We start from the raw sequence: 288,358 nt of genomic DNA on the forward strand, positions 1-288,358 counted from the left end.
AAAATTGCTTCTTTTATTGCAACAACACCAGCTCAAACAAGCAGTGCATCAATATTGCATGAGAGAAAAACTTTTCACTCTTATGAACACCTATATAAGGCACAACCTCACTCACCTCTAAATTCTAGCTACTAGACACGGTAACGGTGCCTTAGGGCATACTCACACTAGGCTCTGTGATCCGGGCCCGGGCACGGTTGCCTGCCGAAGCACGGTTCGTTTGGCTAGTGTGAGCGCTCCAACCGTGCCCGGGCCTGGATCAGTTAACCGTGCTCGGGCCCGCTTGAAGAGGTGGGCCAGGGCACGATTCATGTGGACTCGGGCACGGTTCGCTTCTAGTGTGAGCGCTATCCGTGCCCGGGCCCGCTTGGTGCCTCGTGTGATTGGTTCATTTCGCTGGAACTCAAACATGACGTCAGTGATGCGATGCTCACGTTAAACAGTCATAGCGGCAAAGCGATTAGCAGACAATCGTTGTGTTAAATTATCGATAAATCTGTGCTTGCACCGTGTTTCTGCACTCCCAAAACGACTCCAAAAATACAATAAAAAGAGAATCGTGAACTCCATAGTGTTGTGCGAGCGTGCTTTTTTTCCAAATAAAGCGGCGTTGTGATGACGTAAGCGTGCTCGGGCCGGGTTGCTAAAGCCAGTGTGAGTGCAGGCCAGAGGGGGAGTGAGGAGGGGGGATAACCGGGCCCCGGCACGGAACGAGCAAACCGTGCCTAGTGTGAGTACGCCCTTAGATGAACTCAAGTGGCATTCTGGGTAAGTGAATGCCCCGCCCCCTTCAGCAGCTAAACTACATAACTAAGACGTTAACACGGCGAAGCCTTTCCAAAAACACACTTGAATCTAAAGTACATTCAAATTAATATATGTACACTGTTAATACTTTAATGGCAACCATCTGTATTTCTGAATGTAAATTCCTAATCCCAGTTAGCATAAGTTACTTTGCTAACTACTTCTGCCAGGCAGGTAAATAACCCGAATTGGAAATAAACTAACATTGCCTCAGTTAAGCTAATCGGTTGGTTCATTAACATGGCAGTCTCATCTCACATTTTAACATAACGTTTACTTAAAAAGTGAAACATGCATGTTAATCATGTAGGTTAAATCTCCGTTGTGCTCTGCTGAAAAACGTTTGACTTGCTGATGTCACTGCGCATGCGTGGATCCTGCAAGTGACCTTTTACTTGTTGTTTTCAGTTTAGCTTCTCACAAAAAGAAAAAATTACAAAAATGTTGTAAATTTTACTTTGCTATTTAGACTAAAATTTACAAACGTATTTGAAGACAGACGATTACAAAGAAACACCAAGTATTGCATATAATTTTATGTGAAATTCTTAAGCAACTAGCCTGTACTAGATTATTCTTTTAGATAGTACTTAAATAAACTGAATTATATTTACAAAGTCAAAAAATCATTTTTTACAGTGTATACATATGTGATATACAGTCCATATACAGATTGTAGTGTCACTTTAATAAATCTGTAATATCTACTAAATGTTTTTCTTGAAATTATGGAATTCATTATATTTTGGAGCTGTTACTGTCCTTTTTCTGTTACTATCATTCTTTTAATTCTGCATTTTATTAAGATTATACAATAACACTAGAATGATGCAGTATCACTTTTGGGATTTTGTAAAAAGTATGTGCTGTGATTCAAATCATTGACCTATGACTTTCTGAACTAATGTTTCAAACATAGATGATCAATTTTTATGAAAGGTTTAGTTAGGTCAGGGTTAGGGGCAGGATCTACACCTCTGTGTCCACCCTGTGGCCATTTTATAGTTTGTCAATCAGCTATTACCTTCCTTATTAAGGTCAGCAAACTAAACTAATTAGGATATTACTTTCACTTAGGTGCAGTTACCATTTGTTTTATTTTTACCTTTAGCATAAACGAGTGTTTGAGCACTAAACAGATATGAGCATAGACATATTGGAGCCACTACTGAAATGGTCTGCAGCCAGAGACACAAAGTGACATTGTGACATCACAAGATGGAACCCTGTTCTATCTGCCTGTTACCATGACTACGTATGGAACCCCACTCTATCAACCTGACACCTTGACTACTGTAATACTGTATGGAACCTCACTCTATGACCTGTCGCTGTGGTTACTGTAATACTGTTTTGACATCAACAGGTCTGTTGTCAGGCAACGCATCTCCTCTGTCCAGGGCATTTTGATTTGTAAATCCACACCGATTAGCTGTGAGCCAGGGTATTATGTGTATATGCGTCCACCTGTGTGTGACTGTTAGGGAGAACGGAGAGAAGGTTACTCTACATGGATTCCTCTTTCTAAACACTGCTAGGTTTGAGCCATTCAAGGAATGAACTCATGGCCCAAGCATTACAGCACAAAAACAGAAGATATAAATTGTAAATCTAAGATTCATGTTCTTGTCTTGTCTATAAGAAATTAGTGGAGGATCCTTAAGAAGGGATGCAATCTGTACATCATCCTGGAGGATCCTGAAGTGTTTCAGTATAATATTAGCCATTATCTTTTTTTATTAGTGGGATGATCAGTCAGCACCAAATATATTATTGTTGTCTCAGTAGATTGTTTATAGGTCAGTGTGCAAAATACACGAGCAAAACAGCATCTATGACTTCCTTAGGAAAGCCACAGTATTGAAAATGTGCACACATTTCAATAATTTGTGGAGGAAGTCTTCATTGTCACTATGCGCTTTCGTCTGAGTATAGTTGCGAGTGAGGTTTTTGCAGGCATTCGAATGGGAATAATTGTATTGTAGATAAAAATTTGAGTCTGTAGGTTTATAATGGATGGTGGTATTTAAACGAGAATTAGTAAAATGTGCCATATTCCAGGATATGCTATATTCCATGTATATTCAAGGGCTGGTGTAACTTGGAGAAAGAAGAAATGAACAGGTGGAGCTCTTCTAAAGTGCATGTAGCAAAGCCAAAAACGTCATCAATGTATCTCAGAAATTGTAAGGGTACAAACAAACAAAAATGTTTCTCAACAAATCCAACAAAGAGATTGATATAAGATCCCAATTTTAGTACCCATACTGACTCTTCTTATTTGTGAGCAGGGGCATAGCAGCAAATTCTGAGCCCTATACACTCTCAATGTCAGTGGGCCCCTATAAATGCCAGTAAACGAGACGCATTAGCAAAATGGACCCTTCTCCCTACTCGTGGACCTGGGTAGTCAGGTCCAACACCACGCCCATGTTTGTGAGTAGTACTTGGAGTCAAAACTGGACCAGTTCAAATTCAACACAAGTTCAGCTAGTCTTAAGAGAATCTATAGGAGGGTTCTTCTCGGATCTTGCATCAAGAAAATGTGTTAAAGATTTCAAACCATCTTCAATAGGAATGACTGCGTGCAGACTTTTGATATCCAATGAAAAAAGCAATAAGTTGGCAGATAGCGTTGTTCCTTTCAAGGTTTCAGGAAGCCTTGTCCATTCAAGGATTTGTAGAAAATGTGATGTGTCTTTAACATATGTACGTAAGGGTTGAACAATAGGTTGAAATATGTCATCCAGAAACTGGGATATAATTTCTGTAGGGCAAGAACAAGCAGATACAATTACATGCCAAGGATTATTTTCTTAATGAATTTTTTGGAGAATATAGAAACAGCTACAGTGAGGATTATCTACAATAAGGGAGGTCTCCTGCTGAAATGGCATTCCTCTGCTATTCTACCTGTCCTATTTCTGAGGCTTTCCCACAGGAAAAATGGAAAGACAAATAAACTAAAGAGTATACTGAGTGTTAATATTAACAACAACAAACACTACTGACTACCCTGGGGTCTCTGGTCTTCACCCACAGTCCAAAAACATGGAGGTCAGATCAAGTGACTATCCTAAATAAAATGTTCTGGTGTGTCTGTGTATATACACACCAGGACTATGTGTGTGAATGTTTGTCTCAGAGATGTTCAATTAGTTGCAAAATATGAGTTCAAATACAAGTCACGAGTCTTCAGGCTAGAATCTAACTCAAGTCACGAGTCTTTAGGCTGGAGTCCAAGTCAAGTCTCAAGTCAATTCCAGGATATGTTTAGGGACAAGAGATGGAAAATAATATAAAATGACAAATAGTGACAAAAAGCATTCTTTCAGTTCTATAACAATCCTTGGCAAAAGGATTTCTAAGTTTCATTTGAAATACAAGAAGAAATGTAAGTACATAAGACTTCTTCATCTTGACTGTAGGGTCCACCATTCACCTAAAGTCTTTGCCATTTGATGCAGTCAATGACATCTTCTGGGATGACATAGACAACTTCCTTTGACCTGTCAAGTCACACCTCTTTAGCTGGCATAAAGCTGTTCTGGAAACTAGGGGTGACCTGCAATAGTCGCTGATTCGACTATAGTCGACTATACCCCCTAGTCGACTATGAATGTCATAGTCGAAAGTACCATTCTAACTGCATGGGGGTGCCCAAGGATGCTGCTAAGAATTAGTTGTTACATGAAATGTCTTTGTTTTCGTTATATATAGCCTTTTGTCAAATAAAATCATCCTAATTTCTGTTAATAAATATTTAAAAATGATGTGTACGGATTAAAAATAGGTTTCATCCTGACTACACATTAATAAATCACACCCTGCAGTTGCACAATCCAAATGAGCTGAACACGCTACAGGATAGTCAGCATCTGCCGAGTTTATAATGGCTAAAAAAACTTGCGGGAGTATTTTGAAAAAGATAAAGATGAATCAAGTAAAGTGCAAGTTATGTCATCAACGTCTTTCATTTCACACGACAACAACCAACACGGCATACCATTTAAAACGCGTAAGCGAAAAAAAAAAACAGTTAAGCCGTTTGTCGTTTCGGTCGTGTCGTCTCGTCTCGTCGCGGTGCGTCTCAGCAAGTAGGCCTATAAACATTTTTTGTTGTTGTTTGCTTTTTAAACCCCGTTACTTGAACCTTTCCTTATTTTATTAAAAATATTTTTGACATTTTGCACAGTGCCTGTCTGACAGTTCGATATGCGCAATGCGCACTGATGGTTAATGTTCTCTAATGTTTCATTAAAAAATAAGTATATAAATACTTAATAAATAAATAAATAAATAAATAAAAGCTGAATAAAGCCAACCTACCATGTTTATTCATTTATCTGAGTGTTTTAGGTTTTTACTTTGAAGTGGAAAAAAGTCCTGAATGAGAACGGGATCTCGTTTAAGGTGCTCTAGATTAAAAAAAAAAAAAAACACGATTTGACTATTTGTCGACTAAAAGAAAAATCTGACGAATCAGATTCGACTATGAAAATCCTTAGTTGAATACACCTCTACTGGAAAATGTGTCCATGTATCTCCCTATCACACGCCCATAACACTGGAGTTGTGCTTCATGCATTTTTCGGTGATTTGGTTGATGCCCGGGTGTTCCCTTATATCTTCATTCACAGGACTGAGCTTTGGTGGACACCAATGGTAATGGAGAAGGGTGGGGAGGTCCAGCTGGGCAATGGATGGTGCTGGTAACTGGTGGAGACCAACCAGAGCCAATCACACAACTGGTAAAATTGGTGTAGAGCAACCTGAGCCAATCCACAAAGGTTTCAGGAACACTATGGGAACAAAGGTTGTGCCAGGTAAGGTAGTGTTGTGCCCTGTCAAAGGCCTTCTCTAGGTCAAGAAATACCATGTACTATGTTCCCCCAAGGGCAGGTGGACAGCATGAATGGCATCAGTGATGTTGCACCCCTGAACAAACCCTAACCCCTGAACAAACAACATCCACTAAACAAACCCTAACCATACCCCCTGAACAAACCCAAAAACCTGAATAAACCCTAACCACTGAACAAACCCACACTGCTTCAGGGTGATTATGCTGCAGCTTGGTATTGATGACTCATTCAACAAAAAACTTATCCGGGTATGTGTTCAGATACATTATGAAGTTTGATGTGGTTCTTCTTGTGTCTTTAACTTGTTTCCCACATTCTTTACAAGTTGCCGTCTTTTGGTTATGTCCAAAGATTTTAAACTCCCGACAGCCAAAGGCTACCATGTATGATACTCCAGCCGAAGCCATGCCACCTTCTTTTGTTTACATTTGATGCTTCTCTCCGATTTTCCACTTGCAATAAACGGATGTTGTGATACATCCCAACAAAAGGGGCCAAATCAGTGGGAAAAGTAGGGAATAATGGCAACATAAAGACACAAAGAATGTTATTTTGGATGGGCGACTTAACTGCAACTTTGAGTGAAATCACATACTCCCCATCTAGGTTTATGTTCTACCCTGAGTGTTATCCTCTCCCTGCTCCCTATTCAGTCCCCCAGGGTGATGAAGTTTCTGTATGAGAGGACGCAGTGCATTTGGCTCAGGGCCGGCGCCAGAACATATACAGTGAGGGGGCGTCAGAAAATTTCGGGGGGGGAGGGGGGGGGGGGGCGAATGTAAGTTGTTGAGCGGGGGGGGGGGGGTGCGTGTAACGATTGTCGAGCGGCCGAGGGGGCACCATGTAGCGATTGTTGTAAAATAAATGGGTCTTATTTTTTACATTGAGGGGGCGGGACACCTCGCCTGAGGGGGCGATGCCCCCATTCACCCCCCCGCCCTGATTTGGCTGCAGCTTCTAACTGGTGTGAGATTGGATATAAAAGCTGTGTGTGTAAATTGGTAAGCAATCTTGGGTTTCTTGAAAGGTAGAAAAGTGCTATATAACTCCATTCAATCATAGATCTTATTTGTAGGCCTGGTTGATCTCGATTACACTGTCTGCTAGTGGGGACTCGCTGGGTGAACTCCGAGAACTAGCTGGCTAGCTGGGTGAACTCTGGACTAGTTGGGTGAACTCAGGGGACTAGCTGGGTGAACTCAGGGGACTAGCAGGGTGAATTCAGGGGACTAGCTATGTGAACTCTGGGGACTAGCTGTGTAAACTTTGGGGACTTGCTGGGTGAATTCTGGGGACTCACTAGGTGAACTCAGTCAGGGGACTACCTGTGGACTCAGGGCACTACTTCACATTCCAGCTGGGAGTCATTTGGAGAAAGAGAGAGAGAAAGAGGAACAAGCAGACAGAGAAAGGAGAGAGGATAAGGAGTGAGATAGTGGGGGAGGGAGAAAGGGAGTGTGTGGGGGGGGTGTTTGTACATGCCAGCCATTCCTTAGGTCTTATCTGCGTAGCCAGCTCTCTGATTACCCTTTCAGACAGAAAAAAGAGAAAATAGCCCAAATTCAGTTGCATTTCACAGAGTCAGCATGCTAGAGGCAAAACAGGAAAATATGCTGACTAGTCATAATTTAAGAAAACAAGTCACAAAACTAGCTACAACTAAACAAACATTCAGCTAAAGAAAATTAAATCTTCAGTAATCATTCTTGAGTTCATTTTTTTGGATAAATAAGCTTTCAGAAAATTAAGTTTCATGAAAAAAAAAAAAGTTAGTATAACAGGCAATGGTGAAACATTCCACAAAGTTCTATGAAACTTGTAGTGAGCTTGTGAATTCTGAGTTTAGCTTTATGAAACACTTCACATGAGCTTATGAATTCTGAGTTTAGCTCTATGAAACTCTTCACATGAGCTTGTGAATTCTGAGTTTAGCTCTATGAAACTCTTCACATGAGTTTGTGAGTTCTGTGTATAGCTCTATGAAGCTCTTTACATGAGTTTGTGAGTTCTGTGTACATTGTGTATGTATTTTTTAATTATTTATTCATTTCCCCAATCAATAGTGTATTTTGCCACCAAATTTATGTATACATGTTATGTATGCCTGCTCTTTCGCCTGTGTTGCATCCTCTCTCCTCCACACGGTAGGTGGAGGGGGGGTACTATAGTAGGAGAGGGGTGTTAGATGTTTTTTGAGGTGGGCAACACAAGACAACACAACACTCACAGTTTGACATTGCCTCCCTTATGAGAAATAAAAAACAAGCCACTGACTCTGAAAGCAGCTTTCTAAGAACGTCTGGAGACCACATGTGTGTGTCTTTGTGTGTGTGGGTGTGTGTGTGGGTGTGTGTGTGTGTGTGTGTGTGTGTGTGTGTGTGTGTGTGTGTGTGTGTGTCTAAAAGGGATACTCGCCAACATTTTCAGTTTGGGAGACATTCTGGCCCCAAGCTAAGCATTCAACATGGCAACATTGTTTTGATAGGAGAAATAGTTGGATGGTGCCACCTTGTGTTACAGAAAGAAAATGCATTGAAAGGTTGCAACAACTATTAGCCAGCATACTCAAAGCATAATTAATAAGTTTTGCACAATTTCATTGCTCTCTTGGATGGGCAACTCAGAAAATATGAATGTTTGCATAGTAACTTCTGGACAGCAGTGAGGTCAGAAAAGGGGGATGCTTTTAATTAAGGGGGATGCTTTCAAGGTGGACCTCTCCTATCTCTCACATTTGTTTCCCTGAGCAAAAAGATTCCCAATACCACAAGCATCTCCTACAGATCCCTGTTACAATACGTGTCTCCTGTAGATCCATATTACTAATCATGTCTCCTGTAGCTCCCCAATACCACACATCTCCTATGGAACCCCAATACCATGTCCTATAGAACCCAGATAGATACCACACATCTCCTATAGATCTCCAATACCATACGTCTCCTATAGATCTCCAATACCACACGTCTCCTCTAGATCCCCAGTACCATACATGTCTCCTGTATATCCTTCACCATGTGTGTCCTGTACATCCCCAATACTACACGTGTATCTTGTACACCCATTACCAAATGTGTATTGCAGATCCATTACCATACATGTATTCTGTAGAGCCATTACCACATGTGTCTCCTGTAAATCCCCATTACCACTTGTCAGAGAGAGAGCCACCCACTTGTTTCAGATGTGCCAAGATGGCAAAATGATTAAATATATAAGCTCTTTTTATTATCCTGTTCTATTTGTGCATCCCAAATGTTCACTTACCATATTCTGTTTTTATCATGAAATGTAAGTTGTGTTACGTTTATTATTTTGGCATTGTGAGACAAAATAAGAACATGAATGTTTTCTGATTCTAATCATTACAATTTTATTGATTTAAACAAGCACATTACTCAAATGATCATTTATTAACTGAAGTAAAGACAGTTTGTAAAAGAAATGCTAATATTTTCAGATATTACAGGTATTTCATTTACAAAACGTGAAGGCAACAAAATCAGCCACGTGAGAACATGATGATGACAAAATCAGCCATGTGAGAACATGATGGTGACAAAATCAGCCACGTGAGAATGTAAATCACATTTCAAATTTAACCATCAGAATTAACTGTGCACTGTCCAAATAGGAGGAGCGTTAAACACTTTTGTGTATTAATATATTCATGTTAGTGTTTTGTTCCAAATAAATAAATACATCTAAAAATATAGGAACATGAATAATAGGAAGTTTAAAGACATAATAGGACATGAATAATAGGAAGTTTAAAGATCTTATTAACTCTCCCTTCCACTGGGTGGCAGTAGTGTATACTCAACGTAATTAAATTCATAGCAGCATTACGAAGTCTCACAAGGTAGTCATCCTTAGGTGAACTATGTCAAGATTCTTTCGTTATGTGGAGCCAGATTTTTCTCAAAGTTGAATAAAAAATGATCAAGCAAGGAAAGTATTTAATCGTGACCACTACATTGTATGATGTACCTACACAGATTGTAAGTAATAATAATACTAATATGAACACTCTAGTGGAGGCTACCATAGTCCAACACATTCAAGAGTGAACCCTTTATTCTGAACTAACTTCAAAGACACTTCCTGGCTTTTGTTACATCTCAATGAGTGTCCGTCCTGTTTTGACAGGAGGTCATAAAATCCTGATACAGGTAGACCTTTCCAAAAGCAACAACATCCATCAAGACGATCTAAATGTTTTGAACCCAGTATTATTCTTTCCATGCAGTATGGAGACAAAGACTGCATTGTGCATTTTTTCATGCCTTATTTTCCATTGATGGTTTGAATTACAGAAAAGAGGAAGAAGAAAAGAACAAAAAGTTCCTTCGCCTTCACTGGACCATCTGGGTTTACGTAATGGTAAATGGCTCAGTGATAAACTGAATATAGTAACAAACAGGCAGGCTTGGCACAACACAAATAACTAATCTGCAGTACAGTACCACACTATAAACAGCTGGATTTACATTCTCTATTTTGTATTCTCTGTTATTTAGTACCTCTAAGCAGTCCAGAGCATGATGATAAACAGTATGATATACATTTATTAATTTTATAATAATAATTATATTATACACTTATTATCAGTAAAAGGAGACATACAATTATTATTTCCCCTGGGTGCCTAGTTAATATGATATGGGTTTGATATGGGTTTGATACAGATTTGATAAGGGTTTGATATGAGTTTGATACGAGTTCGAGTTAATGTCGAATAATTATGACATTAACAACAACAATCAATAATGATAATAATAAACAACAACAACAATAATTACAATAAAATTATTATGAACATTTATAACAACAACAATAATAAATAAAAATTAATTAATAACTTAATAGCAGCCCACAAAGTGCTGATGCAGCACTAGCCTGAAATCTTTCTGAAAATCAAAACTCTAGTAGAGTTTCAGTGGTTTAGGTGATTATGCCTTTGCTTGTGATTACGCAATGTGAAAAACCATCAACCAGATTCATGATCCAGATCCATAATACATGATCCATGATACAGGTTCATGACTCATCAAAGCCGAGCTCAGCTGGCTGCCACCGAAGGTTATGAAACCCTGCTGTCAGTGTCTGATGAAACCCTGCTGTATGTGTCTGTGCCTGATGAAACCCTGTTGTCGGTGTCTGATGAAAACCTGCTGTCTGTATATATGCCTGATGAAACCCTGATGTATGAGTCTGTGTCTGATTAAACCCTGGTGTCTGTGTCAGATAAAATCCTGTTGACTGTGTCTTATGAAACCCTGCTGTATGAGTCTATGTATTATGAAACACTGCTGTATGTGTATGTATGTATTATGAAACCCTGCTGTTTTGTCACTGGCCCTTCTGTTGATTTTGTTTGGTCAGAATTGCTTGGAAGAGATGACATAAAACCATGAAACTACAAATAAAGCACATGCACACTTACATTTACCTTCAGGATATTTAACAGATGGTCTTATCCAGAGCGATTTACAAAGTGCTTTGTTATCTGCTCACAGAATTCATCTTCTTGAACAAGAATGCTATTCATACAGGAACTAATGCCAATACCTAGAATTGCAAATAAACACTCACAATATCTCAAAAACTACAGGAATTTAAAATGATACTTAGAAGAAGTGTAAATTAACATAGGTACTATATCATGCAATGTAAATAAATTGGTACTATATCACACAATGTAAATATACATACTATATCATACAATGTAAATAAATATACGATTGGACAAAGTTGGGCTTTATGTTCTGGGAATAAACTTCACACAAACAGCAAGACTGCTGCTTGCCTGGTGGTCTAGCTGTACCATGTACAGAATCATACTGCCATAAACCATACTAACCATACTACCACAGACCATACTGCCATAAACCATACTAACCATACTACCACAGACCATACTGCCATAAACCATACTAATCAAACTACCATAAACCATACTACCATACACCGTACTAACTATACTGCCATAAATCATACTAACCATACTGCCATATAGGACATGTGTAACCTGAGCCCTGGCACAAAGTCTCACCTTACACTGGATTTCTATAATGCATTAACATGGTTGTTCAATAGTTTTAAAAGAGCAAAGTCAGTAGTTAAATATATCTGGAGTGGTAGTGGGATTATGACACTATTTCTCAATCTTGTGTTCATGTTTACTAGTGCATGACTGCACAAAAGTGATTTGGCTCCCTAAAACAGGTCATTTTCCACAATTCAGATAAACAACCTCAATTCAGATGAACAAATGCTGTTGAATTGTGTTGGAGTTTAGTCATTTGTTTCACATGACAAGGCTGTAGGACCTTTGAGAGTTTGAAGTGTGCAAAAACGTTTTTCGAAGATATGTGGTGGCTAGTGAGCTGTTATGTGAGTGAACTGTTAGGCTTGTTTGGGATGTACGGGGCAGTCTCACTGTCACTTTCACTGGAGGCAAAGAACATATATGTATACATCCTCCATTCAAAGAACATTATTGAATAAACTCATATGTACACTTCCTCCACTCAAAGAACATTATTGAATAAACTCATATATGTAAACATCCTTCACTCAAAGAACATTACTGAAAAAGCTCATATGTATACATCCTCCACTCAAAGAACATTATTGAGCACATATGTTTATATGTGTATACATCTTCCACTCAGTCAATAACTGTAAGTGTTTATACATGTTTAAAGAACTATATAAATCATCTCATCTTAAATGTAACATTATTAAATACTACATAGCTACACGCATCCACACTTCTGATGGGAATGCTAAACAACTTACACTTATAAATAAAAAACAGCCCTTTTAGTAAAGATTTGCTGTGTTATAGCTTGAGAAATATAACACTTTCCCCAAAACGATGACAAAATCAAACTCTTGAGCACAGGAGTAAATCTTGACTGGGTTTTGAACCTTTTTCTTCCAACTGAGACGCTTTTTCAGCGTACACTCAACACGCTCGACTTTGATTCGATAACAATGTCACCATTTGGTGATTGGCCAATGAACGAATTGTGCGCTGATAAATCGATATGTAAGGATGTTGCCACCCATTTGTTTCTCTGACGTCACAAACAACAACGTTGAGTTGGGGATTGGACCCCAGTCTAGCTCATTTTTTTATTAGCACCAAGAAGCAGTGAACCGGGAACCTGAGAAACCTTTATTACTTGTTCCTTTCAGTGTGACGGTGGCTGCTAGACGGAACAAAGAAATTGTTTATAATGGTTTGACCACGTTGTTACCTGGATGTAGTGATGCTTTCTGTCTCTCTGCGCGTGCAGCAGACATCTAAACGACGCACGCACGAGCTTGTTTTTACCTTAGGATAACCACAGTTTGAATCATGCCTTCAATGAATCCTTAGACGTGTATGGCCGGAGAAAGCTTTGGCTTTTTCCAGGGTTCTTTGCGACAGTGTGCGACTTCCCGCAATCACTGCTTCATTTTATTACGCGGCGTAAGGGCAGAAAACGAGAAAAAGCATCGCGGACGCTGGTTGCCTTACCTAGACTGTAGGCTTCTGCAGGATTGGACCCTGTCAGGAAGCACCGGGCGTAGTGTGGTTCCTCGCGCCGTTGTTTTAATTTTGTTGTGTTTTATTTCAAGTTTTTGACTGAGCGAGAGAAACATGTTGCGTTTGACTGCAATCGTGATGTTTGTCGGGTTGCTTTTCCTGGGCTTTTTGCACAGTATGGAGGTGATCCTTCCTGCGAGGGCTGTCGACGGTGAGTAGCAGTTATTTCTAAAGTTAACAGTGGCGTGTGTCATTTGGTTTTTGGAAGCTAATGCTCGGCACTTCACAAACATGTATGCCTAAATATTTGCTTTATTTTTAATATTTGGTTTATTTATATATAGGCTACTACGGTCTGTCGAATCAACCAGTTTAATATTCCCGTGAAATAAATTGTAGGTTTGTATGACTTGGCAAGCAGTCTGTACTGATATTGGACCCAATTAAGCATTGAGTATCTACTGTTCCTGTGAATGAATCTCATGATGCAAAATACATTCCTAGTTCGTGGTTGGAGATAGAACACCGCATCGGGCTGTAGACGGAAAGCAAACTGTCAGACATTACTTTTCAAACTACTTTTATCCGCATCAGCGAATGTGCTCAATCGAGCTGCAAAATGGACGGCTCACGAGTAGCTTTGGAAAACTCCTCTAGCATACTAAGCTGAATTTAGTATTTGTCAAGTCGTGGAATTTATTTCAAAATAATGCTGGTGCCTGATCATTCCCCTTCATTACTGGCAGTTTGACTTGAACGGGTGGAAGGGCTGTGAGACGGTGTCCAATAACAATAACTCATCAGTTCCCAGCGTCTTCGTTAATTATTTTGTTTCTCAAAACACAATCAAAAGTGTCATCATTGGACAACATCCATCTTAGGCTGCGTTGGCAAACAGGCCCTGGTAAAATATCTGTCAAGTTAACGTCGCGTCCAGTTAATTGCGTCTTGAGAGAGTGCGATAGCTGCGAGGCTTTGTGTGCTCTATCCGGACACACTGCCAAAGCTTTTGGTATTCTGACCGCTATTTTTCTTGTCGTTTCGCTGTTTTTAGGCTGCACCACGACGCTCGGCTTTTAACCGTTGGTGTTGCGCAGAAGAAATGTTTAAAGTGGTGGAACAGAACCAAAGTTAATTATGACATAAAAAAAAAGACTAGAAACCAAGTTATCTCGCAATATAGAGGTAACGCGCACGTTCGACGTCTGTATTTTAGATATTCATATTAATTCGTATCATTTAGCAGAGGCAGGAAGGTAATGATGTGTATGCTGAGAAAATGCAACAGGCACCAAGTAGACCGCGTGGCCTTTTCGGTCTAGTTGTAGATGCCCCGTGTAGATGCCCCGTGTAAATGCCCCGTTTCAGCCTCTGGAAACAATTACCCGCGTGCGTCCCCAGCAGTTCCGAGATCAAGGGATATGCAATGTGGCCGATGACGTTATTTCTTTTCAACTTGATTTTCTTTCCGACTTTCTTTCTTTCTTTCTTTTACTTTACGTAATCACAACCCATGTTGAATTCCCTTAAATACCCGGCGCAGTAAACCTGTTTAGCGTCTCATTATACTCGAGTTATCGGCAGTTGCCTATGTAAGTAAACACTTAGACATGTAGCAGAAAAAGTAACTTTGTACTAGTTTTGTCTGGCTTGGCATATTGCTAAGAACACTTACGACACACTTGTGTTATGTTTGCATATTATCTGTAGCTATATAATATGCATTTTAATACAAGCTTTTATGTACACATGTCATTGTGTAGTCACATGTATCACAGATGTTTCCAAATGTATTCTCCTCCCTAAAGTGATTTACAAAGCTTGTTACATTTATTTATATAGCACATTTTAAAAATAGCCACTGCTAAGGAGTTCAAGGAATTAAAAGAGAAACAGCGAACAAGATGGCAAATTCATCATTTTGTTAAGAGAAAATGTTTATAATGTTTAAAAAGGTTATGCTTTAAAAGTTACCTCACATTACATGGCCTTGCATGACTTGCCTTTGATCTTTATATAGAAAGATGTGGTGATATTGGAATTTTTTCATTATTTTATGACTGGTGGTTTGCTCATTTAACTGCTAATGTAACATTTTAGAGCTATAAGGTTCAACACTGCCTCACCTCACACTCGCAGTGAGGTACTTCTCAACAGTAACCCATAGCGATGCTTTTTACTCCATGTAAAGTAATCTACCCCTGACATTTTAGGAGGGCAGTGCAGTAATCAAGTAGAGACTATGTGTGGAGAGGATGAGCAGTCAAAGGAAAAGAGGAAGTCAGGAGGGGAAACAGGTTTGACAGAGCTGAGATAAGGGTAAAAGACAGAAAGGGAAGATTGTGGAAAGAAAAGAAAAGCAGGAGAGAGAGAGAGAGAACCCAGACACCCCCCTGCCCCTCACTTCTCCACTCAGCCTTCTGCAAAACATCTGGATTGAGAAAGGTCATTAATCTATGAAGCATGTATGGAGAAGTTGGAGGAGGGGTACACACTCTCTATCTCTCTCTCTCTCTCTCTCTCTCTCTCTCTCTCTCTCTTGAGTTTTCTTTACATGGCCTTTACCCTGACACTCACTTGTTCCTGGTGGTAGGAAAAGTGAAGATGGAGGGAATTGAAGTCTTTATAAGTCTGAAACGTGTCTTCATGACAGGGCTGTTTGCACATGTGCGCCTTCATGTGGGTTTCCACTCTCTGGTGGCCTCTGTTCATCCGTCCTGATCTGACTGCTTCCGTCCAGCAGAGCATGAAGTGTTTCACACCCTGATGGTGTGCATACAGGCGACCTTATGGAGTTCAGACATGGTGACCTCCCTGAGTCTAACATACACCTCCTAAATTCAGAGTCCATTAATTTATAGATCTTTTGTCTGTCATCTGCAGGCTGATGTGTGGATCTCTTAGACCAGGGGTGGGCAATTAATTTTTACAAGGGGCCACATGAGAAACCTGAATTGTCTCAGAGGGCCACACAAACAAAAATGACGTCATCGCGGTGGCTCCGCCCACCTCGCGCGAACTTCCGTGAACGGCGGAGGCGTTTATGCTTGCCGCGTCATGTTCTGTGCAGTGTTGTCTGAAACGATGTGTGTTGGTATAAAGAAACACCCCTCAAAAACAGGGGAAGGAACATTTACCTGACCAATTTTAATGTTGCTTTTTGTTTCAGATTTGAAAAGTGCTGGAATTTAGGCTAAATACTTGAAAATGCTTGAAATTGTAACTACTTCGTTTCACAACAAATATCTGTCTGACTGAACAGTTTTCTTGTATTACGTTAACAAATACGAGCCTCTTGTAATTCCAGGACGAAACATGAGAGAAAGCAAAGACGTTAAGTACGTTTTGAAAATAAACCACCATTAAATAATGTGATTAAAAGCGAATTATTTCAAGTATATGTATAAATATTTAACTTAATTAAGTTTAACGTGCTGGGAAATATTGAAATGGACCTTGAAAGTGATGTACAAGTGCTTTAATTCCACCTTGTAAAGATGTATAAACCCTGCAAACATGACTTTTGCGGTTCCCCTCTATGACCCCCCCCGGTCAACAAAGTACGTTCGCCACCCCCTCAAATAAGGAGCCATTTGGGAGCCGAAGGAGCGTCAAGTATAAATCACTTCTACGGCACTTTCAAGGTCCATTTCAATATTTCCCAGCTGACTCAGGTTCTCTCTAAGCTCGGTTTCTGGAACGGAAAACCCTGAGTTTTCGTTAACTCTGAGTTTACTTACCCGGTTTCTTCACTGAATTCGCTTTCTGGAATTACCCCCCTGTTCAGTCAGCTATTTGTTGTGAATCGAAATACAGTCACAATTTCAAGCATTTTCAAGTACTTTAGCCTAAATTCCAGCACATTTCAAACCTGGAACACAATGCAACATTAAAATTCATCACTTAAATGTTCCGCTGTTCGCGGAGGTTCGCGCGCTACGTTCATTCGCGAAAGTATAAATTCAGCCTTAATTTGTCACTGATCACCTACCTAACCCTACTGTTTCTCGCACAGCTCACACACGCGCACGTACGTCCATACGGAATTAACACAAACGTAGCGATTTCAAAATAAAAGCATCACAGTTGTATTGCACGCACGACATAGATATTTGTTTAATTTATGATTGGCCTCTCGCGGGCCGGTCAGGGACGCACAACGGGCCGGATATGGGCCGCGGGCCGTTGTTTGCCCAGGTCTGTCTTAGACTGGTGATGTCCAGGGACATGGCAGACATTAGTCATTCCATAAATGCAAATTGACTTACCTCTGACAGAAACCCGCACGAAGATTGAAGAGCCTGCTATAGATTTAAAAGAGCCTGCTATAGATTTAAAAGAGCCTGCTATAGATTTAAAAGAGCCTGCTATATGCATTGGCTGGACAATCTCCATGGGAGGAAATGGGATTTTGATGAGTTATAACCAGTGTTGTATAAAGTATTAGAGACCCATACTTGAGTACAAGTACTCTATAAAAAAAATTGACTTGAGTAGAAGTTGAAGTGTTCTTTAAAAACTTTACTTAAGTAGAAGTACAGAAGTATTCAGCATTTTTTGTACTTAAGTATTGCAAGTAGTTTTTCTACTAGTAGTTTTTTGCAAGTAGTAATTCTCAAATGTATTACTCAAGTACTGAAAGTAAAAAAAAAAGTATTGTTTTTAATTAATTAAAGAAAGCCGTCAAAGTTTGATTATCAATTGTTTTTATATATCGCTTACAAATCAAAGATGGCAAAGACCACAAATACAAGTGTTCTGTATGTACAAACAAGTAGCAACTTTAAAAACTGGGCTTAACACTTCGTACACAAAAACAGATAACCTATGTCCCGCTACCTCGTAGGTTTGATGCAGAAGTACAAGTTCGTCTTAATTTAGCTGAGAAAATGAGGTGTATTTTGGACGTAAAATCAATCCGTCGGATTCTAAGGGTGAGCCTACTGCCCTGCGTTTACCCTCAATAAATGTCCTTACCCTATAAGAACACTACACTATAAAAATGGGCACATGATTAGTCAGCATGAAGAGACACAGATTACTTTTGCTAAAAACACATTTTGGCATGACATCGCCTTAATGATTGCCAGCTAATGTTAATTGAATACTGCAGCACGTCATGAAATTAGGTTAGTTAGCTAAGATATCTAACCTAACTAGCGCTTACTGACAGCTCAAGCTGGTGTGTCTTCTGTGCGTTATATTTATAACTTACGTTGATGTGTTTCTTGAAGTTCTAATGTGAATTTTTGAAGGCCAATATTTCACACTCTTTAGGGAGGCAGAGATGCCTATATATACATTATGTACATTATGTATATATACATTAAAATGCCAACAAGCTTATTATGCAGCACTTATGCTGCTCTTCTGCTGTTACCAAACACTGTACCATCTCTTTTAATGAGATAAAAAGCGAATTATTTGGAATAATTCCGAGTATATCTGTATTTGTATAAATATGTAAATTAAGCTGAAGGTGCTGGAAAATACTGAAAATGGACCTTCAAAGTGCCGTACAAGTGCATGAATTCCACCTTGTAACTTCGCACGCACAAAATTCGAGAGGTGCACGACCTCGCGATGCGACCGCGCATGTGGCCAACGTGCATGGGCGGAGCCACTGCGATTGCGTCATTTTTGCCGCGCAGACCCTTGTGCCAATCACGACGTGTCAAGTGAACCTAGATTACGAAGCTCAAGTGTTCAGTGAAGGCAGCAGCAGAGTAAACGAGACGCGACTGGAGCTTGCGCAGTTTTCTCATGACAGCCTGATCGCTTCACCCGGTGACCGCGCCAGCTAACATGTTTATAACTGTAACGAGTAACTATACAGCACGTAAAAAATGTATTGGAGTAAAAGTATTAAACTGGTGGAAAATATGTAGTGAAGTAAAAGTGGAAGTAGGAGAAAAAAATAATACTCCAGTAAAGTACAGATACAGCATTTTAGTACTTAAGTACAGTAGTGAAGTAGTTCTACTTCGTTACTATACATCTCTGGTTATAACGGAGGCATGATATACGGCATAGCAAGACTGAATGGATGAGGAAGGAGAGTGAAGGTGCAGTGAGACACAGAGGTGTCTGTGAAAGTTGCCACCTCTTAAGGAGCTGTGAAGCGTAGACCCACTCTACTGTCTTGTCTGCATAGGAGAAATTGATTCTTAAAAGTGCTTCTGATTAGCAAGAGCAAACACAAAGCATTGTTTTGGCAAAACATTTTCAGAGTCTGGTTGTTCTTTGCCTTTGGATGGAATGGCATGGCTGCTCCTGGGTTTGCTTAGTGTTTTCACCAATCTGTGAGGGTGTGGATTGGTTTGGGTGCCCCTAATGGTAATCATTTCTGTTGTGAACTTGTATTCTTCATGGTTACAGTTTGTTTTATGATTTATACTTTGGTGTGGGGGAAGTGGTTTATGCACACCAACATCACAATAATGGGTTTGGTGGATACACCTTGGGTATCTTGAAAGGCGCTATATAAATTAAACATTCATTCATACACACTCATCACAAAAACCTGCTGAAAATCTCCACACAGGAATGCTGAAGAAACTAACTGAGCTCCTCCCCTAATACAACCAGGGTTAGGGTTAGGGTTGAGCTGAGCTTTTCCCCTAATACAACCAGGTCTGTGATCTATTTGTTGAGGTGAGGTAGAGCTGGACTTGCATTTATCTTGTTAGTCTAGTTAAATTGATCAGAACTGAAATTTGGAATGAATGCAGTTCAGCTCACAAGTGGTATGATTTTTAATAACCTTTTATCCATGTTGTTAAGAATCTTCATATGTATTAACATGTATAAGTTTCATGAAGTTAATATTTGCTATGTTTATTCAGTCATGAAATTGTTCATAGATAACCATGTTAGCGTTGGGTGGTTTCATACCGCACAACCCTAAAGCACACGCTTACAGAAGGGTTGCTGAGGTTTCTCAATCCTCAGTAGGGCAAATAGTTTGTAGATGGAAGAAAACAGCACTGTTGCTAATCTGGCTAAGAATGGAAATCCTACAGATCAGAGTATGTGAAGAACGTGACTCCTGAAACTGTGGCAGTGGTCCCTGTGCTGAGGATGAGGAGCAACAGATGTTTCTTGTGCTTGGTTAAATTGGTTTAAGTCTGCAAGAGAACATAACTGGGCAACAGTATTCTTGCTATACTGGACAGATTCAACGTGGTATTCAACATGAAGTTCCTATGGAACTCCCCTCGAAAAAGAAATAGTTTCCTAAGTGTGAAATGGTTCTATGAAAAGATAAAGCTGAAAGAGAAACATTTTGGTGAATGTAGAAATTGCTGTACAGTAGAGAAGCACTACACACCACCCTCTTGTGAAGCATCATAGACATTTCCCGGTGTGAATAAGGTTAGCTTTGCTGACTTATTTCCTTGGATGGCTGGCAGTCATTGAGATCCTACAGAATTCCTCTATGGAAAAGTATTGCAGTTGTTTAGGTCCTGCAGCAACCCAGTAACACAGCTAGTCTTATCCACGTTTCCATTCTACTCAGTTCCATTAGAATGCTGCACCAGACCGTGTTTTATAAAAATGCAGGAGTAAAATATCTAAAATATTTACCAAAGTATCTTCTAACTGCTCTGCAGAGATAATGAGCAGTTTGTTTTAGTAAAGGAGCCAACCCTATTTGCCAAATAAAAAGGTTCATATGATCTTCCCACGTGCCACATGTTCCTGCTCATGACTTTCAGCCCATGCTGACTTTCCCCCGCTTGTTGTGGGATGGTAATGGGGGAGCTCGGGGTGTGTATCGTGAGGAGCAGGTTACAGAGGGGTTACAGAAGGTTGAGGGAGGGGTTACTGTTTGAAGATGAACATGTGATATGATGTTATTTTACCGCAAGAACTGGAAGGTCTCGGCCGTGAGTATACCATCTGCTGTCAGCTCTTTTGAAACCACTGTGTCACAAATATCTGGACCCATACCTACTTATATTGCTATTGTCTACCAACCACCTAAACCAAATCCTGTCTTTTTAAATGAGTTTGCTGATTTTATTACCCATCTAATGTCTCTCTCACCTAATATTTTATTACAGGTGATTTTAATTTTCACTTGGATAATCCTTCCAGCAATCCTACTAAAGACTTTTTATCCTGCTTGGACAGTTTTGGAATGCATCAGTACATTGACTTTCCAACTCATTGTAAAGGTCACACCCTGGATCTGGTTTGCTGCTCTGGTATTACACCTTTTAAATTTTTTTAGCCCCCATTAAATCCAGACCAGTTACCTTCACACTCTCAGCCCCCTGGTTCACCTCGGAACTCAGAGAACTTAAGTCTAGGGCCCAACAGTTGGAGCGCCTCTATAGGAAAACTGGCCTCAATATACACAAAGATTTGTACAATAACCACATACTTCACTATAAAAACTCTATCAACACTACAAAGGCAGATTATTTCTCTGATCTCATTTCTAATAGCCAAGGTAACACAAAAACTCTGTTCTCCATTGTCAACAATACCACTCAACCCCCCTCTACCTTCTTCTCTCATCTTCTGTCTAACAAGTACTGTAATTCAATAATGTCCTTTTTCAATGACAAAATTGATCAAATACACAATCAATTACTTCTGAATTCAGATTCTCTCACAACTTTCAGTGTGCCCATTACTCCACCCCTCTCATCACTGTCACAGTTTACCCTTCCTTCAGCTGACGATATCTCTGTTCTAGTTCATAAATCTAAACCCTCCACCTGTAGATTAGATCCCCTACCTACATCTTTGGTCAAAGCCTGTCTCCCTTCTCTCATTCCACTTATAACATCTATTATTCACTCTTCTCTGAATACTGGAATTGTCCCCTCTAAATTCAAAATTGCAGAAATCACCCCGATCATCAAAAAAACTGGTTTAGATCCAACTGACTTCAATAACCTTCGCCCTATATCCAACCTTCCATTTATCTTGAAAATTCTTGAAAAAATTGTTGCTTCCCACCTGCACTCACATCTCTCTGATAATAAACTATATGAACAATTTCAATCTGGATTCAGACCCCTTCACAGGACAGAGACAGCACTAGTCAAAATCACGAATGATCTTTTACTTGCAGCTGACAATGTTTTTTTTTATCCATTCTTATTCTTTTGGACCCAAGTGCGGCTTTTTACACTAGCTCTCACACAATCCTCATCAATAGATTAATTGCAACTGGCATTTCTCACACACCCCTTCACTGGTTTGTCTCCTATCTTTCTAATCGTCTTCAATATGTCAAACTTGGTTCCTTTTCTTCCAGACTTTCCTCTATCACCTCTGGTGTACCTCAGGGTTCAGTACTAGGTCCCCTTTTATTTATCATCTATCTTCTTCCACTGGGTTATATTTTCAGGAAATTTAACAATCAGTTTCATTGCTACGCTGACGACACCCAACTTTACATCTCATCTAAACCATCCACTACTCTCCCCCCTCCCTCTCTCTCTGACTGCATCCTAGAAATAAAATCCTGGTTCTCCTCCAATTTCCTTCAACTTAATAGCAATAAAACTGAAGTTCTTTTAATTGGCAGCAAATCAGTACTCAACAAGACTGACAGCTTTTATATCAATATTGACAATGCTGCTATTGCTCCCTCTGTAAAGGTAAAAAGTTTGGGTGTTATCCTTGATGGCACGCTGTCATTTCAATCTCACATCAATAACATCACACGCACTGCATACTTTCACCTCAGGAACATTAACCATCTTCATCCCTCCCTCACCCCTCACACAGCTTCTATCCTCGTCAATAGTCTGGTTACTTCACATCTAGATTATTGTAACTCCCTCCTGTATGGTCTTCCCTCAAAATCTATCCGTAGACTTTAACTCGTACAAAATGCTGCTGCTCGTGTTATCACCAAAACTCCCTCAATACAACACATCACCCCGGTCCTACAGCAGCTCCACTGGCTTCCCATACATTTCCGCATCCAGTTTAAAATCTTGCTTCTCACTTTTAAATCTATCCATAATTTGGCTCCCCCTTATCTCTCAGATCTTCTCCACATTACCTCACACTCCCTACACTTAGCTCCTCCTCTTCCATTCATCTCACTGTCTTAGTACCATGGGGAGCAGGGCCTTCAGTCGCTCTGTTCCTCAACTCTGGAACACGCTCCCACCCGACATCCGTAACATTCATTCTCTCACGCATTTTAAAAGCAGACTTAAGACGCACTTTTTAAAATTAGCTTATATTACCTGATTTTTAACACTAGAGCTCCTAGAGAAGCGAAAAATTTCACAGGGCTTGGTAGGGTCCATGTAGCCCACTCCCCTGCTGTGAAGGGATTAACGCCCATTGTCTTGGTAATGCGGTGGAAGCGGCTCACCCCCAGCTCATACGCCTGCCAAAGCACAAGCTGGCTCACCCCCAAGCTCATATGACCAAAACACCAAACGTGATACTTCACGAAAAAGTTGAAGTTACAAGCAGACTGTATGTTACCGATACTACAACAAACGGCAGAAAATTTGTAGACTCGTGTTTCAAAAGTTACAATTCAATCGCACGTAGAGACGACAGTTTCTCTAATGAGTCCCGTCAAACAATAAAAATAAATAAAAATGTTTGAATCTTGCTCTTTGTATATATAATATTTGTTGTAATCAAACACTTTCTGTTTCCGCGTTTGAATTCGCGTTTGAAAAGCTAAGAAATTATATGGCGCAATTAGCTTGATGCTAATGTTATATAGGAAATCCCATATCATTGCTAGCGAAAATTAGCATGGTCGCGTTGCATCACTGCATCACTGATAAATGTTGTGATCTAAACAGCAGGCTGGAAAAGGAGAGGAAAAGACAGGAAAACAAATTCATGTGCTCTCTATCTATCTATCTATCTATCTATCTATCTATATATATATTTGTGTTAGAAGCATTTGATAGAAGCATTTGTGTTTCTGCTTGTTTGTGATCTAAACAGCAGGCTTGAATCTTGCTCTTTGTACATTTCTCATACTACCTCTATCTATCTATCTATATTTGTGTTAGAAGCATTTGATAGAAGCATTTGTGTTTCTGTTTGTTTGTGATCTAAACAGCAGGCTTGAATCTTGCTCTTTGTACATTTCTTATACTATCTATCTATCTATATTTGTGTTAGAAGCATTTGATAGAAGCATTTGTGTTTCTGTTTGTTTGTGATCTAAACAGCAGGCTTGAATCTTGCTCTTTGTACATTTCTTATACTATCTATCTATCTATATTTATGTTAGAAGCATTTGATAGAAGCATTTGTGTTTCTGCTTGTTTGTGATCTAAACAGCAGGCTTGAATCTTGCTCTTTGTACATTTCTTATACTACCTCTATCTATCTATCTATCTATCTATCTATCTATCTATCTATCTATCTATCTATCTATATTTGTGTTAGAAGCATTTGATAGAAGCATTTGTGTTTCTGCTTGTTTGTGATCTAAACAGCAGGCTTGAATTTTGCTCTTTGTACATTTCTTATACTATCTATCTATCTATATTTGTGTTAGAAGCATTTGATAGAAGCATTTGTGTTTCTGTTTGTTTGTGATCTAAACAGCAGGCTTGAATCTTGCTCCTTGTACATTTCTTATACTATCTATCTATCTATATTTGTGTTAGAAGCATTTGATAGAAGCATTTGTGTTTCTGTTTGTTTGTGATCTAAACAGCAGGCTTGAATCTTGCTCTTTGTACATTTCTTATACTATCTATCTATCTATATTTGTGTTAGAAGCATTTGATAGAAGCATTTGTGTTTCTGCTTGTTTGTGATCTAAACAGCAGGCTTGAATCTTGCTCTTTGTACATTTCTTATACTACCTCTATCTATCTATCTATCTATCTATCTATCTATCTATCTATCTATCTATCTATCTATCTATCTATCTATATTTGTGTTAGAAGCATTTGATAGAAGCATTTGTGTTTCTGCTTGTTTGTGATCTGTGATCTCTGTGATCAGAGACTTTCTGGGTGAGGCTGCTGCCTCAGTCTTGCTCTGTGAATTAACATAATAAAGGGTGATATTTGGCTTTGCTAATTGCTGGCAAGAAGGAGAAGAAGGAGGGGTGATGTCCTCAGAATCCTGAATTCTCAGGAGCTCTAGTGTTAAAGATTTTTTATTTTATTTATTTTTTAGTGTTATTGTATTGTTTTCTCTTGTGTGTACTATATTTTACTTGTATTGTGTGTACGGTGTCCTTGAGTGTCTAGAAAGGCGCCTTGAAATAAAATGAATTATTATTATTATTATTAAACTAGACGGGTTTGTTTTCTCAAGAGAGGTTCGTCTCTCTGATCTCATTCTCCTTCAATAGAGCTGCTTGCATTATGATTACTGAGGTGTACCTCTATTAGATACAATTCCTGATCAAAGAATCAAACTTTCCTCACATTCGTTTATAGCCAGGAAGACTTTTGGAGTAAACTTTGTGCGTTGGCCTTGCATGTCCAATAAACATTCTGGAAATTTCTGAGGAAGTTGTGGCTTCTCTGGTACTTGCACTATGTAAAGGACAACTTGTTTGTTTTTGTCCCTTGTTTTTCCTTAAAGAATGCCAGAATCTAAAATGCAAACATCCAGCACCTTACAGGCGTAATTCAAGGTGCACTGGACATCGGGACAAGAACAAAATCCAAAAACGTTAGAAAATTTGGTGGAGGGGTGGGCCCAGTGTGGACGAAGGGTGGGGCCAGTGTGGAAAAACATAGAAAATGTGTTTAATATAATCCTGGCTTAAAACACATTCTCCAAAGTTGCTTTTGTATTTGTTCATTCTTAGGCCATGGTAGACACAACAGGGAATGGTCATGTTGGTGTCTGAGAAGATGGAGAAAGTGAGAGAGAGTACATGTTTTTGTGTTGGTGAACAAAAGTAACATCACTGTGAATTGTAAGGGGAAAGCCCTCCCCCTTCCCACAAGTATTGCTTACTTTTGCAGTCTGATAAAATTTATACACAGCCTCTTGGATAGACTAAACTTGAGCATTTCCCAAGCATTTGGGAAGATGTGAACAGGGAGCGGGGCTGAGGAAAAGCTCTGCCTTTTTAAGAAAGGGTTTCACAAGCAGAAGGCATTTATGAGACACGTTTAAAGATCAGCCTGCATTTACTCACCCAGACAGATTAATTACAAGTACTGTAATTCACTACAATTCTACAGATCTGCAATTTCAGATTTGTTTGTATACAGTGATCAAATTTTCTCAAGTTTATTGTTTGTCACTGTTGTGTGTGAGATACTTTTAATATACTCTCGGTTCAAAAACTGTTAACCAATGGATTGGGTCTGGGGGGTGTCTAACATTGCATAACTTAATGATATTACATATAGGGGTGGGCATAGATTTTTTTTTTTATCTAGATTAAGCTCACTGAAGTCTTGAAATTAATCTAGATTAAAATGGCTCATTCAGAATATAAGTAATGACTAAAAGTCAGTTTTTGAGATAGGGTTTCCTAATACAGAGGGTGCATTAGATCAGGGGCTCATCTCCTGTTTCCAAAATGCATCAATGACTGCTTGAGAAATCTGTTCTACTTTGATACTTCAAGAAAAAAACATGCTCAATAAAATGTACTCGTGTTCAACGGTTTATTCAGTTAAACATGAAAATAGTACTGTATGCCTGCATACTTTAAGAGGGCATATTCAGTCAAACATGAATTTGTAAGCCTACATACTGTACATTAAAAAGGGTTGATAAAATGTTTATTCAGCTAAACATGAGATTTTAAATGTAAGCCAACATTTAGGGTGTACTCACACTAGGCACGGTTTGCTGGTTCCGTGCTGGGGCCCGGTTATCCTCCCTCCCCACTCCTCCTCTGGCCTGCACTCACACTGCCTTCATTAAGCGCGCCCGAGCACGATTATGTCATCACAATGTGACTTTATTTGGAATAAAAGCGCGCTCGCACAACACTATGGAGTTCACGATTCTCTTTTTATTGTATTTTTGGAGTAGTTTTGGGAGTGCAGAAACACGGTGCAAGCACAGATTTATCGATCATTTAACACGATTGTCTGCGAATCGCTTTGCCGCTATGACTGTTTAACGTGAGCGTCGCATCACTGACTTCATGTTTGAGTTCCAGTGAAATGAACCAATGAGACGAGGCACCAAGCGGGCCCGGGCACGGATAGCGCTCACACTAGAAGCGAACCGTGCCCGAGTCCACGCGAATCGTGCCCTGGCCCACCTCTTCAAGCAGGCCCGAGCACGGTTAACTGATCCGGGCACGGTTGGAGCGATCACACTAGCCAAACGAACCGTGCTTCGGCAGAGAACCGTGCCCGGGCCCGGATCACAGAGCCTAGTGTGAGTACGCCCTTAGTACATTTAACCTGTTTTCAGTGGCGGCGACTCTTCAGTGCTTGACCCAGCGTCAGCAACATTAGCAAACGGGTGCTTTGCGTTTAAATGGTACTTCAGACTGGTAAAACTCCTACAATAAACCAATTCCGCGTTGCATAAGGTGCAAACGACTTTAGTCTTGTCAATGTCTCCATTAGGAAGCTTCTTAAAAATGAATTTTCCATGAAGCAAACCTGGCGGCTTCGAGGCTGCATCCATGTAAGCACATGGGCGATTTGTTGTGGGTGGTAATTCACAGGTTTGAAAACTCGTTCTCGCCCCCTACTGTGCAATTTGGTTAGGAATGCAACCAAACTAAACTATCAAGGTGAATGTCATCAGTTTGCTTACCTATTTTGACCCAGTTCCCAACCCAACTTTAAGAATAGATTAACAGCGATATTTTTTATATCGCCCGATAAGAGTATCACATTATCGAACACCGATAACGGCCCACCACTAATTACTAGTGGTGGGACTTTACCGCGTTAATTTTGATTAATTAATTACAGGAAAATTAACGAACTAAAAAAATGTACGCATTTAACACATATGAGACACTTTTGCACCGTGGAATGTTTCTCAGTGCACGAGTTCCAGTCATACAGATTATATGGACGCACAATAAGATCATGATAGAGATGACTGAAGAGGCGTCGCTGGTGGATGGGAAATTTAAATATAAGAAACTTCCAGATGTAAGTACAAACACAAATAGTGTTATTTGCACTTCATGTAGGAAGGAGTTCGCTTATCACAGGAGCACTTCCATCCTTCGTTACCACCTCAACGCAAAACATGTTGGGGCTAACGCGCAGGTCAGTAATAATCATTTAGCTGCTAAATGTATTCCTAGTATGATAGGGTGACCAAACGTCCGTATTTCCCGGGACATGTCCATATTTCACATCCTGTCCCGGGCGTCCCGGGTTTTTTTTTAAGTGAGGAAATGTCCTGGTTTTTAAATTCCCTTCATTGGACCATTAAGACTGGATTAAACTTTCGCAAGTGACCGTAGCGCGCGACTCCGCACACCTCGCGCGAGCGCCGGAGGCGTTTAAACTTGACGCGTCACATTATTATGTTGGCTTGTTTGCAGTTGTCCGCTCTCTGTGGTTGAAGATAAAGGCTTACAGGCCATGACTGCCCAAAAATTTCTCTGCTTTTCCTGACCGGGAATCGAACCCGGGCCATGGCGGTGAGAGCGCCGAATCCTAGCCACTAGACCATCAGGAACAGCATCTATGCTATTTAGATGAATTTACACCATACTAATATGGTGGTACGTTGTCTACCATATTCAAATACTGAGGGTTTGAATAAAGAAGCTTAGCTTAAAGAAGATAATGCAATAATGCTCCTGAATTCTGAATGTAAATAATCTTCACCCTAGCGCAGGGTTAACCCCTTACGTTAGCGCAGGGTTAACCCATTATCCTACCACAGGCTTGTACTCTTGTACCAATTCAGTTATTAACCAGTGTTTTCTACCTCTACTGTTATTTGGAACTTTTGCATTTAAAGAAGCCGCAGGAATTACGGTTGTCTGTGTCGGGTTATGGACTTGTAGGGGATAACAAGTAGTACAGAGCCTTGAAAGAGTATTTAGCCCACTTAAAATTTTCAGGTTTGTTTGAATATTCGTTGACAAATTACTGAATCATACTAACCAGGAACTGCTTAGACAAGACATCCTTCAGAACTTGGTGTTGGAGCAGGAATGGGGAGGTGGAGACTGATGTGAAGATGACCTGTCTGTGATCTCAAGACCGCATACGACTGGCTTGTTCCAGAGGGTGATTTAATGAAATAATATTTTAAAACACATCTGGATTTTTTCCAGAAAACATCTACCATGTGGGATGAGGTTTACATTTAAGGTTACTTTTAAAATGCTGCTCTTTCCTCAGCATACTGCATCTCACCTTTTAAACACATCAGGGTGACCTGATGCTGTGGCTGTTTGGGGGACATTGACAGGCAGACAGCTGGTGGGATACAGAGGGAGACACTGCAGGATGGTCACGGTCCATCTGCTAATAATGAACTAAACCTTGGGGGACAAACTTCTCCTTTCAGGAGCAATGATCCTCAGCACAAAAGTGACATCAAACGGAATTATTCTATTATCGCCTAGCTGAAATTCACATATTCAGCCAAATGTTATATTATGGCCCAAATAAAGTTTAGATCTCCAGCCAAAATTTTATGTCATGAAAAACCATTATGATCTGCACCTGAACAGCCTGGATCTAATCTGTCAGGAAGCCTCCTACCTGAGGCTTAACATCTACATCAGGGGTACTCAACTGGCGGACCGCGGTCCGGATCCGGACCCGAATGCAGTCCTGTCCGGACCCAATCTCATTCCTGATTAACGTTCGACCCCCCCCCCCCCCCCCCCCCCCACCGCACCGGACCTCAGGTCACAGGCATCTGCCAAAATTGGACCGCGGACAAATTTAGTACCCCTGATCTACATTGAGGGACTGTGACGGCTCAGCCTGGAATTAGAAGGACAACTATAGGACTATGGACCTATATTAGAATTGTAAATTTGGACTTCTGCTAGCTGGGCTGCCCAATGGAGGATGGGTTCCTTTTTGAGTCTTGGTCTTATATTATTATTCTTTTAAATTTACATTTTGACTACATTTAACTAAATACAGTCCATGGAGAAGCAAGACAATCTGGCGTTCCTTATCTTTCACTCCCCTACACGATATCCTCCTCCCTAGGTCCAGAGGGTTAGGGTTAGAAGCAGATGCTTTTGAAAGGGACTAGAATAGGGCCTTTCACATTGTGCATATCAAAAAACAACTGGCAGGCAGGTAGGAGCACATTTTCATGCGGGTTTCTGTATTGTCTGATATGGTAGGACATTGTTGAAAACTGTAGCTGTAGATTAGAGCCTCACACCGTCAAATGTTTGTGTTTTCAGAGCAAATATTTTCATGATCGCAATAAAGATGGCTTTATCAAAATTAATCTTTATCTAAATTTCAATCTTTGAGTTAAGACAGCGAGATTGTTATATTGCACATTTTAGTAACGAAGCAAATAAACATACGTGTGTGTGTGTGTGTGTGTGTGTGTATATATAAATATATATAATATAATTAGTGGTGGGCCGTTAACGACGTTCGTTAATTTGATACTCTTATCAGGCGATATAAAAATTATCGCCGTTATTCTTAGTTGGGTTGGGAACTGGGTCAAAATGGGTAAGCAAACTATGATGACTTTCAACTTGATAGTTTAGCTCGGCTGTATTCATAACCAAATTGCACAGTAGAACGAGTGTTCAAACCTGTGAATTACAAATCGTTCGTGTGTTTACATGGATGCAGCCATGGATGGCCCTGGTCTAATGCACTCTCTGTATTAAGAAACCCTATCTCAAAAACTGACTTTTAGTCATTACTTGGGTAGCACGCATATGAGCCATTTTAATATAGATTAATCTAGATTAATTTCAAGATTTCAGTGAGATTAATCTAGATTTAAAAAATTTATCTATGCCCACCCCTAATATATATATATATATATATATATATATATATATATATATATATATATATATATAGGCTTGTCACGATACTAAGAATTACAATTTCGATACGATATTTTAAAAATTATTGAAATTCGATACCATTTTTGATACCAAAGTCCGATACTGTGCTCATTTCCGTTTTAAAACCTTTTTATTTTTTAATAAACAAATTAATATTGTATTTTGTTTCACAAATGTCAAATAAATAAAAGGTGTAGTCCTTACCACATTAACACAGAAAAATAAATTGCACGTTAATATAAATTAACATAAATAATAGTAGTGCACTCTGGAATTCACATTTAGAAGTCAAAAAAGGCTAGTGCAAAAAGTGTATTTTAATTATACTTTGAACAACTTTAACTTTAAGTCTTTAAGTAACTAAAACTTCAGTATTAGTGTAGAGTTCAGTATTCATTAGGGGTGACCTGCAATAGTCACTGATTCGACTATAGTCGACTATACCCCCTAGTCGACTATGAACGTCATAGCCGAATGTACCATTCTAGTACCATTCTAACTGCATGGGGGTGCCCAAGGATGCACCTAAGCATTAGTTATTACATGAAATGTCTTTGTTTTCGTTATATATAGCCTTTTGTCAAATAAAATCATCCTAATTTCTGTTAATAAATATTTTTAAATGATGTTTGCGCATTAACAATAGGCATCTTCCTTACTACACATTAAAAAATCACACCCTGCAGTTGCACAATCCAAACGAGCGGAGATGAACACGCTACAGTATCAGCATCTGCCGAGATTAAAATGGCTACTAAAAAACTTCAAAAGTATTTTGAAAAAGATAAAGATGAATCAAACAAAGTAAAGTGCAAGTTACGTCATCAATGTCTTTCATTTTGCATGGCAACAACCAACATGGCATACCATTTAAAACGGGTAAGGCAAAAAAAAACCCAAAAAAAAAAACAGTTCAGCCGTTTGTCGTTTCGGTTGTGTAGTCTCGTCACGGTGTGTCTCGGCAAGTAGTCCTATAAACATTTTTTCTTGTTGTTTGCTTTTAAACCCCGTTACTTGAACCTTTCCTTATATTTTTTTTGCTGTTGTGTGGCAATTTTTTTTATATTTTCAGGCAGGCATATTTTATTTAAAATATTTTTGACATTTTGCAGTGCCTGTCTGACAGTTCGATATGCGTACTGGCGGTTAATGTTCTCTAACGTTTCATTAAAAGTAAATAAATAAAAGCTGAATAAAGACAACCTACCATGTTTATTCATTTATCTGAGTGTTTTAGGTTTTTACTTTGAAGAGGAAAAAAGTCCTGAATGAGAACGAGATCCCGTGCTCTAAGGTGCTCTAAGTAAAAAATAAATAAATCCGATTCGACTATTAGTCGACTAAAGGGAAAAGCTGACAAATCAGATTCGACTATGAAAATCCTTAGTTGAATACACCCCTAGTATTCATAGATGATTGATCCGTTGTAGTACGATCACTCTTTTTTTCTCCCTGTATGCTGTCGCACTTACGGCTCTTAAACCAAGAATATAACAAACATTTGCTAGGATACCATAATCTGACACATAATCTTGTATGCTGTAGTAATACTAGAAATGGGAATAATCACCAACCTCTTGGAATTCTTTGTACAAATCTGCGTGCCGGTCCTTCAGGTGTTTGGCCCGATTCGTTGTGTTAAGCTAGGTTTATACTTTCGCGAGTGACTGTAGTGCGCGAGTCTGCGCGAACCGCTTGTCCGAAACGATATGTGGTAGTATAAAGAAACACCCCTCAAAAACAGGGGAAGGAACATTTATCTGACGAATTTTAATGTTGCTTTGTGTTTCAGGTTTGAAAAGTGCTGGAATTTAGGCTGAAGTACTTGAAAATGCTTGCAATTGTAACTTCATTTCACAACCAATATCTATCTGACTGAACAGTTCTCTTGTATTACGTTAACAAATACTCTTGTAATTCCAGGAAGAAACATGAGAGAACGTGAAGACGTTAAGATTTGGGCGTTTTGAAAATAAACAACCATTAAATAATGTGATTAAAAAGTGAATCATTTCGAGTATATGTATAAATATTTCACTTTATTTTGAAATTTCAGAAGTTTAACGTGCTGGGAAATATTGAAATGGACCTTTTAAAGTGGCGTACAAGTCCTTGAATTCCACCTTGTAAAGGTGTATGAACCCTGCAAACATGACTGTTGTGCTGCGGCGCACGCAGTTACAAAATTCGAGAGGTGCACAACCTCGTGAATCGACAGCGTGCGAGGCCACCGCAATTACGTCAGTTTCGCCGCGCGGACCCTCCGTCAAGTATGTAAACCAGGTTTTAGCGCCCTTCGTTGAAGTGTTCCGAAAGCACTGCTTGCAAACTGGCTTGTTTTTCCAAGTATTTCCACACAGCACTTCTACTGCTTTCCTTGTTTATTAAGACGAGCTGCGGACACACTGTGTTTGCTTTAGCTGCCATTTTAGCATTACAAACTGTTCTGTGCATTACGCCAGCTTGGGTGGGTCAAACGAAAGCGCATTTTATGTAAAAAGAATCGATACTTGTAGAAACGAGTATTGTACCGTTTCAGAATATTCAGTATTGATACGTATATACCACGATACGTATATACCACTTCCCGCACCTTCAAAACTTCACAAATAGTTGAAACATATGGCTCACTGTCCCGGGCCTTGCAGTGTCACTCTGTGTGTGCATATAATGGAAGCACTGTGGTAAGAAATGCTTTGGGATGAGATGCAAAGAAAGCTGAAATACTAACCAAATTTAAGGCTTGCAACTCTGGTTTAGCGTTAGGTTTACGGTTTGGGTTAATTTTCATTGTATGAATGCCTGTGGTTGCTGCAGTGACTTTGCAAGTGTGTGTGTGTGTGTGTGTGTGTGTGTGTGTTTTGTTTGTGTTTGATGAAATGCACACAGACTCCTCCATGCCAAATCCCTGTATAAAGACCTCCTTCATGGCTTTGCAGCAGAGGAAAGCCCTTAAATAACTAGTGGTCTGATTTGTTTTGAAGAAACCACAAATAAACACACCTTTTAGTGGTCACCATGGAGACGCATGCCTAGGGTAGGCTCCGGTTTTTGGCTGAAACGTATTTTGGACATGTTCTTCTAATATAATATCTTAATCTTCTAATGCCACTTTCTGCAGCCATGCTCATAAACGATAGTGAGCCCCTCAGCCTCATTTACCCTCCCCACCTTTTGTATGTACAGTTTTAGGAAGACATTTTAATCACATTTCAAAACACCACGTGAATGTTTCCTTCGATGTGCATATCATCATCAGTTATGTTGTGTATGCTACATATGACACTAATTTGACTTTTAATGAAGAATTTTTTACATTAAGGAATCTTTACATTTACATTTGAATTTTTTTATTCCTTCTTTTTTAGGTTTCATTGTCTTTGTACTGTTAGTGAGGGCAGCTCATAAAGCTTCATTATTATTTCTAATGGCATTTTTCCTTTGTGTGTTAGTGGTAAAAGTGGTTTAAAATTTGCATATATTCTTTGCAAATAAGTTTTTTTTCTTTCAAAGCACTGACTTTATGCAGGCTTTGATAAATAAAAATAAATAAATGGCTTAATAAAAAAAAAATAACCAGACTGAACAGAGAAACTCAAACTCCAACTGAACTGAATTTGTTGTATTCTCTTTGTAATTGCTGGAAAAGTGTTCAAAAACATGTTGAATAACCATAATAAAATTAGACAGTGTAAAAAAAATACGTTTTTTATTTTATTTTATTTCTTCCTTCTTGGTTTAGACGGTGGTGTTCGTTCACTTTGGTACAGCTGAAGCTACCAGTGCTGGCTGTTCAGCGTTGTGGGAGTAGCACTGGTGTTTGGACTCTGCATCCTCATTTGACTCGGAATAGAGAAGCAGTGAAAGAAGTTGCTTTTTTTGCCTCCTTTGCAGCCAAACCAGAACAAGACGTGCTTTGATGGCCTCTAAATGTGTTACATCACAGCATTAGTCTGGGAACACTGACCTGGATATTGAGGGGCAGATTAATCCAACACCAACTCTGAATGAGTAGAAATGTTGGAAAAAGACTTTTTATATAAGACTTAAAATACTGAGAAGGCCTGGCACATGGAAACTCAAGAAAAACGAGAGCCATTCCAGCAAGTTATTCATAGACACAGCCACCATCCTGCAGGGTCAGGAGGAGCTGACGAGCTGAAGAGTGGAGAATTTTCCATACATGTATGGGTTAGGGTTAGTATATGTCGTGCCTTACATCAATTATTATGTTTAGTCTTTATTAAATATAAATAGAGAATATTTAAAGGACCAAGATCTGACACAAATGTCCCTACACACTTGTGCAGATTGTGAAGTTTTGGAATTGTGAGTGCATTAGATATGGTGTCTATTGATGTGTCTGTAGGCGCTGGTCTAAAAGTTCTGTAGAGTTGCAGTATTTTGATTGTTCTGTGGTGTTTATACATGTATGTGACTTTGATCAGGGTGAAAAGGCCCAGATGCAGTCTTCCACACCCATTCGCAACCCTGTAATTTGGACCTGAATTAATGTAGCTGATTTCATTTTTTCCAACCCTTTATTGTACTCATGAATAATTCATGAGATCTGCTCTGATGTGGCTTCTTTACAATAAGTCGCCACCGTGGATCGCACAAAATCAACAGGTAATTTGGTTATTACTTGGAGCTAGCTAACCTATGTAATAGCCAGGGGTGGAAAGTAACTAATTACATTTACTCACATTACTGTAATTGAGCACTTTTTACGAGTAATTTGTAATTTTCTGAGTAGTTTTGAAATATGTAATTTTTACTTTTACTTCAGTACATTTTGACCCAAGTAGTTTTACTTCACTACATTTGAACGCCCTCACATTACTGAGTAAAAAAATATTGATGGTGAAAAATTAAATGCGGGCAGAAATTAAAACTTCTGAGTCCCAGAACTGAAAGCCAATTGCGTGGCCTTGCCTTGCGCGCGCCCTTTCCATTGTCTCATAATCAGGTCGTAATCTGGTGCACATTTTTCCAAAAGGATGAGATTGTTCTATCTTTAAATCTTCTATCTATTAGGTTCTGTGGGATCCTGTGGACATTTTATTGTGAAAAGTGGAGTCCTGTGGGCACTGTATTTTGAAAAGTTGGATCCTGTGAGCGTTTTAAATAGTGGAATCCTGTGCGCATTTTGTTTTATTTTGAGATGTGGGATCCTGTGGTCATTTTATATTTTATTTTTAGTTGTGGCAACCTGTGGGCATTTTATTATGAATAGTGGGATCCGGTGGACACTTACTTTTAAATTGTGGAATCCTATGAGCATTTTTTAATTTTTGATGTGGGATCCTGTGGCCATTTTATTGTGAGTAGTGGAATCCTGCTGCATTTTAGTTTGATTTGCGGCATCTTGTGGGCACTTAATTTTTTGTGCATTTCGTTTTTTGAATAATTTGTAATTTAAATTTCTTTATTCTTATCATAGTGTTGTCCGTTGGACAATAGGACTGAAAATTGTTTGCACTTTATGGTACAGGTTGTGACTGTCCTTGTGCTGTGAGGAAGTATGTTCCTGAGCCCAGCTGATCTTTTTGCAAGTGTGGATGTGCACTTAAATACACTTTAAAATCGATTAAAGCAACTTGTGCTGAATTTGGTTCATAATTCATCCATGCATTAAATAACTGAAAGTAACTAAGTAACTTTTACTCAAATTACATTTTAAATGAAGTAATTTTGTACTTTTACTCGAGTAAATTTTAAGATGGGTAATTTAACTTTTACTCTGAGTAGATTTTAGGCAAAGTAATGATACTTTTACTCAATTACAATTTTTCAGTACTCTTTCCACCTCTGGTAATAGCTAACGTTCCTTATGCTTGCTAGCTACTGTTACATCATGCTTTTAAGACTCGAAGCGTTTAGACATCCAGTCATGTATTTCATAGCCTGCATTTTATATCTCAAAACAAATTATAACAGATTGACTACAGGTCTTGTAATGATGATCATTTTCAGGGTTAGGGTTCTGTGCTGGAGAAGCTAACGTTAGCTAGGAGCAAATTGGAAGCAAGCTATAGAGTAGATATCTCAAAGTCCAAACTGGCTTGGTAGATGGGTTCTGAGTTATCTCTTGTTGACAAAGGATTAGCATTAGATGCATCTTGTATTGTAGAATTATATTACTGAAACTGGTGGCAATGGTAACTCAGCGGTTAAGGTATTTGCTTAGAAATCTGAAGTTCCAGTTTCAGCTCGAGTTGCTGTTGGGCCCCTGAGCAAGGCCCTTAACCCACAATTACTCAAGTTGCTGTCATAATTATAAGTCACTTTGGATAACAATTCTAACTTGCCATAAAGGTAAAATAAATTGAACCATGATTTTAAATAAGCATGGTCATCATACTTCTTGGCTAGCTGGTAGCTAATGTTATCCAGTATTAATTTGCTTTTGATCTTGTAAAGTAAATTAATTCAACTGAAATCAAGTAACTGTCACAGTTTCATTCTGTGCTATTTTAAAATATACAACATAAATTAATCAAGCAAACCAAGGAAAGTGCTGGGTCTGGCTGTACATGTTGTTTTCTGGGAGGCTTGGAATAATAGTATCATATACAGCTGCAAATAAGAGTGATTCAGCTATTTACCGAACTTCAGACATACACCAATAATATTAGATTGTTGTCATGATGGAAAAATGCATACAGAAGCAAATAAACTGGTCTAAACAGTGTTTTAGGAATTTATTCCTAATTAGCATTCCTCATGGAAATTTGGCTCTAAAGCCGAGGTACGAAAAAAGTGCTGGCTGCATTATAGCCCAAGAGGCATTTTTCCAAGAGTAGGTAACACTGAACGCTTCAGCTGACATTATTGACAAGTTAGACAGACAAACTATGAGACTTCCATGCATTCTGATGTCTTATGACCACACTTTATACTTAGTCCACATTGAAAGTTGAAGAATCTCTGGAGCGCTGTCACTGTCTTTCACCATGTTTTCACAGACCCAAAACAAACCCCTGCAGCAGGCTGTACCAGTGTCTGAGAGACAGCTGCTAACATTGTCTGATGTTGGACAATATTTAATGTGTTGTAATCAACCACAATTTTAATGATGGTTAAAATTTGATACAACAATGCTAGCCTTTGGGAAGTTTACCATAGTTTTAGGCTTGTCCCGATCCGATATTTGGATCGGATCGACTGCCGATATTTGCAAAAAATGCGTATCGGTATCGGATCGGCAGGCGCGAGAAAATGCCGATCCAGACTCCCGATCCTGTTTTTTTTTTAAAGTCCGACCCGTGCACCCATTTAGATAATCCATTCCAGTTTTTGCTGTGTTTTCGCCAGTGAGAGTAAAATCCGGTCCGCATTTTCCAGGACACCTTGAGCACACGAGCATAGCATCTCCCCAATTTAGTTCAGTGGCATCTCCTAACCATTCAGACGGCCATGTAAATTTGAAGTTATCGGTAAAAATGGCAGTTGTGTGGGATTATTTTACCTTAAAGGACGACAAAGACGAAGAGGTAGAGGCAACATATGCCACAGTAAAGTCAAGCGTGGTGGTAAAGCTGTAAGAACTTTTAATTCAACCAATCTAATCAAGCATTTAGCGAAATACCACCATAAACAACATGAAGAATTTCTAAAGAAAATCGAAGACAAAAAGAAAGGTCCTACACAAGTAACACTGGCAGAAACGTTTGCGAAGCGTGAAAAACTGCCACTTTTTATATATGTATATATAAATACAGTTTACAATATTATTTGCACTTATGGCTTTTTAGACCTTGGTTTACTGATGCCATTTCTGTTTATTTATTATTTTGTATATTTTGAGCTTATTAATTGCTAAATAAACTGGTCAGTTTCTCCTTACCAACCATTGTGTATTATTCAAACACACCTAATTCAGCTGGCTACTTGTTATCAAGAGTAAAACGCTTTTAATGTAATGTGCCATATTTGTCAATTGTGAATTTACACCCCTTTTTAACATGAGCTTAACGGTCGATATCGGTATCAGATCGGAAGTGCAAATAAATATCTGTATCGGATCGGAAGTTCAAAAAGCTGGATCGGTACATCCCTACATAGTTTACTGTGAAATTTGATCTATTTCAATCATTTCATATTAAACATTGGATGAGGTCAGGGTCGGGGTCGTGATTGGGGTTGTCCCAGCCCATCTAACTGCATAAAATAGCTTATCTACAAGTATTTTGCATTATAAAACAATAACATTCTCCCAATAGTATAGCTTTACATAGGAAGGCACCATAGCCATATAGTGTAGATTTTTAATCTGGATCTTTGGCATCCTAAGCAAATAACTACATTTGTTCATGATAGTTATTGCTGTTGCTTCTATCTTCTGGTTTTGCAGCCCCGAAGACTTGCAGCCCTAAGCAGTTTGTATGTAAGGACAAGGTGACGTGCATCTCTAAAGGGTGGCGGTGTGATGGGGAGAAAGACTGTCCTGATGGATCTGATGAGGCCTCTGATGTCTGTAAGTCCAGCATGTTTTTCTCTCCAAGTTCATCATCTGAAAAGTGATTTTAAAGTAACTAAATGTTCTCAGTGTTTTAGCCAATGTATTTTATATTCATTGTGCCTTCTCTTTCTGTGATGATTTTACCAGACCACTCTTTGAATGTGTTTTAAGGAGAACTCTTGTTTTTAAATGGATTGAGAACTGTTGAACTGATCAGGAGGGCCCAAAGGCATTTTTAGTTAGTGTTGTCTCTTCCCTAGTTTTTACTTACATTTCTGATTTTGCTTACCATAACAGTGTGACCTTCAGTTAAGTAAGGTGCTCTATATATGAAGAGCAGTCTTTTATCTGACCTAGATGTACCCTTGTTTCTTCTACTTCTTGTGTGTGTGTGTGTGAGACACTATATTACCAAAAGTATTAGCTCTCAGGAGCTCAGTGAATTCCAATGTGGAACTGTGATGGTATGCCACCTGTGCAACAAATCCAGATGTAAATGGTAGGCCACATAAACTGACGGAGCGGGGTCAGCGAATGCTGAAGCGCATAGTGCAAAGAGGTCGCCAACTTTCTGCAGAGTCAATCACTACAGACATCCAAATTTCATGTGGCCTTCAGATTAGCTCAAGAACAGTGAGCAGATAGCTTCATGGAATGGGTTTCCATGGTCAAGCAGCTGCATCCAAGCCATACATCACCAAGTGCAGTGCAAAGCGTCGGCTGCAGTGGTGTAAAGCACACTACTACTGGACTCTAGAGCAGTGGAGGCGCATTCTCTGGAGTGACAAATTGTGCTTCTCCATCTGGCAATCTGATGGACAAGTCTAGGTTTAGTGGTTTCTAGGAGAATGGTACTTGTCTGACTACATTGTGCCAAGTGTAGTTTGGTGGAGTGGGGATTATGGTGTGGGGTTGTTTTTCAGGAGCTGGGCTTGGCCCCTTAGTTCCTTTGAAAGGAACTCTGAATGCTTCAGCATACGGAGACATATTGAACATTTCCATGTTTTTAGAGCTTATCCCTTCCTCTTCCAATATGACTGTACACCAGCGCACAAAGCAAGGTCCATAAAGACATGGATGGCAGAGTATAATGTGAATGAACTTTACCCAATAGAACACCTCTGGGATGAATTAGAGCAGAGACAGAGAGCCAGGCCTTCTCATCCAACATCATTCTTCCAGAAGCGCGTTTCTGCGGTTACATACTGGTCAAAATTCAGCATTAGCTTAGAAGGTGATAGAAAAGTAGTACTTGTTGGAACTGAAGTGCACAGTTAATCTGTAATGTAACTGTTTTTGAGGAAAGAGAGAAGGATGGATTTTGTTTACAAATAATCCGATTTTTTTGGCGAGTAAAATGTTGCTATTTGCCTAAATAATATTGCAAATTTCTGAGGTTATAATTGATGTTTGTGTGTCATAGCTGTAGCTGCAGTAGAAGGAGGCTTGTTCACCCCTGGTTTGTTTATTCAATAAAAGCATTTATTAAGGCTACAATAGTTATCTATCGGCAATGCAATGGGTCTTTATACTGCATTTCTGCATGTTAACCATATATTTATAACCATATATTAGTTTCTGAGGGGTAGATTGATTCAGATGGAGCATTACTGAAGGCTTAGGTGTGAAATGCGCAGTCCGCCACTGATTTGACTTCACCAATAAAAATCTCCACCCCTGTTTTTCCACTTTTTTCCTTTACTGGTGACTGAAAGTGCTGCGTTGCTCAGGGAATGTGGCATGCTGGGAGTTTGGTTAGCATTATGGCTTTGAAAAACCAGAGCACATTCTGCAGTGCTTCCCAGAATGCACTGTGCTCAGCATACTGGGTCTTTTTCAGAGGCCTTCAGAGTCATGTATACATAGTCATGTATGTAAATAAAATTAAATCCTATTAAACCAGTCACATTCTGCTAAAACCATATTTCTCCAGTTCCCTTCTGCTGACATAGCATACTGCTATTCAAAGGCAGTTCAGGGCAAAAACTGATGTCTGATTGGGTTTAATTTCCTGCTTGAATCCTAGGTTCAGGGAAACCATGTGGTGCTTCACTGGGCTGAAATAGGACCCAATGGTTAGGGTTAAACCTAACCTTATGGGGAAGGGTTTGGGTTAGTGCACACATAATCTGGATCCTCTGTGAGAGACTGAGTCCTTGCTTCTCAGTGAGGATATGACATGAGGATATCAACCAGTCTAATTTTAGAACTACTCTGTGAACTGAAGCATGTTTGTGAAGTAGGCGTTTCATTTGATGGTGGACTGAGATATTCCACTGCAACCCCAGGTCCACAAAGCCTTCTGTCTTTGCCCTGGTATTTAGTTTTGACACAATGTGAAAATAACAAATCACTTGTGTTGAACCCGGTGTCTGTATCTGTGTGTCTGTCTGTCGCTGTCTGCGTCTGTCTCTTTCTGTGTGTGTGTGTGTGTGTGTTTGCGCGCATGAGAAAGCATGCCTGCACGGTGTGTGGGAGCCATGGGTGTGGGTCAGAGATGGGCACTTGAGTGAGCGACTCCAGTCAATGTCATACTTAAGTCGCCTACAAAAAGACTTCAGATTTGACTTGAAACTCATTCCCAATGTCTTTTGACTTGACTTGTACTCGTCCAAAATGACTCATGAACAATAATTCATGATGTTATCCAGATGCTGTGTGCCATTTACAGAAAAAATACTTTCTTTGTGTGTTTGACACTGTTCCTTATTTTTGTTTTGGTGAAGATTATATTTTAAAATAACGTTTAAATGTCATTGCAAGATTGAAATTTACTTTTTTATTATTCTCAATGGCAACGTTATTGGCAATAAGAAACACAGAAAATACACGATACATGGCTGATGATGGGAGATGGCCGACAATAGGAGATACCAAGTTAATAAATAAAACATTTATTTATTATTTTCCATCTCCTGTCCCCAAGTTTATCCTGATATTGACTTGAGACTTAGATTCTAGCCAAAAGTGACTTGAGCAGGACTTGTATTTTTGCAACTTTTCAACATCTCTGGTGTGGGCGTGTGTGTGAATGAGTGTGCTCTTGCTCTGTGTTTGGTTATGTCGGTGCAGATGCCCTTGAACAGCGAAAAACTGAAGCCTGAAAAGGGGGTTTATTTATTTACATAGTGGATTTCACTGTGGCGTTTGTGAAGGCGGCCATCATTACGGCTGAACTCTGCCTCTGTGCCCACTGCAGCTGCTTAAGCTGTGAGCTCCTCTCTGACACAATGGCATGTTTGTGCTGGAGTGCTGGGACTGAATGAGTAAAGCGATATGTTTGCCGGACCACAAACTTAGCACCATACATCCTTAAACTAACCTACTACCCTACACTAAGCTACAGCCCTACATCCCTACACTAACCTACAACCCTACTACCCTACACTAAGCTACAGCCCTATCACTGTCAGGAAAAAATGGTGCCAAACTGTACTTTTTAAGGTACAAACACTTGTCACTGGGGTGGTACCCTCAAGTAGATGTTTTGTACCCTTTAGATAGGGAACATTATTGTACCATATACTATTGCACCTTTTCAGAGACAATTTTGTACCTTAAGGCACCATCATGTACCCTAATGTAATGGTACCAAAAATGTACCCCACCAAAAAGTACAAATTTGAAACATTAGGGTTCCACAGTGACAGCCATTTTGTTCCTTCAGGTGGCAAAACGGTACTTTTATATTTCCTTTTAGGGTTTTAAGTAAAAGTAAGACAACAACAATGCAATTGATTTGCAGTTTAATGTTTCTGCTTTTAATGGAAAGATTGACATTCAAGCTTCTTTCAAGAATTAATACAAATGATACTGTATTGCTAAAATCAATAAAGTTATCTGATTAGAACAGTAAATAGTAGGGGTGTCACAATTTCAATATTCACTCAAAATCGATCGAAATTGTCACAATCTTGAGCCTCGAAGTCAAAAAGAGGATTGACGATCCCTCCCTCTAAGCTACGCAAGCACCCACACTCCGCAAAGTAAAGCCTGGTTTATACTTGAGGCGGTGCGAGGGTCCATGTGCCGAAAATCACGTAATTGCGGTGGTTCCGCCCATGCGTGAGGGCCTTGTGCGCTGGCAATTCGCAAGGTTGTGCACCTCTCGAATTTTGTAAACGCACCACGCTTCAGCGCAATGAACCAAGTCATGTTTGCTGGGCTCATACACCATTACAAGGTGGAATTAAAGCACTTGTACGTCACTTTCAAGGTCCATTTCAATAATTCCCAGCATGTTAAACCTAATTAAGTTAAATATTTATACATATACTCATAATGATTTGAAATAATTCACTTTTTCATCACATTATTTAATGGTTGTTTATTTTCAAAACGCCCAATCTTAACGTCTTCACGTTCTCATGTTTCGTCCTGGAATTACAAGAGGCTCGTATTTGTTAACGTAAAGAGAACTATTTAGTCAGATAGCTATTTGTTGTGAAACCAAGTAGTCACAATTTCAAGCATTTCAAGTACTTTCAAAAAATTTGATGTGGCAAGTATAAATGCGCTATGGTCATTCGCGTAAGTATAAGGTCGCATCTTACAACTAAAGTGTTGCCCTCCATGTATGAAGACACTAGGGGTGTGTTAAAAAAATCGATTTTTCAATTCAAATCTATCTTCATTTGAATGATTTGATATCGATTTATTAAACCTGAGATCGATCTTTAGAATTGGCAAATTTTCCCCGCATATGCGTACCCTTTTAACATCTCGCGTTTTATATCTTGTGACGTGCTTTAATTCCACCTTGTTTAGGAGTATGAACCCGGCAAACATGACTTTGTTCATTGCGCTGGAGCACGGCGCGCGAGAAGTTTCAAAATTCGAGACGTGCACGACCTCGCGAAGCGACCGGGCACTGGCGGAGCCACCGCGATTACGTCGTTTTCGGTGCGCGGACCCTCACGCCGGTCACGACGCGTCAACTATAAAACTGAAGTTTTCTCAACAGCTGGCAATATTGTTACTGCACAAAGGAGCTGTCTTACTCCTCAACATGTTGATCAACATGATCATGTTTTTGGACCTTAATGTTTACAAAATTCAGAACTAAGATGGCGGCGCGCGGTAGTGCAGCGGCTTTTCAAGTTCCCGGTAACTACAATGTTTTTAGTTGTTTATTTGGCGATTCTGAGCCAGACTTCACATGCCTTAAGCGTGTGAGTTATAAACAGTGTTGGGAACGTTACTTTAAAAAAGTAATTAGTTATTGTTACTCACTACTTCTTCAAAAAAGTAACTGAGTTAGTAACTGAATTACTCTATAATAAAAGTAACTCGTTACCAGGGAAAGTAATTATTTGTGTTACAGTTTAAAAAAGGTTATATGCCAATTAAGTTTTTTTAAGCAGTTTTCACAGTCAGTTAAAATGAGTAGATCAGAAAGTTGTTTAACTTTTGATATTTATTGCACATCCACAGATCAGTGCAGGATAAAATCCTTTAAAATCCCAAATCTTTGTAAAAAAAAAAAAAAAAAAAAACAAACAAAAAAAAAGTAAACAGTTACACTATATAAAGTGCATTTACATCTATTAAATTAAATTATCTCAACCTGAGACAACTGGTTTGTTCACAACAGAAGTAAACTTAACAATAAATCCTCTATTCTTAATTAAATAAATCAAATACCCAGTCTGGTAGACATTCAGGAACTTCAAGTATTTTCTTAAATAATGTATTTATATCGCCTTGAAAATGCTAAACTTTCTTCGGCTTGCACCTGACGCCCTTCCGGCCTCTTCTCCGTTTGTGTCGTGTCACTCGCGGGCTTCGGTGCGCGTGTAAAAACACTGGCTCTGATTGGCTACCGTAACGCTGCCTTAGCCAATCGCGTACTGACTTGTTAAGTTAAACAGGTGTTACACCGAGAACTGTGACCTATCGAGATCTGTTACTCCTCACTAGCCTGGGCAGCGGTCCACTCGCATTAGTATATCAATATATAGTAACGCACTGCTTTTAATGACCAGTAACCTAAACGGCGTTGTAACGACAGGAAAAGTAACTAATTATATTATCCCGTTACTGACAAAATGACGACGTTACCGTTATTCGCAACACTGGTTATAAACGAGCAGAACTTTTTAAGTTTAAGGACAATATATCAACAACAGCGGCAACAATTGACAATAATCTCCGAGCCACGCTGGGTAGACTTCAGCTCCTCTGGACAGCGGCTCGTTCCAGCCAAACAATGTGCAGGAGGAGGCGGTGTCAGCGGCTGCAGAAACGGGGGGTGCGCGGAGGAGTGCTAGCCAGGCTAAAGGCTAAAGCTAACCGACTCCCGATACCGTCTTTATTCCTGTCCAATGTCCGCTCTCTAGATAACAAACTAGACCTTCTGCGGCTGAGGATGAATGTTTCTGCGGAGATGAGGAACTGTGCAGTGATATGTCTTACAGAGACTTGGTTAAAGGACAACATTCCCGACTCTGCACTTCAGCTCACCGACTGGCAGCTCTTCCAAGCAGACCGGGACCAGCGCTCATCTAAAACACGGGGAGGAGGCGTATGTGTTTATGTGAACAATCGCTGGTGCACAAACTGTGTAGTGGTAAACAGTCAGTGCTCTGAGGCTGCAGAACAGCTGACTGTAAAGAATAAGAATAAGCATCCGGAGGCGTTCTACGTGGTTGCAGGTGATTTTAATCACGTACATCTTACTGACCATCTCCCACATTTTTCCAACATGTGAACATTCCAACACACGGAGACAATACACTAGACCGCGTCTACACCAACATCAAAGACGCATACAGAGACCCATACCCCTCCCCCACCTTGGGATCTCAGATCACATATCCATAATGATCCCACTTTCCACCCCCGACTGCGACGCTCCAGACCCACACAGAAGACCATCACAGTGTGGCCTAGCGATGCAGATGCTGTGCTGCAGGACTGTTTCAGCTGCATGGACTGGCAGGTCTTCAGGGACGCTGCTGAGAGTGAAGGGGAGCTAGACCTGGAGGAGTACACATCTGCTGTCTTCGGGTACATCATCAAATGTGTAGAGGATGTCACCACCACAAAGATTGTGACCTGCTACCCGAACCAAAAACCCTGTTGAACGCAGAGGTGCGTTTCTTGCTGAAAACCAGGGATGCTGCCTTCAGGTCCGGTGACTCACTGGAACTCAGGAGGGCTAGAAGAGAGCTGACAGGAGTCAAAAGAGCTAAAGCTTCCTATGCTCAGAAAATCCAGGAACATTTTTCATCCCAGGATCCACGGAGCATGTGGAAGGGCATTAAGTGCATCACAGACTACAAAATCAACGATGCACAATGCCCAAATGACCCCTCCCTGCCGGAAGCCCTCAATAAATTCTACGCCCGCTTTGAGGACCCAGACACCCCCCCTCCAGCACTAGACTCCCCCCCCCCCCCCTCACCTGGAGAAGAACCCTTCAGCATGACTCCAGCAGAAGTAAGGAGGACCCTCGGAAGGATCAACCCCCGGAAAACTGCTGGCCCGGACAACATCCCCGGACGGGTACTACGAGAATGTGCCGGAGTGCTTTCAGACGTTCTAGCAGACATCTTTAATGCTTCCCTCACCCAGGCAGCTGTAACCACCTGCATGAAGGCTGCCACCATTGTCCCGGTACCCAAAAGCTCCACAGTGACCGGTCTGAATGGTTATCGACCAGTAGCCCTCATACCGATAATCGCAAAATGCTTTGAAAGACTGGTCATGACACACATCAGAGCCACCATCAACGTCACTGTGGAACCACACCAGTATGCTTACAGGAAGAACCAGTCCACAGAGGATGCCATTTCTTCTGTGGTCCACAATGCACTCACCCACCTGGAGCAAAAGGATTCTTATGTACGTATGCTTTTTGTGGACTTCACATCAGCATTTAATACAGTGATTCCTCAAATACTGGTAAACAAACTTTACTCAATTGGACTAAACTCCTCCCTCTGCAACTGGGTCCTGGACTTCCTGACCAATAGGCCACAGTCAGTAAAGATCCACAACATCTCCTCCTCCACTATAACCCTCAGTACTGGCTCTCCTCAGGGCTGCGTGCTGAGCCCCCTCCTGTTCACACTGCTTACGTATGACTGCTCACCTACCCATCCAAGCTGTCATATTGTAAAGTTTGCGGACGACATAGCAGTGGTTGGACGCATCACAAACAGCGACGAGTCCAACTATAGACAGGAGGTGGAACATCTGGAGAGTTGGTGCAGTGACAACAACCTCTGCATCAATGTGAGTAAGACAAAGGAGATTATTGTGGACTTCAGAAAAGGCAGTCACACACACACACACCTGCATGTTGGAGGATCAGAGGTGGAGATTGTCTCCAGCTACAAATACTTGGGTGTTCACCTGAGCAACAACCTCAGCTGGAGCAACAACACCTCTAGTCTGGTGAAGAAAGCACATCAGCAACTGTACTTCCTCAGGCGGCTGAGACGATCTGGTCTTGGGAGCTCAGTCCTCACCACGTTTTACAGGTGTGCGGTGGAGAGCGTCCTGTGCTCCAGTATCAACGTGTGGCACGGAAACTGCTCTGCTGCTGACAGGAAAGCTCTACAGAGAGTGGTGAAGGCTGCACAGAGGACTGTTGGAGTCAGCCTCCCCACCACCATGGACATTTATATCTCCAGATGCAGGAAGAGGGCCACCTGCATCATGAGGGACCCCACACACCCAGCTCACTCACTTTTTGTCCCGCTCCCTTCAGGCAGAAGGCTGAGGAGCATAAAGTGTAGGACAACCAGAATGAGGAACAGTTTCATTCCGGAAGCTGTGAGACTCATAAACTCCACCTAACAAACTCACTGCTCCGACACTGTTCAAGTCACTTTACTGTTCATCACTTTACTCACTGTGGTCACTTTATTGAACTCTGGTCACTTTACAACATGTTGCTGCTATTGTGGACTTACTGTTTTGCGCTTAAATTATACCCTGTGTGTATATAGTGTGTGTGTGTGTGTATATATATATATATATATATATATATATATATATATATATTCTCGCTTCCATTACTGCTCTTTACTTTAAATTACTTTAAATTGTTTTACCATCAGCTTTAATTTAAAAAATTATGATTGTACACTTCAGCATATTTTGAATAGCTAATAACTTAAATGCATTCCTTATATAAAAATAAAGATTCCAAGACTTCAGACTAAATATTGAAAAATAATATAGATGGGACGCTGTATCTTTGCTCCAATGTGTGCAGCAGGGCGCGAAAGCCCTGGTTCTCAACGACTGAATATGGACGCAAATCCTTCGCTATGAAAGTTGAGGTAGTTAAGCACAAAGCGAATTTTAATGTGTTGGAATTTAGGCCAAATTACTTGAAAATGCTTGAAATTGTACCTACTTCGTCTCGAAACAAATATCTGTCTGACTGAACAGTTCTCTTGTATTACGTTAACAAATACGAGCCTCTTGTAATTCCAGGACGAAACATGAGAGAACGTGAAGACGTTAAGATTGGGCGTTTTGAAAGTAAACCATTAAATAATGTGATTAAAAAGCTAATTATTTCGAGTACATGTATAAATAATTAACTTAAATAAGTTTAACGTGCTGGGAAATATTGAAATGGACCTTGAAAGTGATGTACAAGTGCTTGAATTCCACCTTATAAAGGTGTATGAACCCTGCAAACATGACTTTGTTCATTGCGCTGAGGCGCGGCGCGCGTAAAGTTACAAAATTCGAGAGGTGCACAACCTCCCGAATCAACAGCGCGTGAGACCCTTGCGCACGGGCGGAGTCATCGCGATTACGTCATTTTCGCTGTGTGGACCCTTGTGCCGCTCGCGACGCGTCAAGTATAAACCAGGCTTTAGTAAGTTAGTGTTGGCTGGATTTGCCGCTCTTCTTGCGTCTTTATGTGCGCAGCTAACGTCTAGACAATCGATTGTTGTCATTTGTGAATCAATTCTGAATCGTCCACGTTGCGCATCGAGATGCATCTAACAATAGAAAATTTCCCGCATCCCTACTTCCTGTGCAGTATTGAATACAGTATAAGTTGTTGATACTGGTATATAAATCCATACATGGCACTGCTCCTCCCTATTTAAGTAGTTTACTACATGCTTACTCTCCAGTTCGTACTCTACGCTCCTTGGACACAAATCTACTTAAAATTCCGTTTTCTAAGATGCGTACTGTCTGGGATAGGGCTTTCAGTGTTGCTGGTCCCAAGCTGTGGAATGGCCGTCCACCTGAGCTCCGTGCCTGCGCGTCATTGTCCATGTTTAAAATTGGCCTTAAGACTCACTTATTTCAATTAGCATATACTTGAGCTTCTGTACCATGATTTTATTTTTGCTGATGTTTATTTCTTTTACTTAAATTTTTTTTTTGTATGATTTTATGTTCTTGCTTTATGTAGTGACCTTGGGTGGCTTGAAAGGCGCTTTTAAATAAAATGTTTATTATTATTATTATATGATTCAATGAGTTAGTAGTTCGCTCTGGCGCCAACCACTGGCGATCGATCACAATATAATACTTGTGTCCATTTTACACCCGCCCGGTAACAATTTACGTTCGCCACCCCCTCCAGGTTCAAATCTCACTCCAAATGACCTTGAAAAGTTGGCAACCCTTGTATAAACACTAATATCTTAATAAAGTTTAATAAAGTTTGAGTGTTCCTTGTATCATTACAGCATTTCACATTCAAACTACACTTTTTATTGTAACTGAAATTTCCCTACAAGAATCGATATTGAATCGAATCGAAAATCAAATTGAATCGGGACCATGTGAATCTGAATCTAATCGAACTGGGAAATCAGTGGTGATTAATAGAAGACACTAAAGAAATTGTCTTAAGAAAATTTGTAGGATAGTGTTATGGCTCTATTTGTTCTATTATTTTGTACATGACTGTTCCTGTATTTTTGTATTATTTATTTTATGTTGCACATTGCTGTTTTAATAGTGCACATTGCTGCTACCATAAAAGACACTAGATAGCAGGTACCCTCTGTGACCGCTCATTTTTGTTATTATTTGGTTGTTTTTGTTGTTTTCCACTGAGAACAAGATTGTTACATTTATCTTAATTAAATTATTTAAATTTGACCATTAGTGCCTAATGTGGTGTATTACAGATCACTTGTATCAAACCCACCTTTTGAAATAAGATATTGTAAATTGAATTAACCAAACCAATGACTGACCATAGACTAATCTAAAACTGGCATAGGCCTCTCTGCTGTAAATCGGAACCAAATCGAATTGTGACCCGAAAATCTGAATCGAGGATTTAGAGAATCGTGACACCCCTAGTAAATAGGCATTTATGTTATTGGAAACTCCTAAATCAGGGGTGTCAAACTCAGTTTCACCGCGGGCCACATCAGCATAATCATTACCCACGGAGGGCCATATGCAGTGGCGGAGCTAGACTTTTTTTCAAGGGGTGGCCAAAGGGTGACCAAGGCTTTATCAGAGGGGTCCATATACAAATGATGAATGAAAGGAAACACATATTTTCTCTTAAAATTACCATTTCCAGTGGGGTGGAACTAGGGGTGGCAAGGGCTCTGTTGGGGGTGGCAATTGCCACCCCTGCCCCCCCCCCCCCCCTTTGGCTCCGCCACTGGCCATATGTAACTTAAAAATGTACCTACTCCTTAATGTTAAATACCTCTGAATTTATTACTTATTCAAGTTGCAAATATTACAGATATATTTGCGTAAATGTAAAAAAAAAAAATGTTTGCTTGTTGCTGTTATTATAACATAAATCCTTTAAATTTGTTGGAGTAATGTGGGAGTAATCAATCAATGATCAAACTATCCAAGTGAATAAAGAAAAATTTCATACACACACATATATATATATATATATATATATATGAAGAGTTTGGTTCCAAAATGCTATAAATCCATTTTGATCAATTTGAGTAAAAATGTGTTTTCTTTAGCAAGAAAGTGGTAAGCTGAAAACCACTGTTTTCTGTTTCAAACTATCAAATACCATACTAAGGTTAAAAAAACACAAACAAATCAAATCAAGATTTTAATATTTAAAGATTTATTTTAAAAAAACAATTCGTTTTTTCGCAAAACGCAATAAATCCATGCCATGTTTTTTTCAAAATGTCTTGTACATCCTTTGGCATCAATAGAAATTTTTTTTTTACTGAAAATGTGCAAAATACAATAACAAATATCTGTAAATTGTACATCTTAATATAATAGTTTGACCATTGGGCCTAAAAACACAAATTACAAAACATTTCATTAACGAACAAGACATTGTCACGCTGCAGCCCCGAACCCCTCCCTTCGAGCGTGTGTTAATGTTGTCCGTGTCTTTATATGTACGTCCGTTGATGTGTGTGTGTGTGTGTGTGTGTGTGTGTGTTCACTTGTCTCGTTAAGACTAGGGATGCACCGAAATGAAAATTCCTAGCCGAAACCGAAAACCGAAAATGAGGAAACCAAGGCCGAAAACCGAAACACCGAAATACATTATGCCAATTATTAGCATACCTGTCAAGTGTCCCGTTTTGGCCGGGACAGTCCCGTATTTTACTGCTCTGTCCCGGCGTCATCCCGTATTTTTATTTGTCCCGTATTTCCGATATCTCACGCCGAAAATAAATATCCAGTTTATTTACATCAGATCCCCATATATGATTCAATACGTTACTAGTTCGCTAGCTCTGGCGCCATCCACCGGCGATATAACACTTAATCTGTGTCCCAAAGTGGGGGGCGCGCCCCCTAGGTGGGGCGCGGAGCTATTGCAGGGGGGGCGCGGAGCTTGGAAGTAAAACGGGATGCACCGATTCCGATATTAATATCTGAAACAATTCTAGATCGGGTATCGGTGACAATGTGACCGATCCATAAAAACAGATCTATTCAGTCTAATTCTATGCTTGTATTGCTTGCTTTTCGGAGTTAGTTCAACCTTAAATATCCACTCTGTCCCGGATAGAAGTGAACCTGGACAGTTAACAGTGAACAGTTAACAGTGAAACGCGAAGCACACAGAGGAGAGGTGAATCACTGACTCGTACTCGCGCTGGTGCTATTCCACTTAGTCCGTTTATTTGCTGGTTGACCAAATTAAACCTGGGCTCCAGCACTACTTGACTGTTCATACATGAACTGGTGAGTTGCCCAAAGCTCATTGAATGCGTTACTTACAGAAATGAAATAATGATAAAATAAAGAGCAGTGGTCTGAGTCAACAATATTCCATACGCGCACTCAACTCGCTCCCTTAAAGAGACAGTACACATATTTCTGGCCGTTACATGCTTTGTGCTCTGCGTGATGTCTGCGCTTGCAAACTAGCCGCATATGAATTGCTGTTTCTCTTATTTCATCTCCTTATTTATTTTAAATTATATTTAGAATTCTTGAACCATTTAAAAGGTTTCTTGCAGTTTATTTTTTTCATGTTTGACCAAAGTTGTGAACCTATTGTTTTTGTAAGTTTCAGGTTCTTTGGTATTATTTATTTTACATTCAATGTTATATTCATAATTGCACTGACTGAACAAATGCAAGTTGTGTTGTTTTTACATGTTTTTGTGTGTGTTTAAGTGTGCTATACTGGTACAGAGTTTTCAATAAACTTCTAATTCAGTATGTCTGTGTTTAAAAAAAAATGTTTTAAGTCGATTCAGCACAGTTTTACTCTATCGCCGATACTAAGCCTCAGATATCTGAATCGGTATCGGAAGTGAAAAACGTGAATCGGTACATCCCTAATCAATATGGGGGGGGGGGGGGGGGGGGGGGGGGGGGGGGGGGGGGCAAAAATATTCTCATCTACTAAAGGGGGGCACGGCAGAAAAAGTTTGGGAACCACTGGTCTAAGGCAACGAGTTCCATAATTTTTGGTGTAATGTCCTTTGCCTCGGCGCCATCACTGGAAAACTTTTTTGCTAGCTTTATCCAAATAAGCGCGTGCAGGTGGCGATTTTTGCTTGCGTCATCACAGCACATTGTTTCGGCCGTGTTGTTTCGGTGATGAAAGTATTTCGGCCAAAAACCGAAAATGCAAATTTAAGCCATTTCGGCCGAAAATTTTCGGTGGCCGAATTTTCGGTGCATCCCTAGTTAAGACTAATGTGTTTCACGCGGTGCTTGTTAGGCTACGTGTATATAGTGTGTGTGTTTGTATCGTTTGGTGCTTGTCTTTAACGTGACATTCGTTGTGTGTGTGGGAAACCGTGTCAGCACACCGTGAGCGTGTACTGTGTAGTGTATTCTACTGGTGTTATGATGCGCCGTGAGCGTTTACTGTTCAGTGTGATTGACAGCTGTTTCAAGACGCCGTGAGTGTGTCCATCGTCAAGCTCAATAAACGTAGCCTTTGAACGCACCTCGTCTTTGCATCCTCGACTCCCTCGGACCCGTTACAGACATAAAGAGTAAAATAGTATAACTATTAACATTAATAGTATAACTGCTATACGAACATGCTCCACTATACTATCAAAACCGTTCATTTTCGCTGATTTTGAGAGTGAAAAACGAGATATATTTTAACAAAGTAGGCTACAAGAAATGCCGGGCGGCTCAACAGGTCGCGTTCTATGATGTTTCCATATGTGGTGGTGCGCTGTGATTGGATGAGTGGAGATGTGGCGTTCTGCGGGAAATCAGGAGTGGCGTTTGTTGCATTTTGGAAAGAGAGAAAGTAGGGCAGTATTACACGGCGGATGTGGCGTTTCGATAAAAATTGAATATTGGCTTTTTAAGAGTGGTCACATACCATTCTGATTCCGGCTCTAACTCTTTTTTTTTTTTTTTTTTATGTCGTTTATCGCGTTTTGGAACCAAACTCTTCATATATATATATATATAACTGTTAAAAACTTGAAATATGAGGATTTCCGGTGGCATGAGATTTGAGATGACAGCGTAAAATCTGAGCTCCCGGTATCAGCTTAGCTTTTCCCACTCAATATTATAAAATATTTATTTGTTTTAAAATTCACTTGCAAGAATGAGTGCGGACAAACCCAAGAAAGTAAAGACGACTACGAAAGGGCGAGAAACTGAGGAAAAGCAGAGAGATGTCAAGAAACGCGGGAAAGACCATGGTGGAGACGAATGCTTGGACGCGATTCGAGAAGCAGTGAGTGGAGCTGTAGCTAAAGGAATGGAGGACCTAAGAACCGAGCTGAAAAGGGACCTCCAAGAATTTAGCAAGTGTTTTAGAGAAGATATGAAAAAGCAGATGGACAAATTCACTTTTGAAATGCGAACAAAACTTCAAGATGCGACCAGTCAGATTGATGAGGTTACTAAACGAGTTGGAGAGATGGAGCACAGTATGGCGGACGCGGAGCAGTGGGATATCGCTGTGAAGGATACGCTAACTCAGTTGTTGGCAAACCAGCGAACGCTGCAAGATAAAGTGACTGAGATGGAGGGGCACGCGAGACAAAACAACATCAGAATTTATGGAATACCAGAGGACGCAGAGGGCACATCTGCAACAGCATTCGTGGTGAATATGATCAAGACGCAACTCGGTGAGGACATTGACCCTAGCTGGAGTAGTGGCCTTGGGATAGAACGTGCTCACCGCGCGCTAGCTGCTAAACCATCCGCTGGTGCTCCACCACGCTCAATGGTGGTTCGCTTCCTCCAGTTTACAGTCAAAGAAAAAATCCTCTACGCAGCTTGGAAGAAAGGTCTTAGCCACAATAACCAACGAGTGTATGTTGACCATGACTATGCCGAAGCTGTGCAAAAGAAGAGGAAAGAATATGCTCCTATTAAGAAAGCACTGAAGGAACAGGGGATACGATTTCGGACTCCGATGACCAGAATGTGAGTTCATTTACAGCGCGGTCCGGTCACATACTACAACGCGACTCAAGCAGCAGAGGATCTGAAAAGACGTGGGCTCAATATGGGCAAGATCACACGCGAGAAAAACGCGGAGGTCTTCACGGAGGAAACACTTACCAAGCTGCTACCCTGGGAGGTGATCAGCAAGCCTCATAGCAGAGGGAAAGAATACACACAACAGGTGAGAGAGAGACTACAGGAATATCGCAGGAAAGATGCCTCAGAAGATGAGAACCACTCGCCCGAATAGTCGTCTTCCTTGACTATATTTGAATCGCTGATACTGCACATAGTCATCAGACTGCCACAAATCTTTTTTGTTTTTGCGTTAGCTGGCCGAGGGACCCCACTTAGTGGCAGTTCCCTCTCTCTTCCCAAAGGTGATGGGTCACCTTTCTTGTTGGAAGCCCTTTTAATTTGTTTGTATTATAGTTGTATTCCCCTTATTTCTTTTTCTTGTTTGAGGTCTTGGAATGTACAATCACAGGATACCAGTGATAATCAGAATGCATTATCAATATTATAATATACTGTCATGGAATGTAAATGGGCTTAACAATCCTATAAAACGTAGTAAGATGATAGCCAAGGTTAAAAGGGACAGGGTAAATATTTTGTTTTGGCAGGAAACCCATATGTCTGCAGTTGAACATGAAAAACTTAAAAAGCTGGGTTTTAGAAATACTTTCTTTTCATCATACAAAAATGGCAGGAAAAGAGGAGTAGCAATACTAATTTCAAATTTGACTCCATTTGAATTTGTTTCTGAAATAAGGGATAAAGAAGGTAGGTTTGTCCTGGTGAAATGCAAAATAGATCAGCAAGAAGTGACTTTATTTAATATATATGCCCCCCCAGGTAGTCAGGCATCTTTTTTTAAAAGGGTGTTCGATCTGATTGCAACAGAGACATATGGAACGCTTATTTGTGCCGGTGACTTAAATGCTCTACTTAATCCCTCTTTAGATACCACTAATAGAAACAGGAAAAGGAACCCCACAGAAAAATTGATTAATAAGGCTCTAAGAGAACTAGGACTGAGTGATGTATGGAGAGCAATAAATGGTCCACAACCTGGGTATACTTTCCATTCCGGGAGACATGCCACCCACTCAAGACTAGACTATGTGTTTGTGTATAAAAAGGACCTGCACAGAATAAAGGAATGTAAAATGGGCCAGAGAATTCTTTCTGACCATGCAGGAATTCATATAACAATGCATTTAGAAGGTAAAAGGCGCAAAACACTCTGGAGGTTGAACTCTGGTATGTTAAATGATGCCAGTTTTGTGTCAATGATGCAAATTGAGCTAGATTTATATCTTCAGGAAAATGATAATGGGACTGTAAATCCCAGCATGCTATGGGATGCGTTTAAGGCCGTATTAATGGGTAAGATAATAGCTTGGTCAGCCTTATCAAAAAAATAAAAAACAATGGATCTGTCAGACTTGGAAGAAAAATTAAAGAATCTCGAACAAATTCATATTACCAATAAAGGCCATGCAATTACTAAACAACTAGACTTATTAAGCAGGATATAGACAAAATACTTAGTGAGGAGGTGGAAAAAAAACTCAGATTTATGAAACAAAGATATTACGAGGCCGGTCCCAAAGCATCAAAGCTGTTAGCCTGGAGATTAAAAAAGCAACAGGCCGAAAACACAATTCATAAGATAAAAGACCCTGTCACAAATCAGATTGTTAAAAATTTAGATGACATACAAAAATCATTTGAGAAATACTACACATCTCTTTACTCTAAATAGGGACCAGGCAGATATGCAAACAATAACAGAGTTCCTAAATTCTCTGGACCTACCAAATATTGGTACACAAATCAGTGAAAAATTAACTCAACCAATAACAAGGGAGGAGATAAACAATGCCATCTCAAGTCTAAATAACAAGTCACCTGGTGTGGATGGATTCCCCCCAGAATGGTACAAAACCATGAGAGAATATTTAATACCCCTCCTTGATACATGCTTTAATTGTATATTAGAGGGTGGATTACCACCACCATCTTGGAGAGAGGCATTCATATCTGTCATCCCTAAGGAAGGGAAGGACAGGATGGATTGTAAAGGGTACAGACCGATCAGTGTATTAAATGCCGACTATAAGCTCTATGCAACAATCTTAACAAAGAGAATGGAAATTGCAATGCATGATCTAATAGATGAGGACCAAACTGGATTCATTAGAAATAGACAAACACAAGATAATATAAGGAGATCCCTTCACATTATTGAAAATATCAACAAAACACAGTCTAAGGCCATTATTTTAAGTCTAGACGCTGAAAAGGCTTTTGATTCGGTGGGATGGAATTTTCTTTATGCACTGATGAAAAGATTTGGCTTCGGGACTAGGTTTATCAGTTGCATTCAGGCACTTTATTCCTCCCCTACAGCTAGAATTAAGGTAAATGGCAGTCTCTCAGATTCTATTAGCTTGGAGCGAGGATGTAGACAGGGCTGTCCAGCCAGCCCCAGTCTCTTTAACCTATTTATTGAACCTTTGGCCCAGGCCATAAGGCAGGAGGTAAAATTGAAAGGTATTTCTATTGGGGGAGAGGAATACAAAGTAAGTCTTTATGCCGATGATGTACTTGTCACATTGTCTGAACCAGCTTCTGGCCTACCTATTCTACTGGATATGCTGGAAACATATGGAAAATATTCAGGTTATGTTCTTAATGTAAATAAAACTCAGGTCATGACATTTAATTTTGCTCCCACACAGGAACTTAAATCAAAATATACGTTTAACTGGTACTCCACCCAAATTAAATACTTAGGCGTATACTTGACTAAAGATTTGTCTCAATTATTCCAATGTAATTATAACAACGTTAGTAAAAAAATATATGAGGACCTTGATAGATGGAGTCTCCTTCCCCTTGACTTTGGCAATAAAATTAGAACAGTTAAGATGAACATCATGCCCAGATTACTTTATCTTTTTTTGTCACTTCCTATAGATATTCCTATGAAACAATTTAGAAAATGGAATAAGCACATTTCACTATTTGTATGGGATAATAAGAGGCCAAGGGTGAAATTCTCCACGCTCCAGCTGCCAAGGGGGCAGGGGGGCATGGCACTCCCATCCTTAAAGGATTATTATATATCGGCTCAGCTAAGGCCACTCATATGCCTATGCAACCCATCTTATAAAGCCAAGTGGAAAGATATAGAGACATCTCTAACAGATGTCCCATTACAAGCATTACTAGGTTGTAATGACAGGTATAAGGCGAGACCACAGACAGAGAGTAACTGGGTGAACTTATCATTGAAGATATGGTTTGAAATTGTTAAACGTTATCAGCTCCAGAGAGAGGTAAAACTACTCAGTTGGCCTGCTTATGATCCTGACTATAAGCCATCACTGTATGATTTCAGGTACAAACAATGGGCACACCATGGCATCACATCTCTATGCACAATAGTTAAAGACGGAAAACTCCATAGTTTTGAACATCTATGTAAGGTCAATGGGTTGAGGAGGCATGACTTTTACAGGTATTTACAATTGTCCGATTACTTCTGCAAAGAGGTTAGGGGTTCTGACTGGAAAGAATGGTCTAAGGTTGTTCAGTTATTTGTTGAAGCGTACAACTGCAGGAGCAGTAAAGGACTGATAAGCAAGCTGTACCAAGCTGTCACATCTCTTAAGAAGGACTCTACAGAATATGTGAAGCAACGTTGGGAAAAAGAACTGGACATTGTAATAACAAAGGACATGTGGATGAATGCTTGGAAAACACAGTCAACTACTACTAACTCATTGGGGTGGAGAGACTTTTGCTGGAAGAATTTGATTCGCTTCTTTATAACACTTTATAACAAAAAGGCAAACAGACAGACACTCAGCTGAAATGCTGGAGAGAATGTGGAGAAAACATGGCGGATCATGCCCATATATTTTGCCTGTGTCCTCACATCCAGACTTACTGGAGGGAGGTGACTGAAGTCATTGATAAGGTGCTGGGTTTTAGTGTGGATGTGACATTTCTTCACCTGTATTTGGGCAATTTTCCCGAGGACTTAGATAAAGATGATAAGTACCTCTTGAAAATTATGATGGCAGCAGGGAAGAAGGCAATTACTAAATATTGGCTTCAGAAAGATACACCTACTGTGGGCACATTTGTTGGTATTGTAAAACATTTACACCTCCTTGAGCAGATGACTTATTCTTTACGGCTCCAAAAAGAACTTGGAGAAAGAAAGTGGGGAAAATGGTCCGTTTGCATGAATGACAGAACCAACATCTACTGACTATCACATGTACTCACCTATTGACCTCATGTTCTTGTTTTGTTTTGTTTTTCTCCTTCCTTGTTTCCCTATCTTTAAAAAATATCATAAATAAAAAGTATCAAAAAAAAAACTTGAAATATCAAATAACTGAAAATAGCAATAGTGCTTCAAAAACGCTTCCTCTGAAAAAGACTGAAGCGCAGCGATTTATTCAACCACAACAAAGCTAGCTTTTACTGCCGTTTTGTTTGTGGTTGTGAACACATTCTGTTGAGATCGTAGTTTGCTTTTTAATTCTTTGACAATTCGTCATTTTTCTTGATGGCTAATTTTGGCATACTTGGCTCCGTGTTTGGTCGCAAAATACCGATGTATATTGTACTCTTTGACAACAGTCACCTCTTCATACCCGTTTTTCTCCTTAAAGCGCAAACATCGCTTTCCCATCTTTTTTGAAACACCCTTCTATCTGCATCGATGTTTCTCTTCCCTGACATTTTGGGATCAATATTTGTATTTCTCAATTACACTTATTGGGAAAATCGCATCGATATGCAAACACTGTGTCGAGATGCCGTCACTTCACGGATAACGTAATTGTGGGAAATGTAGTTTTTGCTCAATTTTACTTGGCCTTTTAAGCTCTCGCGACATTTGGCCCGCGGGCCTTGAGTTTGACACTTGTGACCTAAATGATGCAGCTTGGAATCATCCTCAGTGATGAACCCGGGGACCGATCAACCCCGGCTGTGTTGCCCAGGCGAGGGTATCTGATGATCCAAGGCCCAAAACACCCCAGGTTCATCACTGAGGATGTGTCTAAGCTGCACCATTAAGGTATTTAAAATAAATGGCACATGTGCAAAACATTGTTTTAAATTGTAGGAAAACAGACGTAGATCAGGCCAATTACAAAAATTTACAATTACTTTGCAAAAACAAAAAAAACATTGATTAATCATCATCAAAGACCCCAACCACCCCCAGCACGGACTGTTCAAACCTCTGCCCTCAGGTCAGAGGTACAGGAGCATGATGTGCAATACCTCCAGAGTAAAGAACTCTTCTTCCCCATCGCAATCAGAGTTCTGAATCAGACATGGGTACAGAAGTGTGATGGGTAATCCCAATGATAAAGAACTCTTTCCTCAGGAATAACCTGCACCTTACTGCTCCATATTTACACCCCACTGTCACTTTACTGTAGCACATGTCTACAATCGCACTATTGCACTTTACAACACTATCCATATCACTGTAATTTATACATTGTACATTTTTTTGTGTAATTTATTCTCTGGTGTATATTTAAGATCCTCTACTGTAGTAGCTCATGTTTATTATTATATTATTATTTTATTTAGTGTATATTTCCTGTGGCATTCTTAGCGAGGAGCAAAGTAAGATTTTCATTGTATCAAGGAAACCTGTTTCCTCTGTGACAATAAACACTTTGAACCTTAATAATTCATCATAATATTGTAATTTTAAAGTGCCATTATAGAATTTTCTTGCTTCTGGGCTCCCCAAAGGAGCTTTAAGACAATGTGCCACAATAATAATATAGAAGCATAATAATATATTTACACCAGTTTGCAGTAATGTAATGTATTGTAAAGCTCATGTATGGGGTCATATGGGGTCCGCATGGTGAAAATGACGTAATCGCGGTGGCTCGAGGGCCTTGCGCTGTCGATCCGCGAGGTCTGCACCCCTGGAATTTTGTAACTTCGCGCGCGCCGTGCCTCAGCGCAATGAACAAAATCTTGTTTGCCGGGTTCATACACCTTTATAAGGTGGAACTCAAATGATTCGAAATAATTCGCTTTTTATCACTTTACTTAATGGTTGTTTATTTTCAAAACGCCCAATCTTAACGTCTTCACGTTCTCTCATGTTTCGTCCTGCAATTACGTAATACAAGAGAACTGTTCGGTCAGACAGCTATTTGTTGTGAAACAAACAAATTCCAGCACAAATTCCATCACTTTTCAACCCTGAAAAACAAAGGGTTAATTAAAATTCGTCAGGTATTTTGAGGGGTATTTCTTTATACTACCACATATCGTTTCGAACAACACTGCAAAGAATGTGATCGGAGGTTCGTGCGAGGTGAGTGGAATCGCGCGCTAAGGTCAATATAATAAGCAACCATTAAATAATGTGATAAAAAGCAAATCATTTAGAGTCCTATTGGCCTCGAATATGTTTGCGAGCTAACACATCTCCACCTGTGTGTGTGGAGGCACTGTTATTGACGCATACACTCTCCGTGTACTGCACTCATTTCCTAACCGTTAGATGTCGCTCTCTGATCACAGATTAGTCTTCCCTTAAGGGGGGAGGGGGTGCGAGAGAGCATCACTGTGTGCCTTTCTGAAATCTAACGTAGTTGCGGTTTATTCTCATGTAAACAAATTTGCGCGGAAACCCAATGGCCAATCATCGACATCAGCAAAAATGATCGTGGTTAAAAAAATTATCGTACGATAAGTCGATAATGTAATTATCACAACAGGCCTAATCATACACTTAACTAAACATCAACAATGAAACTTACAATAACGTAAATCTATTTATAACAGCTCAAACACAGGAAAGTACAGATTTGCATGTTAACAGTGCAAACACTAAATACTAAAGGAGAGTTGAGGAACTTTTGCCCTTTCACAAGGAATATCTAATATTGACAAATAATCTGTCAACAGTGTGTGTATCCAGTGCTTGGTAATCAATCAGTCAATGTTGTCCTCACATTTCACCCAATATGAATAATAATAATAACAGAAGGAAACCGGAATTAATAGCTTCCCACACAATGCCCAATCTGTGTCAATGTTTACAATATACTTAATTTGAAAAAACAAAGGAATGTTCTCTGAGTGCACATGACCCACTGCAAACACGTCTTTATTGTTAATTACTACCTCTGTTATACACTGGAGTGTTCGTTCTTCAACACTGACATCACAATACTTCTCACTTGTACCGAGAGAATACTGTAGGGCTTAGGCTTGTCCCAATCCGATATTTGGATCGGAACAGCCGCCGATATTTGCAAAAAATGCGTATTGGTATCGGATCAGCAGGCACGAGAAAATGCCAATCCAGACTCCCGATCCAGTTTTTTTTTTTTTTTTTTTTTTTTGAAAGTCCAATCTGGGTTTTCCAGTGCACCCATTTATATAATTCATTCCAGTTTTTACTGTGTCTTCGCCAGTTTTGTATAAAGTATTAGAGACCCATACTTGAGTACAAGTACTCTATCAAAAAATTGACTTGAGAAGTTGAAGTGTTCAGCATTTTTGTACTTAAGCATTGCAAGTAGTTTATTCTAAAATGTATTACTCAAGTACTGAAAGTTAAAAGTACAAGTATTGTGTTTTTAATTAATTAAAGAAAGCCATCAAAGTTTGATTATCAGTTGTTTTTATATATCACTTACAAATCAAATATGTTAGACCATAAATACAAGTGTTCTGTATGTACAAACAAGTAGCAACTTAAAAAACTTGGCTTAACATTTTGTACAATAAAAACAGATGACCTGTATGACCCGCTACGTCGTAGGTTTGACGCAGAAGTACAAGTTTGCCTTAATTTAGCTGAGAAAATGAGGTGCAATCCGTCCGTCGGATTCTAAGGGTGAGCCTACTGCCCTGCGTTTACCCTCAATAAATGCCCTTACGCTATAAAAACACTACACTATAAAAATGGGCACATGATTAGTCAGCATGAAAAGAAACACGGCTTACTGTTGCTAAAAACACAACTCAGCGTGACATCGCCTTTATGATTGCAAGCTAATGTTAAGTGAATACTGCAGCATGTCATGAACATAATTCAGTTAGTTAGCCAAGATATCTAGCCTAACTAGTGCTTACTGACAGCTCAAGCTGGTGTATCTTCTGTATGTTATATTTAGAACTTACATTGATGTGTTCAAGTTCGAAGGTGAATATTTGAAGGCCAATATTTCACCCTCTTTAGGGAGGGAGAGATGGCACTTCATCCTATAGGAATTTACTTTCACTCCAGCAAATGCAAACACTGTTTCTAGGTAGGGCCAGGATGGTCTCCTTCCTCATCCTCAATGCCACGATCACTCGATGTTGAAGGTGTGGAAGGTGCCAATATATGTACATTTAAACGCCAACAAGCTTATTATGCAGCACTTATGCTGCTCTTCTGCTGTTACCAAACACGGTACCATCTCTTTTAATGAGATAAAAAGCGAATTATGTGGAATAATTTCGAGTATATGTGTATAAATATGTAAATTAAGCTGAAGGTGCTGGAAAATACTGAAAATAGACCTTCAAAGTGCCGTACAAGTACATGAATTGCACCTTGTAACTTCACACGCACAAAAATCGAGAGGTGCACGACCGCGATTGCGTAATTTTTGCCGCGCGGACACCCACTGCCACCCCCCCCCCCCCCCTCAACAGATTACACCCGCCGCCACCCCCCCCCCCTCCCCCCCAGCTCAACAGATTACACTCGCCCATGTACGATGTGGCTCTTTGCCGTAACACAGTAAGAAAAGTGGCTCTTGGTCTATGACGGGTTGGCCACCCCTGCTCTAAATGGTACTTATGGACATTAGGGGTGGGAATCGTTTACTATCTCACGATTCGATTCCGATTTTTGTTTGTTTGTTCTGGGTCGCTGTGCGTGTTTCCCTCTCGCCAATACATTTGACAAGTATCAAACGTCTTGCTCTTGTGAGCCGGCACTTGGGTCCACCTTGAGAACTTGGGTTCTCTATATTATTTCACGCGGTGTGTACGTTCCCGTGCTCACCGCGTTACACAAGCCTTGCACACGAGCTACATTGTGTCAAGTTTGGTCTTCCCTGGCATTCAGTAAAAACCAAAATGAACCCATATTTTTGCCTTAAATGAAGACGGGACAGGTTGAATATCTCTTTCCTCCATTTGGTTTGAAACTTTTCCGCACATGAGTGTGTCCCAGAATCTGCTGCGTAAAGTCTCGCGTAATTTTGTAATTACGTAACGCGAGTCTTCACCACAACTTAGAATCGATTTTGGGACATTTAAAATCGATTCTGAATCGTAGTAAATGAGAATCGATTTTTGATATATGAATCGATTTTTTGGCACACCTCTAATGGACATCAGTGGTCCTTGAAAACAAAATTCAGTGAATCAGATTTTGTTTTATGTCAGAGTGTGTAGCCATACAGTATCTACATATTCTACCTAGTGGTTTCAATTCCAGGTTCAGAGATTAAAAGTCCTCACTAGGATTTTGCTCAAGCTTGCTAGATTTTCTAATTAGCAATCCAGGTAAAATTAGTGGAATCAACACAATCCAGGAAGCCTGAGCTTGAGCAAAATCCTAGTGAGGACTTTTTCTGCGTACAGTTTCAGACATCCTCATGCTTTTCAGATTAGAAAAGAATACAACATCAGTTTACACATGGGGTGCTGGGATATATAAATGGTACTTGGTGCATTCTACAAGTTTCACAACTCTCTGTTCAAAATAAACCATTTCCCACTGTATCGAAATCATACCAAACCATGAGGTTAGTACCAAGGTGCAAACCGAACCATGAATACTGTGTACTGTTACACCCCTATTGCTTAGCAATACCTTCATTACTCGAAGTAACAATTAAATATGCTCAAATGCTAAAATGGTTTCTCATTTTAACCATTATCCCACAACCTAGAATATCAGTTTAGACAACAATGGATATGACTCAAAAAAGTAAAATTTTAGTTTTTTAGGACTAACAATAACATTTTTTAAGTTAACCTTTATAAAATTGTATTAAATTAAAGAAAACAAGCAACACACCTCTCCAAGCATGATGAACAAGGCCGGTAACGTCAGAAGAGCTGAAATTATTTGCTAAAGCAGAACAACAAAAAAATACTTTATGGATGAAACATAATGGCATAAAAACTGATTAAGATCCCATACTAGAAAGATCCTCATTGAGTGCATCCTCTCTTGCCTCCGTGTGTAGCTTTGCTAAGGGCGATTTTCCTGTAGTCAGCCTCGGAACACTTGACACAATATGTCCAAATCCAGATTGAAAGCGACAACTCACATTGATTGCTTCATGCAGGCAACCTATTTCCTGATGCAGCTAATCAACAAAAATAATTAAGTATACACACACACTCTCTCACACACACACACACACAATATACAGGGCAAAAGTTTGGACACCTTCTCATTCAATGGGTTTCGGTATTTTTTTTTTGGAACTCAAATTTTATTTGTTTTCAAACATTTACCATAATTACAGAATTATAGTAACAAATACAAAGCAATGATAATGGTTGATGGCAATGATGAAGGTTGAAAAACAAGGGGACAAGAAAACAGAAGAACCAGATAAAACATCATAGAGAAGAAAAAAAAACAAACAGAAAACACCTCATCTGTAAGGATAGCCCAGACATTCTTGTTCACAATGGCTTACAATTCTGAGGATATATAGCAGGGGTCGGCAACCTTTGAGACATGGAGTGCCAACTTTAACATGTCCAGTCAATGAGTGTGCCACTATGGCGGCGAGTTTAAATTGTTGACCAAGGGGGGGGTGTGTGTAAATGGACACAAATTAAGTATTATATCGCGATCGATCGCCAAGTATAAACGCCTCTGCCGTTCGCGCGAGGTGTGCGTGCGTAGTCGCATGCTACGGTCACTCGCGAAAGTATAATCCATTAATATAATAATTTATATTAAATTATATATTTTTTTGCTGATGCTTGTCCAGTGTGTCGCGTGCCAGTGACTATGCCTCGGCGTGCCAATGGTGGCATGCGTGCCATAGTTTGCCGACCCCTGATATATAGAGTGTAAAAGGGATAAACACTCTCAAAATCTGGAACAAAATACAATCAGTTTTTAAATTATCAAAGTTAGTCTAACCTTTAACAAATATAGGATTTATGAAAACTAGGGGTGGGCATAGATTAATTTTTTTAATCTAGATTAATCTCACTGAAATCTTGAAATTAATCTAGATTAATCTATATTAAAATGGCTCATATGCGTGCTACCCAAGTAATGACTAAAAGTCAGTTTTTGAGATAGGGTTTCTTAAGGCGAGACACGGCAGGCAAAAACATCGTTTTATCATGCACTGGTCAATTTTGACATTTTAGGCTATTTTGATTCCGTAACATGTCTTCTTTCAGAATATTGGAAAGTAAATGTCCAAAATAAACATTTAGGTGTTTATTTCTTTACAGTTTGTCTGTTTGCGCCTGTAGATTTTCCCTAAATTGACAAAAAGTTAGCGTTCTTACGGAGCATGAAACGCCGCTCCCGTTATCAGTACCCTGTCATCACGGGTATCGTTGGAAAGCTCTCTTTCTCCTGCACAAGGCTGTCAGATCCAAATATGGTCATTTCCTTTCTATCAGCAACTAATCGTGAAAGAAACAAGGGGGATTTAAATGCAAACTTGAAATCTCATTGGCTGGTGTCGATTTCTGACTACGTGATTTGTGCAAAAGCGTCACGTGGTCACAAGCGCTCACACTTCCTGGTTTTGCTTTAGCGCTATCTTTATACTGCAAAAATGCCGAAAGAAGTACATTGCAAAGCTTCTCAAAAAAGACGACAACAACTGTCGCTTGCAAGATATAAGAGAAAACCTGCTAAATTAGATACTAAAATGCCTACAGGAAGTGCATCGATGCGTAAACTGTCCATTGGAAATCAGGAGTCTTTAGATAGTGGGGCAGACCATTGCGCAACACAGCAGTGGCTAATAGTGCACGTCGCGCGTTTGAATGAATTGATAAATGGATTAATTTGTCCTAATTGTGGCAGTACAGGCCTTAAAATTAATATTGATCCGCAGAACCACGGGTTCTGCAGCAATTTAATTTTAGTTTGCAGTCTGTGCAAAAGAGATGAGTACCGCAAAACTATTTATACATCTCCCCGTTTTCAAGATGAAATTAGGAACGACGTTGCATTTGATGTAAACGTGCGAATGGTGCTCTTAGCACATGAATTAGGGTTAGGATACGCGGGACTAAAAAAAATCAGCAAGGTGTTGGGGATCCCTGGCCTTCATCTTAAACTTATCAGAGACATGACAAGAGAGTGACAGGTATGGAACAGGGTTGAGATGGATGAGACAAGTATCTGATCCACAGAACAACAACAACAATAATAATAATAATAATAATAATAATAATAATAATAATGCATATTCTTAATAATTTGTGATTTGTTGACATAAAAAATAAATAAAACCTGAGGAGATGCACAGGTAGTGGTATCCTATGTATTTTATTTTAGTGACAGAAATTGAGAGAGGGCTGGAGTCATTGCACAGGACCAGGGAGCAGGTCAGACAGGCTTATGCAGAAGTAGACCCAGATGTCGCACAGCTGCTGAGGGAGGATCCAGATGCAGTTATTAATATAAGTGTGTCTTTTGATGGCACTTGGCATGAAAGAGGCTTCAGTTCACATTATGAAATCGGTGTGTGCATTGACCTCTTTACAGGACTTGTGATAGACTATGAGGTCATATCCTCATATTGTCATGCATGTGCCCTGAAGGAAAATGCCAAGTGAGATAAAAAAAATAACAGAGCAGGAGTTTGATAGCTGGAGAGACCAACACCATGACTGTGCTAAGAACTTCACCGGATCGAGTAAGGCCATGGAGCAAGAATCAGCAAAGAGGATGTGGGCCAGGTCTGTGAATCGCCAACAGCTGCGGTACACTGAGATGTTATCAGATGGAGACAGTGCAGCATTTAGGGAGGTGGTCGCACTGAATCCATATTCTGGGCACAATGTTGTAAAATTGGAGTGTGTCAATCATGCCCACAAGCGAATGGGTACAGCACTAAGGAAATTGAGTGCTCAGGGGAAGTTAGGAGGGAAGGGTGTGGGGAAGCCGACTGCAAATAAATGTAAAACATTACAGAATTATTACAGGGGGGCAATTCTTAATAACCTGGGATCACTGGAACAGATGAAGGCAGCAATATGGGCAGGTCTCCTCCACTGCATGTCTACAGATGAAAACCCCTTACACACCAGGTGTAATCCCTCCTGGTGCTGGTACAGGAAAGCAGAGGAGAATGGAGAAACACCTGCTAGTCATAAACACCACGCAGGAAACTTTTTAGCACGAGAGGTGGGGAAGAAGCTCATCCCTGTGTATCACCGCATGTCAAGTGACAGCCTGCTACAAAGAATGCAACATGGAGGCACTCAAAATAACAACGAGTGTCTTAACTCTGTTATATGGGCACGGTGTCCAAAAACAGTCTTTGTTGGTAAATGCAGGGTTGAGGCAGCAGCAAGCATGGCCATCTCCACCTTTAATGAAGGTGCCTCTGCCATGCTGACTGTTATGGAGAGATTGTGGCTGCAGACTACAATTATAACAGTCAATGCAATGAAAAAGCTGATATGCTCAGAATTTCTAAAGCAGAGGCTGTTACATCTGCCAGTGCAATACGTAGGCGCAAGACTCTGAGCACAGCTAAGAAGCTGAAAAGACATCAGCAGGAAAGGGTGAGGGACCTACATATGGAGCAGGGATGGACTAGGTTAGGACTGGGTAACTATTGTGCAGGATAGATATTCAACCATCTAGGGTGGCTGTTCTACAGGTTGCAGTATGCGTGTTCATGTGTTTCCGTTTTATTTGATTCCATTTTATTAGTCATTACATTGTTCTATATATCTGTTAGTTGTCCTTTTATTGTTGGAGATGCTCTAGATTATTGTTGCTAATGATATGATAAGATATTGATGATGTGAATAACGGTTTCCAATAAAAATGTATGAAATTTCAAAATATATATCTTTGAAGGCCGTTTTCTCAAAATGAGTTTTTTCTTATACTCTGAGCCAGAAATCTCCAGTTCACTTGCACTTACATATATATGAAACTTTCCAGTTTTATTAATATCTATATTTAGAAGGTTTTTACAGAGGGAATTTTTCATATATCAATTATAGCCTGAATTATCTAACAATTTATGCCTAAAAACATGGCGAAAGTTGATTTTTTTTTTTACTTATGACAGTATTTTCTGATTTATAAAGCAATAAAAAGAGATTCCTTCAGAATTCCTTCTGTAAAAACCTTTGATTCTAATGTTAACAAAATGAAACAAGAATTTTGAACCTGACATTATGCATTGTTCAGATTTCTGTTCTTGAAATATATGCAAATTAGCAAATGCCTAATTTGCATATTTAAATGTAAAATTTCAGAAAACTTGTAATACAAAAAGTTATTCTCTTAATGTCAGTAATCAATGTGGTAAGTTTCATGGTGATTGCTATTAGATAAAATTTTTACCCTATTCACCTGTAGTGTCTTGCCTTAATACAGAGGGTGCATTAGACCAGGGGCTCATCTCCTGTTTCCAAAATGCATCAATGACTGCTTGAGAAAGCTGTTCTACTTTGATACTTGAAGAAAAAAAACATGCTCAATAAAATGTAGGCTACTCGTGTTCAACGGTTTATTCAGTTAAACATGAATTTGTAAGCCTACTGTACATTAAAAGGGGTTGATAACATGTTTATTCAGCTAAACATGATATTTGAAGTGTATTATTGTGATTATACCACAGTTCCATTTGGTTGGAATTAGCTTTTAAAATTAGCTAGGTTTATGTCGAGCACTAACCCAGCAGTCCCTACATTCTGTAAATGAATATTAATCCAATGACTGTGTGACTGGATAAAGTATGTCAAGTTCACTTATATGCAAAAAGACATGTGATGAAACAATATCAAAATCAGCTAAACTTTGAGGCAATACATTCAACAAATTGATCATGAAATTGTCATAAGTCTACTCCCACTTTGTGTATATCTTGAGAGATAAACACTGGTAATGTGTACACTTTAGGGTCTATTAAAGTCAATAATAAACACAAAGCTCTCACCAAGGACTTCCTAATCTGTTTGCATGTGCTTCTTGCAGGCTGATGGGGCTTCTTGGAAAACCCAAATTCCTGTTTTATACTTTTCACCTCTTCGTCATCTACCAGGGGAGTCCTCTCAAATTTGAACTTACTTTTTAGAGACATGTGCCATGTGTGCTATAGAAAACATAATACCCAAACAAATTGAAAATAAATCTCACAAACAAGAAGTTATTAATATTAATAATATATATTATACATATATTACAAATGTTTTAACTCACGTATCCGTTCCCTTCTTTGTCCTTCAGAAATGGGTATTTCAAAATGAGAGCTTTACAGACTTGAATATATTCATTTGTGGATGGATACCTGCAAAGCATCATTTAAAACAAGACAGACAAATTAGACAAATAAAATGTAGTAGATTTAAAAAGCAATAAGATCTTAGGCTACATAGTTTATAATAAAAAAAAACCTACATGCTGTGCTGTGCCATGCTTTCATACAGTGTTCTTATGATCTTGTGGTCATCTGAAGATATCAAGTTCTCTGGTTGTTTTTGGTCCAGTTTTGTCTGAACAATTTTAAGGAATTTGGCAAAAACAAAAATTGCAGGAAAAACTGTGGATGGACTGTTGTTACTGTAATGAATAAAAGAAATACGCAAGTCACAATATGCATTAGCACATGTCAAATTTCAATATCAAAATTTCTTCAATATTGTTAACTGGAGGTAACCACAGTGAAAACTGCTTTTACCAAACATTGGGCTTGCACTTAGCAGTTAGCTAGGTCACAAATAATGCTATTGGTTCTGGCTGGTTTAGCTTGTCTTTACAACATATGTATAGCTTACATATCTGTAAATATGTAAATGGAAAAATGCAAGGCGCAAAAATAAATCCAACATTGTATTTACTGCCTGTGCCATTTTTATGTTGCCACAATGACAACATAAGAAGCAAAAAATGACCAGACCAGGTGTTGGTTTCCAAAAGCTTCGTAAGGCTAAGAACATCAATAACTTGTACTTAAGATTGATTGTAATTAAAGAGTGTTTCCCAAACCCTTATTTACCTAAAGTACTGCATATGAATGGTTTGATTTAAACAAGTACATTTAGAACATGGGTTAAGTTCTCCGTCACTATGACGGATTTCCGTCATTTGATATTTTTGGGGGAAAAATCCGTCAAATCATAATAAACCACACACACGCGCATGCTATCTGTTTTGTGGCCGAAATATGATCCTCTCACTGGATCATCAGCACTGGATGGATGACGGCGGTGTCACTTGATTGACTTGCGGGTCATCCCGCCTTCAGATTTTCGGACATTACGTAGAAAAGTTACCTCCCTCCTGCCTGGCTGGATTATACTTTTGCGAGTGACTGTAGCACGTGACTCCGCAAACCTGCACGAACGGCGGAGGCTACTTGGCGCGTCTTTGCAGTGTTGTCCAAAATGATATGTGGTAGTATAAAGAAACACCCCTCAAAAATAGGGGAATGAACATTTACCTGATGAATTTTAATGTTGCATTGTGTTCCAGGTTTGAAATGTGCTGGAATTTAGGCTAAAGTACTTCAAAATGCTTGAAATTGTAACTACTTCATTTCACAACAAATATCTGTCTGACTGAACTGTTCTCCTGTATTACGTTGTAATTCCAGGAAGAAACATGAGGGAACGTGAAGACGTTAAGATTGGGCTTTTTGAAAATAAACCACCATTAAATAATGTGATAAAAAAGCGAATTATTTCAAATCATTTCGAGTATATGTATAAATATTTAACTTTATTAAGTTTAATGTGCTGGGAAATATTGAAATGGACCTTGAAAGTGCTTGAATTCCACCTTGTAAGCGAGCGTGCTGCGCCTCAGCGCAACGATCAAAGTCATGTTTGCAGGGCTCATACACCTTTAAAAGGTGGAATTCAAGCACTTTTACGTCACATTCAAGGTCCATTTTCATTTTTTGTACATCACTTTCAAGGTTACAGCATTTTTTCAGAATTAATAGAAATGTAGTTTTTTTCATTTCATCATAATGATTAATCTTTAAATTAATTAATAAATAATTCTGGTAATCATAAAATTTTCATTTGTTCATTCATTTTGAATATTATAATATTCCATATATTCCATTCCATTATAATATTCCATGTCCATACTGTAAAGTGACTGACTGACTACATTTCAATTTTTATTTGAATTTGTAGTGAAATATAGAAGTTATAGTTATTTATACTGAAGAATCTCTCCACTGATCACAGACTTTTCTTCATTTAGCTTTAATACAGTCGGAGAATACAGTTGGTTCTGTTTGAACCCGTGTTGTTCTGTTTGTATTTAAAAGCTCTATCCAGTGGTGTGATTTAAATAGCCATTTTTGGACATTTAATTTTTTTGTAACATACCTACTTAAAGCAGGTAATGTTATGGCTTATGTTTTTGCGATAGTGAATCTGATAAAAACAAAAGAGCTTCATACCTTTTTAAAACTCACCAGGATTCACTAAATTTGACTTGATCTTTAAATAATTTTCTGGAAGAGGACCCCCAGATAACTCCATTATATAAACATTTATGTACATTTATTGCTCAGGTGTTGCATTTTGTCGCTTCATAGATTCTCTCTTCTCTCCTTACACAGGCTGTTTAGATAAATATACCTTATAAATGTGTTTATTGTGTAGAATTAGGCAAAAGAGGCCTTGTCCCAACTACACCACATTGTCAGTAATTGCTGGCATTGTCTTTTGCCAGGAAAATTTTTCAGTCAAATGAAAATTTCTTGCTTTAACCCATGATTTAGAAACACATGCCTTGGTTCAGTTGAAGACTGCAAATGACACTCCGAAGACACAGGTTCAAGTGTTAATGTCAAAATCTCTTTCCACTGTCACACAAATCTGTGAAACTTGGCTTGCTTTTTGAATGAACACTCCGAGATATGAAATCATAGATTCTGTGAGACCACAATCCACAGCTTCAACATTTGTATTTTGCCTATTTCTTTTCATTCACATGTTTATTAAAACGTGTTTTTTCAGCCTGTGAGAAAAAGTATTGATAAATGAGTACATTCAAATATTATTCAACACTAAAACTAATATCTTCTTTTATTTATTTACCTAACTTTCAGTTTTCAATTTATTGAAATATGAACAATAAAACGTTTTAGCTAACTAACTAGTTAACAACTCGAATTTACTAGCTTATAGACAAAATAAACGTAGCACTTAACCTAGTTAGCTTAGCTAACCTAGCGACACCTACCCCTGTCGTACTGCGCAGTTCCCACCTAAAATGTTGTGAAGAAACAGGCAAAAACAAAAGTTTTTGGAGAACAGGCAGAGTTCGATGAATTCCAACAGGGGGGGCTCACTCAGGTTCATTATAAAATGGAGACAGAAGCGGACTGGTTCAGAGTTACACACTGAGTGGCTTTTCACTCTTGTGTACTCCCAGAGGTCTCTATTTTTTTACTTGCTTTTAATAAAAGGTTAAAGACAAGATTGGTGATGTTTTCATTTGCATCAACAAACATGCTGCACTAAGGTGGGAGAGTATCAAAGCGCATCACTAACTAGTTAGCTAACTAACAAAGCTTGCAAGTTAGTTAACCTAGTGCTAGCTAAATAACGCTAACCCAAATTTTTTTGGCTTATCCCGCAGAACCTCACAAATATGAAAAAAACATGTTAATTAACTAGTTAACTAGCTAGTATAATGATATTATAACTCAAGTTGCATATACAAACTCTGAAATTTTAGTTAACTAGCTTAGTGTTACATAGTTTAATTAGGTAGTTGGCTAGCTAGCAGCTCGAATTTACTATTTATAGCGTACACAGAGAAAACAAATATGGTTATATTAGCATCACAAATTTCACTTCCCCTTGAATTTGTTTGCCTCCTCTTCAGTAACATTAATTGCGAACTTTATTAGTTCATGCACTAGGTCCCCCAATCACTATCCAGAGAAGAAACTCTTATGCATTTTTTGACCATCAGAGGGGTTCCTGACAAATGAGTTCAAAATGAATAGGTTCATATGGAGCACTTGAAAAAAGTTTATATTTATAATAATTACTAATTTACTAATTCCCTTTTCACATCAAATGTATCAGCACTGCAGACATAAACCTTTTTTTACTTTTTGCCTGCTTGTCTGTTAAAATTTTAAATATTTTAAATAACTTCAAAGTAAAGGGTCCATAACAGAAAAAACTCACTGCTACTAATAAAAGTAAGTGTAAAACAAAAAAAAAATCATGCAGTCCTTGTATGAATCTTTAAGAATTTGTGATGTTATGAATCCAACTTGTATTTTAAGTGAGATAGCATAGTAATGTAGCATATAACATGTGGTGGTGGTTTTTGACACACAAAACACAAACATCACAAGGAAATATAAATAGCAATTTAGTATATGAGTATGGTATTAATGTTTTAATTACATTAATAAAAGGTACAAAAAGTACTCTACTTGAAAAATATATGTTTTGCACCTTTAGTGAGGTTTAAAGATGCAAAATTCAACCTTAAAGAACAATATTGTACTTGTGAGGGTACATTTAAATTTCATGTGCCTTGAGGAACAAAATTGGACCTCAACAGTACCTTTTTTCTGAGAGTGTACTACCCTATATCCCTACACTACCCTACAGCCATTCATCTCTACGCTACCCTACAGCCATACATACACTGTAAAAAATTTCAAGTCTCACCAATTAAAAAAAATCTTAGTGACCCGTTGCACCTAATTTTTTTAGTTGGTCTAATTTAAGCTCTGCAAATTGCAAATTTTAAGTTCTGCTGACAACTACAGAATTCAGTCTAATTAAAGAAAATAAGTTGTGCCAACAAAATGTTATATATTAACCAAATACACCTAGTGAGTCCAACAAAATGTTTTATGTTGTTCCAGCTACAATTGTTTAGTTCAGGTAATTATTCATTAGTATCCAAGTTGCCTGAACTATACATTTTATGCTTTATGAAGTAAATTCAAAATATACAGAATATAATTAAGTAATTGTGCATTTTATTTGCATGTCAAGAAGTAAACATAAAATATTACCAAACAGGCATATGAGAGCTGCTTTATAAATGTAATAAAAATTGAAACGTCGTCGAGTCAGGAGGACAAGAATGAGCCATGACACCAACGTTAGCTCAATGCTAATTTATTAGCAATACGCTAACGGCAAAAACACACTGGTTCTAAGGGAGGGGGGACACTAACACGCATACAACACACATCCAGGGAAACGGGAGAACTGACCGCGGAGCTGTATGTGGTTGGAAAAAGTATCTAAAAAAAGTACTTAATTAGAAATCGATTGGGCTTCAGCAAATGCTTAATTACTACGCAGATCTAGCTAGCTAGGTAGCTAACGTTAGTCCGCATGCTAACAGTTTGCCGACGTGAGGTAGTTAAATTCCAAACGGACAGTTAACGCGTGACGGTTAATTAACCGTTAATCGGTAGCTTGTCCTTGCCAACCACAACAGTATTAACACTAACATTACTAAACTCATAGCAAAGTTAAACACTGAAAAACAACTTGTTGGCTTAGCTCTAGTTTTGATAACTATACGTTTGGAAAATATGTTAAAATACGACCTAGTTCAAATTTCAAACTCAACAAACACCACCAAGTTAGTTGTGTTAGCTTAGTAAAGATCCACATTTACTTCACTCAGTGAATGTTTGAAGTCCTCTAGATAAATGGTGAAACGCTGGGTCTTCATTTTAGTTTTGGTGCAGAAGGCGCCAAGAAAATCTTCTCTCGAGCATGCGCATTAGTTTCACCACTACCACTATTGCTCGCCCAACACAGTTTTTTACTTTGGACTTGACATGTTGACTGAGAACCATAATGCTCATTCACTGAACACAAAATATTAAGTTGAATGGTAAAAATGCAGCAGCTGATGGCACAACTCGTTTTTTGTTTTTGGAGTAACTATTTTTATGTTTCATGCTTTGCCCACATAAATTTTTATATTCACAGAACATAAGCAAACAAAGATTTTTTACAGTGTAGGGGCAGTCATGGGCTGGTGGTTAGGGAACTGGTCTTGTGACCGGAGGGTCTTGTGTTCAATTACCAGACCTGAGGCCATGACTGAGGTGCCCTTGAGCAAGGCACCTAACCCCAAGCCGGGCTAGGACTGCCCACCGCTCTGGGCACGTGTGCACCACAGTCCCCTAGTAATCACGTGTGTGTGTGTGTGTGTGTGTGTGTGTGTTCTAACTGCAGAGATGGGTAAAACGCGGAGGACAAATTTAGATTGCAGTGAAAAATCACAATTGACAAAATATGGCCCATTTACATCCCTACACTAACCTACACCCCTACTACCCTACACTACCATACATCTTTATACTATCCTACAACCCTACACTACCCCATATCCCTACACTGCCCTACAGCCCTACTACCCTATATCCCTACACTACCCTACTACCCTATATCCCTACACTACCCTACAGCCATACAACCCTACACTAACCTACAGCCCTACTACCCTACATCTCTACACTACCCTACAGCCATACATCCCTACATCCCTACACTAACCTTTAGTTATTATTGTTAGTTGTTTGTTAACCTTGTAAATTACAGCCCCACTACCCTATATCCCTACACTAACCTACAGCCCTACTACCCTATATCCCTACACTACAGCTATACATCTCTACACTACCCTACAGCAATACATCTCTACACTACCCTACAGCCATACATCCCTACACTACCCCACAGCCATACATCCCTACACTACCCCACAGCCATACATCCCTACACTACCCTACAGTCATACATCCCTACACTACCCCACAGTCATACATCCCTACACTACCCCACAGCCATACATCCCTACACTACCCTACAGCCATACATCCCTACACTACCATACTACTCTACAACCCTACCACTCTACATTCTTGCACTACCCTACTGCCATACATCCCTACACTACCATACACCTCTACAACCCTACTACCCTGCATTCTTGCACTACCATACAGCCCTACACTACCCTGTAGTTATTCTAGATGTTGATGGATCTCTCCTATTCATCTAAAAAGAGAGCGAAAATAGGATTCAAAGTGTGTGGGAGTGGGAGTGTGTGTATTTGGGGTGGAAGTTGCATGGTGGCACCAGGCCTTATGCTGAGGATGCAAACACAGACCTCTTATTCTGTCATTGGGTAGGATGCGGGGGGCCTAAACTCCAAATGGGTGTTATGTAATATTGTTATATAATAACCTGAATCAGTATGAATGACAAGAGGGTAAACTCAAACCTTAAACCTAGGGCAATCCTAACCTTTAACCCTTAACCCTAACCCTGACCTTTAACCCTAATCCAAGAGGCTTAAGGAGCACTAAGTGTAGTCTTGGGATTCAGAAGCTACCAGATATTTCAGCAAAAATGAATCCCCTGAGCTCAGCCTGCAGACGTCACATTAATAGAGAATCACCAGACTGACTCTGGCTGCATGTGGGTTCCAGTAACTGTCATTTCCATAAATACATTAATATATATACATGCGTGGATGTCCAGTGGTGCCTGCACAAATACAGTTATGGTCATGTGAGTGAGTGTGTCTGTGTCTCCACGTGTGGATGCTCCTCTGTCCTGGGTGTTGTAATTGGCTGCTGCTTCTCCTCGGCATGTGATTGGATGTAAAAGCTGTGTATGTTAAATGTTAATTGAAAAGTTACCTTAGGCTCCTTGAAAGGTACTATATAAATACGCCTTCAAGTGTTCATGCGTGCGTGTATGCGTGTGACTTTTATAAACGTTTTTATACAAGTTGTTTCTGGCATGCCTCAAGGTAGCTACCTTCTGAAGCCTTGTACAGCCTAACGGCTTTTGTCTGCTTGCAAGTAGATGACTATCAATGTGTGTTTAGACTTGAAAGATGAAGCACCGATTGACTCCACGGTTGTTTGGGAAAATTACTTGGGTCAAGTTGGAGACTTCTGTTTATCTAGCCATCGGGGGAATTGCTCACAGCTCACGTGTGATGATAACAAAATGTGATTTCTTAGTTAGCCATGCTAGAAAATGTTATTTACAGAAACAGTCTTGTAAAATAACTGGTTCAGAACTGCCTTTGTTCAGATGAACTGATTCTGTTCAGGTGTCTGTAAAATCTTGCTCCTCTACCTCTCTTTTTCCAAAGAAAATGGATTTTTGGACTGGCTGCTTAGTGTGAATTTCAGACATGAAATGTGGGCTGTGTCACAGTCTCCACCTCCTCCTGGGATCGACATCGTCATGTGACTCTTATTCTGGCTTTCTGAGTCTCAAAACCTTGCATGCATATATGACCCCTGAACAAAATTAACAGTCCAGACTGGGTGATCTTCTCCTAACCCTTCAGGAATGTCGCGTGACCCCTGGTGACCTCATATTGCAAGAGACTTAAGAACTGGGCACATGTTGCTGCTAAGTGTTCACAGTACAACCCCCTGTCCCCAAGACACAAACCCACCACAGTAGTGTCAAAATGCATACAAGAGTTTGAGTTTTTTCCCTGATGGTTTAGCTAATGGATGTAAAGCCCTTTCGTCGAGCTCCATTCTGTACACATTTGGTGCCACCTCACTGCACACACGAGTAACAAACATGTTAAATTGGGCTACAAATTAGTAGTGGTGGCAGACAGACAGGGTCCCTGACTCATCTGAGCTCATTGTTTGTTTGCGGAATCTGGATGTGTAGGTCATGCTGACCGAGAACTGTTCTGACTGAGTAACGGTCTTGGTTTACCCACTGTGTTACCTTCATAAAAGTCATGATCTGCCTGTTATATGACTACTGGGTTCTGTAGCCTTACTTTTGAATATTCACAATGATTCAGTTGACTGGAATCAATGATTCAGCATAGGGTTGTGCCAAACTCATTGATTTATGTCATTTATGACCCACCATCAAGATGAATGGTAACCATCGTGATGCCATGCCTACTTTTTTGTTTTTCCACAAACATGCACTGACCTTCTTTAGGTCTCCTTCACCTAGAACTTTAGCAGGGATTGTACGGAAAATTATCAAATCAGGTATATAACTATAAGCTATGAACTAGGGTTGGGCGATGTCTCCTTAGTTGGCAATTTTCAGTGAAACATTGCGATGGACGATGATATCGTTGGGGGGAGTCGTCATGACCAAATTTAAAAGGGGCCTACTATATACAAACATAATGATTTATAAAAGAACAGGAGTATAAAATAAGCTATATGGTGATAATTCTACCCAGGTTTTAACGTGTCAGGAGAGAAAAAACCTTCCACTGCCTTTGAATGGCCAAGAGCAGGTTTCTGCTAATGGCAAAAATCACACGAAAATATCTCTGCATATGCGCTACCAGCACGCACTCAGAAAGAGTTTTCAGCACCGTGGGTAGTGTGGTCACCCCAGTCCACAGCTTATTAAAGCCAGAGAAGGTCAACATGTTTGCTTTTTTGGCCAGAAACATTGACATGTAAACGTGTTGGAATAGGCTACACAATGTCTGCCCTCTTAACATTTTAAGTTATTACAGTTTAGTGCGTTTTGGGAAGTCATGCTTTCTGTTTGTGTGTTTTATATTTTTCTTGCTCTTATTATATTTTCATTCATTATTCTTTCCTTCGTTTGTTGTTCTGCTGTGATATCATAGTGAAATCCATTTATTTTAAAGCTTTTTCAAAAAAAGGTAAATACCATAGCCATTCATAAGCTGTGGCTTCGTTTTGTTGTTCAACTTTTAATAAACGTGTTTATAAACACCTTTGTGTCAATTTTATTTTGTAGCCTTTGCACTGCAAAATTAATGCTTTCGCTGAAGTTGAACGTCATACTTCGGTTGACAATGAGCAAGTTTCCCGACGCACAACGAGCAGGCTTATTCTATTAGCGTGAATAACATGAAATGTTCAAAATTAATACAGACATGTAAAAAGACAAGCTATAACCTAGATATAATAATATCCTAATAATAATAACAATAGAATAATAATAAATAATATAATATACCAATTAGGCATATTTGTAGCAGTAGGGCATTTAAATTTTCATCCCTGTCTAATTCAGCATATAGTTAATTTGATGCTGAGTGGTTTCTGCTGCTCATCTCTGAACTCTTCGTTAAGGGTGTTCAGGATGGTGTATATAAGCTGCTGGGTCTGCTTGTATGCATTACATGCATTATATTCATTGCTTGCGATGGAAACTCACCACCCTAAGCTGGATTCTGTTAGAATGAGTGACTGAACTGAATGAGCTTTAGTGCTTCCCTTCATGACTGAACAAGACATGTTAAAAAAAAAAAAAAAAAAAAAAAAGAGGTCCCCTGTTTCTCTCGCATTATTAATGCATTATTAGTGCCTCTCCTCCATTATTAGTGCATTTTTCACTGAAGTCATGCCAGTGAAAACCAGAGCGGTGTGTGCTCTCGTGGCCTGGGCCAGTGCGCTCATGAGACTGTTTCTCCATTTTTTTCTCTCTCTCCTGTCTCTCTCTCTCCTCTGTCTCATTCCCTCCCTCCATTTTTCCATATGTCACCTCTTCAGCTGTCTCATCTCCCATTTTTTCCTTCCCACTTTCCGTCTTACTCTTTTTTGTGCAGTGTCAACCTTCCTTTCTTTGTTTATTTCCATGTGTTACTACAAAATGAGCCACCAGATTTGAGTTTGAACATGAGACAGAGTAATAGAGAGGAGGAGATGGTGCAGGCACAGAGGGATGGTGCAGGCACAGAGAGATGGTACAGGCACAGAGAGATGGTGCAGGCGGCCCCTTTGCAGTTTCACTTGTGTATTTTAGAATCTATACTGGAACTTATGGCTCTGCATTTGTCTAGTTTCCTCACTGTTCGGGTATATGACCCACTACTCAACTGATTATTGACATGGAGCTGGGGCAGGACTGTCCTGCTGGGGCTGTTCTGCTGGGGTGTGTGATGTGGGCATGGGTCACTACTTTGCTTCCAATGCTTATCCTCTTTGCTCTATTCTAGTTGATCCTTCGCTAGGGTCTGGTGTGTTTGGGACGTTGCCTCAGCCTTCTGCCTTAGTCACTCGACTGGGAAGAAAAAAAAAACACAGAAGGAAAACAGGATATGACCTCATCCCTTGTGCTTTTACTGCTGCACTCGCATGTTCCTGAGATGGAGCCTCGCGTTTGCTGGTTTGATCCAGATGGAGCGACTCCACTTTCTCAGTTTACAGGGGACACCATTCAATTTTTTTGAAATAGAAAGCACAGAAATGTTTATTACAGAAGTCTCAGATCTTTACATGCAGACAGGTGAAGATATCCGCTCATAAATATGTGATGCTATGGATGTCTGCCATATTAGTTGAACATCAATAGGCTGTAAAGATATTGTATAATATTATGTCTGAAACTTACCAAAAGACTCATTAACAACCTACGTGTTGCTCTTGTAAACGACAATGTCCCGTGTGTCCTGCAGGCCCGCACAGCCGTCCGTGGCGATGTCCCCCCAATGAACAGCAGTGCCTGGGCACAGAGATGTGCATCTCCGCCAGTAGGTTGTGTGATGGCACCCCCGACTGCCCCGATGACAACGATGAAGGCGCACACTGCCGAGGTACGTCGGCCTTTTGTGTCGTAGTTACATACTTGCACCAAGTCAAGTCAAGCTTTATTTATATAGCACATTTAAAACAACCGAGGTTGACCAAAGTGCTGTACAAATGAGAAGCGATATCAAAGCTAAGGTAAATTCAGCAGTATTACAACTTTCAAGTAGTTAAAATCAATGAACGAAAAAAGAATACAATAACAATAACAGTAGCATAAAATACATGAAATACAATAGCCCAAATAGGCAGTTAAAATGAAATAGAATCTATTAAAAATGTACTTAACTATGATTGTATGCCAATGAAAATAAATATGTTTTTAAAGAAGATTTAAAAGTCTCAAGGGAATCAGCAGATTGAATGTGCTCAGGTAAATTATTCCAGAGCCTAGGAGCTACTGCTGCAAAGGCTCTGTCACCTTTGGTTTTAAGTTTTGTTCTAGGAGGGACCAAAAGAAGCTGACTTGATGATCTCAAGAGTCTAGCAGGAGCATGAATATGAAGAAGCTCTATCAAATATTGAGAGGCTAGTCCATTAAGGGCTTTAAAAGTAAACATTTAACATTTTAAAATCTATTCTAAAAGCAACTGGAAGCCAATGAAGAGAGGCTAGAACCGGGGATATATGATCCCGTTTACGTTTACCAGTAAGGAGACGGGCTGCTGCATTTTGCACAAGCTGTAAACGGCGCACCAATGACTGGTCAAGGCCAGAATAGAGAGAGTTGCAATAGTCCAATCTTGTAGTAATAAAAGCATGAATTACAGTTTCAAACTCTCTATATGGCAGATATCCTTTAACTTTAGATAAAACCCTTAAATGATAAAAACTATTTTTCACAACTGAGCTAACCTGGCGATCAAATTTCAGCCTATCATCCAATATCACCCCAAGATTTTTAACGGAAGACTGTAGCTTTGCTGATAGGGGGCCTAACGAGCCAGCGGCTATATCTGCTGGGCCACATCCAAACATAATAATTTCAGTCTTTTTATCATTGAGGTTTAAAAAATTTGCAGACATCCAGGCTTTAACATCAGTCAAACAATCAAGTAATGTCTGTACAGGGTTAACAGATTGAGAATTCAAAGGCAAGTAAATCTGGACATCATCAGCATAAAAATGGAAAGAAAGATTATATTTCTTGAAAATTGACCCTAATGGTAACATATAGAGTTAAAAGAGAATCGGTCCAAGGATAGAACCCTGGGGGACCCCAAAAGTAAGGGGAGCGGTGGATGAAGTGAATTCCCCTAACTGCACAGAAAAACTACGATCAGTTAAATAGGATTTAAACCATAAAGGAGCAGATCCCGTAATACCCACCCACTGCTCTAGCCGTGATAAGAGGATCTCATGATCCACTGTATCAAAAGCAGCTGTCATATCGAGAAGCACTAACATAGTTGGGCTACCTGAGTCAATAGTTACCATTAGGTCATTACAAACTCTCAATAGTGCTGTCTCAGTGCTATGTAAAGGTTTAAAGCCAGATTAAAACTTCTCGTAAATATCATTAGCTGCTAGGAATGATTGAATCTGATTAAAAACCACTTTTTCTAAAATTTTAGATAAGAATGGTAATTTAGAAATGGGCCTAAAATTTGACAACACAGAGGGATCAAGGTTTTTCTTTTTAATAAGAGGCTGTACAACCGCATGTTTGAGAGCAGCTGGAACACATCCGGTACTAAGAGAAGAATTAATAAACAAAAGTATATCGGAGGACACTGTACTAAATACTTCTTTAAACAGACGAGAAGGAATGCTATCTGTAGAACAATTTGTAGGTTGTAAATGCTGAACTACATTGGTCAGTGAGGATAGAGATACCGGCTCAAATTGATTAAATAAATTATATGAAGAAGGGATGGTAAAATCAGAGATAATGCCTGCAGATAGAGAGGTAGGTGGCCTAAGAGCAGAACGCCAACAGGCTTTCACGAAGAGCGTCTTTAGAAACAGGCAACTTATCTTTCTTCCACTTCCTCTCAGCTCTTCGACATTATGTGATATGTATGTAATAACAGCCCTTATGTGACTCCTGTCTGGTCAAGCTTAGCATAATGTGGTGTGTCTGGATGTGGAGTTGGTATGGATTTTGTGTGTGTGTGTGTGTGTGTGTGTGTGTGTGTGTGTGTATGTGTGTGTGTACGCATCTGTCTGTTGATGTGGAGATTTGTCACAGTCTAATATAAATGTTTAGATGGGTGGTAAGCATTGTGTCCTGTGAAATCCTCCTATACATGTGCAGCTTGGAAAAAAAACCTCAAGTCTGATTTTGTGATAAATAAATTTTTCTTGCTGAAATGTGGCTGTTTCAATAACACTTAAAGTACATTCAGCCCTTAGAATGAGTGAGATGTGTGAACGCTAGCCCCGCGTGAACGCTCTTCCTCTATGTGGCTCTAACCCTCTATGTAAAATCTAAATTTTTCTGGTAAATATTAGAATACTCATTAGATTGTGCTGGTATTTCAGGTAGACTGTTGTCTCTTGTTCTTTATATGGGTTGTGGAGCAACATTGTGCTGTATGACTGTTTGGTAACTATCTCCAAATCTTTTAGAATCTTTTAATGTCACCATTGATGAGCTAGTCTCAGTGGTCATGTGACCTTAACCTCTCTGGGTTTATGGGAAAGTACTGCATGTTGTCTGCAAGCACAGCCACAGTCAGACAAGTAGGGCAGACGATAAAGCTCAGATAAACCCTTAGAGCAAGTCTGAACCTGAAGCAAATAATCTCTAGATAATAGTACAAGGTCAGGCGGCAGAAATGAACAGACCTTACAGAGTGGGGGAGGGTTTCATACAGCATAGTTAAATGAAATACAGTAATGAAATGAATATGGTAATTAAATGAATACAGTAATTAAATGAATACAGTATAGTGAATACAGTAATTAAATTAATACAGCATAGTTTAATGACAAATGACAACCCCACTTGTTAAAAAATGTAATTAGTGTAAGTGTAATTAACTAGCCCGGCAGACGTGCAGGACAGGATCAGGAAATCCATAAAAAAAAAAAAATAATAAAAAATGCAGATAAACAAATCTGTGCTACTTGGACACAACTGTAAAATTTTGATACTTGTATGCACAGTACAACTGTACAGCTAGACAAATGTTCTTTATTATTCACACATTCTTGTATTATTTTCTAAGAGTAGAAATTTGAGAGTGAACTATCAACAACTAAGTTTGTGATGGTAACCACATCTTGACCCATTAACTGGGGTTGTGATGAATACCACATCATGATTTTTAATGGCAAGTGTTTTCATGTCCAGACTGTCCTGAGTTGGGGATTACGGTTAACCCTAACCTATGCAGAACAATAGAAGGGACAGGACATCTTCATAAATCTTGTGTGTGTGTGTGTGTGTGTGTGTGTGTGTGTGTAGGGAATGGTGTATGTGCAGGTTTTGAAATTTCTGAGATCAGAATATTGGCAAATGAGAATGCAATTGAGACTAACCTTCCTATTTGACCATTCTGACACATGGCAACAACATGATGGAGAGATGGCCATGTTTATAAACCAGTAGTTAGTGATGGTAAACCAAAATCATACGGTTCAAGTGAAAAGAGTTTATATGTAAACATAATATAAACAATAATAATAATACCAAAGCTGAAGCTCTTCTTACTTTCTTTTGGTTGATGAATTTGTGTGAAATCTCATCTAGGCACACAAATGCCAAGAGAGTGTTCATAAATGAGCAGGACCTATAAATGTGAACTCGGAGTGGAGATTCCCTTTTTATTTCTTCCACAGAAGATATGAACTGTTGAAGCAGAGAACGTTTTTGTAGGCTAAAATTTTAAATGCACTTTACTTTTGATTATTTTCTTTGACAGCTCAGTGAGGATGGTAACACCCTCAAATAATTGATGAATTGATGAACGTTTTCCAAGCACTTGGAAATATTATACTTTGGAAATATTATACATCACACTCATGTTCTGATACTTTACTGTAACATTACAGTGTCGTTTTTCTCAGCAATGGCATCAAATAGTTCTATAATTCCTTTGCATAGTTAAGCAGATAATTGTAGTGTTGATAAACTGTTATGTTTTGATAACCCTGTGTTTTGTCTGAATTTGCAGAGCTGATTTCAAACTGTACCATTGCTGGTTGCCAGGACAACTGTGCTGTCACAAGGACAGGTCCCTTGTGTTACTGCAAGAGTGGCTATGAGATCAGCCAAGATGGGAAAACCTGTAAAGGTCCGTCTCTTCCAACACACACACTTTCACTCTGGAAAAGTATTCTGGAAGTCTAAAGTCTCCTTGGTGACTTTACCAAAGCCAAGAAGATACAGGGAGTATTTTATAAATAGGAAAAGAATGAAAATTGGTACACTGCTGTTTTCTGAGAATCTGCAAGAAGCTTTCAACAGTGTTTAGGGTTAGGGTATTCACCTTGTTTAGGGTTAGGATATTCATAGTGGCAAAAATACTGGATGAGACTGTCAGTTTTGTGCTATAAACAGTGCATCACTGGAACAAAATAAATTTCTCTCTTAAAAGGGTGTGAAGAATTGTTTTTAAAAAGTTTGGGTTGCCTATAAGTCCTTAATGCATAATACGAATACACAATTTAATCAGTGTATTATTTTCCTGTTCAGATTTTGATGAGTGCACAGTGTATGGGACCTGCAGTCAGACATGTACAAATACAGAGGGTTCATTCTCCTGCAGCTGTGTGGAGGGATACCTGGCTCAGCCAGACAACCGCTCCTGCAAGGCCAAGAATGGTAAGAGTACCATTACTCTTAATAAATCTTGATTAATCATGATGAATCATACAAGAGTAATATCTCCAAGCTAAGTCCAAGGCTTTTGTCTCAATACAAATGCTTTCTTGATGCACATCAGCACAGACAGATGACTACATAAAAAATTTGCAGACATTCAGAAATAGACTTTCTAAACTTTTAAAAAACATTCTTGATTAAAACGAGCAGCTTGATCATGTCACGTAGGGCTACGCCCCCCTCTCCTCGCTGTCACTCCAGTGTATCTGTTCCTCGTGGTTCTGTTGTTCCTTGCCCGTTAGCCCCACCCTGCTTGTCTGTCTGCCTGGTTTCTGTCTGTCTGCCACGCCCGTGTCGTAATCGTCCTCAGCTGTGTCTTGTAGGGTCGGTTATTCTATAACGCAGCATGTGCTGCGGAGCGAGGGGACAGACACAAACGCTGAGAAGAGCGAGATTTATTACAGGGGATTCCATAATCGAAGTCGTGGTAACGGGCAGGGGTCATAACAGGAGAGCCGTCCAGGTTTGACAGATACAGGGGCATGATCAAGACAGACACGAAACAAAACCAGTCAGGATAACACAGCACAGAGAATAACCCAACAGAGAGTATAAATACCGGGAACAGGGCACTTGAATTCACAAAAGCACGAGAGAACGAATAACCGAAAAAGGGCTAGGGAAACACAGGGACTGTGTAAGTACATGGAACTAACAAGACACAGGATATAGGATGGATAGGTACTTTATTAATCCCGAAGGAAATGAAGTGGAGGAACATTACGATACGGGCGTGGCAGACAGACAGAAACCAGGCAGACAGACAAGTAGGACGGGGCTAACGGGCAAGGAACAACAGAACCACGAGGAACAGATACACTGGAGTGACAGCGAGGAGAGGGGGCGTAGCCCTACGTGACAGATCGAATGCATAGCATTATTGTGAGAAAGATCCATTAATGTGTCCCAATTCAGAGCAGATTGGCCCTAATCCCTAAACCCTAACTCTAAGCCTCGACCTAACCAGGATTCTATGCTTTATCCTCAGTGCCTGTGGACCGCCTCCCCGTCCTGCTCATCGCCAACTCCCAGAGCATCCAGGCCACGTCTCTCAGCGGCTCCAGCAGCAGCCTCCTCTATACCAGCACCAAACACACCACAGCCATGGATTTCCTCTACGCCCAGGAAACGGTCTGCTGGATTCACGTGGGCGACACGCCTGCCGGCACTCAGCTCAAGTGCTCCAGAATCCCTGGCCTGAAGAGCTTTGCTGAGGAACGGGTCATCAACATCTCCCTGAGCCTGCACCGTAAGATCAGCCAGTTTGGCCCGGGGACTGCTGGGATGGATTGTGATAATAGGCTTTGGCTGTGGAACGTTTGGGCCGGTTTTGCTTCATTTGTGGATCTTCTGTGTGGATAGCCCATGGGATTTTAGATTCACAGTTAGGAAGACAACCTTCTGTGGATGAGGGATCTACTGCAATGGAATAAAACTAAACTGGGCAAGAAATAAATCAGGAAATAAAAGAAAACATTACATCTACAAATATGTAATAACTACAAATACCTCTACAAATCCATGACATCTACAAATATGTAATAACTACAAATACATCTACAAATGCATAATTACAAATACATTACATCTACAAATATGTAATAACAAATTCCCAATCTACTAATAGAAATCAAGTATGAAGATATTCCGTTTAAAACTATTGGAGCTGCACATGTAGCACGGCACACTCGCCTCACACCAGAGCCACAACCTGAGCTCTGCACTGTGGTCAACAGGTCGGCTCCTCCCTTCTTGGGTGTTTCAGTGCAGTAAGCCCAGGCCACCAGCAGGAGGCTCTTTACATGCACACATTTTACATTCACATACACCGCTTTACCTCTTCATTGGTCTCCTTGGATTTACCCACTATTAAACTAAAGTTTGGGGGTTAGGGTTTAGGGTTAAGGTATGTGTGCCACCCTGCATACTCCTGCTTCTTCCTTTCAGAAACATCATCCTCTACAATCCTCTACATCCATCAGATAAAATAGTTAACTCTATAAAAAAAAAGCCAATGGGGTTGGGGTTATGAGTGGGGTTTTGGATTGGGGTTACTGTGGGACCTTAGTTTTGTCCCCACATCCTCTATAGCTTCAAGCAGTAAACACTTATTATCGAAAAAATATGCTAATGTGCTAAGCATCTGATCATATCTCCATAGTGATCAAACATGCTTCAGTACATCAGGTGCTTTCAGGATCTTCATTTATCCATTGTCTAAGGGTTCGCTGGATAAGGAGAGTCTCAGAGCCCAAAACTGTTCTCTTTATCCTCACTGTTACGTAATAACTCCCCCATATAAAAGGCACTAACACTGTTGTACATAGCTTTATCATTGCATTTTATCATTTTAATCCAAAATAATTCGGCATTTATGACTGTTAATAATTGTTCATAATCAATTAACAGTTATGTACAGCAGTCCTGGAAGCGTCTTCGCTGCGTTAAGATCTTGTGAGTCGGGAGGTTTGAAAGGATATGTTCTGTCTTCCTACATGATGTTAGGCTTGTGATGTACTTGGTGACGGTCCCCACAGATAGCCCAGTAATTGTCTTTCTTCCATCTTATGTGTGTTTTCAGTTAATTGTCTTTGGTTGTTTATTGAAAGAAAGTGAAAAGGTTTGAAAAGGAAAGTTTGAAAAGGTTGGATATATTGAGTAAAGTGAAACAGTGTGTGGAATAGATGAGATTTCAGAGAGTGTTTGGGGCTCTTGAACAACAGTCAAGCCTGTGGTTGGAGAGAATAAGACTGTGGTGGATCTGAAGTCAGCACTGTAGTCAGAAAAGAGGGAAGAATGAAGAAAGATGAGTGAGCAAACTCACTGGTCTGTGCTGTGGTGTCCTGTGTGCTGTGGTTTGTGCTGTGTGGTGTGCTATGGTCTGTGCTGTATGCGGTCTGTATGTGTAGGGTGTACGTGGTCTGTGCTATATGCGGTCTGTGTGTGGTGGTCTGTGGTGTATGTGGTGTGCTGTAAGTGGTCTGTATGTGTATGGTGTATGTGGTTTGAGCTGTATGTGGTCTTTGCTGTGGTCTGTATAGTGTATGTGGTCTGTGCTGTATGCGATCTGTATGCTGTGTGTGGTATGCCATGCTGCTGGTATTTACATTCCAGCTGGATTTTTGTGAATGTACAAATGAACACGCGGGCAAACACAGACGCGCGCACACAGATAGCTGTTGGAAATGTACACATATAGACATTCTGTACACCCACATGTGTTTATTCACTCCACCCCTTTTCTCTGGTTTCTTCCTCTGTGCTGACATGTTGGTGGGTTGGTGAGTGGTCTCCAGCACTGACCCACATGAAGTGACCCATTGAGGTTGTGCTCGAAGGGTTTTAGTTTTTCATGGGTTTTAATAGGGTTACACTACAAAAATCCTGGGGGCAAAGTGTAAAATCTGATTCATGTGGTGATGTGATGTTACATTCTTACGGTGCTGCAGCATTTTTATAGCTGACATTTGTATGTGGTGGTAAGTTTGCAAGGTCGCTATGGTAGCCACATGTTGGGGTCATACAGGAAATGATGTAGCAGAGTGATTCAGGACTTCGGCATGTCTCCTAGACGACACTTCCAGATGTTCCGTCTCTTTCTCACATGTCCACTCCCCCACTCCGTCTCCTTCCCTCTCAGTGTCTCCTCTCTGTCCCTGTCTTTTTCTCTTTGAGTACTGTTACTCTTTCCCATTTAACATGTCAAATATTCAACCATTTCGTTTAGATTTTAATTTGACGTGTAATGGTAAATGGCTGTTTTAAATATTCAGTGTAATTTGAATAATGCTACCAAGACTTATTTCCATAGCTACAGTAGTACAGAGCTGGAATGTGCAAATGGTGTTTGTTGAAGCTGGAGTATTTAGTCTAGAATGAATCCAGTGTGGAATGTGGAGTTATGTAAACAGCCTGGATATTAATAACTCTGGTTTTAGTGTCCACACCCCTGTCTGAAATCAAGAGTATGTAGCTGAAATGCAGACAGATAACCAAGAAGACATTTATATGAAATATTGTGTACTAATGTTTGATACTTGTGAAAGTGATGTGTTTTGTGTTTTGGGGTTTTGTGTGTGAAAGGGGTTTTTCCTCCAAGTGTTTTTGTGGGAATACACACACATCCCAATGTGTAGAGATATGCAAAAATGAGTTGCAGGACATAATTACCATGGTTACAGGGCAAGAGAGGACAAGGTTACCAAAGTTACAGGAAAATAGTTGTAGGACATTGCTACCAGGGTTACCGGGGAAGAGGACACGGTTACCAGGCATTTGATGTAAAATGATGTTTATGATACTACCACCAGGAGGCTCTGATCCCCACTCCCAGTCCCAGTCCCAGTCCCAGTCCCAGTGCTGCTCTTTGCATTTGTTCTACGTGTGGTTTGCGTAGGACGTCTAGGTTTTGCTTGGGCATATTTATATCCTGTTTTGAAACAGGACTACGTTCCAGACATGTAAACACGAAGCACCCTGCAACCCCTACTGTCCAAACCCACATGCAGTGTCTGCATACTGATCCCCACATACTGAGGACATGCCACGTTCCTATACCAGACTTGGATGGGGTAACTGGAACCAGTATGAATGATCAATGGTCATTTTTATGTATTAGAACATGTTGACAGTATGTCTGTTCTTCATAGATCATTACCCTGCACTTCAGGTAGTACCAGATCTCACTTCTGGGAAGATGATTCTATGCTGATCATATGGAACTATCTCTGAAGCATCTGCATGGTCATGTGGACTAGATGGTCTCAGATTTAATCCAGTTTCTGTTTTGAGATGCAAGCCCAAACCTGGTTTTTGCAGGTTTGACCACTGATTTGACCGTTTTTATTACATCATTACTTTCATATAATTTATATAAAGATTTCTGGGCTAGTGCTCTTATGGGCTGGGCTAGTGGTCTCATTAGATTGTTTCTCCATTTTTTTTTCTCTCCTCACCCTCTCTTTCTTTCCTCACCCTCTCGCTCTCTCTCTCTCTCTCTCTTTCCTCACCTTCTCTGTCTGTTTGTCTGTTTCTGTCTGTCTGTCTCTCTTCTGTCTCTCTCTAGATTCAATTTTGGATGCTTCCTGTTTTTTCTCACTCAGTCATTTGTGGCGAGTTCTCTGCCCTCTGGTCTCTGCTTGCTGCTTTGTCCAGATGACGTTTGTCACGAGGCCTTGTGAAGTGCTGCTTGCTGTGAAGGAGCAGTGCTGGGGGGGGGGTCTGTCTGGGACAGCTGTAAAACTTCAACTGTGTGAACTCTCAGAAATCAAGCATTACAACATTAAGCACTGATCACCTTTTTTTTTAAGACCTGATAAATGTTTTGAACATTTTGACATGGTATATATGCTCATCCGGCATATATATCAGCAAACATCAAAGATCCATAATGAATGTTTGATTTTCATCTGACTAGATTGTTAAGGGAGTTTAGTGTTTTATTTAGTCTTTTAGAGAATTCAGGGAGGCGCCACACATAGCAGTACTGGGGTGTCATGTCGCACAGATCCACACAAGGCTTCTTTGGCTCTGTGGTAACCCTGGAATCTGTCTGCGGTTAAATACAAGTCTGTCTGTGTCTACTGCACAGTCTAGCCACTACATCTTCACAATACATAGTTTTCACGGCTCAGAGATGGGGAATCCAGTGAGCAACTTGAGTCGAAGTCGCACTTAAGTCGCCTAGAAAAAGACTTCTGACTTGACTTGAAACTCATCCCTAATGACTCTCAACTTGACTTGCACTCGTGAACAATAAGAGTCAGTTTGTTATTTGGGCACTGTGTTCAAGTTATAGAAAAAAACACTTTCTTTGTGTCTTTGTTGCCATTTGTTCTGACTTTTGCAGCCCCTTTTGCGATAGACGGTGAGAAGTGTCAAATGTAAACAAACGTGGGTGGCATGACTTCGGCTGGCCGAAGGACGGCAATGTGTAAGGAATGTGGGAAACAAAGACTCTAGAATGACCACATCATACTTAATAAGGCACCTTAATACACATCTGGATAGGTTTGTTTAGATTATGCTAGCCACTTAGCTGTCAATATAGCTAATATATAAAATAGTTATTGTCCATCTCCTGTCCCTAAGCTTACCCTGGTATTGACTTGAGACTTGACTTGGACTTGTACTCTCTACCAGGTACGGTGTACTGTGGATATAAACATGCTCATCCTGATGTGGCCATCCTGACATAGCCCTCTACATGGCTGTGCACACCATAACAATGCACAAGCTCAATCTTGGCTCACTGCCGTCCATTGTAATCTCTTCACTCCATGATGTTCAAATAAAGAAGCTCTGTGTTAATGCTCTCATTCTCTCAGCAGATGAACTTGGTGTGTGTCTGCAGATCGATATGTCCTGCTGTTGTGTGTCAGAAGTGTTGAACACCTGACCACTACACCTATATGATCTTGCAGGACATCTCATTCCTAACCATGGTCATTAATAATGAGTTGCCCTTTTTGTTTGTGGCTGTAACTGCCTCCAGTATTCTGGGAAGGCTCTCAGAAGATTTCTGAGTGTGTTTTTGAGTGGGAATTTGTGTCCATTAAGTCAAGAGCCTTTGTGAGGCCAGGCTTCGATGTTGAGCATGAAAGCTTGGCTTGTGGTCCAAGTTCCAGTTCATGCCAGAGTTGTTCAAGTGGGGTTGAGGTGAGCACTCTGCAGAACATTGAGCCGCACCACACCACACTGAACTTCTAGTAGGTAGCGGTCTTTGGACAATTGCTAAAGCCAGATTCGTCCTGCTAGAGAGTGCAGTGTGATTCCTCACTCCATTGAACATACTTGCACTAATTCACAGCCCAGATGAATCTTGACATCACACAGTTTTCTTAGACATGTACACCATCTTGGATTTGACCATCTTGTCCTGAAGCTCTCAGCTCTTCAATGAGACCAGTAGATATCTGCATGTGTTTTGCCATGTGGTGCTCTGCTACTGCTTGGCTAAGCTGTGGTTGCTCCTAAACATTTTACAGTTTTAGAACGTTTAGATTACCAGGGCAGCTCTAGCAGCAAAGACATTTCATTATGTTACTAGAATGTGGCATCCTATGACTGTACCACATTTGTGAAAGCTTCAGTATCAGCCACTGTCATGGTTTGCCTATAGAGAACACATGGCTATGTCATTGTGCGTCATTTCATTCGCACATAACATGTCAGCAATGGGTGTTGCATATGTGTACATGTATTTGGACATATAGTACATGTGTATGCATGTTTGGACATGTAGTTAACATGGCGATGGATATGTGGCTGATTGATCGTTGCAGCCAACAGGTTATGCTGTATTCTTCTCACGTCTTGGAAAGCATGTCCATGAGTCAGAAGCTTGTGAACATACAGCCTTTCGTCCCCACCTTAGTTTGACTTTTGGGCTGTTTGAAACCCTTTGTAATGATGAATGTAAATGTGTGGTAATTGAAGGTTTTGGGTCTGTTCAGAGCAAAAGCTGCAATTTTAAGAAATGTAAGCAGGCAGGTTTTGTTCATTAGACTCGTCTGGATTGTGGGTCAGCGTCGTCGTCTGATTTTTTTAGCTGGCTGTACAGAGCTGTTTTCTGCCTTTTCCTCTGTTTTCTCTACTTTTTAATCTCAGATTTCAATCATTTGTCTTTTGGCTAAAGCAGCTGGAAAACGTTAGAGCTTGGTGTAGTGCTCCGTGTTGCCGATATACAGTTAAGGACAATGGTTATACAACACTGATTCCAGTAAAAGTCGAAGACTTGTACAATGACCAATTTTCCTTTGTAGAAATCAAGGCCACCTCATCTTTTATACGTCTGTCTCTTTCCTCTCCACTCCCTAACCCTCCTCACTCCCTATCCCTCCCTAACCCCTAACTCTAACCCTTCTCACTCCCTTTCCCCCCAACTCTAACCCTCCCCACTCCCTAACCCTCCTCACTCCCTATCCCTCCCAAGCCTCCTCACTACCTATCCCTCGCCACTCCCTATCCCTCCCTAACCCCTAACTCTAAACCTCCTCACTCCCTAACCCTCCCCACTCCCCAACCGTCCTGAACACCTAACCCTCCCCACTCCCCAACCGTCCTGAACGCCTAACCCTCCCCACTCCCCAACCCTCCTGAACACCTAACCCTCCCCACTCCCCAACCCTCCTTAACACCTAACCCTCCCCACTCCCCAACCCTCCTGAACACCTAACCCTCCCCACTCCCCAACCGTCCTGAACACCTAACCCTCCCCACTCCCCAACCGTCCTGAACACCTAACCCTCCCCACTCCCCAACCCTCCTTAACGCCTAACCCTCCCCACTCCCTAACCCTAACATTTGTTTGTCTGTGTGGAACATTATTCATTATTCAATGTTCATTATTTTTTCGTTTGTGTTGCACTCTATTACCTAAAGGGCAAAAGTCTGTCCAGTTCATAGTGTTTACCCACCAGTTCACATAGTTTATACCCAAGGGCAAAAGTTCCCATACAAGGGCCATGCGAGTTTTGTTGGTACTGTGGCAGGATTACACTGTGGAGCTGGCGAGATGTTGGATTGCATTTAAGAACACATGAAACTGGTCTGACCGCATGTGCTGGTGGTGTTGGAAGGTCAGGACTGGACATATTGGACGTTGGGGCCGTTAAAAAAAAAGACAGAACCTGTGGTTTATCTCAGCGGCTGCAGCTGTTCAAACACCCTTTTTGGAATTTTTATTTCACACACGCAGAGACCCCTGACTCAGCTTTTACTAACAAGGCTTTATTGTAAGAGAGGGAGAAAGAGCATATTAATACACATTCACATAGACCTCAGTATTAATATTAATACACATTCACATAGACTTTAGTATTAGTCTTAATAAACATTCACATAGACCTCGGTATTAATATTAATACCCATTCACATAGACTTTAGTATTCGTATAAAACGCATTCACATAGACCTCAGTATTAATATTAATGCACATTCACATAGACCCCAGTATTAATATTATCTAGGACTTCAGAATATTTGCACACACACTCCTTGTGCCCCCACAGCATGTGGTGTGTGTGGATGAAGCTGTATGATGTGCCGTGTGGGCACGTTCTGTCATTACTTACATTAATACTGTGTCCAAGAAAAAGTTATAGGGATGTTCTTGCTATCATAAAACTAGCTTGGATAATTGTCAGCATCTCTCTCACCATCTGCAGCTCACCACAGGCCATACTGGGATTGCTTTCAAGAGCTGTCGCCCATTTCTGCAAACCAAGAGAATTAAGAAGCATGTTAAGAATCATGAAGCTTGTTTCCTAACGATCCGCTGTTCACCAGCGTTGGGGGTTTTGAGTGGATTGTCACCCACAGATGGACCAGGACGTTCCTCGTTGCTGTGTTTTATTAGCTGTCTGTAGAAAGCCACACCAGCCTTTCAGCTCTCTGTTGCTCCAGGGTTTCTACTGTGTTAGTCTTTAAAGACTCAAACAATCATTGAAGTGAAAGCAGCCCATTATGTACTGTTATTTTATTGATCCGTTTTGAAAAATAATGGCTGTAGCAGTGAGACTGGCAGGTCAGCTAGCGGAGGTGACTTTTGGGGTCATCTGTCAGTACTGTTATGTATGACCTTTAACTTGAACAGGAACCACGAGAGAAGTGTGCCAAGACATCTGATCATTATTCTCTCTCTCCCTTTCTCTCATTTATACATCACCATTCTTTCATATGTTGGGGAGCACTAACTATCACACTCCTCTTTCCTGCCTTGTCCTTTGTGAGTGGCAGTAAGTTGCATCGGGACATTGAGTTGAGATACTTCTGGGAACACTTGATTATAGATACACTAGTACACTTAAGGTTCTGTTCAGGCACACATGCCTTGAAGTGGGAATTTGTGAGACTAATGAAGGTGTGAGCGTCAGAGCACAAATGAAACACTCTTAAAGTCCTAATGGCAGTGTTGAATGTTTTAATGGCAGCGCTTGCATTGCTGCATCATTTTATGTATTTAACTAAGTGCGTGTGTCATTCACTTGTTTTTGTGTCTACTGTAAGTATTTATAACTTAACAAGTTTGTAAGTATTTATAACTTTAAAAATCTGCCAATTTCTTTTATTTCTGTTTGCCTAGTGGCAGTAAATGACCATAAAACTGGAAACACTCGTGTGCACTCTGCTCATTGAAAGTGTGATAACACTCTTGCGAACTTTCACTCTTTAACTACCAGAAGTGTCAATTCCAGGTTCAGAAAGTAAAAGTCCTCACCAGGATTTTGCTCAGGCTTCCTGGATTGTGTTGGTCACAAATTTTACCTGGATTGCACTAATTAGAAAATCTAGCAAGCTTGAGCAAAATCCTGGTGAGGACTTTTACTTTCTGAACCTGGAATTGACACCTCTGTTAACTACTACTTGTTAACTCTGATATACTTTTATTTGCCTGCAGATGTGGAGCAGATGGCTATTGACTGGCTTACGGGAAACTTCTATTTTGTTGACGACGTGGACGACCGTGTCTTTGTGTGCGATAGGGATGGCATTACGTGTGTGACTTTGTTGGACCAAGAGCTCTACAACCCTAAAGGCATCGCACTGGACCCCACCATGGGGTATCAACACGCGCACACACACACACACATACACACACACACACACACACACACCACCTGCCCAAACCCCAAAGTTGCATTGCAATGGGGTATGAACACACACACACACACACACACACACACACACACACACACACACACACACTCACACTCATGACCTAACCCCCATAGGGTATCAACACACACACACACACACACACACACACACACACACACACACACACACACACACACACACACACACACACACACACACACATTTTGTCTAGAAGGAAAGCTTGTGAAGTTAGTTCTCAGTATATTTTCTGATGTAGTTATGTGTTTGTGTGTATTATTGGTGTTTTTGCTTCAAACAGGAAGGTGTTCTTCACAGACTACGGTCAGATCCCTAAGGTGGAGCGCTGTGACATGGACGGTCAGAATCGGACAAAGCTGGTGGACAGTAAGATTGTTTTCCCTCATGGCATCACCTTGGACCTGGTCAGCAGGCTGGTGTACTGGGCGGATGCCTACCTGGACTACATAGAGGTTGTGGACTACGAGGGCAAGAACAGACATACCATCATACAGGGACTCCTGGTGAGGAAGCAGCGGCACCTCTGTATCTTTAACAGGAAGTGAAGTTGTGCACCTGGTCTCTTCAAGAGTTGTATTGTCAAAACTCAACTGTAACTGTTTCTAATCTCATACATACGGCAAACTATTACTGATATAAAGCAGAGCGGGTTTATTTTACACGGGTGGATTAATTTGTCTTAAGTATAACTTCCTTCTCTTCACGTGGTGGTCAGTAAAGTCCTCATGGTCCTTAAGCAGATCACGCCACGTGCTTGTCAGCATCATATTCCTGAATGTTCATTCAAAGAGACATTATAGGGGCTTTATCATTGGAATTTCAGCGTGCGTGTGTGTGTGTGTGTGTGTATGATGATTGCGCAACTGATGGGAGACATCTGTATTAGTGGTGGGACTTTAACGCGTTAATTTCAATTAATTAATTACAGGAAAATTAACGAACTAAAGAAAATAACGCATTTAACGCATGAGACACTTTTGCACTGTGGAATGTTTCTCAGTGCACGAGTTCCAGGCAGACAGATTATATCGACGCACAATAAGATGAGCATGATGGAGATTACTGAAGAGGCTACGCTGGTGGATGGGAAATTTAAATATAAGAAACTTCCAGAAACTTCTTAAAGTTGGGTTGGGAACTGGGTCAAAATGGGTAAGCAAACTATGATGACTTTCAACTTGATAGTTTAGCTTGGCTGTATTCCTAACCAAATTGCACAGTAGGGGCGAGAACGAGTTTTCAAACCTGTGAATTACAAATCGTGCGTGTGTTTACATGGATGCAGCCACGAAGTCGCCAGGTTTGCTTCATGGAAAATTCATTTTTAGGAACATAAAGTGTTACCAGAGCGGAGCTTGGAGCGGTCGTTTTCTGCATGGTCCTAGCGCTAGATTCGTTGCTATTTAAATATTTCTTTTTAACCGTTAAAACTGCAGAGGACCAAAACCGGCTTTTGAAAAAGTGACCCTCCCCCAAATTACGTCCCTAAGGTAAAATGTACTAAATGTTGGCTTACATTTCAAATATCATGTTTTAGCTGAATAAACATGTTATCAACCCCTTTTAATGTACAGTATGTGGGCTTACAAATTCATGTTTAACTGAATAAACCGTTGAACACGAGTAGCCTACATTTTATTGAGCATGTTTTTTTTTTTTCTTCAAGTATCAAAGTAGAACAGCTTTTTCAAGCAGTCATTGATGCATTTTGGAAACAGGAGATGAGCCCCTGGTCTAATGCACCCCCTGTATTAAGAAACCCTATCTCAAAAACTGACTTTTAGTCATTACTTGGGTAATCTGAAGAAAAAGCTTTAATAACTTTTTTTTTTACACGTGTGTGTGTGTGTGTGTGTGTGTGTGTGTGTGTGTGTGTGTGTGTGTGTAACTATGGAGTGAGGAATACATTACAAACAAGCAAATAATTCATCCCTGTATACATGTGTGTGTATACAGCTAATCCAGTCCTGTCTCTGTCTCTTAGATCGAGCACCTTTATGGACTGACAGTGTTTGAGAACTATCTGTATGCCACCAACTCCGACAATGCCAACATGCAGCCAAAGACCAGTGTGATTCGGGTCAACCGTTTCAACAGCTCCGACTACCAAGTGGTGACCCGTGTGGACAAGGGCGGGGCGTTGCACGTGTACCACCAGAGACGCCAGCCTCCAGGTACAGCACCTTCTGATTGGCTACAGTCATATTAATGTGTTTTGTAACTTCTTCCCAGAGATCATTGTGTGGACTTGTCAGGTCAGTGTTATTGATGTGAATTTTCTTCTTAAATAAATTTAATTCTTCAAATTGTTTAATTCTTACAATTTCAGGATGCTTTTTTAAGTCGACATGCATTCATGTTTTTCAAATTGTGCCACTCAGATTGGTTGTATAGTATAAACCAGTATACTCAACTGGCGGACCGCGGTCCGGATCCGGACCCGAACGCGATCCTGTCCGGACCCAATCTCATTCCTGATTAACTGGATACGGACCAAAACAAAACCGTAGCATTTATTTCAGGGCTATTGAAAAAACACTCCGTCACGAGTGTTACGTTCGCCACCCCGCTCAACAACTTACGTGCGCCACAAATTTAGTTGAGTACGCCTGGTATAAACTAACTAACCAATGTTTTTCGCTTTTCTTTCCAAATTAGTTGTTTCACCTCTTGAACCTTATCTGCTTGTCTGCCTGTTTGACTCTCTCTTGTCTATCTATTTTTCCCCACTCTCACCCTATCTGGCTAGTGCGCAGCCATGCGTGTGAGCCTGATCAGTTTGGCAGAGCGGGCGGCTGCTCGGACATCTGCCTCCTGGCCAACAGCCACAAGAGTCGCACCTGCCGCTGCCGGTCGGGATTCAGCCTGGGCAACGACGGCAAGTCCTGCAAAAGTATGTGACCCTCACCCTGATACTCACCCTCACAGTGACCCTTACCCTGACCCTCACTCTGACCATGGCCCTCAATCTGACCCTCATTCTGACCGTGACCCTCAATCTGACCCTCACCCTGACCGTGAGTGAATGTCCTCTACTATGCACCTCCACAACCCATGCTGTGCCACACCACCCCCCACATCACCACACTAGTAATTACCACACCAACCACTTGATTATTTAGATTGAATACAACTGGCACCATGGTTAAACCCTTAAAGCAGCAGTTCCTCTTCCTTCACCCTGACAGTTGGCCACAAAAGGCTAAACCCTTGAGGGTAATGTCTGGCCTGCTGACGCCCACCCTTTCTTGAACTTGCTGAGTCATCAACAATAACAATAATTTCCCTGTTAAGCACAGTATTGATTTTACTCAGAAGTAAATTAACTAGATTTTTAATATTCAATGAACTGTTGATATTGATCCCTTGACAAAGACTTTGGAATGATAATTGAAGACTGGTGAGAAGTACATTGTTTTTATTTATTATTGGATTATTGGAACATGTTGAAATGATCTGATCAGAAATGTATCCTAACTGATCCTAAATGACATAATATCATGAAGGCATAACTGCTGAATGAAGTAGTGAGCTGTGGTTCTGTGGACTGTGTTTGGCTTTCTGTATTTTTTTAGACTTTCTTTTCCTATATGTTCCTCAGAACCTGAACACGAGCTGTTTCTGGTATATGGTAAGGGTCGTCCAGGAGTCATCAGAGGCATGGACATCAATCCCAAGGTCCAGGATGAGTACATGATCCCCATAGAGAACCTGATGAACCCTCGCGCACTGGACTTCCACGCACAGAGCAACTTCATCTACTTTGCTGATGCCACCAGCTACCTGATTGGCAGGCAGAAGATCGATGGCACAGAACGAGACACTATCCTGAAAGAAGGTATTCAGGACACACACACACACACACTATCATGGTATCCATTGTTTCACAAATGCTGGTGCATGGCTAGGTGTTTGGTTTGGTGAGCGAATACTTTTGGCAATATAGTGTATTTATTAATGAACATGTAATTTATTTCATTACAAAACTTGAGTGATATTAGTAAAGAGTGAAGTTGATTCTTCATGGTGTGATGGGAGCTCTTCATGTTTCCTGTATTTAGGTATTCACACAGTGGAGGGTATTGCTGTCGACTGGATGGCTAACAACTTGTACTGGACCGATGACGGCCCTAAGAAGACAATCAGCGTGGCCAGGCTGGAGAAAGCTGCGCAGACCAAAAAGACTCTCATTGAGGGCAAGATGACTCACCCACGCGCCATCGTAGTAGACCCCAAAAATGGGTGAGCCTAGGGTGTTACTCAACAACAAAGCACAGGCATGTTGTGGCAGTCTGGCTTGTGCATGTGTTCTGCACTGAGCAGACAAATTAGGCTTCACAATGGGTATCGGCACAGCTGTTGTTAAAAATAAACCCCTCAAAATGTACACAGTGTAGGTTCTGCTAGCGCAGTGGTTCTCAAACTTTTTCTATCATTCCCCACCTCAGAAGAAGGAGAAATTCCATGCCCCACCATTCCATGCGAACGTAATTTGTTGACCAGGGGGGGGCGGTACCAATTCATTAAAGGGCCGAATCTAGCCCAGGTTCACGCTGTTCTGCAGACATTTTAAACATCCGGGGCTTATGCAAAACGATCAGGCGTTAAAACGACAGGCTTAAAAAGGTTCATTTCTTCCAATTGTTTGCGCCCCACCTGCAATACCCACGCCCCACACTTTGAGAAACGCTGTGCTAGCGTGAGGATTCTTGGGGAAAGTATGGCTATGCCAGAAGGATTGTGTGTTTGTCTAGTTTAAGATCATTCTCATAACTGTGTGTGCGGGTGGGGTGGAGGGAGTTGTATTCTTCACATTGAGTTGTCTGCAGTCCTCAGAGCACCTTCAGACACTTCCTCACCTCACCTTTTCTCGCCTCAGCTTACCTCACTTCACCTCCACTCGGATTACCTCACCTCACCTGGTCTCCATATTACACTGCACTTCTCTTGATATGAGGTGACCTGCCATGTCTCTTCAGCCACACATACAGGGTGACTGAGTCTTTTTTATCTCTATAGCTGGATGTATTGGACCGACTGGGAGGAGGACCCAAAGGAAAGCAAGAGGGGGAAAATTGAGAGGGCCTGGATGGATGGCACCAACCGGAACATCCTCTTGACCTCGAAAACAGTGTTGTGGCCCAACGGTCTTAGCTTGGATGTCCCCCAGGGCGTCCTCTACTGGGTGGATGCCTATTATGACCGCATCGAGATGGTCTATCTCAACAACACGGAACGCAAGGTCCGCACACTATTAGATACCCTTGTCATCCAAGCCCTCTGTATGTAGGTCTATATACTCATAGACCTATGCACTTGATTTTTGAGCACATGTGCATTTAAAACATTCATGCAGGCTTCATATTTCCAATTGAAAACAAGGTCAAATAATAACTTTTAAAATGTGTATCAATGCACGTGGTGGGAAGCCGTGGGCCTTGGGTGTGGGGTTTGGTGTTGGAATGGTGGGCTGACACTCCCGTTCCCCACAGACGGTGTATGAAGGGCAGGAACTGAGCCACGCCTTTGGCCTCTGCCACTACAAGCACTTCCTGTTCTGGAACGAGTACCGCAGTGGCAGCATCTACAAGCTGGACCAGGACAGCAAAGTTGTGACCCTGCTGCGCAGCGAGCGCCCGCCCATCTTTGAGATCCGCATGTACGATGCCCAGCAGCAGCAAGGTACAGCCATCTAGGGTTAGGGTTAGCATTTAGCATCTTGACTGTAACCAGACTGTGTCCCCTGTGTTGTGTTTTAGTTTTGCTTTTGTCAGTGTTTCTGTAGATTCCCACCTTGTCCAAGCCTTTGTACTCAACAGCTTAAGTACTGACTATCAAAGCTCAACCCTTTAAATGAATAAAATCAGGCAAAAAATTGGTTGTATGTAACATTGGCCTATCACGGCTTATGATAGGAGAGCCCTTGCCTATACATCATGCATCACCTATATTACTGACCCTAACTCTACACATCATACACCACCTATATTACTGACCCTAACTCTACACATCAAACATCACCTATTACTGACCCTAACCCTACACATCATACACCACCTATATTACTGACCCTAACCCTACACATCATACACCATCTATATTACTGACCCTAACCCTACACATCATACACCATCTATATTACTGACCCTAACCCTATACATCATACACCACATATATTACTGACCCTAACCCTACACATCATACACCACCTATATTATTTACCCTAAATTACTTCTCTATCACTTAAGCAGATACATTTACTGTCCTGTCTTGTGTGCTCATGGGATGGCTGGCTGTGCATGGGTGTGTGTGCAGGCACTAATGCGTGTCGTGCAAACAATGGTGGCTGTAGCAGTCTGTGTCTGGCCACGCCGGAGGGGAGGTCATGTGCCTGTGCAGAGGACCAGATCCTGGAGCCAGAAGACAACACCAGATGTAAAGGTAACACTCACATTCACAACACCAGCTGTAAAGGTAACACACTCAACACCAGCTGTAAAAGTAAAATTCACACCACACCAACTGTGAAGGTAACACACCAGCTGTAAAGGATTCACTGAATCCAGTTAATACACAAACATAACTGCAGAAGAAAAACTACCATAAATACATTTTTCATAATAAGTAGATGGCTCTAGTAAACCCTAACTCTAGTAAACCCTTACCCTAGTAAAGAATCCAGGTCTAACCCTAACCTCTAAATCCCTACCCTCATAGTCTCTGTTTGCTTATTTGGTGTGCACCAGTGTTCTAAAGGAACTGTACAAACTGCACTAACAGTCTCATTATTCCAGGCTTTGATTTGAATTGAACCAAAGCTAGTCTGAACACTTTCTATGAAGCCTGTATTTGTCATTATAAATGTGATTATAATAACTGTTTGTAACTTTGTAATAATGCTTTGTAAGCATATTTATAATCTCCAATAATGCCTCATAAAGAACTTGTAATGAACTGTATTGAATTATTTTGTAACTTATAAAGATGTAGTAAAACAAGTGTCACAACAATAAATAATAATAATAATAATATTAAAATGTATTATTATTATAATTATTATTATTATGGCTTATAAATGCAGGCTTTATAGAAAATATTATAATTATTATTATGGCTTATAAATGCAGGCTTCATAGAAAGTATTACCAGTATTCCTTTAAGGTGATGTGTTCATGCATTTAATTAACATTTTATGTAATATTATAAGAGTCTGGAGCATTCTCATTATTATTATATACCTGTAGTAACATGCATCTGTGTGTGTGTGTGTGTGTGTGTGTGTGTGTGTGTGTGTGTGTGTGTGTGTGTACCGCAGCAAACCCCTTCTACGTCCCGCCTCTTCGCTGCCAGCCTGGAGAGTTTGCCTGCAAAAATAATCGCTGCATCCAGGATCGCTGGAAATGTGATGGAGACAATGACTGTCTGGACAACAGTGATGAGGCTGTGGAACTCTGCTGTAAGGGCACACGCCCATACACACACACACACACACACACATGCATACATAAACACACGCGCGCGCACAGAGAGACACTGTTTCATTCTTCCTCTAGATCAGCACACTTGTCCTGCCGATCGCTTTAAGTGTCAAAACAACCGCTGCATTCCAATGCGATGGCTGTGTGATGGAGACAACGACTGTGGCAACGATGAGGACGAGTCCAACATCACCTGCTCAGGTAGAACAGACAGGCGTACATGCGTGTTCATGCACAGTGACGCATGCAGGGGTCAGGGGGTTTGTTCAGGGGGTCATGTGGTATGAAGATAGCCTTCCCAGTTTACATACGTTTGTTTATATATGCTCAGATGTTTGTTATCCAGAATACAATGTACCCGCTGCAAAGGAATAGCTATTGTATAATTACAGGTTCTTTAATACTGTAGTAAATTTGAATCAATTTTTTTATTCATGGTTTTAAAGCACACTTTGCAGAATTCCTGTTACAATCTTCCTACAAATGCCTTAGTCTCTAGTTGTAGAGTGACACTTTTCATTGGGTTCATAGCTCTAATTTGTAGTCATGTTGATGTGTAAACTGGTTTAATATTTTAGGGATATTATGGGTAACCATATGGGAGTGATGAAGTTTATGCTCAGACGTCTCCCTGAATGAGCACTGACTGCTTAGCTCTTTGTTTTTATTCATTCATTTATTCAACATCAGAGAAATTTACCTATTGGAATAAATGTGTTATAGCAAAAGGTTCAGGATGTAGGGTTAGGGTGTAGGGTCAGAGTCAGTATTAGGTGTTGGGGTCAGTATTAGGTGTTGGGGTCAGTATTAGGTGTTGGGGTCAGGGTTAGGTGTTGGGGATCAGGGTTAGGGTTGGTTGTATTAAAACGCACGATGTAGTGAATGTAGTGGAATTAACTACTTTTGGAAAATTGAAGAGCACTGTATGGAATCGAGATTTCAAGTTGTCGGACATAACCTGCCGCATTGATAATCTAATCTGAACTCACTGAGCTGAAGACAAAGGAAAAAGAATCTGCATGTTCTATGTGACACTAGAGTAGATATCTCCAGCAGGTTTGTAAGGATTTTCGTTATAAATCACTTGTGCTTACAGTGCAGGTTCAGTCCAGGAGTTTACATTGTCTCCTCTTCCTCAGCGCGGACATGTCCTCCGAACCAGTACTCCTGTGCGAGTGGGCGCTGTATCCCCATCTCGTGGACATGTGATCTGGATGATGACTGTGGGGACCGCTCTGATGAGCCTGCCTCCTGTGGTATACACACTTAGCTTTGTGCTTAATGGTTTTCTTGAAATTCCTCAGGGCATGTAGTGTGACCACCTCTGCATATAGAGGTTAGGGTTAGGCCTAGGCCTAAAACAGTTTATCTTAGTTAGGCCTTGCTTACAGCAGCATTAAATATTACAGCTACACAGTAACCCAGAGCAGCACTGATGGAGACTGTTAGCAATGTTAGCCGTTCTGCTTCTGCGTAGGACGCTAGCTGCTTCAGACGGATGGCAATAAGAGAGTGACACTATAACCCAGTATAATGTAAAAGCTTTTCTGCTATACGTGTTCCTAAGTCCCTTGGCTGGCTTAGACTGCATAAATATAACCAGCTTTGTCCCTGCTGGACAAACTTAGGATGAGGGTATTGTCCGTAACTATGGTGAAATGGTGACTGTGTGCTGTGCAGTGTTAAAGGTTTCTGCCCGTGTGTTGCAGCCTATCCCACGTGCTTCCCTCTCACCCAGTTCACCTGTAACAACGGCCGCTGCATCAACATTAACTGGCGCTGTGATAATGGTGAGCACCCTTTGAGCACACGCTGGATCTGACGGGGAAGAGTGTGTGTGTGTGTGTGGGTGTGGGTGGGTGAGGGGGGGGCTCATGGTTTCCAGCTATGTTGAATGTCCTTTTCTATCACCTTTGTTCTCTGTAGTACTCTGTGTGCATGCATGTGTCTGTGTGTCCACATTTGTGTGAGATCTACAGTATTTCTGTAGGTATAAGCTTCCTCCAGATCATGTTTTTGTTCATGATTTCACATGTCTTTGTTTGTTGTTTGACATCATGTCCTCTTCTCTGTGCCACTGGCCCCTCTCTGTTGCAGAAAAGGATTGTGGGGACGGCTCTGATGAGCTGAATTGTCCAAACCCGACCGGTTAGTGCATAGATCAACATGCACCATAATAGTGTCCAGATGATACACAACTAAAAATATTTCAGTTGTGATTTGAAAGAATTCTCAGTTTTTCCTTATTACCTACGAGGTATAGTCTGTGTTTCTTAAGGCTTCAAAGGTCTTTTATTTCTTTTTCTTTATTTCTTGGGTACTAGAGAGTTTAGCATCCTGTTGTCATGTAGGGCTTAATATGCAGTGAGAATTTTGCATTACATAAATGGTGTACTGTGGCTGTTCAGTATACAAAATGCAAATTCTTGTTTTTTCATGGTGCATGGTGTGATCTATGCAGTTTCTGTGATTGTTTAAATATTTTACTTTCAAACTGTATGAATAACACAAGTTCATTTCCCACTGTGCACTCTGTCTGACGTGGGCGTCGGCCGTCCAGCGTGGGCGTCGGCCGTTCAGTGGTGCCGCGCTAAAAGAGGTGGCACACCTTAGTGCTCCAGCTCCTGGGCGTGATTCTGGCCCTACTCGGCGCCCGTGAACATCCCTGGGCGCATTTCCCAGAGTGCTGCAGGGTGGTGACATCACGTTGCGTTTCAGACAACGACTGCGGCGACAGCAGCGACGAGGCGGGTTGCAGCCACTCCTGCTCCAGCGCACAGTTCAAGTGTAACAGCGGCCGCTGCGTGCCTGACTACTGGAAGTGTGACGGCGACAACGACTGCGGTGACTACAGCGACGAGAACAACGCCAACTGCACCAATCATGGTGAGCTTCGGGGTTAGGCTCCTCCCATCACAGTCGGGGGCGTTTCCCCAGCTCTCGGGGGAGGCGTACACATTCCCAGTTCTGCAGCCACATTCAAGCTCAGCGTGCATCATGAATTTATATGCAACTTAAATAAAGTGACATCGACGTAATGAAATTACAGCTGTATTTGCACACCCTCTCTCCATGTGGGATGAGTTTGGACACACACACCTGATGGTTAGATTCACACACACAAACACACATGTTGGTTAGAAACACACACATTCTTGTCTATGGATGTGTGTGTCTAATAATAATAATAATAATAATAATAATCTTTATTTGTATAGCACCTTTCATACATACATGTAACTCAAAGTGCTTTACAGTATAAATAAAAGAAACATTAAAAGGAGATAAGACAAAGACAAAAAGACAAAAAGAAAATGTTAAAAGAAATTAAAGATAAAAATATTAAAATAACATAAAAAGTAAAAAGTGAAGTAAGATAATAAAAAGTAAAGTAAATAAGATAAAACTATTAAGATAGTTTCTTAACTAAAAGCGGATCTAAACAGGAATGTTTTGAGACTGCTCTTAAAACTATGCAAGGATGAAATGCCTCTGAGCTCTTCAGGAAGAGAATTCCAGAGCTTTGGGCCATAGTGGCTAAAAGCACCCTCGCCAATCTTTAATCGGCTTTTAGGAATCACCAGTAGATTACTGTTTGAAGACCTGAGAGACCTGACTGGAACATATCTAACCATCATTTCACTTAGGTAAAGAGGGGCAAGACCATGAAGACATTTAAAAACCATGACTAGAACCTTAAAATCTATTCTAAAGCTGACAGGTAACCAGTGCAGTGAGTGGAGTGCAGGTGTAATATGATCTCTCTTTCTCCTGCGGGTCAGAACCCTTGCAGCCGCGTTCTGAACTCGCTGTAGGTGCGAAATAGAGCTCTTTGGAAGAGCAGATAGAACAGCGTTACAATAATCTAGCCTTGATGTGATAAATGCATGGACAAGTTTTTCACTGTCAGCAGGAGAGAGCATATCTCGGACCTTAGCGATGTTTCGAAGATGAAAGTAAGCTGTCTTGCATGTAGTCATGATGTGTGATTTGAAGCTGAGCTCATTATCAAAGGTGACGCCCAGGTTCCTAACACATTGTCTGGCTTTCAGATTGATTTGATTTAAATAAGTCTGGACATCATTCCTTTGTGAATCACTGCCAAGAACAAGAACCTCTGTCTTCTGTTTATTTAACTGCAGAAAATTGTCAGACATCCATGTCTGTATATCATCTATGCAGTCAAACAGTGAGCAAATTGATTTTAGGGCTTTAGGTTCTAGCGAAATATAAAGTTGAGTGTCATCTGCATATTGATGATAACTAATACCATGTTTATTAATGATGTGTGGTAACGGAAGCATATATAGGTTGAATAGTAACGGCCCAAGAATTGATCCTTGGGGGACGCCACAAGTTATTTTTTGATGTGTGGAGGAAGAGGTACCTAATGCTACATAGTAATCACGCCCAGTTAGGTACGATCTAAACCAGTCTAAGACTAAGCCACTAAGGCCTACCCAGCTCTGTAGTCGATCAAGAAGTATTTCATGATCAACGGTGTCAAAAGCGGCACTTAAATCTAGCAGAAAAAGGACTGAGAGTTTGCCTGCATCCTTATTCAATCTCAAGTCATTTACTACCTTAACTAGGGCTGTTTCAGTGCTGTGGAGAGCTCTGAAACCAGATTGAAAAGTGTCATTTATTTGATTTACTTTGACATAGTCATTCAACTGGATTGACACTACTTTTTCAATGATTTTGCTAAGAAAGGAAAGGTTAGATATAGGTCGATAATTATTAAGAATTGTGGGATCAAGATTTCTGTTCTTTAATAGTGGTTTAACCATTGCAGTTTTAAAAATTTTAGGGAATTCTCCCAATTGCAGAGACTGATTAACAATCGTTAGAACTTCATTTGCTAATGAGCTCAGAACCTGCTTGAAAAAGCTTGTTGGTAAAGGGTCCAGTTCACAAGTAGAGGATTTTAGTGATGAAATCACATCAAGTAGTGTTACCATGTCAACTTCTTGGAAATAAGACATATTAAAGTTAGGCTGAGTAACTGATATAAGGGTGGATGGTCTATTAGTGCTTGTTGCTATGTTCTGCCTTATACTAGTAATCTTGTCCCTAAAAAATATAGCAAACTCCTCACATTTTTCAACTGAAACAGTCTCAGGGAAGACACAGGAGGTGGGGTTTACTAGCTGATCTATGCTTCTGAACAAGACAGCTGAGTTATTATTGGATGAATTGATTAAGGTAGAGAAATAGTTTTTCCTTGCTGATTTCACTTCACTGTTGTAATTCTGCAATGTTGTTTTATAAATATCAAAATGTACTTGCAATTTTGACTTTCGCCAACGTCTCTCAGCCTGCCTACAATCTTGCCTAAATTTTACAATAGATGGAGTGTTTCTCCAGGGCATCTTAATTTTACCAGAGATTATTTTAGTTACCTTTGGTGCCACAGCATCAATACAGTTCCTAACTCTGTGTGTGAATGTTTCAACTAGCTCATTCCCATTTTCTGAGAGGGGAGGGAGGGACTGTATTATGTCTGTGAAGGCCACGGCACTGCCATCACTGAGATAACGCTTGGTTATTGTGCGCTTTTCACTGAGTGTTCTAGTTGATAATGACATGTTGAAAAATACACCAAAATGGTCAGAGATTGCAACATCAGTAATTTCAGTATTATTAACCTCTATACGTTTAGAAATGACCAAATCTAAGATGTGGCCATGCTTATGAGTCGGGCCTGATACATGCTGTATGAGATCAAAAGAGTTAAGCATCCTCATGAATTCTGAAGTGATTGGATTTGTGGATATATCCATGTGAATATTAAAATCCCCAGCAATTAAAACATAATCAAAATCAATTAAAATCCTTGAAAGCATTTCTTCAAAATCTTCAAGAAAATCTGCATGTAGTCTGGGAGGATGATAGATAACAATCAAAAGAACTGAATAAGTACTGTTGAGTTGTACTGCCAGATATTCAAACGTAGGATGTTCCCCTAATGAGATCTGCTTACAGCGGAATGCTTTATGGTAAAAACATGCAACACCACCACCTCTCTTATTTACCCTGGAGACATTAAAATAGTTAAAGTCGGGAGGTGAAGCTTCATTTAGCACTATTGCTCCATTGCTATCAAGCCAAGTCTCTGTTAGAAAAAGAAAGTCCAGACAGTAATCTTCAATTAATTTAGCTATTACAAAAGACTTGTTTGTGAGTGAGCGGACGTTTAGTAAGGAGACTTTGAAGACTTGATGTGTTTGATCAGCATCGCTTACATCACTTGTGCATTTCACTGGGATCAAATTTTGTTTGTTACAATGTTTTGTACCCTTATGTTTTCTTCTGATTACATTTTTATTTCGATTCTGAGAGCCATGCCACCGGCTATTTAAAATAACTGGAATGTAGCACTGACTAGGAGCATGGGTTCCAGTGTGTCAGACCTGAGAAATCACTGAGTGTGCAGGAGAAGTAGGTGAGTTCCTACAAGACTGCAGACTGTAGTGTTGTGGAACCTCTTCAATCTCCTGGAGTTTACCTCTGAGACTGTGGACAGATTCTCTGACAGGAGATGGGCTCCTTTGACTGACATTACTGACGTTACTGCTGGCGGTTGGGTGCAGATTCCGCATGTGAGTGATTCCATACATTAGATTATCCACAAGCATTTGAGTCCCAGCCCTGTTAGGGTGAAGCTGATCAGGTTTAAAAAGCTCAGGACGCCTCCAAAAGATGTTGAAATTGTCAATGAAGTTTACCTTCCGATGTGCACAGGCTGTAATGAGCCAGCTGTTTAGAGCCAGCAGTCTGGTAAAGTGACCACTGCCTCGACGTGCAGTTGGTATCGGTCCAGAAATGAACACTTCACACCGGGAAAACTCCAGAATGTCGAGCAGATGGTTAAAATCCTGTTTCAGTATCTCAGACTGTTGTTTGTAAACATCGCTAGAGCCGACATGTACAATCAGTCTTTCCGTGGCTGAATGGTCATGCAATATGTGTGGAATCATGGGTATCACTTCACAGACAGTAACACGAGGAAAGCAAAAGGCCTTAATACTGTTGCTCCATACATCTCTGATGACTGAGTCCCCAATTAGCAGCGTTTTGGGCTGTGGCGGTGTTCCTCGTCTTCTTTCACCGTTAATGCCTCGGCGGCTAACATGGTTAGCATCCCGACGGCTAACATGGTTACCACCCCGATGGCCAACATGGTTACCACCCCGATGGCCAACATGGTTACCACCCCGATGGCCAGCATGGTTACCACCCCGATGGCCAGCATGGTTACCACCCCGATGGCCAACATGGTTACCACCCCGATGGCCAACATGGTTACCACCCCGATGGCCAACATGGTTACCACCCCGATGGCCAACATGGTTAGCATCCTGATGGCTAACCCTCTTAGCATGCTTGTTAGCATGCTGCTGGCTAACACAGTTGGCAGTCTGGTGGTTGGTCCGCGAATGTCCTTGATGTCCTTGATGTCCTGGAGAGGGAGGCAGTATGTTGTGATGGGACTGCTCAGTTTCTGCTACTTCAGTTGAGGCAAGAGCTTCATATCTGTTATCGAGAAGAATGTTCTGTTCTGAAGATTGCTGCTTGCCGCCGCTGCTGTGCTGGTTTCTGCTACGTTCCTTCCCCCGAACAAGAGTCCAGCCCTTATCATTGTTGTTGTTAACAGGATTAGGAGTTGAGGCCAAGATGAGCTTAGGCTTTGCCCCCAGTACATCCCAGCGACAATGGAGAGAAACGTCTCTTTCTTTGCCAGTCACAGGGACGGTTTTGTCAGCAGTTTGTGTGGCAAGAATCGAGTCCAGATATTCTTCCTCCTCCCTTATAGAATGTAAGGTATGGATTCTTTCCTGAAGTTCTGCAACCCTCTGAGACAGTTTGATACACTCAGAGCAAATAGATGATGTGGAAGCATGAGCCATAATCTCAAAAGCACCGGGCACAAGGCTCAAATATCCAAGTTAAAAATCCAAAGTGCAAAAATAACACCCAATAAGTTCTGGCAGGTATTTCACAGCTGAAAACAATATCAGCTGCTGATAAAACAGTGCACAAAAACCACTCACAAGGATGAGGCACAAAAAACAGTTCACTCGCAGTGTCGGACTGTCGGAATGTAAAAAATGCTAAATAATCCTTTATAGATGAATGTAAAAAAGCTTACCAAGTGAAGTAACGAGTAATGGATCCTTTTAACTTGTAAAAATAACTTGAACTTGTAGATATAACTCAAATAAATGAAAGGACAGGCAGAGCTGACAGAAAAGCGTCTGTACAGGAGGAAAGCAGGAAGTAGAAATTCTAACCTGCACAATGCGCGTTACATTTTTTAATTGCATCGTTACATTGGAAAACCACTTCTCCTAAGCACAACAAAGTGACATCCACTGCTGACCAATCAGTATCCATGTTGCTTTTCGACCTCTCATGGAAGTAAGGCTGCTTTGTGCTTACCATAGTCTCATTACCATAATCTGAAACAGACATGGCCGTAATCTGAAACAAAGATGGCCGTAATGTCAAGCTAGAGTGCTCAGGTCTGCTTAGTTTCCACCTAACAGTCTCGTCTTCATCTACTTGGCACTTGTCTGGAAGTAATATTTTATAATGTGGATAAAGTACAGCCAGGCAATGTAGAGAACTATCCCGAACCCTAAACCCTATCCCTAACCCTAGAGCTGTATGAACTATATTGATTGATAACAGTATTGGGTCAGCATTATAGTGTAGCCCAGATGATGTGTCTTACCTGAGGTTCATAAGTGGATTCAAGTGGATTCACCTGTGAGCTGAGAGGGGACGTGTGGACATTAAGGAAATAGTACGTTTCTTTGCCTGACCTTGTGACCTACCAATCTAACCTCGTTGCCGTTTTGAGCTTTACTTCATGGGGAGAGAGGTCATGTTGCTGATTTATTTATGCGGGTTGCTTTAGATGATAGAACCTGCGTGTTGGGGAATCACACGGCACCTGCCAAGTGTCTGTTGGTGTCTCTAAATTGTCCAACTCACCCTCTCCGCAGCGACCCGACCTCCTGGTGGTTGCCATGCAGACGAGTTCCAGTGCCGCATGGACAGCCTGTGCATCCCCCTGCGGTGGCGTTGTGATGGCGACACTGACTGCATGGACCTGAGTGACGAGAAGCACTGTGAGGGGGTCACGCACATGTGTGACCCCGCCGTCAAGTTTGGCTGCCGCGACTCTGGTGAGGATTTGTGGGTAATGTGGTCCCGTGACTTTGCTCTTTTGTGGGATTTTGGCAGCGGCCCCTGTTCACATGTGCTTGTCCTGCAGCACGCTGCATCAGCAAGGCGTGGGTGTGCGACGGGGACAGTGACTGTGAGGACAACTCTGATGAGGACAACTGTGAGGCACTAGTGTGCAAGCTGTCCCACCACGTGTGCGCCAATGACACCGCCGTCTGTCTGCCCACCGAGAAGCTGTGTGATGGCAAGGACGACTGCCCCGATGGCTCTGATGAGAAGCTATGTGGTAAGAGTGAACTACGTTACCCATAATCCCATAGTTCAAATTTTCTTGACCTTGCTAAGGCAGTGGCTAGTATTGGCACAACACCTGAGAGAAGAGGAACTTCAGCAAACTCCCCTCCAACGAGAACCTGCTTACCAACCAAGAGACCGAAACTAATACACATGCTAACTCCTCTCATAGGAGCACTCTCCCATCTGAACACTCACTTCTTAGGGTTTAACTGGCCTCTGCTGGGGCAGGTCTGTCAGCATACTGGCATCAGAACTTAGTGGCTCACCCACATTCACATCCACTTTCTTCCAAATCTGAACTCGTCAAGTCAACTTTATTTATAAAGCACATTTAAAAGCCACAAGGGCCAGCCAAAGTGCTGTACAATGCACTCATACATATATGAATAAGAATTAAAATAAGAATATTAAAAATACAATGCACTCATACATATATGAATAAGAATTAAAATAAGAATATCAAAAATACAAATACAAAAACACATTTATTTGGATCTAAGTCTCAAATAAATATATCAAATAAAAATTAAGATTATATAAAATTAACCTGAGCATTTCATTTCATTTCTGTTGGTTTCAACACAACTCAAATTTTTTTCTTTTTTTCTTTTTATTCTATGACGTTTTGGCATGTTGTGGTGTTCGTTTGCTTTTGTCTGGATTGCGAGTTTTCTTCTCTATCGTTGTCGGTTTTGTATGTTTTGGCTTTGTGGTTTGCTCGTGTTTTATGTTTTTGCATTTTGGAAAGCGTCTTTGTAAACTGTAAACTGTATACTGTAAATTCAAAGAGTGATGATGATAACAACAACAATAATAATGATTAATATTATTATTATCAATATATTAAGACAGCCAGAGATGAGGCCTCATTCCCAGTGTGTCCTCTTCTGCTTCTGCATGGCCGCTGCAGACCTCTGCTCGCTGCACAATGGCGGTTGTAGCCACAACTGCACGGTGTCTCCAGGGGAGGGAATCCTGTGCTCCTGCCCGCTGGGCATGGAGCTGGGCGCCGACAATAAGACGTGCCAGATCCAGGGCTTCTGCGCCAAGCACTTGAAGTGCAGCCAGCGCTGCGAGCAGGACAAGTTCAACGTGAAGTGCTCGTGCTACGAGGGCTGGATGCTGGAACCAGACATGGAGAGCTGTAGGAGCACAGGTACAGTACCTGGGGGGAGGGTCACAGGGGTAGGGTGGGGGCGACTGGCACATGTACAGGAGGAGTGGAGGAGTGGGGCTGGTACAGGTCTGGCTCAAGGGAGATGGAGGATGACTGGTGCTTTGTGAAACAAAGAGAACCAAACTTACGGGGTTTTCCTCTATAATTCCAGATAATTATTTTGTGCTCAGAACGCCTGGATCACCTACCTGACCAATAAAATAGCAGTTTCCAGAGGCAAACCAGAGAGGGTTTGAGGTGGAGGAGAAGGAGAGGGTTTGAGGTGGAGGAGAAGGAGAGGGATGGAGGAGGAGGAGGAGGAGGAGAGGGTTTGAGGTGGAGGAGAGGCTTTGTTTTGTCAGGAAGTGCTGTGGTTGGTGGGGTGGCAGAGCTTACATCTGCAAATTAATAGATTTGATATCCTTGGAAAAGCTAAGGAGGAAGCCATGGGATGGTGAGAACATTGTGTTGGATGAAAAAGCTATTTTGTTCTTCCAGCGTATCAGTTCCTCCTTTGAGGAACACAGCTAAAGTGATGTAGGCTCCTCCTAATACACCCAGACAATTATGCAGTTTTCGTAACTAATAACTTTCCTAGGAAACATTTAAATCTCATTTAGTGGTGTTTTGTTTTGGGGTTGTTGGTTTTTTTTTTTTTTATACACACATGGCTTTACCATCTCATCATATTTAATGAAGCCCTTAAAACAATACATCATGGGTGATGATGAAAGTTTATCTGGCAAAGGTGCTGTCTTGTACTATGTTCACCTTTTTTCTCTGCTAAGAAAATTGCATTTCAGCATTGTTTCTGAAGTAGAAAGGAATAAAATCACCCAACACAATGTGGGACTCTGCAGGTCTGCTGACCCTTCACAGTCCCCACAGGCATCTTGTCATTCTCTTCCTCTCCCTCCCTCCCCCCTCTCTCTCCCTCTCTCTCTCTCCCCCTCTCTCTCCCTCTCTCTCTCTCCCTCTCTCTCCCATCACACAGATCCCTTCAAACCGTTCATCATTTTCTCAAATCGCCATGAGATTCGGCGCATCGACCTGCACAGAGGAGAGTTCAGCGTGCTTGTGCCAGGCTTGCGCAACACCATAGCCCTGGACTTCCACCTCAGTGAGAGTGCCCTCTACTGGACCGATGTGGTTGAAGACAAGATCTACCGTGGGAAGCTGTCTGACAATGGTGGTAAGCAGTGCACATGTTCCCACAGGCAAAAACGATGCCAGACTTAAATGAGCTCTGAGGAAATGCTGAACAGGTTGTGCTTTTACAAGCATATTTTCTCTGCAAAATTATGAAAACAAAACGAGCAACAGCAGAACAATGTAAAAAGCAGCCCAGACGGTCATCAAGGTACCTGCTGTGGGCTTGAATTTCTGCGATGCAGTTCCATTATTGGCAGATATCCTGGAGCATCTGGTTTTGACTTCCTCTAGAAATCCGAAAACTCATTAGTCATAGTCTTATAGACACCTCTCCATGCAATCAGTCATAATCAAAACAGTCACATTCAAAAGCATGAAACCATCAATCAGAGTTAATCTTCTGAGGATGAAAGTCCTCTCATTACTGCAGTCAGTGTGTGCACATTAGCATGCCTCTGAACACACGCACCCAACTGTGTGTAACTGTGTATGTGAGTACACACGCACCCGACTGTGCGTACGTGCGTGCGCGTGTGTGTGTGTGTGTGTGTGTGTGTGTGTGTGTGTGTGTGTGTGTGTGTGTGTTCTTTGGCTTTGGCTTCATTCTCGTCCTCACAGATGATTGGTGGTCAGATGATTGGTCTCAGTTTTGTCTTGGATGATTAATCTCATGGTAATGTTGTTTTGCCTGGTAGTCTGGTAGAATTTTGGCTATTTTTCCCTGGAAAACATCATATTGCTGTACTGCAGGGGTGCCCATTATGTCGATCGCAATCTACCGGTCAATCGCGATCTACCGGTCAATCGCGATCTACCGGTCGATCGCGAAGGAAGTGTGGGTAGATCGCATGACATAAAAAAGTAGTGGAGGAATTAATTGGCTATCCTCCATCTGCACTGACTGTTGTATTTTGATTGCCATACATGGTAGCCAATCGGACGTCTAGGGTTTGACGCACACAGCCCCCGTGTAACCTTTTTCTCTTGCCCCTCCATGTAACCTTTTTCTCTTGCCCCTCCGTGTATCCCCTCTCTCTTGCCCCGTGTATCCCCTCTCTCTTGCCCCATGTAACCCCTCTCTCCTGCCCCCTTGTGTAACCCCTCTCTCCTGCCCCTCCGTGTAACTCCTCTCTCCATTTCTCAGCGGCTCTGACCAGCTTCGATGTGGTCATCCAGTATGGCCTGGCTACCCCTGAAGGTTTGGCTGTGGACTGGATAGCTGGGAACATCTACTGGGTGGAGAGCAACCTGGACCAGATTGAGGTGGCCAAGCTGGACGGGCGTATGCGCACCACCCTGCTGGCTGGGGATGTGGAGCACCCTCGTGCCATCGCTCTGGACCCCCGAGAGGGGTACGCTCCTCACGCCCGCTGCCATGCAGGGCTCTTCTGCTCATGACTTCAGCAGGGATGACCAGCTTGGTCATCACTTTGGTGAAGAGCATTTAGGTCTTGACCCACTGGCTTGACACACTGGGAGTTGATGGGTGAAACAAGCTCTAATTCTTGAAAACTCTGCAACAGTATTTACATTACGTTTCCATATAACATGTAAATTGTTCCCAATAACAACAGTGTAATTTACTTTCCTCATTGGTCCTGCAGAATCCTGTTCTGGACGGACTGGGACGCCAGCATGCCGCGCATCGAGGCTGCCTCTATGAGCGGTGTGGGCCGCCGTACCATCCACAAAGAGACTGGGTTCGGGGGCTGGCCCAATGGCCTCACCGTCGACTACCTGGAGAGACGCATTCTCTGGATTGATGCCAGGTATGCATGCAGGGGTGAGAAGGTTGTGTCATGGTTTAAGTCCTGCATTCTCGGTACAGATAGTTATATTTGAAATACGTTGCGAAAAGTCATGAAAACCGATAGTTTCACCAGTGTTTTTTTTTTCTTCTCATCACAGTCTAAAGTTTAACAGTGATGATGGACATATCTGGATTGTTGTCTTTCTTTCCCCTCCCCAAGATAATGAAGTGCTTGTTCTGGCACTCTCTCTCCAGATCTGATGCAATCTATTCTGCCAAGTATGATGGTTCCGGTCTGATTGAGGTTCTTCGGGGACATGAGGTTCTGTCGCACCCTTTTGCTGTCACAATGTATGGGGGCGAGGTTTACTGGACGGACTGGCGCACCAACACCCTGGCAAAAGCCAACAAGTGGACAGGAAATAATGTGACTGTGGTCCAGAGGACCAACACGCAGCCTTTCGATCTCCAGGTTTACCATCCGTCCAGACAACCACAGGGTGAATGAAATAATATGTCACTTGTGTCAGGGCAAAACGGACTAGAACTGAATAGGTAGAAACCTGCATCGATTTTTGCAGTTTTAGCAGGCACCTAAGCTATGCTGGAGTTCTCGTGGATTGTAGAACTGCAGAGCTCCACTCTGGTATTTGCACATAAACCTCTTTAATCCTCAAAGATTTTGTGTGACCTTTCCACATTAAGCAGCTTTAACTTGGACCTAGTAGGGGGCGCTGCAGGTGAGCCTGAGTCCCTCACAGTGCTCTGTGCAGTAGGTCCTCGTGACCCTGTCATGTCTCTCCAGACCAAGCCAAGGAACTAGAAGTGTACTTCTAGATGGAACTAGAGTGAAGTTCAGCACCTGAGATCAGAAGTAGGAGGTTTTCAGCTCATTTGAAAAAAAGCATATTAGCAGAGAACATGCAGCTGAGCTTGATACAGCACTTTAGTTGATTACTTGACAAATGTTGTTTTATATAAGCAAGCACACTCGCTGAGTAGCCCCAACTTGGCTGTTCAGTCTACTCAAACATCGGTTCCTCTGTTTTGATGTTGATGTCTTTCAGCATCCCCGTGTCCCTTGGTCCTTCATCAGGATTTATTAGGAGACTCAGACGTTTCATTTACAAGAAATTATTTTTAGTGTGAAATCTTTAAAATCTTTACTCAAAAGTAATTTGTTAAAATGTGCTGTTTGTGTTTTCTGTTTGCCAGCCCCTAATCCCTGTGCGGCTAACGGGGGCCTGGGCCCATGCTCACACTTATGTCTGATCAACTACAATCAGACTTTCTCCTGCGCCTGCCCCCACCTGATGAGACTGAGCTCGGATAACCACACCTGCTACGGTAACCAGCAGGGTCCCAGTCCATAGCAGTACAGTCTGGCTGTGCTCCTGTCAGCCCCAGTCTTCCACTGAGAACCACTGTGGGGGGGGTTCTGATATGTAGGGTCCTCATATGTAGGGTCCTCAACATTTGCCTTATTCAGGATGTTTTTAATTCTGAAAATGTATGAAAACAAACACACACACACCTTCCTGCTCAAGCATTTCACTCATCTCTCCTCCCAGAGTCTCGTCAGTTCCTGCTGTACGCTCGTCAGATTGAGATCCGTGGTGTGGACATCTACAACCCCTACTACAACTACATTATCTCCTTCACCGTGCCCGACATCGACAATGTGACGGTGGTGGACTACGATGCGCTGGAGCACAGAATCTACTGGGCCGACGTGCGCACACAGACCATTAAAAGGGCGTTTGTGAACGGCACTGGCATTGAGACTGTAATCTCTGCTGGTATGTCATACACCGGTGTATTTCGTCCGTGGTTTCAGAAAATCAAAGAAACATTGATGATGGTGCTTTGATATTTCATAAACTGATAATAGAATTTATTTTTTAAAGATTTATTTGAAAATACAATAGCTGGACATTTGATGTGTTTTCAGCTTAGTTTAAATTGTTAAGTTTTGTACATATCTGTTGTACTTTTCTATTTATTTGCTAAGCTTGTATTCTCGTTATGATGATTCACTGATGAGTAATACCAAAAGTTTTCAGATGAAATGTCCCAAAGTTTAAACTCTCAGTAAATTATGTTCTCATTCTAATTTATATTCTGATCCTTTCACTGCCTCACGTTTGTCTTGCTGTGTTGTGTGCATGTGGATTCGTATGTTTGTCTTCACAGATCTTCCAAATGTTCATGGTCTGGCAGTGGACTGGGTGTCTCGGAACCTGTTTTGGACCAGCTATGACACCAATAAGAAGCAAATCAATGTGGCCAGACTGGATGGCTCCTTTAAAAACGCTGTCATCCACGGCCTGGACAAACCCCACTGCCTTGTTGTGCATCCAATCCTGGGGTGAGGGACCTTAGACATGCACATTATTTTTTGCAGCTAGTGTGTCTGTGTGCGAGTTAGAGCTCTGGGGCAGACAAAGGGGTATCTACCTCTAAATACTCCACTTTCCACTTTCTCCACAGGTTCAGATAGCGTTTGTGTGCGTGTGTGTTTGTATGTATACACACAGTGCATAACAGGCAGGACAGATCCCTGGCTCCCCTGGAGATGTTTGTATACAGACAGATGACAGACAGACACTGCTGGCTTTAGTTTGCTCTGGATTACCCTGGGTTACCCGAACCTTAACCCTGGTTTCATTAGCTGGCTGCAGACTGTATGGTTTCTGATTTTTTCTGACTGAATGACGACAGCAGATAAAGCATTGGAAGGACAGTTTGACACACTGCCACTAAGGCAGTTTGTTTAATATCCCTTTATTGACCTGCTCTGTCACGGGGTTACGGTTATTAGGGGTTGGGTTTGGTTTTATGGTTATTGGGTTTGGTTTTAGGGTAATTGGGTTTGGTGTTAGGTGTTTTTGTTATTGGGTTAGGTGTTTTTTTGCATTATGGTTATTGGGTTAGGTGTTTGGGTTAGGGTTATTTGGTTAGGTGTTGGGGTTATTGGGTCTCGACTGATTGTCCAACTGTCATATTCGCAGGTTTTGTAGAAGGTGAGAGTCAGAGACGTTTACTGAACCCTTAAATCATTATTTCACCACTGCAGTGAACCTGATAGTTTTCAGGCGCCACGCCGGAATTCAGGCGTACCGACGTGTCCGCGAGAAAAAAAAAATTGAGGGGGGGGGGGGGGAAATCCGTCAAATCATAATGATAAACCACACGCGCGCGCATGCTATCTGTTTTGAGGCCGAAATATGATCCTTATGATCCTTACGAGGTTCCCATTTTCTCAGAATATTAATAGAAATTAGTTTTTTATTTCACTATAATGATTACCTGACTTATTTAGTATTAATTAATTTAAAGATTAATTATAAAATATTCTACATATGGTACACTAACACTCTCTCCCCCTCCCCCCCCGCTCAGAAAAAGTTCAGGCTCAGGAATTTTTCCCACTATCACCCCTGCATGTAATTTTAAGTATCTTCAAAATGCCACTGAGTGCAACATTTAATATGTCATTTAAATTTGTCTAGGAAGCTTTACTGGACGGATGGGGACAACATCAGTATGTCCAACACAGACGGCAGTAACCGAACGATTCTGTTTACCGGTCAGAAGGGACCCGTGGGTTAGTGTTGATTTTTTATTTATTTATCATGTTCACCTGTGATGATTAACGTCTGACCAAATTATGACAGCTGGTTTTACTACTCAGACATTTGACTAGTGCCACATAGCGTAGAGTATGGAGTATACAGTGTAAAGTATGGCACCTATTGTTTATTACGTTCAAGGGCTATAACTTGGGCTCCTTTGTGACTGACACACAAAATGACGAATAACTAACCATTGCAAGACATTTCAGGAGCCTATTGTAGAGTTCTGGTTAAAAAAAACAATGAGGTTCAGTTCCTTACTTAGGATGGGCTGTGGTTAAACGGTTAATTAGACTGTTCCTAACCCTGACCCTTAACACTTTTGGAGGATGGGCTGTGGTTAAACGGTTACTTAACCCTAACCCCCAACCCCTAACACTAACCCTAGAGTCCCGTTAATTGGACCAGAAGGTCCATGATTCTTGCAATGTGTGTCAGTTGGCTGGGAATCCAAGGCCAGGGCACCACTGCAGCTGTGCGCACTGTGACTGACGATGAAAGCTGAGATTCCTGATTCTTCAGGTTAACAATTGTCTAGTGTCTGTAATTGCATTCTTACTACATTCTCTTTTCCTACATGACTCAGGTACTTGCATTTGTGTCTTTATAGGTTATAGCACCTCCCTGTGGTGTGGAGGCTCGTTGCATGCATTTCACTGAATCTCATCTCTTGACATTGCAGGCCTATCCTTGGACTTTGATGAGGACCGTCTGTACTGGGTCAGCTCTGGCAATGGAACCATCAGCCGCTGCAGGCTAGACGGCAGCGCCCTGGAGGTGCTGGAGGGAGTGAAGGGCAAACTGAACAAGGCCTCAGCTCTGGCTATAATGGGTACAGCAGATGTTACACCAGGTTCCCATTGGTCAGGGAATATTTGGAATGTCAATATTCCAGATGTTGCAAATCAGGAGATTTTACGTTTCATGTCGGAGAACATCAGGGAATTTAATTTGTAGCATCTTTACATTTTAGTTGCCATTTCTCAAAATGTTTATTTATGTGTTTCCTGTATTGTGAGAGTGGTTGTGATATTTGTACGTGTTTCCTGTATTGTAAGCGAGTGGTTATGTTTTTATGTGTTTCCTGTATTGTAACAGTGGTTGTTATGGTTGCATTTTCCGCAGCCATTTAACAAAGGCAGCCTGTATTTCTGTTCAGTATACATCATGGGAATTCTGCTTTTTAGTCAGGAAGTCAGAAAAAAATCTTTTAACATTTGTCTTAACTACAGTGTTACGGAACATTACATGTGCAGGCTTTGCGTTTTAGGAGGGGAGGAACCAGTGTAACATGGCTGCCGATGCTCTGCCATTGTCTGAGTGATGCTGTGCACTTCTTCAATGCACACCTTTTGTTTCCAGACATGTTCATATAGCGTTAGAGTGAACGTGGGAGGGATCATACACACCACAGTAATTCACAAGCCAGAAGGGTTGTGCTTCCTGAACCAGAAAAAGAGTGTGAAAAGCTGCTTATAAAGTCCAACGTTGGGGTTAGTTTGGGTTAGGTCTCCCCCCAGGAGATGTACTTCTGTGATGGCTGTCAGGATCGGAGCTGATGACCCCACATAAAGCCACTTTTGTTGATTTTAACATCAGCATTAAATGAAAAACACTCGAACACAATCTGCACGAAAATTCTTTAATTTTAACTATATTTAGCTATTCTCCTGGCTTATGCATTCTGTTGTCTAGGGGACCAGCTGTGGTGGGCAGACCAGGGGACGGATCAGATTGGCACATGTGATAAGAAGGACGGCGGCGGCTGGAGAGTCCAGCGCAACAACACCTCACCTGTCACGCACATGAAGACCTACAACGAGACTGCACAGAGAGGTGCGGTGGGTTGGGGGAGTTATTCCTGAGTAAATAGATATGAAGATCACCTGCATGTCCCTCACATTTCTTCACATAGTTCACAGTGTAGACTCTCGGATCCCAGTCTTTTCTGTCCCAGTCATCTTAAACTACTTCTTCATCTGGTTTAGGCTCTAACATGTGCAGTAAGAATAATGGCGACTGCTCCCAGCTCTGTCTGCCGACCTCTCCCACCACTCACGCCTGCATGTGCACTGCTGGATACAGCCTGAGGATGGGACAACAGTCCTGTGAAGGTAAACACGCACACAAGTATACATTCAAAAACGTGTGCACAAACATGATAGAGGGGATTGCATGATGATCTGTTCAGATCAAACAGAACAAGAACTAGGCTTGAAGATCAATGTTCAGCACAGTGGCCACTGTAGTCCCAGACCTGTGGGGATCTCTTATCTAAACCAGCTTCACAGATTCATGTTTAATTAAAGTCTCTTATCTAAACCAGCTTCACAGATTCATGTTAATTAAGAGACTTATCTAAACCAGCTTCACAGAGTCACGTTTAAGAGACTTATCTAAACCAGCTTCACAGATTCATGTTTAATTAAAGTATCTTATCTAAACCAGCTTCACATATTCATGTTTAATTAAAGTCTCTTATCTAAACCAGCTTCACAGATTCATGTTTAATTAAGAGACTTATCTAAACCAGCTTCACAGATTCATGTTTAAGTCTCTTATCTAAACCAGCTTCACAGATTCATCGTCATGTTTAATTAACATGACGACATGATGACTTAGCCCAGCATTGTAAACATGGTTTTCAGCAGCACCATTAATTGCTTTCAGATGAGGAATTTGTGATTTAATTATTAAACTTTAGCTTTTCTGTGGAGGACATTGAGATTCTGCAGGTCTTTCAGACTGTTCTCCTCAAGACCCTCAGTAGCAGCAGGAAAGCAGGGCAGGAGAATGAGGCACTGTGGGGAAAACGTGAGGATCATATGTGAACAGGGAGCAGTTCCACACTGTTATCTTTATACTAATAGTATGTGATTGGTTGTCATCCTTTATTACCATAGTACCAGTGTTGAACAGTTGCAGGCTGTAATTGCCTTCATGGGTATTTACAGAATTTTATTTCATTTGGCAGATGCACTTACCCAGAGTGACTTGCATTGTAAATGCAATGATTGTAAATGTGTGTTTGTAGAATTGAGTGAGTTTGAGTTTATAGAATTGTGACTGTAGTGATTGCAACAGTGTGTATTGGTGGACTGTAGTGGTTGTCTGTTTGTATTGGTGGACTGCAGTGATTGTGTCTGTCTGTGTTGGTGTAAGGGGTCGGTTCCTTCCTGCTCTACTCTGTACACGAGGGCATCAGAGGCATCCCACTGGACCCGGCGGATAAGTCTGATGCCCTGGTGCCTGTCTCGGGCTCCTCTCTTGCTGTTGGCATTGATTTCCATGCTGGTGAGTATATTCCTGTAGTGTCCTGTAGTGGGGGAGGGACAGGACACTGAACACTGAGTGTGTGGATAACAGTCATAAGCAGACGTGTGGACTCGAGTCACATGACTTGGACTCGAGTCCGACTCGAGTCACTAAACTGATGACTTGTGACTTCACTCGACAACATCACTGAAGACTTGCGACTTGACTTAGACTTTACCTTTACTGACTCGGACTTGGACTCGGACTTGAGCTTCAAGACTTGAAAATACTTGAAATCCTTATTTTAACATAATAAATAAGTAATATAGAATCACATAACTGGATCATTTTGTATTAAATGGTGCTGTAAAATGTGAACTGCTCAGTTTATCTGTAACAGCTACAGGTGAAGTTCTGCAGCTGATCGGGGGAGGGGGAGGGGGCAGCAGCGTTGAATTTGAGCGGAGGGGACAAGCAACATGCTCCCAAAAATTATCCTGTTCAATTATAAAGATTATGCTGTTATGAATAAAAGAAGAACTGTGACATGCAAGACATGTGGAGTCAGGATAAGAGATGTACATGCAACCACTTCAAACTTTGTTCGACATTTGAGGCTGCACAAACAAAAGCAAGTCTCTGATATGTATAATTCACATAAATGCTAGCTAGCTGGGATGTGATAACTCAGGGGTCGAAAATTAACTTTTACAAGGGTCCACATGAGCAACTTGACTTGTGTGAGCGGTCCGCACCAACGATAATTCGAACTCTGGGACCGGGGGGGTGGGGAACAGACGGACAAATGAAAGTCACTGAGAAGGGGGGGGAGTAGGTGACGACGACAATTGCGACGACATCTCACTCAAACGCCTAACGTTAGTTAGTCTGACTAACAAAATATACTACTAATCAACTGCATCAATTGTGTTAAATATTAAAATTACATCTGGTGACTTGACTAAGACTTGAAGTTTAAGACTTGGGACTTGACTCGAGACTCACTTGTATTGACTTGGGACTTGACTCGAGACTTTATTGTGAAGACTTGAGACTTACTTGTTACTTGCAACTTAGTGACTTGTTCACATGTCTGGTCATAACCATAACCGTCATATTGGTTACAGTTATAAGTCATAATCGTCAGTCTGGTTGTGCATGTATAAAATGCACCTAGAAGTGAGAGGGGCAAATAAAATGGTGGAGATGCTTCTAACTGTAGCAGCTGTTAGTACGGTGTGCTGAGTGTTTGACCTTGTTGTGGCCCCCTTATTTTTTAAAGTTATATTTAAGGCTGATGTCTCCTAGAAAACGACACTATCTACTGGGTAGACATGGGACTGAGTACTATCAGCAGGGCGAAGAGAGACCAGACCTGGCGAGAGGATGTGGTCACTAACGGAATCGGCAGAGTGGAGGGCATCGCAGTGGACTGGATCGCAGGTCCGACAGAACCGAGAAAGCACGTACACAAACAAATGCACACAAACGCGTCCCCAAGAAACGGAAGCCTGTAATGCTGCAGTGTCGTCTTAGATATGTCGGGCAATTTATGGTAGTGTTTGGATGGTGTGGTAGTGTTTCCATATGCGTTAGGATAAGATTATGCTGCACTCTAGTTTAGCACTATATTTTAGAATTGGTTTGTGTCAAACAGAACTGTTACTGACTTCTTTGTATAAAATATTTTATTTATATACTGTAGAACAATCCGAGGTAATTTTTTGCTTCCTGTCCCCGCAGGGAACATCTACTGGACGGACCAAGGCTTTGATGTGATTGAGGTGGCCAGGCTGAATGGCTCTTTTCGTTATGTTGTAATTTCTCAAGGGCTGGACAAACCCAGAGCCATCGCTATCCACCCGGAGAGAGGGTAAGTGGTCTGTACCGTTTACTCCGCCCTGTTCACCCCTCATCACATACACACACACACACACACACAATCCATGGCTTTGTCTACTTTGCTGTTCGTGGTGTGTGTTTCCAGGTATCTGTTTTGGACAGAGTGGGGTCAGTACCCGCGTATTGAGAGGTCTCGTCTAGACGGCAGTGAGAGGGCCGTGCTGGTCAACGTCAGCATTAGCTGGCCCAATGGCATTTCCATCGACTATGAGGTACGAGTATACACTCTCAGACGCTTCATCCACAGGGACATTCAGACAGCACTGAGCAGACAGACAGCTCTTTGGACTCCCCTGTTCCATCATGATCTCATTCACTGTGCGCATGCACACAACTTCATGACCTTTCACCCCATCAAAGCCCCAAACAGACACTTTTCCACATAACACCCATTCAGCTCCTTTTGGTTGTCACAATGTACAAGATGCCTTCGGGAAAAGTGACCCTAGTGTGTCTCCTGCAGGAGGGCCTGCTGTACTGGTGTGATGCACGCACTGATAAAATCGAGCGCATTAATTTGGAGACTGGGGAGAACCGGGAACTAGTGCTGGCCAGCAACAACATGGACATGTTCTCTGTCTCTGTTTTTGAGGGCTACATCTACTGGAGTGATCGGTTAGTGACGAAGTTTCAGAAAACATTGGACGAGCTGCAGTCAGTGTGTAATTGGAGATTAGCTAACGGATGTTTAGCCTATTTACATATAAGGTCAATGTTTGTGTCTGTGTTACACTGGAACTCTAATTCTAAATTCTAAATTAGATTACTTAGATCCAGTAATTCAAAAGCTGTCCAAGAACTTTTTAACTAATTGTTCATTGTTTAACATGTGTGTTTATTTTTCGTAGTACCCATTCTAATGGTTCTATAAAGAGAGGCAGCAAGAACAACGCCACAGACTCTGTTACACTAAGAACGGGTCTTGGTGTGCAGCTCAAAGACATTAAAGTCTTCAACAGAGCTCGACAGCTGGGTGAGTGGAGCTGCCTTTTCCTGCTCAAGTGTAGCTGGGCACCTTTTCCTGTGTGACATAATGATGTCATGATTTCTTTAAAGCACGTTTTGTAATAACCTGCAGGAGTGAATGTGTGCCGGGACAATAACGGAGGCTGCCAGCAGCTTTGCCTTTACCGTGGCAACAGGCGGCGCACGTGCGCATGCGCCCACGGAATGCTGGCCGAGGACGGGCAGGGCTGCCGCGACTACGACGGCTACCTGCTCTACTCGGAGCGGACCATCCTGAAGAGCGTGCACCTGTCTGACGAGAACAACCTGAACGCTCCTGTCAAGCCGTTCGAAGACCCTGAGCACATGAAAAACGTGATCGCGCTGACATTTGACCACCGCGGCCGAGGGGGAAACGGGGTTAACCGCATCTTCTACAGCGACATTCACTACGGCAACATCCAGCAGATCAACGACGATGGCTCAGACCGCAAGACGGTGGTGGAGAGTGAGTTAACAGGGCTGCATGACGCTGTCTGCCACTCTGACGTCACATTTGTTGCTTTTTTGTTTTCCTTTCTGTCTGCTCCAGGAGGTCAGAGTGATTGGTCCCCTTGGTCCTTGCTTGAATATTGTGAAGCAGCACACCAGGTCCCAATTATTGCTACACATATGCTCTAAATTATGTATTATAGAATTATGATCATATAATTACATCAGTCTAACAAAGGCTTAGTAAATGTCAGCTTTAGTCTTTTAGTGTATATTAAAAAACGAATTCCTTGTAAATATACACAATGTAGATGCTTTATAGATCCCCACAAAACTTTTGGTCCTCCGTCATCACCGCCCCCTGCTGGAGGGGGTGCTAACTCCAAGACACATAATCTTTTTAGAGCGACATTAGCAGAGAAAAGAGGAGGAGATGTGTTCTTTTGTTAAAAACAAATTAACTAAAATACAATATCAATCAATCAATCAAATTTTATTTATATAGCGCTTTTTACAACAGTTGTTGTCACAAAGCAGCTTTACAAGTGCCGAGTCCTAGCCCCCAGTGAGCAAGCCAAAGGCGACAGTGGCAAGGAAAAACTCCCTAGTTTTTTTGCATGAGGAAGAAACCTTGAGAGGAACCAAGACTCAGGGGGGGAACCCATCCTCCTCTGGCCGACACCGGTCACCATGACAACAACAACAACAATTTAGACAGAAAGAAGAGAAAGAAAAGGAAAAATATGTAATAATGTCCATCATGATGTATGCATCCGGTTAGGCAGGAGGTGGCTGGCTCAGGATGGATCGCTGGTCTCCTCATCTCATTATTCCTCAAGCAGGCGGGCAGCCATGTGGAGAAATGAAACAGGAAAAATTAGCTCTGTATGAGGACATATACAGGACAGGTAAAATTATAAACATTTCCGGAGTGTGGCAGCAACTCCGGCATTTAGTTAAATTATTACAGCCTAGCTAAAAAGGCAGAACCAGAAGGTAACATAGGCTTGGGGGCATTCTGAGACAATGGCATCCGTCCACTGCACTGTCAACAAACTTGAGTGACCACGAGCAGTGACAGGACGACAGCACCAGCTCCCCAGTCTACCATAAAACCCTTCGTCTATGAACCCCTGGATCTGTACTTTTATCTAAGGGGGTAAACTACTAAACTAAATATATACAGGACATGTGAGACCTCATGTTTGTGCTTTCTCCTCTAGTCATGGTGTGGCGTGAAATTCTGTGGAAGCTGATTTTGCCAAAGGCTTTTAATTAATTTTGCATTGGTTTAAAAAATGTTTTACAACCTTGTATTTACATCACACGCATTTGACACAATTATTTATGACAGCTACGGGAATGACAATACACATGAAGCATACATTTCCTAAAATTAAAACTAGGGGCAGTCATAGTCCTGTGGTAGGGAACTGGTCTTTTTGACCGGAGGGTCGTGGGTTCAACTCCCAGGCCTGAGGCCATGACTGAGGTGCCCTTGAGCAAGGCACCTAACCCCAACTGCTTCCTGGGCACTGGGCTACCTAGTAATTGTGTGTGTGTGTGTGTTCTAACTGCACAGATGGGTAAAAAGCAGAGGACAAATTTCGATTGTGGTGAAAAATCACAATTGACAAATATGGCACATTTACATTTTTTACATTTACAAAACCAGGAAAAAAAAAAAACTAATTCTAAATCTAAATTCTAAACATGGTCATGGTCAAACTCTCATCGGTACTTTGGAACCTTGGTGTGCTCTTTGACTCCTCACTTTTCTTTAAACCTCACTTCCATCACTGTATATATTGCAGGACTTAGGCCGCCACTTACCAGACAACATGCCAACACTATGGCTCATGTTTCCCTCACACCCCCATATTTATCTGACCTTTAACCCTCACACTGTCTGCCCTGTACCCGTGTTCTCATGCTGGTCTTCTGTCCATTGCTAAATTCAAACTGGTCTCTGCAGGGGGACAGATCTTTCAGTGTCATGGCCCCAAAACTTCATCTCTGCTCTTCACATTTCTCCTATGAATCTGAACTTCGAACAGATCACCTTCTCATCTGACCAACATGTAATATATGTATATATAGATGTTAACAGTGAAACTAATAACAATGACACATGTAACCTTTTTCACTGAATTCACATTCCCAAAAATCAAGCCTTGTGCTTGCCATCTTTTTTTTCTGAAGGTCTTGCCACTCAGTCTCTGCCCAAGAGTTGCTTGAGTTCCTTCCTAAACTTTTGTGACATGAACACATACAGGATGGGGTTGACCACAGTAGATGAAGTGGCTGTGACCCGGGCAAAGGTCGCGAAGGCTCCGTAGTGTAGGGAAGGTCGTGTGACGGCAGAGTGAGCTGTGAGTTGGGCCAACATCAAGCCATAGGAGGGCAACCAGCATAAAGTGAATGCCAGCACAAGCAGGACAGACGTGTGGGTGACCTGCGTCTGATAATGCTCCAGACGGGCCGTCTGGCTCACACGCTGCCGTCTGGTCTTCTGCAGGAAGTTGTAGATCTTTCCATAAGCTGCCACTATAACCCCGAGCGGAAGTGCAAATGCAAACATGAAGTGGCACACCCCGTATGCGATTTGGCCCGTATCGGAGAGGAAGTGGAAACATGTCAAGTCCTGTCGTGTCACATGGGCGTCGGCGGCAGACACTAGAGTGCGCCAGGAAAACTGAGGCAGCGCTAGCACAGCGGCCGGCAGCCACAGCAGCCCCGTAACCAGCTTAGCGCGGCCGTCCCGGCGCCAACGGAAGGCCTTTGAAGGATGAACCACTATCAGGAAACGGCTGACGGCCAAGGCAGCGAGGGTGAAGGCGCTAGCCGATGAGCACATGGCTCCCAGGAAGCTCACGGCCTTGCACATGAAACTACCGAAAGGCCAGTGGTGGCTGACGATGGCAACGGTGTGATAGGGAATACATGAAAGCAGGAGGAGATCTGCCACACTTAAAGACAGAAGGAGAATGTCCGTGCCGCTGGAGTGCTGGACTTGTCCTGCCGTGTGTCCTCTCGCCTGCCCCGTCCTCAGCAGCCGACAAATAATAATGATGACCAGTATGTGTCCGACCAGCCCAGTGACCAGAATGAGGGAGTCCAGTATGGGAACCAGTATCCGCTCAATATCGTTTGGTCCTGACACATAAGTACCGTTGTCCACCTCACCTGGTCCCAGTGCATCACTGCCGTTATCTGTGAGGAAGTTACTCATGGCTTACTTGGCAGTTTAACAAATTCCCAGATTTATTAGCCTTTTATTAGTCCAAAGTTCAACAATCATTTCTTTTGTTTCAGGCAGGCATGTTTTCTCAGAGAAGTGCCAGTCAAGGCACACGTTCATCTCAGCAACTCTATATAACCTTAGCTGTCAATACTACATCCATTACTAGCTGTTGGAAAATATTGTTTAAAGTAGATTTCGTGTTCCAGTCCATGTGGTCTTGGGGGATCCTGAATGAGAAAATCGCAGCCATGTGGCCGCCCTCCCCCAATCTATATACACTTCACCTTTGTGGAACTACTGCATAGTTACACAGTCTGAAGTCCAAAGAACTTTCCTGGAATGGTCTGTTCAAAGATGACAAAGTGGTTCCTGTAATACATTTTAGTCCTTAAATATGTCCTGTCATATTCATGTAGACATCAGGACACTTTATGATTGTAGTGATTGTAGATTGAGGCTTGGGATTGCAGCAAGTCTTTTCAAATCCCTTGAACTTCTCTCTTGGTGCAAATGCTTAAAGCTCTTGAAAAAGAACTGGTCCTACAATGCTCTGTCCAAAAAATCACCAGCTGTAATTTTATCCTGAAAGTTTGCCAAAAAAGAAAGAAGGAACAACGGCGTTGTGTACGACAACATCCTGTACAACTGCGTCCTGAACTTTTCAGTGGCAAATGAGGAATGGCTGGTGTGGCTAGCTGTCTTCACCCAGAGTGCAGTAAAGAGTTTGTGAGACAAGCCAGATGTCCTTTGAACTCTTTCCAGTGACGAAGCTCTATAAACTGGGAAATCTGTGTGGCTGTTCGTTTAGATGGTTGTTGAGTGGGAGTGGACTTTCAGTCTATAAAAACCTCTTCAAAGCTTTACATACTGTTTTTCTTTCTTTCATGTGTGTGTTGCTCCATATAAAAACCTGATATCATGTACTTTGAACCTCACATAGCCCTGTGCTTTACTGTAATTTTCAGATGAGAGAATGATGGCTTTGCTTGATGTCAGCTTACCACAGCTTAGCACAGTTTACCACAGCTAAGCACAGTTTACCACAGGACAGTACGGAGTGCCGCTCTGTACTTTCTTAATTGGCAAGCAATGAGAATTATAGGGACCTTGGGAGGTTATATGATCCTTAACAGGTCCCATACTTAACTGCATACTTAACTGCACAGCTAGGGTTAGGGTTAAGGTTAGGGTGATGGGATTAGTACAGGTAAATTTATGGTAATGGTTAGGGTTAGCATGGGTAGGGTTTGGGTAATGGTTGGGGTTAGCAAGTACATTAAAATGTACTTACACAAAAATTTTAAGGAGCAGCACTACAAGTACAGTATCAATGTCTTTACCCTTTATTCAGATGTTGGCTCTGTGGAAGGCCTGGCATATCACAGGGGTTGGGATACACTCTATTGGACCAGCTACACCACATCAACCATCTCCAGACACACAGTGGACCAGAGCCGCTGGGGAGCCTTCGACCGGGACACCGTGGTCACCATGTCTGGAGATGACCACCCACGAGCGTTCGTTTTGGATGAGTGTCAGAAGTGAGTTGTGGTTTTTACAGACATGTATTTAGCAGTTGGGTTGGAGTTGGTTGCTTGTAATGGCCTTTATGTAACAGTTGTCTCAAAAGAACATTTACATTGACATTTAGGGAATTTCGCGCTAATGTAAGAAGACTGAAATAGCAGTTTGTAATAGGACTGAGCTGCTGCCTTCGGCAGGTGCAGTATTACTGCCCGGCTTGACTGGCTTTGCCAAACCTACATCACCGCTGGAGCTAGGATTGGGTTTGGGGGTAGGTGGGGGTTATGGGGTTGGTTGCGGTTAGGGGTTAAGGCTTAGGGAATGGTGGGTGTTGGGGATTGAATATACCACTCTATCTGACTGCTTCTGACTGACACATGGTGAGCTACCATAAATCACCATAAATTTGACTTTGATTTATTGCCTTAACAACACACATTATCACAAAGCAGCTTTTACAACCATAAGGGTCCAGATCCATAATGAGCAAGCCAAGGGCAATCATGGCAAGGAAAAACTCCCTATTTTGGCAGGGATTAGGAAGAAACCTTGGGAGGATGAAGACATGTGATGTCATATGAAAGACTCTGAGAAATTATTTTATATTTCCATATTTTATATTTATATATTTTATATTAACAGTTCACTTATTTGTAATGCATTAAAGTTTTTTTCTGACCTGCAAACTCAGATGAATACTGCATTTAGCTTAATGACGTGCTATTCCCAGAGGTCACCATAAAAATACTTGTTGTTTGCTAGTGGCTGTTCAGAGCCTCCATGTTGTACTCCTCTCCCCCCTCTACACTAGTATGATGTTCTGGACCAACTGGAACGAGCAGTCTCCGAGTATCATGCGAGCTCAGCTTTCTGGTGCCAACATCCTGGTGATCATCGGCACAGACATTCGCACACCCAATGGCCTAGCAGTTGACCACCGTGCTGAGAAGCTCTACTTCACAGATGCCACGCTGGACAAGATTGAGCGCTGTGAATATGATGGCAGCCACCGCTACGTGAGTCTGGTGTAAACACAACACTAACAAAGCACTAATCAGACTGTGGCTCAGTGGAGACCATAACTGATCAGACTGGGGTTCAGTGAAAGCCATGATTAAACTGACAGTAGCTCAGTGGAACTCGTAACTAATCAGACTATGGCTGTATTCGCTGTGTATTTACATCTATGTTCTTTGAACAGTTTTAAGTTTAGTGCTTGTTTGCAGATCATTTGCAAAACAAGTTATATTCCATACTATGGCAGATATGTACTGAAATGAGACAGCTAACCTGTACTGAAGGAGATATATACTGTACTACTGTTCTAAGGATGTGCTTTACCCTGTTACGTTCTAGGATGAGTGAGGCTGTGCTTCTGTGTCGCAGTACAGTGTGTCTTGCCCCCTAACTCTAACCCCTGCCTTCTATAGGTTCTTCTGAAGAACGAGCCCGTGCACCCGTTCGGTCTGGCAGTATACGGCGACCACATCTTCTGGACAGACTGGGTACGCAGAGCAGTGTTACGCGCAGGCAAATACGGCGGCACAGACATGAAGGTCCTGCGCGCAGACATCCCCCAGCAGCCAATGGGAATCATCGCAGTGGCTAATGACACCAACAGCTGTGAGTGACTCGGCTGGGGTTCATGGTTCATTTATAAAACCTTTACAGTCTGGGCTCACAGCAGACAACATAAACTCCGTTTTACGTGCAATAGCACATTGGTATAGTGCATATGACTTAATTCCTTCAAATATGAATCTGTCCTTGAACTATTGTTAGTTTCCTTTTATCCACAAGTGTGTCCACATGAAGGACAGGTTTAGGAACCCTAACACCTTAGTAGGATTCGCCACACCCGCTTTCTTCTGCTATCGAAACCTTAGTCTTCTGGAACTGGAGAAAAAAAAGTCCCATTTGGGACAAGTCAGGCTCATACTGTCTGCTGACTCTGTGTGTGTGTGTGTGTGTGTGTGTGTGTGTGTGTGTGTGTGTGTGTGTGTGTGTGTGTGTGTGTGTGTGTGTGTGTGTGTGTGTGTGTGTGTGTGTGTGTGTGTGTGTGTGTGTGTGTGTGTGTGTAGGTGAGTTCTCACTGTGCAGAGTTAACAATGGAGGATGCCAGGACCTGTGTCTGCTGTCGTCCGAGGGCAGAGTTAACTGCAGCTGCCGTGGAAACAGAAAACTCCTGCAGGACAATACGTGTGTTGGTAAGAGGGTGTGGTACACACACACACCCCCTCCACACACACACACAAGCATCTACACACTTTACACACATGTCTACACATTTACTCATCTATCAGTCCTTCCAGCTAAATTCTGGGACAAGACTTCCCCCACACTACTTCAAAATTGGACCCACGGGTTCAGCAATCAGTACTTGTGTGGGATCAGATGCAGAGTGTGTCAGGGTGTGTCATGGCGTTAATGCCATTGTTGGTGTCAGTTCTGTCCTCAGTGGTGTCAGTTCTGTCCTCAGTGTCAATCAATCAATCAATCAATCAAATTTTATTTATATAGCGCTTTTTACAACAGTTGTTGTCACAAAGCAGCTTTACAAGTGCCGGGTCTTAGCCCCCAGTGAGCAAGCCAAGGGCGACAGTGGCAAGGAAAAACTCCCTAGTTTTTTCATGAGGAAGAAACCTTGAGAGGAACCAAGACTCAGGGGGGGAACCCATCCTCCTCTGGCCGACACCGGTCACCATGACAACAACAACAATTTATACAGAAAGAAGAGAAAGAAAAGGAAAGAGATATAATAATGTCCATCATGGTGTAGGCATCCGGTTTGGCAGGAGGTGGCTGGCCCAGGATGGATCGCTGGTCTCCTCATCTCATTATTCCTCAAGCAGGCGGGCAGCCATGTGGAGAAATGAAACAGGGAAAATTAGCGCTGCATGGGGACATCTACAGGACAGGTGAAATTATAAACATTTCTGGAGTGTGGCAGCAACTCCGGCATTAAGTTAAATTATTACAGCCTAGCTAACAAAGGCAGAACCAGAAGGTAACACAGGCTTGGGGGCATCCTGAGACAATGGCATCCGTCCACTGCACTGTCAACAAACTTGAGTGACCACGAGCAGTGACAGGATGAAGTGACATCCTGTCAGTGTCAAGACTGTCATCAATGCCGTCTGTGCTGTGCTCAGTTTTACAGCTCAAACATTGTTTTGCTCTGATGCAAGTTTAATTAGTTGCACAAATGTTTAATATAATTTTAATAAGAGGCAATTTCATGTTACATTGGTCTAAGGTGTGTGTGTGTGTGTGTGTGTGTGTGTGTGTGTGCGTGTGTGTGTGTGCGTGCACGCTTCTCAGCGCCAAACACTTCTTGCAACAGTATAGATGATTTTGAGTGCGGAAATGGAGACTGTATCAACTACACCCTCACCTGTGATGGCAGGAGCCATTGCAAAGACAAGTCAGATGAGAAACAATCCTACTGCAGTAAGTGTGGGTGTTGGTGGAGGGTGTTGGTGGTGTGTCTGTGCGGGTGGTGGGGAGTGTTAGTGGTGATTGCGTGTGTGTGTGTGTGTGTGTGTGTGTGAGTGTGTGTGTGTGTGAGTGGAAGGGTTTTGAGGGTGAGTGTGTTTGTAGGGAACAGTTCCCCACAATAATATGAATATACTAACCCTAATCTCACAGTAATAGGAATACATTAACTCGAGTCCCACAGTAATAGGAATACATTAACTCTAATCCCAAAGTAATAAGTATTCCCTAACCGTAATGGAATCCCACAGTAATGGAAATACCCTAATCCCACAGTAATGGATATACCCTAATATCACAGTAATGGAAATACCCTAACCCTAACCATAGTGCTTAGACCCACTAGTAGATCATGCTGTTTTGTCAGTGTTTCCTGGATTAGATATTGGCTGGGTAAACCCAGTGTAAGAAGCATGCAGTTTTATGAAAACCTTTACTTGGTGTCCTAATACCTAATAGCACTAAGTATGTGTGTGTGTGTGTGTCTGTCTGTGTGTAGCTAACCGTGTGTGCAAGCCGGGTTTCAAGCGATGTGTGAACGGCCGCTGTGTCAGACATGGCTCCTGGTGTGATGGCCATGATGACTGTGGAGATAACTCAGATGAGCTCCTGTGCAACGGTAAGAACAAGCTGGTAATCTCAACTTCCAAAGGTGATGCATCGTTATCATAGTCAGTACATGCAAAAATACAAATAACTGACTGTGTGGGTGTGGGTGGGTGTGTGTGTGTGTGTGTGTGTGTGTGTGTGTGTGTGTGTGTGTGTGTGTGTGTGTGTGTGTGTGTGTGTGTGTGCGTGCGTGTGTGCGTGTGCGCGTGTGCGCGTGTGCGTGTGTGTGTGTGCGCGTGTGGGTGTGCATGTGCATCTCCCCAGCTACTGTGTGCACACCGGACCAGTTTCAGTGCAGAGATGGGAGATGCATCTCCAACTCCACCCGCTGCAACCAGTTTGTGGACTGTGAGGACGCCAGTGATGAGATGAACTGCAGTAAGTGATGTGAATGTGTTGGACATTTATGAATGGAGTGGTTTCTATGAATGGAGTGTGCCAGTCCTTTTCTTTTAGAATGATTGAGATTTTGTGGCTGTGGCATTGTTGTTGTTGTTGTTTCCTGGTGAAATTGTAATGTCCCTGACTCTGCCTTCTCTGTTTCCTGGTGAAACTGTAATGTCCCTGACTCCGCCTTCTCTGTTTCCTGGTGAAACTAATATATCTGACTCCGCCCTCTCGGTTTCCTGGTGAAACTGTAATATATCTGACTCCGCCTTCTCTGTTTCCTGGTGAAACTGTAATATATCTGACTCCGCCTTCTCTGTTTCCTGGTGAAACTGTAATATATCTGACTCTGCCTTCTCTGTTTCCTGGTGAAATTGTAATTGCTGCCCCCCACACTGCCTTGTCTGTTACCCCAGCCTCCACAGACTGTTCCAGCTACTTCCGTCTGGGTGTGAAGAGTGTGACCTTTCAGAAGTGCGAGTTCACCACTCTGTGTTACTCCCCGTTATGGGTGTGTGACGGTGCCAACGACTGTGGTGATTTCTCTGATGAGACCAACTGCCCAGGTAAGGTGCAGAAATACATGTGTGCACACACCTGTACACAACCCTTCATTCCCTCAGCAGTGGCTGAGAGAGCTTTATCAGTGCTGTAGTGTCTCAAACTCTCTCTGAACCCTCCCAGGTCCCGGGAAGTTGAAGTGTCCATCTGGCTTCTTTGCCTGTCCCAGCGGCCGCTGCATTCCAACCAGCTGGACCTGCGACAAGGAGAATGACTGTGAGCACGGAGCTGACGAAGAGAATTGTGGTGAGCTCTTGTGAACGAACACACATACACGGGGACTCACAAACATACATACTGGCACCCTCACCCCAATGTTTCAGATGTGGCTACAGCTAGTGCCTGTTCATTCGAGTGTGTTCATACATTCAGCTGTGCTGAAGCTGAAAGGTTTTCTACTCTGCTCTTGCCCTCTGTGAACTGCTCCGTGTAAACTGCCCTCATGCCCTTTCCAGATAAGGTCTGCGCACAGTCACAGTTTGAATGTGCAAATCATCGCTGCATCTCCAGCAGCTGGGTGTGCGATGGGACGGACGACTGCGGTGACAACACGGATGAGGACAGCAGATGCAGTGAGACCTCTAAGAGTTTACCCCCTGACCCTAACCTTTACCCTAACCCCTGTGTTCACTCAGACTGTGCTGCCCCCTGTGGACAGACACTGGCACTGCCTGAACTGCTTCTCATTTCAAGTGTCTTTTGATGTGTGTCGGCTTATGAAGTTTTGGTCCTTTTTCAGTATGCATAATGTCTTGCGTTTTCTCTGTCCACTCTCTCTCGGTCCTCCCTCTGTCTATGCTCTCTCTGTCCTCTCTCCTCTCTCTGTCCTCTCTTTGTCTGACCCCCCCTCTGTTTGTCCTCCCTCTGTCCACTCTCTCCATCTGTCCACTCTTTCCCTCTCTCCACTGTCTATCTGCCCACTGTCTGTCCACTCTCTCCCTGTCCAGAGAACAAGACCTGTGGTGCGGATGCCTTCCAGTGTCCAGACTCCCACAAGTGTGTGCCACAGCGCTGGGTGTGTGACGGCGACCGTGACTGCCCTGATGGGGCAGATGAGAGTGTGGGAGCTGGCTGTGGTGAGAGCAGCACTACAACAGCATGCTGTGCTCCGTCACTCCGGTGTCGTGATGTTCACTCTGTTCAGGTTTACTGCCTCACCCCAGAATGCTGGGAAATAAAGGGGGAATGGCCTATTGGCGTACTAGCGTGCCTGTTGTCGTGCCACATAGGGTTTCATATCTTCAGCAATTGTCTGAGTTTTAGGGATGGCCATGAGGATGACGAGACTTCTTGTTGTTCTTCCTCTTCTTCCTCTTCCTCAGTGTTCAGTAACACCTGCGAGGCTGGAGAGTTTATGTGCCTTAACAAACAATGCATCCCCAAACACTTTGTGTGTGACCATGACAACGACTGTGGTGATGGCTCAGATGAGTCTGTGGAGTGTGGTGAGTGTGTCACCTCTCAGTTTTGTGGATGTGGGTTAGGAGCTCGTTCAACAACACACTGTTTATACCGGAAAGCCAAAGTCAGCATTGTTTTAAATACTACTGCAGGAATGTGTGTTTCAGGATATTTTTATTGGGGAGAGTCACATTATAGTAGAGGGTATGGTTAATGTGGTTAAACTGGTTAATCTGGTTATAAGAAGGGCGGTGTGAAGCGCTGTCATTGTTTAGTGTGTCTTCTTGGCTGCTTTTAACCCAGAACCATCTATGTACGGTCTCTTCCTGTAATCTGATGTGTTTCTCGTCAGACTACCCCACTTGCAAGCCCCGTGAGTTCCGCTGTGCTAACGGCCGCTGCCTGACCCAGAGCTCCTGGCAGTGTGACGGGGAGTTTGACTGCCATGACCAGTCGGATGAAGCCCCCAAGAACCCAAACTGCAGTGGACCAGGTACATGAGAAGGAGCCGGCATGGTCACAGCGTAACGGTCACAGACGCAGCCCAGACTATCTCCACCTCTCTCTCTTCTTTACCCGTTTGCTTTGTCATCCTTCTGGAACAGAGAAACAGTGCAATGACACAGGGTATACCTGCTCTAACGGGAAGTGTGTTAACGAGACGCTGCTGTGCGACCACAAGGATGACTGTGGAGACGGCACAGACGAGCTGAACTGCTTCATTAACGAGTGTTTGAACAGCAAGTTGAGCGGCTGCTCTCAGCTCTGCGAGGACCTGAAAATTGGCTTCAAGGTAAAAAGCACTGAAAGGGAAGCTTCCAGGTAATGAACCATGGAGGAGGGGCTTCCAGATATTGAACAGAGGAGGCGGGGCTTAAAAGTCCCAACCTAATACTAAATTATTATGACTAAATGCTTCTTAAATCAGTTTAAACCCGGGGTCACCAACCTTTTTCAAACTGGGAGCTACCTCTTGGATACCAATTATTGCGGAGGGCTACCAGTTTGATACATACGCAGCGTATTATAATTGTTGAGCGGGGGGGGTGGCGGCGAGTACCACATGGTAACCGCGAGTACATTATTTACATAGCCCGCTAGCTAGTAGCCACACGGCAACCGTGGACAATCTCTAATAGTAGCAACAAAAAAAAAAAGATGATGTAGCTTTTGAACAGGTCCGCGGGCGACTCATGACATCCTTGCGGGCGACCTGGTGCCCGCGGGCACCATGTTGGTGACCCCTGGTTTAAAGGCTCATTTAGTAAGACAATCCTATCCCTAACATGACTCCTTAATGGGACAGAATAACAGAATAAACAAGAAACTGTAAATATTTCAACTCAACACGACAGTAGCAGAACTGCAGATGGGCTTTACCAGTTGCTTCTGTTCCCGCCCCATCTGTGTCCCCACCCCCATCCCTGCTATGTCCCCGCCCCATCTGTGTCCCCACCCCCATCCCTGCTATGTCCCCGCCCCATCTCTGTCCCCACCCCCATCTCTGTCCCCACCCCCATCCCTGCTATGTCCCCGCCCCATCTCTGTCCCCACCCCCATCTCTGTCCCCACCCCCATCCCTGCTATGTCCCCGCCCCATCTCTGTCCCCACCCCCATCTCTGTCCCCACCCCCATTCCTGCTATGTCCCCGCCCCCTGTCCACAACTCTTTCGCCCTGCAGTGCAGGTGTCATGCTGGCTTCCGGCTAAAGGACGATGGGAAGACGTGTGTGGACGTGGACGAGTGCTCGACCACGTTCCCCTGCACACAACACTGCATCAACACGCACGGGGGCTTCCGCTGTGTGTGCGTCGACGGCTACCAGCTCAGCCCCACCGACCACACTGTCTGCAAGTCCACATCCGGTATGTCCACCATCTTTTCCTGCACTCTCTGCGACCTGCAGGACCCCAAAGTTCTTACTGTGGCCCTTCTGTCTTTCTCAGATGAGGAGCCTTTCCTGATCTTTGCCAATCGATATTATCTACGCAAGCTCAACCTGGATGGTTCCAACTACACCCTTTTAAAGCAGGTAGGATGTCATCCATACTACCTGAGTTCCATTATGCAGTAATACTACAAATAACGTGGTTTTGTCTTTGTCTGTCTGTGTGTTTGTTTGTTTGTGTGTTTGTTTGTTAAAAGGGACTGAACAATGCTGTAGCTCTGGATTTTGACTATCGACAACAGATGATCTACTGGACTGATGTGACCACTCAGGGGAGCATGATCAGGCGGATGCGTATTAATGGAAGTGACGTTCAGGTGATCATGCAGTCGTCTTGTGTTACACTTGTGCTGTTAGTTCAGTGTTTTTGGGAAAGGCTGAAAGGTCTTATTTATTGTATTTCTAATTTCTTTTTCAATAATGTGTTTCTAATACTTTTTCAATAATTCAATAATCAATTTTTATCTTACTACTATCTTTCACTTCACTTATAAAGAGGCCTCTGTGTATTAGACAGCACGTCCTGCTTGTCAGGGCTATGCTGTGTGTCTGCTCCAGTGTCTCTCAGGCTCAGACTCAGATTGGCTGTTTGGCAGGTCCTGCACCGCACATCACTGAGCAATCCTGACGGCCTGGCTGTTGATTGGGTAGGAGGGAATCTGTATTGGTGTGATAAGGGGCGGGACACGATCGAGGTGTCCAAGCTGAGCGGAGCCTACAGGACTGTGCTGGTCAACACTGGACTGCGTGAGCCGAGGGCAGTGGCTGTGGATGTCCGCTACGGGTACAGCACCTGCCGGTTCTCTAGCCTGTCCCCTCTAACCTGTCCTCTCTGAGCACCATTCCCAACATGTTGAAACCCAAAAGTCGGAGAATATGCTCATGCTTCTTGCTTCTACTTCATTTGTTTCACTGCTGCTCTTGTGTTAGTATTATTCTTAGAGAAATGACATCCCAGTGCTGTTATGCAGACTGAATCTAAACCTCACTCGGGTGCATAGTGTGTTCACTCCCCTCACTCGGGTGCACGGTGTGTTCACTCCCCTCACTCGGGTGCACGGTGTGTTCACTCCCCTCACTCGGGTGCACGGTGTGTTCACTCCCCTCACTCGGGTGCACGGTGTGTTCACTCCCCTCACTCGGGTGCACGGTGTGTTCACTCTCCTCACGCGGGTGCACGGTGTACTCACTCCCATCCTGCCTTTGTCTTTCTCTTCTTTCTCGTGTTTCCTGGTTTGACTCTGACTGTTGTCCTTCAGTGCATCATGTGTCCACTAGTTTTGCCATTGCTAAGCATTAATAACTGGATCTAAGGCCATAAGTAGTTTTACTTTGACCGTTCCAGGTACCTATACTGGTCAGACTGGGGTGATAAACCCCACATTGGCCGCATCGGGATGGATGGGACCAACCGGAGTGTGATTGTGGAGGAGCGGATCACCTGGCCTAACGGACTCACCCTGGACTTCATCAATGACCGCATCTATTGGGCTGACGCCAGGGAGGACTACATCCAGTTTGCCAACCTGGATGGCACCAGCCGTCACATGGGTCAGACAGCAGGGCGTTTAGCAGCCTGAACCGACAGTGCTGTGAATGTTCATTTACATTTACGGCATTTAGCAGACACTCTTATCCAGAGCGACTTACAAAGTGCTTTGCAGCTGATCACAGAATTAATCCTAGGTAATAATACGGATAGGCCAGACTACTGAGTCAGACTACTACTAAACTACAGGAGTCAATGTCATTACCTAGTGTTTTGCAAGTTAGACGTTTGCCAAGTAGCACAAATAACCATACAGACATACAATTTAAGAACAACGGCAAATGGTATCAGCTAGTTAGTGCTCTGGTAAGAACTCAACAAACAGGTCTACGCTTGAAGATAGCAATAGACTCTGCAGTCCGAGCAGCTAATGGAAGATCGTTCCACCATCTTGGAGCCAGGACGGAGAATAGTCTGGAGCAGGGGTGCACATTACGTCGATCGCGACGTCGATCGCGAAGGAAGTGTGGGTCGATCGCGAAGGAAGTGTAGGTAGATCGCATGACATTAAAAAGTAGTGGATGAATGACAGGTTATCGTCCATCTGCACTGACGGTTGTATTTTGATTGACATACATGGTAGCCAACCTGACGTGTAGGGTTTGATGCATGCAAAACCCCCCCAACCCCCCTCCCCCCCAGTCAACGATCGACAAACATCTTGGGGTTCCTGGAATGTACAGAAGCTCAGTTATGCTAGGGTTGAGCTTCAAGTGGTGAGCAGTCATCCATGAAGCAATATCTGCCAAGCATGCCGAGATGCGCCTAGAAACCTGGGTGTCAGAATGAGGGAAGGAAAGAATTAACTGGGTGTCATCAGCATAGCAATGATGAAAGAAACCATGAAACAAAATAATGTCACCAAGGGAACGAGTATATAAAGAGAAGAGAAGTGGGCCTAGGACTGAGCCTTGGGGGACTCCAGTGGAAAGTTTACATGGCTTGGATGTAGATCCTCTCCATGTTACCTGATAGGAACGGTCTTCAAAATATGACTGGAACCATTTCCAAGCAGAGCCAGTCACACCAAGTATATAAAGAGAAGAGGGCCTAGGACTGAGCCTTAGGAGACTCCAATGGAAAGTTTACATGGCTTGGATGTAGATCCTCTCCATGTTACCTGATAGGAACGGTCTTCAAGATATGACTGGAACCATTTTCAAGCAGAGCCAGTCACACCAAGGCTAGAAAGAACAGAGAGGAGGATGTTGTGGTTGACCGTGTCAAAGGCTGTAGAAAGATCTAGAAGAATTAAAACTGATGATAGCTTGTTAGCCTTGGCAGCATGGAGCTTCTTGGTCACTGCTTTGAGGGCAGTTTCTGTTGAGTGTGCCCGTTTGAAGCCAGACTGAATAGGATCATGGAGTTGGTTCTGGGTGAGGAAGAGAGATAATTGGTCACAGACTGCTCGTTCCATAGTTTTTGATAGAAAAGAAAGAAGTGATACCGGTCTGTAGTTGCTTTTTGCAAAATTGGTACCACCCTTGCCATCTTGAACACGGTAGGTACATGACCCGAAACTAAGGAGTTGATGATTGCTGAGATGAATGGAAGGAGTTCTCTTGACATATTCTGGAAAAGAGTGGAAGGAATTGGATCCAGTGGGCATGTAGTAGGATTGCTAAAAGTCAGAAGTTGATGTATCTTGTCTGAGGAGAGAGGGGAGAAAGAAGCCAAGGAGTTGAGTGTTGGGTTAGATGTACTAGTAGGAAGGTTGGGAACTGGGGAGAAGGATTGCAGGACTGCTGCAATCTTCTCTTCAAAGAAAATGACAAAATCCTCAAGAGTGAGAGAGGATGGAGGAGGGGGTGAGGGAGGGTTAAGGAGAGAATAAAAAATACTGAATAGCTTGCGTGGGTTGGATGCAGATGATTCAAATTTCTTTCTGTAGTAGGCTGACTTTGCTGATGTTTCAAATGAGATGCAATGTGTACATACTGTATCCAGAAGTGTACTAAATCAGTGATGATCAGGCATTCTAAACAAATGTAAAGAAAGAATGGAAGAGAGATCGGCGCACGAATGACGTTCAGTGCCGTTTGGGTTTGGTTGTTAGTTAAAGGGGGTTTGGTTTCAGTTGTCATAGTGATATTTTTAATGGTCTCCTGCAGTTCTGAGTCAAGACATCCCGCACATCTTCGCCATGACGCTGTTTGAGGAATTCATCTACTGGACCGACTGGGAGACCAAGTCCATCAACAGAGCCCACAAGACCCAGGGCAGCAACAAGACCCTGCTGATCAGCACCTTACACAGACCCATGGACATTCACATCTACCACCCCTACAGACAGCCTGAGGGTGCGCGCACACACTCTCACGCAGTGTCTGAAAGGTGAAATGTATGAACCTTGTGCAGATTCACCTACAGTGTTTGACGGTGTATCTGCTCAAGGTTTGTGAAACTCTGCACAGGTGCGTACGTGGCTGTAAGTCATGTTAATGAGCAGACCTGACCACTAGAAACATGGTGTTCACTCTTTGTCTGGTTCTGTCCTGGTCCTACACTGTCTTTTGCTTCCTCCTCTCCCCCCAGTGGTGAACCACCCATGCCAGACAGAAAATGGTGGCTGCAGTAACCTGTGCCTGCTCTCCCCGGGTGGCAGCTACAAGTGTGCCTGCCCCACCAACTTCTACCTGGCAGCCGACGGGAAGCAGTGCCTCTCCAACTGCACTGCTAGCCAGGTGCGCTCATCCCGCCTCCTGCCGTATCTCACGTGCTTCAGCCTCCTGCCGTATCTCACGTGCTTCAGCCTCCTGCCGTATCTCACGTGCTTCAGCCTCACACAGTATCTCACGTGCTTCAGCGTCCATCCGTGTCTCACATGCTTCAGCCTCCCCCCATATCTCACATGCTTTAGCTTCCCACCGTATCTCACGTGCTTCAGCCTCCCGCCGTATCTCATGTGTGCTCCCCTCCCCCACAGTTTGTGTGCAAGAACGACAAGTGCATTCCGTTCTGGTGGAAGTGTGACACCGAGGACGACTGTGGAGATCGGTCGGACGAGCCGGCGGACTGCCGTACGTCTGGCCACACTGGGAGACGCACTAGCACCTTTGGGCAAAATACTTTGGGCAAAATACTGAGCAGACAGCTGAATTGGTTTGGGGAAAATAAGATGGAAGGCAACATCAACAGTAGTCCTGTATTGCTCTCATAGCTGTTAGATTAGGTTGGAAATCATTGTCTTACATTGTTAATGAATCGGTCAGTGGAAGGAAAGACAATTTTCTGATATTGTATTACTGTGTGATGCGTGTCCTTTCTCACTGTGCAGCGGAGTTTAGGTGCCGACCAGGCCAGTTCCAGTGCGGTACAGGAACCTGCATCAACCCCGCCTACATCTGTGATGGAGACAACGACTGCGGGGACAACTCAGACGAGGCCAACTGTGGTGCATGTCTCCGTTTGTCTCATGCCCGTCACATCTATGACTCACCCCTGTCTCTCCATCTCCCCCTGTCTCTCTCTGTCTTCCTTGTCTGGTGCTCCGCTTTTTATTTTTTATGATGTGTCTTCTCCACTGTCCTCTGCAGATGTCCATGTGTGTCTGCCCAGTCAATTTAAGTGCAACAACCCCAGCCGCTGTATTCCTGGGATCTTCCGCTGCAACGGCCAGGACAACTGTGGCGAGGGAGAGGATGAGAGAGACTGCCGTGAGTCGCCAATGCCACAGCTGCCTCTGATGCTGCTGCCAGGGCTTCCCTGGCTGTAAACTGATTACCTCACAGCTCTTCGCCATATGAGCTGTTCACTGTAAGAGCTGTTCACTGTATGAGCTGTTCGCTTTTTCTCTGTAGCGGAGGTGACATGCGCACCCAACCAGTTCCAGTGCACCATCACCAAGCGCTGTATTCCACGGGTGTGGATGTGTGACCGAGATAATGACTGCGTGGACGGCTCCGACGAACCTGCAAACTGCAGTAAGATCATTATGGTGGCAACTCTGTGGGGTCAGTGTAGGCTGCGCTGGTGTGGACAGGGTCAGTGTAGGCTGCGCTGGTGTGGGCGGGGTCAGTGTAGACTGCGCTGGTGTGGGCGGGGTCAGTGTAGGCTGCGCTGGTGTGGGCAGGGTCAGTGTAGGCTGCGCTGGTGTGGGCGGGGTCAGTGTAGGCTGCGCTGGTGTGGGCAGGGTCAGTGTAGGCTGCGCTAGTGAAGGCTGCGCTTCACCTCAGCTGATCCTTCTCCCCCTTATACTGCCCCTCAGCTCAGATGACATGCGGTGTGGATGAGTTTCGCTGCAGGGACTCTGGCCGCTGCATCCCAGCTCGATGGAAGTGTGATGGGGAAGATGACTGTGGAGACTCTTCAGATGAACCCAAGGAAGAGTGTGGTGAGTCTGGCCTGTGGAGTGAGCACTGACAACTACAGTGTACACCAGAGTAGTCTAAACGGTCTAAAACATATGGAAAAGTGGATTATGTACTTTAAAATAGTGTAATCAGAAGTCTAATGAATTTGGCCTGAGGTTGCAGTGGTAAGCAATGAGACTTGGACAATTCAATTTTTGAGTTCAAATTCATGCCAGCATACCCTCTGAAAGTTCCCTGGTTCAAAAAAAGTTTAGTTTTCCACTGAACTGAGAGATCCTGGGAATTGTTGCATGGAAAGATGAGTCATCCAACTCGCATGCGTGTGTGCGTGCATGTATGTATGTGTGTGGGGGTGCATACGTACACGTGCGTGCGTGCGTGTGTGTTCATGCACAGAGGAGCGGACGTGTGAACCTTATCAGTTTCGCTGTAAGAACAACCGCTGTGTCCCTGGCCGCTGGCAGTGTGACTATGACAACGACTGTGGTGACAACTCTGATGAAGACAAGTGTGGTAGGTGCCCTGAGAGTATGTGTGACTGTACATGTTTTATGTTGCATTACAGGCTTGTAGTCCTGGGTATTTAACAAGCTATGGCCCTGTTCAGTAACATTTTATATTGATTGATGAATTCATGTGTTAATTAAATGATACACTGCCTACACATTAACATATTAACATATTAATATAGTACAGCTGGCAGTGAAGTTCAATTTGTTAATTGGGTCCTAAAATGGTTTCTCACCCACTATTGTGCAATAATGTCATCTGCTAATAATTCTAATAGATACACACACACACACACACACACACACACACACACACACACACACACACACACACACACACACTTGACCAATCCCAGGGTTAGCTATAAAAACAGGGTTAACTATAAAAACTATAAAAATCTAACTACACTGAACTGATTTGTGTTTGAGTTACTTCCATGGATGTGTTGGTGGTGCTTGGTCTATAATACTGTACCCGACAACATGGTTTCATTTTCTGCACCTTTTAGTTGCATTATTGTCATTCACACATCTCGCCCCATTATATTTTTTCTGCCCCATTTCACTCGGGCACATTGATGTGACACAGAGGTAGGTCTCCATGTCAAAGATGTCCCACTGCCTTCAGATGTTCAGCTTCTCAGGGGATCTTACTGGGGATGGTTTACGGAGGCGTGGCAATTTCTCTAATGTGAATTAAAATTTGGCTAGATTTATGATTATGAAAAAATATATATATATATAATATATTTCAGGCTTATATTTCGGGCCATGAATTAACATACTTGTAATGATATGGAAAAAAAAGCTAAAATTATTCATAACTTTAATCAGATTGTGCTAATTGGTCCCCAGTAGATGTAATTCATTATACTGAAGTTCATACTATAGTCAATTTAACAGAAATGTGTTAAATTCTCTATTGGATTGTCATTCTGCATGAAAGACAGTTCAGCTTCACCTAATAACAGACCTCCTTAAATGTCCATGCACCAGCCTCAGACCTCCTTTAGACCCATTTTTTACTTTTGACTATTTGTCCTGTTTTTAATGTAGTGATTTAAGTCAGCTCTCAAACCAGAGTCTTCCTCCTCTGCGTGTGTGTGAGTGTGTGTGTGTGAGTGTGTGTGTGAGTGTGTGCGAGCGCTAGTGTTGTGACGCTAACCCTGCCACTCTGTCCTCTCCTGCTCAGCCTCTTCTGGGTGACCTGCCTGTCATGTCAGCGCATGTTGCTGTTGTGCTTTATTCACTAATACGCATGTGAGTCTCTGCGCAGACCCCAGTCTCTCACTCTTACTCACACTCGTGTTCACTCTCTCCTCCTCCCCCAGTCCCACGGCAGTGTTCTGAGAGTGAGTTTGCCTGCACTAATGGTCGCTGTATTGCGGGCAGATGGAAATGTGATGGTGATCATGACTGTGCTGATGGATCAGATGAGGTAAATCTCAGAACCCCCACCACACACATCTAATACACACACATACACACACATGTTCCTTCTTGTCACCTGGCGTGTATGTGTGTGTGTGTGTGTGTGTGTGTCCTGAAGCATGGGTGTGATGTGAAGTGTGACAGTTACCAGTTCCAGTGTAAGAACGGCCACTGTGTTCCCTTCCGCTGGAGGTGTGACGCTGACATAGACTGTGTGGACAGCAGTGATGAGGAGAACTGTGACAGTGGAGGTTAGTGACATGCACACGCAAACACACACATGCGCGCGCAAATGATTTCAAGCTCCACATCAGATGGACGAAAATAGCCCCAAGTGTGTGGTCACATGAGCGTTCATTGTGTGTGATTTTCAGTGGTTCGCCAGTGCCCCCTGGATGAGTTCCAGTGTAATAACACGCTGTGTAAGCCACTGGCTTGGAAGTGTGATGGGGAAGATGACTGTGGAGACAACTCAGACGAGTGGCCTGAGCAATGCAGTAAGTGTTCTTTATAGTTCTTTAGGTTTCTTTATAGTTCTTTTCACCACTTCGCATCACTTTGCACATGTTACTCATCACAAACTCTGTTTCGATGTTCTGCAGATCTGGCTTACTTTACCGAAACTCCTGTCTCCCCTTCTCTTCCGTCTCTGTCTGTCTCCATCTGTCTTTTCTGTCTCCATCTGTCTTTTCTGTCTCCATCTGTCTCTCCAGAGCTTTTCCAGTGTCCTCCAACTAGGCAGTTCCGTTGCCATAATGACCGTGTGTGTCTGCCAGTGTCCAAACAGTGTGATGGTGTTGACAACTGTGGAGATCACAGTGATGAACTCAACTGCCGTGAGTGCTGTCTGTCTGTTTTTATTTTTATTTTTGGTGACTCAATTTGGATGCCTGTTTTAATTGTAGAGTAGAGGTGATTAGATTTAAAATAATACAATATCAAAATGGGAGAGTGACAATGAAGAAAAAAAAGTTAATTAATTTTAAAAAAAACAACCAAGAAAATTGTGGAGTGCAGTGCTGTATAGGCAATAAGAATATGTATAATTATATCCATATATAGAAACTCACCAGAAATGGTGGAGGTCATTAAATAGGTATTTTATTTCAAATGTTCATTGTAGTAAAAATTTGACATTTATTTTACTGGAATTTTACTCAACATTCTGGAATGACGTGCATGTTGAAATGATCCTGCTGAGCATTCTGGGATTGGCTGGGGTTGTGCACAGAGACTGCGACTCCGACCTGCGAGAAGGACGAGTTCACCTGCAGTAATGGACGCTGCATCAGCTCCAACTTGCGCTGTGACTTCTTCAACGACTGCGAGGACTACGGCTCTGATGAGCTCAACTGCAATAAGAAAGGTGGGAAAATTGTGTGTGTGGTTGTATCTGAGAGGGTGTGAGGGACAGTGGTTGTGTGTGAAGGGTGTGAGGAACGGGGGTGTGACGGACAGTGTGTGTGTGGTTGTGTCTGAGAGGGTGTAAGGGATGGTGTGTTTGACCGCGCAAGCGTGTGTGTGTGTGTGTGTGTGTGTGTGTGTGCATGTGTATATCTGTGGGTGTTCGCGTGTATATCTGTGTGTTTGTGTGCACGCTCACACAGAGGAATGGACACGTGTGTTCGGACTTCACTGTGAGCTCTACAGCAGACGTAGTCTTGGTATGCTTGTGTGCTCTCAGATGCGAGCTGGAATGAGTGTCATCGCAACAGAAGTGTGTGCGGTGATGGAGATGAGTCCCACTGTGTGCTGAATGGCACAGATTCTTTCTGCTCTTGCAAACCAGGCTTTCAGAAAACGGCCCAGCAAACCTGCACAGGTAACTTTAACCATAAACCCAAGCTTCCACTCATGGTCTTGGTCACGTACACACACAAGTACACAAGTGTACACACAGCTACACACACGTCCCAGCAGTCACTGGCCTCTGACTCTGCTCCTCAGACGTGAATGAATGCAGGCGCTTTGGCACGTGCTCCCACATCTGCAACAACACCAAAGGCTCCCACAAGTGCAGCTGCCACCAACACTTCACCAGGGTCAACCACACCTGCAAGGCTGACGGTCAGTGTCCCGCCGGCCCACGCCACACAGCACCCAGTGCTGCTTTTCACATTATAAGGGATAACCAATTGTCAAAACAAAATGGATATGTAATCTACTGCAAGGTATAAGACTTTCTTTTCATGTAAGTTAATTTTATTTTTTTGTCTTTAACTGAAGTCGATGCTGTACTGTACCGTTTCCTGTACTGTTTCCTATAGTGTAATAGGAAGCTGTGGATAGAACGTTACCATCGTGACCTGTTGCTCACCTTACTGGTGAACTGCTTTTCCTCTGCTGGTTGTACACAACCCCCCTTCCCTCCCCCCACCCCACCCCCTTCCCCCTGTAGCTGGTGACCGGCAGGTTCTGTACGTGGCAGCTGATAACGAGATCCGTAGCCTGTATCCAGACACGAGCAGCTGGGTGTACGAGCAGGCCTTCCAGGGTGACGCCAACGTGCGCATCGACGCCATGGACGTGCACATCAAGTCCAATCGCATCTTCTGGACCAACTGGCATACGAGCAGGATTTCCGTTTTGGAGAGGTCTGGAGGCCCCGTCCTGCCCAACAGCGACCGGAGCCGCAGGCAGAGTGACCCCAGAGTGACCCATCTGGAGGTGAGCGGCCGGAGCTTCACGGGGTGCTGGCCCTACAGTCGGACCTACTGTTCTTTAGGGAGGCATAACCACAGTTCTGAAGCCCTGGCCCATATTCCTGTCCCACAGATCCCTGGACTGAAGATGCCCCGAGGCATTGCAGTCGACTGGGTGGCTGGGAACATTTACTGGACCGACTCAGGCCACGACGTGATCGAGGTCGCTCAGATGAACGGCCGCCATCGTAAGACTCTTATCTCAGGCATGATTGACGAGCCCTACGCCATCGTGGTGGACCCCATGAGAGGGTGAGGAGACAAACGATGGTCATGAGGCCTAAATAAACAGAATTAGACAGCTCTTAATATAGTCCCATGAACAGTATATTGATATTCTAAGAATAATGTAAATTGTTCAGATCTGACTTGATTTTATGTCTTGTATGTTACCTGGAAAAGATTTTTTTATGTATACTGACCAAATTATGCCTTGTAAAAGGACCATGTACTGGGCAGACTGGGGAAACCACCCTAAGATTGAGACGGCGGCCATGGACGGCACTATGAGAGAGATGCTGGTTCATGAGAACATTCAGTGGCCCACAGGCAAGTTCTGAATGCAGAACGCGAACCCAGATGCTAGTGCACGTGAATGCACGTGACCCCTGTATTTGGCACGTGACCCTTTGATTGTCTCTTTCAGGTCTGGCGGTGGACTACTTTAATGAGCGTCTGTACTGGGCTGATGCTAAGCTCTCCGTGATCGGTAGTGTGAGGCTGAATGGAGAAGACCCGGTTCTGGCCGTCACCAGCATTAAGAACAGTGAGTTATTCCTGCATTGAGAACAGTCGAGTTATTCCTCTGTGTCCAGAAGGTGCCAGCAGAACATCCACACTGTGGTGTGAACATATGAGTGATGTCATTATGCAAGTGTAAACAGTTTAGAATTTCATGGTGTGTCTCTCTCTCCCTCACACACACACACACACACACACACACACACACACACACAAATGCCCGTGTGTGTATATATACACACAAACACACAGACCTGCACCACCCCTTCAGTATTGATGTCTTTGAGGACTATATCTATGGCGTCACCTACCACAACAACTTTGTCTTCCGGGTGAACAAGTTTGGCCGAGGCACCGTGGAGAGTCTCACCACGGGCATGAACCATGCGACAGACATAGTGCTGTACCATAACTACAAACAGCCTGAAGGTGAGTGTCCAGAAAACCAGGACTCCTGATCTGTTCTTCTGTAAGACTATGCTTAGGTGTTAAGTTTAGGGTGGCATTGAAGCTACTACATGTGATGTGATCTGTATGAAAGTCTCTGATTTCTGCTCACTTATGTTTGAATGTGTCTGTGTGGCACAGTGACAAACCCGTGTGACAGGAAGAAGTGTGAGTGGCTGTGTTTGCTCAGCCCAAGTGGCCCTGTGTGCACCTGCCCTAACGGACACACACTGGACAACGGCACCTGTGTGGAGGCTCCCACACCCACCACCATCTGTGAGTGTCTAACCCTAACCTCTAACCATTTGTGTCTAACCCTAACTTCTAACCCTAACCATCTGTGAGTGTCTAACCCTAACCCCTAACGTAAGTGTCTAATCCTAACTCTCAACTCCTAACCGTCTGTGAGTGTCTAACCATAACCACTAACTCTAACCGTCTGTGACTGTCTAACCTATAAACGTCTGTGAGTGTCTAACCCTAACTCCTAACCTAACGTAACCTTAACCTCACAGCACATACTGAAGTGGCTGATCCTGTGTTTGCACCAAACCTAATGCCCCCTATAAAAATGGATACAGTAATCAATATCTCCCTCCTCCTCTCAGCTCCGAGTGCTCCATGTACACTACGGTGTCTCAATGGTGGCAGCTGTGTCCTGAATGCCAGGAAACAGCCCAAGTGCCGCTGCCAGCCGAACTACGCAGGCGACAAGTGTGAAATCAGCCAGTGCAGAGACTACTGTCAGAACGGGGGCACGTGTGCCGTGTCTCCTGCAGGTAACACAAATCACACACACCAGTAGCGAACCGTGACCATTATACCTAAATGAACAGCGGGCATCACAGTCCTGATAGGGGGAGACACAGGCTCACAGGCTTCCACGGGTGAATAATTTATTTGCTTATATTTTTGTAATTGTTTAAATGACGATTGTCAAACTGTAAGTAGATAAAATAAAATTGGATAAATTATATTATATATATTTATGTTTTAAGAATATTTTAGGCCCTCTGAGAGGGCGTAGAGGGCCCTGACGGTTCCCCACTGACACACACACTGTCCCAACAAGTACCTCAGACATTCTCATATTTCTTTCCAGATTTAAAATATTTATTAACTGACAACTATGTCCAGTGATGCCGGTAACGCGTTACTTAGTAACGCGTTACTGTAGTCGGACTACTTTTTTCAGTAACGAGTAGTCTAACGCAACTACTATTTAAAAACTAGTAGTCAGATTAAAGTTACTTATCTAAAACATCGTGCGTTACTATTTCTGCATTTCGGGGGAACGTAGGTTATATTTATTCATTCTTATTTTTTGGCTACACGTTTCTTACGCGGTTACGTCATCTCTGCTCTGCGGCGCCAAAGTCAGATGGAAGGAGAGGTTCGCCTTTAGCAGCTGGAAATACAGGCATTATTTTGATTTTATTTCGGCTAAGGAAGACAACATTAAGGTCCGTTGTACACTCTGTCCTGGCGACAGAGTGCTGTCTACTTTCAAAAACACAACGTCAAACCTGAAAAAAAAAAAAAACCGGGGCTTGGCGGCGAACGTAAATTGTTACCGGGCGGGGTGTAAAATTGACTAAATTCAGTATTATATCGCGATCGATCGATCGCCGGTGGTTGGCGCCAGATCGAACTAGTAACTCATTGAATCATAGATGTGGATCAGAGGTAAATAAACTGGATTTTTTTTTCGGCGTGAGATATCGGAAGTGTGGCGTAAGCGTGTGAAGACAGTCAAATGCGTGTGTCTCAATGCGTGACAGTTGGCAACCCTGTAAGTGGGCGGAGTTGAACAGAAAGACTGTCTTATTTATTTATTTAAAAAACATGTAAGCCTATTTCAAGAAAAAGTTTACAAATGCCAGTGTCATTTTTGATGTTCCGGTTAAAATACATGTCAATAAAGTGAGTATTGGCAGAACTGGTAGTCATTTTCATGTTATAGGGGCGGGGGATCAGCCTCTGCTGAAAGTAACTAAAAGTAATCTAACTTAGTTACTTTTAAAAGCAAGTAGTCAGTAACTTAACTGAGTTACTTTTTAAAGAAGTAGTCAGTAGTCAGTAGTCGGATTACTGTTTCAAAGTAACTATGGCAACACTGACTATGTCAACAGAAGTGACCATATAGACTGGTTTGTTCAGTTAATAAAAGTGGCTGTGGTTCCTCTGTTGTCCTGCAGGGGCGCCAACATGTCGATGTGTGGTTGGCTTCACTGGGCCCACCTGCAGTTTGCATACCTGCCACAACTACTGTCACAGTGGAGGAAACTGCACCGTTAACCGTGGAAACCAACCCACCTGCAGCTGCCCACCTGACTTTCTGGGAGATCAGTGCCAATACCGTGAGTGCCAAAGCACCACCTGCTTGTTGTGAAAACCAATCAGAATTTTTGTTACTACTTACATGCAACTCTCATTCAAAATGGAGTTCTGATGACTACGGTCAATACAGACTGGTATCAGTTGCTTTGACAAGAAATCATTCTTGACAAATCTCTTCTCCGTACTTGTTTTATTTGCAGTGATGACTTGTACATGACAAATGAACAAATGTAACTGAAAAATGAACAAATGTAGTAGACATATGAGAGAAGTGACCCCTCCCACAGTCTGACCCCTCCTCTTGAACCTGATAGGAGTGTGTGATGGCTTCTGTGATCATGGGGGCACGTGTCTACAGTCCAGCGATGGGTCCCGGCACTGCCGCTGTACGCCACGTTTCATTGGCAACAACTGTGAAGTGGACAAGTGTCACTACTGCAACGATGGCAAGTGCATCCCCACCAACGTGTACCAGCAGCAAGGAGATGTCACGTGCAGGTGTGTGTGCACACGTGCACCTTGTTAATGCTACTGTGATGCACCGTTTCCACTAATGTATGTGCTATGGTATCCACTTGTGTCTCTGTAACACTTCTGTGGCCAAGATTTTAAGTGAAAACCCAACTTCACAAGTTAAACTCCACATGGTCAGAATTGGTTCTCACAGTGATTGACAGAAAACAATTTCTGTTGATGTAGCACATTTTACTGTTGTAGTGTTTCCTTTAAGATCTCAGAGTGAAGCTTACAGACAACCATGCATATGGTTGATAAGAACTTTGATTCATCCCCTTTATTAAAGTTTGTAGAACTCCTGTTTGACCACTGATGGACGCACTTGATACCAGCAGGTTTAATGTTGGGCTGTAGTTTGGACAACCCTAGTTTGTTTGTTTTCTGTGTAATAATCTGAAAGCCAATGGATTTGTAGGCTGCAGTTGATTATGTTGAGGACATGTGGTTCTGTGGCAGGAGCATGAGCAGAAGTTTACAGACACTGCCTGGGAATTGTACACCACTCACTGGGCATTGTACACCAGACATTCCTCAATGGAGCAAAGCCTTAACACAATGAAGACAATCAAATCAATGTTCTTTAAAGTCCTGTCCAGTATTTTGTCATTCTCCTTGTAAAGGACCAGCTGTGGATTGTAGAAGATAATGGATGATCGTAGAGGATCTTGGAGGAGTGGTGTGTGGCTTGTGCATCTGGGTTTAAAATGGTACTTAATATAGTGACCTTCTTGAAGCTGCTACTAACTTTCAATGAGTGAAGTTCCATCACTTTAATCCGAGAGATTATAGGGGGATAGACGATTGGAGAAACTGGGACTACAAGCAGTGGATCTGGAGCAGTGGATCTGAAGACCTGTTAACAAACTCGTGTGTGTGTGTGTGTGTGTGTGTGCGTGTGCGTGTTCGTGTACATGCATATTTAAACACTACATATACTGGGGTATAATGCTGTTTGATATTTAACTGCCTTGTGTATGTGTTTAACTTCTAGCTGTCCTAATGACCAAATCCAGCCCAGCTGTTACACCTGTGATAGATACTGTGCTAATGGACAGTGTTCTCTAAGTCCTGGGAACCTTCCTCAGTGCAAGTGTGTAGTACACACAGAAACACACCCACCCACTACCTGCACACACAAGCATAAGGAAAGACAACAGTTTCTTGTCAGTATGAGTGCGCATTGACGTTCCATTTTGCCTGCTAGGTGTGCAGCTGGCTGGGAGGGGCTTCAGTGTGACAGCCATGCCCCCAGCACAAGTGCTGAATCTGCCAACCGTAAGTCCTGCATAAGGCTTTATGATAATTGCAGTGTTTGCTATATAGTTCATAAGCCTCGTGTGTGTGTGTGTGTGTGTGTGTGTGTGTGTGTGTGTGTGTGTGTGTGTGTGTGTGTGTGTGTGTGTGTGTGTGTGTAGGTACAGCATCCATAATAATTCCCGTGATACTTCTGGTGGTGCTGGTGTTGCTTTTTGGTGGAGCTGTATTATGGTACAGAAAGCGAATGCGAGGGTGAGTATATTATATCCAGATGTATGGTGGGTTGGGCCTAAACAGGTGTTGACTTTTAAAAACGACACCTAACCCATTTACACACTCACTAATCCACTCTACAAAGATTAAACCTCACATGCTAATTAATCCTCTCTTCATGGATTAAACTGGACATGCTCACTAATCCTCTCTATATTGATTAAACCTCACATACTCATGAATCCTCTTCATGGATTAAACCTCACTCACTGACTAACCCTCACTTTATGGATTAACAGAGGTGTCAATTCCAGGTTCAGAAAGTAAAAGTCCTCACCAGGATTTTGCTTAAGCTTGCTAGATTTTCTAATTAGTGCAATCCAGGTAAAATTAGTGATCAACACAATCCAGGAAGCCTGAGGAAAATCCTGGTGAGGACTTTTACTTTCTGAACCTGGAATTGACACCTCTGTGGATTAACTGCTTCTTCTCTTCTCCTCAGGTCTGGCAAATCTGGCTCAAAGCGGCCGCGGTAACGGTTGCTAGGATTTCTGTCCCTTTTACCTGGTCTTCTGTCTCATTTTCTCTCCCAAGTCTGGTCCTGTGATGTGTGTGTTCTTGGTGTTTCCATGTTTTTCAAAACTCTTTTTATCATCACTCAAAATTACCTGAGCAGAACAAGCAGAGAGAAGGTGGTGATCTGCTGAGAAGGAGAACAGGAAAATGACCCAAATTAGTCACTCCAAAGTCTGGGTCTCATGACAACTTCATCACATTGAGAATGGGTCATCTTTTTAAACAGTGTTTATCGAAATAACTCTAAAACTAGGAATTCAGAAAATGACCATTAGAACACTGTCCACCTTAAATCTAAAGCTTTATGTAAATCTGAGCCATTTGTATCTCATTTTACAAACTTGTGAAACTCCTTTTAAATACATTTAGAAAATATTAGCATATTATAATGTTATGATGTATGTATCTTCAAGCTGAAGTAGTATTTTATTATTTGTCTGTCAGTTGCATGTCAAAGAAATTCTCACTCATGTGTATAGTTTGGTAAGCTCTGGCAAGGCTCCTGTGAGCTTCTTTGTGATGCAGGTTTTTCTAGTGGCTCTGAATTTTGGTGGCGCTCCCTTGTGATGTGGCTTACCCTCATTCATGCTGCTGTGTATGGATAGTGTGTCAGAGCTGGCGAGATCTCTGAGCCTGACAGAGTTTCTCACCTGTGCCCCCAGAGCTAAAGGATTCCAACACCAGCGAATGACCAATGGAGCCATGAATGTGGAGATTGGGAACCCAGCTTATAAGATCTATGAAGGGGAACCTGATGAAGACGTGGGGGAGCTTCTCGATGCGGATTTCACACTGGACCCTGACAAGGTTAGACATTCAAGATTATATATTTTTATAATGTCATTTAGTGTGCAGGTGTGTGTGATTTAGAAGCTTATTATTTTTTTTATGGTGTTTACCTTTAGCCAACTAATTTCACGAATCCCGTGTATGCCACCTTGTACATGGGAGGCCAGGCCAGCCGGAGCTCTCTGGCCAGCACGGATGAGAAGAAGGAGCTTCTGGCACGAGGACACGTGGAGCCGCTGGTGGAGCCGCTGGTCTAGCCCGTTCACCCGCCCGCTCCATCCAGAAGACCCCCGCTGCCTTTAACAACAAACCAACTAATCAACCGTCCCAGGAGGAGAACCGAAAATAAAGTGTAAACACTGTATAAAATGTACAAAATGAAGGACTACTTTTGTATGTGATCACAGTATTCTGTTCAAACCCTCGGCTCCCAGCATTTTCTGCAGTTGTTCTGCCCCTCTTCTTTAAGAGCCACTACCTCTGTGCAAGACCAACGCTGAACAAAGCAGCTTGGGAAACAATTTGGGACAATTTTTATTTTTATTTTTGTATGAATTGTATAGAGAAAAAAAATATTGTTCCACCTCTGTAGTGCTGACTGCTATTATAATAACAATGTCACGCAGAAGATCAAGGATCCTTGTATAGCACATGAAAAATGTCAGTTCCATAGTTAGTCTTTCTTTATCATATTCCATAGCTCTACATCTGAGGATAGTTACTTTCTCTTACTTGCATAACTAAAGGTATGGTACGTTTGTCACAGAGAAACACCTGGACAGAGCTGCTCTCTGTCTCTGTGATGGGGCTTAAGTGAGACCAAAAACATGCATGCAGGTGGAAAACTGGTTGGAAGACTGAGAAACATTCTAGCGGAAAAGTCATGACCTGAAGACTGGTCGCAGATCCCCATTAGTGTTCACTCTTGGCAACAGCAGTAGTGAAGCACGCAAGGCTTGTTCCTGGAGTGCAATAGCATGGTGGCATAGCACGGATGTCTGTCTAGGGTGCTGGAATGGTAACGGATGTCTGTGTAGTGCTGTCATGGTAATACATGTCTGTCTAGTGCACTGGCATAAGTAGCGCTGCATTGCCAGTGCTGTTGGAGATGATTGGGTTAGTCTCTCGTACTCCGCAGTGCTGTTTTGAGATGATGGGTTAGTCTGTTATCTCTTACACACGTTTTTCATCCACCGTATGCTGAGCATCTGTGTGTCAGAATAATCAGAACTGAACCAGAGTCTGAATATCTCATCTGAACTGAATTTCTGCGTCTCATCAGAACTGCAGCAGTTTTTTAAATTCTGCTCCAGATTTTAAGGTCACATTTAAACACAAATAATTAGATAAAAGAATATAGTCTCGTCACATTCAGGACTGTTGCTAAACTTCATGCATTTTTTATTGTTATATATTTTTTGTAATCTTTGTGCAGTTGTATTAAATGACAGCTTTTCTAGTACATGCATGGAGGCTTACACTTAGTTCTGGAACAAGAATAATGTTTAATTTTTGCTGGAGTACTTTACAAACAAAATAACATTGTTATAAATAAACTGAAACACCTTAAGCCTGTGTTACTGTGTGTCCTGCATGACTCGGGTTTCATAATTCTGTCTAATAAGCCAAAAGTTCCATTTTCCAGAGAGAGCTGGACGTTCAAAGATCCAGAGAGAGCTGCCACAGTTCACACAATACTGCTGCTTCCTGGCAGCATATGTCAAACATATTTTAGAACCCAACAACCTGACAATGTGCGTGTATTTTGACTGGGTTTTTTGCACAATTATATATAGATAATCATTGTTATCAGCAGCATACCATAGTAAAACATATTTCAATTACATATTTAATAATCCAGTGGAGGCATCACATCTGGTGTCTGGGGCAACCTGTGATGTATAGTGACTGGAGGGTCAGTGCTGTTCATTAGAGGAGAGGTACTCGTCACACACAGTGAGGGATTGTGAAGGTTTGCAGGGTGAGTCAGATGGTTCCATATGGTAGTAGACCAGAACTTGGCAACATCCAGTCTATAGAAGACCTCCGAGTCCTATTGTGGTGGTCTCCTCATACATGAGTGTTTTTAAAGCACAGCACTTTAAAAAGAAACCCACTGGTCCTTCTATTGACACTCACTAAACCCACTGGTCCTTCTATTGACACTCACTAAACCCACTGGTCCTTCTATCGAGACCCAGTAAACCCACTGTGGTGCCTTTTAGCTTAAACTTTTACTTTTTAGTTCCCCTATTTCTTTTCTTTGTTTACTTGTTTGCTTTTCTTTTTCTTTAAAAGGAAATAATGGTTCAACCAAAGAAGGTTCTGTATGTGATATTTTTATTTCCATTAGTTTGTCCAGTCATTATTCCATGTTATGGAACATAAGATCCCCCAAACAACTGAAGATTACTAGTTTCAAATTAGATGTTATTTATGAAAGAAGAAAAAAAATGATGCCTTTTATAATTAATATTGTCTAAGTGTATTTTATTTCTGAACCTGAAATAAGAAAATAAATGTCCAGTTACAGCACACAAAAAAAAGATTAAAATGACAGAAGTCTACTTTGCCAGTTAGAATGTTGTACGTTTTCACAGAATGTTCAGGTTGTGATGCTTTTGCTTGATAAAAATGTAATCAAAGGTAGGTCTGAAATTCTGATGATAAGATTCTGAATCTAGATAAAACATTTTCTTCATGATCAGTCACCTTTAGCACCTCAGTAATTCCCATATCAAATATCCCCATGTTTGACTTGTATCTGGTAATATTGCAAAATGAAATATTTTCCCAGTGTCAGATAATTGTGAATCATTCATACACTTGTACATTTATTTCTTGTATATAATGATTTGTCTTGCATTTGAGAGCCACTTTTGTGAGTGAAGAAATTAACTGTAGGGGGTGCTCTTTAGTCTTCACTCGATGCCTTTGGCCTTCAGTTCTGCCCTAACTCTTTTTAAATAGTCAGCATCCGGATAGCCAAAACTGTGGAAAGAAATAATAGTTCACATAATAGTTCACACAAGATTTGTTTTCTTGCAGATTTTTTGATTAATGTAGTTTTTTATTGACTGTAATGTATTACAAAATACACTCACCATGCATAGTTTGAATTCATAATAGTTATTCATTTATCTTACCAGGATGGTCCACCATTTGTAGAGGTCTTATGATGAATGTCATTCCAGGTAACACAGTCTGTTTCTCCTGTGGTTGTTGAGGTCCCAACAGTAAAGATGAGTCCCTGATCAAACGCTCTTTCCAGCAGTCTGAGCACACCTCGTCCTTCTTTATTGGCAGGTAAGTAAGCAACACGTTGTGTTCCTCTGTAAGCCTTGCCAGGGTTTTGGTGCTTTTCCTAAATAATAAATGTTTATTAAATATTATTTCTATTGGATTTATTAAATAATAAATAATTAACAAAGACTGTAACGCAGTGGAGCGAGGAGGCGGACATAAATGCTGAGGAGAGCGAGATTTAATGAAGGGAATTCCAAACTCTGGGTCGAAATGAAGGCATGGGTCAGATCATCAAGGAAGACCGAACATGAAACACGTAGCGACATACTAAACACTGGTACATACAGAACAGGATAAAACAGAACTGTAAAATACAGACCAGTGGGATGAGCACAGGAATTAACAACGAAAGAGCAAACACTAGCATGAACAAAATAAGGGACAAGGGAAACACAGGGACTATAAATGCATGGAACTAACAAGACACAGGTGGAAACTCTGATGACATGGGAGTGACAGACAGAGGGAAACCATGACAACAGATAACAAGGCGGGATCAACAGACAAGGAAAACACAGGCACATGGAACAGGGGACCGGAGTGACAGCTAGAGAGGGGGGCGGAGCCCTACGTGACAGTACCCCCCCTCTAAGCATGCCACTCCGGGGCACACAAGGGCTGACAAGACGGGAGACAGGCCAAGGGAAACAAGGCACTAGGACAAGACAGGGAACTATGGGGCACGGCGAGGGACAGGGACAGTGGACACAGGACAGGATATCACTGGACAGACTGAAGGGACAGGACTGGAAAAAATGGGACATGGAACCTGGGGCATGGTAGGGGGAGGAGATGCGGAGACTGGCAAGGAGCTAGGCAGGGATATGACATAAACAGGACCAGGGATAAGGGGAGACCGGACAGGAGCAGGGCAAGGCACGGGAGCAGGGCTGGACGGGACAGGACTGGGGTTAGACACGGCAGTTGGGCCAGGGAACGGGGCTGAGGCAAACAGAGGTAAGTATACGCTGGACTTCAGACACAGGCACGGGAACAAAGTGGGTCACAATCTGGGGAACAGACACGGGGACAGGAACAGAGATAACACCACTAGACACAAACACAGACAGGAACAAGTACACAGACTCTGACAGACACAACAGGAACAGGGACCAACAAAAAACCAGGGATAGGACAAGGGACCAAGGGGAACATGGGCATTGAGACAGAACAACCATTATGAGGAGAAGACACATTAAGTCCAGGCCCACATGTGGGCAGCACAGTCTCCAAGGAAACAGGAAGGGAACATAGACAGGCGGCAGGGACCGGCGGGTTCCAGAAGTCATTCGGTCCTGCCGGTCCCCGCGGCACGTCAGTCGGTCCCCCCGGGATCAACAGACAAGGAAAACACAGGCACATGGAACAGGGGACCGGAGTGACAGCTAGTGAATAATTACATGATTGTACTATACAAATAGTATTTAAAAATCAACCAAATTTTTTTACTTTTTTTTTTTACCTAGTCACTGAATGGTTAACAAAAATGTCTTGTATCAAAATGCAGTTACTTAATATACAACGCAGCAGGTTAGCAGTAGACACAAACTCACAATACACCCAATATTTTGAAAATGCATTTAAAATATGAACTCACTGTCTGAATGCCATTCGGTATGTTGTATTGAATTGTGATTGTTCCACACTCAGTAAAACCAGGGAGTCTCATTGTGGACTCAGTCGTTGTCATTGTTCCAAGGGGCTGGTTTCCAGTCACCTTTCCAAATATTTGCTTGCATACTGGACAGATCTGCCCCATGCTCTTCACTGCCTGATCCAGACACTCACTGCAGTACTCATGCCCACAATTCAGCCTCTTCTTACTGGTAAATACATCCATGCAAATTGGACAATTGTCCTCTTCACCTGTGTCTGTCCCTCTAGCGCTGTCCTCTGCTGCTTTACGCTGCTGCGTGCTGCTTGTGGCTGCTTCTCCTCCATCTCCAAGGTCAGCCCTGCCTGGAGCTCGTCCTGCTCCCAGGCCTGTGTGTCTCCATCCTTGTGGTGAATACTCTGAATAGCCAAGTGACTGCTTTGTTGTATCATCAAACACAGACTTTCCAATCTCCACCTCTATATTAACAATGACAGGGAGGAGATGCTTAGGGAGTCCAACAAGCTTCCAGTGATCATATTTATCTCTTGAATCAACATAGCAGACTTTGGAGTGGAGTCCTCTCAGAGCCTGGCCTATAATCTTGGTGTAGGCTTGCTCTCTAAGTGTACAAGTCATGGCTGACATTGCCACCTTTTGGTACAGATGTATTAAGGCTTGTTGGGCTTGGGTTTGCAGATTCACCATTCCTTTGCTCTGTGACCTCACCTTCACTGAGCCATTTTGAACTTCTTCAAAAAACACAACCCCATATTTACGTTCAATATCAGAGAGTTGTGTCTGAAAGGCAGTCTTCACCAGCTTCCAGTGGGTTCCATCCATCACAAGTGGAACTTGAGTGTCTTTAATGTCCACTTCCAATGTCCCAGAGTTCTCCTGTGAAGCCCTGGTGCTCAGTACACTGGTGTCACTGGTGCTCAACTCCTTCTGAACCTTTGATGTCAACTGATTTGGTCCAAAGAGCAGGCAAGTATCTGCTGACCTGTTCAGCATCATTTTAGCCTCCTCGTTCGGAATATTATGCAGTGCCTCTTTCACTATGTCAGACTCCATTTGTGCTTGAGGTATTGTAATGGTTCCCAGAGTTGTTATATGCTGGACAAGGTCGGTAAACCTTTGAACAGCTTTATGTACAGAATCATTTCTGGTCTTCTCACTTTCGGCAGTAATAGAAACTGATACCTCTGCATCTATTTTGACACCAAATTCTTTCTTAATCTGGTTGAGCTCCTTTTTGTAAGCATGCATCAGGTACCAGTGCTGATACAGAGGGACAGTAAGTACACTGGGCTCTGGGCTTCCAGGATCCGCAGCCATGTGCAGATCTCTTGTCATTCCAGCGTCATCCTGAGGAGACACCTGTCCCATGGTCTGTGTCTCCTGTCCATCCACAGACTTCAGTTCACCCACCATGAAGTGTACAGTGGCAGTCTCCTTTGTTTCCTTGAATGTCAGAGTCTTGATCTTTTTCAAAGTGTCCAAAGCTATAAAAATAAAGTTTTTGCAGATTCATTTAATTTAATTCCATAAGGATTTATTTATTTCTTACTCAATCTTAAGAATGACTTCAAACACACCACACAGTATGATGGACAGTAACACCCTGACACACAGTAGACACAGCAATGCTAAATACAAAGGGGGTCATGCAGTCTACAGATAAAGGATTAGGGTAGGGTTAGGATCAGGTTGAGTAGGGTTAGGGTCGGATAGGGTTAGGGTTGGGTAGGGTTTGATTGGTTTAGGGGTACCATGTTGGCAAAATGTGGGGGTCTTTTCACTGTACAAAAAAAGATCATATAATAAAGATCTTACCTCTCGATGGTGTTATAACCACCTCTGCACAGAGGGGATCAGGCATAGTCTCAAGACTCACAACTTCAGCCTTTTCTTTTGGCATGTTATCATTGAACCAGGACTGGAGTGCTTTATGCACATTGGTTTTCCATTTCTGTGGTATTTCTTTTGCAAATTCCACTTTTATAGTGACTTTTGCTGTATCTTTGGAGACAGAAGTTTTTGCCGCATCATTCTGAAAAGTACAAAAGCAAGTACAGATTGAACAGAACAGAACCAATGGTTAGGGTTTAAGTTTAGTGTTAGGGTTTGGGGTTAGGGTTAAGGGTTAATACACCTGTAGCTGTCTCAGCTCACTACTGATTCTTTATCATTATTTGCTTATATAAAACAAATAATAATATTTAATCATATAATCAAATATTAATTAATTATAGACAAAGCATGAAAAGAACATTAAGTGAAACTTGTTTTAAGAACAATGTACTTCAGGATGGTGGACTAAAATTTACAGTGTCATACTAGGAAACCTTCACTTTTATAAGAACCTTTGTAGTAAGATATATGTGCACTTATGTTCTGCTCTGTCAGAAGGATCATTCTATTTCTGCCCGGTTCATCAGACGTGGAGTTTTATCTGATGCCATGAGGTACTCTTGGAACTGATAATACAACCACACTAAGATGAGTTGTTTAAAGTGTCAGTTAGGACTGTTACAAATAATTTGAAAAAAGAAATAAAAATGAAATAGTAATAAAGGTTTTATATAAACTTAATAAAGTTTATATAAACTTTTCTCTGTTCTCATAGGGATTTACTTGTGGTAGTTGTAATAAACTTCTTGACTAAAACAGACACTACATACACAACGACAAGGTAAAGAAAATGCAAAAGCAGCACTTTCATATTAAGCTTTTTGTAGTGTCCTTATGTACTGTCTTTGTCTAGTGTCTTTGTCTAGTGTCCTTGTGTAGTGTCTTTGTCTAGTGTCCTTGTGTAGTATCCTTGTGTAGTGTCCTTGTGTAGTGTCCTTGTGTAGTGTCCTTGTGTAGTGTCCTTGTGTAGTGTCTTGCCCCGATGCCGTCCTGAAATGTACAAATACTAAAACTACACTGGGGCATATTAATAATAATTACTACATTTTACTTGATTTTCAATTAAATACATTGTGTGATGATTTTTTTTGCCTTTTACAGTGCTTTGAGAGCACTTTACATTTGATTGTTTCTGCACAAATTCTGAACCTTATCAACTTACAAGCTGGAAATGAATAACACACAGGGGAGTGGTGCATAACAACCACAATGCAAACAAATATGAACAAAGTTCACTCTACACTGCAGAAATGCAAGTTGTCCTAAATCAAGCCCTCAACTTTAAGGGCCCTTCTTAGGGAAGCTCCAACAAGGGCAAAACATTACACACTCTACAGCAGGGGTCACCAACATGGTTGCCCACAGGGGTGCAATTACTTACTTTCTGGGGTGTATGCAAACATACTATCGGCGCCCCCCGAACGAAAGTTGTTGACGGGGGGGCGAACAAAAGATGGACACAAATTAAGTATTATATCTCATCAATTTGGCGCCCCCTCTAGTACATCGCCCCTATGCGTCGCATACGCTGCATGCCCCCTTTTTGCGCCACTGGTTGCCCACAAGGACGTCATGAGTCGCCCCCGGGCCTGTTCTAAAAATAACTCACTATAGTGCCACGCATCAATGAGATGCATCTTTTTTTTTGCGCTACTATTAGAGATTGTCCGCGATTGCCGTATGGCTATGTAAATAATGTACTCACAACTCCAAATCCCCCCCCCAAACAATTGTAATACACCTCAAATGTATCAAACTGGTAGCCCTCCACAATAATTGGTATCCAAGAGGTAGCTCCCAGTTTGAAAAAGGTTGGTGACCCCGGCTCTACAGCAATAAACCCAGTACCTAACATCCCATCAACATAACATTACACACTCTACAGCAGGGGTACTCAAATAGAAATAATGACGGGCCACATTTTATTTTTTCAATCACTGAAGGGGCCGGTTATGTGGGGGGGGAACGTAAACTGTCGAGGGGGGGGGGGGGGGGGGGTGCGAGCGCATTTGGGCATCTGCTACCTGTTTGTTGTTGCCATAAAGGCAATCCCCGGCATCGTCTTGAGATTGCGGTGTGCGATTTCAAAATAAGAGCGGATAGCGCGATTGAAAGAAAAGATTCCTTAAAAAAAAAAAAAAAAAAAAAATTCAAAACAGCTCGCGGGCCAGAAATAGATAGCCCGCGGGCCGCTATTTGAGTATGGGGGCTCTACAGCAATAAACCCAGTACCTACCATCCCATCATAACATTACACACTATACAGCAATAAACCCAATACCTACCATCCCACCATCATAACATTACACACTCTACAGCAATAAACCCAATACCTACCATCCCATCAACATAACATTACACACGCTACAGAAATAAACCCTGTACCTACCAACCCATCAACAGGAGCACTTCTCCTCTCTGGATGATTTTGCTGTGGGTTATCTTGTGATGTAGTACAATTATTTGAGATCTGCAAAAAAAATGTGAATTTGTACTTCTGCTGTGTGAGAATCTGTGTCAATTTATTATTACCCAGTTCCTTCACATTAACTTCAGTTTCTCCTCTCAACTCTATACCTGTGCACCCAGGTCTGATGGGGTTTGCTGGAGTGGTGAGTCTGATGGGGTTTGCTGGGGAGGTGAGTCTGATATGGTTTGCTGGAGTGGTGAGTCTGATGGGGTTTGCTGGAGTGGTGAGTCTGATGGGTTTGCTCCAAGCTGCCCAGTTTCTGAAATAACTTGTGGTAGCTAAATATAAACCATAGGAATTTGTTATGTATAGTGTCTGCAGGACTTTTAAGAATAACTTGGAGTAATGAATACAAATTCAATAGTAAAATACAATCTAATAATTACATAAAAGCTATTATCATAGGGACCTTGCTGTGAACTGTTCAAAGACAGATCAAAAGTAATGTATATTTGACCATGAATCAACACCACGTCTGTGGTGAACCAGTATCACCTCTGATGTGAATCAACACCACCTCTGTGGTCAGTCAACACCAGCTCTGTGGTGAATCAGCACCACAACTGTGAGGTTGGAGACTTTACCTTGTCACCATGTCCAAAGACTGCTGCTTGGGTAAAAGTTTCTGTTCGAGTCCAGCTAGGCTGTTTTGTAATGGCACTGGTGTCATGGGTCTGGAAGACAGAGCAGTAGTATTACTGTATACTTACAAAAATGTTTAATCATTTGTAAAGATTTTTATTCTCTTTATGTCTGTGCCAGAATTGGCCGATGTATTAAATGGTTATCTATAAATGTTTATATAAATGAATAAAATAATTTATTCTTTTTTTCAATGAGTATTCAGAGAAAATTGCTAACTGAAAAGAGCCAACACTCATATTCATAGTTAAAATTCATTCATAGTGGACATGTTGGATATCTCTCTTTATTATTGCCAGTCTCTACTCTATAATAACATATAGTTTTCTTTATATTTGACACACACCTTAAAATTCTGTTCAGGTCATCCAATTGCTATCACATATGCATTCAACAATAACTTCCTAATACACATATTTTTGGGGGAAAACAACGACTTAAATTAAAATTAGTAGGCCAGTGCATCTAAAGGTTTTAAACCATAATCAAACCCTAACCCTCACCCTGAACCCTAATCTTCACCCTAACCCTCATCCTAAACCCTAAGCCTTCACCCTCACCATAACCATCTAACCCTGTAAGTAGAGTTTTATTTAGAGTCACAATCCCCTTTTTTGATGACCACAGGATTGATGAACTGAAGAATGTCTGTGCACAGGGGTATGTGGGTTTGAACATAAGGTCCACTGTAACAGTATTACTATATGCCAAATTAACAGACCAGAGAAAAGCCTAAATTACTTTGTAATATCAAAGTCACACTCACAGTGGGATCAATGTCTATATCCATTGGTTCCTCCTCATTTGACATGATTGTTTTGCTTTAGACTTCTAGACTTTCAAATCTGAAATCAGAAACAATCATTGATCATTCCACCATTTTTATTCTTATTTATAGCCAACTGTGCTAAACTGAATACAGTAGTACACTGGACCATTGCTGGAAATGCCTACATCCCATGGTCCAGCAGTGTTTGGATCTGGTCATCACAGAGGTAACTGATAGCACTGATTCAAGTACAGGGGATTGACAACAAGCAGGTCTTGGCTCAAAACGTCTTTAGCGCAGCTGGTCACCTTGAACCTGTAAGGGTTCATGTATGAAGGGTCCTCCTGAACTGTGGCACTTGAAAATATGCATAATAACTCACAAGTGTTCAAGAGACACGTCGTTGCGCTTAATTTACACATACCTCGTTTACTTTGTGTATCGTTCCACGTATGTTATTCATTATTTTTATTTATTGGGTGGCGAAAGTAAAATGTTGACGGGGGGATGTAAAATGGACACAAATTAAGTATTATATCGCGATCGATCGATCGCCGGTGGTTGGCGTCAGAGCAAACTAGTAACTCATTGAATCATATATGTGGATCTGAGGTAAATAAACTAGATTTTTTTCGGCGTGAGAAATCAGATGTGTGGCGTGACAGCGTGTGAAGACGGTCAAAAGCGTGTGTCTCACACTCAATGCGTGAGAGTTGGCAACTCTGCTACTATAAGTACACAATTAAAATGGTAATGTTTACTGTTTACTGATAATGTTGGTGATAGAGAAGGGGTATGTTGGTAATTTTGGTAATGGAGAAGGGGTGTAATCAGGGCTTAATTTGAGCCGGATCAGGATCCGGGAACTCTTTCATTTTGAAGGGTGCGTTCCGGGAACTGTCTGCCTCGATCCGGTAACTTTCAAGCCTACTAATTATAAGTTATGAAGAAATCTGTCTGCGTTGAACCAATTAATTGAACAAATAATTCTATAAAAGACATTTGAAACACAAGATCCACATTCCTAAATCACATAAGAGCTCTCCTTTTTAGCGATGCCTTTCCGTGTCTCCCCTATAAAGCTAGTTATACTTTCGTGAGTGACCGTAGCGCGTAAGCGTTGCGTTTTGTGTGCAATCCGGTGACATTGTTGGCCTCAGTGACCCTGTGTCTCATGCCGCTGTTTGCGTTCCGGCATCGTTTGATTTACAAATTAAGCACTGGGTGTAATAGTAATGTTGGTGTTTAGTGTACTCAAGCAGCCCAGCCCACTTTTGCAAATGGCGACACACCTGAGCAACTCTAGTGATATGGCAGTGTTGTAGAGACCAAGAGTGGCACGATGAACACTATTCTGACTAATGGCTAAGCACATTATGATGTTGCCACCACGCACCCCAGGGACACTGACGACGGCTCAGTGTCTTATCATGTGCCTTTCCCTGTGCCTTGTTTTAGTAAAGTTGTAAAGGAACTTTACAGCCACTGCTGCTACATTAATATTTATTTTATTGCTGTACCTTTGGGTAAGAGAGTAATGTAATTTAAATCATTTGTATGTCCTGTACATATTCAGAACTGACAATTAAACTATTCAAGAAAAATCTAAAAAGATTGTACTAAGACTTAAATTATTCATGTGGGATAATAAAGAAAAACATACATTTTGGTCAATAACATGTGAGTGTTTTTCTTGGCATCTGTTAAACTAATTAAAATCTGGAAGTTCTGGAAGTTCTGTTTACTGGGAGCACAGTCCGAGTTTCGAACGTAACATGGGCGTGGCTTCGGACTTGAGAAGAGGGTAGAGTTGGATGTGGGCGGGGTTGGATGTCCAACTCCGCCTTCCTGCAGGCTGCAGCGAGAGGCTTCTCCCTAGGCCTGCTTTAGAGATACCCCTTGCTGCAGAAGCAAAAGTCCAGGGGGTGGAGCTGGATCTAGATCCAACTCCTCCCACCGTCGTGTTTTCATTGGTCTGAAGTAATTGCACTACGCAGGAGGAGTTGTATCAGATCAGCTATTCCAAATCACCGTTGCCGTCCTAAATTGCTATTCTTATTTACTCACTTGCCGTTCATTTATGAACAATCACGAATGTGAAAGTTCATAATAAACCAATTTTCATCTTGGTAATGCTAGTAACTATGTTCCTTTGTTGATTATACTAAATCTGACTGTTTCTGTTTGCACGAACAACCACTGTTTAGTTGATCTAATCTAGGTGTCTAAGTGAGGGTAAAAACTGATGTTAGAAGACGAGCGGTTAGCTAAACAGAATACAGATGTATTAAATACTTATGCATGTTGTGTTCTTCATATTGGACATAAACTGTTAATTAGTGTTTGCTGTAGTTACTTATAATTTGTAATGGTTGTGCTGTTCTGTACCGCATGGACACTTCGAGGGGGATTGTTATTCAGTAGTACGTGCATGTAACGGCCATGATCCTCATTAACCAGTTCACTGAAAAACTTTACAACAACTAATATAATTCTATTTATATTTTTCCATCCATCTATAGATGCATATCACTGTTTTGAAAAAAGGACAGACGGTTTCAGTTGTGCAGTGCACTACATGTTGCAGTAAATACCACTGTCCATTCTGCACACCTGAAGTGTACCGTTTTAACGAAAAAAGTAATTTTATTAAAGGTAAAAAAAATGAAATAGTACATATTTAAGAAATCTACTATACTTTATTATGTTGGCAATCACAGATCATTATTCCTGTCCACTTTTACGTTTTCTTGTAAAGTTAAAAAAAACGTGTATTGTGTTATTTAAATAACATTTAAAGAACATTTTGATCCTTAAACAGTATAAGTCTTAAGGGTGAATTTATTGGATTTCTATTTCCTGGTTGGAAAACGTAAGCGACGCTTAGGAGGAGTTGGATTAGATGCAGCTCCGCCCACCCCCTGGACCGACCAAAAGAAACTATGAACGGTGGGAGGAGTTGGATCTAGATCCAGATCCACCCCCTGGACTTTTGCTTCTGCAGCGATGGGTACTTGCTGCTTTATAGCCCTTATAAGCAGGTCACACCAAGATACTGGTTGCTGAATTGTTAGTCAGTGTTCTGACTATAGATCAGCTGGTATCTTAAGGTAGATGTTGTGGGATCTGCTCTCGAGCCTCTTTTTCTCTTTTTTTTTTCTCGAGTTCCTCTTTCTTTGGTCTCGGAGAAGCTGTTGCTATTAAACTAAAAGGACAAGATTGTTCACCTCTCTCTTTGTTTCTTTTTGGCTACGCTTTTGTTGGGAAGTTTATTTCTGGTTTTTGCCTCACTGAATGAGAGGGCCAGTCCTTCCACTGGTGTCCTTTGTTATTTTCTTCCAGCTTAAACCTTTCAGGGATTTTGTCCTTTTCCTTTTATCCTCTATCTTCTCCCGGCTGGTCCCTCTTGCTCCTTTTGTTTCTCAACTGGGTTCAATCTACCCAAAACCTGGTGGTGGCTCACCCGGTTCAGCACTGTACTAATATACCCTTATTTATGTAAACAGCTGTGTTTTCCCTCAAAATAATGAAGCTGAATTTCAGTGAGACTTTCATGGTTAAATAATAAAAATAAACATAAAACACTGCATAAGTATGAAGTGGAAATAAGAAAGTCAATTTAAACTGGAAATCAATTCACAATCAGTGACTCAATAATAATTTTAAAAACTTTACAAACTACAAAAAAGCCCTACCGCTACATCTGGAAACCTGAGCTTTTAGACAGGTTTGTCAGTGCCCTGTCCCTACCCCTCCTCCAGAGGAAGGGGTGGGGAACTCTGAACAAGTCAGCAGTACAGACAGACAGCAGTAGACACTGACAGACAGCAGTACAGACCAGGGCCGGCCCTTCCATTAGGCGATATAGGCAAATGCTAGGGGCGCTCGCTCCAGGGGGGCGCTCGTGTGAATGCGTTATTTATTTTATTTATTTATTTTTTACAAATGAACAATTCATAAATATGAAAACAAGCAAAGTCCACATAATCACAACTTCATTGTTTAATAATATTAGTCAAAGTAATAATTATAATAGCACACGATACCCATCACCCGCGCAGCCCCCTCCCCCCGCTCGCTCTGCGCACCTCATTACTGTTTCTCTGTGGGGGAAAAAACAACGCCACAGAGTGAGTGACATCTCTCCGGAAAGATGCCAAAAAGACGAAGTTCTGTGGTGCCCAGGGGAGAAAAATGAGAGGAGGAAGAAACCAAAGGTAATATAATATGGTGAATTACACTATACTGTATGTTGTACTTGAATGGTGCTTCGTTTTAATATGAGAATGTATGTTGATGTGTTTCCATCTTTGGCGGAGAATTTTTATAAGCAGATCTTACACACTGACTCATATAGGTTTGCTGGCTCTCCCTTTTAATTTGAAACAAATCCAAAATGCTGCCAATCTGTAGCAGTGGTGTTTCTCTTTGAAACCAGTTCGCTTGACTCTAGTGATGTGTCGTTCGCGAACGATCCGGTTCTAAGAGCCGGCTCTTTGAAGTGAATGATTGGAACCGGCTCCACAATGGGAGCCATTTTAGGATCCTATTTGGGAGCCGCTTTTTCCACAGTATTGCGCTTGTGCTCTGCAAGTGCCACAATTTTTTTCCAACATAGTTTTTATTTGTCCTTCGGTGCCTCGCTGTCTCTCCCTCTCCTTGCGCGTATTGCTCTGCTTCTGCCAGTGGTAGAGAGCGGAGAGTTTATTTCCTCAGTCGGTGCCAGTTTATACTTGCCGCGTCGCAACCGGCGCGAGGGTCCGTGCGCCGAAAATTACGCCATCGCGGTAGCTCCACCCCTGCGTGAGGACCGTCGTGCACCTCTTCAGCACAATGAACAAAGTTATGTATGCCGGGTTCATACACCTTTACAAGGTGGAATTCAAGCACTTGTACGTCACTTTTCAATATTGAAAAAGGCCATTTTCAATATTTCCCAGCACCTTAAACTTAAATATTTATACATATACTCGAAATTATTCGAAATAATCCGCTTTTTTATCACATCGATTCAGTCAGACAGCTATTTGTTGTGAAACAAAATACACTTACATTTTCAAGCCTACTTAAGCACTTTTCAAACCTGGAACACAATGCAACATTAATTTTCGTCAGGTAAATGTTCCTTCCCCTGTTTTTGAGGGGTGTTTCTTTATACTACCACATATTGTTTCGGACAACACTGCAAAGAATGTCTCCACAGCCCGCATGTCAAGCGTGTGCTCCACACATCTGACCAATCACACGCAGCTTTCAGTTAATAATGTAGTGGGAAAACACTGGAAAAAAAAAAGTTATCTCCACTTTTTTTGTGGAAACGGCAGGCAATTGGCCAAGCTGTATTGCGTTCTATTTTGGTGCTATTTTGTGATAATTTAATAATTGGTTATAATAAAAGTTTTATTTATAAAGCACTGTTACTCATCACAAGTGCTTAACAATGTCAATAATGAAACAAAATGTTATAAAATTAGGTTTAAGCTATTAATTAATTAATAATGTAAAAAATATATATGGGGAGCCATTTGGGAGCCGAAAAGAGCTGGCTCTCCACAGTAAGAAGAGCCATTAGAGCCGCATCTCAAAATAGAGCCGAAAATCCCATCACTACTTGACTCATAACTAGCACTCGTCGTCATTATGGCTTTTTCCCCTCTGTATGATCCTAGTGAAAACCGCTTACTCCATAACCAATCAGTGAGCTCCAACTGCTGACCCCTCCTACAGATCTTTTTAATGAATGCGCCAAATTTTTCAAAGTACAGATTTGGCACGTTGCGTCACGTCACATGGTTAATATACTATATACACAATATATATATATACACAATTTTACAATACTGTCATCATACTGCCCAATCCTAGTAGGTGCTATTATTAGCTTAGCTCAGCAAGTTTTTAAAATAAATTAAAACACACATATACTCCTCTGTTCCTTTCAGATGCACTTTTGAAATATTTAAATCCTGTTTCTACACATCCTGGTCCACCAGAAGACACATTCTCAACCTTATCACCTTCCAGTGAAGCAGCATTACACCATCATATCCCTCCACCTCAGTACACCAATATTTATTTATTATTAATATTTACACCATCATATCCCTCCACCTCACTACACCAATATTTATTTATTATTAATATTTACACCATCATATCCCTCCACCTCAGTACACCAATTTATTATTAATATTTAAAAGTTGTTCTCTGCACTACTTTATCTAAAATAGTTTTAAAATATTTTTGAGCAATATATTTATTGTTATACTGTAATATTTATAATTCATTTGGTTTTTATTTGTTTCTTTAATACTGATTTTACTGTTGTTTTCGTTCTAAAATAGAAAAATATTTATCAAAAACTAGGGGTGGGCATAGATTAGACCCCTGTATCATCAATCATCGGGTTGATTGTGTCACTATTAAAGAAACAAATAAAAAGCAAATGACTTAAATATTACCATATAACAAGCAATAAATATAAAGGTGTTGCACAAAAAACATTTTAAAACTATTTTACATAACGTAGTGCAGAGAACCACTTTTAAATATTAATAATAAATAAAAAAAATAAATTAAAAACAACAACTACCACCAGTGCAAATCAGGGCAATTTGCCTACTGCAACATTATTATTTCAAAAGTGCATCCGCAATGAACAGAGGAGTAATATATATTTATTTTAAGCTAAGCTAATCATAGCACCTAGGATTGGGCAGTATGATGACAGTGGCGGTTTTCACTAAGATCATACAGAGGGGAAAAGCCACAATGACGATTGAGTGTTAGTTGTGAGTCAAGCGAGCTGGTTTCAAAGAAAAACACAACAGCTACAGATTGGCAACATTTTGGATTTGTTTCAAATAAAAATGAGAGACAATTGGAGCACGCCCCCACGATTCTAATTCGATAATATGATTGGTTGATAAAACTGCCAATCTATAATAAAAGCTCTCCAAGTAAAAGGTCCTTTCTCTTTTTTACCTAGAAACAACGGTGTGAAATATTCTGATTGGTTGATTTTTTATTTCACCGCTGAGGTTTTTTTCAAGCACAAGTACGAAAAGTGGATTTGAAAGCCGATTTATAGGAAAAATACAAATTATTGGTGAAGCGTTATTAACATATATTACATATAATAGATAAAGCATCCTTTTAAAGATCAATTAACCTTCAGTGAAGGCGTTGAAGTCCCTGACGCTTCGCCAATGGTATAGTGTTAATTCACCACATATTACCATTATATTACCTGTTTTTTGCCGCCTTTCCTCCTACACGTTTCTCATTTTTCTACCCTGGGCACCAGAGGACTTCTGCCTTTTTGACGTCTTTACAGGGAGATGTCACTCACTCTGTGGTGTACACAGAGAAACAGTAACGAGGTGCGCAGAGCGCGCGGGGGAGGGCGGGTTGAGGGGGGTTGGCCAGGTTGGCACGCGGGTGATAGGTGTCGTGTGTTGTTATTATAAGAATTATTAATTTGACTAATATTATTATTATTATTATTATGAAATTATGATTATGTGGACTTTGCTTGTTTTCACATTTATTAATTGTTCATTTGTTTAAAAAAAAAAAAAAACGCATGCACGCGAGCGCCCCCCTGGACAGCCGGCGCCCCTAGCATTTGCCTATATCGCCTAATGCAGGGGTTCTTAACCTTTTTCACTGTGCGACCCCCTTTTAGGCTCAGGTAAATTTCGCGACCCCCCCCCCCCCCCCCCCGTTTACGTTCTAAACACTCCACAGCTTTTGATTGCAAACTCGAATGCTTCGTCTGCAAATGGCGTAGCAACTTGGAGGGCCTGAGACTTTCCTTGGCTAGCACTTCGCCACAAACAAGACACCAGGGTTGCCAACTCTCACGCATTGAGCCTGAGACACACGAATTTGACTATTTTCACACGCTCTCACGCCACACATCCGATTTCTCACGCCGAAAAAAAAACTAGTTTATTTACCTCTGATCCATATCTATGATTCAATGAGTTACTAGTTCGCTCTGGCACCAATCACCGGTGATCGATCGCGATATAACACTTAATTTGTGTCCATTGTACACCCGCCCGGTAACAATTTACACTCGCCACCCCCTCCAGGTTCAAATCTCACTCCAAGCGATCTTGAAAAGTTGGCAACCCTGAACACACTGCGGTCGTGCATCCTCTCCTTCGCTTGTCTGCGTAAATCCATATTCTAAGTACTTTTCATATTTTCTCACTTTCTTCGTTTTTTTCTGTTCTGAAGTTCCTGGAAGTGGGCGTTTTGCATCCCCACTTTCAGTTCGACGTTCTACAAAACGCTCCATGTTAATCCAGCCTGGACGAGCGCAGCCACAATGAGGCAGTTTTCAATAAACTTTACTGAATCAACCTGCCTCATTCTGAGTCTTGATTCAGGTTCGCGCATGCACGTTGTGGCTCCGCTTGTCCAGGCTGAGTAAAGAACAACAAAATTTAGCTCCGAACCTGATTCGTCGCACATTTAACTCAGAAAACACCTTATTTTGTGTCACATTCGCGACCCCCTTGGAAGTACGTCGCGACCCCCCAGGGGGTCGCGACCCCCAGGTTAAGAACCCCTGGCCTAATGGAAGGGCCGGCCCTGTTTGAAATGTAAGCCAGCATTTAGTCACGGACGTAATTTGGGGGGGACTTTTTCAAAAGCCGGTTTTGGTCCTCTGCAGTTTTAACGGTTAAAAAGAAATATTTAAATAGCGACGAATCTAGTGCTAGGACCATGCAGAAAACGACCGCTCCGAGCTCCGCTCCGGTAACACTTTACGTTCCTAAAAATGAATTTTCCATGAAGCAAACCGGGCGACTTCGTGGCTGCATCCATGTAAACACACGAACGATTTGTAATTCACAGGTTTGAAAACTCGTTCTCGCCCCTACTGTGCAATTTGGTTAGGAATACAGCCGAGCTAAACTGTCAAGTTGAGAGTCATCATAGTTTGCTTACCCATTTTGACCCAGTTCCCAATCCAAATTTAAGAATAGATTAACGGCGATAATTTTTATATCGCCCGATAAGAGTATCAAATTAACGAACGCCGTTAACGGCCCACCACTATCAAAATCATAAAGCTTTGCAGTGTCTGTGTGAGTGTAAAAACCAGATGATTGGTGATGCAGGGGGCGCCAACCAAAATCTCGCCTAGGGCACCACATTGGTCAGGGCCAATTTTTCTGGTACAGACAGACGGTAGTACAGACAGCAGTACAGACAAATTGCATCAGCCGGGTTGTGCTCTTCCCAACAGAGCTGAACACCCCCTTCAATATGGGATACATGCACTATTTTGTTAAAGCGCCCACAGTGTGTACCTGTTTCTAAGATCGCTTGGCTTAACTACAAACCGAAAGCGCTGACGTAGATTATCAAATGCCTGATTTAGCCAGATCCAAACGATAATATATTATCGCATATTTGGGAACACTTGGGTTATTATTTCCCAACTTATTCTATCGGGGCTGTATTCATAGCGAATACAGAAAATAACTATCACTTTCGTTTCTTTTGGTAATGAAAACATAATTCGATATTTACGATTTCCACAGGCTTTGAGACCTTCGTAACATTTAACGAAACATTGACCTTTAAGGTAATAGGTTAAACGAACATTGTGAGACATTTCCATGTAATACTGACAAAACTGTGTCCCTAAGTATTTCTACAAGATAAGCCAACGTTGATTAAAGCCCGAGTTTTCTTTTGTCATGTTGCGTTACGTCCTAGTTTAGTGTTCCAAGAGTGATAAACTGTCCGTCCCGAGATGTTGTAAAACTCTACAGAAGTGGTTATTTAGGTTACTTACCAAGAGTGACCCGTTTCAGCAGTCGTAGTGTTGTCAAACTCAAGACTAGCTTGCTTTTCGTGTCGAACCACATTTAAAGTCAACGAGGAAACGAAACCGAAAGTTGATTCCAATTAGGTTTTAGGTAGCATTGTAAAACCTAAACTGGAGTAAATCCTGAACCTGGATGGATAGAAATGGTTATGGGGAATGACATGTCCCGGGTGACCAGAACCACCTTTTATTTTGGCCGTGCATATCCACATGACGGTTCGATTCACGACACACGCCTGAGGATGGGATTAGAATGCATTCAGCATTAGCAATGTATATTAACACGAAAATAGAATGGGATAAGTTCACATATCTAGAAAATAGCCTGTATGCTAGTCCTCCACAGTCACCACCACTGTGTTCAGTACATGTGAGCCTATACGCTAGTCTTACACAGTCACCACTGTGTTCAATACGTGAGCCTTCACTTTAGTCCTCCAGTTACCGCTGTGTTCAGTTCATGCACCACCTAGCTATTTGGCTTGATATTTAAAATGCATAAAAATAAATGATCCATGTAGCCAGCAGTGGCGGAGCCAATATGTACTAATACGTGTAAAAATGCTTTTAAATTTGGTAGCCAAACTTATTTACTAATTCAGGCGTGTATGAAGGAACTTCTCACTGCACATAGAATAAAGAGTGCGTGGTAAGACAGGACTTCTGAGCTGCAAGAGCTTCGAATGACCACCAGGTGACATTTATCAACAACAGCAACAACAATACTACTACTGCTACTACTACTAATATACATATAGTCACGTTTGTAGTTACAGTTCTCGTCACTAGAGGTCACCAGACGCCCATTTATGTGATCTCTGTATTTAGAAATATGTTTGGAAATGTATTTGGGATGTGAGGCTTGTGATTGTGTAGTGCCAAAACGTCTGATTAAAGCGCCACAAAAAGGACGAGAGAGAATTGACTTCAAAATGCCGAATCTATTTATGTCGTAGAGTAAGTGATTACTTTCAGTGAGCTGTCATATTTGTAATTACTAACAACAATCACAAATTACCAGAAATATTTTCCCCGACGTCGTGACGTTTTTTCTCGCGAGATGTGAACACGGCGGCGCTTCATAAAACCCCCCGCGATGGGCTTCGTCCTCTCGTTCGTCCTCAGTGCAGGATAACGAAGGAGCTGTTAAACTGTCATCTGCCGCCGTAACTCTACTAATACTCCCAACAACTTGACGATAATATCGCTTGAAGCAAACCTCAAACGGTGTTTACATACACTACGCAGAAGAAAGATTCGGGGAAGTTCAAAGTAAGTAATTTATGTATTATTGGCAACGCAGTGACCTGGCGGAGTGTATTGACAGTGCTAAATCGGCTAACATTAGCTAGCTTAGATAACGATCTGCCGTTACCTGATATTAATTTATGACGGTACGTTGCAGCTACGTGGGTCAATATTTGATTTTACACTCTTATTGGGTGGCTGGTTTACTGGTTTCTAGCTGCTTTCGTAGCCACCTTTACTAAATCAGTTACGCCTAGCTAGTTGGCCTCTACTTTTTTCTGGGCATAAGTCCCAAGGCCAAATCTGTGTAGGGTTAAGGTTCAGGTTTGAGTTGGGGTTGGGGTTAGGGTTTAAGATTAGAGTTGAGGTTGAGGTTTAGGGTTAGGGCTAGTTAACTCTACCTAGCTAGCCAAGTTATGCTGTACGTTTACCGTGATGAGAGCGGGTCGCTCATATGTGTCTGCATTAGTAGCTATGAAGCTGTTCGTTAGGATTTAAAAACGAGTAAAAATTAAACGCTGTTAAACGCTTCGTATTTTCTAAATGCGTTGAGAGTACCGAACTAGGTAGGGATTTAAAATGTAGTTAAAGAGCACCGACTGTGATTCCGATTCCCACCGAGTCCTCTGGTTTGTTTGAAACCCCAATTCGGTTTTTAGTTTGAACGCTTTTCATCTTTCATGAACGTGAACACGTACGTATCTAAGTGCGGTTTTCATATGTTAGGACCATGGTTCAGTAAAAATGTTCGAAGCGAATACATCTACCACATACTCAGAAATCAGACTGTTATGATTGCTGGATGATATTTACTGTCCGAAATAACAGACGTTTACGTAAAAAGGATAAGCAGGTTTATTCATTAGGAGTAAATGGCTCATTTTTAGTATAATCTCCTGTCTGTTATCACTGATCAGGCTAGTAGGCTTAATTTGCACAAATTCCGGGAATGTAGTTTCCTTATTGCTCAGCAGTGGATGACCTGTTGAATTTATGTAGACAGAAAAGGGTCAAATACTTTAAAGAGAAGGTTTTTTTTTCCTTAAATATTTAACTACTTAATTCTACACATGTTTTTTCTAAGTACTCGGCTGCCAGTGTCCGCTTGAACGTTTTGCAATGATAACAGTACTGTCTGTTCTGTAAAAGCAAGATAAAATACTTGTGCGGGTCAAGATAACGCTGCTGGAGCCGATCCTGGTGAAGCGAGGCCATAACCTAACAGGAACAACACCCATATTTCTTGCTTCAGACCAAATCTAAAGTTTTCCACATGCTCACTGTTAACTTGCTCTAGGATCGCCGTATGCTCATTTGTGTTGGTATACTAAGATTTGCTACATGGCTTAAATATTTATAACGGTGCAGGTATGCTGTTACACCGTTATAGCCTAAATGATGCCAGCTGTATAATTAAGGGCCGTTGTCATGCATTCTCTGGGGGAAAACGCAACGAATTCATCCATGTCCTAGTTTCATGTTCCAGTCAGTTCATTCAACCAATGTTATTATTAAGGCTGTTCATATAAATAGGCCTATGTCTAATCATCTTAATTGATTAATTGGATATCATTGCCTTAGACACTGGTAATTCATAGCATGTTTTTGATTAGTTATACTTATACATTTATAAATGAGATTTGTCTTCTGGTTTAACCCTGCTTATAAATGCTTCTTTGTTTAGCCACACCCATGTGGAATTCACATGGTATTCATTTTGTACAAGTTACAACAGGGCCACATGACCTACAGCCATCCTGTGTCTTCGTGTTCTCCTTTTAACCTACTAAATCTTAATTAAAATAGTATAATATAAAACACAATTTACTTACAGTAGCACAAAGAGAAAGTGGAAAGTTGAGGTAGACTCATGTTGTTTATTTATTTATGACCTGTTGTATAATTATATACACAAAAAAGTGAATAAGTCAATAAGAAAATGTGTGTTCAGAAAGGCCCCCTAAAACATTCAATAAAAATTTCTGAATATGTTTGAGCAGTTTCTATATAAAACATCCACAGTATGTGTCAGTAGAGTTGAACCGTGGACACTCATTTGGGGCTCGGCTTAAGTACAGGTAAGAGTCTAGATACAGGCTAGAGAACCTGCCTAAAGCCCCCCACACACACACGTAAATCCCAGTGAAAACTGTCTAAAGCCAGAATAACCAAACACACAACACTGTAATCCAAGTGAAAATTACTAAGTATCATCTGAACAATTGTGCAATAAATATTTCCCCTGTTTTGTAAAAAAACTACAGTGAGGCTATGAGTGCTGATGTGCTTATTTCACTTTGTCTTTTGACCAAAGCTGTATTTCTGCAGTAGTTTGATGTGTGGTACACATGGGTGCACAACCTGTTTTACACCTAACACTGCAATATGATCCAGTGCTAATGTCATCAGATATTAATCAGTATTTTTCATTCCCTGTTCCTGTACGTGCAGATTCTCTGATAGGTCGCTTCTGGTGTGCAAGTTTCTTTCCTTTCTCTGTGGAAACAAATGGCTGCTTTGTTCCTGTGTTTATCACAAACATCAAAACCCATGTTTGATTGGATTTTCTTGATGTGGCCCACATTTCTTCCATTCCAGTACCGCTGTGGGTGGGACATGGACTACAGAAGTGTGTGTTTGTGTGCATGTGCTGTACTCCATTCATTATCCTCATTTCAAGTAATCCCATAATATAACAATATTGGAATATTGGGACAAGCTACAGATTTGTTTAATAGATCTGCACAAAAAGCTTATAACAGTGAGTTCAAGTGCAGATTCTAGTAACCGGGAAAATGCTGAATATCGTCTGGTTGTTGGGCTGATAATTGGTCAACACCCAGTATAAAGTCAGCCTTAAGTATGTCTTACCCAGAGCCAAACTTTGAAACTTATGGGAAACCTAGAACGGGAGAGAACTGGTTGTCTTAACTCCTGCATGGGTTAAAACATCCCGTGATGTTCCCGTTTGGCAGAATGGAAGCGTTTTTTCAGCTTAAATCAGGGGTGCTCATTACGTCGGTCGATCGCGAAGGAAGTGTCGGTCGATCGCGAAGGAATGTGCGTAGATCGCGTCACATAAAATAGTAGTAGATGAATCGCACATCTGCACTGACGGTTGTATTTTGATTGACATTCACGGTAGCCAATCTGCAATCCACTCAACAAATTACGTTCGCCGCCACCCCGGTAGATCTTTCTGACTTGGTCATCTTATAAGTAGCTCACAAGCTGAAAACTGTGGGCACCCCTGGCTTAAAGTCTCTAGTCTATGCTGACTTATCCCATCTTGTCTTTCACTCAGGTTTGTACAATCAGCCATGGATGCAATCATTCGCTGTCCCTTCCTGTCCCGTGTCCCCCAAACGTTCCTGCAGAAGGCAGGAAAGTCCTTGGTGAGCTACGCAGTAAGATGTCCCGTCATGATGGACCTGGCGTCAAGGCCCTTGGTCCGGGCATTCTGCTCCTCTTCGCCAACCTTACAGAAGACTGACGACATAATTGGCACCAATGATGGCAAGTTCATTCATCATTTTTACAATTTGGTTACAATTAGGTTTTAAAATTAATTAAGCACCAGGCCACATAAGACTGCAGTGCACATGGACAGAGATTCAACATGTTATGCTTTAGTTTTACTTGAGTGAAACTTTTTTTGGTTTTTGTTTTTCATTGCTAATTCTATATGCTCTAATTTGTTTATAGGACAAATCTAAATATAAAAGGCATTTGAATCCAAAAATTCTCAGTACTGTATTGTGTCCTCTATTTAGAACCAAAGGATTTGCCCAAAATGCCGGCCGGCCACCCCAAGGTTCCACCAGGCCAGGCCTCGGCCTCCAAATGCCCCTTCCTGGCTGGGGAGATGGGTCAGAAGAACAGTGGTGTGGTGAGGCAGGCCAGCCTGGAGCTTCAGGAGGACGTGTCTGAGATCCGCACCCTGCGCAAGGGTCTGTGGAACAAAAGCTCACTTTTTTGGCTCTGTAGATTTATTTTTTTTAATAGAGGTCTTGTTTAACTTTTTTAAATTTTTTTATAGATGTGCATGCACCTGAGCTTCATCCTGTGGTGAAAACCACAGACACCGCCGGCACCCTGATGAACAAGCTGATAAAGCAGCGCCCCACCATGGTCTCGCACTTGCTGCAGGAGAATATGCCAAAAAGCAAGTCCCCATTCATTCTTGAATCATGAGAATTGGGGTCTCTGTGTTAAGGGACAGGTAATGAAACAGTTAATCACTTCCTTTTTCAAATAATTTAAGGGTACCCTGCCATGTCTTTCAGCTGTCTCCAACTTCTGTTATGATGACTTCTTTGAGAAGAAAATCGAGGAGAAGAAAAATGACCACACGTACCGCGTGTTTAAGACCGTGAACCGTCGAGCTACCGAGTTCCCAATGGCAGATGATTATTCGGAGTCTCTGAGTCACAAGCGAGATGTTTCAGTGTGGTGTAGTAACGATTATCTCGGCATGAGTCGGCACCCAAGGGTGGTACAGTCTGTGATGTAAGCGCTCCTGACGTATCTTGGAGAGAAACATTAATGGCTGTCTTTGTAAAGAACTGGGTAACCATTGATCTTGAAAATGAAAGCAGTCTGTTTTTGTAGGGACACTTTACGAAGGCACGGCTCTGGTGCAGGAGGCACCCGGAACATATCGGGCACCAGCAAGTTCCACGTGGACCTGGAACACGAGCTGGCAGACCTGCACGGGAAGGATGCCGCCCTGCTCTTCACGTCATGCTTTGTGGCTAATGATTCAACTCTCTTTACTCTGGCCAAGATGCTGCCAGGTGATTGTCTCCATTTTGCATAAATGTATTTCTGGAAACTTTGTGTACTTTACTACAATTTGTAATTGTAATCTCTCTCCCTCCCTCTCCCTCTCTCCCTTCCCATAGGGTGTGAGATTTACTCTGATGCTGGCAATCATGCCTCCATGATCCAGGGTATTCGGAACAGTGGTGCCAAGAAGTTCATTTTCCGACACAATGATGTTAACCACTTGCGTAAACTGCTGGAAAAGTCTGATTCTTCCACTCCAAAGATTGTGGCCTTTGAGACTGTGCATTCAATGGATGGTAAGAACTGCATTCCAGTGGGTGAACACTGGTTTGTTGTAGCATCATGGGGTGGTTGGGATGTTTGATGACTTTGGGTAAGTGAACCTGTCTGGTGGTTCTCTCCTAGGTGCCGTGTGTCCACTTGAGGAAATGTGTGATGTCGCCCATGAGTTTGGAGCCATCACGTTTGTGGATGAAGTTCACGCTGTTGGTTTATATGGGTCCAGAGGAGGTGGAATAGGAGACCGAGATGGCATCATGCACAAGATGGACATCATCTCTGGGACCCTGGGTAAGCTTCTGAATACCCTGGGAGCTTGCATGCCTGGTTTTGTGTGTGTTTTTGGTGGGTACGTGGGAGAAGTAGGGCATGTTCAGCTCAGCTGTGTGCTTCTTTGTGTTCCTGAAAAGAACAAGTCTGTGCATGTGACAGGAGGCGTCTGGTTTTGTCATTTAATACCCCTGAGACACTTGAGGAACATGAGCTGCTCACCTGTTGCCTAGAAACACGCATTTTGTTCTCATCATGTTTCCCCCAGAGGCTCTTGAAAGATCCTCAGTTATGCCACACCCTCCCTCCCACTGGCCCGGGAGGAAAGACCAAACGCTTTCATGTGTGCTGAATAGACCTCGCAATCCAGACATCTTGGCTCCAGTCAGACATTTTATAAAGGGCTTCTGTCCGACAAAGAGCAGTCTCTCGTTTCCAGCACTGTTCTGTATATCCGGATGACCCTTCACTTTGTTCACTGACCGGACTGCAAAACCAGATTTACACATTTCACATAACGTACGCAGGCCACTTTTTACATCTCATTTACAGTCCTTTAAGAGTTGTTCACCTCTGACTTTTCCGCTTGAAGGCAAGGCTTTTGGCTGCGTGGGCGGCTACATCGCCAGCACCAGTGCGCTGGTGGATACGGTGCGCTCCTACGCCGCTGGCTTCATCTTCACCACGTCTCTGCCCCCCATGTTGCTGGCCGGTGCCCGTGAGTCCATCCAAGTCCTGAAGAGCGAGGAGGGCAGAGTTCTGCGGCGCAAACACCAGCGCAACGTGAAGCTCCTGCGCCAGATGCTGATGGACGCCGGCCTGCCTGTGGTGCACTGCCCCAGCCACATCATCCCCATCAGGGTCAGCACCCTTCTGCTCCTGGTGGACATTGTGACCGTTGTTTTAACTGAACAGATATTGGCCAGCAGCCCTGTCATATTGTTCAGCTATTTCTACAAAGGAACTGTTTAGTATGTCCACAGAACTATTGAACAGATTGGGTTTGGTCAGATATTAACGTTTGAGCAGGAACTCATGGAACAGTCTGTTATATATTTATTTATTTTTATTTTTTGGTTCAAATAGGTGGCAGACGCTGAAAAGAACACAGAGGTCTGTGACATCATGATGAACCGGTACAACATCTACGTTCAGGCCATCAATTACCCCACCGTGGCGCGGGGCGAGGAGCTGCTCCGAATTGCCCCGACTCCACATCACACCCCGCAGATGATGAAATATTTTGTGGGTAAGACAACTTGGCACTAATGTCTGAATGTTTACATCCAGACCTCAGCCCAACACATGGAGTCAGGGGAAATGAAGCCAGTCTTAAAACTGAACAACCCGGCTCATGAACGCCTGGGCATTGCAAATTGAAGTAACCATGCACAAGCACATACAGAAGTTTCATACTTTTCCATTTTGTTTGTGTCCAGAGAAGCTCCTGAAGACATGGAAGGAGGCGGGTTTGAGGGTGAAGTCCCGCTCCTCGGCTGAGTGCAGTCTGTGCCAGCAGCCGCTGCATTTTGAGGTGATGAGTGAGCGCGAGAGGGCCTACTTCACCGGCCTGAGCAGCCTGGTGTCCGCCTGCGCCTGACCCTGCCAGACTCCGCCTGTCAGCCCAGCAAACCTGTGACTTACCGTGGTCTTTTTAGAAATGCGAGAGATAAATAAAGATTCCATATGTACGTCAGATGGTGTGTGGAATAAAATTTTGTGTGTGCGGTTATTATACTTTTTTTTTTTTTTTTTTTTTTTTTTTTCCTTTCATTATTTAGGGGAACCTTGGTTGAATATCTTTCCATTAATAAGACAATCATAGTATTTGCAGCCATTGTATAACTAATATAAATATTAATACAATTATTAAGATATTAACATTTATTGAATAAAACATTCATAGTTTAAAGTTTTTTTCAGGCGCGATAGAAAAACCTACATCATCTGCTACTGATACATGTTCTCCTGCAGTCCTGGTGAAGACTGTCTTAGGTGTAAGGAAGTGTCTCGTTTTCAGGATGATTTCCAGGAGTCTGGATGATTAGACAAAATGAAAATAACCCTCATGACTCTGCAGACACAGTACATCTTCAGATAGTAAAGATGTGCATCAAGACTGTTGTCTCATGATGGTGTGGCTGTGAAATCTACAGTGGTTCATGCCTTCATCTCGTCTCGTTTAGATTACTGCAATGCACTTTTTCTTGGCCTCCCTAAGAAATCCATACAGTCTCACCAATATGTTCAGAATTATAACCCTAACCCAGCTGCTCAAATTCTTACACACACTAAAAAATCAGCTTGTATCACACCTATTCTTCATCAGCTTGTCTAGCTACCCATTCCTCTGCGTATACAGTTGAAAATCCTGCACCTAACATAAATCCCTTAATGGTCTTGCTCCGGACTATTTAGCACAACTTCTACACCCTTATATCCCAAACCGAACATTTAGGTCCTCAAACACAGGTCTTCTGGTGGTTCTGAAATGCAAGCTTGTCATCGCTGGACGGTCATTCTGTGTAATGGCCCCAAAACTGGAATGCTCTCCCGCAACATCTTCACCTCTGTTCATCCTTTTCCTCCTTCAAAGCTCAGCTTAAAATTCACCTTTTCTCTCAGTATTTTCTCCCTTACATCTAGTCATAATGGGTTTTTTTTACATAGGATTTTTGTAGTGTCCATGGGTAATAGAAAGGTGGTATAAAAGGTTAACTTATTATGTACACAGCAAATTCAGAAGTGTTAAATTTCCAGTGTTGTTGTTGCCTGTTAAAAATACAGTGTTAATTCAACACTTGTTTACTCTAGATCAACGATATAAGTGTTTTTTCCCAAAAGAGTTGGTGTTATTCCGGGGAGTTAAATTTGTGAAACTCTGTATGGTGTTGAGTTTAAAATCAACACCTGACAGAGTTTCTCCCAGAATTCCTACGTATACTACGTAGCACACGCCCACCAAATTTTTTTATGTTTTAAAGCGTTTTAAAGCATATAAAAACTTCAAGTTTTAACACTATAGTTTTTTTTCACATCAGAATATTTTGACGGCACCCCTGAGGAAGACAGACGGCACCCTGGTTGAGAAATGCTGGTCTACAGCACAAGCAGTTTCATGGAGTCTGGAGCTTCTGTTGTAGCTATTGCAAAGCCAGTGCTGTTTTAGGTGGTGTGCTTGTTTGATATACAGGTGAATTCAAACTGCAACTTGTGTGGTTTTCTTTCAAGTGTTCTTGTTCCTGGAAGTGAATTTGGGGATTATTGACTACTAGAAGTATTTAAAATTTCAGTTTTCTATGTTGAGCTATATTTAACACTTTCCATCGAGTTATTATATTTTGAACCTTAATCGTTGTTGAATTAACACCGTAGATGGTGTTAACATTTGACACTACACTCTAGTGTTAGATAAATTCAACACTGATCTGTGTTAAATTTCAACTATTGAGAGTGTTGTTTTAACACTATCACAGTTAACACTTTCAAAAGTGTTATTTTAACTCAATCCCGTGTGGACCAATATAGACACTTTGAAAGTGTTGAATTTAACACCATAGGAGTTAATTTGCTGTGTAGTGTACAGTGTTACAATGCTCAAATTCCCCACTAAAATTCAGACAGGGTTCTGTAGAACATGCAATAGGTGGTTTTTTGCTTTGCTTAAGCAGATTTCTGGGCTTTCCCATGATGCAATACGTTATGGAGTAAAGTTTTTGCTTTAGTCTGAGAATATTACTGCTGGAGACCAAAATATAAGCCTACAGTTAACATATTTTTACATGTGAACATGAGTTCAGCAACATAGTAGATTAACTAAGAGTTCTGTGTTTAGATCACCATAGTTCTTCAAATAAGGACATAATGTTAAATGGTTTGTTGTTTTAAGCTGTTTCACTCTGATGCAGCTGGATGTCCACATTCAAATTATTAAGGAACATGAAGTGACTTGAACATGAAGGAGTGTCACTAATTTCATTCTGTGTTGGTAGCAGAAGGGCACACTGCCAGTGCCTTCGACATGTTTGTGAGGGATTCAATGAAGAAGAATGAACATGTCAAAAGTTTAGAAGAGTGTGTGTCTCAGAGAAAACATTCATTTATTGGACAACAAGTTCTTATACGGTTCAGTAAATGGAGGGAACAACATGTTCAAACACAAGATGTTATGAAGACATTAAAACATTCAGCTTCCTAAGGAGCACATGTACTATCTTGCCCTGCTGTAATATCATATAATAATCTCTCAACATTGTTGTGTGATCAGACAAGAGGGCCAGTTTAGATTTGCTGTGCATATACTGTCCCAGGTGAAATCTCACACTCAGGCCTACCTGTGAACAATGACTCACACCAGTACATCCAGATTGGAGGCTTGCGTGCTTTTAACTAGGGACCAAAATTGTATGTAGATTCAGACTAATTTACCAATAGAACCAAAAGATTTTCAAACCAAGTTGGAACAAGTTGACATAAAAACACAAAGTGAAGAACAATTACAGTGAAAACCAGCAGAGCAATGAGATAAGACAAACAAATCCACACAGGAACCACACAGAAGGGGAGGACTAGAAACCAGACAGAAGGGAAGGACTGGAAACTAGTATTATAAATAAACATCAACAGGAACCACACTCAGTACACACAACACAGTCAGCAGTAATTCAAAGAACCTAAACAGACATGTATAAATAGGCATACAATAGCTGGATACAGGTAAAATTAATAGACAGTGATGAGGATCGTGTGAGGCCATGTTTGGGATTATGGGATTTGTAGTTCTCACAGTTTGACGTGAATGTACAGAGATCATGTGTAAATGTATTAGTTTATTCTGAATGTACTGAGCTTGATCTATTTTGTATTCTTTGCCGTATTTGGTTGGTAAAAATAGTTGTACTACCATTTTTATTTCATATTTAGGGTTCTCTAAGGAAACTTCATTTTAGAAACCCTTTCCTACTCCTGTCTGATTGAAGTGTAGAAATAAACACTTTCATAATAAACACTTATATAATTCACAAAAAAGTGGAAGTAATTTTGTAATTCACAAAGAAGGCCTGTGGTGAGACAACCAAACCTGAGCACTGAAACAATGAGCTTCTAACACACCAATGTCTTTGTCTTTATTTAATTTCCAATAAAGTAGCGTTCAAAGCAGGACCCAGCCAGAGCTGCAATAAACAACCTGCCTTCTCTCTCCTTCCTTCTTTGTGTTGTTTGTCCTTCAGTCCTCAGTGGTATGCAGTCATGTGACCATGCTGCTCCAGAAGGTCAAATCTCTGTAGGCAGCAACACTGCTCGGATACGGAAGGATTTGTAATCCAAACACTAACTTCCTGAAAAATCTAAAAGAATGAAAAAAAAACTATTTTAGAGAACTAAAAAGTCTTCTTTGTGGAATATCTTTAAGATATTTTCATACAATTAAATAATAAGAAGAATACCAATACTACAGATAATCGGGTTTCCTATATAAGCAGATCTAATGAAACCTCCTGTTAAAATAGCTAGGACGATTGGAGGAAATAATTACTTACTTGTGTCGTGTGAACGTTATGACAGGCTGGATTATGTCAGGCTGTTTAATGTCTCAGCTTGACCAACTATTGGAAACTTTAGCAATAAAAAAAACCATGGACAGCAGGAAGAGTTACTGAAAGGAAAAGGTAGTAATATTAAATCGCTGAAGTTACCAAGCCTGACATAATCCAGCCTGTCATGATGATCATGTGACATTTTAGCTATTTTAATAGGAGGTTTCATTAGATCTGCTTATATGGGACACCAGATCATCTTTAGTATTGGTATTGGTATTATTAACTGTCAATTGGCAATTTTATTTATAAAGCACTTTTAACACAACAAATGCTGACCAAAGTGCTGTCCAATAATAAATATACATGACATACATAAAACAAGCTCACAGCATTAACTCTCAACTACATTTAAAAACCAAAAAATTAAAATGAGATTTGAGATTAGATTTAAAAACTAGCAATGTAGGAGCTAGCCTAACATGTAGTGGCAACTCATTCCAAAGTTTGGGGACTATGACTGCAAAGGCACGATTACCCCTGTGCTTCAGCCTAGATTTAAGAACCACAAGAAGAAGCTGACCAGCAAATCTGAGTGACCTTGTTGGAACATATGGCTGCAGAAGTTCAGAGATGTAGGTTGGAGCAAAACCATTCAATGTTTAATAAGCAAAAAGCAAGACCTTAAAATCAAACTTCAAATGGACAGGAAGCCAATGCAGGGAAGCCAATATGGAATGTGTTCTTGTTTATGTGTTCTAGTTAAAAGACGAGCAGCTGCATTTTGAACTAACTGTAGCCGTGAAATGGAGGCTTGACCAATACCAGCATAAAGCCCATTACAATAGCCTGGTTGGAATAAAAGCATGTTTAACACTCTCAAAATCATTTTGGATAAAAATGGCTTGACCTTAGTTGAAAGTGATCCACTGTGTCAAAAACAGCTGTAAGGTCTATAAGCACAAGAATGAATCAGTTACTAATAAAAGATAATTAATCTTTTAACAGTGCAGATTCGGTTCAGTGAAGAGGTTTAAAACCAGACTGACCAGATTTCATTTCTAAGTAATCCTGCAGCTGTAAAACTACTATTTTCTCCAAAATCTTTGAGAGAAACAGGAGCTTGGAAAATGGATCTAAAGTTTGAAAACACTGAGGGATGTAAATTGGATAGTTTAATAAAGGTTGCAGGCTTATATTTAGCTGGGACTGTTGCTGATGCAAAAGTTTACTTGTAACATTTTTATGAAGAAATAAAGTATCAAGTGAGAACAGAAAGTTTCTCTACCCGAGTTGAGCCCTTCACAAAAGCTCTCACGTGACACCCATTCTTAAATAGGTGACCTCTATGTTTTGACCCCCATTGAACACTATACAGTATTTTAGAGTGAGCTAAGGAGTTAGGAAGCAACACTAATATAACAGAAAGAGTGTATGAAGCATAATACCCTTGTAATGTTGAGGGGATGAAGGCAGGCGTTTAGCGGTTTAAACGAAGAACACGAAACACGACGCGTACGATACATTAATTTACTTCATTCATTCTTATCCAGAGCAGTATGTATCAGGATATCAGTACGACAGTGTGTAAACTCCAGTAACCCCCTGATTTATGTGTTCCCATGACCTACCCATACCGGCTCGACCAAAAAATTAACTCACAGTCCACAGACAAGCTCTACGAGAAGCCAAACGTGTTTCTTGTAAGAGAAGTACATAATATTGATATCGAATTCATCATTTGATTACCACATTGAAGGAGAGTATTGTTTGATATTCATTGCAGAGTGCCGGGACCTTTGTCGAAACTACTATAAGCGCCGAGCTCGTGCGTGCTCCCTAGGCGAGGCGGGATTCCTGTGGATCAGGGCACGTATCCTGCTACAGGCCAGAGGGGGACAGATGTAATCTGCAGAGCCCACGCGGGCGTTGTTTTGAGCACGTACACAGAGCTGGCAGCCGTCCAGGATGCCTTTTATTTTCTTGCCTTTTTTTGCCTGACGTGTTTGAGAGGGAGGGACCCCACTGCCCGCATGCCGCCTTGTCTACAGTGATGTAAAGTTGTTAAGTACAAACACTAGCTACATTAATTCAAGACAATTGTAAAGCATTTAAATAAAAACAAACAAAAATATTTTACGTAAGTAATGTGTCTAGATTTACATCAGAAAAATTTGGCAAAATTTACGTTTTCAATTTTACATTGCAAAAAAATAACTGCAAAAAAATGGTCACAGGTCACATATGCATGCGAGTTTAGGTTGACTACACAACTGCCAAATGCCTTGTTTTACAAATATCAACAGAAAGGCCTGAGACCTTTGTTCATATAGTTATCTCGTACCTGCTCACTGAGTTTTGTGTAACTCATGTTAGATCATGAATAACAGAATTCGTTTGGTTTTAGGTCATGTATAAGAGGTTTAGTTTGGATTTCGATCTTTTTTAACAGATTTTGTTTGGTGTTATATCATGTTTACCATGTTTAGTTTGGTTTTAGTTTATATTTAAATGTTTTACTTTGTTTGAGTTCACATTTAAATCATAGTTTGAGTTTTGATTTAGATATTATTTAAATCAGATGTTCAAATGTTTTGGGTAATATTTTATTTTAGATAATGAGATTTACTTTTATTTTAAATCATAGGTTTAGTGTTGTTGATTCCTTCATCAAGCTGATTTTAGCTGGAAGATTGATGACATGGGTCATCAATTTTAACCCCAATCCTTAGTCCAATCCTCATGTAGATTTAAGACATTCAAGTCTTTCTAATCTGCATTATCCTAATCCACATTTCCAAATCACTTTTGGAACTGAATCACAAAAACATTAATAAGAAGTGTGTAAACATTGTTCTCCTTTACAGAAATTAAATCAGAAGTATCTTTCTCAATACTGTGTTGAGTCTTACAAACATTTACTGTCAGTAAATCACATAATCTATCAATCACAGATTAAATTAGCATAATATGTCTGTTTTATGTCAGTAGGTAGACACCACTTGTGTAGTTAGTACACATATAGCAGCAGAGCCGGAGTGGCTAATCGGGAGATATGGGAGGATTCCTGATATGACCTGCACATGTCAATCTCTAGTTTGGGCCGATTGGGAGGGAAAAATAATTTTGGGCCGGATTTGGGGATGAAATTCCCGGGCTGAAAAAGGGGCTCACTCCGGCCCTGTGTAGCAGTGTATCGGACACCACTCTACTATATGTATGTAGTTAGCAAGGTTATAATAGTTTTGGATTTTTTCATTACTGTTTAGTTTTTATTTAATTGTGACTTTTTTTCTAATTTAGTTAGTTTTATTTCGTTTGCTAGTTTTTTATTAGTTATACTTTTTTAAAGTTTTAGTTTAGTTTTCATTAGTTCTAGCATTAGTTTTAGTTTTTTCATACTTTGGGTTATTTGTCATATGCAGGATTTTAAAAGTTCAGAGTAAATATTGTGTAATAAAAAGTCAAAAGATACTTGTCACGGTCACAGCTCCGGACCCTTCCCTGTGGGTGTGCCGTTACGTTGTCTGCGTGCTGTTATGTCCATATTAGTGCTTCCGTGGGTGTTGGTTGTCTGTGAGCGTGTTCGTAGTCGCACCTGTGCCTTGTCTCGAGATCACGAGGGTTTGTGTTAATCATCTATTTAATGTGCGTTCATGCAGTGTCTTGTGCTCGTCTTTGTCTAAAGCTACATGTCAGCGTGAGTGTGTGTGTGTGTGTGTGTGTGTGTGTGTGTGTGTGTGTGTGTGTGTGTGTGTGTGTGTGTGTGTGTGTGTGTGTGTGTGTGCTGCTTGCGCTCCGCACAGAGTTTGCTTGTGTAGTTGTCAATAAACGTTATATGTTCACCGTAACCGTCTTGGTGCCTGCCTCCTACACCCGGACGTTACAATACCATAAAAAATATATATTCAATTACTGTTGAACAACCAACTGTCCACAAAAAACTGTAACAGTCCACAAGATATCAGCCTTAAGTGCAAAATGTGTAATACTGCTGCTGAAAGTTGCCAGACTAAGGACAGACATGAACATAAGAGCTATTTGATCACTGATCAAAACGGTCCATTATGGTTGTCTCCTTCCCAGTGCTACCTAGCCAGGATGTTGCTTCTCTTTCAGCAGAGCTACTCAGAGAGGCTAGCTTGCCAAGGTACTGGCAGTTAGCCCCATATTATGGGGTCAAATTAGGGTCTTTAATGGTGACGAGAAAAATCCTATTTTGTTTCTGCAATACCTTCCCTCTTTTGTGTTTCTTTATTTTGTTTGCGCATCACACTGCTTTTCTTTGAGTCTCGCATTTTACATTCATAATTTTTTTTCACGCTTCTCTCTTTTCTTTGCTCCAGTTTTACCCTCTGTGTGGGGGCGGGCAAAGAGGCATGGCCAAGAGCAAAAGGTGTGAACGTTCTGCGTCATCAGTTGGAGCCACCGTCACACAGCGCAGCAATTCGGTTTACTGGAGTTATGGCAGACGGTCGCCCAGCTGGACCACAGGTTTATACACTTTATAGATTGATGGTAATAATCAATCCCATCTGGAAGGGAGATCTTAATAATAATAATAATAATAATAATAATAATAATCATATGGGCAAGAACCATTTGGCTATATAGTGGAACTGGTATCCATGTTTTCCATGTTAGCTAGATAGCCTACTTTTCTCACAGTCCTGATCACACTGCACAATTTATTAAGTGAAAACAAATCTAGCTACCGAATTAGATAATATGTTTATAAAAATCGATTATTACCATCACTCTATAAAGTGTATTTTTTTCATTTTTCATTTTCATTTATTAGTACAGGTTTAGCTGCTTGGCATCTCTGCCTGTCGCACCTCCTCCAGTGCACTTTGAGGTCAACTGCTGGGTCATCAGCTGGTGCCACCATTCACTAGTGTTTCGCCCCCTAGCCAGGACACCTCACAGTGGGGGGGCAGTGGTTCATGTGGAGATGTCTCCCCACGCCACTCCCTGCGGCTGACCTCATTGCGGTGTTGACCCCCAACTTCTATCTTTTCTCCGCAGCCATATTCAGAAACTCTCCTTTTCTGCCTCTTCCACCAACTCCTTGGTTGCCCTCTTTAAGCTTGCTCCAGTCATTCCAGCAGCGTGGAGGAGTCGGACTGCAGACCCCCCTGCAAAGCCCTTACATCCGACCTCCACAGGGTGAATGTTCGTGGCCCAGCCTCCACCTTTGCATTCCTGCGCCAGATCGCTGTATTTGGACCACTTGAGTTCATGTGCTACTGGTATTCCTTCCTCCCAAGGCACGGTCAGTTCAATGATGAGGACTTTCTTGGCGGCTATAGACCACATTGAGATGTCAGGTCTTTGCATCGTTTGAGTTATCTCAGTTGAAAAAATTAGCTTTTTGTCCAAGTCGACATGCATTTCCCAGCTCTTGCCTGGGCTTAACATACATGTTACCTTCCCCACTGCTGTCTTCTGTCTTATCTCCCCTGGCTTAATAAAGGCAATGCTTGGCCGCTGGAGTTCTGTCGAGCTGTTCACCTCGACCCTGCACTTCTCCAAAAGCTCTGCCAGCTTCCTCAGCACCTGATTGTGCCTCCACCGGAAGATCCCCTGCATTAGGGCAACGTTGCACCCTGAAAGAATGTGCTGGATGCCTGCATTGTCCTTGCTACACAGGGGGCACTTGCTTTCACTTCAGAACCATTGGGAAAGGTTACGAGGGCATGGAAGGGTGTCATAGGCTGCCTTCAGGAGGAAACTGAGCCGTGACTGTGGGGTTCGCCAGATGTCAGCCCATGTTATGACTCTGTGGATGATATCTTCCCAGCGAGTCCAAGCTCCCTCTTTTGCCTGGAACACCGCCTTGATGATGTAGAGGTCCTGCACCACTTGGGAGACCTCTTCAACTACCATGGCCTTCCTCTGTTCCCTTGTGGCTTTGGACCACAACTGGATTGGTTGCCCCCAGCCTAACCCTGCCAGACTGACTTGGACTCTTCCAAGAATCTCCTTATGTTGTAGCCTGGAGACCACTTGGTCCACTTCCTCCTGTGCCTTCCACTTCTGCCCAGTACGGACGGTCACCGCTGCTCCCTTCACTGCTTTGTCCCTGGCCTCCCTCAGGTCAAGGACAAGGCAAGTCTTCTCCTGTCTATATCCTGTGCTGATGGACTTCAGAGGGAGTTGCAGGACATTCGTGCCAAAGAGGCCGGTGTCTAAGAAACAGCTAGGTAGTCCCAACCACATTCTGATGTACCTGTTTGAGATGCTGTCTAGCTTGCTGGTCATGGACGATGGGATTTCTCCCACTTTCAGTGGCCACATCACTCGATGGAAGAGAGTGACATGGTAGCACCATACCTTCAGCTTCCCCGGAAGTTGTCTACTATCGATCCTGGCAAGGCCCTCTCTTAACTGTTTCTGTTCCGTCCTCCCCATCTGCCTGTCCGATAACTCTGGTGTATACTCTCTCCTAGAGACTTCGGAAGGGCTGTTCTGCTAGGAGCGGGATTTTCTCTCCTGCTGTGAAGACAGTTCTGTCTTCCCTCACCCCTTTCCTGATTGAGAGGCTCCTAGATTGCTGCCTTGATCGTCATCCTTGCCCAGGCTTTCAATTCATCAAATCGCTTGAGGAGTCATGCTGTACATGGAGCAGTTCGTAAGATGCTCGTTACGTCATCCATCTACCCTCTGAGCGCAGGGAGTTTTCCGCCTGTTGGGGATTTTAGGCCTCTAGTCACCTGCTCCAATGAATACCACTTCAAATGTCGCCACAAAGAGAATGGGTGATATGAAGCAGCCCATGGCAATTCCAACCTCAAGTTGCTGCCATCCCGTCATGATGTCCTCTGCTGTGAAGCACGTGTGGAAATTGGCAAAATACTTGCCAATGATGTCTCTGATGCATCTAGGGACGTGGAAGAACTCCAGAGCAAACTCTACCAACTTATGTGGGACTGAGCCATAGGCATTTGCCAAGTCTATCCATACCACGTGTAGGTTGCACTTCTCCCTTTTGGCATGCTGTATTTGCTACCATATTACAGATGCATGCTTACAGATGTGAATCGGTGAATCTCCCCATCCCTACTGTGGACAGTTCTTGTACATCTTGTAAGTCAGCCCGTTTGGTCCTGGAGCTGAGGCTGACCTTGCACTTCTGATGACCTTTTCAACCTCACGCAGCCTGGGTGGGGATGTGTCAAACAGGTTTTTTAGGGAGTCTGGATGTAGTATGTAGCCTGGTGAGCCAAGAGGTATATCTTTGGCTATGTCTGTGTACTGGCCGCAGGGCCGGCACCACGGGGGGGCGAAAGGGGGTGTTGCCCCCTCAGGCGAGGTGTTCCGCCCCCTCAATATAAATAATAAGACCCATTTATTTTACAACAATTGCTGTATGGCGCCCCCTCGCCCGCTCGACAATCGTCACACGCCGCCACCCAAGCGCTCAACAACTTACCAACTTACGTTCGCCAGACCCGCTCAACAACTTACGTTCGCCACCCCCCCGCTCAACAAGTTACGTTCGCCACCTCGAAATTTTCTGACGCCCCCTCACTGTATATGTCCTGGCGCCGGCACTGACTGGCCGTTGACGTACTGTTCTAGCTCCTCTTTCGAGATGGCGAGTTTGCCACTTCGCTTCTCGTCCAGCAGCTGACGGACATAATGGAACGGATCTTTGAAGAAATCTTTTCTTGCGTTCTCCTTCTTTCTCCGGCGCCTCCTGAGTCTCTCTGCCCAACGTTGCTTGGCAAGCCTTTGCTTGAGGTCATTCCATAGTGCCCTGAGGCCTTCCTTTTCCTCCGGGGCTGCTTTCCTCCACTTTTTTCGTAGCTGGCGCCTATTGGCTATGAGCTCCTCCATGTATCTCTCCCTCCATCCTTTCTATCTCTGAGCTGTGGCTCACCTGGTCCCACACACTCCAAATCTCCCTTTGCACTCCTCATAGCTGTTCTTACTCAACAAGGCCAGTTTCTGCTCAACTGTTCCTCGCAGGGAGTACTCTAGCACTTCTTTCAGGTTATCATCAAGTCTGCGCCACTCCACTCATCTTGGTCTTTTGTCCATGGCCACTTGATTTTTGTGCGCCTTTTTGGAGGTTTGCGCAAGCTTACTGGTGTGGCTCTTGGGGGACAAGTATGATGCTGTATGATGGTGGCTGATGATGCAGAACGTTCACGGCATGCCTTTTGCTCTTGGCCACGCCTCTTTGCCCGCCCCCACACAGAGGGTAAAACCAGAGCAAAGAAAAGAGAGAAGCGCGAAAAAAAATTATGAAAGTAAAATGTGAGACGCAAAGAAAAGCAGTGTGATGCGCAAACAAAAGAAAGAAATGCAAAATGGAGAAAGTATTGCAAAATAAGCAGCAACATAAAATGCGAGAAGCAAAAAAAAGCAGTGTGACGCTCAAACAAAAGAAAGAAATGCAAAAGAGGGAAAGAATTGCAGAAACAAAATAGGAACGTAAAATGCTAAATGCTAATCTTATATTTGCGATTTTGTTTTCTTTTCACCATTAAAGACCCTAATTTGACACCATACACTACTATACACCTGTGCACTGCTCAGCCTCAGCACGGCAGCAAGAGAACAGATGGACACACAGTCCTTTGTGTACACAAGGCACTTCAAATCTCAATCACTTTTTAAATCATTTTGACCAAGAGAAAAGGCACATGGCATCTGTGGCTAAAGCTCTAAAGAGGATTGACGCTAAGCAGTTCTTAGGTTCAGCATGAATGAGTCCTGTGGTTTTTTTTTGTGACCTTTACAATGAACTATTCCAATTAACAGCTACAGGTAAAGAAGTAAAGAAATTTTTTCAATGACTTCCTTCTACAAACTGTGCTTTTGTTAAGTTAAGCTATTCATTACAGTTAAGGAACAATGAACCATATTTGTATTAAGAAACAGGAAACAATAAAAGCTTCTTTCTCTAAAATATACAAACAGTTCCTGGTTATAGGTCATACAGACTACAGACTAATGCTTCTTAAGATGTGAATAAGCAGACATCCTGTGTACATCTCATTACATAATAAATGATAATTTTAGATTAAACTGTTTTAATATCATATCGTATATTTTTTGTAATAAGATGTTACATATAGCGATATACTCGTCTTACTTCCTTTTTAGAGTTTTACTGACACCTATTCAAACTTTTCCATCAATTTACTTTAAGGACAAAGATGATCGTGGAGACGTTGAGCCTTATGTATATTTTACTCACTTGCCACCTGCAGCTCATTGTTGCCACCTAGTGGCTACATGGATAAACTTTAAAAAATAATGTCTTTGTGCTTTTAATTTGCTTTTGAGCGATCAGTTTCGTTTTGTAAACCATAAATGTATACCTGTTAATTTCTTAATTAATCTTAATCTAACATTGAGAACTTGGTCGGTATAAAGAAGCACTTCCCCTACCGATATCTCTATTGCATTTGGACTGCTACTTGTAAATTCTATGGGAAAAGATAGTGATAATTTTTTTTTCTATGGCAATTACCTATTATAAGCAAGTGTCTATTAAACTGTTAGTGGAATGGTTTATTTTTTAACAGCCTATAAAATTACATTTACGAGTTATTCATAATAAATAGGACGTTTAAGAAACGTCACCGCCTTATGGCCATGTCATCCTGAGAACGTCTGACCTCGTTTGACCTGAGGAGATCAGCAGGGTTTGGCCCGTTTAGTAGCTGCTGACTGGAACTCGTCTGGAAAACTGGATGCTGTAGGCCTACGCCTTTTTCTGTAGACTTAATTTGAAATGCAATTGCATTGTTTTTGGTTTTATTTTAATACGACAAAGATCTGTCGCTTTTCTTCTAGTCACAATCAAAAACATTTTTTTTATAATCGAAGATACAATAATCAACAACAAACAGGATCTATAGCCTGTTTCATAGTCCTGTAGTCTGATTATGTATCATAGTCCAGTAAGTCTGGTCATATATCATAATGATCATGTCCCATATATATATATATATATATATATATATATATATATATATATATATATATATATATATATATATATATATATAGATAGATAGATAGATAGATAGATAGATAGATAGATAGATAGATAGATAAAGTTATTGTATGTAGAGTCCGTGTAGTGTTTTGATCAGTCCGTTTTCCTGTGACCACTCCTCCCCTGCAAAGAGGAGTTGTACAATCCGATGGCATGAAGGACAAAGGAGTTTTTAAACCTGTTGTTCCTGAACTTGGGAAGGAGCAGTCGGTCACTGAACAGACTCCTCAATTGCTGATGACAGTGTATGACTGGCATCGTCCATAATGCAGCAGCTTGTCCTGTAACATAGTCCTGTACTCTGATCAAGTATCATAGTCTGTTCCATTGATATTACATAGGCTATATTTTAGCAATTTGGCTGCACTATGTTTTTTGAGGTTTGGTTGTTTTCAAAAACCTGCAGTCTATTTGCCATATATTCCTAGATGGTTCTGGTTAGGGTTTATAAGACAATGTTAGGGTTTGTTAGTTAGGGTTAAGGTTTCTTAGTTATGGTTAGGATTTATTAGTATTGTTCAAAGGTATTGAAACAACCAAACTTGTTTGTTTGTTTTGTGGACCATAACCAACTTTTGTACAGACCTTTTTATTTTCCTTTGTATCCTAACTTTTACAATCATGTCCATAGTATAGTATTCATAAAGAGAGCCCAATACATCTCTGGATTTCACATGGAACAAATGCAGTGAAATCCATACGGTATAATGCAGGGAGTTGAGATGTAGGCCTGTGTGACAGCTGGAAGTCCCAGGTTACCTAAGAAGGGAACAGTGATGGAGAAGAGCTTTTTCTATTTGAATCGTTGCGTGAATGGAGTGTGTATAAGAACTGCTCATATTGCAAACTCCTGCAGAGCCAAACGGGGACACACTGGGTGGAAACGATGATGACTAAGTGTTGTTAAAGTTGGTTTTATCCCGTAGATATTGAATATTTAATCTTTAGTCATATTATGCCACTCGTCCAGCGTTGAGATCTGTGTGAAAGTTTAAAATAAGACAGGACCAAGTGCGACAGTGGACGGGAGAATGATTTACAATTTAAATGTAACCACTCCATGAACTCTAGCCGTCCTCCTTTTTATTCTAAGAATGATATAAACAAAACATCTAAAGTTGTTCTTCCACACTTACGTCACATCCTGTTTAGTGTCCAATCCCTGGTCCGAGTTAGAGCCCGTCCCACGGTACTTTGCGCGAGATGGAGCGCGTAAAATGAAAAATCTGTTTGTTGTTATTAGCTAGCAAGCTTAGCTAAGTAAGCGTCTTAGCAACGGTGGTCTGATTTGACGAATCTTTGGTCTTGTTCGAAATCGTACATTTGTACATTAACACTGGGTAAAGCTGAATGGGTAGTTTTTTATCTAAATATCAGACGAAGAACTAAACAGTAATGTTGTTTTTGTAACGTGATATCTAATAGAACGTCAGTTTATAGATACAAATATCTTATAAACCAACTAGCTAGCTTCATTGCTAGGATAGCTTGTTGGCTAACGTAACTAGGAAGATAAAAATTACCTTCTTTTTTATTTTTAATAACGATATTTCGACCTCATGAAAAGACGTTCAATGAAAATGACATGCGCTTTGGTGAGTGTTAATTACATCAGTTAGCTGCGTTGACAGCTATCTTGGCTATTTTAAGTAACTAGATAGATATCAAACTAGCTAGATAACAATCCAGAGAAATTAGCTAAAGACTTTTTTATTAATATCATATGTCGAAAAAAAGGTGGTCGATAGTTGATAATTAGTTAATTTGTACATGCACTTGGTAGCTACTCATACAGAGCACTACACAACACAGCTCCTGTGTATGTCGCTGACCTGCTCCACCCCTACACTTCATCACGATTACTCAGGTCAAACAACCTGAGTTTACTGTCTGTGCCACGCTCATGTCTAAAGACTCGTGGAGACCGAGCATTTAAGGTGGTTGCTCCAAAACTGTGGAACACACTTTCTCCACATTTAAGATCAGCTGACACTGTAGATACTTTTAAAAAACAGCTAAAGACTTTCCTTTTTACGCTGGCGTTTAGTTAGTGGTGGAGGTTGCAGCCGTTGACCTTGTACACTGTATTTTATTTCTGTTTTATATTGTGTGTTTTTGTGTCTTTGATTTATTTTATTTTATTTTCCGTTGTAAAGCACTTTGTGGCTTGTGCCTGTGAAAAGTGCTATATAAATGTATTTTACTTACTTACTTACTTACTTACTCACTTCATTCATTCGCATAGGGTATTATTTATGTGGACTTAATTTTGCATGCCTATTACTACTTGTTTTTATGTTGCACCTTCATGCCGAAGCAAATTCCTAGTTTGTGTCATCCTGTTCATTGACAATGGCAATAAAAGTTTTCTGATTCTGATTATAAACACGTAACATAGCTAGCTAGCTTAACTACTGAATGTGTTGTAGCTGAAATATAGCAACGCTGTGGCGTCTGATATCGGCGCATGTGTTATCTTTTCAGGAAGACCCTACTCTTGAAAGACACTTCAAGGGCCACAGAGACGCTTTAACAAGTGTTGACTTCAACTGTAACGTGAAACAAATAGGTATAGCAATTTTAAAGCCAGTGTCTCAAACATAGTTCTGGACAAATTAAACATGATCGTGGTGTAATTATTGTGTGTTTTAAATCTAGCAACAGGTTCCATGGATTCGTGCATAATGATCTGGAATTTAAAGCCACAAATGAGGGCGTATAGGTTCGTGGGACACAAGGATGCAGTGATGTCTGTCCAGTTCTCTGCTTCAGGTCATCTGGTGGCCTCAGCATCCAGAGACAAAACGGTCCGTCTCTGGATACCCAGTGTGTAGGTCCAACTTTTCTTCCCTCTTACACATATTAATATGTATTTATCTATTAAATGTTATTGTGTATAAAATTACTAAACTGCACATGCGTTACCAAGTTATGACAGCAGATGGCAGAAAATATATTCTATTCTCCGAATACTCTCTGGGATAAAATTAGCAGTTTGTCAGGTGTGTGTTTGTTTGTTTGGGGGGGGTTCTGTAATGATTAATGTGAATTCTTTATTGTCATTCTATGCATTCACAGTAATCTATTATTTTATTTATTATGATGTTCTTGGAATGGGAATGAGTTATTGGATAGAAAGCTTTTCATTCATCAATGTTTTGGTCTGCATGTGATTGCAATTGCTCATGTAAAAGTGTGGGTTTCTGGCATGAAGAAATGTTTTTGACAGCGTATTCAGGGCTGGAGCTCGTATGTTCTACTGCGCTCTCTTGTACTGTCACAAGGGAAAAACCTGAGTAGAGGAAATGGCGGCAAAATAGACTATGAATAATTTAGCACATTGAAGTGGGATTGTGCTTCCACAAACTGTCCAGGCATTGTATATTAATGATGTATAAGGATGACAAAGTAATGGCTGTTTAACAGTACTTTGTTGATTTGAATGCTAAGTTCATGGCATTAGTTCTCAATGTGGGTCCTTGGTCTTACAGTGGTAGAGAGACTTTCCCTAAGTGATGAATTCCCTAAAATTGGATGTAAACTTTTAAGAATCACTTTTATACACTTGGTCTCCATAAGCAATGAGACATTGTAGTAACATTTACTTTTAAAAGTCATAATTTATTAGAGATTAAATTAAAGACTTTGACAAATAGTAGTGTAATTGTAAATACTGGTCATTGCTTTTTTGCAGTTGACCTGGTCAAGGTTGATAAGTTTCGGCTGTCTTAAATCTAGGGCTGTGCAAAATGTGGAATGTTGCAAAAATATTGTTTCAATATATATTTTTAAACCCATCATGAAATAGTGGGTAGTGTGGTATGAAGAGCTTGGTAATTGAGGTGTGAGTTAGGGCGGTTGACAGAGAAGTTTAACTCCGAAAAGGATGTTTCTGTTACAGCATCATTATGTCTTCATTTGTAAGGTGTTGTTGCATTGAGCTCCCATTTATAGTAGTAAAAAGTGATATTTACCACCAAAATGTAGCAAAAAAATTCATGAACGAGATTGCTTAATATTTAAAAAATACTTTCTATAAAGTGCAGCTCACAAGAGATGACAAATTGGATTGCTTTGTAGTCATGGTCCATCATGCAGGGCTCCCAGGTGGAGGCAGCCATGTTTAGAATAGATTAAGTATAGAATATCAGAAACACCCAGGCCACTAGGTGTCAGTGTGGCTGTTTCATAATGTAAGGAAGAATCACTGGTAAAAGTTACTTATTGCTTCTTGAACTTTACTGTACACCCGCCCTGGAATGAGTCAAGATGCTCAGCATAGTGTATTCCAGTGTACACCTGCACTGGAATGAGTCAATATGCCCAGCCGGGTGTATTTCAGTGTACACCCGCACTGGAATAAGTCAGGATGTCACAAGCAGTAAATAACAAGATAAATTTATATTAAGGCCCTGATTTACTTTCAGTTTACATGGAGAAATGTTCAATAAACTTAGTTGTGCAAACCTGATAATACCAAGAAAAAAATGTGACCAGCTAATGCATCTTAGTTTTTCCAGTAAATCCAAATAGCCACAACCTGTGTAGTCTTTTATAAGGGCCTGAGAGTCACAGAGAGCGAATGAGGATAAATCAGTGTGCAGCAGAACACTTTCTTTTTTTCTTTCTTTTTCTCCCATTTGTGCAGAGACCTTGATGGCTTATATCCACTACATCTGTTCATTATTTTAAGAGTGACATGATTTTTCAAGTACGTGGTAAATGTTATGCTGCCCTCCTCTTTAATGCTTAGACTGGGATTGTGAAGGAGTTTCTCTATATTTAGTTTCATGGTCCTTGAATCAGGTCATATCTACGAAAGCTTTTTCGACTGTTGTCTTTATGCAGTGATGGTCTCCAGTGACTCACATCGAATACTCAGTGTTCCAGTTGCACCAGCTGAAAGAAGACAAACCCTCCGCCCCCTAAATGTGACTAATATTCACTCAAGTCTGTGTCCTCAGTTGGAGAGGAGCTGAGTGTGGGTGTTAAATTAAGTCTGTTCTCCTGTAGGCTTGCCGTTGTTCTGATAGAGATTTTTCCAAAACCATATAAATGACTGAAGGCAAGGTGACCTTTATGTCATTTAAAAGCATGCCAACTCTGCTGAAGGTTGTTATTATCAGATGTCTTTAAGCAGTGTTTGTAATGATCTCACTCATTTCAGTAATCAAATGCTATATTACCAAAATTAATATATTTTGAACTTGGCACACCACTCTTCAGACTTTCAGGGATGGAAACTTGTTTATGCTGTCTATCAGATCTGGAGCTCACTTGCATGTAAATGCATGGACTACTGAAAATGGATCCTTACGCCTCTTTGAATCATGTCCATTGACAGTGTCATTGAGGGTTTTCTCAATTATCCTAATTGAATTTAATCTTGGCCATTCATCAGAATGCTGTTGACTAGTGTGCATATCCTTTATCTTCACATTCAGATATCTTGTGGTTACTGGAATATGAAAACTATAAAATCTGATCATAAAGCCTTTTAACAGGGACAATATGGGAATATGATATGACATTTTTATTATTTTTCTTATCATCTCAATGTTTTTTAGACTGAAATATATTTTCTATTAATCATTGTACACTTGGTAACATTAAAAATTTGTATCTTTTGTTCTATATTTTATCAGTATTGAATTGTAGCAATTGCAAATGTTTTCTCAAATGCAGTTACTTTACCCCACCTTAATGTTTTATAATTCTGTCTTTGTCTCAGGAAAAGTGAATCCACAACATTTAGAGCCCACACTGGAACGGTCCGGAGCGTCGACTTCTCCAGCGATGGGCAGACATTAGTGACTGCGTCTGATGATAAAACCATCAAAGTGTGGACAGTTCATAGACAGAAGTTTCTCTTTTCTCTCAACCAGCACATCAACTGGGTGCGCTGTGCAAAGTACGTGAAAAGATGAATGGATGGATGGATGGATGGGATAGGGTAGGTGGGTAGGTAGGTAGGTAGCACAATATTTAGGTGTAATTACTCATACCATTATATATCTTTAGTTTTGTAGGGTAATTGCAGCACACAAATTCTGACATTCAAAATGCTAATGAAAGAGCATTTGAACAGGAGCATTTAAACAGATCTGAAGCACAAGGTGTTTCTGGAATTCTGATGCCACCAAACTATGTGATTTCAATATAACCACACACAGTAAGAGCTGTAGCAACCTGCCTTGGTGTAAAACTAGGCTTGGCATGTTCCAAATGAAGAGCAAATTTGAAAATGTCAGTTTTCAGCTAATTAGCCTTTTGGTCATATTTTATAATTATATAAACCATGAAAGCTTATACGACCTTGTGGGGTACATTTACATGATCAGGAATACTACATTATTAGCAAGCTTTCTGCTGAATAGAAACTGTTTAAACTGAAGCAAAGTATGTACAGTTCAGAGTGTAAACTGAAGCAGAGTATATACAGTTCAGAGTAAAATGAAGCAGAATATGTACTGTGTTTTTGTCTTTCTCTCAGGTTTTCACCTGATGGACGATTAATTGTCTCTGCAAGTGATGACAAGACAGTAAAGATCTGGGACAAAAATAGCAGAGAATGCGTTCACTCGTTTTACGAACATGGCGGGTGGGTATTACCCCAGTACTGTACAGAGAAGTCAGTAACTTGTACCTTTACTGTCATCATATTTGGATATGATTGTATAATAGAAGCCTTTGTGATGAAATGATTTCTTGGTGAGAAATTTATTATTATTTCTTGTCATTTTCAGGTATGTGAATAATGCTGATTTCCACCCCAGTGGTACCTGCATAGCAGCTTCTAGTTCAGACAACACAGTTAAAGTCTGGGACACCCGCACCAATAAACTTCTGCAGCATTACCAAGGTGAGCCTTCTACATTCTGCTGGCAAACAGTGGTGGACTTGTTTTACAAACAACTGATACAAACTGTTATCAGTCAGGTGGTTTTTGAAATGTTGTCTGGATATTACAGGTGATTGCAGGCTCATTTGCATTCATTACACCTATCTGGTGTCTTACTTATTTTAATAGGTTTTGTAAAATAGCAACATAGCTCATGCTTTTTTGCAACAATGCGTGCATCAATGAATTTATCCACATATTACAAAGTATCATGACTAAATAAAAAAAGACAGGCTATTTCAACTATTGACCTTTCATTGTGGGTTTTTGCATTCCTGGTCTTTTCATCGCTGGTCTCTCTCCACATGGTATTGTGTGTTAAAAAACTATTTAGAACTGGGATGAATATGGTACCAAGTTGCCATCTTACTTAAACAATCTCCATGGCTGAGGCATCTGAGCACTCAAAACTGGGCTGCATTAGAGGGTATTACCAGCTGACGTGTGGCCCGGAGGACTGATTGGAGCAGTTGTACAAGAGGCAGCCAGCCTGTGACTGCAGGGCCTGCCCACCAGATCACAATCACACACTAATAATGACGTGTCAGCCATGTCACACATAGACTGACATGTCAGTCCAGTGGTGTGACGTGGAGTGTTGTCACTTTTTGTCTGTAGTCTGAGGCATGACTGGGGAAAAGTAGGGCCAAAATAATGATAATAAAGTAAGGCCAAAGTGACCTTTAACTGCTGGAGACGACTGTAGTGGTGGTAACCCATCCGCCCTGCTGAGAGTCTGGCATTTAAAAGTTTGATTCTTTAAGAATGGCCCCTCCAGCTCTTCTGAATGTTAATATTTCAGTTCTTCTGTTACATGAAGCATGTGGATGCCTGGCTGTTGTGTCTTGGCAGCTATTGGATGTTGACACTTTCATAGCTGGATGAATAGACAAATGCCTAGATGAATAGCTGGAGCTTGACCTGGGTCTCCGCTCTGGGGTGTCTAGTACTACTAGACTTTACAGGTGCATTTTGACATCCGATATAAAGGATTACAGAGATGTCTTTGGTACCTGGATCACAAGGTAACTAACAAGGAAAGGATTGTTTATGTTCCACTGTTCCTAACATGATTGGAGTTCAGAATACTGCAAACATTTTCATGAAACTATTCATTTTTTGATCAAGCTGAATTTTTGTTCTTGTTTGCACTTACATTTGCCCTAATCTGTATGCAAAAACAAAATCTCTGCATAGTGTGAGACAATATTTGGAATTGTACTGTGAGTGTACTTGGCTTGCATTTTAACATTTGGAAATGTGTGTAACTGTACATACAGTTGGTTGGTGTGTTGACTGTTAGGGTTGTTGGTGTGTGTGCTGTGAGGGTGAAGGTGGTGCGTGTGTGTGTGGTATGAAGGTAAGGGTGAGGGTAGTGTGTGTGTCGTGTGGGTGAGGGTGGTGTCTGTGTGTGTGTGTCGTGAGGGTGGTGGTGTGTGTGCTGGTTCATAATGTTTCATTGTTCCTTCCAGTGCACACTGCAGCGGTGAATGCACTGTCCTTCCATCCCTCTGGGAAGTACCTCCTCACGGCCTCCAGCGACTCCACACTGAAGATCCTTGACCTGGTGGAGGGCAGGCTCGTCTACACACTGCATGGACACCAGGTGCCTCTGTCATACTCAGCCCTCTGTACACATGGCACATGTTTCATTAGGGTGTAATCAGGGAAATGCTATCACCATGCTTATTTAAATAGGTGACACTATCACAGTCCTGATTTAAATAGGGGACATTATCACACTCCTGGTTTAAATAGGGGACACTATCACAATACTAATTCAAACAAAGGACACTATCACTGTACTGATTTAAATAGGCGAATCCTATCACAGTACTGATTTAAATAAGGAACACTATAGCAATACTGACTTATGTAAACTTTCTTTTAGTCCCTTTATTGACATGAAACATTCATATCAAATCAGATTCAAATTTTTGACTCTTTGGGGGTGGGGGTAAGATATGTCACCCTTCCTCCGAGACACAGGCAGCCAGTTGCCACATCTTTTCGAGTTGTTGCTCATGCATGGGGACGAACGCACTCTGAGGACAGTGCTGTCCGTCCCCTTCTCATGCGTGAGCTCACGGACAGCGTGATTGGCCAGTGTTGCTGTAACTGACGGGACAGAGTACGCCACCCCTCCCTCACTGAGAGCACAGCCAGCTTTGCTCTCACTCTGCTGGCCAGAGTTGTGACTCTTGTTCAGGGCTGAGTTTTTATACCATCTCCAGTGTGTAGTTGTGATGTAACACATTAAATTCCTAGAAACAATGTACTGCACTTAAAATGTAAAAGTAACCTTTAAGCAAAGTCTTAAACATAATCAAGCTCCACATTCTGTTTGGCTGGACTTTTGTGTTTAGTGTGACTCATTTCATTGAATTTCATTGTAGAGAACTGGACTTCACTCTAGAAGTGATTGTCCATACCCATATGCACTCTGCACTAGGCAAGGAAAAATGTTTTTGGGGCCTGCTTAACTGACCTCTCTCCAAAGTATATTTTAAAAATTGAGTCATTGAGAGTCTTTGCAATGTAGTGACTCTCGGTGTGGGTGTGTGTGTGTGTGTGTGTGTGTGTGTGACAGTCCACTTGCTTTCCCTTCACTTTTGGGAACCCGTCTCTCTGGGAGGGAAGGTCATAATATCACTCAGCTAATCCGGCTCATCTAGACTGCATGAAAGATAAAATGTATATTAACCCTTGTTTCGTTCTCATATTTGTTTATTATTTCACCTGCTGTAGCACATCTGTGTTTGTCTGTAATTTCTTCTGTGTTAATTAATACGAGCTCCAGTCTGCTCAGCGTTTGAAATGAGAGTGAAGTTTGTACCTTTTGGTGTGATCCAAAGTTTCTGTCATTTTCTCTGGTTATCTGGAATATTACGTTGTTCTTTGTTTATCTGAAATATTAAGTTGTTCTTTGTTGTTTTATATGTTAATGATTGTTGAATCTTATATTTTGTGGTTTTGTAATTTGCCAGGATCTTTATATTATATTTAAAGAGATCACCTGCCATTATGTAAAAATAAGCAGTGAGATTTCTTTAGGATTCACATGAGACAGCAGATATATGGGTGAATTTAAAGGGCATGACTGTATAACATGATCCGTTGGCGTTCTACTGGCCTTGCTCTCCCAGTTTCTGCTGAAGTCACGTTTTATTGCCATATACATCTTCGCAGGAACTTAAGGTTAACCTACACAAGCCTTTTGTTTGATTTCTCCAGGAATTGTGTTGCATCACTCAATAGTCTTTCAGACTTCATTTGTGTAGTTTTACAGCCATGCATCTGTATCCTCACTGGTCATTACTGCCACCTCCGTTCAGAGATCCCAGCTCAGAAACGACCATGGTTACCATGGAATATCCTTCCCAGTGGCAACTGCCCAGTGTTGGCTCTGTGGAGCCCAGCAGGAGGTGAAGCCACCAGCGTGTGGTGTGCTAACCCAGCATAGCATGAGCTGTGCCTGCGGCTCAGTGTTGACGGTCTGCTGGGTTCGTGGACTTGTGAGACTGTCTGGCTGTGAGTTATTAGTCATCAGTGAAATGGAACAGTCTGTCTCTCCCATGTGTTGCTAGGGTCTGTGAGCTTTTTTTTTTTTTTTTTTTATGCAGTATATTCATTGGTGAAGCTGTGGACCACAGCTTTAAAGCTAAGCCTATGTAAGCAAGCATGGTCTCTACTTTTGAAATGTTTTTGTTATTTTGTTCCATATTTGACCTTGTGGCTATTCTGCTAGTAAAAAACAGTATGACAGTACCATCAGCCTGATGGGACAAACGTATATTAAAAAACTACCTGCCATGAGTAAAAACATACAGACAGAAAGAAAGAAGAGGAAGCAAATGTGAATGTTGAGCTGAAGTGTTTAATGAAAGTAACGAAAACTAAACTGAAAGTGGCCTAAGTACAACAGAATAAGCTAGCATAATGTAAAGGAGCATCTAATGGCGCATTTCCACTAGGGCCTGCTTGGCTTTTACATACGGTTCGATTCGCGACGGTTTGTGAGTGTTTCCATTAGTACCAGGACCCGTTTAGCCGGCCCCTTTGGGTACTTTTTTCGTACCGACTCGCTTGAGGTTCTAACCGTTCCGAAGCGGTACAGTTCTGTGACGTGGAAGAACAGCATGACACTGATTGGCCAGGGAGTGTCGTCACAGGTTGCGTCAGGAGAGCAACTCCTCCGCTATGCTATGGACTCCTCAGCCATTTTTAAAACCCAAGGAGCGAAGTCTGTTCCCTGGTCAAACGCCGAGGTACAAACCTTTCTGTTAATAATCAGCGATCAAAAAATCCAGGGCGAACTGGACGGGGCCACTAGAAATGTAAAGGCTTTTAGCGAGGTTTCCGCGCTAATGGCCACTCATGGCTACCAGCGGTCCGTTCAGCAGTGCCGGTCGGTCCAAGCTAAAAAAGCTTAACGCGATTACCGGGCGGTGAAGGACCATAACGGACGCAGCGGAGCAAACCGCAAAGACTGGAAATGGTTCCAGCAAATGGATGTCATATACGGTCACCGGCCAGCCAGTAACGGAAGAGAAAACGTGCTGGACACGGCGATGTCGGTGCTGGAGGCCACGGAGAATGGTGAGTGTATTGTGATTTCAGTTTTACTACTAGGCTCGTAAAAGATGTAATATGAACGTAATATGAACGCATCTATTGTAAACGCAGGAATTTAGAGCTGTGTTTGTAGTTAATGTTACCACCACAGTCACTACTGTACAATAGCTAGCTCTTAGCCTTGCTAGTTGCTAGTTAGCTATAGCCATAGCAGCGATGACGTGCTACACATTTTGTGCAGTTACGCTATATCGTTGTTGCTTTCACGGGAATGCTTGTGTTTAATATTTGTTATTTTTTACGTTCAAGATTCCCCTTCCACTGACGAGGCGAGCGGAGTTGGCGGAAAATGTTTCCTTCAACCGGGCTTTCCTCGGGGTGCTTGGCGAACTTGTGAACACCATGCGAGACAGACGCCAGTAAAAGCACACAAAATGTTGCTTGTAGTACTATAAATATTTATTTCATATAAAGCTATACGTATATATTTGCTTTTTGCACTTTTTTAAACTATAACTATAATTGACATATGTTGTACTTTAAATATCTATATTTCATAATAAAGTTTGATTTCATTTGATTGTATGACTGATGCTTTTTATGCAGGGTGTGTTCAGCCTGTTTGAGTAATACCAAATTATTATCAATAATTAGAGCAACCACATACAATAATGAAGATAAAGATAAATAAGATACAATAATGCTATTTGTTAAGGGGTGTTGTGCCGGTGTTGTGGTCGCATACAAATGCCGGTGTTGTGGTCGCATACAAATGATGTCACGACACTACAACCCGCGCGCCAACAGCGACTCCACCCACATTGGGGTGGTTCACCATTGTAATGGAAACACAACGCGACCGTACCGTTCCGTTGCGAAGCGACCCGTATCGAACCGTACCGCGCCAAGCAGGCCCTAGTGGAAATGCGCCATAACAAAGCTGAAATCAGGGAAACATCTGACTTGATGGAAGTATCAAGTCAGTCACTTACATTTAAAGTCACTTACATTTAAAGTATGGATATTTACATTTTTGGAGTATTCTATCGTGAATCCCAGCACTTTTGCTGTGTATACCTTTGGGCCAATAATTCCCTCTATGCCATTGCGTTTTATACTTGGTGTGACGCTTGGAACATAACGAAACACAGACACTTGCAGACTGTACTCGAAGAATGGTTTAATAAGCAAAAGGGGGTTCCAAAGGGAGGTCAAAGGCAGTCCAGGTTCAAACACAAAGATCAATCCGATAGGGCAGAGGTACCAGAGGATGAATCCGAGAGAGAGAACGTGAATAGAAGTACAGGTCAAAACAGGGAAACGGACTATGAAAAAGGCTTGGTATGCGTTCAAGTGACTGTCGGCAATACTTCGCAACTATGCATTCTCAGGCAAGGTCTTATATAGCTCTAGTTAACGAGATACAGGTGTCTAATACTCAGGGGAGGCGGATCTCTGCATTCGTGGTGGTGCATGCTGGGAAGTGGAGTTCCCAGGGCTGGAGGTCGTGACGGTACCCCTCCCCGAGGCGGCCAGAACGGCCGAGCGCCGAGGACGACCGCAACGCCCACCAGCAGCAGGACGAGGACGGCTCGCCGAACTCTGTGGGCGGCCCCGGGGGCGAGGTGCCGGTCGGTCTGGATAACGGCGGTGGAAGTCCGCTATCATGCCCTTGTCCCAGACGTCCTTCGCCGGCACCCATCGTTGCTCCTCCGGGCCGAATCCCTCCCAATCTACTAGATAATGCAGAACGTTACTGCAGTGCTTGGAGTCTAGGATAGCACGTATAGTGTAGATGGGTGCACCGTCGTAATCGATGGCTATAGGCGGAACATCCTCTAGGGCAGTCTCGTCCAGGGGACCCGTAGTAGTAGGTTTCAACAGAGACACATGAAAGGAGTTGGACATGCGGTAGTGTGGTGGAAGCTCAAGTCTGTACGTCACCTCGTTGATGTGTTTGATGATCCGGAACGGTCCTATGTACCTGGGTTTCAGTTTGTGGCAGTAACCTCTTAGACGTAGATCCCTTGTGGACAGCCATACTCGATCTCCTATTTTGTAGTCGGGGTTGGGACCACGCAGACGATCTGCCTTTTCCTTGTTCCGCTGTAATACCGTGTTGATGCGTTGGTGAGTTTCTTCCCAGACTTTCTCACTACGTGTCATCCAGTCGTCAACTGCGGGGACGTCGGATTGCGTCGCTGTCCACGGTGCCATGTTAGGCTGGTAACCTAGACAACACTCAAACGGCGTAAGACCTGTTGTGGAGCTGGTTAATGAGTTCTGAGACATCTCTGCCCACGGGAGAAACTTAGACCAATCGGTAGGATTGTTGAAACAGAATATTCGTAAAAACTTCCCGAGTTCTTGGTTGACTCGCTCACACTGACCGTTCGACTGAGGGTGGTATCCCGACGTAAGGCTCACTGCAATTCCAAGACGTTTGAGAAAGGCTGTCCATACTTGAGAGGTGAATTGCGGTCCCCGGTCAGACACTATATCATCAGGAACTCCGTAATTCCGAAAGACGTGTTAGAAAACAGCTTCTGCAGTCTGAAAAGCACTTGGGATACCCGGAAAAGGAATGAAACGTACTCCTCGCGAAAACCGATCGATTACCGTAAGTACGGTGGTATAGCCCTCCGAGTCCGGAAGGTCAGTCACGAAGTCCAGTGCAAGGTGGGTCCAGGGTCTCACTGGTACTGGCAAGGGGTGGAGTTTGCCTGCTGGAAGCGATTTCGGGGTTTTACACTGAGAACATGTCGAACATGAGGCGAACATGAGCCCCCTCCACATCCGCAGCAACACTCTCCCACCAATATCTCAGTGTGATGAGTTGATGTGTGTGCGTCTCCCCTGGGTGACCTGTTGTGGGAGAGGTGTGGGCCCATGCCAAAAGCCGGTCACGACATGCCAGAGGGACATAGATTTTCTCTGGAGGACATGCTGCAGGTATTTCCGCATTTTCCAGTAACGTTTCAATCTCCTCGTCAATATCCCAGCGTATGGAAGACACAATCATGTCGGACGGGAGAACGGTCCCCGGTGTACCGTCACTCACCTCCCCCTCCTCCTGGAACATACGTGACAGGGCGTCCGCCTTAGTATTCCTCTGCTCAGGACGGTAGGTGATCGTGAAGTCGAATCTCTCGAAGAAATGCGCCTATCGCGCCTGGCGAGGAGACAACCTCTGTACGTTACGAATAAACTCTAGGTTCTTGTGGTCAGTAATCACTCGGAAAGGGTGGTCAGCCCCCTCCAGCCAGTGTCGCCATTCCTCCAATGCCAACTTTATGGCCAGAAGTTCACGCTCACCGATGCCGTAATTTCTCTCCGCGGCAGTCAGCTTGTGGGAGTAGTAGGCTACCGGATGCATACGCGACTCACCCACCCGTTGCGACAGGACGGAACCCACACCTACGTTGGAGGCATCTACCTCCACTATGAACGGGGCAGACGGGTCAGGATGCTTCAGCACAGGTGAGCTAGTGAAAGCGCGTTTGAGAGCCTCATAGACTCGTTCTGCTTCCGCGGTCCACTGGAGCTGCTTGGGTTTTCCTTTCAGCAGGGCTGTGAGAGGTGCTGCAACAGAGCTGTAATTGCGTATAAAACGCCGGTAAAAATTTGCGAACCCTAGAAAGCTTTGCAGTTGACGTACCGTGCGTGGTATGGGCCAGTGCAGGACGGCCCGGATCTTGTTGTCATCCATGGTAACGCCCCCTGAGCTGATTTCGTAGCCTAAAAATGCCACTGACGACTGGTGAAACAAACACTTTTCTAGTTTGACATACAGCTTGTTCTGCAAAAGGGTACGTAGCACCTGGCGCACGTGTTCAATATGTGTCTTCATGTCTGGGGAGTAGATCAAGATGTCATCTATGTAAGCAATAACACATTTTCCTAGATATGCTTGTAACACGTCACTGATGAAGGTTTGAAAGACTGAAGGGGCTACGCTTAAACCGTAAGGCATTACCAAGTACTCGTAGTGCCCTCTAGGGGTGTGAAATGCGGTCTTCCACTCATCTCCCTTTTTGATTCGTACGAGGTTGTAGGCGCTTCTGAGATCTAACTTAGCGAAAAGCCTGGCCTCGCGTAGTTGTTCTAGAGCTGCTGGGATTAGTGGTAGAGGGTACGGATACCTTTTGGAGATCTGATTGACTCCTCGGTAGTCGATGCAAGGCCGGAGTCCTCCGTCTTTCTTACGAACAAAGAAGAAACCTGATGCGATAGGAGAGGTGGAAGGCGAATAAACCCCTGCTGTAAGGCCTCGGTGATGTATTCATCCATGGCTCTATCCTCCTCCCTGGACAGGGGGTAGATCCTCGCCTTAGGAAAGGAGACACCCTCTAAGAGGTCTATGGCACAGTCGTAAGGGCGATGCGGGGGAAGATGAGTGGCGTTCTCCTTACTGAACACTGCTTCCAGATCTCTATACTCTGATGGAAGCGTGTGTGCTGCGAGCTCCGAGCTGTCTCGGGGCTTTCTATGCTAGTGGATAAGAGCCGTAGGACAGTGATTTGCATACATCTCTCGAGGCAGTAAGAGGACCACTTGACTATCTCTCGGGTTTTCCAGGAAATCTGTGGGTTGTGTTTACGAAGCCATGGTAGTCCTAAAACTATCGGGAAAAGAGACGACTTAACTATAAAGAATGACATGTTCTCAGTGTGCAATGCACCAATCTGTATTTTAATGGGAACGGTTCGTTTACACACAAACCCCCCTACGGGTGACCCATCCAGCGCGGACAAGGAGATGTGTCGTACGAGGGGTTCAAGTGAGAACCCCAAATCCACCGCGAGAGCCTCATCGATGAAGTTACCTTCAGCTCCCGAATCTACTAGCGCTGTGAAAACAGACGCAGTGGCACGTGAATGAAGGATGACTGGAAGAGTGAATGATTAGCATAACTCCGGTTGGTCAACACTCACCCTGGTGGTCCTGAGTTGGCTTCCAGGTTTATTTCTCATGGTCTGGGCGCAATTCCTCACCACATGTCCGGGTTCCCCACAATATAGACACAGATTGCCCTCAAAACACCTTCTTCGTTCCTCTGGAGTGAGGCGAGAGGAGTCACACTGCATAGGCTCCTCCGTCCTGTGGTGCTCAGTCTCCCGGGTGATATTTGATGACGGAAGTGTGACCTGCCTGGGCTGGTTGCTCCTGCGCTTGCTTAGTAGATGGTCTATGTGGATGGTGAGCGCAATGAGCTGGTTCAGACCGAGATACTCGTCCCGACATGCTAATTCGTGAAGGACCTCTGCTTTCAAGCCGTTGCGGTAAGTAACCGTGGGGGCGGCCTCATTCCAACCGCTACCAGCTGCGATAGTGCGAAACTCTCGCGCATAGACTGCCACCGAGCGCCTGCCTTGTCTCAGTTTGGGGAGTAGTTCCCCGCAGGATCTTCCCCCATGGGGGTGATCGAACACTGCCTTGAACTGCGTAAGGAACTGGTCATACGTCAGCCCCCTCGTATTCTTTCAAGTGGCTGTGGCCCACTCCAAAGCCTCTCCGGTGAGACGTGAAATAAAGAAGGCAATCTTACTACTATCGGGGCTAGGGGGTTGTTGTTGTAGTAGATCTCACATTGAAGCAAGAATCCACGGCAGGCTTCCGGGTTTCTGTCGTACTTGTCTGGTTTGCTAACGGTGTAGTAAAGGGCGGGGGCCGGGTTCTCGGTGGGCACCTCCGCTGAGGAACTGGGTGCAGCGATAGCCATCCTCTGTAGCTGTGAGGTGATCTCCTGCATGTTTTGTGCCATGCTGGCCAACTGCTGTTGATATTCGTCCTGTTGTCTTGAGATGTTATCTAAGGACGTACTGATCTCACCGAAGTGTTGTTGATGCTGTCCCAGGAGCTGTCCCTGAGCAGCGACGGCCCGCGCAACACCGTTGGAGTCCGCCGTCTGTTGAGGTGGCGAAGTATTCTGTGACGCTTGGAACATAACGAAACACAGACGCTTGCAGACTGTACTCGAAGAGTAGTTTAATAAGCAAAAGGGGGTTCCAAAGGGAGGTCGAAGGCAGTCCAGGTTCAAACACAAAGATCAATCCGAGGTACCAGAGGACGAATCCGAAAGAGAGAACGTGAATAGAAGTACAGGTCAAACCAGGGAAACAGACTATGAAAAAGGCTAGGTATGCGTTCAAGTGACTTTCGGCAATACTTCGCAACTATGCATTCTCAGGCAAGGTCTTATATAGCTCTAGTTAACGAGATACAGGTTTCTAATACTCAGGGGAGGCGGATCTCTGCATTCGTGGTGGTGCATGCTGGGAAGTGGAGTTCCCAGGGCTGGAAGTCGTGACACTTGGCAAGTCTTAATCACAGATGAAGACATTGAACAGAGATAAGAATTTCTGCACTTCCAGTCTCAGAAATTATTCTTAAACCAATTTATTTTCCCAGTTGGAATACATTGATGATGTGACAAAATGATGTCAGAAAAGTGGCAGAAGTAACTGACAGGGCTGCAGTGCTAACATCTAATGTAAGTGCTTTGATAGATTTGTTGGGAGTGACGAGAGAGTTGAGTTTGTGGGAGCACCACTGAAATGACCCTGGGGGGAACTTTGTTCTCTACACCTGTTCATACTGGATTTGTGGTGTTTTAAGGCTTTGGAAGGTTATATCATTCTCATGATGCAGAAAGAAAGTAGATAAAATACAAGTGGCCAGTCATTGGGCCAATCAGTGCAAGGCTTTATCTCCAACAGAGCCGCCCCCCCCCCCCAGTTATTGGGTACCTGCAGCCATCAAATCAATGACATGTCTACATGTGCGTGAACTTGGCTAATCAATATTCATCATGTCAACTATCTGTACAACCATGGCCATGGAAAAGCATCTCTCTATGCTGTTATGTAATTACAGTGTTAGTGTGGTCCACAGTATTTAGCCCATGTAAGGCCACTTCATAGCTGGGACAAATAACACATTACATCTTATCAAACAAGATGTATAAATGTATGTTTTTATGTTTCTGTTAAAATAAAAGCATGGAATTCACGATTCAGAAATTGAAGCACATTGAATTCGGTATTTATAGAGTGAAGCTTCTGCTTATCTGTGACTGTTTAATGTGTTTCCTAAGACAGATGCTGGTGCTGATTTTCAGCAGCTGGATAAAATTTTGCTGTAGCACCACTTAATCTTTGTCTTCAAACCCTGTAAACATTGAGTAACTGAACAATTTAGGGGCAACTGAACAATTTAAGGGTCTTACATTGGTCCTCTGCCTCGTGTGACATATATACGTGTGTTGAAGATGTGTGGTTAATCTGTTAAAAAGCTTGGCCAAAGAGAAGGTTGGACATGTCACTAGAACAGTGTTTATTCTGTGCAGGCCTTATTCTGGAGGCAGAATGTATTTTGGTATTCTGGAGGCAGGCTTTATTCTGGAGGCAGGATGAACATGTAGGATAAAGGCTTGTCTGTGGACCATGTCAGTTCATTCTCACCATGAGCTGCAATGTTCTGTGGTCTTGGCATAGTAGGACTTGTGCCTAAAGGGGTTAAGAGGGTTAGAGACTATTGTCCTTCTATTCACAAGATTCCTTGAATATGTGTCTTGAGCACATTTCAGGTTGGAATACAGAAATACAAGTATTGGTAAAACCCCCCCCCCCCCCCTTTCTTGTACGTAAGCATCAGCTGGAACAGCTACTCTGTCCATCACCACTACACAGCGTCTTGACTGTTGTAACTGCGATGTTACTAAACTAAAACATGAAGGACACAAGTGAATCCTTAATGAATAATCAACCCCTTAACACACAAAAATATTTACGTTTATATTCATTTCACTTCTGCAGGTTTGTAAATGATAGTAAATAGGCTGTAATAGCATACCGTAGTTACTTTTGGCAGTTACTTTTTGACTTATTTCAAGACACTTGCTGAACAACATATGTATTACGGATGGCTTATAAGATTAAATATAATGTGACATTAGTGATAAAAAAAAAACTTTCTATGACAGTTTTCTTAGAAAATTTAATCCCATTCAACAGTTCTGCTCTGAAAATGAGCTAATCTTAAAGCTGTTACCTTTTTTAGCAATGACTAGGCTGTCTGACTGATTTTAGACAAATGTTTGTTCTGCCTGGAGTCTAAATAAGGGTAAAACATCAGACATAGCAGTTAAGCGGGACGGGTGATTGGTCCGTAGCAGTTAAGCGGGACGGGTGATTGGTCCGTAGCAGTTAAGCGGGATGGGTGATTGGTCCTGATTTGCTGCATTCGTTCCTGACAGAGTGAAGGAAGTAGATGTGTGAAATGCTGTTCTTGGTGTTGAATCAGGGTGGAGTTACTGTCAGTCATTATTTTAGTGAGTAAGCAGTATATTCCAACACACCCTGATATTCATTCACTCACTCACACACAAACGCGCACACATACTCTCGTTACACTCACTCATCCACCTTTTCTCTTGTGGGAGGTGCATCTGAGGACTTGCCACTGAGGTGTCGGTTGCATGAGTCACAGTGAGTCATACTGTAGTAGATATACGCAGTGACAGAGGCTCCCAGATCAAAGCCGCATTCCCTCAAATAAGAGCCGCCAAGTCAGCTTACGTCAGTGGATAGTTCGGGCTGTGTCTCACGCACACCACACTTGAGGAAATGATAACCCTAATTTACCATGATTTTATATATTTTTGCAAAAAAATCTTTATTAAATCTTGTATACTTTTCTTGGCTTCTTTCTTAGAGACAGTATTTTCAAGTTAGATTATTGCTCATTCTGCTTTGTATATTTGTGGAGGTCATTTACTTTATCTTCCAGACATGCAGTTTTATTGTAAACAGAATGGTGGAGATTCAAGTAATGGAATTATCTCTGTCTGGTTGTTAGAATTTGGCCATTAATAATGTGCCTGTTGTATGGGTGAGGCTGAGGCTCTGAGGATTAGCAGAGGGGTGTCTGTGAAGAGTGTCTGCTTTGGCCAGTCTGCGTTTAGCATCATGCAGTGTCTTAACCCAGTGTATTTAACCAAAGTCACTATGCCATCATGGTGTTGCAGTTTTCCTCCCACAAGCTGGCATGTAGTTCTTGTCCTGCATGTTTTATTATACAGTAACAGAAAAGCCATATCTGCTTATTAAGATGAGGTAGTTAAGATCCATGCAAAACCATGCATTCCTAAACAAGCTTTAAAACAGTCCAAACATGATCTTAGACACAGGCAACTGAGGCACAGGCTTCATTCTTCTACTGTTTGGCAGTAAACACACAGTAGTTATCAACACATGAGTGCTAACCCTAACCACCTGACCCTGACCCTCACCCTGACCCTCACCCTGTCTGTAACCCTGACCTAATGTATATTTTGTGATGCTAATGAATTAACAGAATACAAGTTAACAGTGTGATGCCTATTGTAGCATTGCCTGGCCATAGAGTTGTATAGTCATACAGTATACAACTATAGTTGTAACTGCTATCTGTTGATATTATCTTGTATTTTAAGGATGCAACAATAAGAATAAGAACACAGGCTCGTCATGCCTTTCACACTGACAGAAGTGCCCTTCTCCCCTCACACACTCTTGAAGGAATTTCCTTAGAATGGTTCTAAATACATCTGGTCAGCCACTGGATTTCAGGAATAATGAGTCTGGACTGTGTCATGTGAGTCTGGACTGTGTCCTGTGAGTCTGCACAGTCTGTCCTGTGAGAGTCTCAGAATCTGCTTCTCAATATTTTCTTTCAGCATCAGTTTCAAAATTAATCACAGTGGTTAAAAAAGCATAGTAGTCATTCCATTCAAAATGTATGTGCAGGAAGACAATTGGATAGAAAGTTTTTATTATCATTATTTTCACAGTGGCTTCAGGTCAATCTAGCAGAACACAAGTTGCCTCTTTGTGGCTTATGTTGTGTCCTTGGACTCCCTGGTCAAAATCCTGGACTTTGGAGAGTCGGTGGGCTGTTCTGTGAGCCAGTGGGCTGTTCTGTGCCCCATATGTACATGCTCAGCAGCCTTATTGCTTGTGTTTGCAGGGTCCTGCAACATGTGTGGCATTTTCAAGAACTGGGGATTATTTTGCATCTGGTGGCTCAGATGAACAGGTGATATTTTTTGTTTGTTTTGTGCACTGTGCAATAATATTATTGTTGAATGCTGCGAATGTGATCTGTACCTGATGTGTGAAATGTCACTGCTGTGCACAGGTGATGGTTTGGCGGACTAACTTTGATGGTGCTAGTAATGGTGAAGTGCCCAGGCTGCAGCAAAAGGCGACCAGTGTGGAGGAGCCTCGCAGGTGTCACACTTCCCTACAAGCCCAGGTAAACAACTACTCCCCCACCCCCCGCAGGTAGAGCCCATGACCCAGCCCAGATAACCCCCTCCTCCCCGCTCATCCTAGGTAAAGCACCTCCTCCCCGCCCATCCCAGGTAAAGCCCCCCCTTGCAGGTAAAGCCTCAAGGTAAAGCTTTCATTCAGTCTAAAGACTGAAGTCCATCTTCCAAGTCCTCTTCTTGGATGAGCACCAGTAGTCCACAGTGCCCAGATACTGCAGTCATCTCTCACTTACCTGACACCAGTACTTTAGTCTGAAACGCTTTGGGAGTGCAATATTGACACAGGAAAACCTGCTTCCTGTAATTAGCAGATAATATGTCCGTGTAATAGCATGATCGTCTCTGTTACGAAGGCTTGAGAAAATTACCCTCTCATGTATGTTTCCACAATACTCTTTGCTTCTTAGTTGTGTAACCTATACTTTTTTTCCAGAGGGAAAAAGACCAACGTTAGACAAACATTAACAATGTAGAAATGACTGTTTCAGTTAGTGCATCTTAGAATTTATGACAAATTTGTAAAAGTAAGCGAACATTGTGGAAAATATGAATTAAATAATCTCTAATTATAGAACGTCATGTAAGATCATTAAAATGATGATGCCAAAATGAGCTAACTTTTATAGCTATAGGAGATTCACTGTTTTAATGTTTTAAAAAGTTAATATTTTCATGGCTCTGGAAATATTTAATAATTAAAATTTTTCATTGAATGGTATTGTTACCAAAAATACCAATGGTCAACTTTGAATCACTAAGAAGATTGTGCCATATCCAATGCAAAGGGATCAAAATTTCTCTGGGTAAAATGATAGATAGCTTAGATAGCTGTCTATTGCCCTAGACAACGTTTTATATTGAAAAAAACTCTTCCTCCAGATATAACAATGTACCTTTTCATTTGGACCCAAACATCTGGTCTAGACAGAACATTCATGTGGTCTTTTACATATGTGAACAGATGTTCCACCTCCCACCGTTCTCAAAGCTCCTGTTTTCTGTCATTTTACCATTTTTGGTAGGGGTAGCACAGTGCCAGTAGTAGCAAGAGGTTGCTACAACTACTGTCAACAGAGGAGGGGTGTTTAAGGGTCCTGCCCTGATTGGCATGCCAAAACATCAGCAGAGAATTCTGGGATTTATAGTAATACATTAGTAATTAGTAAATACGGTAGTAATAAATTTGTAATAATACAGTTCTAGTAGTCATTTGGTCTCACGGGCCAAATATAATGACACTGGGCTAGACACCTATGCTGTACAGTCTCATTAAAAACCAAATGCCATTGTGTTTTGGTTTGGATAGATGAAAAGCAACGTGTTCTACTCACTGGCTTAAATAACTCAGGACACAGCTTGTTTGTTGGCTTGTTGGGTAACTTATTGGCTATATTAATATTCTTTATTAGCTAGCTAGCAAGTTGTGCTGTATTGAAATAAAGTTAATTTGTATCACAATGATTTTCAAAGTGTTTCCATGTAAGTGCTTGTTTTTCACAGGGATCCCTTCATGGGATCAATACAGCTGTTGTGACAGGCAGGGAGTGTGAAATAAAATGGAAGCGATCACGCCAAGTCTCAGGGAAAAGGAGGTTTTAATGAATAAAGTGAGCAAATCAAACACCCGTGACACAATCCAAATTAAGTATACAAAGACCAGCAGTCAACTGGTACAAAGACAAGACATAAATAGACAAACAAACGACCCTCAGGTGAGGTGGATCATGGGCCCCGCCCACCTGAGGGATGAACACAATGCAACAACAACAAGACAACTGCTGCTGTGGATGGGGGCGACCAGTAGGGGGCCCGCCGTACCATGACAGTCTCCCCCACCAAGCCGCACTCCCCTCCACTGGGTGTGCGGCACACAGTGCCAGCACACAAAACATAAAGGGGCAGGAAGGCAGGGACAAGGCAAGGACACGCTCACTGCAGTCCTGGAGCTGAAACACAAAACAAACAAACGTTAGCTCACCTCCCTGGTACCCTGGACCGACTGGGCAGTCAACAAGACGAAACCACTCCCCGGTCGGTCACAGAGCCCTCACGCCCTAACGGGCATTCGGCCGCAAGGCCTCAAAGTGTGTAGACGGAGCTACGACTCCCCACTCGTCCGTGGTGTCTGTGTGTGCAGGTTACCTCCCTGGGGCGTGGCTGCACCACCTACCTCCTCCTGGAGCTGACCCCTGCCTTCCGCTAGGGGTCACCCCAGCCTCCTGGGGAGTCAGCCCCTCCCGGGGACTCTCATTGCAGGGTGGACTCCTCCACCTAACCCAGGAGCGCCAGAGAACAAGGCCCAGAGCACCCTCATCGCGGGCTGAGGAACAGCCCCAAGGGCCTCCTGGTCACCCTGAGCAGGAGGGAGGATCTCCATCTTCAGCAGGAGCTCTTCAGACCGGAGCCCCATGGTCCCCAAACATCCAGGGGACCCCAGCCCTAGAGGGAGGGGCTCTTTCAGACCAGGCTTCGGTCACCCCACAACATAAGGGGGCTCCTGCCAGGTGGAGACCCACACAAGGTCCAGGAAAACCACGATCCACCGCCAGAGGCAACCTGCACACAACTCACATGTACACACACACACAACATACGCGCACTTACCCTAATCCTCCCACCATGGGGGAGGGGTCTCCATCAGGAGCTGTGCCCGGGACCACCACTGGTCCCCACCAAACACACATTTAAGGGGAGGAGCATGCGTGGAATTACACAAAACAATTCACGCAACACGCATGGACAAAATGAACATGCAAAGACAAGACAAACAAAAACGGTGTACAAATGACGAACGGACGGGACCCACACACGCGCGCTCTACACACACAATAGTGATGCGCCGCTCCAGTTCGCAGTCGCTCCCCACACAAAACACAACGGGGAGCGAGGCGACAGTGACGAGTGGCACTTGCTTCACACACAGAACATTCAACATTATGCCCACCTGAGGGATGAACACAACGCAACAAGACAACTGCCGCTGTGGACGGGGGCAACCAGTAGGGGGCTCGCCGTACCATGACAGCTGTGTGAATATTAAAGATCTTACCTCTAAACATTCACTGGTAAAGTAAACAAGCAGTTTTACATCCTTACATTTATATTAATGGCAGTTTTCAGTTAAACATTGAGATGGATAATATTCACATCCCTACTTGGGCATGGGCAGTTCTAATATCTAAAACCATGTGGCATTCCCACTGTGTGAGGAAAGTAAGGTTGTTAATGATAGTGTTCTGTAGTCCTGACATGACACATGGGCAAACAAACATCATGAACATGGCAGCTTCTCCAAGCTTCTTCTGGCCTAGAAGGTGTTTTACAACCTATTCATATGTTCCAGATCTATTTGCTACTTGAGAAGGGAGAATGTTCATTGTTCTCCATTGAGGTAGCTCAAAACATGATTATTTTGCAAGGCAAAGACTTCAACAGCAAGTCCAGAACTTTAGATGTCAGATTTCACACTGTTCAAAGAAGTCAGAGCTGTTACAGTCTAAGGTTCCACCAAACAGGCAAAAAACGGTTGTGCAGTTAGAACCAATAATCAATCAATCAATCAAATTTTATTTATATAGCGCTTTTTACAACAGTTGTTGTCACAAAGCAGCTTTACAAGTGCCGAGTCCTAGCCCCCAGTGAGCAAGCCAAAGGCGACAGTGGCAAGGAAAAACTCCCTAGTTTTTTGCATGAGGAAGAAACCTTGAGAGGAACCAAGACTCAGGGGGGGAACCCATCCTCCTCTGGCCGACACCGGTCACCATGACAACAACAACAATATAGACAGAATGTAGACAGAATGTAAAAGATGCAATAATGTCAATTTAGACCGAAAAATATGTAATAATGTCCATCATGGTGTAGGCATCCGGTTAGGCAGGAGGTGGCCGGCCAGGATGGATCACTTGTCTCTCCTCATCTCATTATTCCTCAAGCAGGCGGGCAGCCATTTGGAGAAATGAAACAGGGAAAATTAGCTCTGTATGAGGACATATACAGGACAGGTAAAATTATAAACATTTCTGGAGTGTGGCAGCAACTCCGGCACTAAGTTAAATTATTACAGCCTAGCTAAAAAAAGGCAGAACCAGAAGGTAACATAGGCTTGGGGGCATTCTGAGACAATGGCATCCGTCCACTGCACTGTCAACAAACTTGAGTGACCACGAGCAGTGACAGGATGACAGCACCAGTACCCCAGTCTACCATAAAACCCTTCGTCTATGAACCCCTGGATCTGTACCTTTATCTAAGGGGGATATTAATTTTCAAACGCTAGACTAAATAAGTGGGTTTTCAACCTAGATTTAAAGATTGTGACTGTGTCAGAGTCCCGGACACATTTAGGAAGATTATTCCAAAGCTGGGGGGCCTTATAAGAAAAGGCTCTTCCCCCTGCTGTTACCTTGTTAATTTGTGGAACTAATAACAGACCAGCACCCTGTGATCTTAGTTGACGTGGGGGTTCATAGTAGGAAATAAGTTCCTGGAGGTATTCAGGAGCAAGCCCGTGTAGTGCTTTATATGCTAATAATAGAATTTTAAAATCAATACGAAATTTAACTGGGAGCCAATGCAGGGCTGATAGGACTGGTCTAATATGCTGAAATTTTCTAGTTCTGGTCAGAACTCTAGCTGCGGCATTTTGAACTACTTGAAGTTTATTTAGATTCCTATTTGAACATCCTGACAGTAGTGAATTGCAGTAGTCTAGTCTAGAGCTAACAAATGCGTGCACCAATTTTTCTGCATCATCCTGTGATAATGCATTTCTTAATTTGGCAATGTTGCGGAGATGTAGAAAAGCTATCCTAGTAGTATTATCTATATATTTATCAAATGATAGGTCGGAGTCGAGTATGACGCCTAGGTTTTTGGCTACTGTGCCAGGTGTAATGGGATAGTCTGCAAGATTAAGCATTAAATTTGGAATTTTCTGTCTTGCGGCCTTAGGGCCCACAAGGAGAACTTCTGTTTTGTCCTCATTTAATTGTAGGAAGTTTAGAGACATCCAGCATTTATATCTCTTACACAGGCCTCAATTTTTCCTAAACTGAGTTTGTCATCGGGTTTGGCTGATATGTAAAGTTGAGTGTCATCCGCATAGCAGTGAAAATTGACACCAGGTTTGTTTATAACTGTGCCCAATGGTAGCATATATAATGTAAATAATAGTGGTCCTAAGATGGAGCCTTGCGGGACCCCATATTTAACCATTGTACGTTTGGATGAAATATTATTGAGCTCTACAAACTGATAGCGATTTGTTAAGTAAGACTGAAACCATGAAAGGGCTGTGCCTGAGACTCCAACCCAGCGTTCTAACCTTTCTAGCAAGATCCTATGATCAATTGTGTCGAAAGCTGCACTAAGATCAAGGAGCACTAACAGTGATACATATCCTTGATCTGATGCAAGGAGGAGATCATTTGTTACTTTAACTAATGCTGTTTCAGTACTGTGATGGGGCCTAAAACCAGATTAGAACTTTTCAAATGTGTTATTCCTATGCAGATATAGGCATAATTGCTGGGCAACAGCTTTTTCTATGATCTTAGATATAAATGATGTGTTTGAAATGGGTCTATAATTAGATAGCACAGTCGGATCAAGATTTGGTTTCTTGATCAGAGGTTTGATAATTGCTAATTTACATGATTTGGGCATGTGACCTATTGTAATGGATGAGTTAACTATAGTTAGAAGAGGTTCAGTTACAGCTGGTAATACCTCTTTTAATAACTTTGAGGGAACTGAGTCTAATGTGCAGGTAGTACAATTTAAGGAAGAAATTATTTTCTCTAATTCTGATTTTGGGAGTGGATGAAAAGCATCAAGTTTTTCTCCCGGTATGTAATTTAAATCAATATCAACCAAACCAGATGACATACCAGTTGTATTGCTAATAAAGGGTTTTATATTTTGTCTAATATTCTCTATTTTATTATCAAAGAAATCTATAAATACATTACTAGTGAGGTTTACTGGAATCTGAGGTTCTGTGCCTGCTTGATTTTTTGTAAGTTTAGAAATAGTATTAAAAAGAAATCTAGGATTGTTTTTATTTTTCTCTATCAGTGAGGCTAAGTATGCTGAGCGTGCTTTAGTGAGTGCCCGTTTGTAGTCAATAATGCTATCCTTCCAGGCACAGTGGAATACTTCCAATTTAGTAGATCGCCATTTCCGCTCTAATTTACGTGCTATTTGTTTTAAGTTTCTAGTTTGGTCGGTGTACCATGGGGCGAGCTTTTTGGATCTAGCTTTTTTATATTTTAGTGGAGCTACTATATCTAGAGCTGATCTGCAGGTATTCTCTAAGTAGTCGGTTAGACTATCTAACTCTCCTGGATCGGATGGCGAGTGGGCTAAAGCAGTTAAGTCAGGGAGGGTTTCAATAAACCGTGCTGCTGTTGATGAATTTATTGAGCGCTTTAGACACTGCCGAGGAGACGGGCGGGTATTTATGTTAAGGTGAAAATCGAATTTTACTAAATAATGATCGGAGATTGCTACGGTTTGCGGGAGTATGTTTATATTATCTACGTCGATACCCAGCGTTAATATTAGATCTAGGGTATGATTTCGATAATGTGTAGGTCCTACTACGTTTTGTTTAATGCCGACAGAGTTCAATATAGAAGTAAAAGCCCTTGTCAGTGGATCCTCCGCATTATCAAAGTGTATGTTAAAGTCTCCTACCATTATTATTTTGTCACTACATACTGCTAAATTTGCTGCAAAATCGGTGAAATCGTTTAAGAAATCTGAGTAAGGCCCTGGTGGTCTGTATACATTAGTTAGGGAGAATGTACTTTTATTTTCAGATGGACTAATAACATTAATAGACTGCATCTCAAATGAGTTTGAGATATCTAAGTATTTCTGATGAATTTCTAAACAATCACGATAGATTATACATATTCCACCTCCTCTGCCTGACAGTCTAGGTCTATGTATATAACTATATCCCACAGGAGTGGCTTCGTTTAGAGTTAAATAATCACCAGATTGAACCCACGTTTCAGTTAGACAAAGAATATCAATTTTCTGGTCTGTTATAAGTTCATTTACAAAAACTGCTTTTGAGTTGAGCGATCGAATATTGATTAATCCAATTTTCAGATCGGTCATATAGGTTGTAATAATTTGATGTGAAGTCTGAATATTAGTTAAAAACTTCGGGCGGACTATTTTCTTATGATTTAGTTTAACCCGGGGCACAGACACAGTCTCAATCCTAAGGGAACTTGGTGACGCCTCTAAGCAGCTCGCAGACAGGTTTAACCCGTTAGTCTGCGGCCTGGTCGCGACCCTGGACAGTCAGCAGCTCCTAGTGCTACTCTGCCGACTAGCTAACAGGCTATGGGCTATGCTGCAAGATAACAGGGCAGCGCCATCCCGGGTGGGGTGGACACCGTCCCTGCCTAAAAGACCAGGCTTGCCCTCGAACTCTTCCCAATTATTAATAAAGCCCACTTGATTTTCTGAACACCACTTGGACATCCAGCGGTTTAGCGACGTGAGCCTGCTGTACTGCTCATCACCGCGCCGCATTGGGATGGGGCCAGAGCAGATTACGGCATCGGACATCGTCTGGGCTAATTTAACCACCTCTTTAACATTAGCCTTAGTCACCTCTGACTGCCGCAGACGTATATCGTTGGCCCCTACATGAATCACTATCCTAGAAAACCTCCTATGAGCTAACAATCTAAGGTTGCCACTAATGTCCGGCGCTCTGGCTCCCGGTAAACAGCTGACTGTAACCGCTGGTGCCCCTACAGCTACAGCTACTTTCACGTGTCGGACTATAGAGTCTCCTATGACCAGAGTCTCCTCAGCGGGTGTAACACTGAGCGGGGCAAACCTGTTGGACACGTGAACCGGGGAGTGGTGCTCTGGTGGGCTAGCGCTGGCGTTAGCGGTAGCTGCAGCCCTCGCTCTCCGACTACGCCGCCGAGACGTCACCCATTCGCCCCGCTGTGAGGGCTCTATCGCCGGAGTCGCGGAGGCGCTAGTTCTCCCTGGCGCGTCCACACCTACTACAGACCCTGTCTCTCTATCCCTCAATAATGAGTGGACGCGTCGCTCTAAACTTTCCACTTTCGCCACGAGAGAATTTACTAGTTTGCACCTCTGACAAATACTATCACTATTACTATCAGTGGCGAAAGGGTCTAGACTAAACATGCCACACTCCGAACAAGGAAACAAACCAACACCAGCCATGAATAAATCAAAACACTTACCGTGTCTAGCCGATATATAAACTTACGCTAGCTGATTTGTGAAGGCAGAAAGTTGGTCAGCGGCCGGAATAAAACCTGTAAAATGTATCTAGGAATGCAAAAGGTAAAGGTTAGCACGTAAATAGATTATTATACTTTAGAAAACAATTTCAAAATTCGCTCCGCAACAGCGTCGGTCAGCAGGAAGCAGCAGGAAGCAGCGTCGGAAGCAGGACCCATAAATATTCACCTTAAGGGTGATACACGTACCTTTGTGACTTAACTACTTTGGAGTAGTTGCCAGACATATCTGATTTATGTAGGAAATGATGTGTATAATTTACAACACCTTTTTCTTCTCATTTACCTTTTATGAAAGGGGTATTTGGTACAAAGGTGTCAAGTAGTAATCTGGATGTTTCCTCATTGAATTAACTCCTTGGGCAGTCTGAACTAGCGTTTACAGGAGAGCTTTCATTAGTTTCCATCTGTTACCCTGCCTTTAATAAGTGAGTAGACTCAGGTGTGTGAACACCTGACCCATATGAGCTTATGCTGAAGTCGTACTAAGCAGGAAAGTAACAGGATGGTAACAAGATAGTAACAGTATGGTAGCAGGATGGTAGCTTCTTCCAAGGCATCCTGCTGAAATTTTGCATCTTGTACTCTGCAACATGGGAAGGCTCAAGTTAGGAAGCTCTGAAGCTAAATATAATTATAAAGAAGTGATGAATGTATAGAAAATAAACAAATGTTGATCAGCACTATTTTTTGCTTAGGCTGCTGCATTGAAGCATATGATGTTTCAGCTGTAGCATAGAAGTGATGGAGGAAAACACCATTAGTGGTGGTTAAATATTAAAAGCCCTTGTCAGGTGTCTGTGGTGGACAGCACAGCTCAAAGCAGCAGTCACCAGTGAGGGAGGAGAAACGCCGGTGTTGGGTTTCAGCTTTTTTCTACAGTTGCAGTGTTACTTACATCAACAAGGACAAAGACAAGGTTCCCTCTAGCTGGGCCATCCTGCCCCACTCCACCTGATTCTATGGTTACATGGATCAGTGGCAGGCAGCTTTGAAGCGATGTCTGGTTACTAGTGTTTGAGAAAGCAAAACATCCCCATTTCTCCATCTGTTTACCCTCACAAATAGAGGACACGACTGCAGAGATAATTTGATTTGACTTTTTTAAGACCACACTTTGCTAGACTCAGGTTCTGCAGGGGGTGGAGCACCCCAGGCTTAAAGGACCCAGTGAACAATTGGCACTGATTTTGTTTTGTTTGTCAATTAACCGGAGTTACATGGCGTTTAATTTGATCCTTTCATTTCACATTGTTTTCTGAGGGACTGAATGTAATTGGCCTAGCAGTGAAGTGATACTGAAAAGAGAATAATTCACATTTCATAGTTGTATTCTCATTCAGTCTCTTATATAGTCATCCAGTCTTATACTCATCCAGTCTTTAATATACTGATTCAGTCTTGTATACTCTTTCAGTCTCTTGTATACTCTTTTGGTCTTGTATATTCTTTCAGTCTTGTATACTCATTCATTCTTATATATTAATTCAGTCTCTTATATACTCATTCAATCATGTTTGTCAATGCATCAATCCATTTTAAGTCTTCAGAGAGCTTTCTGGAGAAGAGGCAGTAACTTCATGAGCTGTTGAGTTCTGTAAATGTCAGCCAAACCCTTCAATACGCTGTAATTCACAGAGAGGCTTTTACCATGGCATTAATGGTCTTTAATATGTTCATTATATTTGCCAGGTATAATCATAGGAACCTAAGGACTTGGCCAGTGTCTTAACAAAACAGGAGTTCTGTCCCTTTGCTCTGAATTTTAAGCAGTGTTAATATGATGTCCATGTCTCCCTGCTTTGCACTTTCTTTTGAGAATAACTTTCAAAACCATAGGTTCTATTCATCATATAATGTTTAGTGTCAGAGTAGAAATTAAGTAAGTAAAAAGTAAGTAAAATTTTAGACCAAGAGCTGGTGGGCAGCAAGGCACCTAACCCCAACTGCTCCCCGGGCTAGGACTAGGGCTGCCCATCGCTCTGGGCACATGTGATCCACAGCCCCCTAGTAATCACTAGTGTGTGTGTGTGTTCTAACTGCACAGATGGGTAAAAAGCGGAGGACAAATTTTGATTGCGGTGAAAAATCACAATTGACAAAATATGGCACATTTACATTTCACATTTCAGCTTCCATTATCTTGGGTATAAATCTGTCGGGGGCACAGACAAGGACTTTTGACTTTCCCTCATTTAGCTGTAGAAAATTATCCGCCATCCAACTTTTGATAGAACCTAAACAACTAATCAGCAACTGTATCCTAGAGAAATCTTCTGGCTTAAAAGAAATATACAGCTGAATATCGGCATAATGATACGAAATGCCATCAAAAGAACTCAGGATATTAAGGGCAGCATGGTGGCTTGGTGGTTAGCACGTTTGCCTCTCAGCACTGGGGTCTTGGGTTCAAGTCCCTATCTGAGTGGAGTTTCCATGTTCTCCCCGTGTCTGCGTGGGTTTCCTCCAGGATCTCCGGTTTCCTCCCACATTCCAAAAACATGGAGGTTAGGTAAATTGGCAGTCCCAGACAAATTCTCCCTGAGTCGGTGTCTCTCCCTGAGGCTGTGTCTGTGTCTCTCTCTGTTCAATAAAAACAAGTTGTTGTCTGAGTGTGTGTGCATGAATGTGTGTGTGCTTGTGTGCCCAGTGGTGGATGGTGCTCTGCCACTAGGGTCTCTCCTCTCTCCCCTTCCTGCACCCCATTCAGTCCCCCATGGGGCTGTGGATCCCGGTAGAGAGTACGCTGTGCGCAATTGGCTGCCGCTTCTCGCCGGTGTGTGATTGGTTGTCTGTAACATAGCTGTGTTAACAATTGTAAAGCGCCTTGGGTATCTAGATAAGGCGCTATATAAATTGAAACATTCATTCATTCATTCATATGCTGCAAAGGAAACAAATATAACAAAGGCCCCAGGACAGAACCCTGAGGCACACCACAAACAATGGAGGCTGGGGCAGACCTAAACCTAGAGGAGGCCACACAAAAGGAACGTCCAGATAAATATGAAGTAAACCACTCTAAAGCAGAATCAGATAAACCCACCCAATGTCTCAATCTATCAAGCAGTGTTTGATGGTCAACAGTATCAAAGGCAGAGGTGAGGTCTAACAACACCAGAACAGAACATTCTCCTGCATCACTATGTGACAAAATGTCACAGGAGACTCTAAGAAGCGCTGTTTCTGTAGAATGGAATCTACGAAACCCGGACTGATCCTTGTCAATGATGATGTGTCTGTCCATAAATGATATCAGCTGCTTAGATACAACCTTTTCTAGGATTTTGGATAGAAAGGGTAATTTTGAGATTGGTCTATAGCTATTAAAAATAGAGCTTGGGTTTCTTTAAAAGTGGGTAAATGACAGCGTCCTTACAATAGGCGGGTACTTGACCAGAAACCAATGAGGTATTAATTAATGACAGCATACAAGGGCTAATATGTTGAAATACATTTTTGAACAAAGTGGTAGGTAGAATGTCCAGAGGGCAAGAAGAAGTATTAATTGAATCCACTAGTTTTTCTAGTTCACTTAAAGAAATCGGAGAAAAACTATCCATAACAGGCCGAGTTGGAGCAGGTACAGTCCATGAGGAACCTGATGGGGTAATATTAGATCTTATGTTACTGATCTTATCTACCAGGAATGAAATAAAATTATTACAGTCCTCATTTGAATAGATTGGAACATCGGGTGGAGCAGGAGTAAGAATATTAGTAATTGTGTTAAATAACAGTTTAGGGTTCCCTGTACTCTTTATGACCAGGTTTGAGAAGTAATTTAAAAGGCGCGAGGTAACTACCTGGCGAACAGAGGATCCAGTGACATAATAAGACAAATTAAAAAGAATACAGTGGTGATCAGAAATAAAAATGTCTTTGGAATAAATAAAATCCACATTTACACCCAGGGTAAACACAAGGTCCAGTGTATCTCCTTTAGCATGTGTGGGGCCAGACACATGCTGGGTAAAATTAAAAGACTCCATAACGCTAATGAAATGCAAAATTATTGCATTTTGGGTTTGTATGTATATTGTAGATTAAAGTACTTTAACTAATGTTGTTTGTACATGGTGCTCTATGGAAGGGATCTGTTCCAGAAGTGAGCTTGAAGGATTTTTCCTTTGTTTTCTTTCGGATACACATCGGATACCACATATTTGGTACAGACTGTTAAAACTGTAACAGCATGTACATCAGAACCTGTAGATGTGCCTATGAAGTTTCTTCCTTCATTAATACACCTCGGGTTAGGTTGGGGTTTACGGTTGTGTTTGGGTCAGAGTTATGGATTAAGGGTTGGGTTAGGGTTTACAGTAGTTTTAGGTTAGGGTTGGGGTCTATTTGAAAAGCAGAACAGTGGACTTGCATGAGATTATCAGCTGTCTGGCATGTAGGTTTGCAGGTATGTGTGTCTGTTTTTAAAATGTAAAACGTTCCTAAAACGTCCAGTCAGTGGTGACTGTGTTAGATTTGGCTTTGCTACAACATCCCCTAATCTGCCATTTTCCCCACCCCTAAATCTGAGGTTGATGTAACACACACAGAATTAGCTGTGTGCTGTCAGCATGAACGACTGAGCTGAGCTGCTTACTATGCAGCATGAAAAAGCAACAACAAATAATTACTAACTCAGTAGTCAAAATGTGTGCGATGTGCACATACACACACAAATATACACTCACCGGCCACTTTATTAGGTACACCAATGCAAAATGTTGAATCAGCCAATCACATGGCAGCAACTCAATGCATCCACACATGGCCAAGTCTGATGGTCTGATGGTTCAAACCGAGCATCAGAATGGGGAAGAAAGGTGATTTAAGTGACTTTGAACATGGCAAGTCTGTTGGTGCCAGACAGGCTGGTCTGAGTATTTCAGAAACTGCTGATCTACTTAGATTTTCACATACAACCATCTCTAGGGTTTACAGAGAATGGTCCAAAAAAGAGAAAATATCCAGTGAGCGGCAGTTTTGTGGGCGCAAAGTCCTTGTTGATGCAAGAGGTCAGAGGAAAATGGCCAGACTGGTTTGAGTTGATAGAACGGCAACAGTAACTCAAATAACAACTTTCGTTACAACTAAGGCATGAGGAAGAGCATCTCTGAACGCACAACACGTCGAACCTTGAGGCAGATGGGCTACAGCAGCAGATGACCACACCGGCTGCCACTCCTGTCAGCTAAGAACAGGAAACTGAGGCTACAATTCGCACAGGCTCACCAAAATAGGACTATAGAAGATTGGAAAAACGTTATCTGGTCTGATGAGTCTCTATTTCTGCTGCGACATTTGGATGGTAGGATCAGAATTTGGCATCACCAACATGAAAGTATGGATCCATCCTGCCTTGTATCAACGATTCAGGCTGGTGGTGGTGGTGCAATGTTGTGGGGGATATTTTCCTGCCACACTTTGGGCCCATTAGTACCAATTGAGCATCGTGTCAATGCAACAGCCTATCTGAGTATTGTTGCTGACCATGTCCATCCCTTTATGACCACAGTGTACCCATCTTCTGATGGCTACTTCCAGCAGGATAACGTGCCATAAAGCGCAAATCATCTCAGACTGGGTTCTTGAAGACGACAATGAGTTCACTGTACTCAAATGGCTTCCACAGTCACCAGATCTCAATCCAATAGATCACCTTTGGGATGTGGTGGAACGAGAGATTCACATCATGGATGTGCAGCCGAACAATCTGCAGCAACTGTGTGATGCTATCATGTCAGTATGGACCAGACTCTCTGAGAAATGTTTCCAGTACCTTGTTGAATCTATGCCATGAAGGATTAAGGCAGTTCTGAAGGCAAGGTGTACCTAATAAAGTGGCCGGTGAGTGTACATACACCCAAATATGTATATTACTCACACACACAGACACACGCATGTGTGTGTGTGTGTGTGTGTGTGTGTGTGTGTGTGTGTGTGTGTGTGTGTGTGTGTGTGTGTGTGTGTGTTTGAGAGAGAAATGAGCAAAACGAGACATTAGAGATACATATATACTATTTCCTGTACCTTAAAGTCAAACTTTATTCATTTGAGAGCAGTAACATGACCTCTTTTGCCACCCATTTGTTGCCTGATTGTTCTGTGGTTTAGGGGGTGTCGAGCTACAGTTACATGATGTTTGTAATCCTGTAGCATACCTGGTAGAGCAGGTACATCCAGGTGCTAGCAACACCATGGTTGTTATTGGGATTACATACAGTTCAATATGCATTGGTCACTCTGGATAAGAGTATATCCTAAATTTTGAAAAGACAAAATTAATTTGAGGAAATTTGAGAAATATTACAATTTCATGTCTTAAAATTGTAGTGTGTGAGTTGTGTGTTTTTTTAAGTCTCCATGTAACTGGTTATTCTGGTTAGCTGACGTATGAGGAACGTGTTCTCGGGCTCATTCTTGTGTGGGTGGAGTGGACACTGTGGAGTTCCCTGCTGTGTATGGAGACATCTCAAAGTCCAAGACCATTGCTGTATTGATCTGAGATACACTTAAAACACAGCCCTAATGATCTAATAAATTTCTGATCATATAATTAAGATGCCATAAAACAGCACACACAAGTACAGGACTTGGTTGACAGGATTAGGTGATTGTTTCAAAATTGTTTGAAAGTGTGTAAACATTTACTACTTTAAATGGTTGTATGAAGGCTTAGATTAGCCTAAATGGGTTGTGTTCTCAAACAGAGAAAGTAGCTCCTTCTAGACCAACATCTCCACAGCTATGAAGCAGAGTGCTGGGGGATTCTGTGTGCGACTGCTGAACTAATTCAGGGCCTGGACTGCATCTAGTCACTAAGGAACACAATGAATTTCATTTTATGTCAGATTCTACAATGTTGTATTGTCTATCTTATATAAGACTTCATGCCGTGCCATTAAACAGTACATGTCAAGCATAATGCATTCCTTGACTGAGAATGGCCAGGTCATAGTGGCCGCTCCAGGCCAGGGTGCCACTGTGTGTTTTATACAGGCCTTCAGATTTTAGAAATGCTTTTTAAGTGACAAGATTTTAGAATCTTACTGATGAACAATTTTCCAATCTGTGTCATTCTTTAAACTATGTATTCAGTAAGAATGCTGTAATGTTAAAGTATATTTATTATGATAATTTTATTATTGTATTGTTATTGTGACTGCACAGTGTAGCATTAGGGAAAGTAAAGGAAGTATGAAGCATGTGTAGTCATGTCCTCTATTTGTGGGGGTAAACAGAAGGAGAAATGGGGATGTTTGGCTTTCTCAAACACTAGTAAGACAGACATCGCTTCAAAGCTGCCTGCCACTGATCCATGTAACCATAGAATCAGGTGGAGTGGGGCAGGATGACCCAGGTGCCCAGCTGGAGGGAAAGATCCCATCAGATTTGAAGAGCTGTGCAGAAATCCGGACAATTTCAAAGGATTCCCATACTTTTTCTCACGACTATACCATCTCCTGAAATATTTAGTAGCGAAAAAATCTCCATTGTTCATTTCCAAAGCTTCATTCTTCTTTCAGCACAAAGACGTAGGCAGTGCCGTAATTACAACGCTCCCATTAGCCACTGGAAGCCCTGTAGAAAGGGAAATGTTGCTCCAGGGAGAGAACCCTTATGTGATGTCTATCCCATAGGAACACACAGGAGCACAGATAAATAGATAAAACCCCATTCGACCTTAAATACCTTCTGAATCCCCTTATTGTTGTTTGAATGCGTTTAATGCCTGTGTTTACTCCTAAAGTACAGTTTGTTCAACACTGACTACATAATTTTCTATTATTATTAGTATTGATAATGATGATGATGATGATGATGATACTCGAGATTTATATGATTCTAGAACCCAGACACAATTACAGAAAGACTACATGGGAAACACAATATACATAATATAAGAATAACAAGATTATTTTTCTCTAAATACTAGGGCAGAGCCTAATCACACAGTTTCATTTTAGTATATGTCCGCATGTGTGATTGTGCCATCATATACTGTGTTGTGTAGGGATAAAGTGAGTATTTAAGTAATCAATTTGTTAAGTATACAAAGTATTAAAGTGAGTATTACCGTCTCAGATTCAGGGTTCATGGTGTGCTAGTGACTGTAGGTCACTGTGTGCTGAGGAGGTTCATAGGAACAGCAGGAGAAGGTCAGGGGGACATTAGGAGCCGTTGCCATACGGCTCACCTTCCCTCTAAATGGGGAGGTACAGACGGGCAGAATATTAACGTGTTAATGTTTTAATGTGTTATGTGCCCTTGCAAATGTCAGCTAAGTGAGGATTTGTATTTCAGATGAGGTACAACTGACGAGTTGAAGAAGAGGGACGTGAAACATGCTTAGCTCAGGCACATGTTTGCAAACCACTGCCTTCCCTGACTGGTTATATTTATGTGAAATTGTGGATGAATTGCACTTGCTACACTTCATCGAAGATGTTGGAATGTGTTGCAGTTTCTCTTTGGACTTGAGTGGAATTAAATTTAATTCCATATACCATAATAATGCCATAATAACAAAGCCGGATGCTTCTTATGCCCTGCACGAGAGAATATTTGACATTTCTCAGATAACTCAAACGTATGTGCAAGAGTGTACATGATTATGCTGGATTAGTCTGAATGGCAGCAGATGAGTTTGAACATTCTCCAAGCAGGTTAACGGTACATAACTAAGGGAGTCCTGCCCTGGTCACGTGTTATCCCAGCATTTATGTCACGGTTAAACGCTCTCTGCCTACATGTGTAACATAACCCCTTTCCTGTGCTTTGGGGTGTGTGCATGTGTGAGTGGGAAGCTTGATGAATGGGTGTCTGTGCAGGAAGCCCGTTGTGATGGCTCCGTCAGACCAGTGCGATTCAGAGTTTCATTGGGGCCCCAGGAAATTTTCCACTGTTGGTTTTTCCAGTCCAGGTGATTCATCAGGAGGGTGTTAGTGTGTGTGTGTGTGTGTGTGTGTGTGTGTGTGTGTGTGTGTGTGTGTGTGTGTGTGTGTGTGTGTGTGTGTGTGTGTGTGTGTGTGTGTGTGTGTGCACATGTGTGGGTGCGTGTTTGAGCAGCTGTTTCACTGCTGAGCAGCAAATAGGTCCTCCACTCAACAAGACTTACTTCTGCCTTTCTGAAGCTCATGGGCTCAGCACACTCGTGTCTGCCTTCATATGGTTTTGTATTTCTTACGTCTCTCGTTTTCTTCCATTCAGTCCAGTTCCACTGTGTACTACCCACAAAGTGCTGGAGCCCTGGAGTTACGTCAGCCATGGTTGTAGTCCATCATAGCCTGCTCCATCTTTCCACAGAGAATCCATTTTGCACTACCATTTTGTTGTTCTTTCTGATTTTGTACATGTGACAATAATTCCAGCAGCATTGTTTAGATCAGCAAATATTACTTCAGTAAATATGAATTAAGCTAATATTTGATCATTTTAAACAAGGATATGTTTATCCATCCTAACAACCTATGAAGACAGATTAGAGAGAGTACCCAATACATATGGCAATTTGGGTTTATAAATGTACCTTCATGAGAGGTTAATGATTAACCAAATTGTGTTGACATACCAGTGTGGTGTATGTGCCAAAAGCATTCCATTGCCCAGACTATAAGGAATCCTGTTTTAAAGATGTTATTTTAAGCCTAAATCTACAGGATGACCCTACTGGATTCAATATAGACCGAGTGAGTGCTGCACCCAGCCACACAGCGTTTATATGAGGGTATACATCTCTGTAAGCAAATAACTGAAGTGCAGAAGCAGTCCCATTTACCAAGGACTGTAAAAATGTCACTTGTGTGCAAGTGCCCTCATCTCATCTCATTTCACTGGTGAGAGACCTGTAGAAGGATTTTTTCAGAACTACTTAGTGACTAAATATTTGCAACCTTTCCCCTATATTCAGGAAGATCAAGTACGATTGTTAAGACAATCCCTCATTGGCTGTTGTAATAAATGTCTTTCTATGAACACCAGGGATTAGTCATCAAAGCCCAGCTGGTTTAAGGGCGGTGATTAAAGATTTCCACTGGTTATGGTGTCATTATGAACTGTTGGCATGCCTCAGTAGGTTTCCACACTGATGGGAAAGCAGCACTGCTTTTGGGCAGGATGAGCTGCCACAAATTACATAGTGTAGTGACTTTCAGGTAAAGTCAGGTAAAAAAATGACTCAAGGGTGTAAATAAATACTAACTGGTGTAAATAAATACTAAAATTCATGCAGTTATTAGATAAGTTGACACCTGTGTTTCTGTGTTTGACCGTCTCTTCTCAGGAACATTGTCCTGTGTTCTTATATCACACTGCTGTCCTTTTGATTCCACTCAAAGCATTTGAAAAGCTTTGCAGGTGTGTATCCTTCTGAAAGTTCTTTTTTTTCCACATATGAATATTACATTTTAAACAGCTCCATACACATGACTGTACAGGCAGTTAACATTAGTGCTTATTATCCAATTAACATAGCTAAAGTTACCATGTAATGTACCATTGCATCCAAGTTATTCCTGGGATTTGTGGTGGGATCCCTGACTAACCAATCAGATCTCACCTTCTGATCCAGTGTTGGAAAATTGGGTATTGGGTGGGGAGAAACTTCTCATGCTGCTGTCATTCAGCATCACGCTTAGACATTTCCAGAAGTTGGAAGATCCCATCCCTTTATGAATTGTGAATCTAACTTGTAACGCCATGCCACACCCACACGTCCGTTGAAAATCCAAATGATGTCATATGGTACTACTGTAAATGCCAATGGCTTTTAGCTTTAACTAACCAAGGCTTTTTAATTTTTTTCAGTTTTTCTATATCAGTGTACTCTTAGTATATGTGTTTAAGTATGTACTTATGTCACTTATGTTCTTATGTAGTCTGTCATGAAATCTCACAAATTAACTCATACCTCTGATTAGTTTGTTTCCCCTCATTAACCACTGAATATTTACATTTTATTGAGAAAATCATGTAAAGCAGTCCTGTGTTGATGGTACAAAGAGCTGGTGTGTGTTCAGCTTAAGCTTCAGCTTCACAGCATGTGGTGCACAGCTATCCCTGTTTGCCCAGAAATCACCAGGGTCGTGCAAGCAAATATTTACCTCCCTTGGAGCAGGAAAAGGTGCTCAGACACACGCTGGCCACATGTTTCACTTTATGGCAGGACATCTGCCCTTCCTGCCTGCCACACTTTCTATGAACCCTTCATTTTTCCTCATTGTCTCTCTGGGATCAAGATGTTGTGCATATCCGTCTGTAGTGCAGGGTGCCATAATGATCAAACACTTATCTTCATATAGTCCTGCATTTGGTCTTAGTTATTATGCCCATAGTCACACTCATTTGCACTTGAGAAGTCTGCCTTTCTCTTCATATGGTTGTACTCCACAGTAACATTAGTACTAGACAAGCACATGTATAGGTTAGTGGTTCTTCGAAATTGGATAGTTCTATCTGTGATTCTCAAATTGGTTATTATTGGTTAATAAGCAAACTAATTTGTTACTGGATATTCAGTATAGCAACTATATGCATTGGATGTGTGATTAATAGGGACCTCCAGCGGAAGGCTTTTGAACTGAATACGCCTTTGCTACAGTAGCAGTTATGTTTACTAGATGGGTCATTTATATTTTGCAAAGAAAGAATGAATGAATGAGTTTTTTCCTTCATTCTTAAATGGTTGAGTTTTTTTGTCATCAGTATCTTGTTACCATGGTTACTTGGTTAAGAATACTGTGGCGGGTGTTCTGTAATGAAGAAGCAGTTTGAGTGGTCAGGGGGTCTGGGTGAGACTGAAAGAGCCAAGGGATTATAGCCCATGTTACATTTTGCCCTTGTGAATGGTGCTTAACCCCAAGATGTTCTGAGGAGAATATCCCCACAGTCTTAACCCATGAATCCGTCAAATATCAGCGACAACATGGCAGGCAGAGTGAAAAGCTTGTCATATCTTTTGGAGGAGTCATGGTGACAGTATGGGTAGGAATGCTGAAGAGGAATATATCCTACCTGATTAGGTCTGATCTGATTAGGTGAGCTTGTGGTCTGGATTCTTCTCTGCTTTTGAATGTTTACTTGCTCTGATAACTGGCACACTGTCCATCAAGTGTGCTTCTACCTGGAAGAAATATTGTCCTGGAATGTCGATGGCCCAGAATGATGCTCTGCTGTAAATACACTGCAGTAACCACAGCCTACATGTATCCCTGGACTGTAACCTTCTTAATTATTACTTTTACAGAATTATAGTGTTGTTCAGGAAAAATTACAGTATGCCAGAAATGTGAAATACTACCAATACTAAATACAAACAAAATGAATGAAAATGTACAAGATAATTGAACTGAACACATTTTAATTATACATTTTTCATTTATTTATCCACAGGTGCCCACAGAACACCCCCACTGCAGGAGCTTAAGCAGAGATGACTGTGGGAGTGGGGGGCAGCCATGCTTCTCTTCCCAGACACCCACCACACAGACCCACCCCTCCCACACACCCACCACACAGACCTGCCCCTCCCACACACCCACCACACAGACCTGCCCCTCCCACACACCCACCACACAGACCCACCCCTCCCACACACCCACCACACAGACCCGCCCCTCCCTGTCTCTGCCTTCTCGCACAGCACCAGATGGTGGAGTCCCTGCTATGCTGGCCAACACCCTGGAGCACATCGTAGGCCAACTTGATGTCCTCACACAGGTAACTGCACACCTGTCTCACACCAGTGGTATATTCTCATATGAAAGAAAAAATAAAATGTTGAGGTTGTATTAACAGCAGCTATTCTGGATAGGCGGAGTCCAGCACAGGTTAGTGATGTTCATACTCAGCTGCACAGAGTTCTGCTCCATTGTGTGATTGCTCTACAGACTAGACATATCAGAGCAGATAAATCCAACTGCTGGATATTGGTGTTCCAGGACTGAAGCTGGGACCCTCTGTCCAACATCCACTGGATGTTTAGTGCTGCAGTTCCACACGTTTTGCCGCACACAGGCTCTGGTGCTCCATCTGGTCCATGGGCCTCTTTAAGTAAAGCCCAATGGACTTACGTGTCCAAGTAGAATTGCCTTTCTTAGATTTTTGTCTCAGTTCAACTGCACTGCCACTTAATTATTTTGTCAGTCCTGAAAATGAGCAGAACGTTCCCATTTGTAAAAGACGTAGCTGCTGTGTCCGCCAGCTCAGGCCAGACTGCAGCACTTATGTGGTTGCACTTCCACTGACCCCAAAGTAATTCAAAGGTCAAAGGTCTCTTTTACTACACATGGCTTCTTTTGAAGTTTCTTCAGGGCAGTCTTAAATCTCATGTGTATGTTGACCATGTGGACCAGAACAGTGTATCCTTGAGACATCGGTCATCATGAGTTGAAAGGTCATGACTTTCCCGCTGGGTCGCTGAGTTGCACCTCTAGCCTTGGCAGTTCCGTCCTAGTCATCTATTTTTAGCCATTTGGCATTCATCTCAATTTTATTTTAACACGTTTCCTGACTTAAGAGAAAATTCATTTCAAAATGTAACAATTACATGTATTTAAATGTATTGTTAATTTAAATATTCAGTATTAATTTGTGCCATGTAACATTTTGTCTTACTTTTGCAATACTTTACTAAAACAACCTCTGTAAAATGCTACAGAACTAGACATATTAAATTGGAAATTCCTCTTGGAAAAGGTGGAATTTTACATATTTCATGACAAAAGCTACAAGTAATATTACTCGTTTATAGCGAACATAACAGCCCTGGACAACCAGTCATGAGATGTTGGAGATCCCTTTATTGGTGCAGGGTGCCTTGGTGCAGAGTAAAAATCTAATCAGTGTCTAAAGAGCAAATTAAATAAATATAACTTTATAGTACTAGCTATGGAATATTACTTGTAAGATTTACAGTTATCCATGCATTGGTTGTGGAGGGAAAGTCATGCTACAGGAGGACCCTAGAGAAAAGCAAAAATGCTAATTCTCCCTTGGTAAAATATGCTTTATTGTCATGTTTGAAATACATGACCAGATATTTTTAGCAGAAGTATTTGCTGTATGAACTCCACCCTTTTCTCTCTTGGTGGTTGGCCCTAGCCCTCACCCCTTTTCTCTCTCGGTGGTTGGCCCTAGCCCTCACCCCTTTTCTCTCCCTGTGGTTGGCCCTAGCCCTCACCCCTTTTCTCTCCCTGTGGTTGGCCCTAGCCCTCACCCCTTTTCTCTCTCGGTGGTTGGCCCTAGCCCTTACCCCTTTTCTCTCCCTGTGGTTGGCCCTAGCCCTCACCCCTTTTCTCTCCCTGTGGTTGGCCCTAGCCCTCACCCCTTTTCTCTCTCTGTGGTTGGCCCTAGCCCTTTCCCCTTTTCTCTCCCTGTGGTTGGCCCTAGCCCTCACCCCTTTTCTCTCACTATGGTTGGCCCTAGCCCTTACCCCTTTTCTCTCTCTGTGGTTGGCCCTAGCCCTTACCCCTTTTCTCTCACTGTGGTTGGCCCTAGCCCTCACCCCTTTTCTCTCTCTGTGGTTGGCCCTAGCCCTCACCCCTTTTCTCTCTCTGTGGTTGACCCTAGCCCTTATCCCTTTTCTCTCACTGTGGTTGGCCCTAGCCCTTACCCCTTTTCTCTCACTATGGTTGGCCCTAGCCCTTACCCCTTTTCTCTCTCTGTGGTTGGCCCTAGCCCTTACCCCTTTTCTCTCACTGTGGTTGGCCCTAGCCCTCACCCCTTTTCTCTCTCTGTGGTTGGCCCTAGCCCTCACCCCTTTTCTCTCTCTGTGGTTGACCCTAGCCCTCACCCCAAGCTTCCATATCTGCTAACTCCTCCCCATTTTCAGCTCAAAGCGAGCCACAGTACCCCTCTCTGGTTCCATTCATGTTTTGGGGTCCTCGCGTGGTGAGGCTCTGTCACTTTTGTGACTTTTTTCCAAGTGACCTTTGTAACAGGTTTGGTATTTGCTACTAGGGCTGCTGCTGATGTTTCTGGCTTATTAATGGATTTAATTTTGGAGGGGCACAGGGACCTCGTCAAAGGGGCACAGAGACATTCTTGGAGGAGACATTTAACAGAAAGTGTGTGTTCAGAAACCATTGCACATGGCTAAATTTAGTGTGTGCTGCTGCCTGATGACTTTGAAGTCAGGCAAGAACCAGAGAAGTGGAGGCAGGTTGGCTAGTTTCAGAGGTGTAACATTGTGTAATACAACACAGTCCACTAAAGAAAGCAAAACCTCAACCTGGTGACACTGAAATGGGTGTGTTTACTTGCATTTGGAACTTGATCCATATGGGGCAGCATAACAAGATTACAGTGTACCAGTTAGAGGATGTGCTGAGGAACAGAAAAAAGGAAACATTCTTTAAAATAGCAGCTTGAGGTTATGAGTGCTTCTGGCATTTATATCTAAAGAAAGAGAGATTTAATCACTGAAACATAAAAGTTGTTTTAGAAAGTAGGAATTAAACATGGCCACAAAGATGAGTGAGAATTACTGTCTGGTTTGTTTGGAGTGCAGGTGCTGTACACTGTCCCAAAACCTTGCCAAAACCCGTTGATGCAGCTTTAGTTTAAGAATTTGGTATTCTTTGGTTCTTTGATTCTTTGGTTATTCTGACAGTTTGTTGCACTGAGCTGCTTGCTGTAGTTCAGCTGAGATTCTGGGGATCTAAGTTTGAATTTACATCCTCCTGCATTTCAACAAAAATAGGATGTGTCCAAGCACAGCATGGGTTGGCATGCATGGTCATGCTTACTGAAAATGTGGAGTGTTTTTGATTGTGCAGATAACTGATCAAGTTATGGCATAAATAACCCTGAACCTACCTACCTGCCTACCTGATCTTACCTGCCATTACCTCAGCAACTGCTGTTGATGCAACTACCTTCCATCACTTTGACATATGTAATTAGGCCACAAGTCCAGTGCATGATTAACTTGTAGTGTTGTGTGTATTACCTCTCTGTGTAGGAGTTTACTCACTCTGTATAGGTGTTCACTGTCTCTGTGTAGGAGTTCACTGTCTCTGTGCAGTGAGAGCATATGCTGGTGGTGAGTCGGGTTAGTCCGGATACCCTGGTTGTCAGTGGAGTCTTGCAAACAACCAAGTGATCTGTTGAACTGCAGACGTTTTAAGAAATCATTCAAACTTTTAATAGCTTTGGTGCAGTTTCCTCAAAAATTTTGTTAACTTTAATTTAGTGCTCAGTACAAATGAAAGACTAAAGTTTGGTAGGAATGAAGACTATCATTCCTTAGATAGTATCCTACAGATGGTGAACTTGATCACAAATTTGTGATTGTCATTATGGGGGATACAAAGTTATTAAGTTGCCATATTTGTCAATTGTGATTTTCACTTCAATAGAAATTTGTCCTCTGAATTTACCGATCTTTGCAGCGAGAACACACACACTAGTTGTGCACACATACCCAGAGCGGTGGGAAGTGCTAGTCCGGCACCTGGGGATTGCTGTTTTGCTCAAGAGCACCTCAGTCATCTCATCGGGCCTGGGAATCAAACCTGTGACCCTCCGGTCACAAGACAACCACCAGACCTTGACTGCCCCATGCAATGCTTATTTGCTAAACCTTAAACCAGCTCTTGTCTTACGGATTAGATTAATTAAACAACACTAGTGTAATTAGGTCAGTTGAAAGTATCTGGTCTTATAGAGCAGCTTCCATGTTCTGCTTGATGTCTCTGGGTATGTAGTTGGTAGTATTCCTGGGTAGGATTCTGGGTGTATTTCAGCATGCTTAGCGGATATTGTTTCGTGGATAACCGCTCACCACCTGAAGCTCAACCCTAACAAAACCGAGCTTCTGTACCTTCCAAGAATCCCAAATCCACGCAACCTTTTTTTTGAGAACACCTCACCATGAGAAACTGCTCAAAGCCTGTAACTTTGAACAACCAGTTACACATCTTCATATTTCTTTCTGCAACATATGGAGAATACAACCCTTTCTTTCACAGGAAGTTACCCAGGTGCTTATGTAGTCTTTCAGCATCTCAGAGCTTGACTACTGTAACTCCTTACTTGTGGGTCTTCCGCTACGGGTCATCAGACCTGTACAACTGATCCAGAATGCAGCAGCATGACTGATCTTCAAACTCTCCAAGGTCACGCATCACGCCACTGCTGCGTTCTTTTCACTGGTTTCCAGTACCTGCACACATCAGGTATAAAACCTTGATGCTTGCCCGCAAATCCAAAAATGGACAAGCCATGATGACCATGGTCAAAGACCGATCTGTACCACGAGCACTCCGAATCTCAGGTTGGCTCAACTTGAAACGCCTCACATAAGACAAATCTTAAGACTATTCTCTGTCCTGGCTCCGAGATGGTGGAACGATCTTCCACTAGCTGTTTGGACTGCCGAGTCTCTTGCGGTCTTCAGATGTAGACTGAAGACTCACCTGTTTGTTGAGTGCTTAGATAAGTACTAACACTTCAGGTAGCACTTCTTGACCTTGTAATTTACATTGTATGTTTATTTATGCCTATGTTTATTTGCAGTACTAGGTAATGGCATTGATTCCTGTAGTTTAGAAGTAATTTGGTTTAAGGGTTTCTTGAATTCTGACCTATCTATGGTACTATCTAGGATGCATATTTGAACAGATGGCAAAACGCTTTGTAAGTCGCTCTGGATAAGAGCGTCTGCTAAATGCCCAAAAATATAAATGCAAATGTGTTTCCCACCTGTAGTCTTCAATCATCTGATTTCTGTTGCAGAGGATCTCCTTGTGTCCCAATGCTGTTCTTTTGCATGTGTTGAAATTAGTGCTAACGAAAGTCTTTCTCCTTCCAACAAGGAGCCATACTGATCATGGCCTGTTCCCATAAAATCTTCAACTACTGGTATGTCTGCACCACTGCACCATGCTCATCCTGCTCAAGGAGAGTTAGACTTAGATGGCACATGGTCTGGTTTGGGAAAGTCTGAGGACTTAACCAATCAACATGCCTTTGTACCAAAGAATGTGTTTAAGTTGTTTCTCCACAGTGTGGTTCTCATTACCAAGTGGTATATTGAAAACTAAGTTTGCAATGTTATTGTTAGAAACTCAGTTTAGAACATTAAACTCAGTATAAATTAACTGCTTTGTTTTTTTTGTTTTTTGTTTTTTTTTTTTTTTTAACATGACCATTATTGCTTATGTGCAACTGATTTGGTTTATTAAATCCATATGAAGTACAGCACCCAGGTAAGCTTTCTGCTTGATGGTCTGAAACGACTACTAATTAAAATAGCCATAAGTTTCACCCACATAATGTCTTAAATAATTTGCACAATATTTAAAATTACACACATTTTTTGGGCGCAAACTAGTCCTAGGATTTTCACACACATAATTGGTGTCCAGGCACTCACAAAAGTCTGGACTTTATTATGAAGCAAAAGTGCAAGTTTGTACACTGTCATGTCCACATGCTAATCAAATTAAATTGTCTTAATTTTCACTGCCTACACATTCATATCTAGGGGGTGCTATAACACCCTAAAACTGTCCCACACACCCAGATTGTCCCATTAATGTGAAACACGTCATCTACATGCACCTACATGCACGCAGGAACAGGTCCTACAACCGTCACATCATGTCTACATGACCAACACTATCGGCCAATAAGCTTTCGGTACGTTTGACAGTCTTATCATAGGTCAATGCACACCAAACTACAATGGTATGTTCATATATACACACTCGAAGACATACCCAAATTTCAAGGGAATAGGCCAATGAGTGGTGCTATGCTAGAAAATTCAGCATTTCTCCTATGTAATTTTACTTCGCAAGACAACATTGGACTCTACAATGCAGGGGTGGGTTTCCCGAAACGTTCGTAGCGCTAAGTACTTCTTAACCTCGTACGTTTCATACGAGGTTACGAAGTACTTGGCGCTACGAACGTTTCGGGAAACCCACCCCAGACTTGTAGAATTCTGTGCAGAATTCCTATCAACTTTGCAGTTACAAATTTACAAAAATTTACACATATATTGTCACATTACATAATATAAGGTTGAACATTCCTTACTAGTCCTAGGATTTTCACTCCAACACCTCAAATGAGGTCTTGTAATATTCAGCAGTCTGAAATGCAAGCATTATGAAAAACATCTTAAGATTTTCACATATAATTAATTTTACATGGACAAACATTCACACTAAGATTGTGATCCTATTTGCTCAGTACATATTCTCACTGACATTGTGATAATCTCTGCCAAGTTTGAACCAAATCAAGTTGCTATACAGTCCAGTCTTCTCTATGTGTATACAAACCAGTATAGTGACACACACCTCAGTGACTAACACAAAAACTGATATTTGGCTTATATTCTCTCATACACATTCACACATACATACACACTTACCTCTATGTATGCATCTCAATCATGGGTTGAGCATATACACTATCATGTCAGACATGCGAGTTGAGTGTGAGAACTAACACTGTTTCAAACACTTGATGACCATTATGCACGTGCACACACCTACCTGTAGGCTTCTCCTACACACTGCCCTACCCATACCCACCAACTCAGCAAGCAATCATATTCTAACCAGTACAGACACTGATTCAGACATACACACAAACACACCACGCACATGACTACTTATAAGGTTCTTCTACCCATACCCGCCCATACGTTATGTTGTCTACCTCTCTGAATGTTTACATACTCCGAAATTGTGTTGACATATGGCGCATTTCCACTAGGGCCTGCTTGGCGCGGTACGGTTCGATACGGGTCGATTCGCAACGGAACGGTACGGTCGCGTTGTGTTTCCATTACAATGGTGAACCACCCCAATGTGGGTGGAGTCGCTGTTGGCGCGCGGGTTGTAGTGTCGTGACATCATTTGTATGCGACCACAACACCGGTCGATGCCCCTTAACACATAGCATTATTGTATCTTATTTATCTTTATCTTCATTATTGTATGTGGTTGCTCTAATTATTGATAATAATTTGGTATTACTCAAACAGGCTGAACACACCCTGCATAAAAAGCATCAGTCATACAATCAAATGAAATCAAACTTTATTATGAAATATAGATATTTAAAGTACAACATATGTAAATAATATAGTTATAGTTTAAAAAAGTGCAAAAAGCAAATTACCTAAAAATAATGTATAGCTTTATATGAAATAAATATTTATAGTACTACAAGCAACATTTTGTGTGCTTTTACTGGCGTCTGTCTCGCATGGTTCACAAGTTCGCCAAGCACCCTGAGGAAAGCCCGGTTAAAGGAAACATTTTCCACCAACAACATTTGCTGGAACCATTTCCAGTCTTTGCGGTTTGCTCCGCTGCGTCCGTTATGGTCCTTCACCGCCCGGTAATCGCTTTAAGCTTTTTTAGCTTGGACCGACCGGCACTGCTGAATGGACCGCTGGTAGCCATGAGTGGCCATTAGCGCGGAAACCTCGCTAAAAACCTTTACATTTCTAGTGCCCCCGTCCAGTTCGCCCTGGATTTTTTGATCGCTGATTATTAACAGAAAGGTTTGTACCTCGGCGTTTGACCAGGGAACAGACTTCGCTCCTTGGGTTTTAAAAATGGCTGAGGAGTCCATAGCATAGCGGAGGAGTCGCTCTCCTGACGCAACCTGTGACGACACTCCCTGGCCAATCAGTGTCATGCTGTTCCTCCACGTCACAGAACTGTACCGCTTCGGAACGGTTAGAACCTCGAGCGAGTCGGTACGAAAAAAGTACCCGAAGGGGCCGGCTCACTGGGAACTGGTACTAATGGAAACACTCACAAACCGTCGCGAATCGAACCGTACCGCGCCAAGTAGGCCCTAGTGGAAATGCGCCAATACTTCTGAACTGTGAATGTTTACGTACTCCTGAACTGTGAATGTTGACATACTCCTGAACTGTGAATGTTGACATACTCCTAAACTGTGAATGTTGACATACTCCTGAACTGTGAATGTTTACGTACTCCGAAACCGTGCAGGCACCTCCTTCATTTTCGGTTGATTAGAATATTGTGTTACTTGTGTTGTGCTTGTTTTCTGTTTGTGTCATTGGTACATACATCGTCTAGGACCTTTTGCAAATGAGACCTGTGACACTGACCTCTGCACTTCCTGCCTGGCCCTTTCTGTGCTGGTGTTTCAGTACAGTTAAAGATGCTTTCATCCACAGCCTCCTCATAGTAATCTGAGTTAGCGCATCCTTGGTGAGCTGCAGTGCACACAAAATGCCCTGGCCACTGTTTTCAAAATGAACCTCTGACTGGGAGGCACTCATAAATATTTTATACTTAAACCTGAAACAGAGGGTTAGTCATCACTTTCCCCACAGTCTTTATCCGTCACTCAGACTCCGCCCCCTGAGGCTATGTCCAAGCCTGCTGCTTAATAACAGTGTCAATAACAATGACATTGTTATTATCAGATGCAAATCTTTCAAAGAACCTGGGACAATCAAATTTTTTTTTTACTGTTCAGTTTTATTAAAATGAGTCCAGAACCTATAAGCATTGTTTTCACAGGTATGTCAGCAACAAGATTGACCCCTAGCTGATCCCTAGCTGTGGCTAAAAACACTCAGGAGCGAGCCAAGTGCTGAGTTACCAATGGAGAAATCGTCTGGATCCTGAAAAGGCTTTAACAAGCTCTTATGGACTTATCAGAGTGATTTAAGAAGTACATGGAAATATAATAAACACTTGCATTCACTTAGTATAAAGGCATCCATTCTTCCTTCTTGCAGACCACTGATTTAAAGTGTTGGGATTTTGTGTCTGCTTGCTGTCTTGCTCCCAGTGATATAACCTGATCGTGTTTCTCTTCTGTCTGCTGTGCATTCGTTTCTGTTGTTTTGGCATGCCATTCATTCTGCTTGACCATGCATGGTGACAGACACTTACACATAACCTCATTTACAAGTCATTTCCATCAGTGCGGGGTCATTGTGAACTTTCACTCATGTATCTATGCAAACTGCTGCCTTATAAATGAAAACCTAGGTTGGCTCAGTAGATCTGGGATTGAATACATATAGAGCAAACCTCAAAACTTTCTTCAGAATTGAAATTTTCAGTGATTTGATCTGATCTTTGACTTGCTCTTTCTTGCTCTTTGATGTGCTCTTTCACCTTGTAGATAAGACTTGTAAGCACCTCTGAAGGAGGGGCGTTTCAGTTTAAGTGGTTTGAGGGAAGAGAGCTGCTACACATGCATGGGCATCTCTGACTGCTGTTTCTCCAAGTCTCTAGAGGCTGGATGAGGATACGAGATGTGAAAGCATTTTTAGATGCCCTCAAGGAAATTGATTTCTTGCTCCTAACGATAAGAACAAATGAAAAAGGATACTGGTCCAGTGACCATGACTGTCCAGTGTGTGATAAAATATGCAAGCTGAAGAAATTTTGCCCAGTTTTCATTGGTTCCCTTAGAGCAGTGCAGCTCCACTGCTGTTTGCAGCAACAATCTTTGCCTGAATTGCCTGATCTGTTTCATCAGTGCGTTTACTTAATAATAATAATAATAATAATAATAATACTAATAATAGTAATACCTATGAATTTGTTCTCAGTCTGATGCGCCAGTGCGTAAAACCCGAGTTCTCCAGCCCTTTATATCAGGATGATGGTTCTTTGCAAATATTGATTGGAAAAGCACACCAGCACAGGAAGGAAATGCTAAACCATTCTCTCCAGCATGAAGCAGCACAGATGTTATCGAGCTGCAGCTCTTCAGTGCTGGGCCCAGAGGGCTGGCTCAGGAAGCCCGCTTACATGTCTCCAGCTCGTCCCCGCCATGCTGTGCTCAGCAGCACCGTGTGCTGAGGGTTTGGGTGGCAGACTGCGGGCAGGGAGGACCCAGCATTGGAGAACCAGCGTGTGAGGAACCGGCGTGTGAGGTACCAGCATGTGAAGACGCTGCAGCTATATGCGAGCGTAGGGTCACAAGTGTCTTGCCATCCCACCAGTCACAAATCGGATTCTGCAACTGTAAATGTTGTCATAAAGTGATCGTAAAATTGTCCAAAACCAAACAGTGCTGCCAGAGGTTATTCAGGGTCATAATTCAAATAATTAATCTTATTCTGGGATGTTGAACTACTCAGATTTCTAAAGAAGCTTATTTCATTTGCTGTCTACTGAGTAAACAATGGCACGTCGACAAACATTTCAGTATTATGGTACTAGTAGCCAAATCAAAACTCATTGCATAATGGCTAGTTTCTGTGCAGAAAGTTGTGTGTGTGTGTGTGTGTGTGTGTGTGTGTGTGTGTGTGTGTGTGTGTGTGTGTGTGTGTGTGTGTGTGTGTGTGTGTGTGTGTGTGTGTGTGTAAAGTATAATTAATATATAAGTATACCTAATATATAAGTACAATTAACTATATTGAGCAAACTTATAGTAATAATTCAGTTGTCATTACCTAAGCACTAACTTGATCATGTTGTGTCTTATTCGAGTGTCCCTTGTGTCTTTTATTTAAGTATTGTCATATATTTTCCCATCTTCCTCCATCACTACCAAAAAGTAATATATGAAGCTCTTTTGCCCAGTGGATAAAAGCCTTAACAAACATGCATTAGTGTTGAACTTTAACGGACAGATCAGATTGGACTGGATACACTGGAATATGGACATGGCTGTAATTACATGACCATTTACCATGACGAATCACTTTAGACTGACTGTTCTGTTCCACTGTTAAGCAACAAGGTAGTGCTCTTCTCCTCTGTCTCAGACCATTTGGTATCAAACTACAGTGACAGGAGTATTCTTATAAAATAAATAAAATATCCTTATTCAGTAGTCGTAACACGTGCACTAATTTCCTTGTTTGTTATCAAGGATTGTGATTCCATTTAGATATGACCAGGAACTATCATGTTCCCCATGTTGAAGTTGTTGTTTTTCATTTGTGTCGTCTTCATTAAATTCTGGTAATGACGGTGAGAGGGATGGGACACACCTTGTGTACCACCAGGTTCCTGTGGCTGTGCCACTACACTCACACTTGCTTAAAGCGGTTCCTGTATGTTCGTGGCGTTGTGTTCAGTCAACACTCCCATGGCGCCTAAAGGTCAGGGTGGCCGGCCACACGCTGTCTTCGTTCCCCCAAGCTAGGTCACTCCCTGGCACAAGGCCAGGCCACGCCCCTCCACACCCTGGCACAAGGCCAGGCCACACCCCTTGATGCCCTGGGCCATGGACAGGCCACGCCCCTCCACACCCTGGCACAGACCCTGTGTGCCCCTGCTCCCCCTTGGCATGGTGTCGTGGTCTACGTTAACAGAAGGACGCTTTTCTTGACGTGTGCTGCTCCGCTTCCGCCCCACACAGAGCCTGTGGTGTTCGGTTTCTGCTTCATGTGGCGAGCAATGGGGTCTCGTATTTCTCCCTCCATAATCGGCTGGATTGTCTGTAAGGAGAACAGCACATCTGTCTGGGGCGAAAATAGAGGCATTCATGCATGTTTGAGACGCTGGATTATGACTCCCCCACACCCCCCCACCAATACACCCTGCCCTTGTGTTCCTTCTCTCACACACACACACACACACACACACACACTGGTGCTCTCACTCTCAGTGATACTCCCCCTCTTACTCTTTCCCGTTGTAGACAGTGGCCATCTTGGAGCAGAGACTCACACTGACGGAGGACAGGCTGAAGGAGTGGACTGACAACCAGGACAAGATCCTACAGCTTCCCCCCTGCGCTGCAGATCCATGCATGCCTGAAGGCTGTGCGGATTAGAGCTGCTCTCTTCTTTCTGCTCTTCCTCCCACCTCTTCCTCCTCTGCCTTAGCAGCATCATACCTGTAAAATGAACTAACCCTCTGCTGGAGCTACACCTCCTTACATCTTCTTCCTCGGACACCAGTGCATTCTGGTAAAGTGCCTCAGGACTGTGCCCACATCCTCAAAATTATTCACTGGTTAGTTGGTAGCAGTGAAATGTGTCTATTTCTCAGTAGTAAGAGTGACACCTGCCCCCCCCCACCCCCCCCACACACACACACACATTATTTTCTGGTATAGACACTTTAGTAATTAGTCCATGTTGTTAAGTGCTGCAGGGAAAAGAATACCAGTTTGAGCTGAGATTTGTACTGATGCTGTGTGGTATTCTGCTCTGTCAGGGTTTCCAAAGGTTTCACAAGACACTTTTAATGACATTTGCATCAGCATATGCATCAAATTCACTGCAACACTGCATGGCAAACACATCCATCTTGATGAACACCAGTTAAGAAATTACATTTTTTGTTTAACATTTGTTGTATATTATGCTATAATCTGCTTCGTTGTTCCTTTGTGACATTTTCTTATTTTAGTTTGAAACTCAGGTTGTGTACTACAGTCAAGTACAAATGAATGTCTTTAATGAGAACTGGGGTGTGTTTTAGTGAGATTTTTATAAACTTAAAAATAAAGACATTTCTTTTGTATACTGATTTTTTTAAAGGATTTATCTTAAATTAAATTACACAATCTCTGTGCTGTTTCTCATGGCGAGTGCTTCCTCTGTGCTATGTTAAGGTGGTTTTTGTGCCTTCTGTGTTTCTTTAAAGGTACTATGAAATGAATGGTGTGCAGGTCAGAGCTGATGTGCAGGACAGAGCTGATGTGTAACGTTTGAAGTTAAGGGCTCTTAACCCAGTAGTGATGTGCAGGAGTGCAGCTGCATGGTGATGCTTGGCTGAACTTCACCGACATGACAAATACAGTGAACAAGAATTAGAACTTCTCTGCTGTTTTGCTGCCCATATGACTCACCAACGCCAAAGTGGAAAGAAAGTTATTTATTCAGAAATTATTGAGTAATAAACTCATACAGCCAAGACCTCAATGAGGCTGGATCCAGTTATTTTTAATCTAACAGTTCAGAATGTAAGGGGGGAGGGTCTCCAGCATTACTAAGAGTAAGAGCTTGGCTGAATGAGCGAACTCTTTGGGCTTTGTTGTCATGCTAGATGAATGACCTCACTCCAGCTCCAGGGAGATCTCTGCTGGGCTAGGCTGGATCCCCAGGGAACTCTGAGCATGCCGTGAGCCATAGAAGGAGCCCTTGGCATGGACCTGTGCCTGTGTGAGGGGCTTCATACTCATGGAAATTTGGAGGGCTGCTGAATCAAGCTTGGCCCCGTCTGTTCTCCCCGTCTCATGAGGCTGCACCATACAAGGTCTCCTGCTTCTCCATGCCAACGTGTGAGAGGTTTGCCTAAGGCACTGGCCTGCATGCAGCTCCCATTCTGGCCTGAAGCAAGAAGACACATCTTTAAAGGGACTGGTTTTAATAAGGATGTAGCTCTCTCTCTGTGGCAGTGGTTCTTGGTGCATTTTGTAAAATAGAGTAACAAAAACAAAAAAAATCTAGAGCGAAATTCAGTGCAGTATTCCACATAATGCATGTGAGGCCCGGGAGGCTGAGGGAAGAATGAGGCGGCTGTTTTTTTTTCTCCCTTCCTCCCTCCCACATTGGCTTCTTATGGAGACAACATGTGGATCATCACGCTTCCAGAGCTCTACACTACCGCCATGCTTCTGAGGAGCTCCGCCCCATGCAGTCTTCTCAGGGCTTTGTTCGTTCAGTTTCTTTAGCCTCTAATTTGCCTGCTCATTATTTATTTTCAAAAAAGGTGTGTGTGTGTGGGGGGGGGGGGGGGGTGAAATGAAAATCTGGCTCCAGTATGCTGGTGTAGGAGGTGTGCGTGACCGGCGTGGTTTGTCGAATGTGCAGCCATGCCAGTAAGGTTTGATGTCCTGTCCTGGCAGAAGCAGGCGTGAGTGGCATCACTTTTTCTCTGTTGTTCCTCTGCCTGTGTTTTAAAAACCCGCACAATGGCATAGGGAACAGTGTCCGGTCCTGTCTTGAGCTGTATGACCTCAGGTATCCCCCCAAGCACCAGCACTGGTCAGGCTGGGCAGTGTTGGTTCATTTCCAGGTTTCTCTCTCTCTCTGTGAGTATTGAATTTGTGTTTGTCTGGGAGTCCAGTATGTGTCTTCCCCATGTGGGCCGTCAGCATGGAGCAGCCCACGCATGTGCTGCACAGTCATATTTCCTTTTGCCTCCTTCAGATCACACACCAAATCAAAGAGAAGCCTAGGAAAAATGCCCCTTTAATGATTAGGGGGAGAGGAGGGCTGTGTAAAAGAGACGTGTTAATACTTAAAAAATAATAACAGTAATACTTCAAATAAGATTGAACACGATTGTACTGTGTTACATTTAAAACGTGACATTTCACGATGAACTGAGTCTGGAACATCTGCACATAGAGGCCCATCTTACAGACCTGATGCATGTGAACATGCTGAACCTTCAGAAGAGCTGCTGAATGTAGTCAGTATTAAATAAGCTACATGTGATTGCCACATGAATGCCACATTTTGATGTTTCTGAGCTTTGAAGAGCTTATTGTGTTTGCCGCTTTACAGCTATTACTACTGGTGAATATTTCTATGAACGTTTTGAAGGTTCCACAAACAGATCCCTTCACCACATGTTCTAGAAAGCTGATGAAAACCTATTTTGTCCATTGGACCTTTCCTTAAGAGTCTAATTTGTACTTTTAATGTTTACTGCTTGACACAGTACAACGCTAGAATTACATTTAAGGAAATGTTTGCTTTTTGTTGGAACACAATTGTAGTTTTGTGGACTTTGAAGTCTTAAAGTGATTAAATATGTTGGTGCAAATCAGATCTGTGTCAAACAAGGACATGAATAAGGTTAGGGTTATGGTTAACTAAGTAACTAACTAACTAATGGTTAACTAACTAACCCCCGACCCCCTAATCCTGACACTGACTCTGAACTCCTAACCCTGTCCTTGACCTGCATGCAGCTAATGGCTCTGTCGTGGCCTCATCCCCAGAAGGTGAATAACGTGTTAGGGTCAGGGTTAGGGATACATTTACAGATAAGCTTAGGGTCAGGGGTTAGGTTTAAGGTCAGAGTTAGGTGTTATGGTTATGGTTATGCTTGAGAGCCTCAGGATCCTTTTGCCTGGATATCTAAAAGCTGCATTAAGTTGTCAAGTTGTTGTTTTTGCTGTTTTATATGCTTTTCCACACATAAGAGACTTACTAATAAGACTTTTATTAATAAAATGACTTCATTAATAGGATGCCTTTATTAATAACAGGGCTTTTATTAATAAGAGAGTTTTTGTTAATAAAAGGACTTTATTAGTATGAGAGTTTTTGTTAATAATATCTTGATTTATTTATTTGGTCAATTTGGCTTTTCCATTATATGAACTTTCTCTAATAGTATTTGCTAAAAGCATTGTTTCTCTTAATGTGAGATGATGAATACAGTTTTTACTTAGCTCAAGATGGCCATGTTTGACCTATGTCAAAAAATGCATACAATATTTATTTGCTGCAAGGTTATGACATCTTGCATTTATATATTTTCAGTCATGTTGATAATGGCAGACTGGTGTAGTTCTGGAGGAAGTGTCAGGTAAATGTATGGAAACTAACCCTCCGATGGGTGTCATTTGGGCACTTAAACAACCTGAACATTAGTGAGAGTCTAATGACCTGTGTAGTGAGCAGCGTCTCTCAGTAGGGCGGGGCACTTTGAGCAGTTCCCATAGCAGTTTACTTCGTTGTGTCTTGATGTCATGTCTTAGTTATGAAATGTAGGTGTTGTGTGGGCAAATACATTGTATGCTTGTGAGGCGTTCTCTGGTGTCACTATAGTGCACTCAAACACTGGGAGAGGAACTCTGACTTCTATGCCCACCAGCGACCTGTACAGACATCACCAGCTTTAGGAACAGGTAAGTTTGAGAATATTTTGCAGATTTTCAGTTTAATTTAAAAGTTATTATAGATTAGTTCAGAAATACACAAACTGTATAGTTTAATATACTATATAATTGTGAGATTAATCATAAGGTACAGCTCGTGTCTTATTGTGAATTATAAATTAACAAGCAAATGAAAATACTAACATAAAAGGGAACTACTAACACAATGTGGATACTAACACAAAGGGAATACTAACAATATGAACACTAACACAAAAGGGAAATACTAACACAAAAGTGACATTTTTTTTCTTTTTTTTACACTAGTTTCATGGGGCAAAAATGATTTGGTGTGCTGTTGTGAGGATCCATCGAGGAAACTCCATGTCTAAACCCTGCACCTACTGTTTGTGGAAGAGTTTGGGGTACTAGCATAAAAACACAAAGGCTGACAGTCTGGAGTATAAGTCCTCTGGATGCATAAAAGGCCATTGTGTACACCACCCAGTCTACTGTGCAGCTGTGATGAAATCAGACGGCCTCCTTTCACATTTGTAGCAGTATCTTTCACAATATCCATCTGCACATTTTGATTCCTAATGGATAGACTTTTACTGAACCCTGCCTGGCCACAGAACTGTTTAATTTCGATTAAAGATCATTTTAATACTCGGGAGCATTTGTTAGCTTGGGCTTGCCGTTTTGTAGAGAAAAAATGTCAGTTGTTTATGAAATAAAACACAAGTAATAATAGTGTAGTGGTTTCAGTTTTTTAGAGTTGAGAAACTGGAAGTGTAGGGTTAGGATTAGGGGCAGTGCTTTGAAGTTCTATGAGGTGAAGCCAGTGTACGTATATGTATACAAACATAAGATTCAGTAACAGGTAAAAATATAGTGAATATAGGCTAGTGAATGTAACAGAAGTGCTCACTCAGCTGTTTTGCTCATAACTGATAACCGAATATGTCCAATACATAAGACATAAGTGACGTTACTAAAGTTTTCATTCACAATCGACAATCGTACAAAAGCAGCTGTTCCGCAGAGATGAGATGCGCAAACGCAGCTGTTGCGCAAAGACGAGACGCGTCTTTTAAAGGACCTTGAGCCTTTTAAAGTTTACTTGAGCCATCGTAGAGAAATTGTCACCTGTAAAATATGCACTCACCTACACATATTGAGTTATTGGTTATCCCCTGCTGTGTGTTAAAACATTTAAGTAACCTAACTCATTAATATTATTTCACCATCATCACATTGATAACATTGTATCCATTGCCTACAGTTAGCATTGTTGTCGCTACAATCCAGACGTAAGTACATCAGTTAGCAAAGGTTCCTTCACTTTCATTTTTCTACAATTGAATCCCCGAGGCTGTAATGGGGTATATTTTACTTCGACAATTATAGCTGTCCTTTGACTCAACTTTGGACGTTGATAGTAAGGACGCACTGCGTCTTTAAACAAGCCCGGGTAAACTCCTCCCCTCCTGCCCTTTATTACAGCCTGTCAAAGCGCTCGCTGGAAGTGACAAACAGGAGAGCGGCGGGCGGAACGGAGGACATACCGTGATCATGAACGCCTCTATTCATAAGAAATCCTGAAAACATTACATGTGTAGTGGCACCAGACGTCCGCTTTAGACATCCGTCACACGTTGCGCCTTCTCATGGACGACGACGCGAAAGTACACATTCTCCCGTTTCAACAGACTGGACTAGGAGAGCCGTGATGTGTTTTCGCACTCTTTTATCGGACAACTTGAAATCTCGGTACCACTTGCTTGATTGAAACGAGGTTTACTGGAGAATCGCCGCTCTTGGGTTTGTAAATGGGGGAAGTTGTGTCGCCTGATTTCCCCTTATTTTATTGCATGTAACAGCCTCGTCCTATTTCCCTAATGAAAAATAATCTTTGGAGCAGTTCCCGGGACGTGCCTATGATAATGTCGAGCAAGAGCGTGGAATGGCTGCAAGACGAACTGGAGTCCGGGGTGAGCTCGCTGCTTCTGCTGGACTGCAGATCACACGAGCTCTATGAATCATCTCACATAGAATCGGCAATAAATTTGGCAATTCCAGGTTTGATGTTACGGAGGCTAAAGAAGGGGAATTTACCTATCCGATCCATAATTCCAAATAACGAGGACAAGGAGAAGTTTGTAAAACGATGCAAGACGGACACCGTGGTTTTGTACGATGAGGCCACCGCGGAATGGCAGGAGAACGGGGCAGCTAGCACTGTTCTGGGTCTTCTGATGCAGAAATTACGGGACGACGGGTGTAAGGCTTACTACTTGGAAGGTAAGAATACTGACCAACACACACACACATATACATGTTAATTATATATAAACAAGTTACACACCTACATGACCTATAAACATTAGTGTAACTTACCCGATCAAAGGCGAGGATTCCTTCCATGCTCTGCATTTACCATTCAAAAGTTTAATGTGCCAATACGTCAATTCTCCGCGCTTTCTGTGTATTTCTCTGTATTTCTTGACACCTTGAGTTTTTTCATGTTTTTGTTGTGATTTGTTATGCTGGCTCTTAAAGTGAAATTAGTTATCAGAAGTTGAGAAATGGACAACATTTTATAGTAAACATTACATTTAGTCGCTTAGTCTGTGGACGGTGCTATCAGAACTATAGTGACAAAATAAGGTATTTGCAACAAATTTGAAATAACGCGAAGTCCAACAAATTTACAGTTGTCATCTTACGCGATGGCATTCGTGCTCGCCTGAGTCTGCTGGCGAGAGCTATAGCCAGAACCTTAGTAATACACGGATTAATGTGTAACTACAGCGCCGAAATGGGAAGTGCTTTTAGTATTCAATTTTATTGGTAAATATTCTTTGTGAAATGGTCAACTTTACAGTTTGAACGTAACAGGCTGTCCTTAACGCCTGAAACATTTGAAAACCCAAAGATGTTTTCAATTAATTTTTCTAAAATGGCTCCGCCATGTTGTCGTCGTTCAGGAGTGAGCACGCATTTCATGAATGAAAAAGGAAGAGAAAGTAAAACGCAAACCTTTGCAGTCCCTTCATTATTTGACGTATTTTCAGTTGTTTTTGGGAGATAACAAATTTATTACATTTCGTAGAATTCAAAAGCATTGTCAGTATTTTACATTGTGAATCGCTACCATTCACAAAAACATCCACTGAAACTGAACGACAAGCAGAGATTTTTCTGACTGTGCGTGAGGTTCAGGATACCTCGTGAGATTACCATTACGATGTTTATACTGAACTGATTATAAAATGCACTTCATGAAGTGTAACACTAGAAAGCTCTGTTTATTTGGATTGCCATGTCTGATAGCTCTATGATTTAATTTTTGACAAACTCTATATTTTCCTCACTTTATTCTAGGAGGATTTACCAAGTTTCAGACAGAATATCCCGAACACTGCGAGACCAACCTGGACTGTTCCTGTCCAAGTAGCTCCCCTCCTACGTCTGTTTTGGGCCTGGGGGGGCTACGAATCAGTTCAGATTGTTCTGATGGAGAATCGGACAGGGAGCCGGGTAGTGCCACTGAATCGGAGGGGAGCCCCTTACCCAATAACCAGCCAGCATTCCCTGTTCAGATACTCCCGTATCTTTACCTGGGCTGTGCCAAAGATTCGACCAACTTGGATGTTTTGGGCAAGTACAACATCAAGTACATCCTCAATGTAACTCCCAACCTGCCTAACATGTTTGAGCACGACGGAGAATTCAAGTACAAACAAATCCCCATCTCGGATCACTGGAGCCAAAACCTGTCGCAGTTTTTTCCTGAGGCCATCTCTTTCATTGGTAAGTGGCCACCCTGATAGAATGTCTTCAAAATGTTTTTAGTTTGATTGTTTTATTCTGGTTCTGTTTGTTTTTGTTGTATAAATGATGTTGGGTTTAGTGAGTTCTAGAGTTAGTGTTGGAGATTATTTAGAGTTATGGTTAGTGATGATATTATTTTTATTATTAATTTGTCCCCATAAGAATTTTGAGTTTAATAGAGTTCATGCCAACAGTTATATGTTTATGTGTATTTATGTGTTGCAGCTATACTGCAAATGCTATCATTTGTAACTATGTACTCTCAGAAAGCTTCAACTGCATTCTTACACGGTTACTTCAAGTGTGTTCAAAAACTTTGAGGGTCCTAGAAAACGTTGCCTCTCTAACTCATTCAGAAAGTGCCTACAGTCACTGAGCTGTAAAACGCTGGCAGCCATCTTTAAGCTTAATGAGCAAACGGAAGTACCGTTATTGAATAACATGGAGTCAGCAATGTGGAGCGCTGAGCTAGGGGGTCTGTGTTAGGGTTGGATTAGGTCTAGATGTTGTGTTAGAGTTAGAGTTGGGTTAGAGGATGTGTTAAGGTTGTGTTGGGGTTAGAGGTGTCAATGTTAGGCTTTAGGGTTGTGTTAATGTTAGGGTTGAGTTAGGGTTGTGTTAATGTTAGGTGTTAGGGTTGGGTTGGGGTTAGGGTTGTGTTAATGTTAGGTGTTAGGGTTGGGTTGGGGTTAGGGTTGTGTTAATGTTAGGGTTGAGTTAGGGTTGTGTTAATGTTAGGTGTTAGGGTTGGGTTGGGGTTAGGGTTGTGTTAATGTTAGGTGTTAGGGTTGGGTTGGGGTTAGGGTTGAGTTAATGTTAGGTGTTAGGGTTGGGTTGGGGTTAGGGTTGTGTTAGGTGTTCGTGTTGTCATGCAGTTATTGAATAACATGGAGTCAGCAGTGTGGAGCACTGGAACACTTACCAAAGGGCTTCTTAACAGATCAGTGTGTCAGCTTTACAAGGCTTTACTAGAGATCAGTAACAAAGGGAATCTTGTATACCGTCACGTGATTTAATGGGAGGTGCATATGTCATTGGGCTTGGCCATAAATCATATTGAGAGGTGTGTTGTCCATGTAAATGAGACGGTGTATGCATGAATGAACGACGCTATGAATACTAGAACATCAGCAGTAACCTGTAGCTACATAAATGATTTTAGACGATATATATTACAGCATCCAAAGATAGGGTTAAACATTTCTTAGAGCTATAAGGTACATGGTTGTGAAGTCTCACAATATAAAGGAACATTTAATGGGTTTATCATTATCTTGCCATTAAATTGTTCTTTGTCAGCTGTGATCCAGGTTTTCAGCAGCATGGAGTCACCAGCACTAGTGTAGTGTTTTTCAGGAAATGCCACCCTTGCTGTCACTCCAAGCCCACTACAGAGTCATTTCCTCAGCATGTCCTGTCCGTGACCATGGTTTTGTTTATTGTACAGTTTTATGAGGCTTGTTTAGCAGTACCCTAGGCTAAGGTTCAGATAGACTTCTCTGACGACACACACTTTATTTTGTTTATTATATTCAGCTATACTGTTCATCACAGACTGCTGGCTGCTTGTGTGTGTGAACAGAGACAAGAGTCTTTCTGTGTCTTGTGGAATGTACATTATAACCAGGAGACCATGAGACATGTGCACAGAGAGTGAAGGATATCTGAGACCTCAGACCTACCCTGAGGAACAGGAATGTGTACTGTTGTTCTGTGGCATGTGTGTGCGCGTGTGTGTGTGCGCGTGTGTGTGCGTGTGTGCGTGTGTGTGTGTGTGTGTGTGTGTGTGTGTGTGTGTGTGTGTGTGTGTGTGTGTGTGTGTGTGTGTGTGTGTGTGTGTGTGTGAGAGAGAGAGAGAGAGAGAGAGGTGGCACTGCTGAAGTGAAATGCAGTGGCCAAAAAGTTCAGATCGGTAGTAAGGTTAGGGTCTGAGGTGAAAGGTCATATTAGTGGTCAGAGTGGTTGTTGCTTCTTTTGCAATAAAAACATTGATTATCACGATGTGTCTTATTGGCTTGGTACACTTTCAGTTGTTTGGCTACATTTTCAGTTATGAATGATTGTCTAGTTAAATTTTTTTTGGATATGCTTCCAGCCACAAGTTTCTTTGTTTTTGTGAAGGTGTTTTCCTGTTGTGACATTTTTGCTCTCATAACAGTAGTTTGGTTTTAATGTTGTCCTTTGAAGGTTTATTTGGTTTCACTGGTTATGGTGAGTCAGACTTTAGTGACAAGAGTATGCCATGGTATACAGAAAACTCTTCATTCATTAATTGCTCATTGTGTGAATGGATTAAACGGAATGGGTTTTAATTCAGTGATGTTTGCATGCAAAATAAACAGGAACCAAGGGGCTGAGGTACGACTGTCATAAATACATCTTCCTGTGGTGGTGGTGGTGGTGGTGGCACTGATAGCTGCATCAGATATCATTTTTTAAGTAAAACTGGTGCACACCAAGCTAAGCCAACATCCTGTTTGCTGGGTGGACACTGTTCGCTGCCCTAGGGGTGCTTTCATTTTCAGAGTAAACAAAAGCCTGTCAGTACTTTAACACACACAGTGGTTAACAATCATTTCATACCTTGAAGTATACAATAAGTATGGTGTTACACACAGACACTGAGGGAGTGTGGGTAGTTTTTTTAAATGTACTTCTCAATGGACTTAAAAATGCACCACATTATTGCTACACTCAGGTACTGAAATATGGAAATGTTTATTCTTGATCAGTAAAGACGGTATATTTCCATATTGTGAGATGTTTATTTTCATTTATAAAAAGGTTTTGTGTGTGTAGAAAAAACAGCTTGCTCGTTAGACTCAAGAGAAAAGGGGGGAGAACTGCTTGCCATAGCAATAGTTATCAATACCCCCCCCCCCCCCCCCCCCGCCCCACACACACACTGTACGTCCAGTAGGTGGCGTCTTCATGTGTTGAGAGCTTTACAGGTCATGTTTTCTGATACTTCACGTTGCTCAGCAATGATATTAAGTTCCGTTCAGTTGTTCAGATGCTTGTGGGTCTCAGATTGAAGCCTAACAGAGCTCCATCCACCACAGCTGCACCCTCAAGCCAACGGGAGAGCTTCTCTTTCTGTGGTGCCTTGTATCAGTTGGAAGGAGATTTGTAGTGAGGTCCTCATGAATACTGGCACAGAGCCCCACTGCGCTCATAGTCTCATCACAGCACTGGTTTTTTTTTCTGAGTATTTGCAAGTATCAGTTATTTATTGCCACTGTAAATGACCTTCTCTGCTCCTGCTAGCAGACCTTAGTAATAAATAATGTTTTCTCCTGTGGTCAGAAATGAGTTTCTCAGTGGTCATCCAAGTTGTTCTCAAATCACTATCTTCTTTTTTTTGTTTTTGAAGGTGTTTTCTTTGTAATGGATATGCCACCAGTCTATCCCATTTCTTTACTGGTGTTCTTGGTTTTGTCCTCCAGATGAAGCTCGTTCCCAAAAATGTGGCATCCTGGTGCACTGCCTGGCAGGCATCAGCCGCTCCGTCACCGTCACGGTGGCCTACCTGATGCAGAAGCTCAACCTGTCGCTCAACGATGCCTACGACTTTGTCAAACGCAAGAAGTCCAACATCTCGCCAAATTTCAACTTCATGGGGCAGCTCCTGGACTTCGAAAGGACCCTGGGGCTCAACAGCCCCTGCGACAACCGGTCACCTGCTGACCAGCTCTTCTTCACCACGCCAACCAATCACAACGTGTTCCAGCTGGACACACTGGAGTCCACATGAGGCTCATTGGCGGGGGTGGGGCGGTCCCGCCCTTTATTGAATGTTTGCCTCCTCATCTCCAGGGAAGTGGTTTGACCTGGTCGAACAGACGTGGGGGTTTTGGGAATGGGGTGGGTGGAGTTAAAAAGAGATGCAGAGCATGTAAGACCCCATGGAGAGGTGCCTGGGAGGGTCTTGCTTATGGAGGCTGATATATGGAGAACCTGCTGCCATACCAATGATTTTAGATGCAGCTTCTCTTGCCTTTATGGAACAGACTGTTCTTTTCTGTCTTGCTTTGGTAAATGTAAAGAGGAAAGAAGAGACTGAATGGAAGCGTCTAGCAGTTCACACACGGATATATGAGACAGGGAAGTGAAACCGCTGTGTGTGTCGACTTCTGGCCAGGACGTCCCCAGCCATGGGTGCCATGGCTTAATGGGTGCCAATCTAGTGTCTGGGACTATCTGTCTTTTTAAAAATAACAACAAACCATATATATATATATATATATATATATATATATATATATATATATATATATATATATATATATATATGTATGTATGTATATATATTATATATATATATATATATATATATATATATATATATATATATATATATATATATATATATATATGTATATATATATGTATATATTTTATATATATATATATATATATATATATATATATATATATATATATATATATATGTGTGTGTGTGTGTGTGTGTGTGTGTGTGTGTGTGTGTGTGTGTGTGTGTGTTATACATATATACATATATATGGTTTGGGTTTATTTTTATGACAACAGAAACTTAAAACACAACAGCAGCACACCTACTTACTTCATCTTCGTGCAGTCTGTATCATATTTGTATATTTGTAAACATTCACAACAGTTTGTCACATACAAACATGTCACACACACAAACATGTTCCCCACAGCTACACTTAAATCAGGGGCAAAGAGAATTCAAGACTCTATCTGACCAAAATGAAAGAAATTAGTAATTAGTAATTTTTTGGATTTATATTACAACCCCAGCACCAACCCCCTGACCCCAGGCCCAACCCCCCCCCCCCCCCCCCCCCCCCCCCCCCCCGCCACACACACACACACACACACACACACACACACACACACACACACACACACACCGACCCCATCCTCAACACAGTGACCCCAACCCCCCACACCTTTACCCCAGCCCCAACACCCTCCCTGGTTCTGGTAGTTTGTGATGACCTCGTGCAGTTTGTTGTTTTGCTTATTGTTTGTGGTGAGCTCATGCAGTTTGCACAGTGGAGAAGCCTTTCAGTTCATGGCACTTAAAACTGGTTCTCCAACACAAATAAAGAGACATTCAGTCATCCAGAGGGGGTCTGGAGCTGTCTGCTCTCTTGAGCTGTCTGCTCTCGAGTCGGGCTGTGCCGTGTACTTCACACTCATTGTTCTGTTTGTCTTACCCACAAGTCCCTACTTCCTTAACGAAACTGTTCTTGGGTTGATTCACCCTCTGGCCTTGGCGATTACATTATGAACACGTACTATTACATGTTAGATTAAGTATAACTATTCATGATGTGTATTTGAGCATGCAGTGCTCTGGAGCTGTGGTTCTTAACCAGGGTTTAGGAGGAGTTTCACTTGCTAGTTGGGAATCGACTGTTTAGAATTGTTTTTTTAACTACTATTGCTGCTCTTGTGACACTCTGGAAGTTCAGTGTGGTAAACAGAGCAGCATACGGTGTGTGGTGAGAAGGGTTCTGGCAACAGAAACATTGAATTGGACTTCAGTGGACAAGTGCTTGAGATAGCAGGGTTAGTTTAAGATGGCCTTATATAACCTTTTTAATTCTTTCCTATTCTGACTGTTCAGTACTATTTGTATCTTACTGTAGAAATTGTTGTATAAAAAAAGCTTGTTCCTTTTTTAAAGAAATCAATATGTAGTAATAATGGAGAACTAACGGTCTTTAACGGGTCAGTCCAGGTTGTGTTTGTTATTCTCTGCAATATAGCCAAACATCATTTGCAGTATTTAAAAAAAATTATAATATTAAAAAAGAGAAAGAAAGAAAGAAAAAATTTGTACAAGTATTCCACAAATGATTTGGAACTGAGGGTCTTTTTTTCTTTTTTTACCTGGGACCTACACAGTACAGACTGGGACACCCACACTCAATACTAGCTCAGATTGTTGGGTTAGGTTCACAATGGTTTTTTTTTTTTTTTTTTTTTTTTTTTTGTTCAGTTCTCTGTAGTTTTTTTTATCTGGATCTGTTAACCCTACAAATCTCCATAATGTGCTATATGCTATTCTTGTGGCCTTTCAATGTTTTTTTATATATATATTTAAGCAGATATGCAACAGTCACCTCCTGAATATATCACTAAGGGTGACTATTTCTCTGAGTATATCTTTAAGGGTGACTATTTCTCGGAGTATGTCACAAAGGGTGACTATTTCTCTTGCTTGAAATGACTTTGTTAGAAGTCAAGCACCTGGTCACAATTAAGAAAAAGCCAAGCTCTCAGCACCCAAGGACTGAAATGTATTTCAGTATAGAGCTTTTTTATGTTGATGTAAATCCTTGATTTGAAGCTGCTTCTTGTGGAGGAATGTTTGTCTCTGTAACAGTGGGAGCAAGAAACAGTTAGCGTTCTTTCTCTGTGTGTATATTGCCAGAATGCAGGAACAGGAGTTTCCGTGGAGAGTGTAGCTCCACATTGGTGAGAGGCAGTGTTTGAGAGGCAGTGTTTGAGAGGCAGTGTTTGAGAGGTGATGGAGGAGCGAGATTGTGAATAACAAAAATGTAAATCTTACCTCACTGAGGAATTTTTCAGGGATTTTTGACAATGCATCTGCATCGTGTTACAGCTTCAAATACATGACAAATAGCTGTTTTATATGTGCTGTATAAATTTTTTAAAAGATGCAATCTATATATGTGTATAAAACTGGCCTTGGTAGCAGGACAGTTAAATGTTCTGATTAATGAAGGATATAGAATTGTCGGTATGTATTGTATAGTATGTGGAAACCAACACAACAAGACATGTTTATACTACAAATAAATATTGAATTATTTTTTGGTTAACCAGTGTGGTTTGTGTTTTGTAAAAAAAAAATTGTTTTTGTGAAACACTTGTTCTATTCCTCTCAAGGTTATTGATGTCATCTGAATTTTCTCACAGTGACGCGTATATCTGTGAACGTACTGAGAATGGACACTCTTGGCTGCCCAAGCATTGCAACAGACCAGAGCTCTATTTGAAATTTATAACATGGTTTGAATAGTCCTCAACACTGACCCAAAAAAAAAGGTGGGGATGCTAACACGTGGTAGTGAGACTTCACCGCACCGCTGAGAGAAGTGCTGCCTGCCTCAGAACCTTCTCCACTTCCGCTGGAGTGCTTCCTCTAGGTTTGGAGAAGCTCCTGACTGCACTATGACATGAAGGTAAAAGCTTCACAGTCCCCGACCACTCTGCTGCTCCCTGGTTTCCTGTTGCCTTGTGGTTAATTTCAGATACAGATGTTTCTGAAGCATGTGATGAAACCACATCCGATTACTCAAGCTCACAACACCAATCTACTTCCTGTTTCTCACCCATGCGCTCTCTCTCTCTCTCGTTCTCTCTCTCTCTCGTTCTCTCTCTCTCTCTTGTGGAAACGGAAGGAAAGGGCAAACAGTCCTATTTATTTTAATTAGATGGGCATGTTATAAAGATCTATGAAAGAAAAAAATCTAATTTTAATTTGTGGTAAAAAGTCAACAGTGTAAATGTAAATCACATACAGGTGTGCTAAAGCTTGACTGTAGTATCATTTTACTTATAATTTTCAGCAAAACAACACAAAACTAAAAGGGGTCAAGGGTCAAAGGGTAATTTACAAGTATGAGCAAAAAGGACATGTCCTGTATGTCCAGCAGTAACACTTCTAACCTTTTGTGTTCGTATTTCAGGTTTTACACTATTATCTCGGGACGGTGATTTCATGGATGTCAATGTGTATCCAAGTGGCCTATGGATTCTGAGCCCAAGCTTGTACCTACAATTAGTGGTAGAACTTGAAATGAGAATATAGCACAAAGATAGGAAAACACTGAAAATGTAATTAGCTTATCATATACAGGGCCCATTTAATTCCTTTAATTAATAGAGCAGTCAGACGGGGCGTGCCCTCCAGGCAAGATGGGGTGTGCCCTCCAGGCAAGACGGGGCGTGCCCTCCAGCAAAGCGTGACACTCGTCACTCACAGGCTTTGTTATTATTCAGCAGTTCCTCTCATTCCTGCTCATGCTGTCTGACTGTAAGTGCAGAGAGGCTAACCCTCCTGTATGTGCGTCACCGAGGCGTAAAGACACTAGGCTTGGAGAGTATTATTATGAGATAAAGGTTAGTCTTTGCTGTGGAGGAAGTGATGAGCTATAAATATCTTCAGTGTCTCCTTCAGCGCTTTGAGCTGTGTGGATTCTAGCTCTCCACTACAACGCTCGCTCAGCCATTGAGATCTGGGATGACATCAGCAGGCACTCTGAGACTGTCCACGTTTCTTTGGTCATTTTTGTGCTGTTCATAGAAAGCCTGACCTGCCACTGTGTTATAACCACAACCAACACCACCACCACCCCGCAGATGCAAACAAATGCACAAAAGAAGCAACAAACCTTGTGCACCTTAAAATAGACTATTGGATGCTCAAAAGATGTTCTTCGTTGGTTACTCCATAGAGTATCGAACCAACCCGTGATCCTTCCCTTGGTTACTACATAGAGTACAGAAAGGTCCCGCATCGGCGTGACACGGTAGTGATCAGCACGGCGGCTGCACATCAGGGCGACCCAGATGCCCCAGTGTATCTGACTCACATTTGCACTTCTGTGTCTGTTGCCTGCAGCTTCATGTGACACTGGCGTCTATTTTCAGACGTGGAAACAAGCCCGTCCCGAGACATTTGCTGGTGGCGACAGGCGTGGGAATGTGAATTCACAATTGTGGGCCATAAATGGAGAGAGCTGAGGAACAGGCCCGAGCTGCTAGAGTCGTGTGTGGGTGTGAATCGTGCTCGGCAGAAACAGGCTGGCATGCTATTTACACGGGCACCACACAAGGCCTCTATGCTGCATGTGAATAGCATATTATGGAGTTGCATGTTTGTGTAGGCCTGATAGTTATTAATATACAGAAGGTATGAACATTGATCCATGTGTGTAGAAGTTCTCCCAGGCTAACGTGGGTTAATAACAAGCTAATGACACTGCACAAACAGAAGGGAAAGGGCCATTTCTGGTCATGCATGTTTTTTAATTCTCACACCTACTTACCTTATACTCTTATCCACAGTAACCTGAAGCGGTTATGTGGATTTGAATGAATCTTGTTGAACAATCTTGGGTTTTTTTTCCAATTTAATAAAAATAACCACACTGCTCATTATATGAGTATGGACTCATTTTGGGGCAGGACTTATCCCCTATTATATTACCTTACAGACCTGTCACATGGCATAATCACACATATGGGCTCGAATGGTTTTTAACTTAATGACCTTTAAATGTGGGCCCTTGTGAATATATGAATTTTGACACCCCGGACCCCCCTATGAAGATGATGATGTCACTTCTTGGTGTAGGTGTACAGCGTGTGAGCAGAGCACTGCTGTCAGATGGATACCCAGCTGAAGTCAAAACATCACTTATTGTTTTATAGATAACACAAAAATGACGGTTTCTTACCAAATAATATTCCCTGCTGAGATGCTGCTTGTTGGTGAGTGAAGCCCATCTGTCAGCACGTGCAAGACATCACGTTTATTTCACATCTGAAAAAGACCCTTGAACATGCTGTTCTAGCTTCTCTAATAAACAAGAATAGTTGAAATACCTGCTTGATATTTGTATAGTCTATTATTATGAATGTGTGTTCTGTGCAGTACTCATGTGTGTTGTGTATGAATGTGTGTTGTTTGTAGTACTCTCATGTGTGTTGTGTATGAATGTGTTGTTTGTAGTACTCTCATGCGTGTTGTGTATGAATGTGTTGTTTGTACTACTCTAATGTGTGTTGTGTATGAATGTGTTGTTTGTAGTACTCTCATGCGTGTTGTGTATGAATGTGTTGTTTGTACTACTCTCATGTGTGTTGTGTATGAATGTGTTGTTTGTAGTACTCTCTTGTGTGTTGTCTATGAATGTGTGTTGTGTGTAGTACTCTAGCTTGTGTTTGTATGTATGTATGTGTGTTGTACATAGTACTTTCATGTGTTTCATGTGTGTTGTATTGATTGAACTTAGCAGCTGGTTGAACAAAGGTTTAGGATATAGAGGTGGTCTATATAGATACACTATATTGCCAAACATATTTGCTCACCCATACAAATGATCAGAATCAGGCATTCCAATCACTTCCATGGCCACAGGTGTATAAAACTGTGCCACAAAGCCACTCAGCCACAAAGTGGTAGGTCGTGTAAACTGATGGAGTGGGGTCAGCGGATGCTGAAGCGCATAGTGCAAAGAGGTCGACAACTTTCTACAGAGTCAATCACTACAGACATCCAAACTTCATGTGGCCTTCAGATTAGCTCAAGAACAGTGCACAGAGAGCTTCATGGAATGGGTTTCCATGGTTGAGCAGCTGCTTCCAAGCCATACATCACCAGGTGCAATGCTAAGCATTGGATATAGTGGTGTAAAGCACACTGCCACTGGACTTAACTGGCCTGCACAATGTCATATTGAACCCTATGGATTAGGAATGGGATGTCACTTAAGCTCATATGTCAGTCAAGGAAGGTGAGTGAATTTGTTTTGCAATATAGTGTATATAGAATACTGAACTCATGACACAATAATCAGACCGTCACTGTCACGCCTCATCATGGTCACGGGACGTAACCCCCCGTCACTGTCACACCTTGTCATGGTCACAGGACGTAACCCCCCCATCACTGTCACGCCTCATCATGGTCACGGCACGTAACCCCCCGTCACTGTCACGCCTCATCATGGTCACAGGACGTAACCCCCCGTCACTGTCACACCTTGTCATGGTCACGTAACTCAACCCCCCGTCACTGTCACACCTCGTCATGGTCACTGCACGTCATGGCCTTTATAATTCATGTTATTTCCCCTTTTAATATTTCACAATCTTTGTAGCATTTTAGGATATGTGTGAAGATTACACTGTGTGCTGTGTGCATTCATAATATAGGAGAATATTTCATATTTATATACCAGTCCTATTTATATACCTTCAGTTCTAACAGATAGGGTTAAAATAGGATCACACTGGTACATATCTAAAATTTGGGTTAAAAACTAACTTGCATTTTTATTTAGAGACTAGTTGTTACGTTTTCGACGGACAGGCATGACGCAAGTGCAGATTTTAATGAAAGAGAGTAACAAACAACACGACAACGACACAGAAGGCAGAGGGAGCTATGCTAACCAATAGGGAGAGGATACCAACACAACAGGTAAGCTGAATAACAGGGAAACCATAACAAACCAAGAAGCCAGATACGCATACGGGGAGAATAATACAAGAGAAGCAATGATACAGGGGAGACTAGGAAGGGGTAACACAACCGTATAACTATAACTAAACAGACAAAGATATAGAACTGCAAAAGACTACTAAAGACTGGGGACATACACAACGAAAACACAAGCACTGAACATGGGGAAAAGTGAACAACAAACAAAGACTAGGAACGAAACCGAGAGGGAGTATGAGAGCAATGACATGAACAGATATTAAAGCAAGACAGAGGAGCAACGAAGGACTCACGTACAGGGAATGACCGACACGGGAGTAAAACACTAGGGGGTTTATATACACAGAACTAGACGGTGAAACGAGACTCAGGTGTGTGTGCGCAAACGACGAGGGCGTGACAGACAGAGGGAGGAACGAATGGGAGCTAGGCGGGACCAGGGAGGAGGGAGGGGCTGGACGTGACATAACCCCCCCTCAAGGCATGCAACTCCAGGGGCACGCCAACCAGGGAGGGCCGGACAGACGCTGGGGACAGAGACACCACGACACAGAGGGAGACGAGCGGGTGAGGCTGGGGCAGGGACAACAGACACGGGGCAGGACGGATACAGTGGTCCGGATTCCAAACGTGTGGGAGGACCGGGACAAGGAACGGGCGGCGACACGGAAACGGGATCAGACGGGACAGGACAGGGAGTCGACACAGGAGGTGGGACCAAGGGGGCCGGAAAAGATGGGGTCAAGGGCACAGGACCGGACACCCGGGAGGACTGGGACGCAGAGGCAAACAAGCGGAGGACGACGGAGACGGGGACAGGAACGAAGTGGGTGACCACCTGGGGAACAGAGACAGGCACAGGGACATGGAGGACACCACCAAGGACGGACACAGGGACAGGCACGCGGACGCGGACAGAGACGCACACAGGAACAGGGACCAACAGGAAGCCAGGGAGGGGACAGGGCAACAAGGGGAACACAGGTAAGTGCAAAACAGGATTAACAGAGGGGTCAGCAGGTAAACAGAATGGCACAAACTCAGTCCCAGGCCCACAGGCAGGTAAAGCAGTCACTGTGGAGGCTTGTGTAGACAGAGGAGCGTCCAGGGCAACCGGCAGAGCCGGAGGAACGCCCAGGGGAGCTGGGGAAGGGTCCAGAGCACTGGTGGGTCTGGCTGAGGGACAGCGGAGACCGGGAAGGCCGGGCGGCGGGCCGCAGGGACCGGACGACGGGCCGTAGGGACTGGTGGGACCGGACGACGGGCCGCAGGGACCGGACGACAGGTCGCAGGGACCGGTGGGATTGGACGACGGGGCGCAGGGACCGGTGGGACGGGCCGCAGGGACCGGTGGGACCGGCCGACGGGCTGCAGGGACCAGTCGACGGGTCGCAGGGACTGGTCGACGGGCCGCAGGGACCGGCAGGGTCTGTTGGTCAGCAGTGGGAACAGGAGGAACAAGGGGGATCTCATGTAGACGTAGACGGGGCCCTGGGGAGCTTGGGTGCAGACGAGGAGGTTTCGGGAGGCCGGGTCACCGGGCTGACGTCGTCGGGAGGCGGGGCCGGCGAGCAGACGTCGTCAGATGGCGGAGCCGGCGAGCAGACGCCGTCAGGAGGCGGGGCCGCCGTGCAGACGTCGTCGGGAGGCGGGGCCGCCGTGCAGACGTTGTCGGGGGGCGTGGCCACCCGAACGACGTCATCGGGGGGCGTATTTGATTATCAGGCATGTATAATGCATTTATTTTAGTATCAAAATAATTATTAAAGTATTTATTACCACCAGTGCTGTTGGATAGTGCCATAGCAAATACTTGAATACAGTTTTCCTTCATCAGAGTTTTGCACTAATACTAACTGATATCATATCTCCATATTCTCATTCGCACTGAGAATCTCCAGAAGTTAGGAGTCTCCTGGCCGTTTGCCACAGTTGTTTCAGTTCATTTTGTGAAGCAGTAAGTGGAACGTTGTTTCTTTATGGATGTAAACACACACACACACACACACACACATGTGTCTGCCTTTTGCTCATTCTGAGTCATTTAGTTTGCTTGGCTTTCTTTTGGTTGTTGTATTATGGAGAATAAACCTCCGTTCATTCCACCTGCATCTCCGGCTGCCTCTGTCCCGACGCCTTCGGCGTCACAGAATGTGCAGCCTGGAGCAGCCGGAGACGAGGGGGCTTCTCCGCTGGAGGTCCTCTCTCACCAGGGTCTCCTGCTGGGTAAACAACAGCAGGAGCTCCAGGAGCTTCGCGCTAATGACTGGTCTAACGACATGCATGCAGGCGTTGTCTGTGCAGGTGCCTGCATTGACCATGTCAGCTCGATCCCCGATATCGCAGCCCGAGTACTACGAGGGAGACCCAGAGGATTGCGAGGGGTTCCTACTGCAATGCAAACTATACTTCGCGAGCTTGCCATCTCTTGGGGAAGCTCAGAAAGTCGCGACCCTAGTATCCCACCTGAAGGGCCGGGCTCTGGACTGGGGAGCGGCCCTGCTCTCGAGTGAGGATCCCTGCTCGAGGAGTTACGATGAATTCGTCGGTGAGTTAAAGGCGGCCTTTAACCACCCTCGCCAAGGGAAGTCCTGCGGCCAGAGCCTGCTGCAGTTGCGGCAGGGAAACCGAAGCGCTGCCGAGCATGCTCTGGAGTTCCGCACCCTGGCCGCCAGGACCGGGTGGAACGAGGCCGCCCTCATTGACGTGTTCTTGGCAGGGCTGAAGCCTGACCTGTCGGCCTGAAGAGCTCCGGTTTAATCAGGTGGTGCATCAGGCCATCACCTAAGATAGGCTGCTGCAGGAGAGAAGAAGAGGAGTGGCGCTCGTCGGTACCCCGCAGGCTTCCGTGTCCATGCCACCTCAGGAGACTACCACGGCGGAACCCACCCCACCCCCACGAGGAGCGCTGAGCCGAGGAGGGGGCGGCCTAGGGTGAGTACGTCTTTAATGGGAGGATTGTTGACTTGGGATGCTTCGGTCTCTTACGGGGCGGTCTTAATGTCTTCGCCCTAGTGGACTCGGGGAACCTCATGAGGAGGAGCATTGTGGAGGAACTGGGGGTGCCCCTGAGAGGACTGGAGGAGCCACGCCGCGTGCAAGCACTGGACGGGCGGCCTGTGGGCGGGGGTTTTATTTATCACCGCACTGCACCAGTCACGTTAATCGTTCAGGGTAGAAGAGAACATATTAGTTTTTATGTCCTCCCTTCCACACGCTATCCCCTCATGTTAGGTCTCCCTTGGTTTAAGCTTTACAACCCCATTATCGACTGGTCCACGGGTAGGCTGCTGAAGTGGGTAGCACCACTCCAGGGCTCCCGGTCGCCCCCCGTGTGTTCGTGCAGTCCACCAGCGTTGAGAGCCCTAACATCAGTACCACTCCAGTTATTCCAGCCTCGTATCAAGACCTAGCGGAGGTGTTCAGTGCTGCCAAGGCCACCCAGTTACCACCACACCGACCCTGGGACTGTCATGTCACCCTCAAGGCAGGTACAACGCCACCGCGCGGCCGAGTCTATCCACTGTCTCAGGAGGAAGAGCGGGTTATGAGTCAGTATATAAAGGAGGCTCTCGCTCAGGGCGAGACACAGTCTAAATAGTCGTTTGAACTAACCTAGTGAAAACCGGGACTTTAAATTATTATTTTTTTTGCCGGGACCGAATATTAAAAAGAAGGAAAACCAAGACAAACCGGGACAGCCCGGGAAAACCGGGACAGTCACGTGAAAACCGGGACAGGTGGCAACCCTAGTGTGTGTGTGTGTGTGTGTGTGTGTGTGTGTGTGTGTGTGTGTGTGTGTGTGTGTGTGTGTTTACATCCATAAAGAAACAATGTTCCACTTACTGTATAATATATATATATATATATATATATATATATATATATATATATAAAAATTCCACCCCTCTAGAAAGTGATCACATTTTCCTCAGGCGTTCTACCAGAGGTTTGAGAGGTTGAGGGTAAGATGTTGTGTTTTCTCTGTTTTTAAGAATGTGCTCTTCTAGACTGTGACTGATGTTGTCATTCCTGGGATCTGTTGGAGACACTTGGGGGTCGTCACAGTCAGTGCTGGGACAAGCTTGGTGTTCACACATTCTCTCTTCTGTTTGGACTAATGGCACAGGGACAACACTCACACCACCAGATGGATGGATGGATGGATGAATGGATGGATGGATGGATGGATGGATGGATGGATGGAAATAGGCAATTGGAACATTAAGTGGGAATCACAGTTTGTATCACCTTCCTATATAGTTAGGATTGCTGTTGTACAGTCATATTTGATTATTGCCGATGTGTCATGTGTATTTTGAGCCTGGAGGCAGCTCAGGTGCATATTACCAACCTGCAACAAGAGTAAACATTGTGAATGGTTGGATAACCTGAGCTAATACGACATGCTCAGGGCATTGGCAGTATTACAACAAATAGCTGATGTTACCTGATGAACCTGCACTATTCAGCTGGAGCCCGATCCTCCCCAGGGGATGGAAAAGGCTGCCATAGCTGAGAGAGGCCACACCCTGCAGGGCTTCCTGAGAGAGGCCACACCCTGCAGGGCTTCCTGAGAGAGGCCACACCCTGCAGGGGTTCCTGAGAGCACAGGACATCCTGCAAAGGTTCCTGAGAGCATGGGAGGCATATTCTCATGCTCAGAGTTCTGCACCCCCAGGTCAGATGATGATGGCTGTGCTTCCCATCATTTGGTAGCTATATGAACTGCTCAGACAGCTCCTGTGCCAGCCCTGGGCCTTGGAGTGTGTAAGGATAAACCCTTTCATCTTCAGCGATGAGGAAGTGTCAGAGACTCAGAACACAAGTGTGGCTATTACTCTAAAGAAGTCAAGACCCAGGATCAAATATCTGAACAGTATCCTTTCATCTTGGACAGGAACTATCTCTAATAAAGACGAAGGTGACATTATTATTATTATTATTATTATTGAGTATTAACAGTGTTTACTTTTATGTGTGATGTTCATTGTTGTTTGGTTGGAATGCAACACACGTTAGTTTAATAAACCGGCACATGTACCTCAACGTCACCAGAAACATCGTCGTCCTCAGGAGTGCTTGCATAAACCATACTTATCTTTTACTGTATTGTACTTTGAGTTGCCACAGCTTGCAAACAAGGACAAATTTGCTTATCATTCACACTTTGACCTTTGTAAGTTGGCTGCCATGTGCTCGTAAAATGGTGCCTTGGACAGTTCAGTCCTGTCTGGGAGACGGAACTCACAGAGAAACATTGTTTGGCTGTTGGGTCGGGCCAGGCCGGGCCACAGGTGCTACACATGCCTTAACTCTTCTGCCCCTGCACTGGAGAATAGCAAGATGAGTAAATATATACATGTTGTTTTACACTATAACATGTTAAAAGCAAATATACAGGGTTTCTCAAAGTAAGAAATCACCCATATCTGATTAATACACTCTGTGAAGATAAAGAAGCAACAAATCATTTTCATTTTAAGGACAGAATTGTTGCTTGAATTCACATTCAGCCAGATGTTGTGGGGGGAAGATCATCTGGAGTGGGAGAAAAGCACAGCCTGAATGTTCATCATCTCACTACCCTGACATTCTGATGGTGTTCTCAGTGTCATGATTTGTTCATTGTAAGATGTTTCTTCTCCTGCTTTCATTCTCTCCTGTCTGTGGAACAGAATGTGTGTCCACCTGCTGATGTGGCAAGACTGCTGTGTATCCGGCGGCCAGTTAAAGTTTAACAGGGAGTTGCCCCACTCCTGTCCTTACCAGGGGTTGGTGTTAAGGGTTAGGGTTCGGGTTAAGGTGTTAGTGTTAGTGTTAGGGTGTTCGTGTTAGGGTAAGTGTTAGAGAAAAAGCAGTAAACTAGTTTTTAGATTACGAGCTGCCTAGCCAGACACCCAGTTACACCCACACACATTTCAGCGGATAACACCTACACACAGCTAACATGTTTTAGCAAAAAACACTGTGTCACCCAAACTTTTTATTGTGTGCGCCACATAAAGTTTTATTTTGCTATTTCTTTCTAGTAAACTAGGTCATAACAAACTTAAACATGTCACTATTAGGGACATAAAAGCCAGAGCACGCCTGTGCGCAGCCCAAGGTCTGTGTGCCGGCTGCTGTACTAACTGCACCAGGGAAGCAGTGCGTGCTCTAGCTGATAGGCCTGTGTAAATAGTCCACTGTAAACTCTGTTGACACAGTTCAGATGCTATTGTTGTTATCTTTTCAGCAATAAGTTATTAACAATGACCATACTCATTCTGAACTGGGCTGGTTGCCCAGTAATTCTATAAAGCAAATGGAGTGATTATTTATCGCAAAAGTATTAATTTAAGGCATAACCTATTGAAAAAGCTAAGTGATTAGGGAGATAGCACTGTAAAATTAACCATGTTAAAGTAATACATGCAATTTATAAATGTTAGCTATCTGCACAACCAAATATGGTGTTAATGTGGTGTTAGAATATCAAGTGCTACATTTCAACCATCAGCTATTTAAAAATAAATAACAAAATTAGTTCCGGTCTGAGCTGGAACCTTCAGAGAACTTCAGAGAACTTCACAGGTAAATTCAGCTTTGCCTCCCTTTAGAAGGTCAAGAGAAGAGCAGGTGTAGCACAGGTACAGCAATGACTCCCCACCTGCTCCCTGGCCCCCTGCCCTGAACACAGTCATCTCCCACAGTGCTTTGCTGTAATCCTCGCTCATGAGGCAGGATTCCTAATGCAGTGCGTGGCAGTACATTTTGCCTGCTGCTTTGAGATAGGGAGAGAGGTTTCAGATTAAACCCAGCGATCAGGGAGGGGGAACACATACACAGGAAGCAAGGATGACAGGAATAAACAAGTGTTCATCCGTCAGAAGCACAGCCAGACTCAGATGTGAGACAATACATCACACAGAGGCATTGTGTCACAGTGACTAAAATATCGGTCATTTCCTCAGATATAACACCACAAAGACTCATCACTTAGTTCAGACCACACTGCACTACACTACATTGCACAATAGAACAGGTCATTTACTCCTGGCAGATTCTTGTTCTTGTAGGAATGGAAATCGGATGTAGAACTAGAAATGGAACAGAGCACATGTAAAAACCTCCTTTCTCCTTTTTAGAACTGGATTTGTACTCTGGGCCATGTGGACCTTTTCTTTCTACAGATAATGTTAATCATCTTAATCACTTCAGCAGCTGGGGGAAAACAGCAGATGATGTTCAGGGATCATTTGTGACGACATTAAAGGAGACGTGGCCGCCGTGTAGAGAACTGCATGTACCCAAGCTAGGAAAATGGCACAAAAACACTTTTGTCTTTAAAGTTCCCTATATTAATATATTCATGTAGAGACATTGTGTTGAAGACTTCATGTAATATCAGTTGAAGGTAATATCAGTTTAGTATGCAGTAGTATTTCTTCTGCAGGTGAACATCCTGTCCTCTCATTATGATATTAGTTAAATTAAAAATAAACAAAAATCCCAAGATAAATTTTTTAGCTGTTTTACATCAGTACTGTGATATGCCAGCATCCCAGAGCCCCAGACCCCTGGGGTCCCAGTATCCCTTGGTAATTATGTCAGCAAAATGACTATTCAGTGTGGAAGGGTCACTAACAGTGTAATGTGGTCTATCACGCTTCATGTCAGTCTCTACAAAGTGCACATTTGTTCACTAGACTTTGACACCTGCGCTCTACCATGTCGTACGCATGCAGCTACAAGGTGTGTCCATCCAAGGCTCTCTCTGCATTTCCTTAGCTCTGTAGAATGGACTCTGAACATGTCAATACTGACCAAGGAGCAAATTCCAAAGCTTCTGGTTGCACGTGTGTATGTGTGTGTGTATGTGTGTATGTGTGTGTGTTTGTATGTCGGTCATGTTGTGTCCTTTGGATCTGCTGATATCACAGGAGATGATGCAGCACAGCCTGGTGTGAATGAGCCTGGTTCACCATTGTTCACCATGGTTCACCATGGTTCACCGTGACCAGTGAGGCTCCCTCTTGAGCTGCACCCAACATCCTGGGACTGAAGGATCTCTCATGTGTTCCTCATGTTAGGGATTAAGTTCTTTAAAATATCTTCTTGCCTAGCTGTCTTTCATTTTGTATTTCTTTCTTGTAAAAGAAAATGCACTATTTGCCTTTATGTGAATAGACTCCAGATTAAGCTTTAGCTAACACAAACGTTAACTGTGTGTAGACAGAGAGGTTTCCAATTAGTCCTCATTTAGCACCCTCCCCCAGAAGGCAGGCGGAGTGATGGCTATGAGCTCATGTCTTACTCTCTGGGGATCCCAGAATCCATCACAGTGACTGCATTACCCAGCTCTCCTGACTCTTCTTCCCGTTTCAGCCGTAATCCGGTGTACTCCAGTTCCCCACTGGGAATAGAGAGAAACCATTATGACCATTATTATGTGCTTGGGTTGCACTGCAGGCTCCTGTAGGCTGGTGCCCTCATAATATCTGCTGGTGATGCGGTGGTTTGAATTAACCATTTAGAGGTGGGTTTATATGAGTAGTGGATCTAATGGACCTTCAGGTTAATTATTTAACTACAGAAATCCCCATCTGTTGATGTTATGGCATAGAGTACACCAACAAGAAACCAGAAAACAAGAGCTATTGAGGTTCTGCTCTGTTTTGAAATAGACAGTGTTAGTAGAGCTGAATTTGAGTGCTGTCTCACTGAACATCAGAGTCACTGCACCCGAGTATCATTGTTAATCATATATATCATAATTATATTATTTCATAATTATGATATAATATAATGTTAATCATAATTAAATCATATAACGAATTGGGAAATATAGAATTATTGATGGTTGAATTCAACAGAAACAGCATATGGGATAGCGGTACTAGGGTGAGTTGTGCCCTTTTGGGGATTTAGTTCACAGAACTACAGGGTGGGGGATTTCTTCATGTCTAAACTGATAATGGCCAGCAATTGAACCTTATAATGGAGCCCAATAGCCAGTTTTGTACAATAAAATATCCAGAGGAGCTCCATAAGGGAGCACGCCCAGACACAACTCTATATAGATATTCAGCATGCTGTATAATACTGTTGAACTCTCATGCTATATAATTAGGGTGACCATACCATGCTGGGGTACCGGCTTTTGCTGGGGTGCTGTCTTTGCTAGGGTCCTGTCTTTGCTGGGGTCCTGTCTTTGCTGGGGTCCTGACTTTTGCAGGGGTCCTGACCCTTAGCCATTTCTCTTCTTGGCAGATGGGATTTAACATGTGGCTTTGTTGGCGGCACCTGTGTAAAAATGTTGTGAAGGTGTTATATGGTGTGTACTCCACTCTGCGGAGCTCATAATATACAGAAATAAAGTTAGAATAAATGGGAAAATGTCCCCTATATGTATTCATTCTGTGGAAGAGTGTCCATAATTATAGTTCAGACTCAACAGAAAGTTGCTTTTTATTGTCCTTCAAGTTCTGGTCTTTACCTGTAGGTCTTTACATCAGCATCATAAGGGCATTTGATTATAACCATGACAGTGTGAGAGAAAGTGCAGCTACTCAGATGAAGATGAACTGTGTCTTATTTGTCATTAATGTTTAATAACAGTTTCAATGATTAGTGTTTAATGACGGTGTTTAAAAGAGTTCTACACGTAAAGGATTCATAAATTCATAAACTCTCTCTCTCCCCCTCTCTTTCTCCTATGGTTATTTTTGCAGTTGTCTCTCACACACTGTCTGTTCTCTTCGAGGTGCATGTAGACACCACATGTCGTGTCAGATGTTTTCAAGCAGCAGAATGAACATGTTGACCTTTAATACCAACATACAATATTTCTGGTGAAAATTTAAAAAATGCACGACTAGACATGTCACCCATTGCAGAATGATCTAAATCAACAACATATTTAATAATAAAAAAAACATGGTTCAGGAAAAGGAAGCTGTGTTGGAGATCTGAATGCGACTGACACCGATAACCAAGTGGGCAGTTTCAATGGGAAAACCCCACAGATGGAAAATGCCCTACATTTTGGAATGTTTTCCTGACTTGTGCAACCATGAACATTGGCATTACAAAATTGGGTTGAAACAAGTCTAACCTGGTTCATTAACCCTGACCCTAATCCTGACCCTCACACTGACCCTAAGGTTGACCCTAATCCTGACCCTCACACTGACCCTCACAATGATCTCAACCTTGACCCTCACACTAACCCTGTCACAAACCTCTTTGATGATCCTTTTACTGTGTTTCCATGATTATTTACATGCTCTGCTCTGCTCTGTTAAAGTCCCTAATCTGCCCACTGTCCTTTACCGGGTGCTGCCTTAGGTGTCCCTGTGCGGTTCTGTCTTGGTAACATTACAGCGCTCTCACAGCAGGAAGTCACAGCTTGACACACTGACTTTTAATGCAGCTGCTATTTTCGGGCTTGGCAATGTGATGCGATGCACTCTGAGCCCAGGCGGGAGGCTGGGGTGCTGATCCACCTGCTATCCTGAGAACCTCTCACTTGCTGAACCCAACGAGGACAACGCAAACACCCACTCCAGGCTGGACAAAGTAACACCCCCTACAGGGCGGACAACGTAACACCCACTACAGGGAGGACAATGCAACACCTATTACAGGGAGGACAATGCAACACCCACTACAGGGAGGACAACGCAACACCCATTACAGGGAGGACAACGTAACACCCACTACAGGGAGGACAACGTAACACCCACTACAGGGAGGACAACGTAACACCCACTACAGGGAGGACAGCGTAACACCTATTACAGGGAGGACAACGCAACACCCACTACAGGGAGGACAACGTAACACCCACTACAGGGAGGACAATGCAACACCCACTACAGGGAGGACAACGTAACACCCACTACAGGGAGGACAATGCAACACCCATTACAGGGAGTACAATGTAACACCCACTACAGGGAGGACAGCGTAACACCTATTACAGGGAGGATAACGCAACACCCACTACAGGGAGGATAACGCAACACCCACTACAGGGAGGATAACGCAACACCCACTACAGGGAGGACAATGCAACACCCACTACAGGGAGGACAACGTAACACCTATTACAGGGAGGACAATGCAACAGCGGGAGGACGTCAAAAAGCTTTTCAGAGCTGTTGTCGAGTTTACTAAGGCAACAAAACAAATTCAGAAGAACATGGTATCAGGTCTGCAGATTTGTTTGTCAGAAATTGTAATGGTGACTGTGGTCAAGCTGGTATTCAGTATTACACATTGTTATTAGTGAATGTTGTTATTGAATAATTATTGATGATTAATGATGTGGCTGAATGCTGCTGATTTAGCTGTTCTACCTCATACCACAAATGTTCTAATTTAATTCTAATCTAATTGTTTCAATTTTAAATAGGTTTTAATACAATATATGAACACCCTTAAGCCTTTGTTTATCTCATGTATATCTATTTGGTTTTTTTCATCATTTACACTATCAAAACCACAGATGATATAAAGATAAAAATACTGAAAATTAATTTCCGTAAACATGGTAAAACTAAAACTAGTATATAACTAGTGTTTTTTGCTGATAATTATGAACTACTGTGGCAACTCTCTTTATTGTCTTTCTTACAAAACATTTAGTGATCTCTTTCTAATGAAACCATAATTTCTGTATAACTGTACAAAGCTCTTGTGGTCAGAGCCACATCCACACCCAGCACATGTATAAACAGAGCAGCTCCAGGTGTGTGTGGTGATTTTCACGCTCAAGTGTGTGCTTGGGTCATCCTTGCTCTTCACTCGGCTCTGTGACCTGGCGATATTTCCCAAATCCTGTGCAGCGTAACGATCAGGGCTTGTTTGGACAGGAATGCCACTGTCTGCACTGCTAGTGATTCAAGGTCTTTACCATCAACACTCCATACAACCAATTAGCTTAAACCGTTTACCTGAACGTATTTGGATTATATAGCTTAATGCAGTATTAGAACACAATGTCCACACAGCATACTGTAATAATGACATTTGTGTTCTCTAGAAAAGATGAAGGAATGATCTGCAAGAGGGTTGCGGAGAATCTAGAACCTTCTAGCATGTGGGATTTATTATTATAGTTGTTATTTTTTCCCCTAGGACTTACACACCTCCAACAGTCCTATCATATACCCGAGTACTCAAATCCAAA

At 42.2% G+C, this 288,358-nt stretch overlaps 6 protein-coding genes and 1 non-coding gene across 12 annotated transcripts; 4 read left to right on the forward strand and 3 right to left on the reverse strand.

Moving 5' to 3' along the window:
- Positions 1 to 12,808: 12,808 nt before the first annotated feature.
- On the forward strand, positions 12,809 to 161,110 carry LOC143514308 (low-density lipoprotein receptor-related protein 1-like). 3 transcript variants are annotated; one of them, XM_077005334.1, is made up of 90 exons: positions 12,811 to 13,423; positions 39,504 to 39,626; positions 82,132 to 82,269; positions 86,383 to 86,502; positions 86,904 to 87,032; positions 88,081 to 88,341; positions 97,492 to 97,654; positions 98,011 to 98,233; positions 99,715 to 99,904; positions 100,480 to 100,623; positions 101,332 to 101,568; positions 101,792 to 101,972; positions 102,750 to 102,972; positions 103,223 to 103,412; positions 104,046 to 104,171; positions 105,046 to 105,186; positions 105,284 to 105,409; positions 106,348 to 106,464; positions 106,918 to 106,998; positions 107,927 to 108,094; positions 114,220 to 114,402; positions 114,492 to 114,689; positions 115,611 to 115,856; positions 116,851 to 117,048; positions 118,153 to 118,360; positions 118,613 to 118,777; positions 119,014 to 119,258; positions 119,974 to 120,105; positions 120,330 to 120,557; positions 120,952 to 121,126; positions 122,271 to 122,365; positions 123,076 to 123,225; positions 124,089 to 124,229; positions 124,382 to 124,507; positions 125,556 to 125,687; positions 126,957 to 127,091; positions 127,392 to 127,521; positions 127,636 to 127,762; positions 128,014 to 128,165; positions 128,399 to 128,523; positions 128,629 to 129,003; positions 133,583 to 133,772; positions 134,567 to 134,771; positions 135,186 to 135,378; positions 135,837 to 135,962; positions 137,077 to 137,205; positions 137,750 to 137,869; positions 138,124 to 138,237; positions 138,663 to 138,812; positions 138,931 to 139,053; positions 139,263 to 139,379; positions 139,755 to 139,883; positions 140,130 to 140,252; positions 140,561 to 140,701; positions 140,814 to 141,001; positions 141,891 to 142,074; positions 142,156 to 142,241; positions 142,355 to 142,474; positions 142,754 to 142,941; positions 143,503 to 143,708; positions 145,818 to 146,006; positions 146,242 to 146,390; positions 146,633 to 146,726; positions 146,984 to 147,100; positions 147,243 to 147,362; positions 147,507 to 147,629; positions 147,914 to 148,039; positions 148,416 to 148,532; positions 149,860 to 149,966; positions 150,078 to 150,210; positions 150,334 to 150,456; positions 150,673 to 150,795; positions 151,191 to 151,325; positions 151,644 to 151,781; positions 151,907 to 152,026; positions 152,358 to 152,626; positions 152,735 to 152,913; positions 153,104 to 153,210; positions 153,308 to 153,427; positions 153,655 to 153,831; positions 153,991 to 154,125; positions 154,458 to 154,628; positions 156,048 to 156,209; positions 156,504 to 156,687; positions 157,697 to 157,795; positions 157,910 to 157,980; positions 158,121 to 158,214; positions 158,678 to 158,707; positions 159,414 to 159,558; positions 159,657 to 161,110. In XM_077005334.1, the coding sequence occupies exons 1-90, from the start codon at positions 13,327 to 13,329 to the stop codon at positions 159,795 to 159,797; spliced, it is 13,674 nt and encodes a 4,557-aa protein (XP_076861449.1). In that variant the 5' UTR covers positions 12,811 to 13,326; the 3' UTR covers positions 159,798 to 161,110. The 3 variants fall into 3 exon arrangements, with proteins under 3 accessions (XP_076861463.1, XP_076861449.1, XP_076861456.1); XM_077005341.1 differs by lacking the exon at positions 158,678 to 158,707 and having other exon boundaries at positions 12,812 to 13,423; XM_077005348.1 differs by lacking the exons at positions 154,458 to 154,628; positions 156,048 to 156,209; positions 156,504 to 156,687; ... (4 more) ...; positions 159,414 to 159,558; positions 159,657 to 161,110 and having other exon boundaries at positions 12,809 to 13,423; positions 153,744 to 153,831.
- Positions 28,738 to 28,809, reverse strand: trnae-cuc (transfer RNA glutamic acid (anticodon CUC)). The gene has a single exon. It is a non-coding gene; the product is annotated as a tRNA-Glu (tRNA).
- LOC143514358 (galanin receptor type 2-like) lies at positions 130,229 to 132,946 on the reverse strand. Its single transcript, XM_077005433.1, has one exon. The coding sequence runs from the start codon at positions 132,217 to 132,219 to the stop codon at positions 131,200 to 131,202; it is 1,020 nt and encodes a 339-aa protein (XP_076861548.1). The 5' UTR covers positions 132,220 to 132,946; the 3' UTR covers positions 130,229 to 131,199.
- A 753-nt stretch (positions 161,111 to 161,863) lies between the features above and the next one.
- On the reverse strand, positions 161,864 to 180,479 carry dtx3lb.2 (deltex E3 ubiquitin ligase 3L b, tandem duplicate 2). 2 transcript variants are annotated; one of them, XM_077005361.1, is made up of 9 exons: positions 180,056 to 180,479; positions 170,233 to 170,311; positions 169,409 to 169,498; positions 168,932 to 169,102; positions 168,744 to 168,824; positions 166,277 to 166,493; positions 164,444 to 165,945; positions 162,687 to 162,904; positions 161,864 to 162,531 (listed from the first exon to the last, which is right to left on the reverse strand). In XM_077005361.1, exons 2-9 carry the CDS (start codon positions 170,275 to 170,277, stop codon positions 162,462 to 162,464), a joined length of 2,394 nt encoding a protein of 797 aa, XP_076861476.1. In that variant the 5' UTR covers positions 170,278 to 170,311; positions 180,056 to 180,479; the 3' UTR covers positions 161,864 to 162,461. The 2 variants fall into 2 exon arrangements, with proteins under 2 accessions (XP_076861476.1, XP_076861484.1); XM_077005369.1 differs by lacking the exon at positions 180,056 to 180,479 and adding an exon at positions 177,485 to 177,579.
- Positions 180,480 to 181,192: 713 nt separating this feature from the next.
- On the forward strand, positions 181,193 to 188,369 carry alas1 (aminolevulinate, delta-, synthase 1). Its single transcript, XM_077005382.1, has 11 exons — positions 181,193 to 181,360; positions 184,641 to 184,852; positions 185,110 to 185,286; positions 185,376 to 185,501; positions 185,623 to 185,845; positions 185,948 to 186,132; positions 186,241 to 186,420; positions 186,530 to 186,694; positions 187,266 to 187,534; positions 187,760 to 187,922; positions 188,113 to 188,369. Exons 2-11 carry the CDS (start codon positions 184,657 to 184,659, stop codon positions 188,271 to 188,273), a joined length of 1,845 nt encoding a protein of 614 aa, XP_076861497.1. The 5' UTR covers positions 181,193 to 181,360; positions 184,641 to 184,656; the 3' UTR covers positions 188,274 to 188,369.
- Positions 188,370 to 203,259: 14,890 nt separating this feature from the next.
- poc1a (POC1 centriolar protein A) lies at positions 203,260 to 258,164 on the forward strand. 3 transcript variants are annotated; one of them, XR_013130835.1, is made up of 12 exons: positions 203,261 to 203,823; positions 204,713 to 204,797; positions 204,887 to 205,058; positions 207,960 to 208,139; positions 208,722 to 208,829; positions 208,975 to 209,090; positions 210,602 to 210,735; positions 223,713 to 223,781; positions 223,884 to 224,000; positions 244,716 to 245,042; positions 256,944 to 257,214; positions 257,897 to 258,164. XR_013130835.1 is itself a non-coding variant. In XM_077005407.1 (11 exons), the coding sequence occupies exons 1-11, from the start codon at positions 203,788 to 203,790 to the stop codon at positions 244,747 to 244,749; spliced, it is 1,125 nt and encodes a 374-aa protein (XP_076861522.1). In that variant the 5' UTR covers positions 203,260 to 203,787; the 3' UTR covers positions 244,750 to 244,883. The 3 variants fall into 3 exon arrangements, 2 of the variants coding, with proteins under 2 accessions (XP_076861522.1, XP_076861507.1); XM_077005407.1 differs by lacking the exons at positions 256,944 to 257,214; positions 257,897 to 258,164 and adding an exon at positions 242,608 to 242,681 and having other exon boundaries at positions 203,260 to 203,823; positions 244,716 to 244,883; XM_077005392.1 differs by lacking the exon at positions 257,897 to 258,164 and having other exon boundaries at positions 256,944 to 257,862.
- A 4,446-nt stretch (positions 258,165 to 262,610) lies between these two features.
- Positions 262,611 to 269,146, forward strand: dusp7 (dual specificity phosphatase 7). Its single transcript, XM_077005421.1, has 3 exons — positions 262,611 to 263,393; positions 264,477 to 264,905; positions 268,373 to 269,146. Exons 1-3 carry the CDS (start codon positions 262,991 to 262,993, stop codon positions 268,678 to 268,680), a joined length of 1,140 nt encoding a protein of 379 aa, XP_076861536.1. The 5' UTR covers positions 262,611 to 262,990; the 3' UTR covers positions 268,681 to 269,146.
- The last annotated feature ends 19,212 nt before the right edge of the window (positions 269,147 to 288,358 follow it).

Source organism: Brachyhypopomus gauderio, chromosome 1 (assembly GCF_052324685.1).
Source record: "Brachyhypopomus gauderio isolate BG-103 chromosome 1, BGAUD_0.2, whole genome shotgun sequence".
NCBI lineage: Eukaryota > Metazoa > Chordata > Actinopteri > Gymnotiformes > Hypopomidae > Brachyhypopomus > Brachyhypopomus gauderio.

Excerpts from the sequence above, each read along its gene's own strand:
- LOC143514308 (XM_077005334.1), top strand. The coding sequence starts at position 13,327 with ATGTTGCGTTTGACTGCAATCGTGATGTTTGTCGGGTTGCTTTTCCTG. Across the intron at positions 122,366-123,075 it reads CGGTCAGAAGGGACCCGTGG|GCCTATCCTTGGACTTTGAT; the intron begins GTTAGTGTTGAT and ends TTGACATTGCAG. Across the intron at positions 148,040-148,415 it reads TGAACCCAAGGAAGAGTGTG|AGGAGCGGACGTGTGAACCT; the intron begins GTGAGTCTGGCC and ends GTTCATGCACAG.
- LOC143514358 (XM_077005433.1), bottom strand. The coding sequence starts at position 132,219 with ATGAGTAACTTCCTCACAGATAACGGCAGTGATGCACTGGGACCAGGT.
- dtx3lb.2 (XM_077005361.1), bottom strand. The coding sequence starts at position 170,277 with ATGTCAAATGAGGAGGAACCAATGGATATAGACATTGATCCCACT. Across the intron at positions 169,499-170,232 it reads ATATAGACATTGATCCCACT|ACCCATGACACCAGTGCCAT; the intron begins GTGAGTGTGACT and ends TCTGTCTTCCAG. Across the intron at positions 162,905-164,443 it reads TACCGAATGGCATTCAGACA|GAAAAGCACCAAAACCCTGG; the intron begins GTGAGTTCATAT and ends TTTATTATTTAG.
- alas1 (XM_077005382.1), top strand. The coding sequence starts at position 184,657 with ATGGATGCAATCATTCGCTGTCCCTTCCTGTCCCGTGTCCCCCAAACG. Across the intron at positions 186,133-186,240 it reads TCTGGCCAAGATGCTGCCAG|GGTGTGAGATTTACTCTGAT; the intron begins GTGATTGTCTCC and ends CCCTTCCCATAG. Across the intron at positions 187,535-187,759 it reads GCCACATCATCCCCATCAGG|GTGGCAGACGCTGAAAAGAA; the intron begins GTCAGCACCCTT and ends TGGTTCAAATAG.
- poc1a (XM_077005392.1), top strand. The coding sequence starts at position 203,788 with ATGAAAAGACGTTCAATGAAAATGACATGCGCTTTG. Across the intron at positions 204,798-204,886 it reads CTGTAACGTGAAACAAATAG|CAACAGGTTCCATGGATTCG; the intron begins GTATAGCAATTT and ends TTTTAAATCTAG. Across the intron at positions 224,001-244,715 it reads ACACTTCCCTACAAGCCCAG|GTGCCCACAGAACACCCCCA; the intron begins GTAAACAACTAC and ends ATTTATCCACAG.
- dusp7 (XM_077005421.1), top strand. The coding sequence starts at position 262,991 with ATGAAAAATAATCTTTGGAGCAGTTCCCGGGACGTGCCTATGATAATG. Across the intron at positions 263,394-264,476 it reads TAAGGCTTACTACTTGGAAG|GAGGATTTACCAAGTTTCAG; the intron begins GTAAGAATACTG and ends ACTTTATTCTAG. Across the intron at positions 264,906-268,372 it reads TGAGGCCATCTCTTTCATTG|ATGAAGCTCGTTCCCAAAAA; the intron begins GTAAGTGGCCAC and ends TTTGTCCTCCAG.